Source organism: Macaca mulatta, chromosome 7 (genome assembly GCF_049350105.2).
Source record: "Macaca mulatta isolate MMU2019108-1 chromosome 7, T2T-MMU8v2.0, whole genome shotgun sequence".
Lineage (NCBI taxonomy): Eukaryota > Metazoa > Chordata > Mammalia > Primates > Cercopithecidae > Macaca > Macaca mulatta.
The window spans coordinates 123,470,356-123,758,713 of NC_133412.1; the positions used below are offsets into that span (position 1 = coordinate 123,470,356).

At 39.6% G+C, this 288,358-nt stretch overlaps 4 protein-coding genes and 1 pseudogene across 21 annotated transcripts in view; 1 reads left to right on the plus strand and 4 right to left on the minus strand.

The window, feature by feature from the left end:
* Window positions 1–8,210: 8,210 nt before the first annotated feature.
* On the minus strand, window positions 8,211–79,005 carry L2HGDH (L-2-hydroxyglutarate dehydrogenase). Its single transcript, XM_001099959.5, has 11 exons — window positions 78,791–79,005; window positions 69,996–70,111; window positions 69,101–69,252; window positions 61,199–61,330; window positions 48,413–48,575; window positions 41,568–41,602; window positions 32,517–32,684; window positions 31,110–31,267; window positions 28,733–28,864; window positions 11,011–11,223; window positions 8,211–10,116 (listed from the first exon to the last, which is right to left on the minus strand). Exons 1-10 carry the CDS (start codon window positions 78,928–78,930, stop codon window positions 11,028–11,030), a joined length of 1,392 nt encoding a protein of 463 aa, XP_001099959.1. The 5' UTR covers window positions 78,931–79,005; the 3' UTR covers window positions 8,211–10,116; window positions 11,011–11,027.
* Window positions 42,488–43,848, minus strand: LOC705840 (small ribosomal subunit protein uS5m pseudogene; annotated as a pseudogene). The gene has a single exon (XR_012390.5). The product of XR_012390.5 is annotated as a small ribosomal subunit protein uS5m pseudogene (transcript).
* A 102-nt stretch (window positions 79,006–79,107) lies between the features above and the next one.
* On the plus strand, window positions 79,108–103,677 carry DMAC2L (distal membrane arm assembly component 2 like). 7 transcript variants are annotated; one of them, XM_077940981.1, is made up of 7 exons: window positions 79,108–79,156; window positions 81,337–81,372; window positions 88,167–88,278; window positions 89,523–89,731; window positions 90,977–91,148; window positions 98,884–98,969; window positions 102,975–103,677. In XM_077940981.1, the coding sequence occupies exons 3-7, from the start codon at window positions 88,172–88,174 to the stop codon at window positions 103,025–103,027; spliced, it is 627 nt and encodes a 208-aa protein (XP_077797107.1). In that variant the 5' UTR covers window positions 79,108–79,156; window positions 81,337–81,372; window positions 88,167–88,171; the 3' UTR covers window positions 103,028–103,677. The 7 variants fall into 7 exon arrangements, with proteins under 7 accessions (XP_077797107.1, XP_077797106.1, XP_077797110.1 ...); XM_077940980.1 differs by lacking the exon at window positions 81,337–81,372; XM_077940984.1 differs by lacking the exons at window positions 98,884–98,969; window positions 102,975–103,677 and adding an exon at window positions 92,334–94,717.
* Window positions 96,321–163,144, minus strand: CDKL1 (cyclin dependent kinase like 1). Of its 3 annotated transcripts, none has more exons than XM_015143659.3 (10): window positions 162,845–163,144; window positions 161,351–161,950; window positions 125,697–125,818; window positions 111,723–111,795; window positions 108,855–108,945; window positions 107,754–107,954; window positions 105,644–105,726; window positions 101,276–101,332; window positions 98,995–99,165; window positions 96,321–96,916 (listed from the first exon to the last, which is right to left on the minus strand). In XM_015143659.3, the coding sequence occupies exons 2-10, from the start codon at window positions 161,519–161,521 to the stop codon at window positions 96,809–96,811; spliced, it is 1,077 nt and encodes a 358-aa protein (XP_014999145.2). In that variant the 5' UTR covers window positions 161,522–161,950; window positions 162,845–163,144; the 3' UTR covers window positions 96,321–96,808. The 3 variants fall into 3 exon arrangements, with proteins under 3 accessions (XP_014999145.2, XP_077797104.1, XP_077797105.1); XM_077940978.1 differs by lacking the exon at window positions 162,845–163,144 and adding an exon at window positions 162,437–162,554; XM_077940979.1 differs by lacking the exon at window positions 162,845–163,144 and having other exon boundaries at window positions 161,351–162,410.
* Window positions 163,145–187,953: 24,809 nt separating this feature from the next.
* The window catches only part of MAP4K5 (mitogen-activated protein kinase kinase kinase kinase 5), a 107,839-nt gene continuing 7,434 nt past the window's right edge, over window positions 187,954–288,358 (minus strand). For 3 of the 9 annotated variants that reach the window (XM_077940977.1, XM_077940976.1, XM_077940975.1), the window contains exons 3-33: window positions 268,880–268,937; window positions 257,052–257,196; window positions 254,757–254,847; window positions 254,227–254,291; window positions 251,018–251,073; window positions 244,729–244,776; window positions 244,597–244,639; window positions 243,597–243,669; window positions 237,078–237,209; window positions 235,012–235,074; window positions 232,509–232,590; window positions 231,139–231,255; window positions 224,717–224,795; window positions 216,993–217,051; window positions 215,633–215,700; window positions 214,279–214,321; window positions 213,247–213,400; window positions 212,146–212,243; window positions 211,936–211,977; window positions 210,929–211,013; window positions 208,037–208,116; window positions 207,688–207,748; window positions 205,557–205,671; window positions 205,139–205,197; window positions 202,780–202,883; window positions 202,211–202,388; window positions 198,643–198,711; window positions 198,108–198,200; window positions 195,341–195,411; window positions 192,562–192,617; window positions 187,954–189,543 (exon numbers count right to left, since the gene is read on the minus strand). In XM_077940977.1, the coding sequence (XP_077797103.1) occupies window positions 189,456–189,543; window positions 192,562–192,617; window positions 195,341–195,411; window positions 198,108–198,200; window positions 198,643–198,711; window positions 202,211–202,388; window positions 202,780–202,883; window positions 205,139–205,197; window positions 205,557–205,671; window positions 207,688–207,748; window positions 208,037–208,116; window positions 210,929–211,013; window positions 211,936–211,977; window positions 212,146–212,243; window positions 213,247–213,400; window positions 214,279–214,321; window positions 215,633–215,700; window positions 216,993–217,051; window positions 224,717–224,795; window positions 231,139–231,255; window positions 232,509–232,590; window positions 235,012–235,074; window positions 237,078–237,209; window positions 243,597–243,669; window positions 244,597–244,639; window positions 244,729–244,776; window positions 251,018–251,073; window positions 254,227–254,291; window positions 254,757–254,812 (2,337 nt within the window). In that variant the 5' untranslated portion in view covers window positions 254,813–254,847; window positions 257,052–257,196; window positions 268,880–268,937 and the 3' untranslated portion in view covers window positions 187,954–189,455. The remainder of the gene's footprint in view (window positions 189,544–192,561; window positions 192,618–195,340; window positions 195,412–198,107; window positions 198,201–198,642; window positions 198,712–202,210; window positions 202,389–202,779; window positions 202,884–205,138; window positions 205,198–205,556; window positions 205,672–207,687; window positions 207,749–208,036; window positions 208,117–210,928; window positions 211,014–211,935; window positions 211,978–212,145; window positions 212,244–213,246; window positions 213,401–214,278; window positions 214,322–215,632; window positions 215,701–216,992; window positions 217,052–224,716; window positions 224,796–231,138; window positions 231,256–232,508; window positions 232,591–235,011; window positions 235,075–237,077; window positions 237,210–243,596; window positions 243,670–244,596; window positions 244,640–244,728; window positions 244,777–251,017; window positions 251,074–254,226; window positions 254,292–254,756; window positions 254,848–257,051; window positions 257,197–268,879; window positions 268,938–288,358) is intronic. The other 6 variants (XR_013396270.1, XR_013396271.1, XR_013396269.1 and 3 more) reach the window with 2 other exon arrangements.

Below are 288,358 nucleotides of genomic sequence, written 5' to 3' on the forward strand. Positions count from 1 at the left end.
GTCACTTAGAGACAAGGTTATTCATTGCAGTGTTGTTTATTATACCAGAAGTAAAACAAAACAAAAAATGTCCTAGAAATAAACAGTTTAAATAATCAGTAGGAATAGGGGACTAGTTCAATAAATAATAGTAAATCCGTACAGTGGAACCCATAAAGTTATTTTAAAATAACCAGGCCTCTGTGGAACATTATCCAAGATATGCTGCAAAGTGAAAAGTGCAGGATGTATAGTACTGAAAGTATGGCTCCTCATACACTTTAAGCAAATGTTTATAGTTAGACTGGAAATTTTTCATTAAAAATACCTCTTAATTAGTGTTTTGAATAAGTACCATTTTCATGTGGTTGCAAATTCAAGTCACAATAAGGGGTCTGGACAAAGTTGGCTCACACCTATAATCTTATACTTTGGCAGGCCAAGGAGGGAGGCTCCTTGGCAGTATTTTATTATATAAAATACTATATTTTACATAATTTTATTATATAAGCATTTGACTCAATTTCTCTGCATTTATTGTATTGGTCTGTTCTCACGCTGCTAATGAAGACATACCCAAGACTGGGTAATTTATAAAGGAAAGAGGTTTCAACAACTCACAATTCCACAGGGCTGGGGATGCCTCAGGAAACTTACAATCATGGCAGAAGGGGAAGCAAACAAGTCCTTCTTCACATAGTGGCAGCAAGGAGTAGTGCTGAGCAAAAGCGGGAAATGCCCCCTTATAAAACCTTCATATTTTGTGAGAACTCACTATCATGAGAACTGCAGCATGGGCATAATCGCCCCCATGATTCAATCTCATCCTCCCAGGTCCCTCCCACAAACGTGGGGATTATAGGAACTACAATTCAAGATGAGATTTGGGTGGGGACACAGCCAAACCATATCAGCAAGGCTACAAAGATTTTTGTTGCCACAGGGATGAAAACTGGGTGGCTGGAGATGAAAGGGAGATTTTTCACTGTGTACCTTTTTGTGACTTTTGTTGTTGTTGAGACAGGGGTCTTGCTATGTTGCCCAGGCTGGTCTAAAAACACCTGGGCTCCAGAGAGCCTCCCTCCTTGGCCTACCAAAGTAGTAAGATTATAGGTATGAGCCAACTTTGTCCAGACCCCTTATTATGACTTTTGAATTTGCAACCACATGAAAATGGTACTTATTCAAAACACTAAGAGGTATTTTTAATGAAAAATTTCCAGTCTAACTATTAAACATTTGCTTCAAGTGTTAAAAAATAAAAAATTAGGCTGGGCGTGGTGGCTCACGCCTGTAATCCCAGCACTTGGGAGGCTGAGGCTGGCAGATCACCTGAGGTCAGGAGTTTGAGACCAGCCTGGCCAAAATGGTGAAACCCCATCTCTACTAAAAATACAAAAATTAGCCAGGAATATTGGTGGGTGCCTGTAATCCCAGCTACTAGGGAGGCTGAGGCAGGAGAATCGCTTGAACCTGGGAGGTGGAGGAGGTTGCAGTGAGCCGAGATCACGCCACTGCACTCCAGCTGGGGCAAAAAAGTGAGACTCCATCTCAAAAAAAAAAAAAAAAAAAATGCAAGTATTAAACACACTGATACTATAAGAGGAAGGGCATATGTATACATAACAAAAAGCTTAATCACAAATTTGTACTGAAATATGCTAATTATCATGTTAGTAATTTTTTTTTTTTTTTTTTTTTTTTTTTTTTTTGAGACGGAGTCCTGCTCTGACACTCAGGCTAGAGTGCAGTGGCGCGATCTCGGCTCACTGCAACCTCTGCCTCTGGATTCACGTGATTCTCCTGCCTCAGCCTCCCGAGTAGCTGGGATTACAGGCAATCACCACCAAACCTGGCTAATATTTTGTATTTTTAGTAGAGACGGGGTTTAGCCATGTTGGCCAGGCTGGTCTCGAACTCCTGACCTCAGGTGATCTGCCTGCCTCAGCCTCCCAAAGTGCTGGGATTACAGGCGAGAGCGACCGTGCCCAGCCAATAATTTGATGGATTGTAATTTTGCTTCCCTTTTTAAATTATTTTTTTTAAGAGATAGGGTCTCACTCTGTCACCCAGGCTGGAGTGTGGTGGCGTGATCATACTAGCTCCCTGCAGCCTTGAACTCCTAGGCTCAGGGGGTCCTCCTGCCTCTGCCTCCCAGGTAGCTAGGATTGCATCACCATGCCCAGCTAATTTATTTTGTAATTTGTAATTTTTTTTTTTTAAGAGATGTGGTCTTGCTCTGTTGCCCCGGCTCGTCTTGAACTCCTGGTCTTTTTTTTTTTTTTTTTTTTTTTTTTTTGAGGCGGAGTTTCGCTCTGTCTCCCAGGCTGGAGTGCAGTGGCCGGATCTCAGCTCACTGCAAGCTCCGCCTCCCGAGTTTACGCCATTCTCCTGCCTCAGCCTCCCGAGTAGCTGGGACTACAGGCGCCCGCCACCTCGCCCGGCTAGTTTTTTTTGTATTTTTTAGTAGAGACGGGGTTTCACCATGTTAGCCAGGATGGTCTCGATCTCCTGACCTCGTGATCCGCCCGTCTCGGCCTCCCAAAGTGCTGGGATTACAGGCTTGAGCCACCGCGCCCGGCCTGAACTCCTGGTCTTAAGCAATCCTCCTGCCTCAGTCTTCCAATGTGCTGGGACTACAGGCACGAACCACTGCAACTGGCTTTACCTTTTTTTAAATTTAGATAGGATTTGAGGGAAAATATGAATGATCTAAGCACAATTAAAATGTTAAAAGACAGTAATTTACCACTAATATTCTCCCACTTAAAAACATTTTCAAGAAGGACTTACTCAACATTTCTCCCATTTACTCTCTCATACTTCCTCAATTTATTTAAAGCTACAAGTGCTACCAGTCAATTACGCAAAGCAAAGCAATGCCACAGGAAACAATCAATGTCGTTATCACTCACTTTCATGGGTTGCTGCCATAGCTAGCTCGGTCCTCTCACAGCCACCTGCCTGAAAGAAGTTGAAGCAGGCCCTCAGACAGGCCTTTGTCCTCTGACCCTCATGGGAGGCTCATGCCCAACCCCCTGTAAGAGACAGCATACCTAAAAGGTCTTCCCAAGAGGAACTGTAATTTTGTATGAAATTCCAAAAGATTGATTTAATATGCCTCCCCACGCCCCACAAAAAAGGCATTGTATGTTTATATGTTACATACAACCTGCTATTGAACAAATAAGAGTGTTTTCTGGTTCTCCAGAAAACCAAATGAAGATGCCACTGAGGTCATCCAAATATTGCCACCACCACCAGGTGGAAAGTCATTGTAAGTGGGGGAAGTAGCTGTTCCAAACACCATCTCCTATAATAAAGGTGAAAGGGCAAATTATTGCTGGGCGTGGTGGCTCATGCCTGTAATCCCAGCACTTTGGGAGGCCGAGGCAGGCAGATCACGAAGTCAGGAGATCGAGACCATCCTGGCTACGGTGAAATTGTCTCTACTAAAAACACAAAAAATTAGCCTGGCATGGTGGCGGGCGCATGTAGTCCCAGTTACTTGGGAGGCTGAGGCAAGAGAATGGTGTGAACCCGGGAGGCAGGGCTTGCAGTGAGCCGAGATCGTGCCACTGTACTCCAGCCTGGGAGACAGAGTGAGACTCCGTCTCAAAAAAAAAAAAAAGAGAGAGGGCAAGGCATCATTCAAATTTTTGTTATTTATGTTATCGCAATAGAATCCTTCAAATTCCTGACAGTTATAAAGTTGAGCTGTCAACAACAAATGTATTCATAATCTCTTCAGTACAGCTCCCAGCCTATCAGATACACTGGAGTGAGATATAGAAGGCAGAAGTAAGCCCGGGCGCGGTGGCTCACGCCCGTAATCCCAGTGCCTTGGGAGGCCAAGGTGGATGGATGACCTGAGGTCAGGAGTTCGAGACCAGCCTGGCCAACATGCCGAAACCCCGCCCACTAAAAATACAAAATTAGCCAGGCGTGGTGGTGGTCGCCTGTAATCCCAGAGACTCAGGAGGCTGAGGCAGAAGAATAGCTTGAACCCGGGAAGCAGAGGTTGCAGTGAGCCAAGATCACACCACTGCACCACTCCAGCATGGGTGACAAAAGCAAGACTCCGTCTCAAAAAAATAAAAAATAAATAAGGCAGAAGTGAATTAGCAAGCACCATTCAGTCACTAGTTTTATGTGGCAGCAGCAATGGCCAGACTCATGCATGGTGTGGCAGTTCTCTGTGGATCATAATTGTTTTGAAATTACTCTCTTAGTGTCCTGGTTCTGTGATGTGGCTTTGGAACTTGTTCCTGAAAGCTCAACCAGAATCAACTTCATTAGCCTTCCAATGATTCTGTATTCTCTGAATGAACGTATTATTATTATTGTTATTATTACTTTTAGACAGAGTCTCACTCTGTTACCCAGGCTGGAGTGCAGTGGTACAATCATAGATCCCTGCAGCCTTGAACTCTTGGGCTCAAGGGATCCCCATCTCAACCTTTCAGATAGCTAGGACTGGTTGGGCGAGGTGGCTCACCACGTCTGTAATCCCAGCACTTTGGGAGGCCAAGGCGGGTGGATCACTTGAGGTCAGGAATTCGAGACCAGCCTGGCCAACATGGCAAAACCGTATCTCTACTAAAAATACAGAATAAATTAACTGGGCGTGGTGACACATGCCTGTAATCCCAGCTACTCAGGACGCTGAGGTAGGAGAATAGTTTGAGCCTGGGAAGCGGAGGTTGCAGTGAGCCAAGATTGCGCCACCACACTCCAGCCTGGGCAACAGAGCAAGACTATGTCTCAAAAAAAAAAAAAAAAAAAAAAAGATAGCTAGGACTCTCGCCATGCTGTCCAGGCTGGTCTCGAACTCCTGGCCTTAAGCAGTCCTCCTGCGTCAGCCTCTCAAAGTGCTGGTATTACAGGTATGAGTCACCACACCTGGCCCAAAATAAATTTATTTTTGTTTAGCTAGAATGGATTCTATTCTCTACCAACTGAACCCAAAATAATAAACCAAACAGGGCAAACCCCCTCCCTCTTGGGTAGGTTTATACTACTGTGTTAGTTTATATTACTAACTCATAACAAAGTGTTGTTTTGTTCTGTGATTACTATATTCACTAATAACCAAACTTCAGTTTTTTGACCCAAATATATAATCATTTACTCTCTACTTGGAAAAACAGTGTGATTCTTTGGTGTTATCCATTGATGTGATTTCTGGAAGCTAAGTAGCCTGGAATGACCCTCCAGATTCCCTTCAACTCTGTAGTTCTCACCTACCATATCCACTCTTAGAATAAATGCCATTACTATATGACTTTCATAGGAAGTTTCCTTCCAGAGGAAACTACCATTCTCTCAATTAGAAATGGTGGTAGAACCTTGAAATCCTCAATGTTGCATCAACCCTTTTAAAATAACATTTAATATTAGGCTTTTTCTTTAATTGCAGAAAACTTACCAAGTAATTCTGGAGACAATTCAAAAATAAAAGTATATTCAAAAATTCACTACCAACCACAAAATTCTAACATGCAAAGCAGAAGCAAAAACATCTTTATATCCCTAAATTCCAAAGCACAATGTTGGATGTCAGAAGACAACATTTTCCTATTGGCCTGTAACATAACCAACATGCTTGTTTCTGAGTATTTAGAAGGATCCAGGAGGTCCCAGCTGGAATGATTGATCAAGAATCTAAGAAAGGCTGGGCGCAGTGGCTCATGCCTATAATCCCAGCATGCTGGGAGGCCAAAGCAAGTGGATCCCCTGAGGTCAGGAGTTCGAGACCAGCCTGGCCAAACATGGTGAAGCCCCATCTCTACTAAAAATACTAAAATTAGCCAGGCATGGTGGTGTGTCACTGTAGTTCCAACTACTTGGGAGGCTGAGGCAGGAGAATCGCTTGAACCCGGGAGGCAGAGGCTGTAGTGAACTGAGATCATGCCACTGCACTCCAGCCTGGGCAACAGAGTGAGATTCCGTCTCAAAAAGAAAAAAAAAGGAAAAAAAAAAGCGTCTAAGAAAAACATAGGCAAAGGTTAAGGATCTAGGCATTCTGGGAAAGAGCAATTAGTACGTGGCGCACGTGACTTGGGAAGCTACTCAGAGACCAAAACAACAACAAAAACCCATACAAACAAAAGAATCTGCTATTATTATAAACTGGTATCACAGCCAGGTGTGGCAACCCATGCCTGTAATCTCAGCATGTTGGGAGGTCAAGGCAAGAAGACTGCTTGAGGCCAGGAGTCCCAGACCATCCTGGGCAAAATAGTGAAACCTGTCTCTCAAAAAAAAAAATTACCTGGGCCTGGAGATGCACACCTATAGTCTCAGCTATTCAGGAGACTAAAGCAGGAAGATTACCTGAGCCCACGATGTTAAGGCTACAGTGAGCTATGATCATGCCACTACACTCCAGCCTGGGTCCTGGGTGACAGAGTGAGACTCTGTCTTAAAAAATAAAAAATAAAAAGGCCGGGCGTGGTGGCTCACGTTTGTAATCCCAACTTTGGGAGGCCAAGGCGGGTGGATCACTTGAGGTCAGGAGTTCGAGACCAGCCTGGCCAACATGGTGAAACCCCATCTCTACCAAAAATATAAAAAATTAGCTGGGTGTGGTGGCATGTGCCTGTAATCCTAGCTACTCAGGAGGCTGAGGCAGGAGAATCGCTTGAACCTAGGAGGCGGAGGTTGTAGTGAGCCAAGATAGTGCCATTGCACTCCAGCCTGGGCAACAAAGCAAGACCCTGTCGAGGGAAAGGAGAGGGAAAGGAGGGGGAAAGGAGGGGGAAAGGAGGGGGAAAGGGAGGGGGAAAGGAGGGGGAAAGGAGAGGGAAGGGGAGACAAAAATTAAAAAATAAACTGATACCCCTAAAAGACATCTCTTATATTCCCAGTGGACAAATTTAAGGAAAATTAAATCTGAAAGGTGTTTAAAAAAAAAAAAACCCACTGCTGTAGCCATTTCATTCTGCTTCACAGCAACCAAGTTGAAAGAGGTTTTTCTAAATATACAGTTTTAAGCAGAAGTTGGCTAAAATTCAAGGTTCTCTAGTGAGAGAGGTCCCTCTGTTACCACTGTCCCTCAGGTCTTTCCTAATATTCAAAGTTGGGCTTCCTGAGCAACCCAAGACCTGCCATCTCTTGCCATATCTAAAAGGTAAATTTTCTCATTTTATCCCAGGGACAAAAGAAACTTAAGATAACTTTAATGTGAGACCCTTCCCATAAGCAGAAAATAAAAGCAATTAACAACAACAACAACAAAGACCTACAATATTTTCTAGGATTTGAGGCCAGAAAAGTAGAGTTGGTTGGTATCAACACAGTTCTTCCCTTCAGGGCTTCAGGGTTTATTTCCATTCTTAAACTCTTTAATGAGTACAAACTATTCGAAAACATCTCGAGGCAGATTTTGCTTTCCCAACCATTTCATCCTGTCCTTCTACCTTAAGCCCTGATGAAGAGATTTCAAAAACTCCCTTTGAGTGTATTAGAAAAGCTTAGTAACTGACTTTATGACTACAACTCAAAAATGTTTACAAGATCTTTAGATAACAGTGTATGTGCAGAAAGATGAGGAAACCTCTGACCAAGAAGTCTAGACACAGATCAAGTGCCCAGGAGGGCAGAGCCAGTCCTTAAATATAGACACCATGCCTCCTGTGTTTACAGGGATAGCTCATAGTTACAGCCATCAGGGTTGGATTGCCTCTGAAAGCAGGTCCTACAAACTCCCAAAGGACAGGGCCTAGCAGTATACCCCACTCTCACCACCATCCTATGAAGAAAGTTTAAGAGTTAAGGTTATCCCACAGGTTACCAGGTAGATTTCCAAATGGCCTCAGGGAAAGTGGAATTCTGCCAACAGTAAAGGCAACTCCCCAAACAGTGCCAACGCTAAGAGGATCAAGGGAAGGACTTTGATATGCACATATATGCATGGATAAAAGAGTTAAGCTATGTAACATGAAACACCAAAAATATACTTGCTGGTACATCAAGAGTTTCTCACAAACACTCTGAAGTTAAAATCTAAAATGCTCCATTTTTTACCCAAAATATAAACTACTCAACCTCATTTTGTGTTATATACTAACACAGAAATGAGTTTTTTAAAAAGGTTGGCTGCTATCCTAAAGCAAACAGTTTATGTTTTACACATAAAAAATGTATTTGCATAAAAGTCTTTATGGAACTAAAAAATATGTTCTCTACAACACCAAGGATCATTACAATATTTTAAATATTAATATACATTTCTTCTGTCAGAAATAATAAAACTTTATTATATCAGTATTAAACAACAAAACCCTGTTGACATACATATAAAATGTTTTACAAACAGAATAACCTACATATTCAAAACACTTTCAACAAATTTTTCACTTTTATTTTTTGGGGTATTGTACAGACTCAAATGGATTGAGGATCGCTTCAATTAGGACAATCATTTTTTGTAATTCCAGTCTTTACAACTTAGTATGTATGCAATCGTACTGTTGATGAAATAGAAAATGATAATATTTTCCATCTCTTAGTAATCTTGTAACGGAACAGAAAACTATGGTGTGTTTGCATTTCTTGCAGGAATAGCTGTTATAAAGAAACATTAGGGCTTGCTTCTTCTGTCATTGATATCTGAATGCTTTTAATATGCTCATGTCAAGTGTTGAATAATGGCCTACTCTGTTTACCTGGGATGTGCTACTTCTTGAACACGAGCTGATGATGTGTAGCCTTTCACATTAATGGATGAGGTAGCTCAACCAATGTAATCATCAATGCTTGAAGTGAGGGGGAGAAGGAAGAAAACAGAAGCATTTTCCCTATCAACCAAAATGCACATCCTTCTCACCCATCCATCATACAGCTTTGGAGAGCTAAGAGGAAAGAAGACATACAGACTAGAATATGATTCCTGAGAGAGCAAATGAGAGACAATGGATGAAAACGCCTCACTTAAATGTGGTTCAGTACTCAAAATTCTGCAGTCAGGTCGTCACATTTTCATTTACATTTCTATTTTCTAACTTTCTAAATTACAAGAATCATTTCAACAGATACCACACAACACATATATACAGGATATAGTACAGCACTGGGCATCAACTTAAAATGCTCATGAGGTACACATGAATGTAAGGCACTTTCGCGGTTTACAAAAGTGAATGCCTCAAAGTTAGATATTTATCAAAAATGGAAAAATATCCCTACACAACTTTATAGGAGCCCTGAAAAATCAAGTAGGTATGAATCATTAGCAATCTTGGCCAACATTTTGAGAGTCTTAGTGTGACTAAAGATCAGAGATATAATATATAAATAAACTTAAAATTAGAGTTCTATACATCAGTGTCAGGATTCTAAAACTGCTCTCATAAAAATCTATCTCTTCTAAGTTATTTCAGTTCTCAGCCACAGAGACTGAAGAGCAAGACAACTACTCAGTGTACCACTGTTTACATTTCATGATGATACCATACCACATCAGTTATAAAGAGACTGAAAATAATAAAGGTTTTGAGTTTGTTTTGTTATTTCTGACAAATATTATAACTAAGATAGAAACTTATTCAAACTACTCAAAAATGTAAATTTTATGTATTTTCTTGAAATCATGAATTTTTAATTTCTAAATACAAATATTGTTGCTCTAAATAATGTGAGTTTTGTGACTCTTCGAAATTAAAAGAATGCAACCTACAATATGATGTATTTCCTTGTCTGTGAGAGACCAAACGAGCTTAGGTAGTATAATGCTAAAAAACTGATTTAAGGAAATAACCCATTTTTATGCCATCGTTCTCCAAAATTCTTGAAAAGCTAAATCTTCTCTAGGTCATAGTTGGTAAGGACAGGTCATTAACAAAGTCAGGGATTCAGGGCTGGGTGCAGCGGCTCACACCTGTAATCCCAGCACTTTGAGGCTGAGGCGGGTGGATCACCTGAGGTCGGAATTCAAGTCCACCCTGGCCAACATGGCAAAACCCCATCTTTACTAAAAATACAAAAAAATTAGCCAGGCATGGTGGTGGGCACCTGTAATCCCAGCTACTCGGGAGGCTGAGGTAGGAGAATCGCTTGAACCTGGGAGGCAGTGGTTGCAGTGAGCCAAGATTTCACCATTGCGCTCAAGCCTGGGCAACAAGAGTGAAACTCCATCTAAAAAAAAAAAAAAAAGTCAGGGATTCAGGACAGATAAAACTGTATCTTGCCTCTTTATTCACAAAGTAAATAAGCATGGAATTTATATTTTGTTGTTGTTTTTATTTTTTGAGTCAGGGACTGACTTTGTTGCCCAGGCTGAGGTATAGTGGCATGAACACACCTCACGGTAGACTTGACCTCCCGGGCTCAAGTGATCCTCCTGCCTCAGCCCCTCAAGTAGCTGGGACTACAGGCACATACCATCATGCCCAGCTAATTTTTGTATTTTTTGTAGAGATGGGGTTTCATTCACCATGTTGCTTAGGCTGGATTTATTTATTTATTTATTTTTTGAGACAAGATCTCGCTCTATCATCCAGCCTGGAACGCAGTGTCATGAACATAGCTCACTGGAGCCTGGACCTCCTGGGTTCAAGTGATCCTCTCACCTCAGCCTACTATGTAGCTGGAACTACAGAGGCACCACACCCAGCTATTTTGTAGAAACAGCGTTTTGCCATGTTGCCAAGGCTGGTCTCAAACTCCTAGGCTACAATCTACCTGCCTTGGCCTCTCAAAGTGCTGGCCACGGTCCCCAGCCTAACATTTTGAAAATTATTATTATGTTTTCTCTTGCTCTGTCACCCAGGCTGGAGAGCCAGCTCACTGCAACCTCTGCCTCCTCGGTTCAAGTGATTCTCCTGCCTCAGCCTCTCGAGTAGCTGGGATTACAGGCATGTGCCACCATGCCCAGCTAATTTTTGTAGAAAATTATTATTTCTATGTTATATCATTTTAACAATTCAGTGGTTATCTTTGACCTAAAAATGAAATTTTAAAAACCATTTTTTAAATTAAAGAATGCAATTAGTACACTCTTGTTGCTGACATGGAGATTACAGTGCATACCTAGCTCCTTTCATTATTTACAATTCAAATCTTTGTTGTACTTCATCTGCAATCATTCCAGAAATTGCAAGGGAAGAAGTAGCAGCAGGGGAAGGTGCATTTCTCACATGAAGAACACGATTTCCAATATTCCCAACTCCTGCATCAAATACAAAATCTTCTACCAGATTTCCATCTCTATCCAGGGCTTGGGCTCTTACTCCAGCTGGGCCCCTGCAAAAGTGAAAGATGGGAGTCAGCTGACTCAAAGACATAGGATACTTTACACGTCAGTGTTTCCAAAGAGTCTTAAAGCAATATTCTTCTAAATGCACAATTACATGGAAACCTAATGAGCTTATGTTTAACCAAAGGCTGTCAGTTGTAGCCTGTCAAACCTATATTGTTAACTTAGAACCTAAAACCTATTATATAACAATAGTATAATAAATGCTTATCAAAGAAATACATAAAAACAAGTAAGTTACTTATCAATGTCTCCTCTTTCCAAAGGTAGTAGGTAAATCCACACTTAACTAGAACAGGTATATTTTTATTTAAATTTATAGAATGAATTTATTATAAAAATCAATCAATGGCTACAACGAGCCTCATCTGAGTAATACAAATCAATGAAAGCAGAGTTATGTGTCAGTTGCATTCCTGTATCCTATTCTACTTATTTTTGTATTTTTAAAATTCACACGGTTAAAATTTATGGACAGAAATATTTGCAAATGGCAACAAGTTCTTGTTTTGCAGTTTGTTTTTAACAGTTTACTCTTCAATATCAGGATCATCTTCAATTTAAAAAGATGATAGGAAAAGCATAAAAATGAAGTAATTTAGCAGCATATTAATAAAATGAGAATTTTTTTTTTTTTAATTGAGATAGAGTGTTGATCTGTTGCTCAGGTTGTGTACACAACCTCGCCTGGCTAATTAAAATTTTTTTTTTTTTGTAGAGACGAGGTCTCACTATGTCACCCAGGCTGGTCTCAAACTCCTGGCCTCAAGTGATCCTCCCACCTTAGCCTCCCAAAATGCCAGGATTATAGGTGTGAACAACTGTAAAGACACTGATAGTCTTTATTACTTAAAATTCTATTTTATAACATTTGAGCTCACTGATTTTTGTTGTTTTTTAAAACAGTTAAAATTTACAGATGAAATTTGAATCCAATGTTTTTGAACTACAAAAAAGCACCTCTTATGAGGTCCAAGGAAGCCCAGTGTGAAAAATTCTATCTTATACACACCAGCAAGTACTTGCAGAAGATGCAAAGAACACTATGAGGGCACTGCCCTCTAAGACTTCAGCTGGCTGAAGAGAGATAATAGTAATAGCTATTATTTAGTAAGTGCTTACTCTGTGCTAGGAATTACCTCATTTAATCCTCAAAACAACTGACACAGTTTATATTTAACAGCAAAGAAACAAAGAGAGATTAAGTAACTTGCCTGAAATCACAGACCTATACTACTCATTCTTAGAGAGGTAAATAAGAATTATAACAATAAGAGTGAAAGGTTGTATGATAAATATAAGTGATCTTCCCTATAGAATCCTGCAGGGAATCTGGACAGGAGATTTTTCAGCTGTAAGAATTTCCGAGTAAGAATCAGATATGGGAGCAGGCGGAGCAAGATGGTGGAACAGAAGCCTACAAACATTGGTTCCCCTGTTAGAACACCAAATTTTTAACTATCTGCACACAGAAAAGCACCATCACAAGAACCAAAAACCAGGTAAGCAATCACAGTGGCTAGTTTTGACTTCATATCATTGAAAGAGGCATTGAGGAGGGCACAAAAGATGGTCTTGCATCACCAATGCCACCCCTTCCTCACCCCCTAGCAGCGGCCATGCAGTGTGGAGACAGAACCTATGCACTTGGGAAAGGGAGGGCACAGTGGCTGGGAGCCTTTACATTGAATTTAGTGCTGCCCTGTCACAGTGGAGAATAAAGCCGTGCTGGGCTCAGCCAGCGCCAGCACATGGAGGGAGCATTTGGACCCGCCCTAGCTAGACAGAAAGCATCCATCCCAGTGGCCAGAACTTGAGTTTCCCTGCAAGCCTCACCACCGTGGGCTGAAATACTCTGGGGTCCTAATCTTGAAAGACAGTCTAGGGCACAAGGACTCCAATTCCTAGGCTACTAGCACTAGGCTGGGCTTATAGTAATTAGACTAGGGTAGCATGTGATCTAGGGAGATACCAGCTGACATAGCTAAAGGAGTGCTTGCATCACCCATGCCCCAAACCAAGGCAGCTGCAATAGAAGTGACTCCTTTCTTCTGCTTAAGGAGCAAAGAGCAAAGAGTAAAAAGGACTGTCTTACATCTTGGATTCCAGCTCAGCCACAGTAGGATACGGCACTGGGCAGAGTTGTCAGGCCCGCATTATAGGCCCTAGGTCCTGAACAACATTTCTTTTTTTTTTCGAGACAGCATCTCGCTCTGTCGCCCAGGCTGGAGTGCAGTGGGTTCACCTCCTGGGTTCACGCCATTCTCCTGCCTCAGCCTCCTGAGTAGCTGGGACTACAAGCGCCTGCTATCACGCCCGGCTAATTTTTTTTTTGGTATTTTTAGTAGAGACGGGTTTCGCCGTGTTAGCCAGGATGGTCTCGATCTCCTGACCTCATGATCCACCCGCCTTGGCCTCCCAAAGTGCTGGGATTACAGGCGTGAGCCACTGCGCCCAGCTGCTCCTGAACAGCATTTCTATACCCACCCTGGGCCAAAAGGGAACCTACTGCTTTGGAGGGAAAAACCCAGTCCTCGCAGGATACATCACCTGCTGACTAAAGAGCCCTTGGGCCCTGAATAACCAGCAGTGATAACCAAGGAGTGTGTCATGGGCCTTGGATGAGACTCTGAGATGTGCTGGTTTCAGGTGTGACCCAGCACATTCCCAGCTGTGGTGGCTACAGTGAAAGACTCCTTCTATTTGAGAAAAGCAGAGAGAAAAGTAAAGGGGACTTTGTCTTACACCTTAGGTACCAGCTCAGCCACAGTGAGGTAGAGCAACAAGCAGGTTCTTGGGGTCCCCAAGTCAAGGCTTACACTCTTTTTTTTTTGTTTGTTTTTGTTGTTGTTGTTGTTTTTTGAGATGGAGTCTCACTCGGTCGCCCAGGCTGGAGTGAAGTGGTGTGACCTCAGTTCGCAACCTCTACCTCCTGGGTTCAAGCGATTCTCCTGCTTCAGCCTTCCAAGTAGCTGGGATTACAAGCACACTCCACCACACCCAGCTAATTTTTGTATTTTTAGTAGAGATAGGGTTTCACCATGTTGGCCAGGCTGGTCTCGAACTCTTGACCTCAGGTGATCTGCCCATCTTGGCCTTCCAAAGTGTTGGGATTACAGGCGTGAGCCACTGCGTCCGGCCCAGGCCTACACTCTTGAACAGCATTTCTAGAACTACCCTGGGCCAGAGGGAGCCCACTGCCCTGAAGGGTAAGTCCCAGGCCAGGCAGCTTTCACCACAAGCTGATGGAAGAGCCCTTGGGCTTTAAGTGAATATTGGTGGTGGCCTGGCAGAAACCCTGTGGACCAAAGGTGGTGGCAGCCACAGGGAGTGGCCCCTCTGCCTGTGGAAAGGGGAGGGAAGAGTGAGAACTTTGTATTGTGGTGTGAGTGGTAGTTATCCATAGTAGAACAGAACATCAGGTAAACTACTAAGATATTTGACCCTAATCTCTGGCTTCCCGACAGCATCTCTGGACATGCCTGGGGCCTGAGGAAGCTTACTGCCCTGAAGGGAAGGGCCCTGGGCAAGAGCCAGTGCTGGGCTGGCTTCAGGTCTGACCCAGTGCACTCCCAGTGGTGGTGGCCACAGGAGTGCTTGCATCACCATAACCCCAGTTCCAGGGGGTTTAGCACAGAGAGAAAGAGACTCCATTTATTTGGGAGGAAGTAAGGGAAAAGAACAAGAGTCTCTGCATGGTGATCCAGAGAATTCTTCTGGATCTTATCCAAGACCACTAAGGTGGTACCTCTACATGTCTACAAAAATAACAGTGTTATTGGGCTTGTGACCCAAGTTCCTTTGACTACCTGGAAAGCATTCCCAAGAAGGACAGGCATAAACAAGCTCAGACTGTGAAGACTACAACGAGTACCCAACTCTTCAATGCCCAGACACCAAAGAACATCTACTAGCATCAACACCATCCAGGAATGTATAACCTCCTCAGATAAACTAAATAAAGCACCAGAGACCAATCCTGGAGAAACAGAGATATATGACCTTTCTGACAGAGAATTCAAAATAGCTGTTTTGAAGAAACTCAAAGAAATTCAAGACAATACAAAAGGAATTCATAATTCTTTCAGATGAATTTAACAAAGGGATTGAAAGAATTTAAAAGAAACAAATTCTAGAAATGAAAAATGCAACTGACATGCTGACGAATGTATCAGAGTCTCAATAGCAGAACTGATCAGGCAGAAGAATTTGTGAGCTGAAAGACAGGCTATCTGAAAATACATAGTCAGATGAGACAAAAGAAAAAAGAATAAAAAACAATGAAGCATGCCCACAAGATCTAGAAACCATTCTCAAAAGGGTAAATCTAAGAGTTATTGGCCTAAAAGAGGAAGTACAGAAACATATAGCGGTAAAAAGTTTATTCAAAGGGATTATAACAGAGAACTTCCCAAACCTAGAAAAAGATATCAACATTTGAGTACAAGAAGATTATAGAACCCCAAGTGCATTTAATCCAGAGAAGACTACCTCAAGCCATTTAATAATCACACTCCCAAAGGTCAAGGATAAAGAAAGAATTCTAAAAGCAGCAAGAAAAAAGAAACAAATAATATACAATGGCACTCCAATACGTCTGGCAGCAGACTTTTCAGTGGAAACCTTACAGATCAAGAGAGAGTGGCATGACATGTTTACAGTGCTGAAGGAAAAAATGCTTTTACTCTAAAATAGTATATCCAGTGAAAATATCTTTGAAGCGTGAAGGAGAAATACTTTCCCAAACAATAGCTGAGGGATTTCATCAACACTAGATATGTCCTACAAGAAATACTAAAAAGAGTTCTTCAATCTGAAAGAAAAGGATGTTAATGAGCAAGAAGAAATCATATAAAGGTACAAAACTTCCTGGTAACAGCAAGCACACAAAAAAACAAAGGATAGTATAACACTGTAGTTGTGGTGTGTAAACTTCTCATCTTACATAGAAAGACTAAATGATGAATCAATCAAATAAAATAACTACAACAACTTTTCAAGACACGGACAGTGAAACAACAAAAAATTTAAAAGCTAAGGAACAAAGTTAAAGTGTAGAGTTTTTATTAGTTTTCTTTCTGTGTGTTTGTTTGCATATGCAATCAGTGTTAAGTTGTCATCAGTTTAAAATAGTGGGTTATAAGATAGTATTTGCAAGCCTCATGGTAACCTCAAATAGAAAAACAGACAATGGATACCAAAAAATTAAATAAATAGAAATAAATTAAAACATACCATCAGAGAAAAATCACCTTCATTAAAAGGAAGATAGGAAGAAAGCAAAGAAGGAATTGAAGACTGTAAAGCCACCAGAAAACAAATAACAAAATGGCAGGAGTAAGTCCTTACTTATCAATAATAACACTGAAAGTAAATAGACTAAACTCTGCACTCAAAAGACATAGAGTAGCTGAATGAATGAAAAAACAAGACCCAATGATCTGTTGCCTAAAAGAAACACACCTCACCTATAAAGATATACACAGATTAAAAATAAAGGGATAGAAAAAGATACTTCATAACAATGGAAATGAAAAAAGAGCAGGAATAGCTAGAATAGCTATACTGATATCAGACAAAATAGATTGCAAGACAAAAACTGTAAGAAGAGACAAAGAAGATTATAATATAATGATAAAGGAGTCAATTCAGCAAGAGGACATAACGATTGCAAATATATATGCACCCAACACTGGAGTACCCAGCTATATAAAGCAAATATTATTACAGCTAAAGAGATAGACCCCAATATAGTAATTGCTGGAGATTTCAACACCCCACTTTCAGTGTTGGACAGATCTCCCAGACAGAACTTCGACAAAGAAATGTCAGACTTAATCTACACTACAGAACAAATAGACCTAATAGATATTTACAGAACATTTCATCCAATGGCTGCAGAATACACATTTTTCTCCTCAGCACATGGATCACTCTCAGGGATAGACCATATGTTAGGTCATAAAACAAGTCTTAAAACATTCAAAAAATTTGGAATAATATCAAGCACCTTCTCTGACCACAATGGAATAAAACTACAAATCAATCACAAGAGGAATTTTGGAAACTATATAAACACATAGAAATTAAACAATATGGTCCTGAATGGGATCACATCAAGTTAAAAAGCTTTTGCACAGCAAAGGAAACAATCAACAAAGTGAACCGACAACACATAGAATGGGAGAAAATATTTGCAAACTACTCATCTGACAAGGGATTAATAACTAGAATATATAAGAAGCTCAAACAACTCTATAGGAAAAAAATTTAATAATCCAATTTTAAAATGGGCAAAATATCTGAATAGACATTTCTCAAAAGAAGACATACCAATGGCAAACAGGCATATGAAAAGGTGCTCAACATCACTGATCATCAGAGAAATGCAAATCAAAACTACAATGAGATATCATCTCACCTCAGTTAAAATGGCTTTTATTCAAAAGACAGGCAATAACTAATGCTGGTGAAGATACAGAGAAATGGGAACCCTCATACACTGTTGATGGGGATGTAAATTAGTACAACCACTATGGCGAATAGTTTGGAGGTTCCTCAAAAAGCTGAAAATAGAGTTATATGATCCAGCAATCCTACTGCTGGATATATACCCAAAAGAAAGAAAATGAGTATATCAAAGAGATATCTGAATTTCCATGTTTACTACAGCAGTATTCACAATAGCCAAGGTTTGGAAGCAACCTAGGTGTCCATCAACAGATGAATGAATACATAAAATGTGGTACCTATACACAATGGAGTACTATTCAGCCACAAAAGAGAATGAGATCCTGCCATTTGCATTAACATGGAGGTCATTATGTTAAGTGAAATAAGCCAGGCACAGAAAGACAAATATCATCTGTTCATGCTTATTAGTGGGATCCAAAAATCAAAACAATTGAACACATAGAGTATAAGACAGCAGGATTGTTACCAGAGGCTGCAAAAGGTAATGTGGAGTGGGGTTTTACAGGGGAGGTGGGGATGGTTAATGGATACCTCCCCCCAGAAATAGAAACAATGAAATGAATAAGACCTAGTATTTGATAGCACAACAGGGAGACTATAGTCAACAATTTAGTTGTACATTTAAAAATAACTAAGAGTGTAATTGAATTGTTTGTAAGACAAAGGATAAATGCTTGAAGGAATGAACAACCAATTTTCCATGATGTGATTTACATGCCTGTACCAAAATATCTCATGTACCCCATAAATATATATACCTACTAGGCACCCATTTAAAAAAAAAAAAAAAACAACAACAACAACACTTAAAGAATCAGATATACCACATAGAACACAAAAAGAAGGGACAGGACTGAAAGCTGAAACTTTTTGGGGTAGAGATGCATATGTGTATCAGCTGGTATGTGGCCTATTTTATATACTATTTATACTTTATCTGAAGTCATCAAAGTAGCATTTCTCCCCTCAACATCAGGACCAGCCACTGATGTTGAGTGTCCAATGTAAAACTCTGCTGTATAGTTAGTTAGTCAGTGCATTCCCTTTGCTCCTTCTAAGCACATAGAGGTTAAAGGTGATTAACCACAGTTAAAAATGTCTACACTTATTTTTCTTACAAACAAAAATTATGTTCTCAATGTCCCCTATACTCTTGTCCACATATTCAAAATCTGACAATCCAAATTTTAAAATAGTAATAATAATAATGTTTTTCTGGCTAGGCACGGTGGCTCATGTTTGTAATCCTAGAACTTTGGGAGGCCAAAGCAGGCGGATACTTGAACTCAGGAGTTTGAGACCAGCCTGGGCAACATGGTGAAACCCCGTATTTACGAGTTAAAAAAAAAAAAAAAATCAGTCAGGCGTGGTGGTGAGTGTCTGAGTGTCTGTAGTCCCAGCTACTGGGCAGGCAGAGGTGGGAGGATCCCTTGAGCTCACAGTGGTAGAGGCTACAGTTGAGCGGTGATCACACCACTGCACTCCAGTCTGGGGGACAGAGTGAGACCCTCTCAAATAAATAAATAAATACATGATAATGATGTTTTTCTTAGGATCTCATTTTAGTTCAAACAAGTATTTAACATGAAATGTTTAAACTACCAAATTTTTCACGTTCCCTTTTCAGCACTTAAGGCAACTTCAGGGTTTTTCTTTGTAGAATTACATATGCTTTCCCCGCAGAATACTTCAAATTGAAATAAGTATTATTATTTGAAATCTCGGCCGGGCACAGTGGCTCCCGCCTGTAATCCCAGAACTTTGGAAGGCTAAAGCGCGTGGATCACCTGAGGTCAGGAGTTCCAGACCAGCCTGGCCAATATGGCAAAACCTTGTCTTTATTAAAAATACAAAAATTAGCTGCGCGTGGCGGCAGGCACCTGTAATCCCAGTTACTCAGGAGGCTGAGGCAGGAAAATCGCTTGAACCCAGCAGGTGGAGGTTGCAGTGAGTCGAGATTGCGCCATTGCACTCCAGCCTGGGCGACAAGAGCGAAACTCCATCTCCAAAAAAAAAAAAAAAAAGAAAAAGAAAAAGTAAAGAAAAAAAATCTCAGGTAACATAAACCATAAATGTTTTGAGGGCAAGTATGGCGTCAACATCCCTACATCGCCCACATGTGTAGATTTGTGTCTTGCACATAGTAGGTATTTAATAAGGCTAGAAACTTTTGGCTTTAAGTTAAAATTTAAAATTTCTATTTTTTTTAATTTTTATTTTTAAAGAGATAGAGTCTCACTTTGTCACCCAGACTGGCTGGAGTGCAGTGGCATGAGCACAGCTCATCTCAGCCTTGAAATGCTGGGCTCCAGTGATCCTCCCACTTCAGCCCACGTAGGAGCTGGGACTATGGGCACACACCATTGTGACAAGCTAACTTCTAATTCTTTTAACTTTTAATTGTTTTAACAACTGAAAGAGCCAGTGACTCAATAAGTTAATATCAGCAAATTCTCTTTCTAAAAATTTGTATAAATTTAGGGGATACAAGTGCTTTTTTTTTTGAAACGGAGTCTCGCTCAGTCACCCAGGCTGGAGTGTAGTGCAGTGGTGTGATCTCAGCTCAATGCAACGTCTGCCTCCCGGGTTCACATGATTCTCCTGCCTCAGCTTCCCGGTTTCATGCGATTCTCCTGCCTCAGCCTCCCGAGTAGCTGGGATTACAGGCACGCAGCACCACCCCTGGCTAATTTTTGTATTTTCAGTAAAGATGTGGTTTTGCCATGTTGGCCAGGCTGGTCTTGAACTCCTGACCTCAGGTGATCCACCTGTCTCAGCCTCCCAAAGTGCTGTGATTACAGGTGTGAGCCACCGTGCCCAGTCTGAGTACAGTTTTGATACAGGAATATATTACTTAGAGGTGAAGTCTGGGCTTTTAGTGTAACCATCATCCAAATAGTGTACATTGTACATAATAAGTAATTTCCCATCCCTCACCCTACTCCCACTCAATTCAGCTACATTTAACATATCATTAATTTAGCTACAAATATAGCTAATGTGTTACATATTAGCCATGTATTTTGCTATGTTTGTAGCTAAACTTAATGGGAATGTACATCCTAGATGCTTAAATATATCCTGGGCAGGGTGGCTCAAGTCCAATCCCACACTTTGGGAGGCCTGAGGGGTGGATCGCTTGAGGTCAGGAGTTCGAGACCAGCCTGGCCAACATGGTGAAGCCTCCTCTCTAACTAAAAATATAAAATTAGCCAGCCATCGTGGTGCATGCTTGTAATACCAGCTACTTGGGAGGCTGAGGCAGGAGAATCACTTGAACCTGGGAGGCAGAAGTTACAGTGAGCCAAGATTGCGCCACTGCACTCCAGCCTGGGTGATAGAGTGATACTCTGTCTCAAAAAAAGAAAAAAAAAATATGTCCAGAAACAAGAACAGGTGAATGTGTAATTAAATACACACATTCATGAGAAGTCTTGTATTACATTATTGTCATATGTCAAGCATTACACTACAGGTTGGGAAAACAGCTATGAAAGCTGTAACAGGCATCTTCAGCCAGTTCCAAATATGATGGAACAATCTAGTATTTTATAAAACTCTACTGCTAATCTAAAAATATAAGTCCAGACCAGGCAGAGTGGCTCATGCCTATAATCCCAATGCTTTTGGAGGATGAGGCTGGAGAATCACTTGAGCCCAGGAGTTCCAGACCAGCCTGGACAATATAGGGAGACTCTGTCTCTAGGAAAATAGTAATAACTAGGCAGGTGTGGTGGTGCACACCTGTTGTCCTAGCTATTTGGGAGGCTGAGGCAGGAGGATGGCTTGAACCCAGGAGTTGAAAGTTGCAGTGAGCTATGATCACATTACTGCACTCCACTCCAGCCTGGGTGACAGGGCGAGATCCTATCTTAAAAAAATAATAGTAATAAAAGCATTTTTCTAGCACATAGATTTTTAAAAACCCAACCTGATAATCTGTCTTAACTATTAAATACATTTACATTTACTGTAATTACTGATATGCTTGATTTCTACCATATTATTTTATGCTATCTAACCTGATTTTCTAAGGTTTCTATCTCCTCTTTCTTCACTTATTGAGTTTTCTATGTTCTTTTTTCTCTTCTCTACTGAATTGGAAGTCTATTTCCATCTTGTATTTAGTTTTATTTACTCAGATGGGATGCACTGTACATCTTGAATTTGATGTCTTTTTGTCAATTCTCGAAAATTTTTAAGTACTCTCTCCTCAAAGGATTGCCTCTTCTCAATTTCTTTGTAACAGCTATGAGAGATAGGCTGGAATCTTCTCAGTTTTCTTTTCCATGTCTTATTTTATTTTATTTTTGAGATGGAGTCTCACTCTGTCACCCAGGCTGGGGTACAATTGTGTGATCTCGGCTCACTGCAACCTCTGCCTCCCAGGTTCAAGCGATTCTTCTGCCAGGCTGATCTCACTATGTTGCCCAGGCTGCCCAAGCAACATAGTGACCAACATGTTGCTCACTATGTTGCCCAGGGCCCAGCAATCCACCCACCTTGGCCTCGCAAAGTGCTGAGATTATAGGCATGAGCCACCCTGCCCAGCCTCAATGTGGATTTATTTTTAAAAGATTCCTAAAAATTATCCAGGTGTGGTGGCTCACACCTGTAATCCCAGCACTTTGGGAGGGCAAGGCGGGTAGATCACTTGAGGTCAGCAGTCCAAGACCAGCATCGCCAACATGGTAAAATCCCATCTCTACTAAAAATAGGAAAAAAGAAAATCAGCCAGCCATGGTGGCACATGCCTGTAATCCCAGCTACTTGGGAGGCTGAGGCAGGAGAGTCACCTAAACCCAGGAGGCGGAAGTTGTAGTGAGCTGAGATTGTACCACTGCACTCCAGCCTGGGAGACAGCGAGACTCTTAAAAAAAAATTTTTTTTTAAATAATTATAAACCAATAATTGCTTAGTGTCAGTAGTCACTTTGTGGCCAAATTACCTGATTTTTAGTCTTGCTAATTTATTTGAATTAGAGAGGGTGGGGAGGGAAGGAAGGGAGAGAGAAGGAGAGAGAAGAAGATAGACAGACAGAGAGAGAGAGAGAGGGAGAGAGATTGAAGCAGGATCCAGAAATGTCTGGCTCCACTTTTTCAGTTAATTTGTTAGCTTACAGCTCCTAAACCAAGCTGGTGGTATACATTCAAAATCTAAGCACTTCGAGGGATTCCAGATTTTTGGGAAGATTCCTCCTACTCCCCACCACCAAAATAGACAAAGTTCCTTAATACTTCCCAGTGCCAAGGGGAATTTTTTTTCCAGACTTCCTTTCTTCTGAGGGTATAGCCTTTCAAGAGTCTCTAGGGGGCCTTACTTAAGAGTCTCAGTTCCAACTTTCTACCTTGTATACACCCAAGATTTCTTTTTCAGCACTTGAGTGGCAATTAAAATACAAGTCCCTAATGTCCTATATCTTGTTTTGTGTGGTGGATATGGTTTGTACAATTACCAAAATTTACTAAGCAATTAAGATCTATATATTTTATATGTGAGTCACACATAAATTAAAAATATAACTCAAGCCTCTCAGTTATTAAAATTAGCAAACCATCCCCACCTCTCCAAGTCAGCATCAGCACCAACTCCTTTTAGTATGAATTTTAATTTTGTTTTTGTTTTTTGCTCTGGGATGCCCCTTACTTTCCCTTACTCTCAGCTATATGTACTTCAAGGATGTTTATCATATTTCCTCCAGACTCTTATTAGTATTTTCTAGTGTGAAGGTTACCAAATTTTCTACACTAGTGGTTCTCAACCAAGGGAGATTTCGCCCCCCAAGGACATCTGGCAATGTCGACACATTTTTGGTTGTCACAATTAGGAGAATGAGTTGAGGCTAGGGATACTGTTAAACATTCTACAACAGCCAGGCATGGTGGCTCACGCCTGTAATCCTAGCACTTTGGGAGGCCAAGGCAGGTGGATTACCTGAGGTCAGGGGTTTGAGACCAGCCAGGCCAACATGGTGAAACCCCGTCTCTACTAAAAATACAAAAAATTAGCCAGGCGTGGTGGCAGGTGCCTGTAATCCCAGCTACTCAGGTGGCTAAGTCAGGAGAATCGTTTGAACCCGGGAGGCGGAGGTTGCAGTGAGTCGAGATGGCGCCACTGCACTACAGCCCAGGTAACAATGTGAGACTCCGTCTAAAAAAAAAATACAAAAAATTATACAATGAACTGGACAGTCCTCCACAATAAATATTATTTGGCTCAATATGTCAATAGCATCAAGACTGAGAAACCCTAATCTAGACCACCATAAGCCATTACAACTTTATTGTAGAAATGTTTGAGTTTTGCACCTTTGTGTTTCACACAGTCTAGTTATCACTTGCTATGAAAATATCTTGCCTGAAAGTTTACTCTAGAATTCCCCATAGGAGACATTTTCCAAATTGAAAAAGGGGAAATTGTAACATATATGTCTTCGTCTTTTACATCTATACGGTGCTAACAGATACAAACTGCTGTTAAGATTAACATGTCAAAATTAATTACAGAACAAATTTTTAAAGTTTAGAGCTATATATATACACACACACACATTTTTTTTTTCGAGACAGGGTCTTGTTCTCTCCCCTAGGCTGGAGGACAGTGGTGCAATATGGCTAACTGTAACTTCAGCCTCCTGGGCTCAAGGGATCTTCCCACTTAAGCCTCTCTAGCAGCTACAACTAAAGGCGTGCACCACCCGCCCGGCTAATTAAAAAAAAAAAATGGTAGAGATGGCGTCTCACTATATTGCCCAGGCTAGTCTCAAACTCCTGGGCTCAAGTGATCCTCCCACCTCAGCCTCCCAAAGCACTAGGATTACAGGCACGAGCCACTGTGCCTGGCCTAGAGCTAACATTAAGAGTCTCAGAGACTCTTTTACAAATGAGAAGTTTATCTAATGCAAATATTTAACAGATCATAACTTTATATTCCAATCTAATGTTCACCAGTAAATTATTGCCCAAAATGCTCTGGCTAAGCAATGAGAAGTCAACCTGGGTGCCCTTTAGTAGTTACTGAAATTTAAGGACACCATCCTGGGAAACACACCCCACTGAAAGTGTTGCTTCAACTATCTTTTACTATCTACTACTGCCTGATGTGCTTTCACTGCAATACTAAGGGCATTTATGGTTTAGTATACTGGTTGCAAGACAAATGAGACAAGGCAAGACTTAGGCTTCAAGCTGTGGAAAAGTCTTGATCTTGGCCAGGCGCATTGGCTCACTGCTGTAATCCCAGCACTTTGGGAGGCCGAGGCAGGAGGATGATGAGGTCAGGAGATCGAGACCATCCTGTATCTCGATGAAACCGTCTCTATTAAAAATACAAAAATTATCCCAGCACTTGGGGAGGCCGAGGCGGGCATATCACGAGGTCAGGAGATCAAGACCATCCTGGCTAACACGATGAAACCCCGTCTCTACTAAAAATACAAAAAATTATCTGGGCGTAGTGGTGGGTGCCTGTAGTCCCAGCTACTCGGGAGGCTGAGGCAGGAGAATGGGGTGAACCCGGGAGGCCGAGCTTGCAGTGAGCCGAGATTGCGCCACTGCACTCCAGCCTGGGTGACAGAGCAAGACTCCATCTGAAAAATCAAAAAACAAACAAACAAACAAAACCACAAAAATTAGTTGGGTGTCATGCCGCGTGCCTGTAATCCCAGCTACTCAGGAGGCTGAGGCAGGAGAATAGCTTGAACCAGTGAGTCGGAGGTTGCACTAAGCTGAGATCACACCTCTGCACTCTAGCCCAGCAACAGAGCGAGACTCTGTGTCAAAAAAAAAAAAAAAAAAAAAAAAGTCTATTGATCTTATTTTTATTATTTAATATTTCAGGTTATAATAAGGAACAGAGAATAACACAATGAATATCCAGTTTCTTCTCAAACAGCTTAAGAAATAAAGCATTACCAATATGATAGAAGCCTCTGTAGAACTCTCAAGATCCCATTCTCTTCCCTCCCCAGAGGTAATCACTCTCCTGAATTAGGTGTTTATCACTCCTCTGCTCGTTTTTATTTTCATACTACATGTGTAATCTGTAAGTAATATATGGTTTTGCTATACTTTTTTTTTTTTTTTTTTTTGAGACGGAGTCTCGCTCTGCCGCCCAGGCTGGAGTGCAGTGGCCCGATCTCAGCTCACTGCAAGCTCCGCCTCCCGGGTTCACACCATTCTCCTGCCTCAGCCTCCCGAGTAGTTGGGACTACAGGCGCCCGCCACCGCGCCCGGCTAGTTTTTTGTATTTTTTAGTAGAGACGGGGTTTCACCGTGTTAGCCAGGATGGTCTCGATCTCCTGACCTCGTGATCTGCCCGTCTCGGCCTCCCAAAGTGCTGGGATTACAGGCTTGAGCCACCGCGCCCGGCCTGCTATACTTGTTTTAAAACTTATACAAATGGTATCAAACATATCTTCCCCCGAGAAACCCAAAAACGTATCTTCTACAACTTCCTATTTGTTATTAATAATTTCCTGCACTTAATAACTATAGGAATCAAGAGACGAAGCGAAAGTAATTGCTGAATTAGTCAGTTTTTCTCTCTTTAAAGAGAGAAATCTGTGATTGGGTTGAATTTGTCCCCAAATGCACCTGCCTACAGTGCTGTGCCCGTTTCCACAACATGCCAAAGAAACTGGTAACTGAAATTCACACCCGTACAGCCAAAGACAGGAGAGTTCACTAATATCCACAAGCCCAAAGTCCAGTTCTACCATATGAAATCCAGTGGTCTAAAAAGTTTTCCTCAGGCTTCTATGAAAGGGTGGTAACTGAATACAGGCAGTGAATTCACTGCAACTATTTTTACACAGAATTCACTATGCTCACTTCATTTGCTTTCCAAGGAATATTAATAGCAGTAATAGAAACCAGATTTGACCAGTCTATTTTCAGATATAAAACATCACAAGTTTGCTAAAGCAGATCACCGAAAACATAAAAGCCCTTATTTATAAGTGAGTGAAAGAAAATAATGGCTACATATTTTTATTCCTTCTATTTCAGAAGGTAAGTAGAGGAGTGAAAGAGATAAGAGTAAAAACATTAGCTGAGTTTTAATAGTTCTTCTAAGGATTCAAACATGCTGGTCTCAGAATGGTACATTTAGAGTCAGATTTAAACCAGGACGCTCCCCTAAGGGAGACAGCTGACATGATTATTGCTCTCTTCACAGATACACAGTCAAGTCTGCTGACATTTTTTACCAGGCTAGTTCAGCAGCTGTTACAGAGAAAGCAGATATCTAGTGCTCAGAAGATTCATGGAGGGATGGACTGTAAATGCAGGGTGAGAGTACCTCAAAGTACACTGCTGATTAGGCCTAACAAATGGCTTGCTCAGGAAAAAAGGTGAACACTAAACGCATTACCAAAGAAGGAAAAAAAATAGGTTTGTGTAGTATTAAGAATAATCTACAGATCAAGTCTAGAAAATTTTTTATCTTTGTGTGTGTGTGTGTGTGTGTGTGTGTGTGTGACGGAGTTTTGCTCTTGTTGTCCAGGTTGGAGTGCAATGGCGTGATCTCAGCTCACTGCAACCTCCACCTCCCAGGTTCAAGCGATTCTCCTGCCTCAGCCTCCCAAATAGCTGTGATTACAGGCATGTGCCACCATGCCTGGCTAATTTTGTATTTTTAGTAGAGACGAGGTTTCTCCATTTTGGCCAGGCTGGTCTTAAACTCCTGACCTCAGGTGATCCACCCACCTCACAGGTGTGAGCCGCCATACGAAAAGTCTTTTATCTTTAAGAATAAAAGATGTGGCCGGGTGTGGTGGCCCACGCCTGTAATCCCAGCATTTTGGGAGACTGAAGCATGTGGATCACCTGAGGTCCGGAGTTCAAGACCAGCCTGGCTAACAGGAGAAACCCCGTCTCTACTAAAAATACAAATTAGCCGGGCATGGTGGCGCATGCCTGTAATCCCAGGTACTCAGGGGGCTGAGGCAGGGGAATCGCTTTAACCCAGGAAGCAGAGGTTGCAGTGAGCTGAGATGGTGCCATTGCACTCCAGCCTGGACAACAAGAGCGAAACTCCATTTCAAAAAAAAAAAAAAAAAAAAGATGTAAGTTGTTCTTACTTTGCCCTATACCCTTGTAGCAAGGACTCTGATTGTTACCATGCTGCTTTCCACTTCTATCCTCAAAGTAGAGTCCCTGAGTACAATAAGGCCCAAGAAAGAACAAAAGAAGTAGAGAAGAAGCAAGGTGAGATGCCAGGTCTAGGAGTGTGTTTCTAACAGGTTTTAATGGTGTTGGAGGCTATTATCCTTAGCAAATTAACACAGGAACAGAAAACCAAATACCACGTGTTCTCACTCACAAGTAGGAGCTAAATGATGAGAACACATGAACACAAAGAAGGAAACAACAGACACTGCAGTCTACTTAAGTGGGGAGGGAGGGAGGAGGGAGAGAAGCAGAAAAGATAACTATTGGGTACGGGGCTTAATATTTGGGTGATAAAATAATATGTACAATAAGCCCCATGACATGTGTTTACCTATGTAGAAACCTTCACATGTACCCCCAAACCTAAAAGTTTTTTTTTTTAAGTTTTAAGAATCAATCAAAATACAATGTTTTAACGTGCTTATTACCTAATTGGTTAACACACTGATCAATAATCTTATATAAAATTAAAGCCAAAAGACTTTGGAATCACAAGAGTAACTGGCCAGAGAGATTTTTAAAAATTCAGGCAAGTTGTTTTTGTCATAAGTGATAGCTAGACAAAAAGGCTAAGGTAGCATCACAATAAAGCTGTCATGGAGATTTCAGATTAGAGTTGTAAGGGAGTCTAGATAATTATAAATGGACCGGCACTAAGGGCCATGATGTAGCAATGACCAATAAATGCACTGCAAAGGGAATTCAACAACATGTTGGGAAAGAGAGCAAACGAAAATTCAGTGCAATGCAGACTGGCTCTGAAATGGTGCTTACTAATCACCAAGTCAGACCCACCCCCAAGTTCACACAGGTCAGGACTGTATTTACACTCCTTATCACTTTTCCTTACCTAAGTATATCACTGACAGTAATTTCAGGGATGAATTTTTGAAGATACTTCACTGTTGCACCAAGAAAACACGCTTTATACATTTCAGTAACTCCATAGGAAAAATTCTGGGATGCCAGTTTAATCAAGCCACTGAAAACAAAGCAAAACAAATCTTTATGAGACAAAGGAATTCTTTATTACTCTAAAATACCTTTACAATTATTAGATTCTTTTTTTTATGTCATCACAAAAATCTAGGCAAAGTCAGAAAAACTACAGATTAAAAGAAAATCAAGGCAAGGAGTGGTGGCTCACGCCTGTAATCCCGACACTTTGGGAGGTCAAGGCAGGCAGATCACTTGAGGTCATGAGTTCGAAACCAGCCTGGCCAACATGGCAAAACCCTGTCTCTACCAAAAATACAAAAATTAGCCAGGCATGGTGGTGCACGCCTGTAATCCCAGCTAATCAAGAGGCTGAGGCAGGAGAATTGCTTGAACCTGGGAGGAAGAGGTTGCAGTGAGCTGAGATCGTGCCACTGCACTCCAGCCTGGGCAACACAGAGAGACCCTCTCTCAATCAATCGATCGATCAATGAAAATCAACTTTTGGCCAATATAAGAAGCAAACCTCATCAGCTCAGGAGGTAAACAGAGCTGGGCATGGTGGTGTGTGCTTGTAGTTCCAGCTACTAGGGAGGCTGACATGGGAGGCTCGTTTAAGCCCAGGAGTTTGAGGCTGCAGTAGCCAATGATTGTGCCACTGCACTTCAGCCTGGGCAACAGTGAGACTTTGACTCAAAAAAAAAAAAAAATACAGAGGTAAACACCTTCTAAACTCAAATTCCCAAGGAGGGGTTTCAAACTAGAACTCTATAAAGCCTGCCAATATCAAGGCTCTCTAATGCAAATATTACATGCCTTCAACACACCTAAAAGGCAGTGTATGAAAGAAATGGGACATCTACCCTAGTTTTCCTTAGTCAGCCAGAGGTAAAATACTTTAGTTGTTGAGGCAGGGTGTGGTGGCTCATGTCTATAATCCCAGCACTTTGGGAGGCCAAGGCAGGTGGATTGCTTGAACCCAGGAGTTCAAGATCAGCCTGTGTAACGTGGCAAACCCTGTCTCTACAGAAAACACAAAAATTATCTGGGCATGGTAGCATCTGCCTGTAGTTCCAGCTACTTGGATGGTGAAGTGGGAGAACTGATCGATCCCAGGAGGTTGAGGCTGCAGCGAGTGACAAAGTAAGACCCTGTCTCAAAATTACAAAACAAAAAAACCTTTAGTTATGATTTTCAAGAGACTCTGCAAAGCCTAGATGCATATATGTATATATTTTTACAAGTACACATGCCAGGAAGCTCCATCCTAAACTTTCTGTTTCAGAATCCATGGAGGGTGAAACTCAAGTATAGCTTTAAATCTAGTGATTTAAACATGAAAATCTAGTAATTTTCATGTGAAACCCTTTAGAGAGAAACATTGCTAAAAGGACCAAACAAAATACCTAATTCAAACAAAACACCTAATTCAGTTATTTCTTACAATAGTAAAGAATCTGTATCTTAGGTCAACACAATTGTATTGTTAGTTTCCTACACAAGGAAATTACTTTGGTCATCAGTAATTTCTCCAGTGGCTTACAAAATGATGGAGATTGGCTCAAAATGATTTTATTAAAATAGCCGTCTACTGATTTTGAGAGAATCTATTTTCCACCCCCAAATAAAACTGGAAAGTTAGCAATACAAGATTTAGATTGCCAGATATATGAATGACTCTTGGCCTTATCTTCTTTTCATTTTTTGATTTTTTATTGATTGATTGATTGATTGATTGAGACAGAGTCTTGCTCTGTCGCCCAAGCTGGAGTGCAGAGGCAGTGATTTCAGCTCACTGCAAGCTCCGTCCCCTGGGTTCATGCCATTCTCCTGTCTCAGCATCCCAAGAAGCTAGGACTACAGGCGCCTGCCACCATGCCTGGCTAATTTTTTGTATTTTTAGTAGAGACAGGGTTTCACCGTGTTAGCCAGGATGGTCTTGGTCTCCTAACCTCGTGATCCACCTGCCTTGGCCTCCCAAAGTGCTGGGATTACAGGTGTGAGCCACCATGCCTGGCCGGTCTTATCTTCTTTTTAACCAAGACATTACCCTGGCTCATCAGAATTTTCTTGAAATAGTTAAAATGTTATGCTTATTCCACAAAGCTCTTTTTTTTTTTTTTTTGGTGACTCCATCCACTCTAAAACTTTTAATTTGAATTAATACAAAATTCAATATACCAATCACAAAAATGGGGATTTACCCAATAAGTAGAATATCAAGAAAGACAAAACTTCCCACACTGAAAATATAAGCACATAAAATCATTTTTAAGAATAAATAACATTACCTATTAATAATTATATCCATAACATCTGTGGCACTGAAGTCAAAGGGTCTGTAACCCTCTCGTTTAAAGGCAAGAACTGCATTAGGACCTAGCCAAATACTGCCATCCATCCTTGGTGTGAAGTGAACTCCTAGGAAAGGAAACCGGCTATCTGGGACCTATAAATTTAACATAGTAAATAACAGCCTCATTTCACATTACATGTTATCAGAGATGCAAACATTCAATTGGTAACATAAAACACTTTCTTCCCATGCATTTAATTTGTATTGTGAGCTGTACTCAGATATACTTTTCCATTAACATGCTTCTGCTTAGAAATGCACACAAGAAACCCTGATGCTGGCCAGGCACAGTGGCTCACGCCTGTAATCCCAACACTTTGGGAGGCCAAGGCGGGAGGATCACTTGAGATCTGGAGTTCAAAACCAACCTGGCCAACATTGTAAAACCCTGTCTCTACTAAAAATACAAAAACTAGCCTGGCATGGTGGTGTGCACCTGTGATCCCAGCTACTTGGGAGGCTGAGGCATGAGAATTGCTTAAATCCAGGAGGTGGAGGTTGCAATGAACCAACATCGCGCCACTGCACTCTAGCCTGGGTGACAGAGTAAGACTCTGTCCCAAAAAAAAAAAAAAAAGAAGAAACTCTGATGTTATTAACACTAATACATTGTTCCATCTATGCATCTTTCTGGGTAAAGGGGAAAAAAAAGATGAACTGTCCTACTTCAGGTTATTCTCTGTCTTTCACAAGGGATGTCTATGACTGGAAAGTAAAATCAGAGCCGCCAGAAAAAAAAATACACGTTCATAGCACAGGCTTCTGCAAAGTACAAATACATGAGGTTGAAACAGATGAAATTCATGTTTTGGCAAGGTCAAAAATATCAAATAGCCAAATACTGACTATTTCATCTGGTTCAACCTAATATATTTTAAGAGATTCATCATTTCCAGGGTAGTTCCAGACAGAAAAATGAACTCTTCATTTAAATACCTCTGTCTTCTAGTCCCTGAAACTACAGAGTGGCCACATCCCTTTTCTGTACCTATAGATAGTGAACTGAGGAAAAGGGTTGGGTATCAGGGACTTCCATAAGGGAAAGTTTTCCCTTTCCCTCCACCAGAGAGAAGGAAGAATTCAGTTCCTTCCTGATAGCACTTCCCATAGTGCACTCATGCTTTCTGGAGACATGTACCTGCAGGCAATTAATTACAATTTAATAACCATGATACCAGGATAAAGATTTAGGGATTTAACCGCAAGAGAAACTGATGAAATGCTTACACAAATGGTCCTTCAAAATCGCTCTTATTTCTGACCCAAGTGAAAGTTGTTTTCATCTCCTTTATGACCACCACCTGCTTGAAAAAAATTAGAAGTAGGAAGCATCATTACCTACCGGATAAATATTTCCTTTTACAAGATAACATTTTTCCGGCTTCAAGAGCAGGTAATCTCCCCGGAATGGTACAATTCGAGGATCAGGAGTGCAGCCACTCAACTCTGAAATACGGTCTGAGTAAAGTCCTGCACATGTCACAACATACTGACATCGAATTTCCTCTCCCTAGTGCAAAATAAAATAATAGTTATTTGTATAGAGTGGAGTAGACTAGGTCAAGAGGGGAAAAACAGGTGATAGAAAAGAAAACAAGGTACAGAAATAGAATTTTTTCTAAAAGAGGATATTCAATACAGGTATCAGCAAAATATATTCTTTAGCATTTAGGTGGCAGCTAGAAACTGAGGACAGTGGCATGTAAGAGGATGTCACCTTAAATTTTGTACTTTAAAGATAATAATGGTCAACCCAGCAAGGATACGTAGTAAGGTATACATGCATGCACACAAATACATACAAATCTGTTTATTAGGACCTAGTGGGGAGCTTCTTAACTATTTGTTGCATGAAGAAGCAAATGTCATTTAGATACCCTCCACCAATTTTTTTTTGCTCCCCCACCCACCCCACAGCTTTTAATTTGGATTAATTAAAAATTCAATATACCAATCACAAATACGAGGATTTACCCAATTAGTAGAATATCAAGAAAGACAAAACTTCCTACATTAAAAATGTAAGCATATAAAAGAATTTTTAAAAATAAAGTTGTTACCTATTGATAATTATATCCATAACATCTCTGGCACTGAAGTCACAGGGCCTGTAACCCTCTCATTTAAAGGCAACCTCTGTATAGCAACCAGCTTCTCCTGTATCTGAGCAATTACTGTGTTACTCTTCGGTTGCCTCACACTCAATAATCCTGCCCAGTTGCAACTGTAATCTACCCACCAAGCAATTTCTCCTTCCTAACCAATATCTACTTTGCAAACTGAGGACACTTTAGAAATCTCATTCATTCAATGCACATTTACTGAGAGCACACACTACATTCAAGGTTTGCTTTAGTGCCTAGGAGACTGCTAATGTTAGGCTGTTATGATTTCCTATAAATTTTATTTTGTGATTATCATCTGCTCATTTTTAACTTTACTCACCAAGTTTGGCCAATTTGCCACCCTATTTCCTAAATGACTTCATTTATCATTCACCACCACACTCGAATTCCCATCTCTTTACTTCTAACAGAGTAAACACCTAGCAATTCTGTTCTTACTCTTAGATCTTCTTCCCAGATGACCTATTTTTGAAGCCTCAGAATTCTCACCTGTCTCAACATTTTCTTTCTTTCCAGGCCTTACTGTTTAGCCTTACTCTATTGAGCTAAATTTCCACCTCTGTATGTATCCTATTTTTGCCCTTGCTAGAAAGTTAAGCCTCTTTTCAGGAGTTATACATGTCATCGTTTTTAGAAAAATTAGATGAAACTTCTCCACAAAGAATTCAAATTAGCTAGACTAAGCCATGATTGTTTTAAGACCTTTGAAGTCCAAAGGGCTGTCAAGGTCTTGCTCTGTCACCCAGGCTGGAGTGCGATGGCGCAGTCCTGGCTCACTACAGCCTCAACCTCCTGTGTTCAAGTGATTCTCTTGCCTAAGCAAACAGCTGGGACTACAGGTGTGAGCCACCGCACCCAGCCAAAAATACCTTTTTCTAAATAGGTTAATATCTTTCCTGTTCATCTAGAGTTATATTCTAGAAATACGAGAGGTATTTTTGTGACATAAATCATCAGCTCCTACATAAAAGATTGGCAGTTCTTTTGTTCTTGGAACAAAAAAATGCAGATAAGTCTTATGATAGATGTAAAGATAGTAACAGAATTTATAAAATGGTACCAGCATGCAATAACCTAATAATTCTCTTTAAAAACTCAAGCAACAGTTCCCAAGAAAATTATCAAAAACTATCACAGATTTCTGAAATCATTTTATGCTATATGTTAAACAATAATTAAACTCAGTAACATATTAATTTTACTTCCAAATTAAAATTTAGGTAACCATTAAATGATACATCTGTTCAACATAAATTTCTTTTAGGCTGGGCACAGTGGCTCATGCCTGTAGTCCCAACATTTTGGGAGGCCAAAGTGGGAGGATCATTTGAGCCCAGGAGTTCAAGACCAGCCTGGGCAACACAGGGAGACTTTGTCTCCCTATGTTTTATTAGAGATAAAGTCTCTAATCAAAAAAAAAAAAAAAAAAGAAATTAAAAAGAAGAAGAAGAAATAAACCATGTATGTCTATTGCTCTTTCATAAGTGAAGCAGATTTCTCCACACCCCCACAATATCCAATGTATAAATCTTTAATTAGCAAATCCTACCTGCAAAAATTTATTTTAAAAATCCCTGGCCAGGCGCAGTGGCTCACACCTGTAATTCCAGCACTCTGGGAGGCTGAGGTGGGTGAATCACTTGGGGCCAGGAGTTCAAGACCAGCCTGGTCAACATGGTGAAACCCTGTCTCTACTAAAAATACAAAAATTAACCAGGCATGGTGAGACACACCTGTAATCCCAGCTACTCATGTGGCTGAGGCACAACAATCACTTGAATCTGGGAGGCGGAGGTTACAGTGAGCCAAGAGCATGCCTCTGCACTCCAGCCTGGGCAACAGAGTGAGATTGTCTCAAAAAGACAAAATTTCTTTTAACTTTTCATAAAACTATTTCAACCTGGTAAGTGGACCGCTCAATTTGAATTTGAACCCCAAAATTATACTTACTGAAAATGCCAAAATAAAGAGCGGCAACTCTGGGTAAAGTATATATCCACTGGTATGCCATAGGCCCCTGTGTATATTCTATCATATGATGCTATACTCTAGTGAAAATGTCCCTTAGATGAGGGCAGGCACAGAAACAGATTTTCAATTCTTCTTTGAATGGAAAGCCTGCCACTTGGGTCACATGACCCAGAAACTCTGATGGTAATCGAACTGTCTGCAGCAGATAGTCATACTTTATAGAGCCTTTGGAAGGCATATGTGGGCAAATCACAGCACAGAACTTCACGGTTTTTGGAGGAAAGTTATACCACCCTCTGCACATAACTAACCTCCTTTTGAGAAAGTGCTTCTGGCTTTGACTGAACACTTGACCACAGGTCACTAAGTTACCATATGAACTACCCATTATTAACTGGGTGGTGGTGTCTGACTCATCAAGCCACAACATTGGGTGTATATAGCAGCATTCCATCATCAAGGAAAATTGTAAGATAGGGTTGTACAGGTCCTGCTGGCACACATAAGTTGCAGAGGCAAGTGGTTCAAATTCCCATGGCCCCTATGCCTGCTAAATTGCCTCCTTCCTATCAACCTGCCTCTATAGCCCCACAGGGAGTTCTCTATGACCAGTTGACCTAAGAAGAAAAAATATAGGCCAGGTTTAGAAATGGTTCTGCACAACATGCTGGTACCACACACAACTGAACAGCCACAGCACCAGAGCCCCACTCATGAGTGGCCCTGAATGACTGTGGTGAAGAAAATATTCTCAGTGGGCAGATCTCTGAACACCACATCTAGTTGTTCATCTTATTTTAGAAGGACAGATGGCCAAAGGTATGGATCTACACTGTTTCATGTGCAACAACTAATGGTTTGGCTAGATGGACAGGAAACAACCTGTGGAGAAAGGTGTATGAATGGACCACTTCAAGACAGTTTCAGAGAGTAAAGATATTCAAGTTCCATATGAATGCTCACTGAAGAGAAATCTTGGCCAAGGACAATTTTAATAATCAGTAGAAAAAAATGACCTGCTCTGTGGATGTTAGTTAGCCTCTTTCTCCAGGCACCCATCTCATGAACTACATGATTAGGTGTAAAGATAGTCTCCATAAATGGTGCTGGGAAAACTGGATAGCCCCATGCAAAAGAATGAAATTGGACTCCTATTTTACACCATTCACAAAAATTAACTTGAACTAGATTAAATATTTAGATTAAAAGATTAAAGATTTTAGATTAAAAACTAAGACTCCCGGAAGAAAACATAGGGAAGACATTGGTATTAGGAATGATTTTTTTTTTTTTAATAAGGCACCAAAAGCACAGGCACAAAAGCAAAACTAAACAAATGTGACTATATCAAACTAAAAAGCTTCTGCACAGTAAAAGAAATGAAGAGACAACCTACAGAATTGGAGAAAATATATCTGATAATAGGTTAATATCCAAAAAAATGTAAGAAATTCATATAATTCAAGAGCAAAATAACAAATGAGCTGATTAAAAAATTAGCAAAGAAAGGCCAGGCACGGGGGCTCACGCCTGTAATCCCAGCACTTTGGGATGCCAAGGCGGGTGGATCACCTGAGGTCAGGAGTTCGAGACCAGCCTGACCAACATGGAGAAACCCCATTTCTACTAAAAATACAAAATTAGCCAGGTGTGGTGGCGCATGCCTGTAATCCCAGCTACTCAGGAGGCTGAGACAAGAGAATCACTTGAACACGGGAGGCAGAGGTTGAGGTGAGCCAAGATCGTGCCACTGCACTCCAGCCTGGGCAACAAGAGCGAAACTCCATCTCAAAAAATAATAATAATAATAGATACAATAAAATAAATAAAAATGGGCAAAGAAGCCGGGCATGGCAGCACGTGCCTATAATACCAGCTACTTTGGAGGTTGAGGCAGGACAGCTTGAGCCCAGGAGTTTGAGGCTGCAGTGAGCCATGGTCATGCCACTGGACTTCAGCCTGGGTGACAGAGACCCTGTCTCAAAAAAAAAAAAAAAAAATGGCCAGAGGTGGGGAAGGCAAAGGACCTGAATATGTATTTTTATGTATTTTTTTCAAAGATATACAGATAGCCAACAGATACATGTAAAGGCATCCAAATCACTAATCATCAGGAAAATCAAAACCACAATAAGATATAATCTCACATCTGTTAGGATGGCTATTATCAAAAAGACAAAAGAAAACAAACATTGGTGAGGATGTAGGGTGCCCTATCGATGGGAATGTAAATTGGACAGCCATCACAGGAAACGGTATGCACATTCCTCAAAAAATTAAAAATAGAACTACCATAAGATCCAAATTAAAAATAGAACTACCATATGATTTCCTCTGGGTATATACCCAAATAAAACAAAATCAGTACCTCAAGGAGATATCCGCATTCTCATGTTCATTGCAGCATTATTCACAACAGCCAAGACATGAGAACAACCTTAAGTGTCCATTGACAGATGAATGGATAAAGAAAATGTGATATATATATATATGTGTGTGTGTGTATATATATGTGTGTGTGTATATATATATGTGTGTGTATATACATACAATGCAATACTATTCAGCCATAAAAAAGGAGGAAATTCTGCCATTTGTGACAACATGGGTGGGCCTGGAAGATACTGTGCTAAGTGAAATAAGCCAGACAGTGAAAGACAAATACTGTACAATCTCATTTACATATGGGATCTAAAATAGTTGTATTCATAGAAAAAGAGAGTACAATGATGGTTGCTACAGACTGGGAGGAGGTGGGCAGGAATGGGATGATATTAGTCAAAGGGTACAAACTTTCAATTATAGGATGAATAAATTCTAGAAATCTAATATACAGCATGGTGACTATAGGTAATAATACTGTATGGTACACTTGAAATTTGCTAAGATAGCAAATCTAAGTGTTCTCATCACATACACATAAATGGTAACTATGTGAGGTGGCAGATGTGATATCAAATAACTTGATTGTGATAATCATTTCACAATGTAAACATAAAGCTGGAAAACATAGTTATGGTAGCAAGGTTGGAGGTGATCGGCAACATGGACTTATTCACCACTGCTGATCTGTCTACAGCTAATGCTGAGTGCTCAATCGGCCATAGTAGAGACCAAAAGAGCCACTGATATGGTCCCTGGACCACTTCCATCATAGAAAATGCAGCACTTATTTCTCACTTGCATAGACACTTGCTCGGAATATAAATTTGTCTTCCCTGCCTATAATGCTTCTGCCAAAGCCACCATGTGTGAACTTATGAGATGTCTTATTCACCATCATGGTATTTTACAGAGATTCATTACTTCTGATCAGTGAACTTACTGTGCAGCAAATGAAATGCAGCTATAGGCTCAGGATCATGGAATTCACTGATTTTACCATTTTCCCCATCACCCTGAAGCCACTGGGTGACAGAAACTGGAATGGGCTTTAGACGTAATAGCACTAGCTGGCTGGCAACTCCTTGAAGGGCTGGGGTAATTTCCTCCAGGATGCTCTACGTGCTCTAAATCAGTGACTAATACATGGTATTGTTTGTCCCACAGCCAGAATTCACAGGTCTGGAAATTGAGGTAGAAATGAGGGTGGTTCCTTACTATTACCCCAATCATCCACTACATGAAATGTTTGCATTCTGTCCTCACAACTTTGGTCTTATGATCTAGAGGTCTTAGTTCCCAAGGGAGAAGTACTTCTACTAGAGAATGACAGTGGTTCCATTAAACTGGAGGTTGATACTGCAACACCTGGCCACTTTGGGTTCCCTTGCCAGTAAATCAAAGAGGGGATTGCTGTATTGAATTGGATAACTAATCTTGACTCTCAAGAAAATGAGTTGCTACCACAACTAGTCTTGGGGATGATAAAAAGGAATATGTCTGGAATATATATCTCCTGAAGCTTCTCTTAGTATTCCCATATACTGTTATAAGAGTTATTGGAAACTACCTCAACCCAAAACAGCCAGGGCTGCTAATGGCATAGACTTCAGGAATGAAAGTGTGAGCTACACCACCAAACTAGAAATCATGACCAGCTAAGATGCTTGCCAAAGGCAAAGAGAATATGAAATGCATAGTAGGGGAAGGATATCATAAATATTGGCTATGGCCACATGACTAGTTACAGAAATGAGGGATGTTATAATCTGAGTATATCTTACTTTAAAATAATAAATACATTTCTCCATACATTACCTAATTCTTTATTTATTCCCATTGCTATAGACTGAATTGTGCCCCCCCCCCACACCCCAATTCATACATTGAAGTCCCAACCCTTAATGTGAATTTTATGTGGAGACAGGGCCTTTAGGGAGGTAACTAAGGTTAAATTAGGTCATAAGGGTAGGGGCTAATCCAATAGCACTGGTGTCCTTACAAGAGGAAGAGATACCCAAGATCATGCTCTCTCTTTCTGGGCGCACACAGAGAAGAGGCCATGTGAGGACATAGTAAGAAGGCAGCCATTAACAAGCCAAAAATCAACCCTACCAGCACCTTAATCTTGAACTTTTAGCCTCCAGAACTGTGGGCTTTTTAGGCCACCCAGTTTGTGCTATTTTGTTATGGAAGTCTGAGAAGACTAATATACTCATCTCTACCATTTCCACATTATCTAACACAGGGTTTCTCAACCTCAGTACTACTGACTTTGGGGGATAGACATTTCTTTGTTTTGGGGGCCTATTCCCCATACTGAAGGATGTTTAGCAACATTCCTGGTATCTACCTACCAAATCCCAGTTGCTGTGCCCCTCCCCTCTCCCAGTTGTGACAATCAAAAATGTCTCCAAACATTGCCAAATGTTCCCTGAGAAGTAAACTGCCTCTAGTTGAGAACTACTTATCTAATACAAAATGCTTAAATAGTGGTTAACCTTATATCTTGGTATTTAAGTTACAGGATCTCAAAGCGGGAGTGTAACTCAGCTAGTAAAAATTAAACATAACCCAGGAGGGATAAAGTAGACTTTGTTTTTTTTGTTTTTGTTTGTTTGTTTTTTTGAGAGTTAGTTAGCATGTCTTCAGTCCTATGAAAGATAGTTACACCTTGTTAGGTGGAAGCATACTTTTACTTCTGTCTTTATTTGGAAGCTAAATATCATTATAAGGTTATAAGGGGCGTGGACAGATGTCAGGTTGACAAAGGGTAGACTGTAGGGGTTTGTACTGTGTCCATTTGGTTAAGCTAGGAACTATGCTTGACAGAATCCCCTTCTCTTCATGGTTCCAACTTAAAGTTGGTCAAAACAGGAGCTGCATATAATCTGGTGGCAGAGGGTCGGGCGCGGTGGCTCACACCCGTAATCCCAGCACTTTGGGAGGCCGAGGTGGGCGGATCACAAGGTCAGGAAATCGAGACCATCCTGGTTAACATGGTGAACGCCTGTCTCTACTAAAAATACAAAAAATTAGCTGGGCGTGGAGGCGGGTGCCTGTAGTCCCAGCTACTTGGGAGGCTGAGGCAGGAGAATGGTGTGAACCCGGGAGGCGGAGCTAGCAGTGAGCCGAGATTGCGCCACTGGACTCCAGTTGGGGTGACAGAGTGAGACTCCATCTCAAAAAAAATAATAATAATAATAATAATAATCTGGCAGCAGAAATAAATCAGCAGGTATTATTCTCTGAAGGTCATCCTAGTCCAAAGAGGTGACAGACAGATACCCACTGTCCAGTGAATTCCAGCTCCATATTCAGCTCTGTTTCCCAATTACTGATCCATCAACTCTCTTCTGAATCTACACTTTCCCAGAAACTTCCACAATTGTGTAAGGTCTTATTCTATAATAAATCCTAGAGCACTCATTAATGACTCTGCTCCCTTGACTACAACCTGATGCAGTGAACCTACAGGGAATCCACTGCTTCTATGCCATTCAGTGGTTCTTGCTTTAGGTCTATGTGAAGATGAAAAAAAGCAGTCCATCTCCCTCTGGAAAACCTGTGTACTCCCTCTACCGAAGTCTTCTAATTTATAGAGAGTTAATAAGTTAGTGGAGATCAGTAGGCAGAGTGATAAAATATCTATCAGTTTTGCCTTAAAATTAAACACTCCATATGCTTATAATCCTGTTCTTTGCCAGCACAGTCACTTAATTAGGACATTCCCAAGTTGAAACTCTCCTTAGAATAAAAACTGTTAAACCTCCCTAAAAGAAATTCTCTCAGAATTACTTTTACATTAGATAAATGCCATTCAATAACTTAAAATACAGCCCTGTGGGTTAATTTAATTTTTAATAAAGGGGAGGGAAATAAAGTAGCCAGCAGTTTTGCTTAAGAATCTTTACCTTTGTATTCTTTATAACAATCGGATATTGCATTCCTGAAAAAAAAAAGTAAAAAATTTATTTTTAGCAAAAGGCCAATATTATTTGAAATATTACACTAGCAACAAACTTAAATAACTTTTTTTCTGTCATTACTATGATTGTACCCTACAGTTCATTCTGAAACTTTTTACCAAATCACAATGAAACTAGTTCATACTTAATAACATATAAAACTCCAGCATGTTTTTAGCTTGGTTTTAACTCATCTAATCTATGCTTATAAACCATACCCCACCTGACCTCCAACATAGACATAGCTATTATAATCCTGGAAACCACACTGTATAATGGATCATCATAAACCAGTATGTATTTTCCCACAGAACTAAAGCTATGATATGAGAAACCTTGCCATCCACGTGTTGGTTACTGGATTCTTTGCAGGTTCTACATTGTTTAGAGAAGCAAGAGTTCTCCCAACACAAAAACTTCCAATAAAAAACTGACCATTTTTAAAATTAGTTCCCACTCAGATACACGGGATCTCAAAGTTTTATAAAGCATACATAGAGCAGATAAATATAATCTACTTGTACCATGAATTTGGTTTATTATGCTACCTACCTAAAAAAACTTTAATTATTTAACAATTTTGCTCATCATTTTAGAATTCAGAAAGACAGAATGATTCAGATGGCTTAGGTCTCCTTAAAAACCTGTCAAGGAAGAAAGAACAGAACACTACTTTTTTTCTCCTTCAAATTTCTCAACAGCAAATAGAAGCCTCAAAAATCTATCATTTGGACAAAAAAAATATTAATGCCCTCAAAGCAAAACAAGACAAACTCTTAATTGCACTCTTTTTTTTTTTTTTTTTTTTTAAAGCTGTTAATTATTTCTGAAGAGTTTACAGATTAAACTTTCCTCAAAACAAACGAAAACCAAGGCCACGCCCCAAGCTGTGAGGGGCTGAGTCTCTCCTGGTCTCTCCGAGGTACAGGAACTGGCTGCACAAGGCCAGAGAGCTTACGTGGCGGCTCTCTTCAAATTAGCCCACACAGAGCGCTTCATCCCCTGCGCGGCCTTCACGTCTTGCCAGTCCAGTTTGATGTCTGGAACATCCTCTTCTGGCTCCGGATCCTTCCTCAGGGCCCCCCGGGGGGAGGCCACCACAATGGGCAGAGGGCCACACTCCTCCCGGATTTCCACAACATGGAGACCCTTCTTATCAGCCAGCTGCTGATGGGTTTCCTGTCTGGAGAGCCCATGGAAGAGGCCCCGGGTGAGGCTGATCATATTAACAGACCCAGAGACCTTGGCGTACATGTCTTTGATGCCAATGAGCCGGCAGATGGTGATGATGGCTCTGTGGCAGTGGAGGCCGTAACCTTTGGGTTGTTTCTTCATCCTGATACGCGTCCTTTTAAATCTTAATGAAATATCATGGAATATTGTATGGTCTTCATATCGTTCTATATAATGCAAACAGTGAACTGCTCTGTTCTTTGCTCTCCTGAAAGCGTCCATCCGATCAGTGGCTTTCCCAATAGCAAAACCTGCAGCTCCTTTTCCGTTCCCCACAGCCACCAGGACACGGACCCATTTCTTTCTTCCCTCTTTCGCTGTCATATTGAAAACATTTCTTACCTCCATTGGGGCCAGGGTCAGGGGGGCCAAGACTGACGCCTCCCCAGGAGTTTCCACTCCATCCTCGCTCGCGTTTAACCTTTATCTTCCTCTTTCGGTCCCACTCTTCTCTCTGCTGGATCATGTCGGCCTCCATCTTCTTCTGCTCTTCCTTGCTTCTTTGGGCGATGGTCTGCACTGCTCCATTTTTCATAAGAGGGACATTCAGACCAGGCCACAGAAAACCGTAATGCCCTTCACCAATGATCTGACCCCTGTTCAGATCCTTTCTTTTCCTCTTTTTAGTTCTTTTGCCTCTTCCTTTTCTTGATCCGGCACCACTCTCCGCTAAAGCGCCTTTCCACAGCTCATCTGCAGTCAATTTAGTGAAGAAACTATATGGTCTATACTGCTGGCCCATCAGGTGACTGGGAGAAGAAACACAGCATTGTGTCTGCAGCGCGTGGCTCAAGCTGGCGTAGGGATGGGTGTCTCTGGTTCCCAGTGATGACAAACAGCCATTGCTCAGAGCACTCTTCCACACCAAAATGGAAGCTGCTGGTAAGGTGCTTAGGGAACGCTGCCTCCCCAATAAATGACCTGCCGTCCCGCTACACAGCGCGGGCAGCCGGCCCACAACACGCGCCGCGGTCGCCATGCTGGAGCCCGAGCCTAATTGCACTCTTAAACTGTGTGGGGGCTGGGCATGAGGTGGGGGGAGTTCCAAATGACCAGGTCATTTTATGACCTTAGGCTGTCATTCTGACATTCTGAAACTTGGGTGTGTCTAAAAATCACTAAAAGCTTATTACTAGGTGCTATTTCCACACAGTCTGATTCAGTAAGTCTGGGTGATGCTAACATTTACATTTTGGGCCAGGCACGGTGGCTCATGCCTGGAATCCCAGTATTTTGGGAGGCCAAGGTGGGCAGGTCGTTTGAGCTTAGGGGTTCAAGACAAGCATGGACAACATAGTGAGACCTTGTCTCTTTTTATAATTAAAAGAAGAAGAAGAAGAAGAAGAAGAAGAAGGAAGGAAGGAAGAAGAGAAGAAAAAGGATATTTAAAAAGATAGCTTGGATCCCTTTCATGGTTCTCGAAATACACAAGCAGGCTGAGCACAGTGGCTCACTCCTGTAACCCTGGAACTTTGGGAGGCTGAGGTGGGTGGATCACCTGAGGTCAGGAGTTTGAGACCAGCCTGATCAACATGATGAAACCCCATCTCTACTAAAAACACAAAATTAGCTGGGCATGGTGATGCATGCCTGTATTTCCAGCTACTCAGGAGGCTGAGGCAGGAGAATCACTTGAACCTGAGAGGCGAAGGTTGGAGTGAGCCAAGATCGCGCCATTGCACTCCAGCCTAGGCAATAGCGTGAGACGCCGTCTTGAAAGAAGAAAAAAAGCAAAAGAAATATACAAGCAAAAGAGTTCTTTTGAAATTACTCCTTGGTGGTACTGACACCTCTCTAAGACTGAGCCACATCGGTCACTGCTTTTTTTTTTTTTTTTTTTGAGACAGAGTCTCACTCTGTTGCACAGGCTGGAGTGCAGTGCACTGGTGCAATCTCAGCTCACTGCAGCCTCTACCTACCAGATTCCAGCAATTCTCCTGCCTCAGCCTCCGGAGTAGCTGGGTTACAGGCACGCATCACTACACCCAGTTAATTTTTGTATTTTTAGTAGAGACGGGCTTTTACCATGTTGACCAAGCTGGTCTGGAACTCCTGACCTCAGGTGATCCACCCACCTCGGCCTCCCAAACTGTGGGATTACAGGCATGAGCCACCATGCCTCCCAGGTCACTGCTTTATACAGACATATTTACAGCTGTCAACAAAAGGATCAATTCAGTCCTGTACTCTTCACAGAGACACAAGGTTTGCCAATTTTCCTACTGACTACATTTGCCATTTAGAGATACAGAACCTGAATAGTTATACCGGTAAACTGGACATCTGAGTCCCATAGGATTTTGCGAATTAAAAAAAAATTATTTTATTTAATTAAAACAAATTTTTTTATGTTTAGTAAAGATGGGGTCTCACCACGTTGCCCAGGTTGGTCTTGAACTCCTGAGCTCAAACGATCCACCCACTTTGGCCTCCCAAAGTGCTCGGATTACAGGCGTGAGCCACTGCCCTCAGTCCTAAAAAAAAAAATTTTTTTTTTTGAGACAAGGTCTCACTGTGTTGCCCTGGCTGCAGTGCAGTGATGCGATTATAGCTCACTGCAGCCTCAAACTCCTGTGCTCAAGCAATCCTCCTGCCTCAGCCTCCTAAGTAGCTGGAAGTACAGGTGTGTGCTACCATGCCCAGGGAATTTTTTAAAATTTTTTGTAGAGACAGGTCTCGGTATGTTGCCCAGGCTGGTCTTAAACTCCTGGCCTCAAGTGATCCTCCTTCCTTGGCCTCTCAAAGTACTTCTGAAAATTTTAACTTCACAATTAGATTTGCTGTCCAGACTTCTAAGGGAGAAAAAAAGGAAAAAAAAAAATTCTCCAGAATGGTATATGTTCCTTAGGAGTGGTAAAGTCTAGCACACTGGAAGACTAATTTACATGTTGATATATATAGACAAGCCAAAAAGGAAATGTCACGTCATATGAAAATTTTTTCTCTCCTTTCCAGGAGTATAACAAATTATCATTCAAGCTGGGTGTGGTGGCTCACACCTGTAATCCCAGCACTTTGGGAGGCTGAGGCAGGAAGATCACCTGAGGTCAAGAGTTTAAGACCAGCCTGGCCAACATGGTGAAACCATGTCTTTACTAAAAATACAAAATTAGCCGGATGGGGTGGCACATATTTGTAATCCCAGTTACTTAGGAGGCTGAGGCAGGAGAATCGCCTGAACCCAGGAGGCAGAGTTTGCAGTGAGCCAAGATTATCCCATTGCACTCCAGCCTGGGTGACAAGAGTGAAATTCTGCCTCAAAAAAAAAATCAATAAAATCAATAAAATAAAATAAAAATAAATTATCATTCATAGTTATAAAATTCTGGTTTTATAGGAACTTTCAAAATTCTTCAGTTTATGGTTCTTTGTCCTTTTTTTAGTCTACTGGTTTATTTCTATTCCTGGTTGTTCAAACTAGTCTAACTGTAAGTCTAGAGCAATGGTTCTCAACCAGGAGTGACTCCTTCACCCCTAACTCTGAGGGAACATTTGCCAACGTTTAGAGACACCCTTTTTTTTTTTTTTTTTTTTTTTTGTCACAGAGTCTTCCTCTGTCGCCCAGGCTGGAGTGCAGTGGCGTGATCTTGGCTCACCGTAACCTCCGCCTCCCGGGTTAAAGTGATTCTCCTGCCTCAGCCTCCTGAGTAGCTGGGACTACAGGCGTAAGCCACCACACCCAGCTAATTTTTTGTATTTTTAGTAGAGATGGGGTTTCACCATGTTGGCTAGGATGGCCTTGATCTCTTGACCTCATGATCCGCCCACCTCGGCCTCCCAAAGTGCTGGGATTACAGGCGTGAGCCACTGTGCCTGGCCTAGAGACATTTTTAATTGTAATCACTTGGGGGCATGATGGTACTGGCATCCAGTGGACAGAAGCCAGGGATACTGCAAAACATCCTACAGTGCACCGATAGCCCCCTACAACAAAGAATGATCTGGCCCCAATATCAATGGCCCCAATATCAATAGCGTCAGAATTAAGAAACCCTTTCCTAGACCTCCCCTCTGCAATTACCTTGGTATCCTACTTTCCTAGTCCAGCCTCTTAGCTTCCACCTTCCTGTTGTGCTTCACAGCCAGTCTTTTTCCTTCATTCTAACCACCAATTTCTCAAACTCTTCTGTCTTCATTTAAACCAGTGAAGCTTTCCACCTGACATCTTTGTTAATCTGAAATTCTTGCTCATTATTCAGCTTGTGGGGAACATGGTGTGGGTCCAATATAGTTCAGTAATTAACTATGTGGGCTTTAGGTACAGACTGTCTGAGTTGAAATCCAGACTCCACCACTTACAACCATGGCCAAGTTTCTTACTCTCTCTGTGCCTCAGTTTTCTCACCCTAAAAAAATGTGAGTAATAATGGTAGCCTGCCACAGAAAATTTTAAGAGTCAAATGAGTTAATACTTGGAAAGCACTAAGTGCTTAATAAATGTTAGCTATTGGCCAGGCACAGTGGCTCACACCTGTAATCCTAGCACTTTGGGAGGTCAAGTGGATGGATCACTTGAGTCCAGGAGTTTAAGAGCAGCATAGGGAACGTGGTAGAACCCTGTCTCTACAAAAAATACAAAATTGGGACAGGCACGATGGCTCACACTTGTAATCCTAGCACTTTGGGAGGCCGAGGAGGGAAAATCACTTGAGCTCGGGAGTTCGATACCAGCCTGGGCAACACAGTGAGACCTCATCTCTATAAAAATTAAAATTAAAAAAAAAAGGAAAAATACAAAAATTAGCCAGGTGTGGTGGTGGCAAGCACCTGTAGTTTCAGCTATTCGGACAGCTCAGGTGGGAGGATCACTTGAGCCTGGGAGGCAAAGGTTATAGTGCGCGGGGATCACGCCACCGCACTCCAGCCTAGGCGACAGAGCAAGACTCTGCCCCAAGGAGAAAAAAATGCATTTTTAACAAGCATTGTCAAGAGATGCTGACTCTAACCTACAGGGTAGGGAAGTGTTTGGAGACGAATTTTCCATAAACAGCCTTGGCAGTTCAGATTTTAGCACCAGTCAGAAGTGTCGGACCAGGGTCTGGTTCTACCAGCACAAGACCCTCCAGGAGTCCCAGTTCTCTCACATTCAGTCTCATCCTTGTCCCTTCTGCCCCTACCTCTGGTTCTGCACCGTACTCTAGCCTAGCTCCTTGTGGCTCTCCCACCAGTACTAACCCCAAAAATATCCCAATTAAAAAAAAAAAATCACTGTAAGTACAGCTATTCCTTAGTATCCAAGGAGGATTGGTGGCAGGAACCCCACAAATACCACAATTCAAGGATACTTAAGTCCCTTATATAAAATGCATATAACATTTGCATATAACCTGTGCACAGACTCTGGATATTTTAGATAATTTCTAGATTACTTACAATACCTAACGCAATGTAAAGGCTATTTTTTGTTATACTACATTTTTTATTTGTATTATGTATTGTTCTACTGTTATTTTTTTTTTCCCAAATATTTTTCATCCTCGGTTGGTTAAAACCACAGACGCAGAACCCATGGATATGGAGGGCTGATCTTTTCAATAGAAAAGACAAGGATAGCTTACCATCTATACTTCTTGAAGGACTTTCTTTAGCCATTTCAATATCTTTTACTTCAAAATTAGTCAAGACAGAGCCACCTGCTTCTTGGAAATCCTGGGCAAATGACAAAGCCACCTGCCGATAGTCCACAATGCCAGTATGTGGACAATCAATCGCCATTAGACCCTGAAACAGAATTATGAAAAGATAACAGATAAGAGAAATAATACTTGCTAAATAACAAAATCTCTATAATCAAGAAACAATTTTGTCCTTTAGAGGAGTTGATTTTGCCAAGCTTTTCTTGCTGCTACAATGAGTTTTTCCATTTATTTATCCCTCACCATACCTGACTCTGATTTGATTCATATCTGATTCTGAGTTGAATTCCGTATTATCAAACAATTATGTTTTAAATAAGCTCTAGTGAGATTTTTCCCAGTAGCACATACTACGTTGTGCATACTTGGTAAGAACTCAAGAGTTGTTCTAGCTACTCACAATGTTTCCAGAGCATTGCTTTGACTTACTGCCCAGACCCTATCTTTGAGACTACAAATATGGAATGGAGATTTTATGTGGTTAACTCAAACTTTTTCTTCAGGTAATACAAGAAATTAATAGACTGGTTTTTGTTTGTTTTTTTCTGTTTTTGTCCCTAAAGACATGTCCAAATCAATGTTCATCAATCTGTAGGTGAATGACCTATATAACACATGCTTATTTTATTTTTTTAGAATAAATGTTGAACATGTCATTGACCTTTTCTAATTCTAAAGAAAAGGATAAGAGGAGAATTTCACACACTAAGTACTGACTACATTTTGGTGATCATTGTTAACAGCACCATTTTCTGTTGCCCTTTTTTGCATAACAGTATATCAGTTCTCCCAATCAATTTTCCCAAGAGGGTAGCCTGCTATCCAGGATAACATCCAGAAGGTGAGTGCTATTGATAAATTCTGCCATCCTCTCATTTGGCCAGCACAGCACTATCGTTGTTGTGGTTTTAAAATAATATCAGATATAATACTATTGTAAAGATCTCACTCTTGTATTCACCACCTGACCATTACCCCAACACATTCACCTGCTTGGCCCTTAGAAGATTTTCACTTTGCGGCTAGGTGCGGTGGCTCACGCCTATAATCCTAGCACTTTGGGAGGCCACGGCAGGTGGATCACAAGGTCAGGAGTTCGAGACCAGACTGGCCAATTATGGTGAAACCCCATCCCTACTAAAAATACAAAAATTAGCCAGACGTGGTGGCAGGCGCCTATAGACCTAGCTACTCAGGAGGCTGAGGCAGGAGAATCGCTTGAACCCCGGAGGCGGAGGTTGCAGTGAGCCAAGATCACGCCACTGCACTCCAGCCTGGACAACAGAGACTCCGTCTTTAAAAAAAGATTTTCTCTTTGCTATCCAACTGTGACCAATGTTTCCTAATGACCAGGTCACACTGAGAGTAAAGACTCCCAAAACATCAACAGTCTCTTTTTTAACAAACTAAAAGCAATGTTTGGCAAACTTCATCATTTTCCTGACAGTCTCAATTCTAGAATACGAGAGTATTGGCCAAGCATACGAAATCATTCCTTCTGTTTTGATACAGTCAATAAACATAAGACTTAGTCATTGACTAAATTCACATGTCAGTAACTATAACTCAACTTCAACCTATAAACAATATTTTGGGTACAATAACCTTAGAAGCTCATTTAGGATAATACCAAGAGATTAGTCCATGAAAACTTCCTTACCTAGCATAAAATTATGTGACAAGTATAACAGAGGGATAAAAACATTCTGAAAAAGTGCTTCATTCTCGATCAATTGTTTTTTACAATTTCAAATAGCTTCCTTATTCATCTTATGCTCCCATTACCCAGCACAATGTCTGACACACTGAAGACACTCAAACATTTACTGAAGGATTGAATTTGAGGGCTGTGTTTAAACACATAAGATCCCCCTTACTCCATTCCAGACCTTCCCTAGAAGGCGTCCCTTCTTTTCTTTCTCTTTCTAGTCTTGGCTTTCCCCCTCCTCATGAGATGCTGGTGTTCCCCACCTATACATGTGTGTTGTAGAAAGGTGAAAAAAGTCATCATCACCAAGCGATCCAATGCTCTGGCCTGGGACTAGCTGCAAGGTAGAGGCTGCCAAGTTGGGGTAGTATTGGTGGACAGGCTGGCTGTGTCTGTCACCCAGGAGGTTGGGCATGAACTGTCCAGGTCAGCAGGTCAGAGATTGAAATCTGAGGCCTTGGCAGATCAGAACCAGGCAAGAACCAGGCAAGCAGGACAGGGAAAGTTGAGAGCAGATCTCAGTCAGGATACAGAGGAACAGATGAACATATGATTGACCAATAGTATTAATAAAATGGCAAAAGCAGACCAGAGGTCAGAGTAGCAGTGAGGATTCGCCCAGAGAGGGAGCAGTCAAGAGTTATCTTCAGCTACTCTGGACATACTGCTTATGGGGTAGCCATGCTCTGCAAGAAGTACTTAAAAAAAAATAAAAAGAGCTATCCTCCCAAGTCAAAGTTTACAGTGGCAGTTTAAAATTTTCCAAGGGCCTCTCCCTGATGATACTTGGTTTTCTTAAAGGGACCTGGTCTAAAAAACCCTTTAGAGCTGCCCTGGTAAACTTCTTTCTAGGGGGCCTGGAAAACAAAGAAGTGACCCTGTACCATGGACATTTTATCCACTATTTTATCATATAGCAGTGGTGACATTTTATCATATAGCAGTGGTGAGGTTGGTGAGGAAGGAAGGACTTTATTCAAAACATCTTTAGAAAATAATCAAACTACATGTTCTACTACATATTGCCATCCCTAAACACATGTAAACACTAATGATTACAACTTAGAATCATATAAAGTATATCGTGGAGGCCTCAAAGAGAAGCAGAATATGCCTCTTTTATAAGTTATTTTACTCATTCATCTTTCAAGTGGGGGTTTGTCTCTGAGGGTTTCTTAAACAATTGTACTACGCTAAAAGCATTCCCTTAACATTGGTACAGGAGAGTACCAGCTCTATCAGAATACTTATCACTATATTAAGTTATATCTTCTTTTACACTATAACCTCCTTCAGGTTGACAGCCATGCCTTATTCATCTTCTTATCTATCTACAGTGCCTAACACAGTATTTGGCACATAGTACTCAAAGAACCTTTGGTTGAACCAAACAGAAAAAAATACCAGTTCTGAGTCAGATCTTGGGGTGGGAACTCTTTGGGAGCTGTTTGACCCTGGGAAAATAACAAACAGTTTCTTCATTTATAAGACACAAAAGTATGTGTAATACATATAATTTCATTACCTATGCACACATATCTCACTGACCTCATTCCAAGGACCTGTGATGGTCACATCATCAGGTACAGAAAACAATATCCAGACTCATCCATAACCTTTACAACATCTGAAAAGTTTTTTTTTTTCAGTAACGCATAATATAAAAAATCATGGGTTCCTGTTCCATTTTTTTCTATCTCTAAAGCCTTAACAAGTATACACAACGGACAACAATCAGATAGACCAATTCTCCACATTTCAGTATCACTAGGATACCAGTAATCCTGTTTTTCAAACTCTACAATTAAATTATTTTCATGACCAAATCTATCATGGGGCCAGCAGCTCAGATGTACGTTTTTTCTTTTTGATACCAATCTTAACATTTGAAAGACTTTTCAAAGGAAATAAAAATTAAAAGGTGTTAAAAATTGGCACGTCCTTTTGAAGGAGGTTATCAATTCTTTCATCCTTCAAGGCAATACTTGATAGGAGCACATCAATGAAAGTGTTTTTAAAATTTTTTTGAAACTTATTTTTAGTTGACACATAATAATTGTTTGTTTATTTATTTATTTTTGAGACAGAGTCTGGCTCGCTCTGTTGCCCAGGCTGGAGTGCAGTGGTGCAATCTCGCCTCACTGCAACCTCTGCCTCCCAGGTTCAAGCGATTCTCCTGCCTCAGCCTCCCAAGTAGCTGGGACTACAGGCACCCACCACCACGCCTGGCTATTTTTTTTATTTTTAGTAGAGACAGGGTTTAATCATGTTTGCCATCGAACTCCTGACCTCAAATGATCCAATCACCGCAGCCTCCCAAGGTACTGGGATTACAGGCATGAGCCACCACGCCCAGCCAATAGTTGTATATATTTATGGAACACAATGATATTTCAGCATGTGTATACAATGTGTAACGATCAAATCAGGGTAATTAGTATATCAATCACCTCAAACATTTATCATTTCTTTGTGATGTAAAAATTCAAAATCCTTTTTTCTAGCTTTTTGAAAATATGTGAAATTCTTATATTAGTTCACAATCAAATTCCATCAAAATCATATAAAGCTATGAAATAGCAATAGATTTAGTCTATTTTCAGGAAGGACATGTTTAATAACATATATAGGAAGCCGTTGTTTTGCATTGAGCTTCTGTATTAGGCCTCTACAGACCAAACCAAAATGGAGTCACTCACACTAAAATTCCTCCTGACCAGATGGAAACCAAGTTGTTTATATGACCTAAGAAATCAGAAGAGATAACTAACAGCCAAGTTCCCAAACAGGCTGGTTTTAGCCAGCTTGATAAGGAAGTCTTCTCTGTTTTTTCTGGAGTCCAACGGCGCGATCTCAGCTCACCGCAACCTCCGCCTCCCTGGTTCAAGCGATTCTCCTGCCTCAGCCCCCGAGTAGCTGGGATTACAGACATGCGCCACCACACCCGGGTAATTCTTGTATTTTTAGTAGACATGGGGTTTCACCACATTGGTCAGGCTGATCTCAAACTCCCGACCTCAGATGATCTGCCCGCCTTGGCCCCCCAGAGTGCTGGGATTACAGGTGTGAGCCACTGCGCCTGGCCTCTGTTTTAACCTTATAAGGAAAGTAACTTTGAAACAACCAATCTGCTTTTCTTTAGGTAATACATAATATAAAAAATCATGGGTTCCTGTTCCGATTTTTTCTGTCTCTAAAGCCTTAACAACAACAACACAACAGACAACAATCAAATAGACCAATTCTCCAAATTTCAGTACCACTAGGATACCAGTAATCCTGTTTTTCAAACTCGACAATTAAATTATTTGGAGTGCAGTGGTTCTCTGTTTCTGCTTTCTTCAGCTCTTTTCTGCCTATAAAGGCCAACCTCCTCTGGTCAGCTCATCAGAGTGCCTTTTCTAAATCTTTGAATGAGATGCTCCTTGATTCATGAATCACTAAAAAAAGCTAATTTGGTCTTTAAATCTGTTGTAATTTTGTCTTTTAACACACTCAACAGTTTTGTAATGCACTGACTGCATAGCTAAGAAACAGGAAGTGGGTTTAATCTAAATTTTTTAAGTAGACTCTTTTTTAAGAGCAGTTTTAAGTTCATAAAAAAATTGAGCAAAAGTACAGAGATTTCCCATATACTCTCTGCTCCCACATACGTAACAGCCTCCTAATTTCTTAATTTTAATACTAGCATTTTTTTTCCTTGAAGCATAACATCAGTCTAAACAACCAGCCCTTATATCAATTATTCACAACCCTAGTTTTATAATATGCCAGGATCTCTCTCCATTGTTTTAAAATAGGCTATCTCACTCTAAAAAAGACTGATATGCCTTAAAGAAAATAAAAAGAATAAAATAATAAATGTAACACATCAGGAAAAGGGGAAATACAAACTGGGGGAAGAATACACATAATTAAATATTCTTAATTATCTTAACAGGAAAATCTATTATCCTGTTTCTTATCTACACAGTGCATTACAAAACCATTGAGTGTGTTAAAAGACAAAATTACAACAAATTTAGTTTAAAGATCTAATTAGCTTTACTAACAATTCATGATTCAGGGAGCATCTCATTCAAAGGTTTAGAAAGAGCACTCTAATAAGCTGACCAGAGGAGGCTGGCTTTATGGCTTTAGAGGAGGCTGGCAGAAAAAAAGCTGAAGAAAGCAGAAGTGAAAACATCCCCAAATATTTCAAACAAAACCAATTTGAATTTACTAGGATTGTTTAAATAAGCATATAATAATATCTACCATTTCTTAAGGGATTAACATAAGCCGAATGCCTTATACATAGTATTTCATTTAATTCTCAAAACAATCTCCATTTTACAAAGGAGGAGTCTGAGGATTAGAAAGATTATAACCCACTCAATGTTAACAGCCATTAAAGAGGCAGATGTGAAAGTGGAGCTTATGTCTGTTTGACTTTTCAACAGCTACATTATAGTGCTCACCTTATGCTAGATCCAAGTTAATTTTAAAAAATGGAAGGATGCAACAAGATAAACTAAAGGATAACATGTCAAAACTCCCTTAAGTCTGAGAATTACTGGAATCAGATAATTCAAAAATAACAATAAGTGGCTTTGGTTCTCCTCTTCCCATGTCCAGTTCCATCTTACATATTCAAATTTGATAAACTTTGCTAAATTAGTACATTTTGACTGTCAGTGTTCTGTTCAAGTCCTTCAGTAGCTACCTGCTATTTAGATCAAGGGTAGGCAACCTTTTTTATAAGAGACAGATAGTAAATATTTTTGACTATCTAGGCTTATGATCTCTGTTGCAACTACTCAATGAGGCTGTTCAGCACAAAAACAGCTACAGACAATACATAAATGAATATTTGTGGTTGTATTTCAATAAAACTTTATGGACACTGAAATTTGAATTTCATATAATTTTTTTTTTTTTTTTTAAGATGGAATCTCGCTCTGTTGCCCAGGCTTGAGTGCAGTGGCCCAATCTCCACTCACTGCAACTTCCGCCTCCTGGGTTCAAGCGATTCTCCTGCCTCGGCCTCCCAAGTGGCTGGGATTACAGGCACACGCCACCATGCCTGGACGAATTTCATACAATTTTAATTCATCACAAAATAATGTTCTTCTTTTAATTTTTTTTAACACACTTAAAATGTAAAAAACACTTTTAGCATGGCCAGGCACAGTGGCTCACGCCTATAATCCCAGTACTTTGGGAGGCTGAGGCAGGCGATCACAAGGTCAGGAGTTCAAGAATAGCCTGGCCAATATGGTGAAACCCTGTTTCTACTAAAAATACAAAAATTAGCCAGGCATAGTGACATGTGTCTGTAATCCCAGCCACACGGGAGGCTGAGGCAGGAGAACTGCTGAACTCAGGGAGGCAGAGGTTGCAGTGAGCAGAAATCATGCCACGGCACTCCAGCCTGGGTGACAGAGTGAGACTCCGTCTCAAAAAAAAAAAAAAAAAAAAGCCGGGCGCGGTGGCTCACGCCTGTAATCCCAGCACTTTGGGAGGCCGAGGCGGGCGGATCACAAGATCAGGAGATCGAGACCACGGTGAAACCCCGTCTCTACTAAAAAAATACAAAAAATTAGCCGGGCGCGGTTGTGGGCGCCTGTAGTCCCAGCTACTCGGGAGGCTGAGGCAGGAGAATGGCGTGAACCCGGGAGGCGGAGCTTGCAGTGAGCCGAGATCGCGCCACTGCACTCCAGCCTGGGCGACAGAGCGAGACTCCGTCTCAAAAAAAAAAAAAAAAAAAAAAAAAAATTTTTAGCTTTCAGGCCATACAAAAACAGGTGGCAAGATGAATTTGGCCCACAGGACAGAATTTGCCAACCTTGACTTTGACCATTTAGAATTTGCTCAGAGTGTGAAATAAGCAGGTGGCCAAAATAAGATGGTCAATGAAAATATTCTACTTAAAAAAATCAGTCACTAATTCACTATCTCAGAGAAATAAGGAATATTTGAGGAGAGAAAAGGGAAGTAACAAGACCTAGTGTATCCCACAAGCAAAAGAGTTTGATTATCCTGACTGGGTGCCAGGAAAGGAATAGTGGCTTGCTGGAGACCAAGATGCTATAACTTTCTCTGCAGGAAGAACTCATTCAACATTATTTAGACTCCTGGGTACTATCAGCGTCTTAGGAGTTTTACATGAATTCAGAAAATCTTGCATATTTTGACCCAACTTTAACTTTACAACCAGAGATAAAGAGAAAAAATACATTTTTTTTCCTTTAAGCTTTTATTTGTCCTGAACTTGAAAAATACATTTCTATCTTATCTTTTTGCAGAAAGGATGAAGCAGTTTATAAAAATAAAAAAAAACACATATAAAACTATACAAACTAGGATTAACCATTGGATCAACCAAGTATATGAATTAGAAAAGAAGAAATAAAATAGTTATTATTTGAGATAAAATGTTTGGGTATAAAAAATCCAAAAGAATTTCTAGACAAATTATTTAGAACCAATAAGTAAATTTAACTAGAAAGTTGAATACAAGGTCAGAAATCAATTATATTTCCACATATACCTGCAACAAACAAATAAAAAATGAACTTTAAATAACAATACTATTAACGAGTATCAGAAAACATCAAATACAAATTATTTGTAGGCATAAATGTAAGAGACATGCCATGCAAGACTTATATCCTGAAAATCATAATACATTATATAATAAATCAAAACAGATCCAGACAAAAGGAGGGATATATGAAGTTCAAGGATTGGAAGACTCCATACTACAAAGATGTAAATTGTCTCCACATAGACATACAGATTCAGTGCAACCTTAATCAAAATCATAACAGGTTATATTGTGGAGTTTAGCAAATTAACTCCAAAATTCATGTAGAAATGTAAAGATCCAAGAAAAGCCAAGACAACGTTGAAGAAAAAAACTGAAGGCCTTACTCTACCAGATATTCAGGCCCATTAAAAAGCTACTATAGGGCCAGACGCTCATACCTGTAATCCCAGAACTTTGGGAGGCCAAGGCTGGAGGATCATCTGAGGTCGGGAGTTTTCGAGACCAGCCTGACCAACACGGAGAAACTCCATCTATACTAAAAATACAAAATTAGCTGGGCCTGGTGGTGCATGTCTGTATTCCCAGCTACTCGGGAGGCTGAAGCAGGAGAATCACTTGAACCCAGGAGGCAGAGGTTGCGGTGAGCTGAGATTGCGCCATTGCACTCCATCCTGGGCAACAAGAGTGAAACTCCGTCTCAAAATAAATAAATAAATAAATAAATAAATAAATAAATAAAAATACAAAAGTTAGCCAGGCATGTTGGCGGGTGCTTGTAATCCCAGCTACTGGAGAGGCTGAGACAGGAGAATTGCTTGAACCCAGGAGATGGAGGTTGCAGTAAGCTGAGATGGTGGCACTGCACTCCAGCCTGGGTGACAAAGAGAGACTCCGTCTCAAAAAAAAAAAGCTACTATAGGCCAAGCTACTATAGCTCATGCTTGTATTCCTAGCAGTTTGGGAGGCCGAGGCAGGTGGATCACTTGAGCCCAGGAGTTCGAGACCAGCCTAGGAAATATGGTGAGACTCTGTCTCTACAAAACATTTTAAAATTAGCTGGCCATGGTGAGCTGTGATCACATCACTGCACTCCAGCCTGGGTGACAGAGTGAAACCCCATTAAAAAAAAATGGCTATTATAATTAAACATTATGGTAGTAGCACAGAAGAGGCAATGGAACAGAATGGAGTCCAGACATAGACCCGCCACATATCTGATATCATAAAGGCAATACTGCAGCACAGTGGGAAAATAATGGTTTTTTGATAAGTGATGCTGACTCAACTGGGTATCCGTTTGGGGAAAAAATATACCTTGACCCCTAACTTATACCATATATAAAAATCAATTCCAAATGGACTGCAGATCTAAATGTGAAACGTAAAACAATAAAACTTTTAGAGAAACACATAGAATATCTTCTAGACCTTGGGCTAGGCTAATATTTCTCTTTTTTTCTATTTTATTTTATTTCTCTTACAAAGTCTTTGAATGCATCCAGAAAATTTAACTAAAACGCAAAAAACACTAACCATAAAAAACAAACATAGGCATAAATTGGTAACATTAAGATTAAGAATTTCTATTAATCTGAAGACAATATTAGGAAAGTGAAACGCTGCAATCCCAGCACTGTGGGAGGTCAAGGCAGGAGGATCACCTGAGCCCTAGAGTTTGAGACCAGCCTAGGCAACATAGCAAGACCCCATCTCTGCAAAAATACAAAAATACAAAATTAGCTGGGTGTGGTGGCACACACCTGTAGTCCTAACTGCTCAGGAGGCTGAGGCAGGAAGATTGCTTGAGCCCAGGAGTTCAAGATTGCAGTGAGCTGTGATCACACCACTGCACTCCAGCCTGGATGACAGAGTGACCCCCTGTTTCTCCAAAAAAATAAAATAAAATAAAATGACATGCTACAGAGTAGTAGGAGATATTTGTGATATGCAGTTTGTGTGTGTGTGTGTGTATATGCATATATATATCCAACAAAAGACTCATATCCAGACTACATATGTCCTAAAATGAATAATTAATAATTATAAGAAAGACGGTCAACCCAATAGAAAAGTGGGTAAAAGACTCAAACAGGTACTTCACAAAATAAAATATCCAAATGGTCAATAAATACATATAAAGGTGCATAAATGTGTGAATCCACAGGGAAATATAAATTAAAATCATAATATGATACTACTACATACCCACCAGAATGGCTAAAATAAAATCAATAAGCAATACCAAGTGTTGGTTGAGGACATGGAGCACTGGAATGGTCATGAGAGTATAAATTGGGACAAACACTTTGGAAAACTCTGGAATACCTGCCAAAGCTAAACATATCCATAAACTGCAAACTAGCAAGTTCCTTCATAGGTATATACCCAATAAAAACGTGTACGTGTGCTCACTAAAACATATGTACTAGAATTTTCATAGCAGCAATTTTTGGAAGAGTCCCAAATTGGAAACTGTCCAAATGCCCATCAACAGTAGAATGAACCATGCTACATTCATAGCGGTATACAGCAAGGACAACAAACAAACTACAAATATATGTAACAATATGGATGAATTTAATAAACAATATTGAACTTAAGAAGCCCAGACACAGCTGGGCATGATGGCTGACAACTGTAATCCTAGCACTTTGGGAGGCCAAGATGGGTAGATCTCTTGAGCCCAGGAATTCAAGACCAGCCTGGGTTAACAAAAAATTTAATTAAAAAGTTTTTTTAAAAAACAATTAGCTGGATGTGGTAGCACACACCTGTTGTCCCAGTTACTCGGGAGGCTGAAGTGGGAGGATTATTTGAGCTCAGGAGTTCAAAGTTACCGTGAGCTATAATAATGCTGTGCCACTGCATTCCAGCCCGGGCAACACAGCAAAACCCTGTCTTAAAAAAAAAAAAAAAGTTCAGATACAAAAGAACACATATTATATCATTCTACTTACCTAAAATTCAACCACCTATGATGTAAGAAGTCAGGACAGTGTTTACTCTTAGGGGAAACGTCCTAGTGGAAGGACATGAGGGGAGTACTGGGAGGTTGGTAACATTTGTTTGTTGTCCTGGGTGCTGGTCACACTTTGTGAAAATTCACTAAGCTATCCATTTATAATTACCATTGTATGTTATGGTTCCAAGAAATTAGGGTAGACAGAAAAGGAGGGTGGAAAGGTAAGATGAAATGAAGAGGGAAGTTAGTATACAAAAATAAAAATGTATGTTTAAGGCCCTAGATATCTGGCAGGAGTAGGGCACAAATGTGTCTCTGAGCTTCCTTGCAGCCAAAGTACACAGGGCAATGCAATCAGTTAAATCACTCAATGTCCATAAGATAAAAACAAGCCAACTGTGGTCAGAAAGAATAAAATTATTCTCAGAACTAAGATCTGAGAGAAATGTCTCCTGCAGGTTCTCAGAGCAAGATGTTGTGTAACAGAGTGAATAACTTATGTCCTCAATCACATCCTCACAATGGAGGTCACAGTGATTGACACAATGACCTTCTCCATAGGCTGATGCCATAAAACCAAAGCACAATTCAAAGACAGTAATTGGGGTCAAGGGGTAGAATGGGGAAGACAAAACACTGCAGTGTAGACATGCCACTCTGAGAGATGTAGATGAACAAATAAATGGTCTAATAGTCTACACATTTTCCAGCCTATTTCCCATAGTGTTTCTCTAAACCAAGTTAAAAAGCATTGCCTGATAGCGAGTTCAAGGTCACATTCTCTGAGACACGTTCCGGAAGTCCAGCTATTGGAACAGTTAAATTTCTACCCACAGGAGAAAATTAGCCATTCATTGGAACAGTCAGTGAAACTGCGAAGTTGGACTAATAGTCTCTGAAAGGTTATCAGTGAAAGTTAACATGCAGAATAACTGTTATATTACTATTCCTGTCTCTTTCATGAATAAAGATCTGTTTTTTTCCCTATGGCAAGTTTAAGGAAGATAGTCTACAAGCTACTCTTCAAACTCATGCCAGCCTTATCCACCTGTGATATAGATCAGACACTACAGCTGCCCTCCTCCAAAAATGTTCAATGGCTCCCCATGCCTACTGGATAAACTTCAATGTTATTAGCATGAATGCCAAGCCCTTTATGTGGGCCTAACCCTGCCTTTTCAGTCTCATCTCTTATCTTTCCCTATATACCCAATGCTCCCAATCACACCTCACTGCTCAGTGTTTTCCAAACATGCCATGTGGTCTCAGCCCTCCTCCTGTCTTTGTTCCTGTTGCTCACACCTGGTATTTTCTCACAGAGAAAGAAATCAGGTGTCCAGAGTTTGTGGCAATGCCCTCTTGTGTCTGTCACTTCACTACTTCTGTGACAGGATTATCTGACTGATTTTACATTATTCCTGCCTCCTATAAACTCACCCTCAGCCTCCATGTCACAGGACTAAGCCCTAAATAAAAACATCCCTTTGAAGCTAGTTAATCACTTACCCTACAATATGGCTCCTTCTTTTTTATATCCTCCTGCTGGATCAGCCTCAGGCCCTGGATACCATTCTGGAGGCCTCTCTCATACAGGGCCTGAAGTCTGGGAATTTCTTCTTGTTCAACAGCTACTATAAGCTTCAAAAAAAAAAAAAGGTAAGGAGCATTGATAGAGGTCAATGGTCAATGTATCATCAGTGATGAAAGATAAAGTCAGTGGAAAATCATCAACTATCGTATGACCCAAACGAGGTTAACTTTTTTAAATTATTTTTTCTTCACATATCTAATTCTTCCTTTCTTCATGACTATTTTTTTCCTCCACCACGAAAAGTTGTCTTAAGAAAATGGCATAAAAACACATTTTCCCTAAAAGTGCAATGTAGCCTCAATTTCCACTTCTGTTACCACAGTCTCTATGTGCATCTTGGTCATAAGCAACTCATCACTACCACACTCTCAATCCCAGAAGGGAGAGAAGCATAAGTTGCTTGGACTTCACTTCCCCACCACCGCCCCCCCAAAACAGAATGGCCTCCTTATTTCTTCAGGAAAATGTAAAATATCAGCACATCAGAAAGACAACTGGTATTGAATGTAATGGAATATAACTGACAAGACAATCCCTTTTATTTTTGGAATACATTATAAAGTATTTACTAATACATTCTGTTGCAAGGGGAAAAACAGTAAATTCATCAACTTATTTTCTATTTATTTATGGGAAAAATATCTGTTTGAGGTACAGTTTCTTCTTTACTTAAGGAAAGGGGCAAAGGAAAACACAGGTGCATATTTGAAGGTATTTTAGAATTCACAAGTCATTATTTCATACCAAAGAGGCAACCGAATTTCATGAGGTGACACTTTTAATCAAGGTATAAAGGCTTAAATCAATAAATAATTAACCTTAAAAACAGAAGTGGAATCAAAGGACTCTATCAAGTAATTGAAAAGATAACCCACACAATGAGAAAAAATATTTGCAAATCACGTAGCTGATAAAGATCTTGTATTTAGAATATGTAAAGAATTCTTACAACTCAATAAGAAAAACTGAAACTAGACTTTTATACCTTGCCTTTTTCACTTATGTCAGGCCCATTTTACTGAATTATTTTTTAAAATGTGGCCATGCACAGGGGCTCACGTCTATAATCCAAGCTACTTCAAAGGCTGAGGCAAGAAGACCACTTGAGCCCAGGAGTTCAAGGCTGCAGTGAGCTGTGATTGTGCCACTGCACTCCAGCCTGGGCAACAGGGCAAGACTCTGTCTCTTCAAAAAATTTGTTTCTATTTTTTAAATTTCTATTTATTTATTTATTTTTTTGAGACAGGGTCTCACTCCCATTGCCCAGGCTGTAGTGAAGTGGCCCATTCATGACTCCCTGCAGCCTCGACTTCCCAAGCTCAAGTGATTCTCCCACCTCAGCCTCCCTAGAAGCTGGGACTACAGGCATGTGCCACCACACTCAGCTAATTTTTGGTATTTTTAGTAGAGACAGCGTTTTACCACATTGCCCAGACTGGTCTCAAACTCCTGGGCTCAAGTAATCTGCCAACCTCAGCCTCTCAAAGTGCTAGGATTACAGGCATAAGCCACTGAGTCCAGCCCTACAATTTTTTTTTTTTCTCAAAGCATCTTTTTTTTAGTATCACTCTTGTCACCCAGGCTGGAGTGCAATGGCAGGATCTCAGCTCACTGCAACTTCTGTGTCCCAGGTTCAAACGATTCTCCTGCCTCAGCCTCCCAAGTAGCTGAGATTACAGGTGCCCACCACCATGCCCAGCTAATTTTTATATTTTCCGTAGAAACGGGGTTTTACCATGTTGGCCAGGCTGGTCTGGAACTCCTGACCTCAGGTAGTCCACTCACTTCAGCCTCCCAAAGTGCTGGGATTACAGGCGTGAACCACCACACCCAGCATCTTTAATGGTGACAATAAGTTTTTATTCTTAAAAATTATAAGGGCCAGGCATGGTGACTCATTCCATCTAGATTTAGATGGAATCTAGACACACACAAAAAAAAATATACAAAAAAATTAGCTGAGTGTGGTGGTGTGCACTTGTAGTCCCAGCTACTAGCAGGCTGAGGTGGGAGGATCACTTGAGCTCAGAAGGTCAAGGCTACAAAGAGCCAAGATTGTGCCACTGCACTCCATCCTGGGTGACAAAGTGGGATCCTGTCTCCAAAAAAAAAAAACTTACATGAAGAAGGGACATGACTACCAACATTGCAGAAATAAAAGGACTTATAAAAGAACACTATGAACAATTGTATGGCAACAAATTAGAAAATCTAGATGGAATGAACAAATTATTAGAAAAACACAAAGTTCTGAAACTGATTCGACAAGAAAAACTTAATAAACCTATAACACATGAAGTGACTGAAAACTTCCCACATTAAAAAAAAAAAAAAAAGCCCAGGCTGAGAGGCTTTATTCACAAATGCTACCAGATGTTAAAAAAAAAAAAAACTAATTCTTCATAAACTCTTCCAAAAAACAGAAGACTAAGAATCACTTCCCAACTAATTCTGTGAGGCCAATATTAGTTTGATACTACAACCAGTGCTCTGGTTTCTCTTCAGAAAGAAAAAGTATTTTGCCTTTTACCAAAACCAAATATCGTAAGAAATTGCAAACCAATATCCCTTAAAAATATTAATGCAAAACCCTGAACAAAATACTAATAAACTGAATGCAGCAACATATAGAGAGGATTTTACACCATGACCAAGAGGGATTTATCACAGGAATGTAAAATCAATTTAACATCCAAAAATGTATTAATACACTACATTAACAGAATAAAGGATAAAAACCACATGATCACCTCAATAGAAGCAGAAAAGGCATTTGAGAAAATTCAACACCTTTTCATGATAGAAAACACTCAACAAACTAGGAACAGAAAGGAACTTTCTTAATCTGATAAAGGGAATCCACAACTAACATCAAACTTAAGGGTAAAAGATTGAATGCTTCTCCATTAGATCAAGAACAATTCAAGAAGGTCCACTTTTACTACTTCTGTTCAACACAGTATTGGAGCTTCCACTCGTGGAAATCAGGTAAGCAGAATAAGTAGGTAAAAGACATCTAAATTGGAAAAGAAACTTATTTGCAGATGACATGATCCTGCATATAGTAAAGCCTAAGGAATTCATAGACAGACAGACACACACACACACAATTAGAACAAAATGAGTTCAGAAAGGTCACTGGATTAAAAACAAAAATCAACATACAGAAATCAATCATATTCCATGCATTAGCAATGAATTACAAAAAATGAAATTAGGAGAACAATTCTCACAAAAGCATCACAAAGAATAAACTACTGTGCACTACAGACCAAATGGACCTAATAGATATTTACAGACAGTTTCATCCAAAAGCCACAGAATATATATTCTTCTCTCCAGCACGTGGATCATTCTCAAGGATAGACCAATATGTTGGGCCACAAAACAGGTCTTTAAAAATTTTTTTAATGAAATTATATCAAGTATATTCTCTGACCACAATGGAATAAAACTAGAAATCAATAACAAGAGAAATTTTGGAAACTATACAAACACATGTAAATTAAACAATATGCTGCTGGCCAGGCACGGTGGTTCACACCTGTAATCTCAACACTTTAGGTGGCCAAGGTGAGAAATCACTTGAGCACCTGAGCCCAGGAGTTTGAGACCAATTTGAGCAATGGAGGGAGATCCTAACTTAAAAAAAAAAAAAAAAAAGAACAACAACAACAACAAAATGATTGGGCATGGTGGCTCACACCTGTAATCCCAGCACTTTGGGAGGCTGAGGCGGGTAGATCACTTGAGGTCAGGAGTTTGAGACCAGCCTAGTTAACAAGGTGAAACCACATCTCTACTAAAAATACAAAAATTAGCCAGGCGTGGTGGTGTGCACCTGTAGTCGCAGCTACTTGGGAGGCTGAGGCTGGAGAATTGCTTGAACCCAGGAGGTGGAGGATGCAGTGAGCTGAGATGGCATCATTGCACTCCAGGCTGGGTGGCAGCAAGACTCCATCTCAAAAAAAAAAAAAAAAAAAAAAAATTAGCCAGGCATGGTGGTGCACCTGTGATCCCCATTACTCCAGAGGTTGAGGTAGAAGGACTTTTTTTTTTCTTTTTTTTTTTTTTTTTGAGACAGAGTTTCACTCTTGTTGCCCAGGTTGGAGTGCAATGGCACGATCTCAGCTCACTGTAACCTCTGCCTCCCAGGTTCTAGCAATTAATTATCCTGCCTCAGCCTCCCAAGTAGCTGGGATTACAGGCATGCACCAAAACACCCAGCTAATTTTGTATTTTTAGTAGAGACGGGGTTTCTCCATCTTGGTCAGGCTGGTCTCGAACTCCCAACCTCAGGTGATCCCCCCTGCCTCGGCCTCCCAAAGTGCTGGGATTATGGGCATGAGCCACCACGCCCGGCTGGTGGGATGACTGTTTGAGCCTGGGAGGTCAAGGCTCCAGTGATCTGTGATAGTGCCACTATATTCCAGCCTGGGTGACAGAGTGAGACTCTATCTAAAAAAAATAAACAAGCAAACAAAACCAATATGCTCCTAAATGAAACAAATGAAAACAGAAACACAACATACCAAAACCTATGGGAAACAGCAAAAGCCGTACTAACAGGAAAGTTTATAGCTATAAGCACCTATATCAAAAAAGTAGAACTTCATATAATCTAACAATGCATCTTAAAAAACTAGAAAAGCAAGAGCATACCAAATGCAAAATTAGTAGAAGGAAAGAAATAATGAAGATCAGAGCAGAAATAAATGAAATCGAAACAAAGAAAACAATACAAAAGATTAATGAAAGGTTGGTTTTTTTGAAAAGATAAATAGAATTGACAAATTTTTAGTCAGACTAAGAAAAAGAGAAGACCCAGATACATAAAGTCAGAGATGAAAAAGGAGATATTACAATCAATACCACAGTAATTCAAAAAATTGTTAAAGGCTACTATGACCAAATATATATGCCAATAAATTAGAAAACTTAGAAGAAATGAATAAATTCCTGGACACATACAACCTACCAAGATTGAACCATGAAGAAATCCAAAACCTGAACAAACCAATAACAAGCAATAAGAGCGAAGCCATAATAAAAAGTCTCCCAGTAAAGAAAAGCCCAGAACCTGATGGCTTCACTGCTAAATTTTACCAAACATTTAAAGAAGAACTAATACCAAACCCTACTCAAACTATTCCATAAAATAGAGGAGGAAATATTTCCAAACACATTCCATGAGGCTGGTAGTACCAATACCAAAACCAGACAAAGACACATCAAAAAAATGAAAACTATAGGCCAATATCCCTGATGAACACTATACAAAAATCCTTAACAAAATATTAGCAAGCCAAATTCAACAACACATTAAAAAGATCATTCATCATGACCAAGTGGGATTTAACCCAGGGATGCAAAGGATGGTTCAACATATGTAAATGAATCAATGTGACACATCGTATCAACAAGATGAAGGACAAACACCATATGATCAGGCCAGGCGTGGTGGCTCACGCCTGTAATCCCAACACTGTGGGAGGCCGGGTTGGGCGGATACACAACAAAATACCAGTCATCCTTAAAAAAGGAGAAAATCTTTAAGATAATGAGAAATACTTAAGATAATATCCTCCATGTTCATCTCTATTGTCACAAATGGTCCATGCCACAAATGACAACAGAGATGAACCTGGAGGACATTATCTTAGGTGAAATAAACCAAGCACAGAAAGATAAATGCTGCATGATCTCATTTATATGTAGAATCTCAAAAAGTTGAACTCACAGAGGTAGAGAGTGGAATGGTGGTTACCAGGGGCTGGGGGTGGCAGGGAGGCAGGGGTGGTATGGAAAGATACTTGTTAAAGGACACAACATTTCAGTTAAGTAAGAGAAGTAAGTTCAGGATATCTTTTACGCAAAATGTTGACTGTAGTTAATAACGTATTATATTCTTGAAGACTGCTCAGAGAGTAGATTTAAGTCTTTGCATCATAAAAAAAAATAAGTATGAAAGGTAATGCATATGTTGGTGAGCTTGATTTAGCCATTCCACAATGTACACATACTTATTGAGACAGAGTCTCACTCTGTTGCCCAGGCTGGAATTCAGTGGTGAGGTCTCGGCTCACTGCAACCTCTGCCTCCCAGGGTCAAGCAATTCTCGTGCTTCGGCCTCCCAAGTAGCTGGCATCGCAGGTGTGTGCTACCACAGCTGGCTAATTTTTATATTTTTAGTAGAGATGGGGTTTCACCATGTTGGCCAGGCTGTTCGCAAACTCCTGACCTCACGTGATCCACCTGCCTCAGCCTCCCAAAGTGCTGGGATTGCAGGCAGGCGTGAGCTATCGTGCCCGGCCCACAACGTATACATACTTCAAAACAACATGTTGTACATGATAAATATATACAGTTTTTGTCAATTAAAAAATAATTTTAGGCCAGGCACAGTGGCTCACACCTGTAATCCCAGCACTTTAGGAGGCCAAGGCAGGAGGAGTGCTTGAAGCCAGGAGTTTGAGACCAGCCTGGGGAACAAAGAAAGATCCCGTCTCAACTTTTAAATAAGAAATAAAGTTAAAAAGTAATAATTTTAATTTTTTTTTTTTTTTGAGACAAGGCCTCGCTCTGTCCCCCAGGCTGAAATACAGTGGCATGATCATGGATCATTGCAGCCTCGATCTCCCAGGCTCAAGCAGTCCTCCCACCTCAGCCTCCCAAGTAGCTGGGACTATAGGTGTGCACCATCGCACCTGGCTAACTTTTTAAATTTTTTGTAGAGATGGGGTCTCACTATGTTGCCTGAGCTGGTCTCGAACCCTTGGGCTCAAGTGATCCTCCAGCCTTGGCCTTCCAAAGTGCCGGGATTACAGGCATTAGCCACAGTATCTGGCTAATATTTAGAAAATAGAACTATTTTCTAAAAAGGAAGAAATAAAAGACACTCAACATCATTATCCCTAGGGAACTGCAAATCAAAACTTCCACTAGGATGGCTAAAATAAAAAAGACAAATCAAAATAGATGTTGGCAAGGACATGGAAAATTGGAATCCTAATTAATTACTGGTGGGAATGTAAAATAGTACAGCGCTTTGGAAAACCATTTGGCAGTTCCTCAAAATGTTAAACATGGAGTTACCCTGACAACCAGCAATTCCACTCCCAGGTATATACCCAACATAAATGAAAACATATGTTCACACAAAAACTTGTACATGAATGTTCATAGCAGCAGTATCCATAGCAGCCAAAAGGTGGAAACAATCCACATGTCTATCAACTGATGAACAAATAAACAAAATGTGGTATATTCATACAATGGAATATTGTTCAGCCACAAAAGCCATGAAGTACTGATTCATGCTATAACATGGATGGACTTTGACAACATTATGCTAAATGAAAGAAGTCAGCACAAAAGACCACATAGCATATGAAGGTATTTATATGAAAAGTGCAGAAAAGGCAAATCCACAAAGACAGAAAGTGGTTGCTAGAGCATCAGGGAAGGTGGAAATGGGGAGTGACTGTTAATGGATATGGGGTTTCTTTTTGGGGTGATGAAAAAGCCTAAAATTAGATAGTGGTGATGATTGCTCAGCTCTGTGAGTATACTAAAAACTGATCTGTGCACTTTAAAAGGGCGAAATGTATGGTGCATAAATTATATGTCAATAAAACTTTTATTTAGAAAATTACATAAAGTCACACCATCTTTTTTTAGTTCTTCCCTAAGATTAGATTTCAAAAATTACATAGATACAAAGAAACAAAATACCATATTTTTTAAAAATGTAATACTAAACATCACTAAGAAAACGCTAGTTGGAAATCAGTCAAGGCTCTGGTAAAATGCCATACCTTGCCACACTGCTTGTAGGAAATTCCCTTTTGCTGACAGTATTCATAGAGAAGGGCTGCACCTTGTACACATAATTTGGCTTTCAGAGACTCAGGTTTATAATAAATTCCACTATGTATGACACCACTGTTATGTCCAGTCTGGTGAACAGCTACAGAATAAGACAAACAGGGTATAAGAGTAAGTACGTGATTCATACAAAACATAAGAGGTAAGAGAACAAACTAATAGTTGAAGCTATTAGAGACCACATCATGTAAAATTCTGCCTGAATTCGTTCAGATAACTGGTAGCTTCTTCTCACAGCCATCCCTGGTATCCATGTTGCATCCCTCCAGTCCGTCTCTTGATTTAAACTACAACTTTGGTGCACAAACTTACCTCTCATTACCAGCACACCACTTCAGGGGCCCACTATGTCTCTTTGCACTCTGCCTTGGGGCCTCTGCTAACTTTTTTAGAGAAAGGCACAGGGTGCTCAACATCACCAGCAGCAATCCTCAACCAGTAGGGACAGGAGCTGACGGATACGTGAGCACAATCCTGGGAGACATTATACTGCTCCTCAGAGGTTCCGGTGGAATCGAGCTCACCACAGCAATCTTGATGTGTTCTCATGTCTTTTCCTCCCTCCCTGTCTTACTTTCCTCACCCCCTCACTCCTGTTTCCTCAGATAACATCTCAAATAAATAACCTATAAACATGTCCTCTGTGTCCCACACTGCGCTTTAACCTCTCAAATAAATAACCTATAGCCATGTCCTTGTCCCACACTCTGCTTTTAGAACACAAACTAAGATACTAACATTGACATTCAGCATGAAAGATTCAGAACAGACAAAATAAGCAGATGCCCAAGTAAGCCCAAAGAACAACTTTGATTATATACATACCTAAATCTTTCTCCTTTTCCAGAACACCAATAGAAAGTGATGGATGTCGCAGGATGAGTGCTCTGGCAGAGGCAAGCCCCACAATTCCGCCACCAATGATGACTATATCAAACGAGCTTCAAAAGAAAGTCATCTTTAAAGTAATGCATATTTACAGTAGACCTCACCAAACTTCACATGCATAATATTCATCATCAATGGACAATTAAACTATTAATTTGTAATCATTAAAATGTACTGGGCAGCCAGGCGTGGTGGCTCATGCCTGTAATCCCAGCATTTTGGGAGGCCAAGGCGGGCGGATCACGAGGTCAAGAGCTCGAGACCATCCTGGCCAACATAGTGAAACCCCAACTTTACTAAACATACAAAAATTAGCTGGGCGTGGTGGCGCACACCTGTAGTCCCAGTTACTCAGGAGGCTGAGGCAGGAGAATCACTTGAACCTGGGAAGCGGAGGGTGTAGTGAGCCAAGATTGCACCACTGCACTCCAGCCTGGTGACAGAGCAAGTCACCATCTCAAAAAAAAAAAAAAAGAAAAAAAAAAAGTATTGGGCCCTGTGCTATTTGGTTTCACATGTATTTAAAAAAAAAAAAAAAACCCTTAAAAGTTATACAAATCAAAGCTGGGTGTGATGGCTCATGCCGGTAATCCCAGCACTTTGGGAGGCCAAGGCAGGTGGATCACTTGAGGTTAGGAGTTCAAGACCAGCTTGGCCAACATGGTAGAACCCCATCTTTACTAAAAATACAAAAATTAGCTGGGTGTGGTGGCAGGCACCTGTAATCCCAACTACTCGGGAGGCTAAGGCTGGAGAATCGCTTGAACCTGGGAGGCGGAGGTTGCAATGAGTCGAGGTCATGCCACTGCACTCCAGCCTGAAAGACAGACCAGACCCTGTTTCAAAAAAAAAAAAAAGTTATACGCATTAAAAAAAAAAACCCTCAAAAGTTATACACATCGCTGGTCAGCAGGGTAATCAACTACAGCTTACTGGCAGGCAGGATAGCTGGTTGCCCAATCTGCTCTATATTTCCATAGCACAGCAGCCGGGCTGGTTACATAAGTGACTGCAGTCATGCATTGCTTAACCATAGAGATAGGTTCTAAGAAATGCATTGCTAGGTGATTTCATTGTGCAACATCACAGAATGTACTTACACAAACCTAGATGATATAGCTTACTGTACACCTAGGCTATATGGTATAGCCTATTGCTCCTAGACTACAAGCCTGTACAGCAGGTTACTATATTGAATACTGCAGGCAACTGTAACACAATGGTAAGTATCTGTGCATCTAAAAATGTGTAAATATAAAAAAAGGTACAGAAAAAAACAGGTATTATAATCTTTGGTATCACCATTGTACATGCAGTCTGTGGTTGACCAAAACGTTGTTATGCAGTGCATGAGTATACTTTGTGTTAAGCATAGTCATGCTTCTACTACTTATCCTTTTAAAATTCCAATGTAGTATTCTTGACAATGCGTTAGCACATTAAAGCTTTAACACTTTAGTGTGCAAGAATTTTTACATGTTTTTGAGAAGGAAACAACTCTGAGAAAATAAACCTTGGGGCAATAATTGGTCCAGAAATGGGCTTAGGAACCACAATCTTTGCCATGGCAAACCCTGATTATACAACCATTTACAAAATTTAGAACAGGCATGTATAATTTATATAACTCTGCAATTAGAAGCTTAAAAGATTACCTTTAACACTAACCTGATGGTCAACAAATATGGATCTTCTAGGAACAGTAGACAGAGGGAAATTTCAAGAGATTAGGGCCTTTCTTTGAAAAGTGACCTAAGTTTCAATTTCAAAATCCTTAGCAAAGCACATAAATTTTATTAGAATTGTTACCACATCTATGGCTATATCTGGAACCAGAAACAGATACCTGGACAACTAGGAACTAACATGTAAGCTTGATAAATCAAATCCTACATCTTAAATTAATTTGGGGGTCATAAGTGGATAAAGTTCCCTCGGTCAGAGCATAAGCCTCATAACTTAAACAGGGAGAACCTCCAGGTGATGCTCGGCAGGTGGTTCTCCTGCAGCAGCTTTAGATTGGATAAAATGGTTGTCAAGGATAGTGAATGACACCTCATTTAAAAAGAGAGGGTATAAAAAGAGCAGCACAAGCAAAATGGGATTCTGGGTCCACTACATTAATACTAGTTATTGGCAAATGCTTACAGTGGTCAACTAAAAAATTACTAATATGATCAGAGTGTATTTGGAAGTCCAAGCCTTTAAACAGGTTTTTAAAAACATAAGTTCAGTAGATAAAAGGTATCTTTTATCTAGCCATTGACCCTTTACACAACTGTCACAATAAACAGATGTTTTATGGATTCTAAAATATCCTGGCTTTGAAGAATTCCAGAAGAATAACTATTGTTAAGATAGGCTTTTTATTTTTCAAAACCTCTATAATCTTCCACTAACGTAGGTGTTCAAAACATTTACAAATACTTAAGATATTTGTATGTGTATTACTTAATCGTATTTTATACATAGTCACCCCTCAATACCCACAAGGGATTGGTTTCAGGACTCCCATGGATACCATGGGAAATCCGCATATGTTCAAGTCTTTTCTATGAAATGGCACAGTATTTGCATATAATCTACACACATTCTCCAATATACTTTAAGTCATCTCTGGATTACTTACAGTACATAGTACCATGTAAATGCTATGTGAATAGTTGTTATACTGTATTTTAAATTGTGTTATTTTTTATAGTTTTTTCCAAATATTTTGATCCATAGTTGATTGAATCTGCAGATGCAGAACCCACAAAAATGAGGACCGACTGTTTTGACCGACTGTTTTTTTTTGTTTTGTTTTGTTTTTTGATGAGACGGAGTCTGGCTCTGTCACCAGGTTGGAGTGCAGTGGCATAATCTCGGCTCATTGCAACCTCCAGCTCCTGGGTTCAAGTGATTCTCCTGCCTCAGCCTCCTGAGTAGCTGGGACTACAGGTGTGCGCCACCAGGCCCAGCTAATTTTTGTATGTTTAGTAGAGACGGGTTTCACCATGTTGGCCAGGATGGTCTTGATCTCTTGACCTCGTGATCCGCCCGCCTTGGCCTCCCAAAATGCTGGGATTACAGGCATAAGCCACCGTATCTGGCTGTATTTTTTTAATTTATCAAGTTGATATCCACATCAATTACATGGCTGTGTGTGTATAAGAGAGACAACTTTCACACTGTTTTTGTTTCTTACTTTCAAGTTCAACTATGATACTTTGCTTTGCCTTCAAGCCTCACTTTTCTGTAAAAGGTAGCATAACCTTGGCACTTACACAGGTGGTTTTGACTTCCATAATAATGTTCTCATCCTTGCTGCCTTTTGTTTTTTGGGTTTTTTGTTTTTGTTTTTTTGTTTTTTTTTTTTGTTTTTTTTTTTTAGACGGAGGCTAGTGATTGAATGTTGATGTTCTAAAAGTTGACTCTGGCTGCTGTGTGTTGGTGGATGGGGGTAGTAGAGTGGGAGACCAGTAATAGTGATTACTTGTGAGTCATGTAGACAGTTCTTTTGGGAAGCTTTTCTTAAGGTAAGAAAAAGCAGGGCTAGTGTAAGTTTTGTTTATACTGAAAATGTTTAAAAAAATTTTGGAGTCAGGGTCTCACTCTGTTGCCCACACTGGAGTGGAGCGGCATGATCTCGGCTCACTGCAACTTCCCACTCCCAGGTTCAAGCGGTTCTCCTGCCTCAGCCTCCCTAGTAGCTGAGATTATAGGTGAACACCACCATGCTGGGGTAGTTTTTGTATTTTTAGTAGAGACAAGGTTTCACCATGTTGGTCAGGCTGGTCTCAAACTCCTGACCTCAGGTGATCCAATTGCCTCAGCCTCCCCAAATGCTGGGAATACAGGCATGAGCCACTGCACATGGCCCCTTGCTGCCTTTTGATAATTATAACACAAAAGCTTTTGGGGAGGTAGACCTTCCACTTAGAATTATTACCTTGGTACAGATTCCCAGCCAATATATTGTTTTTGCAGATTATATTACAACCATGAATAAACTCTTCTTATTTTCAAACATAAAACTATCATACTGAATATGCTTTTTCCAACTACATGTGCCACCCTTCACTCCCCCTCCTCAAATCTGAAGAATCACTGTTTTATCCAGTGACACAAAATCATTGAAATATGTTTCACAAACTAAAGCACAAATCTCCAAGCATCCACTACGGAGAACGATGAACAGAACAACAGTCACAGATGAACACTGGAGGACAGGTGCAGGCTAAGCTAACCATGGAGGCTGAAAGGGACATCTTTCTCTACAACTCACTTCATCTCAAGTTAACCCCAATGAATGGTTTAACAGATAATTGTCTTAATCTTTTTATGGAAAAGTTCATACCTACACAAAGTTAGACAAAATAGTTCAATGAAGCCCCATATATACATCACCCAGCTTCACTAATTATCAACTCACAGCAAATCTGGCTTCTTCTAAACTCTATTTCATCCTCTCCTGTAGTATACTATTTTGGTGCAAATATTAAACATCACATTATTTCATCTGTAAATATTTCAGTGTTATTTCTAAAAGGCATCTCTAAAAACACACACTACCATTATAGTTAAAAACATTAACACGAATTTTTTTATATCACCAAATATTCACTTTAAAATTTTCAGGAAAAAATAGGACAAAATCTTGGAACTTAGAGTTGACATCAAAAACATGATCCATAAAAGAAAAAAATAGATAAAATGGACTTTATTAAAACGTAAAACTTTTGCTCTGCAAAGGACTCTGTTAAGAGGATAAAAAACTAAGAGATTGGGAAAAAAAATACTAGGAACTGCATACCTCCCAAAGGACTCATACATAAAAGAACTCTCGAAACAAGCCATTTAGAAAATAGGCAGGCCAGGCACGATGGCTCACGCCTTTAATCCCAGTACTTTGGGAGACCACAGCGGGCAGATCACCTGAGGTCGGGAGTTTGAGACCAGCCATGACAACATGGAGAAACCCCATTTCTGCCAAAAATACAAAATTAGCCAGGAATGGTGGCGCATGCCTGTAATCCCAGCTGCTCGGGAGGCTGAGGCAGGAAGATTGCTTGAATCCAGCAGGCAGAGGTTGTGGTGAGCCGAGATCACGCCACTGCACTCCAGCCTGGGCAACAAGAGCAGAACTCCTTCTCCAAAAAAAAAAAACAAAAAGTGGGCAAAAGATATTAACAAACATTTCATCAAACAAGACAGATACACAGATGGCAAAGAAGCACATGAAAAGATGTTCAATACCATTAGTCACTGCATTGTTCAAACACCATTGCATCAGAGAAATGTAAATAAAAACCACAATATCACTACATCTCTATCAGAATGGCTAAAATTTAAAAAGTGATAACCCCAAATGCTGGTGAGAATGAAGGGAAACTGGATTACTCACACATAGCTGGTGGGAATGTAAAATAATACAGCCACTCTGAAAGAGTATGGCAGTTTCTTAAAAAAAAAAAAAACTAAACATGGACTTACTACATGACTCAGCAACTGCATTCTTGGGCATTTATTCTAGAGAAATGAAAACTTTTGTTCATACAAACGCCTGAACATGAATGTTCATAGTAGCTTTATTCATAATAGCCAAAAACTGGAAGCAGCTCAGATGTTTTTCAACTAATGTTAAATGGTTAAACTGTGATGTATCCATACCATGGAATTCTATTCAACAATTTTGAAAAACCCGCTATCAATACAGGCGACACCTTGGATGGATCTTAAGGACATTATGCTGTGCGAAAAAAGCCGGTCTCCAAAGGCTTGTTTTGAGAGTTCTTTATGTATTTTATGTAATAGTCCTTTGGGAGATATGCAGTTGCTGGTATTTTTTCCCAATCTCTTGGTAGTTTTTTCATCCTCTTAACAGTCTTTTGCAGAGCAAAAGTTTTTCATTTTGATGAAGTCCATTTTGTCCATTTTTTTCTTTTAGAGATCACGCTTTTGATGTCATCTCAAGGTCCAAAGATTTTGTCCTTTTTCTAAAAGTTTTATAGTAAATATTTGGTGATATAAAAAATTTCAGGCAGGGTGCAGTGGCTCATGCCTATAACCCTAACACTTTGGGAGGCTGAGGCGGATGGATCACCTGAGGTGAGTTTTGAGACCAGCCTGGCCAACATGGTGAAACCCCATCTCTACTCAAAATACAAAATTAGCTGGGCGTGGTGGCACATGCCTGTAATCCCAGCTACTCGGGAGGCTGAGGCAGGAGAATCACTTCAACCCAGGAGACAGAGGTTGCAAAGAGGCGTGATCATGCCATTGCACTCTAGCCTGGGTGACAGAGCGAGACTCTGTGTAAAAAAAAAAAAAAAAAAAAAAAAATTTAGATTCACAGTTGCCAAGAGTTAGGAATAATGGAGAGGAAGGTGTGAATATAAAGAGATAGGTAACACAACAGATAACCTTGTGGCAACAGAATTTTTTTATATCACCTTTTTTTTTTTTTTTTTTTTTTTTTTAAGAGAGTCTTGCTCTGTTGTCCACGCTTCAGTGCAGTGGTGTAACCATAGGTCACCACACCTTCAACCTCCTGGGCTCAGGTGATCCTCCTGCCTCAGCTCCACAAGGACTACAGGAGCAAGCCACCACACCTGGCTAATTATTTTTTAATTTTTGTGTAGAGCAGGGGTTTTGCTGTCTCCCTTTGTTGCCCAGGCTAGTCTCCAACTCAGGCTCAACCGATCCTCCCAACTCGGCCTCCTAAAGTGCTGGGATTATAGGCCTGAGCCACCATGCCTGGCCACATTTTCATATCTTAATTGAGGTGGTAGTTACACAAATTAATACATATGATTAAACTGCATAGAACTACACACACACACACACACACGAATACATGTAAAACTGATGAAAGCTGAACAATGTCCATGGATTTTGCCAATATCAATTTCCTGGTTTTGATATTGTACTACAGTTATATAAGACGTTTTCATTAGGGTAAATGGGGTGAAGGGTACATGGGATCTCTTTGTACTGTTTATTTAATTTTATTTTTTATTTTGTAGAGATGGGATCTCATATTTTGCCCAGGCTGGTCTCAAACTCCTGGGCTCAAGTGATCCTCCTGCCTCAGCCTCCCAAAGCACTGGGATTACAGGCCTGAGTCACCATGCTTGGCCTGTACTATTTTTGCAACTTCCAATGGATCTATAATTATTTCAAAATAAAAGTATAGGTCAGGCACAGTGGCTTACACCTGTACTGTCAGCCCTTTGGGGGGCTGAAGAGGGAGGTTCACTTGAGGTCAGGGGTTCGAGACCAGCCTGGGCGACGTCTCTACAAAAAATAGGAAAATAATTAGCTGCCTGTGGTCCCAGCTTCTGGAGGGCAGGAAGAGTTGGGGAGGGGGGCTGAGGCGGGAGGATCACTTGAGCCCAAGAGGGTGGAGGCTGCGTTATGATTGTGCCACTGCAAACCAGCCTTGGCAACAGAGTGAGACCCTGACTCCAAAAATTGTTTTAAAAAACATTTTAAGTATAAACAAAACTTTCACTAGCCCTACTTTTCTTTCCTTAAGAAAAGCTTCCCAAAAGAACTGTCTACATGCCCCACAAAAAATCACAATCACTATTACTGGTCTCCCACTCTACTCCCCTCATCCACCAACACGCAGCAGCCAGTCAACTTTTACAACATCAACATTTAATCGCTAGTCTCTTCTTTCTTTCTTTTTTTGCGGGACAGAGTCTCGCTCTGTTGCCCAGGCTAGAGTGCAATGGCGCGATCTCGACTCACTGCAACCTCCGCCTCCCACGTTCGAGCGATTCTCCTGCCTAAGGCTCCCGAGTAACTGGGATTACAGGGGCTCACCAACACGCCAGGCTAATTTTTAAAATATTTTTAGTAGAGACGGGGTTTTGCCATGTTGGTTAGGCTGGTCTCCAACTTCTGACCTCAGGCGATCCGCCCGCCTCGGCCTCCCAAAGTGTAGCCTCTTCTTAAAACCCTTTTAAATAGTTTCCCGTGGCTCTTAGAATAAAAGTTAACGTGTGGTTAAAATAAAATAAAAACCTTGCTGTGATGTAGTCCTTCTCCCGGGTCATTCCACACCATCTGTCTTCCACTAAGCTTCAGTCACACTCATATGGCCCACCTTCTAGTCCTCAAAATAGCCAAAACCTCTCCAAGCCTTACAGCCTTCACACAAACTGTTTCTTCTACAGAGGGCAGAGAAAGACAGTGGTTTCGAAAGTCACGTCCAAACTATAAATCACAGGACACTGAATTCTGCGGGCTTTGATTAGCATAAGAGCTGCTTCCGATGGGGGAAACTCTATGCGGGGTGTGCCAGGAACTGATTTAAGACTGTATTCAGATCTTCCAAGCAACGCCAAAGACGCCAGCTAATAAACAGCATATTTGATTGCTTACACTGTGTGCTAGGTCCTTTTATCCTTCAAACGACCACCTACAGGAGACGCTAAGGTCCCATTCACGACTGAGCTCTTAAGGAGGTTAAGTAGCCCAGAGTTCAACAGCAAGTGAACGGGTTGCTCAAAGCCAGAGCTACTCTTGACCTCTACTCTATACACTGCCTTTCCTCCAGCCCGTAAATACAACGAATGAACCTGCAGGTTGGTAGCTCCTGGGATCCGAGGTTGGAGCGCCACAAGACCCCAACCTGCTCTCACCCCGGGACAGGGAAATAGGAACAGAGGCACAGGTCCACCACCAGGTGCCTCTGCGAGAGGCAGCAGTGCAGGCGGCGGGGAGGACCAGCTGTCACTCACCTGGTGCTGGCGCTGCGGCCACCTCCACACAGCGGTCGGGGCCTCCCAGACGCCGACCCGCACGCCCCAAGGAAGCCCCCGGCGAAACCCCCGCGGGCCCGTCCGCAGGCACCAACCAAATAACGCAGCGCCGGCACCATCCCCTACGCTCCCCTGCCTCAGCGTTCAGAAGCCGCCACTTGACCCTCCACGGCCGGAGACCGGCGTCCTCTAGCCCCGCCCCTCATGCGGGGGCCAATGAAGTGCGCGCCTTCGCCCCATGTGGGAGAGGCTGCGGTGGCCAATGGGCGCGCGCGGCGGAGGGCGAAGGGCAGGCCAGTGCGCCGCAGACGCGTGGACGCGGGCTGGCTCCCTCCTTCCAACGCTGTGAGTAGAGGAGCTAGGCCCCTAACCGGGCGGTACTAGGCTGGTCGTTGTGTTCCGCCCTCGCTCTTCGCCAACGCTGGGCTGACCGAAAACCTGGCCCTTTAGGTCGCGCATCTTCGACCTTCACCGCCATGCGGATATGGGCCGCGGGAGAAACTTTGAGGGCGGGATTACGGTGAAAATGCTTGTTTGGGTGGGCCCAGCGGCTTCTTTCTCCCGGCTCGGCTTCGGCCCCGCCCCCGCCCCCGCTCGGCCCTGCACGCGGCCAGCGGGAGGGAGAGGGCCCGGGCACCCACCGTCTCCGTCCCGGCCCTAGCCGAGTCGAGCGTCCACTGGAAGGGCGCTCCCTGTCCGTCCCTAGTCCTCGGTCCTCACGGAGGCTCTTTGTCACAGCGAAGACTGACAGCCCGTAGTCTTCTGGACTTCTTTTATGGGGCTCCTGGCGGTGCTATTCATTCAGTCATTGATTCGTCTTGTAAATATCGAGCGCCTGCTCTGTACTGGACCCGGCGTTGGGTACCGGATGAACCAGACAGCTCGGTCTTTGCCACCATTTATCAGTCTGTGCCCTTTTCTCGAGTACTGAACCGAAATCAGTTTTAAATGTGCTGTGCGGGCTCTGAGCAGCGACTCACCTGTACAGGTCACTTCACCTGATTCCCATTCTGTAAAAATGAGGGCAGTGGGCTGCGTAATGTCTAAAGGACCTTCTAACTCCTTAAAATTATGTGATTCACCATCACCGTGCTAACACGGGTGTTACTAACGCCCATTCTATATGCTTGATGGCAGTTTTTAATTTTTAGGGTTAGCACAGCTGAACATAACAAATAGAATGACACAAATTTATTACCAGAAGGACTTCGTGTGCCTCTTAGAATCTTGGTTCCAGTCTTTGGTCAGGTGGCTCCAGGAAATCACTTCACCTCTTTGCGTCCGACCCTCCTCTGTGAACTAGGAATGATAGCAGTGTCTCCCTAATCTTAGGGCCGTTGAGCAGATTACACGAGATAAGGTGTTTAGCACAGCGAAGCATTTGCTACGTGATGGCATTTATTATGGTTAAAGGGTTTTACTACCAGAACAGTGGTACATAGTTTGCTTTATTTGTTAAAACAATGTAGAATATTGCCTGCTTGTTCCATCACAGATGAAAAAAAGAGATGGTTATTCAACTTTGTGAGGTAATTGTGGATTCCCATGCAACTGTAAGAATAGAGATTCTGTGTACCCTGTACCCAGTCTTCCTAGTGGTAGCATCTTGCAAAACTAGTACGATATCACAGCCAGGTAATTGACATTCACACAATCCATTGATCTCATTCAGATTCCTCATTTTGTATTAGTGTTCTCTGTGTATATTTAGTTATATATTGTTATCAGGTGTGTGGATTCTTGTATCCACCGCTACAGTCAAGGTACAGCCCAGGTCTATCATCACAAGGGTCTCTCCAGTTGCCCTTTTATAACCAAAACTTCCCTTTGTAGCCCCACCCAATCTACTCTCTGTTTCCAAAATTTTGTTATATCAAGAACGTTACATAAATGTAATTATTGTAATTATACAGTATGTAACTTTTGGAGATTGACTCTTTCATTCAGCATAATCCCTTGAGATACATCCAAACTGTTACTTGTATCAGTAGTTCCTTTTTATTACTGAGTGGCATTCCATAATGTAGATGTACTACAGTATTAATATGGTTTGGCTGTGTCCCCACCCAAATCTCATCTTGTCATCTTGAATTGTAACTCACAATTCCCATGTGTTGTGGGAGGAACCGGGTGGGAGGTGATTGAATTATGGAGGTGGGTTCTTCCTGTGCTGTTCTCCAGATAGTGAATGAGCCTCACAAGATCTGATAATTTTTTAAAAAGTTTCCCTGCACAAGTTCTTTCTTTGCCTGCTGCCATCCATGTAAAATGTGACTTGCTCCTCCTTGCCTTCCACCATGATTGTGAGGCCTCCCCAGCCATGTGGAACTGTAAGTCCATTAAACCTTTTTTTCTTCTCAGTCTCGGGTATGTCTTTATCAGCAGTGTGAAAATGGACTAATACAGGTATATTCAACTGTTCACTCATTGAAGGACATTTGAGTTGTTTCTAGTTTTTAGCTGTGAATCAAGCAGCTATGAACACAAGTGTACAGACTTGTGTGAACCTGTTTTTTTCTCTCTAGGATAAGTGCGCAAGAGTACAATTGCTGGGTCATATGGTAAGTGCATGTTTATTTTTATTTTTTGAGACAGGGTCATGCTCTGTTGCCCAGGCTGGAGTGCAGTGGCACAATCTCAATTCACTGTGGCCTCTGCCTCCTGGTCTCAAGCAATTCTGCCTCAGCCTCCTGAGTAGCTGGGACTATAGGCACATGCCACCACGCCCCGCAAACTTTTATATTTTTAGTAGAGATGCGGTTTCACCATGTTGGCCAGGCTGGTCTCGAACTCCTGACCTCTAGTGATCCACCCTCCTCAGCCTCCCAAAGTGTTGGGATTACAGGTGTGAGCCAACACATCCAGCTTATTGTGTCATTCTTTTTTATTTGCTTATTTTTTTTTTTGAGACAGAGTCTTGCTGTGTCACTCAGGCTGGAGTGCAGTGGCTCGATCTCTGCTCACTTTAAGCTCTGCCTCCCGGGTTCACGCCATTCTCCTGCCTCAGCCTCCCGAGTAGCTGGGACTACAGGCACCCGCCATCACGCCCAGCTAATTTTTTGTATTTTTAGTAGAGACAGAGTTTCACTGTATTAGCCACGGCACCCGGCCTATTATGTCATTCTTATTCCTTTGCGTCCTCACAGCTTAGCTCCCACTTTTGAGTGAGAACATACGATGTTTGGTTTTCCATTCCTGGGTTACTTCACTTAGAATAGTAAACTCCAGGCCAGGTGCGGTGGCTCACGCCTATAATCCCAGCACTTTGGGCAGCCAAGGCAGGCGGATCACAAGGTCAGGAGATTGAGACCATCTTGGTCAACATGGTGAAACCCCATCTCTACTAAAATACAAAAAATTAACCAGGCGTGGTGGCATGTGCCTGTAATCCCAGCTACTTGGGAGGCTGAGGCAGGGGAATCACTTCAACCTGGGAGGCGGAGGTTGCAGTGAGCTGAGATGGCGCCACTGCACTTCAGCCTCGTGATAGAGCGCAAGACTATGTCTCACCAAAAAAAAAAAAAAAAAAAAGAATAATCCTATTCAGGTTGCTGTGAATGCCATTAATTCATTCCTTTTTATGGCTAAGTAGTATTCCATCATATATATATATACCACAGCTTCTTTATCCGCTCATTGATTGATGGGCGTTTGGGTTGGTTCCACATTTTTGCAGTTGCAGATTGTGCTGCTATAAACGTGTGTGCAAGTATCTTTTTTTATATAATGACTTCCTTTCCTCTGGATAGCCACCTAGTAGTGGAATTGCTGGATCAAATGGTAGTTCTAATTTTAGTTATTTAAGGAATCTCCGCAATGTTTTCCATAGTGGTTGTACTAGTTTACGTTCCCATCAGCAGTGTAGAAGTGTTCCCTTTTCACCATATCTACGCTAACATCTATTTTTTTAAATTTTTTGATTATGGCCATTCTTGTAGGAGTAAGGTGATATCACATTGTGGTTTTGATTTGCATTTTCCTGATCATTAGTGATGTTGAGCATTTTTTCATATGTTTGTTGGCCATTCATATATCTTCTTTTGAGACCTGTCTTCATGTCCTTAGCCCACTTTTTGATGGGATTGTTTGGTTTTTTCTTGCTAATTTGTTTGAGTTCATTGTAGATTCTAGATGTTAGTCTTCTGTCAGATGTATAGATTGTGAAGATTTTCTCCCACTCTGTGAGTTGTCTGTTTACTCTGCTGACTGTTCCTTTTGCCATGCAAAAGCTCTTTAGTTTAATTAAGTCCCAACTACTTATCTTTGTTTTTATTGCATTTGCTTTTGGGTTCTTGGTCATGAAACCCTTGCCTAAGCCAATGTCAAGAAGGGTTTTTCTGATGTTATCTTCTAGAACTTTTATAGTTTCATGTCTTAGATTTAAGTCCTTGATTCATCTTGAGTTGATTTTTGTATAAGGTGAGAGATAAGGATCCAGTTTCATTCTCCTACATGTGGCTTGCCAATTATCCCAGTACCATGTGTTGAATAGGGTGTCCTTTCCCCACTTTATGTTTTTGTTTGTTTGGTTAAAGGTAAGTTGGCTATAAGTATTTGGTTTTCTTTCTGGGTTCTCTGTTCCATTGGTGTATGTGCCTGTTTTTATACCAGTACCATGCTGTTTTGGTGACTACGGCCTTATGGTATAGTTTGAAATCAGGTAATGTCATGCCTCCAGATTTATCTTTTTGCTTAGTCTTGCTTTGGCTATGTGGGCTGTTTTTTGGTTCCATATGAATTTTAGGATTATTTTTTCTAGTTCTCTGAAGAATGATGGTATTTTTATGGGGATTGTATTGATGGGAAGACCAATATCCAGAATCTGCAGTGAACTCGAAGCAATTTGTAGATTGCTTTTGGCAGTATGATCATTTTCACAATATTAACTCTACCCATCCATGAGCATGGGATGTGTTTCCATTTGTTTGTGTCGTGATTTCTTTCAGCAGTGTTTTGTAGTTTTCCTTTTAGAGGTCTTTCACCTCCTTGGTTAGGCATATTCCTAAGCATTTATTTATTTATTTTTGCAGCTATTATAAAAGGGGTTGAGTTTCTTGATTTGATTCTCAGCTTGGTCACTGTTGGTATATAGGAAAGGTACTAGTTTTGTACATTAATTTTGTATCCTGAAACTGCTGAATTCATTTATTGGTTCTAGGAGCTTTCTGGAGGAGTCTTTAGGGTTGTCTAGGTATACAATCATATCATTAGCAGACAGCAACAATTTGACTTCCTCTTTACCGATTTAGATGCCTTTTCTTTCTTCTCTTGTCTGATTGCTCTGTCTAGGACTTCCAGTATTATGTTGAATAGAAGTGATGAGAATGAGGCTGGGTGTGGTGGCTCACACCTGTGATCCCAGCACTTTGGGAGGCCAAGGGGAGTGGATCACCTCAGGTCAGGAGTTCAAGACCAGCCTGGCCAATATGGTGAAACCCCATCTCTACTAAAAATACAAAAAATTAGCCGGATGTGGTGGTGGGTGTCTGTAATCCCAGCTACTTGGAAGGCTGAGGCACAACAATCACTTGAAGCCAGGAGGCAGAGGTTGCAGTCAGCTGAGGTCGTGCCATTGCACTCCAGTCTGGGCAACAAGAGTGAAACACCATCTCAAAAAAACAAAAAGAAAGGAGGCTGGTGAGAGTCGGCATCTTTATCTTGTTCCAGTTCTTGAAGGGAGTGCTTTAAACTTTCCCTGTTCATATTATGTTGGCTGTGGGTTTGTCATATATGGCTTTTATTACTTTGGCATACCCTTGTATGCCAGTTTTGCTGAGGATTTTAATCACAAAGGGATGCTGGATTTTGTGAAATGCTTTTTCTGCATCTATTGAGATGATCATGTGATTTTTGATTTTAATTGCGTTTATGTGGCGTATAACGTTTATTGACTTGTGTATGTTAAGCCATTTGCGCATCCCTGGTACGAAACCCACTTAATCATGGTGGATTATCTATGGCAGCAGTAATTTAGTAGTGGTTATTTTCTAATTTGCATTTAACTGGGTACTTTTAATTTATTAGAGCTAGATTCACTAACTTACCACTAGAGGTCTCCTCTTTCCCTTTAGAAAGTGTTCCCAAAGGCAACTGCTTGGACTCAAGTAGGAATAATTTGCAAAATCATTAGCAAAGTTGCAGTTGAGAATGTAAAAACCTACCAATTTGTGTTAACTCTATTGCCAAATATAAATTTAATTTTTATGTTTAAAACATTTTAAATCTAGTATCTTGTGTTTTTAGAGATTACAGCTGAAGTAAATTTGGCCTTTCGTTAAAGCTAAATTATAAGATGGGTCAAAATGAATCAAGCAAAAGTAGTCAGTTTTCAAAGATCACTCTAATTCACCTGCTTAATAACAGTTTAACTGGTTTTACCTTTCTCCATGGAAACATGTCAACCATTTAAGACTATTAATAAACAAATATTTATTAAACTTTTGCATTATGCTGAGAAAAATTGAAATGAATGAGATGCCATCCTTGCTCTTTCTTTTACTTTGCATACTCTGTTTTCGTTCTAACTGGATTTTTTTTTTTTTTTTTGCATATTCTGCTTCTGCTTTTAGACTAACTGAAAACTCTTAATCATCAAGACCCATTTCAAAAGACACCTCTGGTGTGAAGCCTTCTTCTCACTCCCTTCTCTAGGTTCTCATGGCATTTGTTCACACCTCTACTAGCCAACCACGTTGGATGTTATTTATCTCTTTATGTCATCTGTCTGTATTAAATTATACATTCTATGAGGTCAGGAACCTTGTCTTTCTGTGTGTCTCTTTCTCCTTTGTTCTTATTTTTGTTTGTTTTGTCTTACCATTGTTGCCTTTGCACTAAGTATAGCAGACATTCAGTAAACATTTTTTGAGTGAGTGAGTGAATGAATGAATGAATGAATGGACATGGCATTTGAGTAAGGTCTTGAAATTGGGTGAGATTTCCACAGATTGATGGTGATGGGGGAGGGAGGCTTAAGAGAAAACAGCCTGAGTAGAAACTGGGAAAGCCCTTATTTGTAAATAAGATTGACAACTAATAGAGTTATTCGAGGTGGGCACAGACAGAGAGAGCTTTAACAAAAAGCTGGAAAGGGTTGAGAACATGATAAGAGGTAGTGGAGCAGAGGTTTGCAGTAATGAAGACGGCTATGGTGGAAAAGAGATGAAAAGGGTAGTTGGTTCTGTCTTCAGTTCACATCTCTCACTGTTCCACAGCCTCAGCATCCTCAATCACTTCCTCAGCTCTAAGGTGTTTCCCACTCAGGCATCTTTCTAGCCCTCTTCTTTCTCTTGAATTCTAGCACCTTGTAATGATTGAGGAAAGGACCCTGGGCTGGGAGAGAACTGGGTTCAAGTTTCAACACTACCACCAATTAGTCATGAAACATTGAGCAAGTCCCTTTAAACACAGCATTTATTAATACCCCACCTTGTTCAAGAAAGGATTTAGGGTGTCAGGAAGTTACTTAACATCAGGGCTTCAGTTTCCTCACCTCTAAATGAGAGATTTCATCCAGGTGATCTAAATTCCTTATAGCGCTAACATTTTGTGACCTCTGATTCCAATGATTTTTCGTCATCTGCACTTAGAAATCCTGCTAACACTTAATATGTAGATTATGAAAAACTAGAAGAAAAAAATCTGAACCTATAACCCTGTCCTCCTGATGTGATTTCTTTTAATGGCATCACCATCCTACTACTAGTGACTCAGGGCCAAAACCTGGTGTCATTTTCAACTCCTGCAGCCCATGCCCCTACATCTCTCTTAACTAAGTCATACGGAACCAACTCTGTAATGTCATTCCCATCCTTCCCCAACTAGGCCCTTTCCTATGGCCTCATGTGATTGAAGCCCTTGCTGGCTGGCTGTCCCATTCTGTTGACCGTTCATCTTGATGCTGCTGTCTGAGTAAATTTCTTGAAGCACAACTGTAACAATGCCAATGCTTTGTTCTATTTATTTATTTATTTATTTATTTATTTATTTTTGAGACGGAGTCTCGCTCTGTTGCCCAAACTGGAGTGCGGTGTGGTGCAGTCTCAGCTCACTGCAACCTCCACCTCCTGGGTTCAAGCGATTCTCCTGCCTCAACCTCCGAGTAGCTGGGACTACAGGTGCATGCCACCGTGCCCGGCTAATTTTTTTTTTTTTTGGATTTTAGTAGACACAGGGTTTCACCGTGTTAGCCAGGATGGTCTCGATATCCTGGCCTCGTGATCAGCCTGCCTCAGCCTCCCAAAGGCCAGTGCTTTGTTCAAAAACCTTGGTGACTCTCCGCTGCCTACAGAATACAGTCCAAATTCCCTGGCTGAGCATGCAAAACCCTTCATGACCTGACTGCAAGTTGCCTGCCTCTTCTCATGACTCACATGTGCTAGTGAAACTGAAAATAACATGCCTTAAATGTTCCTGCTTCAGCTAATCTTGCATAATTTTTCCTGGCACCTTTGTTTGTTGAAATCCTTTCTTTCCTTATTTTAACTATTTTCAGGCATTTATCAAGTTCTGTCACTCTTAACTACTTGGTAACATGTCTTAGCCCACTCCATCCTGCATTACACTGTCAGATGCTCAAAGCAAACACCATGTTTCATTTATCTTTGTCTCCCCATCCCCCCACTCCCCGCCGCACCCAGTCCCCTGCACACACCTAGCACACTACTAAGGAAACTTGAATTAAGGTAAATCAAATCGAAACCTACTCCAGGAATCACGTTCTCAAATTATGGTTATAGATTTTCACAGCTGGAAATTATCTAAGCAAATCATCTCATTTTACAAATGAGAAAACCAGAGGTCAGAGAGGTGAAGTTATTTGCCCAGTCTTTCCCAGCTGCTCTTAGTTTTTTTGTTTACACTGCTCTGGTGACAGCACTTGCAGCCTTGTCATAGGTAGATCTATTTTCATGTCTCCTCTTCTTTCCTGGATGCAAGCATCTCAACCTCGACACGTTGCTCTTTCGGTGATTTTAGTGTGTCATTTTGATACTGGAAATATAGATGGGGAGTAGAGCCAGCTTCAGCAAATTCATAGCTACAGCGCCTGAATGGACACTAGATGGCAGTACGACAGACAGACTCCAATTGAGGTTTCAACAGTGGAACTTAATGTTCAAGCCGGAAGGAACCTTAGACACCATCCAGTCCAACCCCTCATTTTTTTTTTTGCAGCAAACAAATAAAAAAACCCTAAGAACAAGAAACAGGAGTGACTTGCACAATAATTGTTGAGTGGCAAGTGAGTCATCAGCTTTATCAGTACAAGAGCATTGACTCTGAGGTTGTGAAGTAAGTTGCTATATGTATGGGACTCTGATGATGATCTAATGTAAGTACTATTTTGTGTGTCTAGATCAAATGATGCTGTTTGGAAAAGTTTCCCAGCAGTTGTGTGGCATAAAGAAACTCCCATGGTCATGTGATTCCAGATACTTCTGGGGCTGGTTGAATGCAGTGTTTAATAAGTAAGTGACTCTAAATAAAGTGAAGAAATGTGGAAATGGTTATGGCAAAATAAGTTCCCAGTAGCTCGTTTGGCTATTTCTCGTATTTCAAATATTATTTTAACAATTTGTGCAGTGTGATCCTAATTTTGTTTACAAACAAAACCCACACAAACATGGAAAAAACACCAGAAAAATGGATTACGAAATATTAACTGTGGCTGTTTGGGTTGCAGGATTTCAGTGATTTTTCTTACTTATCTGTCCTTTTGATACATTTCAAGTTTTCTAAAATAAACATTTATTTTATAATCAGAAAAACATAATTTTAAAATACTTTACTTTTATGGCTTTTTAAAGGAATGTAGTTAACCTTTTGAATTCTATCAAAGTAACTCAGGTTTTCACAAAATTAGTGGGTGGCACACTTAGAAATAACATTTTGAGCAAGGCACGGTGGCTCACGCCTGTAATCCCAGCACTTTGGGAGGCCAAGGCAGGCGGATCACGAGGTCAGGAGATCGAGACCATCCTGGCTAACACTGTGAAACCCTGTATCCACTAAAAATACAAAAAATTAGCCGGGTGTGGTGGTGGGCACCTGTAGTCCCAGCTACTTGGGAGCCTGAGGCAGGAGAGTGACGTGAACCCGGGAGGTGGAGCTTGCAGTGAGCCGAGAGTGCGCCACTGCACTCCAACCTGGGTGAGAGTATGAGAGTCCATCTAAAAAAAAAAGAGAAAAAAATAGCATTTTGAAGCTGATGAAACTAACCTCCTTCTGATTACTTAATACAGCATTATGATCCCTAGCTTGTGAAAAAAGCATATGTAGAAGTTAATAAATATCACGTAATGAGATTAATTTGAATACAGATTCAGAATTATTTTCTCTTTAATCTTTTGTTATTAATACAAATTTTAACCAAGTATAGTCATTCGTAGAATAGTTACTAAATATCTCTGGTATCAAGCACTCTACTATATGTGAATCAATGAAAAGTTGTGTCTGATAAATTCATATAAAAATAATACGCATTGACAGTGTTCACTTGGAAACAAAAACTAAACTAAAAAAGCAGATAGACTACAGGGTTTTTTTTGTTTTTGTTTTTGGTTTTTGCATGGATCTCAGTAATACATTTATCTTCCTCCTCAGTCACTTGAAATGAAAATTTGTTGCGTTCTGTATTATTTATGTCAGTTAATATAGTTAACAAGCTAGTTATTATTGTAAAAGCAAACTGTTTTTTTTCACTTGCCAACAGGGTGGATTATGATCGCATCAGGGATGTTGGCCCTGACAGGGCAGCATCCGAGTGGTTGCTGCGCTGTGGGGCCATGGTGCGCTACCATGGCCAGGAGAGGTGGCAGACGGATTACAACCACCTTCCAACAGGCCCTCTGGACAAATACAAGATTCAGGCGATTGACGCCACCAACTCTTGTATCATGAGCATTGGATTTGATCACATGGGTAACTACCCTGTCATTTTGCTAATAGGAAATGCAGATGATTTTGCAGTGACCATTTTGTTGCAGTTGACTCACAATTATAGTCATAGGTATGTCCTTTTTGCCCATTTCAGTATAGTCAAGTTTATTTCTTCCTGGGTTTGATATTTATTTTCAAATTAAATTGAGGTTACAGACACCTTCCTCTCCTTCCTCCTCTCACTAAGCTTGTTTCTATATGTCTCTAGTCTTTGGTTTATTGACTTAAAATTCAGGGCCTTGTTTATCAAACTATCTTTGTCAAACTTCTGTCATTGAGAAGCCCTCAGTAATGCAGGAATAATTATATCCACACAGCTTCTGCCTACGTGGGCATTTTTTTTCTTTCTTTCTTTTTTTTTTTTTTTTTTTTGAGATAGAGTCTTGCTCTGTCAGCCAGGCTGGAGTGCAGTGGCACAATCTCGGCTCACTGCAAGCTCCGCCTCCCAGGTTCATGCCATTCTCCCACCTCAGCCTCCTGAGTAGCTGGGACTACAGGCGCCCGCCACCATGCCCGGCTAATTTTGTTTTTGTATTTTTAGAAGAGAATGGGGTTTCACCATGTTAGCCAGGATGGTTTCCATCTCTTGACCTCGTGATCCGCCCGCCTTGGCCTCCCAAAGTACTGGGACTACAGGTGTGAGCCACTGCACCTGGCCTCCTTTTTTTTTTTTTTTTTTTTGAGACAGAGTCTCACTCTGTCACCAAGGCTAGTCGCCAAGGCTAGAGTGCAGTGGCGCGATCTTGGCTCACTGCAACCTCTACCTCCTGGGTTCAGGTGATTTTCCTGCCTCAGCCTCCCAAGTAGCTGGGACTACAGGTGTGCACTACCACGCCAGGCCGATTTTTCTATTTTTAGTAGAGACGGGGTTTTGCCATGTTGGCCAGGCTGGTCTTGAATTCGTGACCTCAGGTGATTCACCCGCCTCAGACTCCCAAAGTGCTGGGATTACAGGTATGAGCCACCGGGCCTGGCCCTATGTGGGCATTTCTTTCCTCCATTGTGTGGGCATCTGACTGTAGAATGGCCCCGTCCATCAGCACAAGCTCTGTAGTGAATTCCTTATATGGCTAATAGGGTGAGCAATCATTCCAGTTTTCATGGGATTCAGAGGTTTCCCAGGACACAGGACTTTCAATCCTAAAACCAAGTCAGTCCTGGGCAAACCAGGACAGTTTGTTATCTTAGTGGTAAAGCAGATTCTTAATCTGTACTTTTTCTCCCCAGTGGGCCTACAGCATGTTGAAAAAATAAGGCTGTGCAAGTGTCATTATATCGAGGATGACTGTTTGCTGAGACTTGGTCAACTTGAAAATTTACAAAAAAGCATATTGGAAATGGAAATAATATCCTGTGGGAATATCACAGACAAAGGCATCATTGCTTTGCGTCATTTAAGGTAGATGATCAAAGCCAAAGTGGAAACTTGATAATGCTGTTAAGGTGAATAGGTAGAATTTAACTGACTGTGAGGGCTGGTGTCTATTTTTAGTTCTGAAAAAGATAATTTTAAAAAATGACTTCACTTCCATCTGTAATACTTTAAAAGAGCTAAAATGATCAATCTTAATACATTAATATTTTATTGAATTTTTTATAGGATATGTTTTTAAAAATTAAATCTACATTAAGCACCTAGCATGGTGCCTGTCACAGTAAGCCCTCAGTAAGCTTCAACGATTATGCTTTCTCTCCTTTTTTTTTTTTAAAGCAATTTCCCCTATGTTTTTGATATTTTCAGGACATTTGGTATATACCTATTAGCATTTTACCCTGTAATTATGTTGGTTGAGGGGAAAAAACCTTGAAGTATTCACCTTTCTGTGTTTAGAGCCTAGAACACTGCCTGACACTATAATAATCATCAAAAGCACGCATTCACTGGTTAGGAAAGCTTTTCTACATCCTCTTGTGCCACCAACCAGACCCATGCCATGGCCTGGAGCAACTCACCTAATTCCAAATGCAAAAACAGATAATACTAGCAAGGAATGTTTAACTCTAAAATTGTAAGGTTCTGAGTCTTATCAGCGTGATGAAAAAAGAATAGAAGTTTGTTTAATCAAATCTCTGTGTTAGAGATCCCAACATTCAAATTATAAATCTAATTAGTGTAGTTCTGCTTTAATATAAAATGGATCTACCAGTAACCTCAGTATCACAGGAAGTTTGAGAAATTTTAAACATTAGGACCACAAGTAGTAGATTGTCCATCTCTTACATTACTTGAGGCTTCAGAGCTTCATCTTTTAGTAGAAACTCGAGTATCTTTAAGAATTTTCCCAGTTTTTGCCCTTTTGGGGTTGAGATTCACATTTCATGTTTCACATGCAAAGGATATCTACATCATTATAAATATATATTTTATTTAGAATGATTCAGCTAGAAATATTGACATAACCTAAGGTCTGTGTTACTTCCTGGCATGAATTTCATCTCTAAGGCTACTGCTCTAAAAGTCATTTTGAAAGCATAGGGTGATATAGATTAATTTTCTATGTAATTTTCTTTCTTTAAGCCAGTAAATTGAGTTTATTTTTAATGCTCTTGGCTAAATTGAAGTGACTTTTTTCTTTATTTGCAGAAACCTCAAATATTTGTTGTTAAGTGATCTTCCCGGAGTAAGAGAAAAAGAAAATCTTATCCAAGTCTTTGAGACAGCACTGCCCTCTCTGGAACTAAAATTACAATTGAAGTAAAATAATGTGTCTTATTTCAGTATAAAGGATCATTTGAAACTGTTGATTCTAAACATCAACTAATATTATATAGTCATCAGTAGAATTATAAGGATGCCATATCATGACATTTACAAGTGGAGAGTGCATCATATTTAGAAAATGAATATTCAGATGTGACTCACTAATGTTACTAAGTTGGAAGTGAGAATTTATGTACATTAATTCATTTTAAGAAAAGTGCAGCCGGGCGCGGTGGCTCATGCCCATAATCCCAGCACTTTGAGAGGCCAAAGTGGGCAGATCACCTGAGGTCAGGAGTTCGAGACCAACCATGGCCAACATGGTGAAACCCCGTCTTTACTAAAAATACAAAATTAGCTGGGTGTGGTGGTCCACGCCTGTAATCCCAGCTACTCTGGAGGCTGAGGCAGGATAATTACTTGACTTGGCAGGTGGAGGTTGCAGTGACCCGCAATTGCGCCACTGCACTCCATCCTGGGCGACAGAGCGAGACTCTGTCTCAAAAAAAAAAAAAAAGAAGAAAAAGAAAAATGCAAACTAGGTAACATTTTAATACATTCATTTAATATGTAAATCTATAGATATCTCTTGATGTAGATATTTATTTAGAATCCTTTAAAGTTATTTGTACAACAGATGTTTTTATTAGTAATTTACATTAAATTTAACTTTAAAGTTAGTGAAGCATACTACCATAAATGCACAATTATGAAAAATTAGAAGCTAAATTACAGATTCATTGATGGCGTCAATTATGCATAGTGGTCAATGGTGGTTGAAGCATGCATTTCATATTGCTTCCCAGGATTTGCATGCATTTCCCATGATCCTGCATTCTTGTGTTCTTGATAGCATACAGACTTTCTCAGAATCAACAGTTGCTGCTTAATTTGTCTATTTTGTAAGCTTAGGCTACTATTTTATTAAAACTGGACAGATACTTGGCTGAATACAAATAGTTTTGCAGATTGCAATATAATAAAAGGAAACAATAATAAAAACCAGTAGGCTATGCTTAGGTTTCTCTTAAAACTTAAAACTGCTTTAGGCTGGGCCCCGTGGCTCATGCCTGTAATCCCAGTGCTTTGGGAGGCTGAGGTGGGAGGATCACTTGAGACCAGGAGTTTGAGACCAATTTGGGCAACACAGAGAGACCCCATCTCTATAAAAAATTTTAAAAATTAGCCAGGCGTGGTGGTGTACACCTGTACTCTCAGATACTTGGGAGGTTGAGGTGGTAGGATCGCTTGAGCTCAGGAGTTTGAGGCTGCAGTAAGCTATGATCACGGCCACTGAACACCAGCGTGGTAGCCTGGGTGAAAGACAGAGACCCTGTCTCTTAAAAAAAAAAAAAAAAAAAAGGGCTGGTCTGTAATCCCAGCACTTTTGAAGGCCAAGACAGGCAGATCATTTGAGTCCAGGAGTTCAGGACGAGCCTGGGCAACGTGGCAAAACCCTGTCTCTACCAAAAAATTAAAAAATAAATAGCCGGGTATAGTGGCACATTCCTGTAGTCTCAACTACTCAGGAGTCTGAGGTAGGAGGACCATTTGAGCCTGGGAAGTGAAGGCTGCAGTGAGCCATGTTGGCACCACTGCACTCCAGCACTCCAGCCTGGGCAACAGATTAAAACCCTATCTCAAAAAAAAAAAAAGTCAAAAATAGATAAAACAGGTCTTTATTGTTACCTGTGTGAAATGGCCCTGATTCTATTACTGTTATATGCCAGTTTGTTTATAGATTTCTGTGTGTTTGATTTGAACTTTTTTTTTTTTTGAGACAGACTCTCACTCTATTGCCCAGGCTGGAGTGCAGTGGTGTGATCTCGGCTCACTGCAACCTCTGCCTCCCAGGTTCAAGCAATTATCTTCCTTAGCCTCCCAGGTAGCTGGGATTACAGGCACCCGCCACCACACCAGCTAATTTTTGTATTTTTAGTAGAGACAGGGTTTCACCATCTTGGCCAGACTGGTCTTGAACTCCTAACCTCAGGATCCACCCGCCTCAGCCTCTCAAAGTGCTGGGATTATAAGCGTGAGCCACCGTGCCCAGCCTGGTTTGAACATTATTGAGCTGTTGAATATAAACTTGAAAATAATTTTCAAATAAACACTTTCTATGATACAGTTTTCAGGTAGAAAAATGAATTTTCGTTGTGTTTAAAAACCAGCTTATACAAATAGCACATAGTATAAATGGTAATTGCCGCTGTCATTTTAAAAATCAGAAAATAGTAAATAAAAGGATGTGGAAGAGTGTCATGTGATACAGTGGAGATTTCATGCTGAATAAAAGGATTATAAATATGGTTAAATTGAACATAAGCATAAATGTAATGGAACTCATTAGAGAAAAATAAGCCTTTTTTCTCAGGTTTGTTTCATTACTGTATGGTGAGACAACTGATTCACCATGATTTAGTCGAGAACTACTTTTCTATTCTGAATGGTTTTTGGTAAAACTATTTGCTGAATTATTAGGCAGTTATAGTAATCTGCCTCCGTCAAGTGCATTTTCTTGGGTTAAGGAAAAAAGAAATTTTAACTATTCATGGAAGCTGGATGTTCTTCCTTGTCATTTGAATCAAGGCTGTCTAACAGGAATTGAATAATTCAGGGACTAGCATTTAACCCATATCAGGTCTAGGCAAGAAATGACATACATTAGGAAGCCTTAGGATATCATTAAACTGCCTAGAGTCAAAATTATTGAACACACACCAGACCTCAGTGGATTACTTAAGTAAATGGGGTCAGATGTCATCGTGAAGAAAATTAACGGGAAGAAAATGAGAGTACAGAATTGTTTTGAAAATAGAGTGAAATTCAACTTCGAAGACCATGGCTGAGAAGTGCTAGGAATAGTGGCAGCACATCAACCAGAAATGGTGTTGAGCTGTAAGAAACAGACGTCAGGCTTCATATTGCCCTTGTGTCGGGGGAACAAGGATGAAAAAGCTTTTTGATTAAGAGCAGTAGACCAAATCAAAGCTAATTATGTCATTTTGGCCAGGCGCAGTGGCTCATGCCTGTAATGCCAGCACTTTGGAAGGCCGAGGCGCTCAGATCATGTGAGCCCAGGAGTTCAAGACCAGCCTGGGGAACATGGCAAAACCCTGCGTCTACCAAAAAATACAAAAAAAATTAGCCAGGTATAGTGGCACATGCCTGTAGTCCCAGCTACTTGGGAGGCTGAGGTGGGAGGATCGACATATATATATGTCATCATTTTAAGTCTCACTGTGCAAGGCTATGAGTCCTCAATAATACTTTGGACTACTTAGTGTAATACATTAGTTGTTAGAATAGCATATACACACACACACACACACACACACATATACATATACATACATAAACATACAAAACATACAAACAGTGCAAAAAGATGTTTCAGGGAAAACATCAGTTTACAACATAATGTCTTTCATGGCTCAAGGAAAAGCTCACAAGCAATTTCTTCTGAAACCCAGATCACTTACAGGTTTGCCTATAGATGTACCAGGTCAAAGGCTGTGCCAGAGAGAATGATGTACTAATTATTTTCAGGCTGACAGGTTCAGTTCCTGCAAAGCCTGTAGATCTTGCTCTACCCTTTGACTGCCTTAATCAGCTGCCAGGCTTCATGCCATGGTTTGCAAGGGGAATTGGGTGAATAAATGTAGACAGATTACAGTAAATTCATCTTGCCTGCAAAAGTGACTAAGGTGCATCCTTTACTGATAAAGTAAGGATGAAATGTATAAACATATAATTAAATATATAAATTACCAAGTCTTTGAGATAATTCGTATGCTTTTAAATATTTCGAACCTGTTACCCTCAAAATGTTTTAAAATATAAAAATCAAGAAATAGAGCAAGCAGGAAATGGGATTTTAAACATTTTGATTTCAAGAAGTAGAACTTTCCTTAAATATGATGCTGAAACAATCTGAGAGGCAGGAGATAGGACTCAAGGCAACAGATCCAAGGAAATATATATGGGCATTTTGTAGTCCATTTTTCTTGTGTGGCATGTGGTACAACTGAAGCATAAATCTTTTTGGTATCATCTAATTTTGCCAGAGGTATGGGACAGTTCATATTCAGTCCATAAGCTCGGCTGCTTACATGAACTGAAATACAAGTGCAACTCCAAACAGGTTTTTTCTTTCTTTTCTGGACACCATCATCAAGCATGGAAGACTGGATCTGGAATTTCCCTTCATATCTTGCCAATTGGCCTCCCAGTTTCTTGCTTATGTTTTCTCCTGGTGTGTTTTCAACATTGTAATTGTTTTTGATCAACTGTATAAGTTTTATTTTCTTCAAAGTATCTATTGATTCCTTTTTAAAAAATCATGTCTCCTAGCTCCTTTAAATGTCTGGAAAACGGTAGTTAAGTTTCTTGGTATTACAGTAGTACTTCTTATTGTCCAAAGCTGGAAGGATGCTGCTGCCAGTTAGCTGGGGTAGGTATTGCAACTGAAAATGCAAAACACAGAATTAGGTTCAAAACTGTGCCATGCATTTTTTGTTTTCATTATTTAGAATATATCACAAAAGAGGTAATTAAGCTTTTTAGTATAGAAACACTTTTTTGGCACAGAATCCAGGACTTGAGAGAGGATTAAATGTTTCAATTTGGTCTTTGCTTTTCCTTTTAAATGTTTATTTTATATTAAAAAGGAAAACGTGCACATTAAAGAAGATTTAAAGAATATGAAAAGGGGAGAATCTACATGTTAACATTATTGGGGAAAAAACAGATTTACAGGAGTTGAGAGCTTGCTGAGATCTCAGGGATCATTTAAGCCAATGCCTTGTCTTATGGCAGAGAAAACTGATAACCAGAGCACCTAGGCAATTTGCCTACTTACTCTCTTTCCTTAGTTAAAAAGGCAAATCAAGCATGGCACAGTGCACACTTGTAGTTCCAGCTACGAGGGAGGCTGAGGTGGGAGGATCCCTTGAGCCCGGGAGACCAGCCTGAGCAACATAACAAGACCCCCATCTCTAAAGAAAAAAGACAAAACTGCTTCCTGAAAATGTTTGAATTTATTGTCAATGTCAAATGAAAGTCAGAACACACCTGTATTTTTTGTATTGCACTATATGTCCTTAGGTATCCCTAAAAAGGAACTTTTTAGTACTTTTACTTTTTAGAAAAAATTTTTTCAGGCATTCTCCTCAGAAAAGGACTTTTTAGTACTTTTAAATCAGTTGATTCTTTCAGGATTTAAAAGCAGTACACCAGGCCAGGTGTGGTGGCTCATGCCTGTAATCCCAGCACTTTGGAAGGCCAAGGCGGATGGATCACCTGAGGTCAGGAGTCGAGACCAGCCTGCCAACATGGCAAAACCCCGTCTCTACTAAAAATATAGAAATTAGTTGGGCATACTAGCGCGTGCCTGTAATCCCAGATACTGGGGAGGCTGAGGCAGGAGAAACGCTTGAACCCGGGAGGCAGAGGTTGCGGTGAGCCAAGATCACACCACTGCGCTCTAGCCTGGGCGACAGAGTGAGACTCGGTCTCAAAAAAAAAAGCAATACACTAAATAGTGGAGTTTCCCTATTTTTTCAAGTAGAAATATTTCCATCAAAACCTTTTGCTCTTGAATACAAAGTAATGCTGAGATAAGGAATAATTCGGGGGTGGGGGTGGAGGAGTCTGTTTCTGGCCTGTTTTGCCACCTGGATCATACATGATGGAGAATAAAATTAAAACATTATTAATTTTGTAACTGTGATCTACATTAGGGCCCTGGAGTTCATGTTGTACTTGTTCCTCATGGACTCTTCACCCTTTTCCCTCCTCCCAGCCTCACACACAACACCCTGGTACCATTCAGCATGCTGGGCAGTGGAAGCTGCAAAGGGAAAGACAAAGGCAAGATAATGTATAGCTTAAGGAGTACCTAGGTAGATCCAGAGGTTACCCAGGATCAGTTGTGGTTCCAACAACAGTTCATTCTAAATTATTACAGCTTTTGGCTTATCACAAGATGCTTAATATGAGGCTATTTTATACCAATCAGGATTCTTCACAGACTCCCAGTGTGCAGTTTGGATGCTGGTCTCTGGTTAAATGTTTTCAGCTGATATCACCAAAAGCATTCATCACTGTATTTGCCCTAGCCAACTATGACAAAGGATCAGGGAGGAAAACGCTCCTTTTTTGGATAAACCTGGAGTGTTAGTTAATACTGAAGGTGTACATGATGACACAGAACTGCCTGGGAAAATCTGATTTCATTTTCCAAAGCACAAGAAGTGTGTTCAGCTGGACTCATACTCATGTATCTTGTTGAGACCTGTGCTCATGCAGGCCGGAAACCCTGGTCCCTATGTGACAGCAGGACAAGAGCACCTTTAGGATTCAGGGAGAGGGGACTTCAGGAGACAGATATCCCTGGGGCCCTGGCTGATAGACCCTGTGACCTGTCTCCTAGTGCTGGAATGAGGATGCTGGAGCTGAAAGCCACAACTGCCATCCTCAAGTCTAGCTGGAGTCATACCACTGTGTACCGGGTGGCAGGTAGGAGATCATTTGAAATTACAACCTTGGATGTTTCTGCAAAGCAGTGGTGCTTTCGGCTCTTTCTTAGGGTCTTTCTTGTTGGTTTGTCATGTTCTTTTGCCACATCCTCTATTTCTCTGATGTTTTCAAAATATGGGTGATGCAACAGCTGTTCACATGTCAGTCTCTCAGTAGGGTCCATGTGGAGACAGCCCTAAAAGAACAGAAAATTCCTTCTTCTTTAAAATTGTATTAACTTATTAATGTCATTTTTTTTTCTTCTTTGAAAGATGAAACTCTTCAGTTGCAATAATAAGGGGGGAAAGCCAGAAAAACACACCAGTCATGATTTTAGTTCCTTCCAGTCATTCCTAAATGGGCACTCACATATTAAATAAACAATTTCTAGAAGTAGTAATGAAAAATCATTTTCTCCACCTTATTCTGTTCTTGAGGCAATTGATACTCTTCCCTGGGAGAGTAAGATTTAGAGTTTACCTCAGTGGCCAAATGGGGTAATCCATTTAGCTAGTTTGGTCCCCTGCATGTACTTCGTAAAAACTAGTGTTTTTATGTTAAAAATGATATTTACACATGATAACAAATACAATTCATACAGCAAAGTCTCCACCACTCTAGGTGTTCCATTCACCCTTCTAAAATCAGCTACTCTTTATTTTATTTTATTTTATTTTTGGTGTATCCCTCCAGAAATAGTTTATCCATTATAAGTGTATATGAGCATGTATATAAGGAGAAGCATAATGTACATGCCTTTATATTACATCATTGTTAACTATTTTTGTTGCCACTGAGTAGGCCATGGAGCTCATTCTTAGATAGATTAAATTTCACAACTACATACTCCAAAGAATTGACTCAATTTGTATTGGTTATGTCAGAGGTGTTGAAACCAGAGCAACTCCATCTTGAATAGGGGCTGGATAAAATAAGGCTGAGACCTACTGGGCTGCATTCCCAGGAGGTTTGGCATTCTTACAGGATGAGATAGCAGGTCGGCACAAAATACAGGTCACAATGACCCTGATGATAAAACAGGATGCAGTAAAGAAGCTGGCCAAAACCAAGATGGCGATGAAAGTGATGTCTGGTTGTCCTCACTGCTCATTATACACTAATTATAATGTGTTAGCATGCTAAAAGACACTCACCAGCACCATTGACAGTCACCAGACAATACCATAGCAATGCCCAGAAGTTACCCTAAATAGTCTAAAAAGGGGAGGAACCCTCAGTTCCAGAAAATCCCTGCCCCTCTCCTGGAAAACCATGAATAATCCACCTCTTGTTTAGCATATAATCAAGAAATAACTAAGTATACTCAGTTGAGCAGGACATAGCACTGCTCTGCCTATAGAGTAGCCATTCTTTTATTCCTTTACTTTGTTAATAAATTTGCTTCCACTTTGCTGTGTGGACACGCCCTGAATTCTTTCTTGTGCGAGGTCCAAGAACCCTCTCTTGGGGTCTGGATTGGGACCCTTTCAGGTAACAGTTATCATTTATATTAACTCATTATTTAATACATTAGTAAATAAATAATTTTTAAACCATGTGGGACATTGACTGTAACTTGCAAACAGTTGATACCATAACTCATTTTACATAAAAGCTATATTTCTAAATATATATATATAAATCAAGTTTTTAAATGTACTTCAAATGTACCAGGGAGTTAGCTATTTAAAAGGATCCTACAGCTAAGCATTTTCTGAAGAAAAGGTTCCCTTTGTAAAACTATCACCACCCCTCTGAAATTTCTGTTTTGTGTAAATTTAGACTTCAAATATAATGTTAGGTTTAAAGTGAAAAATACTTGCAAATGTTTTCACTTAATAGAATGTGATCCATTTTAAAACTTGAAAATATACTTTTCCAAGGATAATTTTTTTGTTTTTTTTTTTTTGAGACAGAGTCTTGCTCTGTTGCCCAGGCTGGAGTGCAGTTGTGCAGTCTCGACTCACTGCAACCTCTGCTTCCCCGGGCTCAAGCGATTCTCCTGCCTCAGCCTCCCGAGTAGCTGACATTACAGGCGAGTGCCACCATGCCCAACTAATTTTTTTTATTTTTGGTAGAGACGGGGTTTCACCATGATGACCAGGCTGGTTTTGAACTCCTGACCTCAAGTGATCCGCCTGCCTCAGCCTCCCAAAGTGCTAGGATTACAGATGTGAGCCACCGGACAGCCAGGAGAATTCTAAAAGGAACACTTTTCATTGCATGGATTGACATAAATAATTCAGATTCCCCAATTGATGACAACTGCTGTGTGCTTCCTGGTCTGTTGGAAGCCACGATTTTACCTTTAGGAGCCCCAGAGCAGGATAAGAGATGTTTGGGAATTTCAATTCAAGTGGTTCCTGTTGAAAAGAAAAGAGATTTTTAATTTACAGCATGTATTCAAATTAAGGTTACCTCAAATTAAATCTTTCGATAGAAACATTTTCCCGGCACCTTCCTCACCTCCTCCACCCTTTGCCCACTCCACCTGCTGCCTAAAACAATCTCCCTTTGCCTTTTTCACAAGCTTTCTCTCCCCATCTCCAAAATGCTTTTTCAAATTTGCTTCCTAACCACTCCCTTCACTTAGCAAATTATAAATAAAAATACTAATGAAAAACAAAAAACTTTCTGAGCAGCTTTTTCCTTTTTTTTTTTTTTTGGCCTCAATTTATATAACTTGCCTTTCCTGAGAATAATTTTTGGCATTTATAGTGGCGTTTATAAAAAGGCAGCCGGCTGGGTACAGTGGCTCATGCCTATAATCCACTCAGGGAGGCCAAGTCTGACGGCTTGAGCCCAGGAATTTGAGACCAGCCTGGGCAACATGAAACCCTGTCTCTATATAAAAAAAATGTACCAACAAACTAGCCAGGGATGGTGGTGTGCTCCTGTAGTCCCAGCTACTTGAGAGGCTGAGGTGGGAGGATGGCGTGAGTTTGGGAGATTGAGGCTGCAGTAAGCCATAAATGTGCCACAGCACTCCAGCATGGGCGACAGAGCAAGACCCTGCCTTAAAAAAAAAAAAAAAAAAAAAAAAAAAAGGCAGCTCTAATTATATAAAGGGAGCTGTAAAATAGATGTTTTTCCCCTACCCAGGTGAACAGATGCTTCTTGATTTTCTGGTATGAACACCGTCGTCTCCCACTAGAGCCTGCTGCTTCCCTTATCAGCCTACTGTTTAAAGAGTCTCCTGTGGGGCATTCATCAATCTCCTTTTGGCCATGTAAGGCTATTTTGCTCCAGTCATGTGCTGGAGACAATCAGGAATAACACTATAAATGGGAGGAATGCCGAATGTCAGGCAGACAAACAGGCCAGTTAAAGAGAGGTACCGCTGACAAAGGCTAATTGAGCAGAAAGGCTGAGAAAATAAGAGCCAGCCAAGCTGAGCAAAATAAATGACTGCAGTGCATTGTGTGTATAAAAGTGGCAGTGTGTGAGCTGCCGGCTGGAGTGACTGGCCAGGCTCGGCTCATCTAATCAAACACAGTCCTGGTGCCGTGGCCAGCCTTCACAGTACAGTATTATTTTGGACAAGGAACCAGCTCCCAATAACCAATTCTGGATTGTACACATTGATAAGAGTAGGAGAGAAGAGCCTCTGTTTTAGAGTTCCCTATGTTCAACAGGAGAAAAAAAAATTCTAAAGTAGATTTGTATTAGCCCTTGACAGTATTCCCTGTTGCACCTCCATACTCCCACTCATGCTCCATAGCTTAAATTCTCTTGTTCTTTCTGTCGGTTGAATCTGAGCATCACTGGGGATTGACGTGCCATTGCTGTATCATCGAGCTCTGCTGTCCCAGCAACAATGTCTGAATGAGGCTGACTGGTTGCCTGTGATACGCTGGAGCCCATCCTGCCGGCTGAGCTAGTTTCCCAGCCCCAGAAGCAGGCAGGCCTCCCTCTGTCAGGGTTACTGACAGGCAGAGGGACTGGGGCACAGATGTTCAACCAGTGCAGCCCCCGCACTGCTTCTTCCTGTGTTTCTGTCAACAGGAAATCTGCAGGACAATCTCTGGGAAACCATGGGAAGCTTTCTACATTTATGAAACCTGGGTTACTTCTGAGGCTTCACCAACAGACAAGAGAACAGGAAATCACTAAGGATATTTAGTACAGAACTGGGAATGTCCAGACCACAAGGAAGCCAGATGGGTCACCTCCCATATGTCAGGTGTCATTCCTGCCCCTCCGTCCCAGCAAGACCCACTTTGAATGCTAGTGCTGCAGGAGGAAGAGGCAATGGAGATGCAGAAACCTTCACTGTAGGACAAGCCAAGAGGTTAGGGAACAAATAAAACACAAGTGGTAGAGACAGAATTTACATCTGGAAACGAAGGGTTTAGTGAGCAACTGGAGAGTTAGTTTCATTTTTAAGATACCTTCCTCAGACAGTGGAAACTCAAGATTTCACAAACCTTAATTATGCTCTGAAATGTTTTTGATTGCAATACAGACTCGTTAGAAGACATTCAAAAATATAAAAAATCATAAAGTTACCCCAAAATCCCACCCAAAAGAGATACCTGCTGTTAGTATTTTGATATATATCCTTGCAGCCATTTATTTCACAAATGTCAAAAAAGAGCTTGTGATTTCCCAGATGATGTCATATTATTGTGTATTTATATATGTAAATAAATATATATATATGCATTGTGTACATATTACATATTTATTAAAACTTGGTCAAATTACACATACTGTTTTTTTTGTTTGTTTTGTTTTTGTTTTTGTTTTGAGACAGAATCTGGCCCTGTTGCCCAGGCTGGAGTATAGTGACATGATCTCGGCTCACTGCAACCTCCACCTCCCAAGGTCAAGCCATCTTCCCACCTCAGCCTCCCAAGTAGCTGGGACTACAGATGTGTGCCACCGTGCCTGGCTAATTTTTGTATTTTTAGTAGAGACGGGGTTTCATCATGTTGCCCAGGCTGGTCTCGAACTCCTGGGCTCAAGCGATCCACCTGTCTCGGCCTCCCAAAGTGCTGGGATTACAGGCATGAGCCACCATGCCCAGCCTACACTGTTTTCTAACCGTCTTTTTTTTTTTTTTTTTTTTTTTTCACTGCATGATATTACTTACTTTTACAGACAGAATTTTGCTCTGTCACCCAGGTTGGAGTGCAGTGGCATGATCATAGTTTACGGTAACCTCAAACTTCTGGGCTCAAGTGATTCTCCTGCCTCAGCCTCCCAAGTAGCTGGAGCTATAGGCATGTGCCACCAACCCCAGTTAGTTTTTAAAATATTTTGTAGAGACAGGGTCTTGCTATGTTGTCCAGGCTGGTCTTGACCTCCTGCACTCAAGCATCTTTCACTCAGTTGTCTCCTGGGTTGCTAGAACTATAGGTGTGGGACACTGCACCTGACTCTATATGGTATTTTTTTTTTCTTTTTTCTTTTTTCTTTTTTTCTTTTTTTTTTTTTCTGGAGACAGGGTCTTACTCCTGTCACCCAGGCTAGAGTGGAGCAATCTCAGGTCACCGCAGCCTCAACTTCCTGAGCTCAGGTGATCCTCTCACCTCAGCCTCCTGAGTAACTGAGACTACAGGTGCATGCCACCATGCTGGGCCAACTTTTTGTATTTTTAGTAGAGACAGTTTTGCTGTGTTGCCCATGCTGGTCTTGAGCCCCTGATCCACCTCCCTCAGGCTCCCAAAATTCTGGGATTACAGGCATGAGCACACCTGGCCTGATGAGGTATTTCTATTGTAAGGATGTACCATACTTAATCCCCTACTGATAGCATACCGAAGGAAATAATTTCCATTAAATAATGCCACATCTTTATGCTCTTGGATAATGGTTTCACAGGAATAAATTTTTGGAAGTGGATTAGGGATATACACATTTCAAATTTTTCTGTTCTTAAAAAATGGACTTCCCCCATTTGGGTTGGCCATAGAGGGCAAGCACCAGAGTAAGACTGGCTAAGGAAGTTGTTGGTTTTTTTTTTTTTTTTTTTTTTTTTTGGACAGAGTCTTGCTGTGTCACCCAGGATGGAGTACAGTGGTGTGGTATCGGCTCACTGCAACCTCCATCTCCTGGGCTCAAGCAGTTCTGCCTCAGCCTCCTGAGTAGCTGGGATTACAGGCATGTACCACCATGCCCGGCTAATTTTTGTAATTTTAGTAGAGACAGGGTTTCACCATGTTGGCCAGGCTGGTCTGGAACTCCTGACCTCAGGTGATCTGCCCATCTCGGCCTCCACAAAGTGCCGGGATTACAGGCCTGAACCATTTTGCCCAACCCAAGTAAGTTCATTATGATTTTTCCCATGGTCTGGAGACCATAGGCATAGTAGAGTAGGGAATTTGGACAATGCTGGGGAAAAACTAGTTAATTTTATCTGGATAGGTCTAGGTCTAAAAGTTGGTTGGCTCTGAGCTACCTAGGTTCAACTGCTAAAAAATGATAAAGGACAGGTGTGGCTCTGGCAGGCAGCTCTGCATTCCTGTGCAACAGGCTGGCTGGACTCTGTTATCAACAGCCTCTAAATTAGCATTGAGGCTAAAGTCTCACTAGCCAATTTGCTCCAATTTTCTTTTTCTCTCTTAGACTGACCTCCAATGCAGGGTGAGCCATGGGGCTCAGGGAGGTGAATAACGACCAAAGCCTAGCTAGCCTGGCCTACAGAGCTCTCTCCAAAATGGGTCACTCACCATATCTTCAGGGTCTGGAATTTTCACTCCACTGAAGTACTGATTCGTGCTAAACACTTGCTGGTGCCTAGGAATGAGATCCCCTTTGGACAAGAAAAAAAAAAAGGTAAGTGAAATTGGTTAGCAAACACTGATCTATGGTTTTCTTCCATCAATGCTGTATTGGTCTTGCCCATGTCTATGGACACTGCAGTGTTCTCGGGCAATCAGAAGGAGAGCCATTCAGGCAACCCACAGCAACCTGTATCAATCCCTACAGTGGACAGCACACTGTGTTAGGCACAGAGGAGGCAAGCAACAGAAACTGAGGGCTACAGCTTCTTGCTCTCAGGTTCTTGTTCTCAGAGCCTACAGTGTACTGAAGGAACCCAAACCAAACAACTCAGAAGCACATACACACAAATAAAATAATGCCTTTTAAAAAACAGCAAAAGGGCAACAACCACAAATCAAAATCCTATTAACTGAATCCTGATAGGTCAAGATAAAATGTTATTGCCCTAGCACTTATAACAGTGTCTAACATACAGCAAGCACTCAATAAATATTTGAAGAAGGAAGAGAGGGAAGAAAGGAAGGTAGGAAGGAAGGGAGGGAGGGAGGCAGGGAAGGGGAAGGAAAGGAGGGAAGAAATCATGGATTTTCTAGCTAGAAGAAATACATTTCCACATTTGGGACCATCTTTTCTTATTTCACCAATTAGCGATCACTTGGAAGTGCCATTTCATCTACTGTTTAGAAGCACTTACAATGTGACACCATGAAACAAAAAGAGTATTTCTATATTTCAGGGGACTCTAGGAAGCTCCTCCTGCCCACATTTCCGTCACATCAGCTAAAATCGCCTTTATGTAAAATTCTATATTATACTTGAAGAGGGATTTTGTTCAGAGAATATAGAGAGATACTCAAAGTGTTCTCCTGGGGCACAACCAGGCCCATTTCCCAGGGCACTGTGGGAGTTCCTACTCCGGGGTATCAAATTATCTAATTACTGATGCATCCTAGAAATTTACCTCGCACTCAAATGCAAAAACTGCTGCCTCACCTCATTTTGGGTGAGCAACCAAAAAGCACACCCTCTAATGCCTTGCCTCAGATCTCAGTGAGCTGCATCATGAGCACAATTCCTTGTACCTTAATAACCTTCTTCCTCCAGTGCCAGAGGGGTGACATGGGAAGGCTGTCCTACAATCACTAGAGGAAACACAGCCAAGAAAGGCTGAGTGCCCCGGAAGGTCTACAAAGCACCTTCCATGTCACTCGACAAAGTCAAGCTATCAACAAACATTTATTGCCTACAATGTGCAGACACTGGTGGAGGGTAAGTAGAAATATAAGACATGATCTCACCATCAGGAAGTTTACAGTATCTTTGCGAAGATAAGATTACAAGGGAAGGCATGGCGATGGCAGTTGCTACAAGAGTTTAGAGGAGGAAAAGTTTAAACTGGGATACTCAGGGGAGTCAGGGGAGTTTATGTCTAAACTCCCTGACTTTGGAAGAGGGCAATCAATACTGATGGTTTTTTTTTTTTTCTCTCACCTTCCCTCCCTTCTCCTCCCCTGCCCTTCCCCTCCACCTCCGAGGTTAGAGAGAAAGGAAAGGGCACTGGGGCGGGAAAGCAAGACAGGCTGCGTGACATTAGCACTAGCCTTCCTCCTGACACTTAGAAGGCTGGGAATCATCCTCCGTAGAGTCTGAATAATCCAAACTAGTCAGGCAGGCTGGGGTTAAGGACATTCAAATGAATGACACAAATCGTCATAAATGAGGTAAACCATGAAAGCATTCTGTAAACTGCTAAGCCCTTACAGAAATGTGAGTTTTTATTGTTGTTATTGTCATTAACATTTTAACTTGATCCAAACTGCTCAAGAATCTTGGGTTTTTTTGGACAATGAGTAAGTACTCAATAATTGTTAACTATTTTTAATTAAAACAAATATGGCCACCTTTAATGAAGTCATTTAAATGAGGCTTTGAGTTTTCCTCTTTCCTAACTAATGCCTTAAAGGGCATTAGGTGAGACAGGGAACTTGGCTCTGCCCTGCCCCAACCTGGGGAAATACCCAGTTTTCCAAAAGGCAGGACGAAAACACCACTTACCCAAGGTCTTCCTAATCAGATAGAGTTGATCCACATCCGATTTTCCCGGCCACAGAGGCACTCCTGACAGCAGCTCAGCAAAGACACAGCCAATTGCCCAAACATCCACTGGGGGGCCGTACTGCGTGTCCCCCACCAGCAGCTCAGGGGAGCGGTACCACCTGGTAGCCACGTAGTCTGTATAGTAGTCACTCGGTCCAGCTGGCCAGTGATGGAACATGGAAAACAAAGAGCAGCGGAAGGCTGGAATCAAAACTGGGAGAGGGCGATCTCAGAAGTCAAGCCTGCGCCCAATCTTGTGGCCTTATTCTATATCGCTGGTTCTCAAATCTAGCTGCACATTCAAATCACTTATATATATTTTTAAATTACTGATGCTCAAGCCACACTTCAGTCCAGTTAAAACAGAATCCATGGGGGAGGGTCTGGGGGTGTTATTGGGCGTAGAATTTAAAGTTCCCTGGGCACGGCAGCTCACGCTTGTAATCCTAGCACTTTGGGAGGCCGAGGTAGGTGGATTGCTTGGGCCCAGGAGTTTGAGACCAGCCTGGGCAACATGGTGAAACCCTGTCTCTACAAAAAAAATTCAAAACTTAGCCAGGTGTGGTGGCTCATGCCTGTAGTCCCAGCTACTCAGGAGGCTGAGGTGGGAGGATCACCTGAACTGGGGAGGTCGAGGCTGTGGTGGGCTGTGAACTGTGCCACTGTACTCCAGCCTGGGCAACAGAGTGAGACCCTGTCTCAAAAAAAAAAAAAAAAAAAGTTCCCCCAGGTGATTCTAATCTGCCTCCAAGGTTGAAAGCCACTATTCTAAAGTAGCACTTCTGAAAAGTATTATTTTAGCAAGAAATGGTAAAAATCAGGGAGGTAAGATACTTTTTAATAACCGCTTTACTGTGGTATAATTTATGGATAGCATACATATGTAAACCACTGTATGTATCTACACGTTTTCAGGAATTACAAAATTATAATTTATGGCATGCTTATGCCCTAAATATACAAGTACTGGCTTGTATACTTCTAGAGCATTTAAATCCTTTATTGTATCAATAACTTTTCCATCTTTTTTACTTAACAAAAGAAAATGTCAATACTCACTCAAAAGCCGAGCAAATCCAAAGTCACAAAGCTTAATCACGGAATGTTTTGTGATGAGGATATTTTCTGGCTTCACATCTCTATGTATGCACTAGTGTAACAAATCAAAACAAAAACAATATTAAGGCTGAACTATATATGAGATAAATGAAACACTTGACTATTTAGCAAATATTGGATAAATCATCTAAATCTCTCCTTGGCCTATTGGACAACAGCAAAAGAGCAGCCTAAAATAAATCTAGTACCAAGCCTGTCAGAGCCTGAATCATCCCAAATTCCTAAAAGGCCCAAAAGAACCAAGAAGGGTGAAAGGAAAATGAAAGTAGGGTAGCCAGTCTTAGCAAAGAAAAATACAGGACACCCAGTTACATTTGAATTTCAGATAAACAAATAATTTTTAGTATAATACATACCATCAAGCACTTGGGATGTACTTATGCTAAAAAGTTATGCTTGTTTATCTGAAATTCAAATGTAACTGGGTGTCCTGTGTTTCAACTAACAGTACTAGGTGAAAGGGAAAATGTTGAAAGGTCGGGTGAGGCTGCATCACGGTTGCAGGAGCTGCACATTGGTGCATAAGCAGAATTCACAATTCAGTTGTTTAACTGTGAACAGAATACAGTTGGCCTCATAAACAGGACAAGCCCTGAGCCTGCTGAGATAAGCTGGAAGCGAAGGGCGGCAACCACAGCTTGCCAAGAGATCTCCCTTCCAGCTCTGACATTCATCCCAACAAGATAAACAAGAGTAGGCAGCAGCCCTCACCCTCTGGGGAGAGTCGCTAGATGTCAGCTCTGTCCCACACACAAGTGCTCTGAGAGCTGCAGCCACCCCTCAGGATATGGCCCCCCCTCCAGAATTTAGACTCAAGTCACCTGTGGTTTCCAGCCCACAGCCAACATTCTTTAACTGGGTGATATTAGAGAGAAGAACGTTTGAGAATCTTCACATGATTTTCTCATTACACGACAATTTCTTTGGTAAAGAACAAATCAACAACCTAATTAACAATTACATTTTCTTTTTTTTTAAAGTTGGGTCAAAATACTGCTCAGGGTCCCTAATAATCTTCCTCTTTCCCAAGTGTTTTCCTCTCAGGAGGAGAATGCTAGATCGTTCTGCAACCTGAGAGACCCTCTTTGGCCTGCAGCCTGAAACCCTGGGGTTATCCTTAAGAACCTGGAGAGGACTCGGGTTCTTCTTGGACATGACCAGTTCTCACTCCAAACGACCTTCAGGATGAGAGATCAGTGTCAATGTTTGCCCATAGGTATTTATTATTCTGGAAAATTTGGGTTGAAATAAAACAACTTTGGGATTTTATTACAATCTATCTGGTTCTTAGCAATTAACATCCCTGAGATCTCTATTCTTTTACCAGTGGCTTCACATATTGCTATAAATGGGTACACCATGAATATCATGATGACATATGGTCAGAAGTACTTGTAAGCAAGTATGTGCTCCTATTCTGTTCTGGGAATTCTTTACAAGTTTCTGCACCCACCCCCATCAGCACATGGAGCCAAACAGGGCGTCTGGGGCTCTCCAGGGAACTGTGGTATGTATTATATTTGTTTTTAGCATCCCAGATCTGCCCTACCAGGGTCTTAGTGCAGTCTCTCTTGCTCCCCAATCCTAAAACCTGCTCTCGAGAGAGTGCTAAGTCACAGTAACTAACAATATGGGTGTCCACTCTCCCCTGTGTATGACAAGGATTATAGCTTTAGCTAGTTGGAGGCCCCTCAGGGAGAAGTGCTGTCTACTCTCATACTTCCTCCTTCCAAGAATGCAGCATCAGGAAAAATCATTTGGAACAATATAAAGAAGGAGATTTAGCCCTACCACCTAAATTGACCCTGGCAGTTGAGTAGGATAAAATATTGTAGTGAAATTGCACTCATGGTCAAAATGAAGCTCTAACTTTGAAATCTGGTTTCTATGCACAGGCAGTGAGCAGTGTTGTATTGGATGGAGCAGCAGGCTTCCCAGCCTCTGTGAAGTCACGTCACCTGGGCAATAGTCTACTATGCCTCTACCAGCCACCTGTGGCCAGAAGTGTCACAGGCTTTCAATGGGTTGCTTGGTTCCAGACTCGACACTCTTATCTCACCAAAGCAGGCACTAGCACTTTGCACTGGGTTTGGGGTTCCACCTACTGCAACTGGCATACTGTAACCAAGCAGGCATGAATCACCTGGGGTTTCCCCCAATTTCACAGCCTTTTGGGAGTACAAGATCACATAGACTCCAAGTGAATGGGGTTCTACCTTAAATCTGAGTAGTTTTTAAGCAGTATAAATATATGAATAATTTTTTGGGGTGTGTGTGTGTGTGTGTGTGTGTGTGTGTGTGTGTGTGTTTTGAGACAGGGTCTCATTCTGTCATCCAGGCTGGAGTGCAGTTGTGTGATCTTGACTCACTGCAGCCTCCACCTCCCCAGCTCAAGCAATCCTCCCACCTCAGCCTCCTGAGTAACTGGGACCACAGGCACACACCACCGCACCCAGTTAATTTTTTTAATTTTTTGTAGAGACAGGGTTTTGCCATGTTGTCCAGGTTGGTCTCGAACTCCTGGGCTCAAGTGATCTGCCTACCTTGGCCTCCCAAAGTGCTGGGATTACATGCAGGAGCCACCATGCCTGGCACTAGTTTCTTAAAATCATAAAAATGCATATTTTGTATAACCTGAGCAAGAAGGAATAGCTAGGTTGGCATTTTTAGCCTCTACTTACCCAATCAGGCTTATGAAGATTTGGGTAAAAAATTTTACCCACAAAAGTGTGATATAAACTTTGTACAAGGCTCCACCTCAGCTTAAGGGGAGCCTTCTCACTTTTCAAAAGAGATCATGAGACTTACATTGTGTTTATGGCAAAAATTTACAGCTTGCAGTGTCTGCCAAGTTATGCTCTTCACGAGATGTTCTGGTACCCTAATAAAAATAAAGCAGCACAAACACATTCTTTAGTGTAGCCATGGAATTCAGCTCAAGAAAAGAAAAAATAAACCAAGATAGGCTTTAGTAGTGAAAAACCCTAGGTGACACATAGTCATCTTACTCATCAAACAGTCATTCCGTGAATCCAAAATGTAAAAATATGTGACCAGCACACCGCTGAATTCTAGGGACAACAGGTTAACAAAAATGCAAACATCTACTTCTATAGGTAAGGATATGAAAACCTACAGGGATTTCAACAAGTATTTATAACCACCTATCTCAAACATCTGTGACACTACTGGGAGGCTGCCTAGTAACTTGAGCTCCATTTTTACAAGGAATTTTTTGTTGATGTAAAGTTAGTTACTATTCAGCACAAAAGATGCTGTTTATTTTCTCAAGTTGCCCCAAACCGATGGCCTTGAAGCAGGACTCATCTTCCATGTGTGGGCACATGGTCTCTCAGAGCAGCACTGCTGTTGTTTGTTTGTTTGTTTAGATAATGAAGACTTTACTGATTATAGCGAAGAGCTTTACATTGCAAACCATGTAACAAATGTTAATAATAATCTAATAACCCGAGGCACCCTGGTTCTTTCCACATGCTGCCATGGCAGCCAGCTGCACCCCACTTACATCTTTCTACTGTCTTCTCCATCACAGCAGCTAAACTCCAAGCCACTGCTCCCAGTACTTCTTCCCTGACTCACATCTTATATTACCAGGGCAACCAGTAGTCCCAGCAGGTACTTCTTGTGAATTAGAAAGAGGCACATCGCCTGGAAGCATTTAAAACAACAACAACAAACCAAGGCAGGGAGTGTAAGAAATGAACCACAGAGAGAGTGCATTTATACCCACTGGCTGGACTTACTGTTTTGATAAATCAAACATTCCACAGTGTTGCTGTGGTCCTCAGCCAAAACGAATAAGTAAATCATGGAGGAAATTCTTGAGTAACTGTGTTAAGGGGACCACAAAAAGTCACTTCCAGCCTCTGAGAGAAGCTACAAGGCCACTGTTGTCACAGGCCAGAAGTTCAGGAAATCCTTTCAGGCAGATCGGGGGGTATTTGAGCAGAGAGTGGGATCACATGAAGGAAAGGAAGAGGCCATTTCCAGGAAGGCTAGTTGGGACATTACTGGACCAGGGCTGTGTCCCTGGGCTTGAAGTTGCTTCTCTCTAAATTCTCTTTTCCTTGTTTGAGCGGCATATAGGCATAGACACTAGAAAAAGTCCCTGTCAAGAAAAAAGGCTTAGAAAAATGCAACTAAGATGAGACATTAGCCTCCACTTTTTACTTCTTTTTAAGAGACAGCTCTGCTGCCCAGGCTGGAGGCAGTGGTGCTGTCATAGCTCACTGAACTTTGGACTTCTGGACTTAAGGGATCCTCTCGCCTCAGCCTTCCAAGTAGCCTCTACATTTTGTCCAGAAAAATGGAATATATCTTGATTATTCAATAAATTAGGTTTTTGGGTGTTTGTTTTGTTTTGTTCTGTTTTTTTGAGACAGAGTCTTGCTCTGTCACCCAGGCTAAAGTGCAGTGGTACAATCTCAGCTCACTGCAAACTCTACCTTCCAGGTTCAAGCAATTCTCCTGTCTCAGCCTCCAAGTAGCTGGGATTACAGGCGTGTGCTACCACGCCTGGCTAATTTTTGTATTTTTAATAAAGACAGAGTTTCACCATGTTGGCCAGGCTGGTTTCAAACCCCTGACCTCAAGTGATCCACCCGCCTCAGCCTCCCAAAGTGCTGGAATTACAAGCGTAAGCCACCATGCCCCTCCTGCAAATTAAGTATTAATATAGAGTTACCAGTACCAGGCAACTTTAGTTCCTACAAATATTTCCCCAGATAAATTACATAAAGGAGCATATAAAAGTAAGTTATAGTTGCATATCATTATTGCTCCTCTAATCCCCAGCACATTTAATCCCCAGAATTACAAAATTCTCAAATGTAAAAGCTCTGTACAAATTACTTAGCATCGTCTTGAATTGGCTACTCACTTGACTCTTTATTCAGTTTCTTTTCTGGAATGCAGAGGCCTCAGCCTCTGAGATCCCTTTTAGCTGAAACACTCAGATAATAAGAGGGGCCAGGTCTTCACTGTTGGAGAAGAGAGTTACAACTATAAAAAGGCAAAAAAATAGATAGAATATGTTCTGTGGTGTTGGATTGAGAGACAGAAAGAGAGAGAGAGACAGCGTGAGAGTGCTGTGCTAGAAGGGGTGGACCACCTTATATAGGGTGGCCCAGAAAGCTTCTCTGGTTAAGGGAACATCTAAAATAGTGGTTAAGGTGGTGAGAAGTGGCCAGATTGGGGCTATATTTTTAAAATAGAGCTTCCAGGATTTTCTGAGGGATTGGATGTGGGAGAAAGAGAAGAATCAAGGAATGACATCAGGTTTTTAGCTTGAGTAACCGGTACACGGTGGTGCCTTCTACTCAGGAGAACACTGGAGGATAAACTGGTTTGGGGGAGGGGAATGCTTACTGGACACCCAAGGGAAGACTCTGAGTCAGCGATTCTACATTCAGAAGGAAGGTCAGGCTGGAAATATGAGTTTGAGAAGCATAGCATGTGGGTGGTATTTGGGGCCTAGGACTGAATGAAGCCAATTAAGGGTGAATTCAGCTAAAGAAGAGGAGCTCGGAAGGAAGCTGTGACCCTTCACCACAGAGAGGGCAGAAAGAGAAAGGGGACCCCACAAGGGCACCTGAGTTGAGAGCATCAAGTGAGTAAGACAACACTCAGGAGAATACAGTGTCACAGAACCAACTGAAGAAAGTGTGTCAAAGGACTTCTGAATTAAGGTGATGGACTGAGCAAGCCCAGTTAATTTCGTTCCGTCGCGAAACCAGACTAGAACTACGCTGCAGACTTTTAAAGACAAAACCTCACAAGGTCAGAGATGACAGGGGAAGAGATAACAGCAACACAATGTGGAATCCAGAAAGCAACTGAATGAAAGATAATTAACTTAACAATCCTAGAAAGCGAAAATCTAAGCCAGGAGAGGGAAGGTGGAGAACCAACCAATTTATCCGGAAAGAATCCTCAAAAGGCTCAGGAAGCAGCAGCCAAGGTCTCTATGGAACGAGGAGCTAAGGAGTATGGAAAAAACTGTTTAGGAAATAATTAAATCCCTAGATCCCCTCTCCCATTATTTGCCCACAGGGAAACACTCTCCACTACCAGGCAGAAGGCTGGAGCTTTGTTTCCGGAGAGGATAAAGCAGAGGACATTTGGCATAGGTGAGATTGTGGATACTGTTCTGAAAATGTGGATACTGTTCTGAAAATGGGATTAAAGGACTGTACACATACGAAATGCTGAATGCTGAGATTCCCCATCCCTCTTCCCTTGCTGGACTCTGAGAAATCCAGCAGGCAGACTTCACTCTCTCCAGACACAATATTCAAAGACTTCTTTGGGAGAAGCTCGGAGGGAAAGATCTGAAGATTCCAACACTGGAGTTCCGCCAGCAAATGGCCTAGCTAGAAAACCATAGTGAAGCTCAAAGCTTCCAATAGTTCCTTATTCTAAACTATGAGCATACAACCAGAGATTATATGATGCCCAAGAAAAGCCTCTAGTAAGAAAGTGGAAGACTAGAACAAACAAAAAAAGCAACTTAAAAGAAACAGAAATTATGGAGGGTGAAGAGAACTTTTTAAAATACCATTAATATCCTCAGACAGAAAATGAAAGCTGTTGTATCCATGAAATAAGAACATGATACTACGAGAAAATGAGAGGACCAGCTCAAGAGTCCACACCCAAATAATAGAGGGTTGAGAAAAAGAAAATAGGTAAAACAATGAACAGGAAGTCAATAACAAAACAATTCAAAAAACTTTTTCTGAGGCAGAAAAGGCCCAGCAAGTGCCAGGATAATGGATGAAAATGAAGACCCACTCATGAGTTTCATAATCAAGAACACTGAGCACAAAGAGCTCCTACAAGTTTCTGGAAAAAGAAACAGGACTTCAAAAGAGAGCAGAAAATAGAATGGCATCAGGCTTCTTGGCACTAGAAGATAGAAGACACTAAAATAATGACTTCAAAATTTTGAAGGAACATTATCTTCAACCAAAAACCAACAAACAAGCCTATACCCAAACAAAATACCAATCCAGTGTGAGGATGGAATAAAGCATGCAAGGGCAAGGTCTCAACTTCTTATTTCTTCCTGTACCTCTCATCTACTGTTTCTCAAGAAGCCCCTCATGGATGCAGTCCACCAAAAAGGAGCAGTCCATTACAAAGAAGATTATATGGGATGGAGACCCAACGCAGGAAGGAAGCAGCAGGAGTCTCTGGGAGGATGGCAGAGGGAGATGACAGGATAACTGCACTCCACGTGGCAAAAGCAACCCATTTGGACAGGACAGTGTGACACAAGAGTCAGGCACAGTGAGGGATGTCATTGCCATGCCCTCTGCCTCATGCCACCTCAAATAAATATGAATATATTCAACAAACTTAACAGTTCTGGAAGAGTCTGGGTGACTAGCTGGACCCTTCAGGCTTAGGCAGATGTTTTGATGTCCTTTGTTCTTCTCTCTTGTCTTTTTGTTGTTGTTGTTTTGTTTTGTTTTGTTGTTTTTTTTTTTGAGACACTGTCTCCATCTGTCACCCTGGCTGGAGTGCAGTGATGCTGTCTTGGCTCACTGCAACTCTTGCCTCCTGAGTTCAAGCAATTCTCCTGTCTCAGCCACCCGAGTAGCTCAGATTACAGGCATATGTCCACATACCCAGCTAATTTTTGTATTTTTAGTAGAGATGGGGTTTCACCATGTTGGCCACGGTTGGCCAGGTTGGTCTCAAACCTCAGGTGATCTGCCCATCTCAGCCTCCCAAAGTGCTGGGATTTCAGGCGTGAGCCACTGCACTTGGCCAATACTTTTTAAATTTTTGTAGAGATGGGGGTCTTACTGTATTGCCCAGGCTGGTCTTGAACTCCTGGGCTCAAGTGATTCTCCTGCCTTGGCCTCCCAAAACACTGGGATTATAGACATGAGCCACTACGCCTGGCCTAAGGAAGATGTTCTTAAAATTGTAGCTTGTGCTAGCCAGGCTAGGGAACTCATTCCACCTTAAGGTATTTGTTTCCACATTGGTGGTAAATAGTGGTTGTGGCTGAGCTCTAGGGCAGAGTGGGGAAGGGCTAGAACAGGCATGAAGAGAAGGGGCTCAATCCCCTCTCATTCTTTACTCCCTTTAATAGCTCTTCTAGCTCAAAAGCAAGCTCTCCTTTCAGAGCAATCATATATAAGCTCAACCTTAACTTATGAGAGAAGAAGGGGCATGAGCTATTCTCCTGGACCTGGTTCTTCTCTGCCATGGGATTAGGTGATTGAACTTTAGATGAGCCATATATATCCCCAGCTTTCCTTCCTAGTAAATAGTGCTCCAAGGCAGCGGGACAGGATCCAGCTCGGGCCTTTTGGACTCCCAGCCAGCTGGGCCTGGTCTGGTGGGCTTTAAACTCCTGAAGATGTCAGCTCCCTAGACCTAGATATGAGAGTCTGGGCAAGGTATGAGAAAATCAAGCAAGGATCCCCCTTTTCCTTTCTGTCCCACACCAAGACAGAAGGGGCTCAAGAAGGCACTTCTATAGGTAGTCAGGTGGTCTTCCTTGAGGTCTTCAGTTCAGTTGCGTTGTTGAGAGCTCCAGTTGCCCCTCCAGAGGCCACTGGGCTGTTGCCCAGCTACCCAGAGGCACTCCTTCTGGGGAGGGGGGAATGGAATCCATCTTTCGCTAGTGGGAAGATGTGGAGAACAGACACACTGCTGAGATCTCCACTGGTGTGACCTCGTGGCATTCTTCCTGCCTGCTTTGGGCATTTTATTTCACCCCTCAGGAACATAAAGGGCTCCCAACTGCTTGATTCTAAGGAAGGGTGTGGGCCAGGGGGAGGGGGGTGGTGTCATTTGAAATCCCTGGAGTCTAGATTTCTGTGTGATTATATCATTTTTTAACCAGTTAGAGATGGATGTACTTGGTCAAAATAAGCAAGTAAACCCAGAAACAGGAAGACAAGAAATCCAGGAAGTAATGAATCTGACCACAGAGAAATGCAGCAGGAATTACAAGGACGATGGCAAAGGGAAATCCAAGGGACACAGCTGGACAGCAGGTCTTGAGTACAACAAGCCAGACAGAAGGAGAAGGAGGCTTAAAGGTCAGACATTACCAAGAAAAAAATGGAACTGACAGATTACCTGATGCAACTATCCTGTGAAAATGTACATTGAGAGGCTATTAAAATGAGTGGGGGTGGGGCACAGTGAGTGGCTCATGCCTGTAATCCCAGCACTTTGGGAGGCTGAGGTGGGCAGATTGCTTGAGCCCAGGAGTTTGAGACCAGCCTGGGCAACATGGTGATACCCCATCTCTACAAAAAATTAGCCAAACATGGTGGCAGGCACCTATAGTCCCAGCTACTTAGAAGGCTGAGGTGGGAGGATTTCTTGAGTCTGGGAGGTGGAGGTTGCAGTGAGCTATGATTGGGCCACTGCACTCCAGCCTGGGTGACAGAGTGAGGCCTTGTCTCAAAAAAAAAAAAAAAAAAAAAAAAAAAAAAAAAAAAAGAGAGAGAGAAAAAAAAAAAACCCAAAAATGGTGAGGGGAGGGAATTAGCAACAGGATTAAAGAATGTTAAGCACATTTTAAAATAAGACAAGTGTTAATTTGAGGAAAAAGTAGAAAAGGAAGCCATAGTATGGTACAATGCTCAGCTATAAGTAATATTTACATAGGTACAATAATGGGAACAGTGAACATTAATGTAACTATTTTGGAGGATTAGAATAGGAAGTAGAGGGGATAGTGATTTCAGGGAGCTAAATTTTCATCTGTCATAATAGAAAGCCTTTGATGTCTAAACACTGATATTTTGAGATATATTAATCACTCTTTTATATTACATTATACTGCTGGATTTGATTTGCTAATAATTTTGCTAAGGGTTTTTTACCTAAATTCTTGAGTAATATTCATCTGTCATTTTCTTTTCTAGAAATGTCTGTCTGGTTTTGGCATCAGCATATAGTGGCCTCATAAAATGATTTGGGAAATGTTCCTTCTCATATTTTCTGAAAGAGTTTGGGTAGGGTTACTGTTATTTCTTCCTTACATATTGATAAAATTCATCCATCAAATATTTTAATAATAGAACCTAAGGTAGCACGACTATAAGGAAAAAATTTATATATAAATCCATATCTTTGGTGAGAAAGTAAATTGGTTCCATTTGGCAAAATTTACAACTCAAGAGTACCACTTTGAGAACTTTTAAAGGAAAATTACAAAAGAAGAAAAATCTATTTGTAGGAAAATTTTATACCAGAATCATTATCAAACCAAACACTGAAAATGACCTCAGTATCCAACCAGAGAGGAATGGTGAGACATAACAAACTTAATGTAATATTTTATAGTCATTGACAATAGAGCTAAAGATTATAATGCAACATATATAGAAAATACATAGAAAAGAATATTAAGCGAAGAATAGAATTGAGGGGAAAAACAGCCATCTCATCACAGAACACAGAGAATGTGGTGCTTCGTTTGGAAAAGCTTGGCTGCCTTCACCGTCTTCAGGCTTGCAGACACAGACACTCAATTTTGTCAGCACACCAAGACAGTATCCATTTCAAAGGGGCAAGTGAACATTAAACAAATTAACTAGCCTGACATATAAAACTTGAGTGCCATCATATTCACCCGTACCCAAATTCTGAGTACTAGCTTATGCTTTCTTTGTAGACAATTTCATAAAGTCAAGTTATAATCAGAATGATGAGCAAAGAATTTGGATGAGGGAAAGTTGGCAATTTGACAGGTTATTGCTGTTAAACTGAGAGCACTTAACTGCATCCATCTGCACATCAGGAAGAATTTATCATTAGATAAAACATAGAGTCAGTCAAATCTAACAAGCCTAGCAGTCATTCTGTCTCTTTAAGGTTGCTTTACATATCTCTGCCCTGATGCATTATGTGTTCGTTTCACAAAATAACTTTCAGAGAGCAATCTCTGTCTCTCCAAGTTTTTAGGGGAGGCTGTATTGTGACCCTAATGTCCTAATAACAAAATTGGACAGAGAGAAATGTCTATATGAAAGTGAAGACATCAAACTGATTTTTAAAAATTCTTCAGAAATGTGAAATTCTTCTGAGAGGATGAAGAAATAACATATATCTCTGTCTAGCATTCTCAATTACAGTAGTCATTCTTTCCACTGCTGCTTGTCTAATATTTGTGACACAGATCATCAAACAGTTGGCATTCATCAAGACTTCATTTCTACACAAGGCTATCACAAAAATGGGAAGGGCTGGGGGTCTGGCCAAACTCTTGTAAAAAAAGAATATATTACTAGGAATTTATCCTAAAAAAATATTTACGAAAATGGTTGTTCACTGTAGCATGGTTAGTAATAGAAAATAACTGGAAACAATCTAAGTATTTATCAACAGGAGATTGAACTAAGAAATCATGGTATATTCATACAATGGAATTCTATACAGCCATTTTTAAAATATAAAGGTAGATATGTACAGATAGGGAGAAAGCTTCAGAGTACATTTTTTAAAAATGCAGCCTGATGTGGTGGCAGACACCTGTAGTCCCAGCTACTCAGGAGGCTGGAACAGGAGGATCTCTTGAGCCGGGAGTTAAGGTTTAGCCTGAGCAGCATAGCAACAAGACCCCGTTTCTAAAATTAACTAATTTATTTAACTAAATAAAAAACAAAATAAATGCAGAACAGTATGTAAAGCTATTGATTTTATTCATTTCAATTTTTTGTTTGTTCGTTTGAGATGGAGTTTTGCTCTTGTCACCCAGGCTGGAATGCAGTGGCGCTATCTCAGTTTACTGCCACCTCCGCCTCCCAGATGCAAGCAGTTCTCCTGCCTCAGCCTCCCGAGTAGCTAGGATTGCAGGTGCCCACCACAACGCCGAGCTAATTTTTGTATTTTTAGTAGAGACGGGGTTTCACCATGTTGACCAGGCTGGTCTTGAACTCCTGACCTTAAGTAATCCGCCTACCTTGGCCTCCCAAAGTGCTGGGATTACAGGTGTGAGCCACTGCCCCCAGCCCTTCATTTCAATGTCTGTGTTGCTTTAAAAATTTGCAACAAACAACGTATCATTTTTAATCTATAAAAGATAACATTTCTGGAATTTCACTGTCAGAAACTGAAAACTTGCGGTAATGTACATTACCCAGGAGATGTTCCTTGAACAAACTATGTTATTCAGAGGAGGAACTGGTGGTAATTAAATCTGTGCAGGAAAGAATCAATGAAGTCTTATGTCTGGCTGAACATACAGGTAGGCAGAAAAATAAGGAGAAAACATCCAAACCAGTTATTTGTAAAACTTTGACACAGGGAGATCAATCATTTATAGAATAATAGATTCAAAGCTTTTTAAGTTCTATATAAGACAAGAAATGGTTGTGATTGGGGACAATTATAAAAACATAAACCTAAGCACTGGGAATTATAATTGACATGTATTCATGTTACTGTAACAGGATACATATCTTGTGGTGTAAACTTGCTTGTGTTAGTAGCAACATGAAGTTGGATCTTCTCCAAAAGCTTTCCAAGGGAGTACCAGAAGTTACAAGCATGTTAATAAGAAGATGAATTAGTGTCCATTTCAGGTTCAAATGAGAAGTCTTTGAGTCTGATTTGGCAAGAATTATTTTTAATAACTAAACATTAAAACATTACTATAGTAATAAATTAAACATGAAAAATATAAAAGCACAAATAAAATGAAAAATATCAATAACAATCATAACTAATCACTAGTAATGTTCAGATTTATTACTTTTTTCCCATCTACATATAAATTCTATGAAAATGAAATGATATGTATTTTTATTACAGTATAATTTTTTTCATTTGACAAGCACTCATGAACTTTTTCCTATGTCAATATATGTTTTATCTATTAATATAAGCATTATTCTTAATGGGTCCACTGTATTCTATCATAAAACTTTATCATAATTTACTTAACTAATTCTCTATTGTTAAATATTTCAGTTGATGGCAATTTTTTCTTTATAAACAATACTTAAAAATATCCCATAACAATAAATACTTTTGTAACTAAGTTTTTGCACATATATTCAAATATTTTCTTATGGTAAATCATTCAAAGTAGACTTGCTGGGTTTAAGATAATGCCTCTAAGACTTTTAATACCATACATTGATTGCCAAATTGCCTTCTGGACAGGTTGCTCCAGCAGTATACTTTATAATCTTTTTTGACAATATTAGGCTTTAGAAATTTTAAATCAAAGTAATTTTTAAAACGAAAATCCAAACCTTGTTATGATTATTCTTCTTCAAAATCATTTTGTAACTATCAATTTATTGGTTTGCTAATTCAGTCATTCTACAAGTACTGAGTGTACCAAGTGCCAAATATGCAGCTAGAAGACACTGAGAATACACAGGTGAGGAAGGCCCAGCTCTTGCCCTTGAGGATTGTATAGTTTACTGGGCAAATGGGATATGTAAATAAATAATCCCAGAAGATGTTATAGAGGCCAGTGTGCTGGCAGGCATCATAAGAGAGTCATATGTGAGCTGTAAGGACAGCAGGAGTTTTCCAGGCAGAGTAGAGGAAGTAGGGAAACCCATGCTTGCTAAGCAAACAGCATGTCCTGAACCCTAGAATGCAAGCAATTTGGTAGGACGGGCCATGTATTATGGGCAAACTGGTGGGGAGTGGGGTGGTAGAGTAAGATCTTGTATCTCATGCTGGGGGCATTTCCCCATACCAGTAAGCTTTGGGGAGCTATTAAAGGATTCTATGTAGAGGGTGGCATGCTCAACTTTGTATTTTAGAAATATGTACTTAGAAATATAAGAAGTGATCACAGGGCATTCTGAGGGTGAGTATACTAACCTAAGGGGACCCCACCTGGCACCAAGCAGGCTGGTAACCCAACCTGGCAACACCAGCATCAGTAGCTTATCCTTTGTTGATATTGTCTAATAGATCAAATATGAAACTGAAAGATAACCGAAGTCTTCTGACCCCTAGGGTACTTGATCACCAATTCATAGCATTATACATCTAGAAGTCCCCTTAAACTTTCCCTAGTCCTAAACTCTCATTTTTACAGGTGAAGACACCTGTAAGCAATTTGCCCAAGGTCACACAGATAATGCTAACTCACCTTTACTGTGAATGTGCTTACAAAATTTTATTTTATAGTATGATGTCTCTAAATTAAAAAGTTTTCATATGATGGTAGACTGGATAAAGAAAATGTGGTAGATACATACCATGGAATACTGTGCAGCCAGAAAAAGGAATGAGATCATGTCCTTTGCAGGGACATGGATGGAGCTGGAAGCTGTTATCCTCAGCAAACTAATACAGGAACAGAAAACCAAACACCACATGTTCTCACTTATAAGTGGGAGCTGAACAATGAGAACATATGGACACTTGGAGGGGAACAATGCACACTGAGGCCTGTCGGGGGCTGATTTCCTTAAGGAAATCTTATATTTGATTTCCTTAAGATTTCCTTAAGGAAATCTTATATTTGGCAAACCATAGCATTTTACCATTTGGAAATGAGGTTGCTTCTAATTAACCACACATTTACCTATAGGTCTTTCTGTTTTCTCCCACTCCCATATTAAAGCATTTTCTGTTTCCTGGAACATATATAACATCTTTTAGCCAGTGGAAGTTTTTAAAAATCTGCTTTCAAACTGTAATCATCCTTTTTATTCTGCTCAAACTATATGCCAAAAAAAAGAGCTGACTTCCATTGCTTTTGACTCCCACAAATCAGTGTTCCCAAGTCATTCGACATGATTAATCAAATTCCCTGGAACATCCCTCTGCTACCACATAGCCATGAGTAACTTATATTAATAAGTTTAATTGAAGTGTCACTTGCAAGCCGTCAAAAGATCAAATATCAACATACGAAATGTTTTCTCCTTTGAAAACATAATTTCTCTGTATCGACAACTTTCTGAAGGGAGGTGTCTGTCCTCTTGGCTCTCTCTGGCTATGTAAATTAACATTCTGAAACATGAAAAGTCTGTGCTATGGTCACTATCAAACCACAAGCCACTTCCATTCTGTTTGCCTGAAGGTCATGGCAGATCATATATAACCATCACCACGTGGCAGAGCAAGCCCCTGGCAAAGACTTGAAAGAGTTGTTGGAGAAGCCTCAGCCTCCAGCCACTGAAGTGTGAATGGGAGCCATTCACATTCCATGGGATGGGACACCATTCTGTGGTTCTAATCTATAATCCACTCTTCATATTGTCCCCAGCCAAAGTTGGGCTCCCAGGAACACAGCCAAAAAAGGAAAGGATGGGATATTTTTCATCCCTGGTTACCTTATCTAAAGTCTCCTCCCCTTTCAACTCCAAGGCCACCTTCACCATGAAACCCTCTTTGAATAGTATCTCCCAGGACCTGCTAATCATTCCGTCCTCTTCCTCTAGCCACAGTAACTGGCCCCACGGACAGTTGCGTCACCTGAGCTTAGCCAATCGGAGTTCCACTGGACTTAATGTGCAGATGCTACCTTCTTCTAGAACTTCCTTTCTTCTAGAACAGCTATATTGATTGATGTAAGCCTGTGGCCATTTTGTACTTTTCCCTTCCAAACTCCTTCCATCCCATGCCACCCACATGCCCTCCCAAATCCATCACATAAGGGAAGCTTATTTGCAAGGCACAATGAAAAAGAATTAGGGCTGGGAGAGAGTGAGAGAAAGAACAGGCACTACCTATGCTGCCCTGCCTGAAAACACCCAGCTGAGGAGTGGGTGGGAGCTGGAATCCAGTCTTCTCACCCTGCAAGAGGCTGCCCTCAACTGCAGGAAGGGACCCCCTCCTCCTTTTTTCTTTTTCTCGGACAAAGCCTCTGTCTGTTGGCCAAGTATTCTTCCAATGCATGCAAAGATGTTGCATATGCTAGAGAGAGATGTGTGGTAAGATCAGCTGAGCCCCCAGAGTCACTCCCACCCTTCCCAGTTACAGTCACAACACAATTGCTTTTCACCTATGCTTGCTTCAGTTGGGTTTTTGTCACTTGAAACCAAAGAAATCCTGAGTAATACAGCAGACTAGACACCCAGATTGTTTCTGATGAAATACTATGTTTGTTTTAGTCTCAAACTTCCTAGTAGCCATTGCTTTTGGAATCTTCCTTTCAATCTCCAAGCCCTTCTACCTCCCTGGTCAGGCACAGACTAACTAATATCCTTCCTTTTCTTAGAGACTGAGATCACTTCTATGCAGAGATAAAGTACCGAAGAAATCAAGTTCAATCTAATGATGCTTCTGCTGGTTTCTTCATTAAAATGACTATTTATTATCTCTTTTGTTAACATTTTTGGTAATTTTTCTGCTGTCCACTTCAGCAGCAGAGTATATTGTCCAAACACTGGCTGTTTTTACCTAGTCTTTTTTTTTTTTTTTTTTTTTTTTTTTTTTTGATGGAGTCTCGCTCTGTCACCCAGGCTAGAGTGCAATGGCGCAATCTTGGCTCACTGAAACCTCTGCCTCCCGGGTTCAAGCGATTCTCATGCCTCAGCCTCCCGACTAGCTGAGATTACAGGCACCCACCACCACACCCAGCTAATTTTTGTGTTTTTAGTAGAGATGGGGTTTCACTATGTTGGCCAGGCTGGTCTTGAGCTTCTGACCTCAGATGATCCACCGATCTCAGCCTCCCAAAGTGCTGGGATTACAGGCATGAGCCACCGCCCCTGGCCTTACCTAGTCTTAAAAAGAATCATTGCCACTTTTCACTGACAAATCCCAGTGTGTCTCTGTTTTGTTTGTAAGGGATGGATCACTCACCCTCTTTGGTATCTGTCCAACTCATGGAGAACTGTGTGGTCACAATATTCAAACACCAGGTGAAGCCTCCGTTTCCTCCTGAAGACTTCCAGGAGGTTGACAAGGTTGGGATGCTTGAGTTGCTGAAAACACAAAAAAACAAGGTACTAAATTTGACTTGTGAAAGACAGCTTTCTCTAATCTTGATCCAATAAAAAGTAAGTTGTTTGTCCTTTAAGAGTTTCATTCTTGGATTGAAGGAGGCTGTCAACAGTATCATCTTACCACTCTTCACAAGCTATATCTCAGTAGCTTGTAAGTGAAAGATGATTATAACCCAGGTGGTTGGTGAGGGCAAAGAGAGGTATAAGAAGGCTAGAAAATAAAAAAGAATGAAGACAGATGGGAGATGGTAATACAAACTCAGCTTTCAAGGTTCAGATCAAATGTCCCTTCCTAGGGTCTCCATTAATCTCCTCAAACTAGTTCAGTGCCTTGTATGTCTAAAAGCCCCCCTGAAGTATGACTCTTTCAGAATTACTAAGTAATTAATAAATAATATGTAATCCTTAGTAATTATTGTTCGGTTAATTGTTTAATGTCCTCTGGTATCAATAGCTACGATAGATAAATTCAATAGAATATACGAACGACGGCATCAGGGTCTACGTTCTTCTGTTTATCAAAATTGTGGTGGTGTACTTCCAGCGCCAGGCCCTGTACATAACAGGCATTCCATCATTATTTACTCTCCAATTAGATGTGCCTGAAAATGTGTGTCTAGGGGGGGAAAAAAAAAACCCAGGAGTGAATGTGAGCTTTGGCAGAGATAAATCTTGTACCTAGCTTCCTGGCCCTTTCTGGACATAATCCTATCAGAAACACTACAACTAGGCACTGGTCTCTTTTTTTCTGCAGATGAAAATGAGAGACTTACACTAAGAAAGACCAAAAAAATCACAGGAAAACGTATCAATCATGGAGTCCCTTCTGCAGTGCCCATTCACTATCAGATCACAATTACAGTCCATTTTACCTACTGTTGTACATTTAACAGTTGGTGGATTGCTCCTCTTTTTCCAAATATTCTTTGATAGTGCCACCAGATAATTTTCCATAAGAATTTTACAGTCAAGTGCTGCTTTATCACATTAAGTTTCCCCCATTAACTCCCCATTCCTTCCTCCCCCTAGTGCCTGCCAAACACCATTCCACTTCCTTTTTATTTATTTATTTATTTATTTAATTTTATTTATTATATATATTTTTTGAGACGGAGTCTCACTCTATTGCCCAGGCTGGAGTGCAGTGGCAAGATCTCAGCTCACTGCAAACTCCGCCTCCCGGGTTCAAGAGATTCTCTTGCCTCAGCTTCCTGAATAGCTGCGACTACAGGTGCACACCACCACGTCCAGCTAATTTTGTACTTTGAGTAGAGACAGGATTTCGCCATGTTGGCCAGGCTGGTCTCGAACTCCTGACCTCAGGTGACCCACCTGCCTCAGCTTCCCAAAGTGCTGGAATTACAGACTTGAGCCATCGCACCCGGCCATGAGACACCACGCCCAGCCTCCACTTTCTGATTTTTGACAAGGTACCTCCTACAGGTGGAATGATAGAGTAGTGTGTGTATGTGTGTGTGTGTGTGTGTGTGTGTGTGTGTGATTGGCTTATTTCACTTAACGTTATGTCCTCAAGGCTCACCCAGGTGGTAGCAAGGTTGAGCATGAATAATATCCCATTGTATGAATATACCACATTTTGCTTATCCATCCATCTTTTGATCTATGGCCATGGCTTGCTTCCACCTTTGAGCTATTGTGAATAATGCTGCTGTGAGCATGAATGTACAAATATGTTTTTGAGACTCTACTTTCAATTCTTTGGTTGCAGGAATGAGCCAGGCATATGTTTTGTTTTGTTTTGTTTCACCTACATTCCCCAGGTGATTCAATGTGTATTCAGAGGTATTAATCACAGACAAGCAGGCACTCCATAAGTAATAAAAGGTATAAGGAGGAAAATGGAAGTTCTTGAACTGCATGCTGTAGCACATTTGTGTGGGCAGTGACAGTAAAAGCAGCCCGCAAGGAGATACTAAAGAAGACAGTTCTTTTTTTTCTCATTTTCTCTGTAAAATCCCTCTGTATTTTCAAGATGTGAAATTCCTGCTTCAGATATTACACGTGATGAACAAGTATAAAACATTCAAGACATTTCTAAAGCCCATGTCTTAGTCCATTTGTGCTGCTATAACAAAATACCTGAGACCGGGTAATTTATAAAGAACAGAATGTTTTTTCTTATAGTTCCACATGCTGGGAAATCCAAGTTTCAGGTGCTGGCATCGGTGTCTGCTGAGGGCTGCTCTCTGCTTCCAAAATGGCACCTTGTTGCTGTGTCCTCACATGGCAGAAGGCAGAAGGGCAAGAGAGCACCCCCCTCAACCTTGAGTTCTTTATAGGGGTGCTAATCCCATTCATAAGGGCTCTGCCTCCCAACGGCCACACCTCTTAATACAGTTGCACTGGGGGTGAAGTTTCAACATGAAGTTTGGAGGGGGTACCACCACCATTGAAACAGAGCAGCCCATTAATCACCTTTGGATCTTAGAACTGAGGGCGCTCCAAGTTATAAAATGCCACATTTGTTATCATACCTGAAAAACCCTTAGCCTGAACTAACATTCTGCAAACACAGTAGAATATAACTGATTACTGTCTTAAACCTCTGAACTGGATTGATTAAGACGTCTCAAACAGAGAGCAAACAACCAGGTTAAAAGGGGCTAAATGCTAACTTTATGACAGAATTCGCAGAAAGCAGAGGTTTTCTTTCAGACTGAAAAATAATCATCCTTAGGCTTTACTTTCATTTTCACACTATTTGCTCCCTTGACAGGATGTGATATTGAGGCCAAGACTTTGAATCTTAGAATTCTCTTTCCATTTTCCACATTCCATATTTAGTCCTCATGTCTCCAGCCGGCTCTTCTAACAGAAGTAGAAATGCATCAGTTCTACCCAAACAAATCCCTCGATCTTCTCTGGATGAAAAGGCTGGTGCCTCCCACTTGCCACGTCCAATCCTGCAGTGATCACAGCAGGACACTGCTGCCCCAGGACAAGGCCCAAAGGTCCTCTCCATTTGGCCTCTGCTTACCTCTCCAGCCTCATCGCTTATAACTTCCTTCTGGACCCACTGAATTTCTCTCACTTCCTAGAAGGCTCACACTCCCTCTCATTTCAGGACGTGTTCAGTTTCCTGTCTCTAAAGCACTCCCTACCTCCAGATGTTACTTTCTCTGTTCAGCTTCCTCTGCCCCACCCTGACACAGCTGGTATGCACTGCAAGAGCTATGACCTTGGCACCCAAGCAAGGAGTAGCACTGTGCCAGTAAAGGACACTGTCACAGCCATATCCATTTGTCTGAATGGGACCAGTAACTATTATATTGCACCCATCTTGCTATGCTACTATACATCTTTTGAAAACCAAAGTTCTTAGCCAGGCGTGGTGACTCACACCTGTAATCCCAGCACTTCGGGGGCCAAGGCAGGTGGATGCCTGAGCTTAGAAGTTCAAGACCAGCCTGGGCAACGTGGTGAAACTCTGTCTCTACTAAAACTACAAAAAATAGCTGGTTGTGGCGGCACACACCTGTAATCCCAGCTACTCAGGAGACTGAGGCATGAGAATCACTTGAACCCAGGAGGCAGAGGTTGCAGTGAGCCCAGATTGCGCCACTGTACTCCAGCCTGGGCAACAGAGCAAAACTCTGTCTCGAAAAAATAAAATAAAATAAAATAAAAAATAAAAAAGAAATAAATCTGTCTATTTAAAAAAGGAAGGAAAACTGAGTTTCTGATAACTGCATGTATTAAATATTCAAATAACACGTAGGTTCTTTCCAATTTTTTGCTATCATAAATAAGGTTTTGATAAACAATTTATTAGCTGGTTGCCTCACTTGGACCAAGTTAGTTAAGCTCCCTAGGCCTCAGTTTTCCATCTGTAAGAGAAAGTGCAAGGGCTGTAGTGCCCATTTCACACAGGCACATACAACAGGGTCAGGTAAATATTAACCTCTCTATAAACATTAATTATTGATATTGTTACCTTTGGGTTAAATTTATTTTTATTTAGAATTATTTTTCTCTATTCATTTTATTCAACAATTATTTATAGATCTTAAGGTGCATATGGCACTGTGTTAGCCCTAAGGACATAAAGACAAATAAAGCATGTACTGCCCCTACCCGCCTGGGGCTTAGAACCTAGGAAAGGAGACAGATGTTGGAGAAGTCATTACAGATATGATAAATGTTATAAAAATGAGGTAAAGAGTACCTGGTTTGAGGGTGAGGTGTGGTTCAGGGAAAATCTCTTTGAGGAAGTGGCCATTAAGTTAATGACTCATTAACTGAAAATGACCTGAAGTTAACTGGACACCATCTAGAGCCCCAGAAATATAGCTTTATGGCTCTAACTAGATACAGTCAAATTGCTTTCCAAAAGGATTGTGCATATTTACCCCTTGGCCAGGAGAAAGTAGTTTTACCATATTATAGGCAGCTTTAAGGAGCATATAGACAATTTAAGGCTTGTGATACATATTGCCAAATTGCTTCCTTTGAGGGATTACAGTGCCTCTGGCAACACAGGAAGGTGTAACTTGTCTCTCTCATCTTCCTCCATGAGATTATCTTCAAATAATTGCAAACAGCTGATAACTTATCTCTCAACCTGTTTTTAGAATAATTTTAATATAGAAAAATGATCATTAATACTAAATCCTAACTAGGGGTTATACATATTAAATTATAAATATTTTTAAATAAATTATTAACTTCCACTGGGTTGCCAGGATTCCAGGCGACCTGAAAATACTCCAGAGCAGCAGATATGAGGTCTGGCATAGCACCCTTATGAAGCCAGTACCCGTCCGTCTGGCTGTGTTCATACATTCAACAAATATCCCTAGAGCACTGTGATGGTTAACATTGAGTGCCAACTTGATTGGATTGAAGGATGCAAAGTACTGTTTCTGGGTGTGTCTGTGAGGGTGTTGCCAAAGGAGATTAACATTTGAGTCAGAGGACTAGGAGAGACAGACCCACCCTCAATCTGGGTGGGCACCATCTAATCAGCTGCCAGCACAGCTAGAATAATGCAGGCAGAAGCTGGAAGGACTTGACTTGCTGAGTCTCTGGCCTTTATCCTTCTACCGTGCTGGATGCTTCCTGCCCTCGAACACTAGACTCCAAGTTCTTCAGCTTTTGGACTCTTGGACTTATACAGTGGTTTGCCATGGGCTCTCCGGTCTTTGGCCATAGACAGAAGACTACACTGATGGCTTCCCTACTTTTGAGGTTTTGGGACTCGGACTGGCTTCCCCGCTCCTCAGCTTGCAGACAGCCCGTTGTGGGACTTCATCTTGTGATCGTGTGAGCCAATTCTTCTAATAAGCTCCCCTTCATATATACATTTATCCTATTAGTTCTGTCCCTCTAGAGAACCCTGACTAATATAAGCACCTATTCTGCATCAGGCATTGGTGAATGAGACAGAGGACTCAGGCATTAAGCAAAGACATGCCATAAATAATCTATGAAATTAGGCTGTCTCAGAGAAACTGGCCCTGAGGAAGTGACCTTGAGCTGAGTCTAGAGGGTAAAGGTCTGACCAGACCAAGGGCAGGGGTGGTGGTAAAGGCACGGATGGCAGCTTTCCAGGCAGTGACTGGCCCTGAGCCAGGAGAGAACTTGGGTCACTTCAGCAACTGAAAGACAGTGTGGCTGGTGGGTGAAGCTCGTGGAATCAAGGCCAGCCAGAGTGTCAGAAGGCAGATCCTACAGGGCCTTGCAGGCCCTGCCAAGCAATTCACACTCTATCCTAGTGTGACGTGAAGCCACTAGAAGGAATTTCAGCAAGACATGATATGATACCATGGGGCTCTTAAAAGCTCCCTACGGCAGCAGGATATAGAATGGCTTGGAGGAGGCGAAATGGATGCAGTGGCTGTTGATAGCTGAGATTGTGGTGACTTGGAGCAGAGCAGAGGCAGGGGAGTTGGTGAGAACCTTTGTCTTGAGATGTATTTTGTTATCAGAATAATCAGGATGTGGTGATCGGCTGGAGGTGAGGGACAGGGGAGAAGGAAGTGTCAAAAATGACACAAAGGTTTACACACTGGGGTAGATAGTGATGCCATCCCAGAGAGGGGGAGTGAGACTGGGGGAAAGAAGTCACTAGCTTTGTCTCATTGAATTGGTGGGGATCTGAGACACCAAAGTGGAGTTGTTATGTCAGCCAGAGTCTGAGCGAAGATAAAAGCCAGGGAGTCCGCATGTGTGTAAGCGAAGCCATAGGCAGAGGGAGGAGATTGCCCTGGAGGAGCGAGAGTGAGATGAGAAAGCCGTCTAAAGAACCCTCCCACCTAGATGTGTGGTTGATGAGGAGGAAACACAAAAGGGTAAAGGGAAGAAGGCCCCTTAAGATAAGAGAGAAGACAGCAGAGCAGGCTCTATGGGGGCATCATGGGAGGAGGAAGTGGTCAGTGTTGACAGAAGCTGCTGAAAGTTCAGATGGATACAGAGGGCTGAGAGGTACCTGGTGGGCTTCCCTGGGTTGGGGTCGAGTGACCTTATTGGAAACAGTATCAGTGCAGTGGTGAGACCAGAAGCCAGATTATGTGGACTTAACATCTCAAACTTCCTTACTTCTCTCTCTCTATTGACCCCACTGACCTCAGGGGTAGAACTCAAAGGGACACCTCCGATCCTCAAACCAGTCTGCAGCGAATAGCTGGAGGTGTCCATCATAGCCCCAGCATTGTGAATGTTTGCATTCACAAGGGTTTGGATATTTCTGCTTCAATGCTGAATGGAGTTCTTTAGGGACATACAAAGGAATTAGATGAGAAGAACCAAGCAACACAATGGACAAACTGTTTACAGGCTTACCCAACATGTTCACAGTACATACAAGTAAACTTAATGGAACAGATTACATTACCATATATACCACAAAGATGTTTGGGGCTCATTTAATGGCAATTCCTTCCTATGTTCAAGTCTGTGAAGCCAAAGCCTCAGGTCCGGGGTGTCTGTGCTGGGCTAATCTTGAAGCTCTTGGTGCTCCTTACCAGGCCAGTATCACTTCAGCTATGCTCTATCTAGAAGCACGGGCTTTCTCGGACTCAGATTTACTTTCTCATGGACAAAAGTTTCCACTTTTGCTGCTGCTATTTTATTTTAGTCTTCCTTTTATTTTCTTTGTGTTTTTAAAAAATTTTTAAATTATTATTACTTTTTTGAAACAGGGTCTCACTCTGTCACCCAGGTGGGAATGCAATCACAGCTCATGGCAGCCTCCAACTCCCAGGCTCAAGGGATCCTCCTGCCTCAGCCTCCCAAGTAGCTGGGACTACAGATGAGTACAACCATGCCCAGCTAGTTTTTAAAATTTTGTGTAGTGACAGGGTTTTGCTATGTTGCCCTGGCTGATCTCAAAATCCTGGGCTCAAGCCAACTGCCCATCTCGTCCTCCCAAAATGCTGGGATTACAGGTGTCAGCCACTGCGCCCAGTCTATTTATTATTTTCTGAGACAGGGTCTTTCTCCATTACCCAGGCTGGAGTGCAGTGGCGTGATCGTGGCTCCCTGAAGCCTCAAACTCCAGTATCAAGTGATCCTCTTCCCTCAGCCTCCTGAGGAGCTGGGACTACAGGTGCACATCATCATAACAAGCTAGTTTTTTTGTTTTTTGTTTTTAATTTTTTTTGAGACAGTGTCTCACTATGTTGCCCAGGCTGACCTCAAACTCCTGGGCTCAAGCGATCCTCTCACCCTAGCCTCCCAAAGTGCTGGGATTGTGGGTGTAAGCCACTGTACCCAGCCTTCTCTCTTGTGTTTCAAATACTGATGTTCCACATTATGTTGCCAAGTCAAGTATTTTCTGTGACACTAAAAAAAAAGACTTCATTTTTCTGAGGTTGAATTTAGCCAGAGCCCTACCTGGTTTCCCTGCAGAGCTGAGAATGCTACATACATATCCTACTTGGGCAGCTGTCTCTATCATCAGCCCTGTGTCTTCACTGGACACCCATCTGTTCTGATAAGTTCAGACCCTCCATCTTCTAAGGTTAATTGCTTGGCCTGTTTAGCCCACAAGATTTTGAAGACTTTTGTGCTAGTTGCCAACATTTTTTTTATTTTTTTATTTTTTGGATGGAGTCTCACTCTGTCACCCAGGCTGGAGTGCAGTGGCACAATCTCGGCTCACTACAACCTCCACCTCCCGGGCTCAAGCAATGCTCATGCCTCAGCCTCCCAAGCAGCTGGGATTACAGATGTGCACCACCATGCCCGGGTAATTTTTGTAGTAGAGACAGGGTTTCACCATGTTGGCCAGGCTGGTCCCAAACTCTTGACCTCAAGTTATCTGCCCACCTTGGCCTCCCAAAGTGCTGAGATTATAGGTGTGAGCCACTGCACTCAGCCACTATTCTTAACCAGGAAATGTTACTTTAAAATCCTAGTTACCAGGAGTCTGTTGCAAATGCTGGAGATAAGCAGGTCTAGGCCTGTAGACTCTGTGGCACTAATGAGTTAGGGCTGAGAGCGGCTGTTCACTTTAGACAAGGCTTGTATGCTTTAGTTCACCGCAGTCCCCACCACTCCCTATTGCTCCCTGATCATGAAGCCAAGTGAGAGTTGCTCTTTATCATCACTTTTGCCTTATTGACTTTCTTATACTAGAGTTAAAAGTGAAATATTTGTGATATTTATTGTGATGAATATTAAAAGTGAAATAAAACGAGTTAAAAGTGAAATATTTAATATGTCCAATTTCTATCAAAAGTGGAAAAATGTACAAGCAATAGAGGCATATTTAATTTTTTGTTGTTCTTTTAAAACTTTATTGTAAATCGTAAACTTATTGTAAATATACAATTTATAATTATATATAATACACACACACACACACACACACACACACACACACACACAGTTGCTCTGTTGCCCAGGCTGGCGTGCAGTGGCATGATCTCGGCTCACTGCAACCTCAGCCTCCTGGGTTCAAGGAATTCTCCTGCCTCAGCCTCCTGAGTAGCTGGGATTACAGGCACCAGCCACCACCCCCAACTAATTTCTGTATTTTTTGTAGAGACAGGGTCTCACCATGTTGGCCAGGCTAGTCTCAAACTCCTGACCTCAAGTGATCCGCCCACCCCAGCCTCCCAAAGTGCTGGGATTACAGGCGTGAGCCACCATGCCTGGCTAATTATATATGTTTATGGGGTTCAAATTAATGTTAGGATTTATGACTATAATGTGGAATAATTAAACCTAGCTAATTAACATATATCCATCACTTCAAATACTTACCATTTTTTTTTGTGGTGAGAACATTTGAAATCTAGTCTTTTAGCAATTTTTTTTTTCTTTGAGACAGAGTCTTGCTCTGTCACCCAGGCTGGAGTGCAGTGGCATGACCTTGGCTCACTCCAACCTCTGCCTCCTGGGTTCAAATGATTTTCCTGCCTCAGCCTCCCAAGAAGTTGGGATTACAGGTGCCTGTCACCACGCCTGACTAGTTTTTGCATTTTTAGTAGAGATGGACTTTCACTATGTTGGCCAGGTTGACCTCAAGCTCCTGACCTCAGGTGAGCCACCTGCCTCAGCTTCCCACAGTGCTAGGATTATAGGCGTGAGCCCCTGCACTCGGCCTCTCTCAGCAATTTTGAAGTGTACAATACATAATTAACAACTATGTTCACCATGTTGTGCAACAGATCTTGGAAATGAAGCTTACTCCTCTTGTCTAAGATTTTGTACCCTTCGACCATCATCTCTCCATTCTCCTCCTCCCCAGCCTCTGTAACCACCATTCTACTCTCTGCTTCTAAGAATGTATTAGGCTGTTCTCACATTGCTATAAATACCTGAGACTGGGTAATTTATAGGGAAAGAGGTTTAATTAGCTTATGGTTCTGCAGGCTTTACAGGAAGCATGGGGCTGGCATCTGCTTAGCTTCTAGGGAGTCCTCAGGAAGCTTACAATCATGGCAGAAGGTGAAACGGGGGCAGGCATGTCACATGGCAAAACCAAGAACAAGGGAGAGAGAGGGAATTGGTGGTGAGGCACACCTATTTAAATGACCAGATCTCACAAGAACTCACTGTCACAAAGACAACACCAAGTAATGAGGGATCTGCTCCCATGACCTAAACACCTTCCACTGGACCCCATCCCCAGCACTGGGGATTATAATTCAACATGAGATTTAGGTGGAGACAAATATCCAAACTATATCAATGAGTTCACTTGTTTCAGATTTCCACATATAAGTGAGAACATGCGCATTTATCTTTCTGTGCCTGGCTTGCTTCACTTAACAGCATAATGTTCCCCAATTTCATCCATATTGTCACAAATGTCAGAATTTTCTCCTTTTTAAAGGCTGAATAGTACTCTATTGTGTATATATACTACATTTTATATATGCATCCACTGATGGCCACTTAGGTTAATTTTATGACTTGACTATTGTTAACAGTGTGGCAATAAACATGGGAGTGCAGACATTTCAAATTTCAATCTTTTGGGTAAATACTCAGAAGTAGGATTGCTGGACCATATGGTAATTCTATTTTTAGTTTTGTGAGGAATCTCCATACAGTTTTCCATAATTTACATTCCCATCAACAACTTTAAAGGTTTCCTTTTATCCACATCCTCACCAACACTTACCTTACATCTTTTTTATCACAGCCATTCTGACAGGTGTGTGATGATATATCATTGTGATTTACAGTTGCATTTCCCTAATGATTAGAAATGTTGAGCATTTTTCCATATATCTCTTTCCATATATCTCTGTTGGCCATTTGTATGTCCTCTTTTGAGAAATGTCCACTCAGATCCCAGGCTCATTTTCCCCCCCTCTTTTAGAGACAGTGATGGCACCAGTGGCCCATCTGGAGCAGCTGCTGCCATGATGTCGGCTGCAGTGGGGAAGACGCAGCCATGGCTGTGTGCTCCCTGGAGCTGGCAGGAGCTGGGAACAGATGGGAGCCTCAGGTTGGAGGAGCAGGAGCCCCACCCTCCCAGGCGCAGCTGCAGCCACCCAGCCATGGCAGCAGACCTGGGCATCTCTGCACACTTGGGGTCTGGGAGGCACCCCTGCCCCTGCAGGCTCAGAAGTGCCATGACTGATCCGACTCCCTGACCTCTCTCCACTCCTGGTGCCCGCTCCAATTTCAGAGCAAAGTTATGGCCAAGCCCAGGGACTGTCATGACCCGGTCAGGTGTGAGCATGCTGAGGGACATGCTGACACGCCAGCCCCCTGTAGCCTCAGACCCCTCTGGACTTTGGGCACCACTGAGCACATGAGGGAGACCAAGGGAGGGGAACATCTAGTTTTTGAGCTGTTTGAGTATATTATATGTTTTGGGTATTTTGGTTTTGTTTTGGTTTTTTTTGAGATGGAATCTCACTCTGTTGCTCAGGCTGGAGTGCAGTGGAGAGATCTCGGCTCACTGCAACCCTTGCCTCCTGGCTGGGTTCAAACAGTTCTTGTGCCTCAGCCTCCTGAATATTTGGGATTACAGGTGTGTGCCACCACACCTGGCTAATTTATCTATTTTTAGTAGAGACAGAGTTTTGCCATGTTGGCCAGGCTAGTCTCAAACTCCTGACCTCAGGTGATCTGCCTGCCTCAGCCTCCCAAAGCGCCAGGATTACGGGCGTGAGCCACCACACCCAGCCCGAGTTCATTATATATTTTGGATACATATAACCCCTTATCAGGAGTAGGGCTTGCAAATAGTTTCTCCTAATCCATAGGTTGTCTCTTCACAGTGTTGTTTTCTTTACTGTGCAGAAACTTTTTAGTTTCATGTAATCCCAATTGTCCGTTTTTGCTTTTGTTGCCTATGCTTTTGGGGTCAAATTTAAAAAAATCACTGCCCAGACCAATGTTGTGTAATTTTCCCCCTATGTTTTCTTCTAGAAGTTTTACAGTTTAAGTCTTTAATCAATTGGGTTGATTTTTGTATATGGTGTGAGACAATGGTCCATTTTCATTGTTCTGCATGTGGACATCCAGTTTTCCCAACATCATTTATTGAAGAAACTATGCTTTTCCCATTGTGTATTCTTGATGCTTCTGTCAAAGATCAATTGAGCATTCAGGTGTGGGTTCATTTCTGGGCTCTCCATTCTGTTCCACTGGTCAATGTGTCTTTTTTTTTTTTTTTTGGCCAGTACCATACTGTTCTAATTACTATATTTTTATAAAATAGTTTGAAATCAGGTAGTGTGATGGCTCCAGCTTTGTTCATTTTTCTCATGATAGCTTTAGCTATATGGGACATTTTGTGGTTACATATGAATATTAGCATTGTTTTTTCTATTTCAATGGAAAATAACATTGGAATTTTGATCAAGATTGTATTGAAACTGTAGATTGCTTTGGGTAGTATGGACATTTTAATAATATTAATTCACTATGTTTAAAAAAAACACTATAAACAATGCCAAAAGACAAATAATTGTCTGGGAAATATTCGTTAAAGTTACAACAAAGGGTTATATTCCTAATATTACAAAGAAGTCTTATTTATGTATTGTTAAGAAAAAGACAGCCAGGCATGGTGGCTCATGCCTGTAATCCTAGCACTTCGGGAGGCCGAGGTGGGCAGATCATGAGGTCAGGAGATCGAGACCATCCTGGCTAACGAGACAGTGAAACCCCATCTCTACTAAAAAATACAAAAAATTAGCTGGGCGTGGTGGTGGGCACCTGTAGTCCCAGCTATTCGGGAGGCTGAGGCAGGAGAATGGCGTGAACCCAGGAGGCAGAGCTTGCAGTGAGCCAAGATCGCACCACTGCACTCCAGCCTGGGCGACAGAGCAAGACCCCATCTAAAAAAAAAAGAAAAGAAAAGAAAAGAAAAGAAAAGAAAAGAAAAGAAAAGAAAGAAAGAAAGAAAGAAAGAAAGAAAGAAAGAAAGAAAGAAAGAAAGAAAGAAAGAAAGAAAGGAAGGAAGGAAGGAAGGAAGGAAGGAAGGAAGGAAGGAAGGAAAAGACAACTCAGTGGGAAAATGGGCAAAATAGTAATAGGTAATACAAAGAAGAGGAAATATAAATGATAAAGGGACATATGAAAAGATGCTCAGTCTCACTGGTTGTAAGAGAAAGTCAAATTAGAGAAACAGCGGATGCCACTTATTTCCCAACCAGCAGGCAAACACGTAAGATTGGCAGCATCCAGTGCTGACAAGGGCATAGGGAAAGGGGTGTCCTCACACATGGCCAATTAGAGTGCAAACTGCTATAACTTTTTGGGAAAGGTACCAGCAATATTTATTATATGAAAACCAAATGCACCAAAAAAATGAGCAAAAGATCTGAGCAGATACCTCATTGAAGAAGATATAATACAAGTGGGAAATTTTAATCATATGAAAAGATGATCAACATCTTTTGTCATTAGGAAATTCCAAATTACAACCACAATGAGATACCATTACACACCTATTAGAATGGCTAAAATCCCCCAAAAAGCTGATAATACCAAATGCTGGTGAGGATACTGAGCAACAGGGACTCTCATTCACTGCTGGTGGTTGTGCTAAATCAGACAGCCACTTTCGAAACAGTTTGGCAGTTTCTTACAAAGCTAAACATAGCCATACCATACGAGCCAGTAATCACACTCCTAGGTATTTACCCAAATGGTTGAAAACTATGTCCATATGAAAACCTACATGCAAATGTTTTTAACAGCTTTATTCATAATCACCAAAACCTAGAAACAACCAAGTTGTCTTCCTAAAAGGATGAAAAAATTGTGCTACATTCATATAATGAAATATCATTCAGCGATAAAATAAGCTAGCAAGCCGTAAAAGACATATATAAAGTTTAAATGCATATTGTTAAGTGAGAGAAGCCAGTCTGAAAAGGCTACATATTGTACTATTCCAATTCTATGACATTCTGGAAAGGTAAAACTACACAGACAGTAAAGAGAATAAGAGGTGCCAGGAGTTCAGAGGATGTGGGGAGGGTTGAATAGGTGAAACACACAGGATTTATTAGGGCAGTGAAACTATTCTGTATGATGCTGTAATGGTGAATATGTGACATTATGCATTGGGCAAAATCCATAGAACTTTACAACACAATGTGTGAACCTTAAGGTATGCAAAGTGTTAAAAAATCATTTAGAAGGTTGGGGAATCCTAGGATAGAATGAAGACTGTGACAAAAAGAATCTAACTATATTACAAATGTATGAAACAAAGAGGGTAGAGGAAAAGCTGATACGAGTTTCCAGATAAGCAAGGAGATGAGGCTAGAATAACCCATGAGATTCATGAGCTAAACCCATCTCATCTGTCCACAGATTATAGTTGAAGACATCAGTATGAACTCTTGTTTAGCTTAATAAAGATACAGATGATTACATATAGAAATAACTCTAGATATGTGTATGTACACAGGTTGGTATACACACATATCTTACCTTGCTCTGTCAGCTGAAAGGGCCTAGAACAAACCACACCCCAGTAGCAATATGTATATCAAGTGATTAGATCTTGTTTTTTGATACTATTCTCTAATAAAAGGAACCAGGGATCCATGGAGAAATACTCAACTTGAACAATGAGAACACATGGACACAGGGAGGGGAACATCACACACTGGGGCCTGTTGGGGGTTGGGGGACAAGGGAGGGAGAGCATTAGGACAAATACCTAATGCATGCAGGGCTTAAAACCTAGATGATGGGTTGACAGGTGCAGCAAACCACTGTGGCACATGTGCACCTATGGAACAAACCCACACATTCTGCACATGTATCCTGGAACTTAAAGTAAAATTTTTAAAAAATTTTAAAAAAGAAATACCCAATTCTAGAACTTGGGCAGGAAATATACAAGATGAACATGGAGCATCTTGTAGTGCCAGAAAATAATAAAGTGCTAAAACCCAAACCAAAGCAAACGCTACACTGATGGAGATATATCAAAGGGATGCAATATCCACAAATCCATACTACTATAAACAAATGATTGATTGGATGAATGAATAAACAAATAAACAAAAAGATAAGTAAATGGAAGAGAATAGATACATCTCCTATGTTGGAGAATTCCGAATAATTTATGTTGACACTCCACCTTCAAGGATGGGAGCCTAACTTCTCCCTCTGTTAGGAGTGGGCTGCACATAGTGACTTCCTTCCAAACAGTGTAGAATAGAATGGTAGAAGAAAAGTCACTTTACAGTGGAGAAACCTGACAGTACTACCTCAGCCAGGTGATCAAGGTCAACATCAATAGCAGTAAGTCACTGAGGCGGGCAGATCACGAGGTCAGGTGTTTGAGACCAGCCTGGCCAACATGGTGAAACCACATCTCTACTAAAAATACAAACATTAGCCGGGCATGGTGGCAGGCGCCTGTAATCCCAGCTACTTGGGAGGCTGAGGCAGGAGAATCGCTTGAACACGGGAGGCGGAGGTTGTAGTGAGCCGAGATCATGCCATGCCACTGCACTCCAGTCTGGGCGACAGAGCAAGACTCCGTCTCAAAAAAACAAAGAAAAAAAAAATAGCGGTAAATCATGTTGATAGTATGTACACTTGATGGGATGGGACATGGTCTTCTAGCCCATAACCCTGGTCTAATCATGAAAAAAACAACAGATAAATTCCAATAGAGGCACATTCTACAAAATATGTGAGCAGTACTCCTGAAAACTGCCAGAGTTATCAGAACATGTAAAGTCCAAGAAACTGTCACAGCCAAGAGGAGCCTGCAGACACACGATTACTAAATGTACTGTCGTTTCCTAGAAGGGATTCTGGAACAGAAACAGGAAATTCCACAAAAAATTAAAGAAACGTGAATAAAGTATGGATGGACTTCAGTCAATGATAATGCATCAGCATTGGTTCATTAATTATAGTAAGTACACTGTGCTAATGTAAGATGTTACTAATAGGTAAAACTGAGAGCAGGGTATATGGGAACTCTGTACTATCTTCTAGTTTTTCTGTAATTCTAAAACCATTCTAAAAATAAAATTTATTGAAAACACACACAGACATGTCCTCTTACTAACACTCCACTTCTGAGAATATACTGTCTATAAATAAAAGCATCACTGTATAAAAATATCCATACCAGGATTCCAGCACTGCTTGTGGAGGCAAAAACTATGAAACAACATGAACATCCTGTAACAGAGGAGGACGGCTAAATACACTGTGCTATATTCAGACCAGGAAATAATAAATATTATGCAGGTATTAAAAGAGTGCAATTAAGAGAGGCCTATCTATTGACTGATGACCATGATGTATTGGTGTTGAGTGAAGAAGGCAAGCTACTGAGTAATTTTATTAAAAACATATGAAAATAAATTTTATTTAAAATACATGAAAATCGGAAGTATATGAAAAAATATTTTAAAATCTTTCCATTTTTGTATCTTCACTTGTCATATATTATTGTTAAGAACGGTATACTGAGCCCTCTGCTCTGCTGGACATTACTGTAAGATCTGGGATTATCTACTTAACAAGACTGACAAAAATCCCTGCTCTCGTGAGCTTATATTCAAGCACCTAGGTGTTGATCAGTCTTATGGAAAGAAACAAGGTGGGTAGGGGCATAGCGTGGTGGAGCGGTGAAATTTAAATGAGGGAAGCCCTCACTGACAAGGTGATAAATTAAAAAAGATCTGAAGAAGGTAAAGGTCGTAAGGATGTTTGGGAAAACGTTCCAAGCAGTAGGAACAATCATTCCAAAGGGTTTTATGTGGGATTCCGCCTGGAGTGTTTCTAGAACAGCAAGGAGGTCAGTGTTTTAGTCGCCTCTTGTTTCTTGTTTCCCATTCTCAGTCCATCTTTTAATTGAAGATTTGCTGAAACTGCTGCAGCAGCCAGCTTTGTGTGCCTGTAGCCTGACAGAGCCTCATCCCAGCTGCCCTCGGTTTTTGCTTTCTGCCCAGGCCTTGTGTGATGCTGAGGTGTGGGATGCTGCTGGGATTCTGTACTTGCGGGAGTTAACACTCCACTACGGAGCCTTGGACCAATGGGGAACAGGGTGCTTCAATGTCCTCTCTTCCGTTCCTTGGGCTCCTTAATGCGGCCTGGCAGGATGAGTCCCCGTTCCTGGTTACACTGGCTTTCCTCCTTCCTTGTTTTCTCTCCTGTCTCCTACTCCTGCTCTCTGGTATCACTTCCCAAAATAAACTCCGAATACACAGTTCCTGTCTCAGATTTTACTTTCTCGGAGGTGCACGGGTTAAGACGGTTGGTATCAGAAGTGGCCTTAGTTAGCAGACCTTCAGAATGGAATTCTGGAACTGAATCAATCATGGGATAGATGACAACAAGGACCCCACTGCTGGTGGTAAGTGGGGTGGGAAGAAGCCTGGGGAGCTGTAGCAACACAGTCACTAAGTCTTTTGTCAGGGCTGGTTTTGAATGGGGTGTAGGTTTGCTTAGGCACTGCAGTGGCACATGAGTGGTATGTGGCAATGGTCATTATGGGGAGTATTGAATAAGCTGGCTCTTGTTAACACCTTTAAATCATTGAAAAAAGAGAAAATGACAGGGTCAGGTTAGCCACCAACAGTCAACTGTGGGAGTCAGAAGGCCTTGCCGGCAGTATTCAGACATTTATCTCCTACAGACAGGACAGACTGTGCCAAAAAACCAATCTCAGGACTTAAAGAGCAGCAGAGCTACAAAGGGGATAATACCCAACCTCAACAGGTCTCTCATGTCTAAGTCAGGGCTATGGTGAGAAAAGAGAAGAATCCTGAGATCTAGGATAGGGACATCTACAAGAAAGAGCCTGAGAATCTGAAATTCTCAAATTTCCCTGAACCTTCAGGGCTAGGAAAAGCGACTCAGTTGCATTGCTGTAGGTGAGCTGCTTCCTTTACCTGCAGACACTAAAAATCCCTCAGATGATGCAGGTGCCTCCTTGGGCTGGTGGGGGGATGCCTGTCCTCCTTAGATTCTACCCCACCTCCTTCTAGGGCCCACGGACCTGTAATAGGATGAGGTTGTAGCAGTGTCTGTGTAGGGGAATAAGGTTCTTGCTCTGCGAGGAAATAACTGCACTCAAGAATGACAAGACCTACCTCATGGGTACCAGCAGCAGTCACGAAGGGGCTGGGCCATGACAGTAGTAAAATGTAAGGCTGGAGAAGGGGAAATTCATTGATACGGGAGCACTACACCGTCCCATAACTTGGGACTTAATTCTTGACAAGGATACCTGCAGACAGTTCTTTTTAAAATTTTACTTTTATTTTTTAGAGAGACAGGGTCATACTCTGTCATCCAGGCTGGAGCGCAGTGGCATGATCATAGCTCCCTGCAGCCTTGAACTCCTAGGCTCAAGTGATCCTCCTGCCTCAGCCTCCCCAGTGGCTGGGACCACAGGCATACATCACCGTGACTGGATAATTAAAAAAAATTTTTTTTTGTAGAGACAGGGTCTCATCATCTTGCCCAGTTGGTCTCAAACTCCTGGCCTCATGCAATTCTGCCACCTCGGCATCCCAAATTGTTGGGTTTACAGATGTGAGATACTGTGAGACACTGTGCCTGTCAAGAAAATCTTTTTTTTTTTTTTTTTTTTTTTTTTGAGACAAGGTCTTACTCTGTCACCCAGGCTGGAGTGCAGTGGTGTGATCTCGGCTCACTGCAACCTCTGCCTCCTGGGTTCAAGAGATTCTGTCATCTCAGCCTCCCCAGTAGCTGGGACTACAGGTGCACGCCATCACATCCAGCTAAGTTTTGTATTTTTGGTAGAGACAGGGTTTCGCCATATTGGCCAGGCTGGTAACAAACTCCTGACCTCAAGTGATCTGCCTGCCTCAGTCTCTAAAAGTGCTGGGATTACAGGTGTGAGTCACAGCGCACAGAAGACAGTCTTAAATGTGCTGCTGGCATAGCTCTTTGAAGTTGGGCTTTTAGTAGATAAGGGAGACATGCTGGAACTGCCTTGGCAGAGTATTGAGGAAGGGGCCTGGGGACTCAAGGAGGTGGAAATGTTAGAAACGATGTGTGATGTGGGACTGCAGGACCCACTGCCTGATTATGTTTCCTTGGAAGGCCCAGAGGATACTCTCTCCACTAAAGCAGAAAGGAGCCCGGTGGCATCTTCAAGAGCTCATCGTCGGCTGTCCTCTGTGGGTGGGGTAGACGGGCTTGTCCTCAGTAGGCTGGAGATGCTACCACAGAACTAGGCTTTCTGGTTCTGATGAAACTGGTAAGATTCCAGAGTGGCAGAGACCAGGTGCTAACAGTGGCAAGGTACATAAAATTACCATAATGGGAAGCACAGCCAGAACACCTTATTTCACAGAAGTCTGTGCTAATAATGCACAGATGGGATCTCATCATGGAGTTCCTATAGGTGAGACAGAAGGGCAGCTGGCTCATGTGTCACCTGACTTGCATTGCCAGAAGAAACCGAGCAAGCAGAAAGTTGGTGTCAACTGCTAGAGTGGAAAACTGCAGCTCCTTGCCCAGTTTCTAGATCTAAGTCAGTTCCAGTCCAAAGTGTTGCTGACTGAGTCACCTTGAAGGAGGATCCTGCAATGCCACTGTGAGTATTCTTCACTTTTCAAAGGGATCTGTGGCCATTTACCAGAGTAACTGGGAAAGGAAAATACTCAGACCTTTCAAGGGTTATGGCTACAACGTCTGAGCTGGCACTGATATGTGGGGACCCCAAATGCTACCATGGCCTCAGGTTAGAGCACCGTTTCACAGTGGGCTTAACAGGTCCATGAATCCATTCTTGAGATCGTTTCCTCCACCTGAGAAGTGCAAAATTGGGATAGGTATGCTTAGCAGTCGGCAAACCCTCACATTGGTTCTATGACCTGTGCAGTAAGAGCCAATATGGCAGAAAGGGCCAAATACCAGCCCCTGAAACTGCTCTTCCTCCCTGCAACACAACCCTGGTCAAAATAGTAAATCCGAGGCAAAACTGCATCCCAGGAGAAAATGGCAGCGATAAGTACCACCATCAAAGACTTAGGAATGCCGAGGTAGTGATCCCCATGCTAACTCCCTCAACTCACCTGGTAGACTCCTATAAACTCAACCCAACTGTAGTTCCAATTGCAGCAGCTGGGCCAGATATGGTATCTTTCCTGGAACTGATATACACAGGCTCTGGCACTTGACATGCAACTACTGACTTGAATGTATTCCTTCCAATTCCAATCGGTAAGTTAGATCAAAAGCCGTTCGTCTTGTGTGGGATGGACAGCAGTTCACACTGTCTTGCCTGAAGCCTAAGTTAACTCTCCTGCGCTCTGTCATCATATAATCCACAAGGACCTTAATTGTCTTGACGTTCCACTGAATATCATGCTGCTCCACTGTATTGATGACATCATGTGAACTGGATCTCCTGGTGAACAGAAATGGCAAGTACTCTGGATGTCCAGTTAAGCTATGTATATACCGGAGCGTGGAAGAAAACCGTCTGGGGAATGGCATAGAAGTGATATTCTAGGAGTCCAATGGCCTGGGGCATGCTGTGACTTCCTTTTTTTTTTCTTTTTTTTTTTTTTTTTTTTTGAGACAGGGCCTTGTTCTGTCTTAAAGCTAGAGTGTAGTGGCATGATCATAGCTCCCTGTAGCCTTCAACTCCTGAGTTCAAGTGATCCTCCCACCTCAGCCTCCCAAATAACTGTGACTACAGGTGGGCACCACCATGCCCAGCTGCATCCTCTTTAAAGGACAAATTGTTGCACCTTGTATCCCCTACCATTTAAAAAGGGGCATTGCTCCTGGTGGGTCTCTGGATTTTGGAGGCAGCTATACAGCCCTTGGGCACTGCTCTACCTAATTTACCAAGTGATATGGAAGGCTGCTAACACTGAGTAGGACAAGAGGGAACTTGCCACAGCAGGTCAAAACTGCCCTACTGTTCAGGCCATATGACTCGGCATTCCCAGTTGTGTAGAGGTGTCCAGCTCCTGGCATGTCGTTGGGACTTGGTAGAGCGAGCACCCAAATGTAGGACACCAAGTGACTGAGTAACCCAAAGCCACCCACTGTGGGCTGGATAATAGAGATCTACTGTCCACCGTCCTAAGAAAACATCTGGAATCAGCCTCGAGCAATTCTGGAGGGAACAAGCAAGTGAAAAAAAGAGGTAGCCCCTTTTCCCAAGTCATCTGTGTTGCTGCCCTGTCACCTCTCCTTCAGTTTACATGTATGAAGAACAAAGCCTCATGCCTGGCTCTAGGTCTCTCCTGGATTCCTCTCCAGACTCAGCACAGGCCAGTGATGTGCACCATGGATGCTTGACCTGTTTTACTGACTAACACAGTATGTGGAAAGGACTATGAGAGAAGGAATAGTGCAATTGTGATGAAAATGAAAAATGGCACTGACACAGCCAAGAATTAATGCAGAAACCTTGTGATAGTTATAAAGTCAATTGTTTCATTAGTTTTTATGTGTGGCTGATAACATCTGTTGATTTAGAAATTCTGTGTGGTTTTGTTGTTGTTGTTGTTGGTTTGTTTGTTTAGAGAAAGGGTCTCAGTCTGTCACCCTGGCTGAAGTGTAGTGGTGCGATCATAGCTCACTGCAGCCTGGAACTCCTGGGCTCAAGCTATCCTTCTGCTTCAGCCTCCCAACGCGCTGGAATCACAGGAGTGAGTCACTGTGCCTGGCCAGCTTAGAAATGCTTAACCTTTCATTATTCCCACAACAACAAAAAAATAGATGGAGTTCAAAGATTTTCAACCAGGCAATTTTACCCAAGAGTATTTTTACTAGAGGGACTTTAAGGTTAATAAGCAATAAAGAAAGTTAATAATTAGCAAGAAAATATGCTTGTTGAAAGGAAATTTGTGGCCTAAATCATCAATTCTGCCAAGTAAAAAGGTGGATTAAAACATTTTTCAAAAATTTAAAGTGAAAGACACAAGCCTTGCCCCTTTAAGAATGTTTCCATTCATTCCATACAAAAATTACTCTTTCCTTCCCTCCCTCCCTCCCTCCCTCCCTTTCTTCCTTCTTTCCTTCTTTCCTTCTTTCCTCTCTTCCTTTCTTCCTCTGTTTCTCTCTCTCCCTCTCTCTCTTTCTTTCTTTTTTTTTTGGCCAGGGTCTCACTCTGTCACCCAGGTGCGAGTGCAGTGACTCAATCACACTCACTGCAGCCTTGACCTCCCAGGCTTAAGTGATCCTCTCATCTCAGCCTCCTGAGTAGCTGGGACCACTGGTGCACACCACCACAACTGGGAAATTTTTATACTTTTTATAGAGACAAAGTTTCACCTTGTTGCCCAGGCTGGTCTTGAACTCCTGAGCTCAAGTGATTTGCCTGCTTTGGCCTCCCAAAGTGTTAGGATTACAGGCGTAAGCCACCATGCCCGGCCAATAATTACTACCTTTTAGTGTGGTTTACAGTCATTATTATTATTATTATTATTATTATTATTATTATTATTATTTTGAGACAGAGTCTTGCTCTGTCACCCAGGCTGGAGTGCAGTGGCGCGATCTCCACTCACTGTAAGTTCCGCCTCCTGGGTTCACACCATTCTCCTGCCTCAGCCTCTGGAGTAGCTGGAACTACAGGTGCGTGCCACCATGCCCGGCTAATGTTTTGTATTTTTTAGTAGAGATGGGGTTTCACCATGTTAGCCAGGATGGTCTCGATCTCCTGACCTTGTGATCCACCCACCTTGGCCTCCCAGAGTGCTGGAATTACAGGTGTGAGTCACCACGTCTGGCCAGTTTGGAGTCTTATAATAGCAATATGTAATACACACTGTCGGCTGGGCACGGTGGCTCACGCCTATAATCTCAGCACTTTGGGAGGCCAAGGCGGGAGGATCACTTGAGATCAGGAGTTCGAGACCAGCCTGGCCAATATGGTGAAACCCTACCTCCACTAAAAATACAAAAATTAGCTGGACATGGTGATGTGGGCCTGTAATCCCAGCTACTCAGGAGGCTGAGGCAGGAGAATCGCTTGGACCTGGGGGGAGGAGGAGGTTGCAGTGAGCTGAGATTGTGCCACTGCACTCCAGCCTGAGCAACACAGTGAGGCTGTCTCAAAAAAAAAAAAAAACAAACGACGACAACAACAACAACAACAAAAATGCTGGCCGGGCGTGGTGGCTCACGCTTGTAATCCCAGCACTTTGGGAGGCCGAGGCGGGCGGATCACAAGGTCAGGAGATTGAGACCATCCTGGCTAACATGGTGAAACCCTGTCTCTACTAAAAATACAAAAAAATTAGCCGGGCGCGGTGGCGGGCGCCTGTAGTCCCAGCTACTCGGGAGGCTGAGGCAGGAGAATGGCATGATCCCGGGAGGCAGAGCTTGCAGTGAGCCGAGATAGTGCCACTGCACTCCAGCCAGGGGGACAGAGCAAGACTCCGTCTCAAAAAAAAAAAAAAAAAAAAAAAAAAAAAAAAATGCTGTCCACCTAGAAATTTTACAGGTTAGAAATAAAAATAATTTAAGTCGCAAAAAAGCAATAGCATAAATTATGTCTTTTATCAATGTAAATTATAAAGATCACTTATCCTGCCTCCTCCTGCTCTGTGATATTTTGTTTTCTAGTCTATGGTGTGTGGCAGGGTGTGTGTAGTGGCAGCAGGACACTGACAGATGGTGGTATGTGCTTAATCTCCTTGCAAACCAGGAGTCTTTAAGAAGGTAATGAGCCAGCTTGTTGATTTCTGCTTCTGTTGTTGTGAAAGTATTTGTGTGGCAGCTTTATCACTTAGGAGTTCACTACACAGCAGGAATATAATCTTTCTAGATAAACACGTCAAGAGCTAAGCCAAAAAATCTTCTAATAAGCAAACAAAGCAGCTTGTTACTATTTGCAGTTAGTATATTATCTTGTAAAAATAAAATTAAACAGGTCTCCACTTGTTGAACAAATAGGGAGAGATAATGATAAGAGGATTGTTTGGTTTCTATCATTGTGGGCAAGGGAATGCTCTGTTTTGTCTCCTAGGCTATTGACAACCAGTTTACATAAACTCCCAGCATCTATCTATACATTAGTAATGAACATCAATGGACCAGATCTCTGCGAGTCTCTAATGAGAACACCTGCAGAGAATGAAAACTGTCCAATCCCTAAGGCCCCAGACTGGCAGCTTATATGGCAAACATTATCTGCAGATGCGTTTTACTTGGCCTAAATGATGTTTAAATTTTTTAAAAATTATTTGTCAACATTTTAAGGTCAAGAGAGTTCATTCCGACTAAAAGGAACCAGGGGACTCTGGAGAAATGGCGGATACAGGTCTGGGGCAGGAGTTAGATGGAAGGAGCCGCAAATGCTAAATGTGTGACAATTCAGAGTCAAAAAGAATACTGACAGTGATGGTGTGTCACATATTGAATTTTTAAAAATCCATGAATCCACAGTGATACGAAAAGGAGGGGTTGGGGGAGAGGGGAAGAATATCTTTCTTTTTTTAACAGAAAAATGATAACTAATGAGTATAGAAAGAAGTATAGAAAAATAACTATTTTACAATCACTTTTTTACATCACCATTGGTTGATGCCGGGCATGGTGGCTCACATCTATAATCCCAGCACTTTAGGAGGCCGAGGTAGGTGGATCACTTGAGGCCATGAGTTTGAAACCAGTTTGGCCACCATGATGAAACCCCATCTCTACTAAAAATGCAAACATTAGCCAGGCATGGTGGCGGGCACCTGTAAATCCAGCCACTCAGGAGACTGACGCAGGAGAATTGCTTCAACCCCAGAGGTGGAGGTTGCAGTGAGCCAAGATCACATGACTGCACTTGAGCCTGGGCTAACAGAGCGAGACTCTGTCTCAAAAAAAAAAAAAAAAAAAAAAGAACCATTGGGTGAAAGTTGTTGGGGAACAAGGTCGTCACAGTTTCAAATATCACCCCACAGATTATTAAGTATAAAGGAGAAAATCATTTTTACAATTGAGAAATATGGTAGACCCATCTTAACTAAGGAATTAAAACTGATAGAACCAATTAGGGGACAAAAATGACATCATATCCTTCCTGATGGGAGCTAGTGTGAAGAACATAGCTTCACCCATGCAGTGTTCTTACTGAAAACATTTAACCTGTATCAAATAATTTGGAAACAGCCAGTTAGTCTAAGTCAAAGCACATTCCGCAAAACAGATGGCCTGGACTTTTCAAAAATGTCAGCATCATGAAAGATGAAATAAGAGAATAAAGAAGGTGGAAAACTTTCAGATGAAAGGAGACTAAAGAGGTATGGCAATGGGCCGGGCGTGGTGGCTTACACCTGTAATCCCAGCAGTTGGGGAGGCTAAGGCAGGTGGATCACAAGGTCAGGAGTTCGAGACTAGCCCGTCCAAGATAGTGAAACCCCATCTCTACTGAAAATACAAAAATTAACCGGGCGCGGTGGCAGGTGTCTGTAATCCCAGCTACTCGGAAGGCTGAAGCAGGAGAATCACTTGAGCCCAAGGGGCGGAGGCTGCAGTGAGTCGAGATTGCACCAGTGCATTCCAGCCTGGGCAACAGAGCAAGACTCCGTCTCAAAAAAAAAAAAAAAAAAAAAAAGAGTCATGGCAATGTACAGTCACTGAATAGATCCTGGATTAAAAAATAACTATACACACACACATATATATAGTTATTTCATTATATATATAGTTATATAACCATTATTAGGATAATATGAGAAATTTGAACATAGAGTATATGTTAGATAATAGTATTGAGTCAGTGATCAATTTATTGAGTATGGAAATCATAATGTGATTATATAGAAGAACATCTTTGCTTCAGGAGATCATGCTAAATATTTAGGTAGATGGCTCAGCCAAAAAAGTGTGTGTGAGAGCGGAAGAAAAAGAGATAGAGGCAGAAATAGAAATAAAGGAAGTGTAGGCACAATGGCTCATACATGTAATCCCAGGGCTTTGGCAGGCTGAGGTGGGAGGATTGCTTGAGGCTGGGAGTTGGAGACCAGCCTGGGCAACATAGTAAAATCTTATCTCTACAAAAAACAAATAAATTAGCCAGGCACTAGGGCTCACATGTCTGTAATATCAGCAACTTAGGAGGCTGAGGCAGAAGGATCACTTGAGCCCAGGATTTCAAGAATACAGTGAGTCATGATTGTGCCACTGCACTCCAGCTTGGGCAACAGAGTGAGACTGTCTCTAAAAAGAAAGAATGAAAAAAAGACAGAAAGGAAATGCAGCAAAATTCTAACAAGTTGATGAACTAATCTAGCTAAGGGTATGCAGGTATTTATTGCACTATTCTCTGTACTTCTGTACATCTTGTGTTTTTTCTCAGAATAAAAGTTTGTAGGAAAACCCCCAGGACACTTTACATAAAATTCTGATTTCTGGATTTTTTAAAAAAGACTCTGGCTGGACATGGGGGGGGTCATGCCTGTAAACCCAGCACATTGGGAGACCAAGGCAGGAGGATTGCTTGAGGACAGGAGTTTGAGACCAGCCTGGGCAACAAGGAGAAACCCCATCTCTACAAAGAATACAAAGAATTGGCTGGGTGCGGTGGCTCACACCTGTAATCCCAGCACTTTGGGAGGCTGAGGTGGGTGGATGACCTGAGGTCAGGAGTTTGAGACCAGCCTGGCCAACATGGTGAAACCCCATGTCTACTAAAACCACAAAAATCAGCCAGGTGTGGTGGGCACCTGTAATCCCAGCTACTCAGGAGGCTGAGGCAGGAGAATCACTTGAATCTGGGAGGTGGAGGTTGCAGCGAGCCAAGATCGCATCACTGTACTCCAGCCTAGAAGACAGAGCAAGACTCCATCTCAAAAAAAAAAAAAAAAAAAAAAGAATACAAAGAATTAGCCTGGTGTGGTGATGCATGCCTGTAGTCCCAACTATTCAGGAGGCTGAAGTGGGAGGATCACCTGAGCCCTGGAAATTGAGGCTGCAGTGAGGCCATCATTGTGCCACTGCACTCCAGCCTGGGCAACAGAGTGAGATCCTGTCTTACAAAAACAAAATGGAGGGGGGTGGTGGGCCTGGTGCGGTGGCTCATGCCTGTAATCCCAGCACTTTGGGAGGCCGAGGCAAGTGGATCACCTGAAGTCAGGAGTTCACAACTAGCCTGTCCAACATGGTGAAATCCCACCTCTACTAAAAATACAAGAAATTAGTTGGGCGTGGTAGTGGGTGCCTGTAATCCCAGTTACTCAGGAGGCTGAGGCAGGAGAATCACTTGAGCCTGGGAGGCAGAGGTTGCAGTGAGCCCAGATCACATCATTACACTCCAGCCTGGGTGACAAGACCAAGACTCTGTCTCAAAAAAAAAAAAAGACTGAAAACCCAGCACCCTAGGCTTGCAGTCTGTGGTGCTGAGCAGTGGCTGTCCACTTTAGATGAGACATGAGGACTCCAGTTTGCCCCAGTCTCCACCTCTCCATCTTGCCCTATATTCAGGCTGCTTCCCTCATTTATGTTAACAGTGTGATTCCACAGACATTTGGGTTTGTTAATCTATAATCCATAATAGAAAATGCTGACCTCAGCTAAAACAATAGACATATGTTATTAATCCACCTCAACAAGCCAATTAAACAATTTAAAGAGAGGGAGCCTAGAAATGACTCCTATTAGCAACAGCAGGACTAAATTCTTAAAGATGTTACAGGATTTTCCACAAGATTTTTTTGGTTGTTTTTGTTTTTTGTTTTTTTGAGACTGAGTCTCGCCCTGTTGCCCAGGCTGGAGTGCAATGGCTCTATCTTGGCTCACTGCAACCTCCACCTCCCGGGTTCAAGCGATTCTCCTGCCTCAGCCTCCCGAGTAGCTGGGGTTACAGGCACATGCCACCAAACTTGGCTAATTTTTTGTATCTTTAGTAGAGATGGGGTTTCACCATGATGGCCAGGCTGGTCTCAAACTCCTGACCTCATGATCCACCTGCCTCAGCCTCCCAAAGTGCTGGGATCACAGGCATGAGCCACTGTGGCTGGCCAAGGTTTTTACTGAGTTAGGAAACACTCCTTCAGCTAATATTTGAGGAGCAGAAGCCCTTCCAACTGTGAAAGTTCTAATTAGATTCTAAAGCTAGCGAGCATTTACATGGTACTCTGTTAGCATTTAGTGGATGTGGCCCTAGCACAGAGCATATTCAATTAAGCACTTAATAAATGCTTTGGATAACAGGCAACTTTGACAGTCCTGCTTCTTAGAGCATGTGCCTGTCACCATGATGGTAATGTGCCCAGCAGGATTTCTGGTCTGCTCTTTGAAGACAGTGAGCCTCTTGGGGGTACTGTGTGAAGAGCTTTGTCTCTAGCGCCTCCATTGGCCACAGCACCACGTTAAAATCTCACCTTCTGCCTTTCCGTCTGTGCTTTCCTCTTCTATACTATTACTCCCTTTGACTCTCTACTTTCCTGCCCTTGCATCCTTGAGGCTGCTTGACTGCTGTTAGATGTTTGACCCAAGAGCCCTCTGCTCTCCTCAGCAAAAATTCAGCAAAGCAATGCCAAACAGGGACATAAATCATAGCAATAAGGTGGGCCAGGCTCCAGGAAGCACTAGAGCTTGCCCAAGGTCGCTCCACAGCTTCAAGCATGATCAGAAACTGAAGTCCCATGGCCGGATGTGATGGCTCATCCCTGTAATCCCAGCACTTTGGGAGGCCAAGGGAGGTGGATGACGAGATCAGGAGTTTGAGACCAGCCAGGACAACACAGTGAAACCCTGTCTCTACTAAAAATACAAAAATTAGCTGGGTGTGGTGGCGTGCCCCTGTAATCCTATCTACTGGGGAGGCTGAGGCAGGAGAATCACTTGAACCCAGGAGGCGGAGGTTGCAGTGAGCCAAGATTGCAGCACTGCACTCCAGCCTGGGCAGCAGAGTGAGACTGTCTCCAAAAAAAAAAAAAAGAGAGAGAAGGGAGGGGGAGGGGAGGAGAGGGGACCAGACTGCTGAAGTCCCTAACTGCAGCTCCTGTCCCCATTCAGTCACACAGCCCCTGTCCCTTCTAGAAGGCTACTGATGAAAGTGGACAGCAGGGAAAAAAGGGATGTTCTGGACATTCAGAAGGTTACTACTATTCATGATGAATTAAAATCAAATGAGAGCATACTTCTGGCATCTAGGATACACTCAACAGTCCCACTCACCCACACCCCATGCACCTTTTTTCATTTCTTTCCCCCAAAGAGTCATTTTACACATTTTTTCTAATCACTTACCAATGAAATTTTAATATCACAAATATACTATATATCTGTATATGAACCATATGTATATCTGTGCTTTAAACAATAAAAAAGTTAGACTTTTTTGTCACCTGCCAAGAACCAATTTTCCCCCTTTAGGAGTGACCTTGTTCTCATTATTAATCTCTGCATTACGTTGTGATATTTATAATTAATTTTCAAATGGACATTTCCCCTCATGCTTATTCTCATCTTTGTAGGTGGCAAACCATAACTTTTAGCCTTCTAAAATAGTCCATAGGGTTATGGAATGAGAGATGGAAAGAACTGCTGCTCCAGCTAGAATCTGTACTCAGGCCTCCACAGAAGCCACGAATCTCACAGCTAAGGCCTTGCTGGAGAATGGGCAGTATAAATTCTGAGGACCAGTCATGGGGAGACTTCAGAGTATGGTGTTTGGTATAAAGTGATGGATGGTTCTGGTACGGGCAAACCACATGGCATGAACCTGGGGACAGAGAGAACTGTTTCTGCATTCCAGCCTACTGACCGGGACGCCTTGGCAAATCATTAACCACACTGAATCCATTGGTAAAACGGGATAACAATATCTACCTTCTAAGGTTGTTAGCAGTGTAATTTGTGCATCCCAGGTAACAACGACACTTGGCAGTTTGTCCAGATTTACTAGGTCCCTTGCCCCTACCTGCCACAGAGCAGTAGATGATTCCTTCTCTTTGTCTCTCTTGTTTTTCTTGTTTTCTGGAGGGAGACCTGTCACAGACAATGTCCCAGCTGCTGCTCTCAGCCCTTGACCAATGCTGGTCTAATATATTTTAACGCCCCCATACCACCTGCCATAGGTAGAACATCTGCCCAGAGATCCCACAGTGACACTGTCCTGTCCTTAACCTCCAACTCCGCTAGGAGCATCTACTTTTTCTGCCACTGCTGGCTGAAATTCTTTCTTTCCTCTTCCTACCATTTTCATTCCACAGAGAGAAGATTCAGCAGCATAGGGGCTTGGGGCCTTAGTAACTCAATTATTCTGTTGTATTACACTGTATTTGTATGGTTTGTATTTGTTTTGTATTGGTTTGTATTACTTTGTATTTGTATGGTTTGTATTTGTTTTGAAACACATAGCCCTTTCCTTGCTCCTTTCCGGACACACAGATATTCCCCTAAGGGGCTGTGTGGAGTTCAAGTGCATCCGCCTGCTTTATGCAGAACCACTGCCCACTTTCCACCACAGGGCCTGTGATGCTCCAGCCCATCATGCCTGCCTTCTTGATTTTTTTTTTTTTTTTTTTGGATACAGTGTCTTAATCTGTTGCCCAGGCTGGAGTGTAGCCACACAAATCACGGCTCACTGCAGCCTTGACTCCCAGAACTCAGGTGATCCTCCCACCTCAGCTTCCTGAGTAGCTGGGACTACAGGTGCATGCCACCACACCCAGCTAATTTTTCTATTTTTTGTAGAGATGGGGTTTCACCACATTGCCCCCTCTGGTCTTGAACTCCTGGGCTGAAGAGATCCGCACATCGGCCTCCCAAAATACTGGAATTACTGGCGTGAGCCACCACACCCAGCTCCTGACTTCTTGATTTAAGGTGATTTTCTTTCAGTTACATTGTCTCTCTCTGCAATCTGACTTCTGTTATGACCACCCTACCTCTCATCCAATAAATCCTTAATATATTTAAACCTGAGTTATGGAAAGGAGTTGAATTCACGTAGAGTCCATGTATCATACGCAAATCAGAAGACGGTGAATACCCTGGTGGAAGAAGTTCCACCCCATAGCTTGGAGCCCGCTGTGGATCCTGTTACAGAAAGACTAAGGAGAGTGTATGTAAAGAATCTAGCAGTCTCACTCGCTCACCCAGGCTGGAGCACAAGGGCACGATCTCGGTTCACTGGAGCCTCTGCCTCCCAGGTTCAAGCGATTCTCCTGTCTCAGACAGGAGTAGCTGGGATTACAGGCGCCTGGCACCACGCCTGGCTAGTTTTTGTGTTTTTGTGTTTTTAATACAGATGGGGTCTCACCATGTTGGCCTCAAGCTCCTGACCTCAGGTGATCCGCCCGTCTTGGCCTCCCAAAGTGCTAGGATTACAAGCGTGAACCACCGTGCCCGGCCTAAATTGTCTTTTTTTATGCAATGATATTGAAGTTTGGTATGGTTCAGGTTAGTAACTCAAGGTCATGGGTCCAGTAATTCTCTCCCTCCTCCAACATCAAGTTTTTTCTCTACTGGATTTATTTACAACTTTAGCATACAAATGTACTTCTCACTTGTAGTTAAAAACAGCAACCACAAAAAAACCTCTCTTCAGCCCACATCTTTACAAACACCTCTGCCCCATTTTTGTCTTCCTTTTATAATAAAACTCTTCAAAACAGTTGCCCATATCACTATCTCCACTTCGTTCTTCTCGTCTCTCTTAAACCTCTGCTGATGAAGGTTTCATTCCTCTCCACTCACACAGCTCTTGTCAAGGTCACCAAAGACCCTCACATGATCAAAGCCAATGGCTAATCCTAAATCTACTAATGGAGACCTCTGACACCACAGAGCATCCCCTCACTCTTGAGCTATCTTCTTCACTAAGCTTTTAAGAACACTGTGGTCAGGCGCAGTGGTTCACACCCATAATCCTAGCACTTTGGGAGGCCAAGGCAGGCGGATCGTTTGAGGTCAGGAGTTCGAGACCAGCCTGACCAACATGGTGAAACCCCATCTCTACTAAAAATACAAAAAGTGGCCAGGTGTAGTGGCAGGCACCTCTTATCCCAGCTACTTGGGAGGCTGAGGCAGAAGAATCTCTTGAACCTGGGAGGCGGAGTTTGCAGTGAGCTGAGATTGTGCCACTGGTGGCAGAGCGAGACTGTCTCCAAAAAATAAATAATAATGATAATAAAGAAAGAACATTGTTCTATGGGGTTTCCTACCATACAGATCGCCTCTTCTTGCCTCCCTTGCTGGTTCCTTGTCATCTTCCTGACCCCCAAGGGCTGGGTACACTAAGCTTCCACCTTCAGTACCTGTCCCTCCATCCCACATGGTGACCACCTCCGGTCCCACAGCTTTAAATACCATCGATAAGCTTATGTACCCCAACTTTATCTGTCTCCAACCTGGACTTCTTCTGAATGCCAGACTTGTGTAGTCAACTGCCTACTTTACAAGTCTCTTTGGGTTCACAATTCAAACTTAACCTGTCCAAAACAGAGCTCTTTATTTCCTTTCCACCAACTTTGCACCTGGGTCTCTTATCACAGTGAACGATCTCTTCATTCTTCCAGTCACTCAGTCAACAACCTTGAAATTGTTCTTGATTTCTCATCCAATCATTAGATTCCTATGTGCTCTTCTTTCAGAAGAAATCTAGAATATGACCTGATCCTGCTGGACCCTGGCTTCCCCCTTCCTTCTCTCCCTGGCCTGTTAGCACCCACTGGGCATCTTGGCCAAGACACTGGGGTTATTACCTGTGTTCCCTCAATATACTGTGCTTTCCACTTATGCACCTTTTCCTAGGATAGAGTGTCTGCCTGGCATGCCTTATCTCTCATTCCACGTTTCCCTAAACATTTCAAAGTTCAGCTCAAACATGCCCCCAGTCACTTTATTTTCACCATTCAACAAGCACCTAAAGAGTTCTTACCAGACAAGGGTACACATGCCCTGCTCACTGGAACCAGTCTATAAGGAGTGAGAGCCAAAGGGCAACTCATCTTACCTCCCTTCCAAGAGCCGAGCTGCTGAAAGACAGGGTGTACAACTTTGCATAAACATCATTGTAGGCACAACTGGGACTCTATGAGTATTTACTGAATCCATAAATGGAGAAAATAAAATGTTCATTCACCATACCCTCAATTTACCTACTCAGCAAATATTTATTAAGTATCTTTATTTTATAACAGAGAGGGTCTCACTCTGTCACCCAGGCTAGAGTACAGTGGCCTAATCATAGCTCACCACAGCCTTGAACTGCTGGGCTTAAGCAATCCTCTTGCCTTGGCCTCCTTCCTAAGTAGCTAGGACCACAGGCATGCACCACCATGCCCAGTCTAGTACATATTATGTGTTAGGAATATCACACAACTCTGAAAAGTTACAGCTTTAAAGAACAGACTCTACCTCTAATCTAGTCCCACCACTTCATAGAGATCGGGGGTGTCTACGTCTGTGCACTTAATCTGGAGAGTGGGGTGCTGCATGCTTTGAAATCAGGATCATGTGCACACAACCCCATCCTTTGGAGGATATCAATATTCAGTTCAGAGAACACATTTGACTTCCCAATTTATTGGCAACATCCACCTTTTTTTTTTTTTTTTTTTTTTGAGAGGGAGTCTCGCGCTGTCGCCCAGGCTGGAGTGCAGTGGCCGGATCTCAGCTCACTGCAAGCTCTGCCTCCCGGGTTTGCGCCATTCTCCTGCCTCAGCCTCCCGAGTAGCTGGGACTACAGGCGCCCGCCACCTCGCCCGGCTAGTTTTTTGTATTTTTTAGTAGAGACGGGGTTTCACTGTGTTAGCCAGGATGGTCTCGATCTCCTGACCTCATGATCCGCCCGTCTCGGCCTCCCAAAGTGCTGGGATTACAGGCTTGAGCCACCGCTCCCGGCCAACATCCACCTTTTTTAAGAGCTTATTTTGTTAACTTTTTTTTTCCAATCCAACAATAACATTTTTGGGAGGCCTAGATGTGCCAACTAGTGTGCTTTGGGGATACAGAGCTACAGAGGCAAGGTCTCCATCCTGGAAGAACTCAATTAATTTGGGGAGCTATCACTGTTAATGTAGTATTGATAAAGTGTGGTGAGAGATTTGAAAGGAGCATTCACAAAAGTAATCTTCAGAATCAGAAAAAGTATCTTTCTGCAAGAAACAGATTTTCTTTCAGGTCAATGAACCCTTTGAAATGTAATGATCACCTCCTCCCCTAGGAAACCTGAGGAAGAGAAAATGCCTACCGGCCTCTCCCTGTGTACAGAGAGGGTAAGGGTAGAGTGACCCGGGCAGGGGGATGGTCAGACACTGCAGGTCTCACCCCTGCCTATGGGAGCACTCCCCTGGGGGACTTGGGAAGCATCTCCTCTCAATACATAATATCCTGTTGGCTAAGAACATTCCAAACCTAAATAGAGAAGTTGCCCTGTTATCCACCCATTTCAATTTGTCCAAAGCTTGCTGCTTTCCATTTAGGTTCCTTGTCTAGAAGTGACCCCACACACTTATCCATGGGTAAAAGATTTGTAGAGTGATCTGGAGAAACTGCAGAAGCAAGAATAATAGTAAATCCCCTGGAAGTTTCATTCATCTGTCTCTCACCATGTTGCTCTTCCCTTGTCATGTAGTTAGTTATACAGGTCAGAACACAGAGGCCATAACTGAAACAAAGTTGACCTCCATGGTATTCATTACATGTCACCTTTCACATTGGGATTTGGATTTCACCTTCACAGAAGTTCTGTAAAGAAGTCTCTCCATTAGAGGCAAACACACGTTTAGCTTGTAATAAATACCTTTCCCCCCTCCGATATCATGGTATTTTTAGGGTTAACTAATAAACATTTGAAAAGTGATCAGACCAGGCTCGTTGGATCATGCCTGTAATCCCAGCACTTTAGGAGGCCAAGGTGGGAGGATCGCTTGAGGCCAGGAGGTCCAGACCAGCCTGGCCAACATAGCGAGATCCCATTTCTACAAAACATTAACAAAAAATAGAAAGTGATCATTTCACTTCTTTAAGAAGAACACTTCTTTTTAGAAATGAGACATGATGATGCTCAGCAGTAAATATATATGAGGTGTAATGAGACCTGTGAGCTTCCTGGCAGTGTGAAAACAGGTAAATGGTTAATTCTCTTAAAAGACTGAGTATACCAATAGAAAATACCTTAGAAGTTTAAAAATCAACAATGCTAGGCAAAATTGAATTGTCTTACATTCCTATACTATCAAATTGTGATGGTCCTTGAAAACCCAGGTCTACAGGTGGGAAACTATTGAGAAGAAAAATAAAATATACCATAGCATCTCTAAAAGTGAATGCCACCTTACCTGGCACTTTTGTTTCTGCTTTCTAGTTCATTATATAATTAGTGACTTGTGCACAGATATCCCATTTGTGTCACTGAAGTCAAAAGGCTATGAAGTAAGATGTAACCATGTCCCATGACATTCTTTTAACATAACATGACTCACTTTATTTCTTTCATCCCTAAAAATTCACTTTAAAGAAAAAGTGGAGCCTGGAGCAGTGGCTAGAACCTGTAATCCCAGCTACTCAGGAGGCTGAGGCAGAAGGATGGCTTGAGCCCAGGAGTTCCAGGCTGCAGTGAGGTATGACCACATCGCTGCACTCCAGCCTGGGTGACAGAGTGAGATCCTGTCTGGAAAAAGAAAAAAGGAAAAGTGAATCAATTACCTTGAGCATTCGGATTTCCCGAAGGGCGATTTTCTTTATGACAGGGTCGTCTTCTGATTCCAGAAACTTCTTGATGGCCACAATCTGGCCCGTGTCCCTATTTCTACATTTGAAAACAACTCCATAGGATCCTTCTCCAATTTTCCCAATTTTTTCATACTTCTCCATCATAGAGGAATAAATCTTCTTAAAATGGATCTTCAGCTGGGAGTGGTGGCTCACGCCTGTAATCCCAGCACTTTGGGAGGCTAAGGCAGGCAGATCACCTGAGGTCAGGAGTTCGAGACGAGTCTGGCCAACATAGTGAAACCCCGTCTCTACTAAAGATACAAAAAATTAGCCGGGTGTAGCGATGGGCGCCTGTAATCCCAGCTACTCAGGAGGCTGAGGCAGGAGAATCGCGAGAACCCAGGAGGCGGAGGTTGCAGTGAGCCGAGACAGCACCACTGCACTCCAGCCCGGGCGACAGGGCTAGACTCCGTCAAAAAAACAAACAAACAAAAAACAGATCTTCACATAGTTTGAAAACGTCGCTTATAAAATATTGGCACGAACGGACTGCACTAGAGCCCCACCCAACGATGAGTGCTCGTCACGGGCCTAGAACAGAACAGGACATGTTAAGGAACGAAGCGTGGACCCGTGTCGGCAATGGCAACGCGATCAGGAGTAACAGCCTAGAGTTAGCTGCCTCCAATAACCCAATTTTAATCGCCCGTTAAATACCCTGTAAGTTAAAATGTAACTTGCCATCCTAAAACGAGCCGAGCTGTAAGATAATCTATCTTTTTAACGTTATCGTTCATCCGATCTAAGACACCTGAGCTGGCTGGAGCACGGGGAGAGCTAAGGGCTTCCCCGGTTCTAATTTCGGGTCTCATTTCCCTGCGGCAAGAAGACACCTCCCGGCTCTCCCCGGGGCGGCGGCGAGGCTGGGCCGCAGGGGACCACCACGCGCCCCTAGTCCGCGGGACCGGGAAAACCCTCCCGCGCCCGGACGTGCCCCCCCAGCCGCGCCGCGCAGCGTGCAGCGGTGCCACGTGTTGGCCCGGCACGGCCCGCGCTCCTAGCCCGCCCGGGACTCACCGCGCCGCGGCAGTCTGGGCCGGGCCTGGCTCCCGCCTCGCCTTCTTTCGCCCGGCTCGGCTCGGTTCGGCGTGCCTCGGCCGGAGATCCCTATGGGAACCGGCCCCCGCCCCGGGTCGGCCTGGGCGGGGCCGCAGCGCCCCCGCTTCCCACCCCCTGCCCGGCCCAGCCCGGCCGCCGTCCCGGCTGCAGGAAAGGGCCCCGGGGGGCCGCCCTTAGTCCACAGGAGCTGTCCTGACCGCGGGCCGAGTCCCTGCACGTCCTGCTGCCGGGAGAGCAGACCTGCTAGATTTGCAAACTTCCGCAGGCCGTGCAAAGCGCAACTGTAACCGCGTCTGCGGGGAAGACGCCTGCGCTAGGAGCCCCTCCTGAGCGGTCCACATTTCCCTGGAACAGCCGTCCCCACACCTCAGAACCGCGGTTATTCCCTTTGGTCCCTTGGAGGCAGCTTCTGTGTCTGTGCTGATCAGTGCTGCGGCGTCAGTGAATGAATGAGAGGGAGAAAGGAAAGAAGAGGAAGGCGTGACCGCAGAAATTGGTTAAAGTCAGCACTTTCCTCCTACAGCAGGGAAGGTTCCACTGTAGTCTTCTGCTGTGGGACCCTTCTGGTGTGGGAGGTGGAAGCTTACAGAGCCTGCCTTAATTGTTTTCGGTTCCTTTCCCCCATCCTTCTTCCGACGGACTCCTGCTGCTCTGATCTGACACACTGGCAGGAAGCGGATGGACCTGTGGAAATCATGAAATCATGTCAGTTGCCACTGGGCAGACTGCCTCACACTTTGTCATCCGCCCCGTTCCCGGTGCCAGCATCAATGCGGGTATTTGCCCTGGAAGCAGTACCCGAGGAGAGAAAATTAACACAGTGTCTATGAAACGGGAGTCAATCCCGTGTCAAGCAGCATGCTACTAAATGTAAACCCAGGTAGGGTTCAGAAAGGAGCCTGGAGCTGAGGAGGGAGGGCTGGTGGTTGCCCTGGAAACCCAGTACAGGGATGGCCTAGAGGTGGTCTGTGAACAGAAATTGTTTGCAAATGGCAACCACTGATCTGTTTTCTGTCTCTATAGTTTTGCCTTTTCCAGAATGTCATGAAAATGGAATCAGACCGTATGTAGCCTTTTGAGGATAGTGGATCTCCCCCGCCACCCCAACTCTAGTGAGCTTTCAGATGAGATTGTAGCCGCAGATGACAATGTAAGTTCAATCTTGTGAGAGACCTTGAGCCAGGAGCACCCAGCTAAGCCATACCTGGGTTCCTGACCTCTAGAAACTGAAATATGTTTGCTGTTATGTTTTGGGGTAATTTGTTATGCAGCCATATATATCTAACACAGAAGCCCTTTTATTAATAGGAGGCTGAGAAAGTTCACTTTCATTCCTAGTTTGCTTAGTTGTGTTTTTGTTTGCTTTTTAAAATTATGAATGGACATTGAATTTTATCAAATGCATTTCTTCATCTATTGAGATGATCATTTGCTTTTTCTTTCTTTTCTTTTCTTTTCTTTTCAACTGAGAGGGGGTCTCGCTCTGTCACCCAGGCTGGAGTGCGGTAGTGTTATCACTGCTCACTGTACCCTTGAACTCCTGGGCCTAAGCAATCCTCCTACTTCTGCCAGGCCTGAGTAGCTGGAATTATAGGTGTTCACCACCTAATTGTTTTTATGTAGTCTGTTGATACAGTGAATTACATTGATTTTTAGATGTTAAACCAACCTTTTGTTCCTGGGATAAACCCAACTTATTTATGATTTTATCATTTTAATATATTGCCGGGCACGGTGGCTCACGCCTGTAATCCCAACACTTTGGGAGACCGAGGCGGCGGATGACGAGGTCAGGAGATGAGACCATCCTGGCTAACACGGTGAAACCCCATCTCTACTAAAAAAATACAAAAAATTAGCCGGGCTTGGTGGTGGGCGCCCGTAGTCCCAGCTACTCAGGAGGCTGAGGCGGGAGAATGGCGTGAACCCGGGAGGCGGAGCTTGCAGTGAGCCGAGATTGTGCCACTGCACTCCAGCCTAGGCAACGGAGCGAGAGTCCGTCTCAAAAAAGAAAAAGAAAAAAAAAAAATCATATATATTTTTTTTTTCTTTGCTGGATTTGATCATTAATATTTTATTGGAAATTTTTATATTCATGTTTTGAGAGATATTGATGTATAGTTTTCTTGTAATGTCTGCTAATTTTGGCATCAGGATAATACTGATTTCAAAAAATGAGTTGGGAAGTGTTTCTCTTCCCTTTTATTTTCTAGAGATGTTTATATTAAATTGGTATTATTAATTCCTTAAATGTTTGGAAGAATTTTTTTTTTTTTTTTTTTGAGACAGAGTCTTGCTCTTTCATCCAGGCTGGAGTGCAGTGGTGCGATCTTGGCTCACTGCAACCTCCGCCTCCTGGGTTCAATCAATTCTCCTGCCTTGGCCACCCAGGTAGCTGGGATTACAGGCATGTGCCATCACTCTCGTTTTTTTTTTTTTTTTTTTTTTTTTTTTTTGTATTTTTTGTAGAGATGAGGTTTCACCACGTTGGCCAGGCTGGTCTTGAACTCCTGACCTCAGATTATCTGCCCGCCTTGGCCTCCCAAAGTGCTGGGATTATAGGTGTGAGCCACTGTGCCTGGCATTTGGAAGAATTTGCCAGTAAAGTCACTTAGGTCTAGAGTTTTCTTTGTTGAAATTGTTTTAATTACAAATTCTATTTTTAAAATAAAATATTCAGGATGTCTAATTCTTCTTCAGAAAGCTTTGGTAGTTTGTGTCTTTCAAGGTGTCTGTTTCACCTAAAGAATTAAATTTCTAGGCATTAAGTTGTTCAATATAATAATATTACATTATTACTATTTTAATGTCTGTAAGATCTATAGTAGTGTTCTAGATTTTATTCTCAATATTGGTAAATTTTGTCTCCTTTAAGGCCTATCAATTTTATTGATCTTTTAAGAAAACACCAGCTTTTGATTTAATTGATTTCCTCTATTGTTTATCTGTTTTTCAATTTTATTAATTTCATCTCTTTATTATTTTCTTCCTTTGCTTGCTTGGTTTTAGCTTTTCTTTTCTTTTTTTTTTTTGTTTTTTTGAGATGGAGTCTCGTTCTATTGCCCAGGCTAGAGTGCAGTGCTGAGATCTTGGCTCACTGCAGCCTCCGCCTCCAGGGTTCTAGCAATTCTCCCGCCGTAGCCTCTCGGGTAGGTGGGATTACAGGCGTGCGCCACCACACCCGGCTAATTTTTGTATTTTTTAGTAGAGAAGGGGTTTCGCCATGTTGGCCAGGCTGGTCTCAAACTCCTGACCTCAAGTGATCCACCCACCTCGGCCTCCCAAAGTGCCAGGATTACAGGTGTGAGCCACTGCACCTGGCCTAGATACTTTTTCTAGGTTGTTTTGTTTATTTGTTTGTTTTTAAGATGTAAGCTTAAAACATTAATTTTAGATCTTTGTGTGTGTGTGTGTGTGTGTGTGTGTGTGTGTGTGTGTGTGTAGAGGTCTCACTCTGTTGCCCAGGCTGGAGTGCAGTGGCCTAATCACAGCAACCTTAAACTCTTGGGTTCAGGCTCTCCTGTAGCTAGAACTACAGGCTCACACCACCCCACTTAGCTAATTTTTTTACTTTTTTGTAGAGATTGGGGTATCTCTATGTTGCCCAGGCTGGTCTCAAATTCCTGCCTCAAGCAATCTTTCCATCTCGGCCTCCCAGAGTGCTGAGATTATAGGCATGAACCACCATGACTGACCTGTTTCCTTTTCTAATGTAAGCTTTTTTTTCTTTCTAAGACAGTCTTGCTCTGCCACCCAGGCTGGAGTTCAGTGGTGCAATCTCGGCTCACTGCAATCTCTGCCTCCCAGGCTCAGGCGATCCTCTTGCCTCACCCTCCCAAGTAGGTGTGCCACCACGCCTGGTTAATTTTTGCATTTTTTGTAGAGACAGGGTTTCACCATATTGCCTAGGCTGGTCTCCAACTACTGAGCTCAGGTAATCTGCCTGCCTCAGCCTCCCAAATTGCTGGGATTACAGGCATGAGCCACTGCACCCCGCCTTCTAATATAAGCCTTTAATGCCATATTTTTTCCTGTAAGCACCACTTTAAATACATCACAGAAATCTTGATATGTTGTATTATCATTTTCATTCAGTTCAAAATATTTTCTTTCTTTTTTTTTTTTTTTTTTTTTTTGAGATGGAGTCTCACTCTGTCACCCAGGCTAGAGTGCAATAGCATGATCTCAGCTCACTGCAACCTCCGCCTCCCGGGTTCAAGCTATTCTCCCACCTCATCCTCCCAAGTAGCTGGAACTACAGGCACGCACCACCACACCCAGCTAATTTTTGTATTTTTAGTACAGACAGGGTTTCATCATGTTGGCCAGGCTGGTCTCAAACTCCTGACCTTGAATGATCCTCCTGCCTTGGCCTCCCAAAGTGCTGGGATTACGGACCTGAGCCACCATGCCTGGCCCAAAAATATTTTCCTTGTGTCTTCCTTTTTGACTCATGGGTTATTTTTGTAGTGTGTTAATTTCTAACTATTTGGAGATTTTTAAAGATATCTTTCTGTTATTGATTTCAGTTTAATTCCATTATTTTCAGAGAACTCACTTTATATGACTTAAATTCTTTGAAATGTTTTATTTTGTTTTATGACCCAGAAAGAATATGGTCTATGTTCATGAATGTTTCTTTTTGACAATTTAAAAAAATATTTTGAAATGAAGTGAGAATGTCAGTGTGAATTTCCCCAGAGCTGCATCGTCTGAAGTTCATACCAGGTTAAATCAAGTTTGTGTGGAAAATTAACTTTATGGACTCCACAAGGTTCAGTACCCAAAGAGCCTGGAACTGTGCCAGGCCTAGTGGTAGTTAAAGTGGGAGCCAGTGTACTGGTTATTTATGCCCAAGTAGGCAGTGAACCAGAAAGCTAGCATGAGTTGCAGCTGCAAATTGTTTTGTTTGGAGGAATTTGAAACAAAATATTAGAGAACAACTTTAAAAAGGAGATAAACAGTCGCTGTCACCACTTAGCACGAAAGAGAGAAGGTAACATGGCCTCTAGACTAGTCAAACTGACAGTCCTTTCTGTTGGCAGGTGCGACACTGGTTTTGATATCAAAGAAGTATATCCTGGAAAGTATAGCTCTTGGGAATCTCAGAAATGGTCTGTTCTGTGGGGGCTTTTTCTCAAGCCAGTGCAAAGTGAAACAGCATTATATTCTGCTAACAGTGATCTTTTCTTTGCAGTTCTGTATAATTAGCAAGAACACTTCAGTGTTCTTAGAACAGTACAAACCGTACTATGGTATTTTAATCGTTTAAAGAAAAATAAACATTCAGTAGAGTAACACATAGTCATAGAAAAAGCCTGGAATTTGGAGTCAGAAGACCAGGATTTCTAGCTTCTTCCTGGTGTTTGATCTTATGCAAGATAATTACTATTGCCTATACAATAACAATATTATTTAATGAGTGCTTACTTTGTGGCAGGCATTATGCTAAGAATATTTGACCCATGAGCCTCACAGTAACCCCAGGAGATAGGCAGTAATATTATCCTGAGCTTTCAGATGACTCTCATTGAGTCAGAGAGGAAAAGTAACTAGCCTAAGGACACCCAGCTAGTGAACTGTGAAGTCAGTATTGGAATGCAGGCAGTTTGACTCCAGAATCTTTTCTCCCAACCATTTTGCTAATACTACCTAATGCATTGGGGTGGTTGGCAGGATTATTGAGTTAATGTGTAGGACATTGAGAGCTGGTGCAAAGCACTTAAAATGATGCACAGTGTGGCACCTTCCTTTTTTGTTTTTAGGCTACTGGGAAGATGAGTCTTGTCTATATGCTTCCTTCTCATGGTAGCTCAGCAACTTCATGTGTGTGCAGCTCCAGCACCAGGAGAATGAACTTCCATGAGATTGGGCAGAATACTGAAGCCTCATCTGAGTGCAGAACCCAGGGCCAATGCTTGAAGCTTGTTTTTTTTTTTTTTTTGAGATGGAGTCTCGCTTTGCTGTCCAGGCTGGAGTGCAGTGGTGCGATCTTGGCTCAGTGCAACCTCTTTATCCTGGGTTCAAGCCATTCTCCTGCCTCAGCCTCCTGAGTAACTGGGATTACAGGCATCTGCCACCACGCCTAGCTGATTTTTTGTATTTTTAGTAGAGACGGGGTTTTACTATGTTGGCCAGGCTGGTCTCGAACTCCTGACCCCATGATCTGACTGTCTTGGCTTCCCAAAGTGCTGGGATTACAGGCATGAGCCACCATGCCTGGCCAGCCTTTTTTTTCCCCCAGTTATGTTGTAAGGAAAGGGGAGTTGAGTCAATGTCATCTTAAAATGACACTCTACAGCAGCTTGAGGAAATACTTGAATTTACTGTCTCTGTTTTAAGTGGAATTGGGAAAGAAATTGATTCTAGAGTCCATACAGACAAAAGCTAATAAGTACCATTTAGGGACACATTTCAGTCTCAGTATCCACATTATCTCTGATCTTTATGACAATTTTACATAGATTTGTTAACTGACTGGGATTATTAACTGGCCTATTTTATGAAAGAAGAAGCTGAGGCTCTGAGAGATTGATCAATAGAGACAAAGTCACCCTGTTATCAAGGGCTGAACACAGGTTTCAAGCCCAACTCTGCCTATTTCCAAAGCCCGTGTTCTTGCGGTGGTGAATAGAGTTAGAACAACTAAGAATGCCTTGAGAAGGATCCTCTGTCCTTGGATGCCCTAGAGAGCTAACAGCGGGGCAGACCTGCCGGTCCAATCCAAATTTACAACATCCTGAAGAGAAGCCAGGTGTCAGCTGCATTCTTCTTGACCAGTCACTGCTAGAATGTTACAAAGCCAGGCAAGCAAATAACTTTCCCCTTACCTGGAGATAGAAAAGAATGCTGAATTGGCCAGGCACGGTGGCTCATGCCTGGCTTACCATATATAAAGTATAAAGCTCACCATATATAAAGTACAATAAAGGCCAGGCGCAGTGGCTCACGCCTGTAATCCCAACACTGTGGAAAGCTGAGGCGGTGTGGTCAGGAGTTTGAGACCATCCTGGCCAACATGGTAAAACCCCATCTCTATTAAAAATACAAAAATTAGCCAGGCATGGTGGTGCATGCCTGTAATCCCAGCTACTCTGGGAGGTGGAGCTTGCAGTAAGCTGAGATTGTGCCACTGTACTCCAGCCTGGGTGACAGAGCAAGACTCCATCTCAAAATAAATAAATAAATACAATAAATATTTAAAAGGAAAAAATACATACAGAATAACTAAGGTTAATCAGAGAATGGAGACATTTTACTTTACTATTGGCTGAGCCTGTTTATAAAATCAGAGATGATAGGCTTCTTTTATAATTGATTTTCCCAGATTTACATTGATTCAGCAGTCTTTTTTTTTTTTTTTTTTTTTGAGATGGAGTCTCGCTCTGTCACCCAGGCTGGAGTACAGTGGTGCAATCTCGGCTCACTGCAACCTCTGCCCCCTGGGTTCCAGTGATTCTCCTGCCTCAGCCTCCCAGGTAGCTAGGACTACAGGCATGTACCATCATGACTAGCTAATTTTGTATTTTTAATACAGACGGGGTTTCACCGTGTTGGCCAGGCTGGTCTCGAACTCCTGACCTCAAGTGATCTGCCTGCCTCGACCTCCCAACAGTGCTGGGATTACAGATGTGAGCCACCACACCTGGCCTCTTTTCTGAGTCTTATTAACACTGTTTTTGCATTTCCAGGTTTTCAAAGAACCACCCAGTACTTTCATCAACAAACCCACATGCCAGGAGAGCTCAGCAATATTAACACTAAAGCCCTGGAAGGCTTATGTGGCTAGCCCTGGGCTCCCAGTGAGTGAGTCAATGAATATGATCCTCTCCAGGAAATAAGTCTCAAAACCTCAAGTTGCACATCTATTTGCCACTTTGGACAGTTGGTTGCTAACCATACTTAATCATAAGGCTATCTATGAACATTTCTGCACTATCATGACCTTGGCATCATTATATTCTAGGGAAAAGCCCTGCAAAAGGTAACTTTTCGAGATTGAATAAATAGGAAAGAACATTAATTACTCTCTGAGTTTAGCTTAAAACTGTAACACAGAATCAGCAGTTTGGAAAGCCAACTTTTCCTGCTGACATGTGTCAGACACCATGCTGGGCACTGGAGACTCAGAAGCCACTTTGTCGAGATGAAACACTGTGTTTCCTTGCAGAGCAAACCCTCCTGCCTCCCCCTCAGAGGGGTTCCTCCATGGAGGAAACTAGATAGGAGGACTTAGAGGGCTGGTGTTTACATTGTACTTTTTGTTTTGAAAAACACTTCACAAGAGTCTGTGAAGGAGAGAGGGCACATCTGGCATTTGAGGAAGCAGATACAGAAAATTTAAATGACTCATTCAGAGTCCAAAAGCAAATTTATGACAACAAACAGGCCTAGAACCTGGGTCTTAATTTCAAGTTGCATTCTTCTCACACTACTGTGCAGTTGACTTCAAATTAGGTAGCTCTAATTTTGGTTAAAGAAATATAAATCTACCTTAAAGGAACCCAATATTAAAATAGAAACATCCTTAATATTGTATGACAAAATGGGGAGGAGGGGAGGAAAGGGCAGGAAGTATGAATTATTTGCATTTAAAAATATTTCTCACTTTACATAAAATACACTTAGATTTCTTTTCATACAGATTATCTTAGAAATTTATCCATTCCTTTTTTTTTCTTTGAAATGCTTTCATTATATTTTCTTGTGGTGAAAAACACGTAACATTAAATTTACTACCTTTTTTTTTTAGACATGAAGTCTTGCTATGTTGCCCAGGCTGAGGTGCAGTGGCTATTCACAGGCAAGATGATAGTTCACTACAGTCTTTTTTTGGCGGGGGGAGGGGGACAGGGACGGGGACGGAGTCTCACTCTGTCGCCCAGGTTGGAGTGCAGTAGCGTGATCTCGGCTCATTGCAACCTTTACCCCCAGGGTTCAAGCGATTCTCCTGCCTCAGCCTCATCAGTAGCTGGGATTACAGGTGCCCTCAACCACTGCCCGGCTAATTTTTTGTATTTTTAGTAGACACAGGGTTTCACCATGTTGGCCAGGATGGTCTCAAACTCCTGACCTCTGGTGATCCACCTGCCTCAGACTCCCAAAGTGCTGGGATTACAGGTGTGAGCCACTGCGCCCAGCCTACAGTCTTGAACTCCTAGAATCAAGTGATCCTCCCATCTCAGTCCCCTGAATAGTTGGGACTATAGGTACATGCCACTGCACCAGGCTCAAAATTTACCATCTTAACCATTTGAAGTGTATAGTTTCATAGTTTAAGTACACTCACATTGTCGTACACAGATCCATAGAACTTTTTCATCTTGCAAGAGTGGAACTCTATACCGACTAAACAGGAATTCCCTCTCCCCTTAGCTCTTGGTTACTCTAACCCAAATCTTCATACTTTCTGTTTCTATGATTTTCATCACTTTAGGTACTTCGTGTGAATGGAATTATATGGTACTTGTCCTTTAGTGACTGGCTTAATTCTCTTAACATAATGTCCTTAAGGTTCATTCATGTTGCAGCATATGACAAGATTTCCTTCTTTTTAAGACTGCTTAATATTCCATTGTGTGTATACACCACATTTTCTTTTCTTTTTTCTTTCTTTCTTTCTTTTTTTTTTTTTTTGAGACAGAGTCTCCCTCTGTCGCCCAGGCTGAAGTGCAGTTGTGCGATCTCAGCTCACTGCAAGCTCCGCCTCCCAGGTTCACACCGTTCTCCTGCCTCAGCCTCCTGAGTAGCTGGGACTACAGGTGCCCGCTACCACGCCCAGCTATTTTTTTTTTTTTTTTTTGTATTTTTTAGTTGAGACAGGGTTTCACCATGTTAGTCAGGATGGTCTCGATCTCCTGACCTCATGATCTGCCCGCCTCGGCCTCCCAAAGTGCTGGGATTACAGGCATGAGCCGCCGCGCCCGGCCACATTTTCTTTATTCATTCATTTGTGGATGGATATTTGGGTTGCTTCCAACTCTGCAAGGTTTGGCTTTGAATTCTTCTGGGTGTATGCCCAGAAGTGGACTTGTTGGATGATATGGTGCATTTTAAATTTTCTTTTTTCTTTTTTTTTTTGAGACGGAGTCTCGCTCTGTCGCCCAGGCTGGAGTGCAGTGGTGCAATCTCGGCTCACTGCAAGCTCCGCCTCCCGGGTTCACGCCATTCTCCTGCCTCAGCCTCCCGAGTAGCTGGGACTACAGGCGCCTGCCACCTCGCCCAGCTTGTTTTTTTGTATATTTTTAGTAGAGACGGGGTTTCACTGTGTTAGCCAGGATGGTCTCAATCTCCTGACCTCGTGATCCGCCTGTCTCGGCCTCCCAAAGTGCTGGGATTACAGGCTTGAGCCACCGCGCCCGGCCTCATATTTTACATTTTCTAAAGAACTGCCTTACTGTTTTCCACTGTGGCTGCACCATTTCACGTTCCCACCAATGGTATACAAGCGTTCTAACTTTGCATCCTTGCCATCACTTGTTATTTTTGGTTCTCTTGATAGTGGTCATCCTGATGGATGTGAGGTGATATTCTATTGAGGTTTTGATTTGCATTTTCCCAAAGATTGGTAATGTTGAGCATTTTTTCATGTGCTTACTGGCCATTCGTTTATCTTTGGAGAAATGTATATTCAAGTTTGTTGCCCATTTCTTAACTGGGTTATTTGGTTTTGTTTTTGTTGTTGTTATTGAGTTGTGGAAATTCCTAATATACCCTGCACATTAATCTCTTATCAGATATATAGCTTACAATTACTTGCCCCTGTAGGCTGCCTTTTCATTCTGCTGACTGATTCCTTGGACTCAGTTTGTTTAAGTTCGATGTCCCATTTGTCTAGTTTTTCTTTCATTGCCTATGCCTTTGGTACCATATCCAAGAAATCATGGCCAAATCCAATGTCCTGAAGCTTTTCTCCTATGTTTTCTTCTGGAATTTTAATAATTGAAGATCTTACATTAGGTCTTTGTTTGATAATTGAAGATCTGCATTTAGGTCTTTAGATCTTACATGAAGGGCTTACATGTTGGCCATCTTGGCTTACTTTTTGTATATTGTGTACGATAATGTTCCAACCTTATTCTTTTGCTTGTGGATATCCAGTTTTCTTAACACCAGTTGTTGAAGAGAATGTTCTTTCCCCATTTTGTAGTCTTGGCATTATTGTCAAAAATTATTTGTCCAGATATGCAAGGGTTTGTTTCTGGCTCTCTCTTCTGCTCGCTTGGTCTATGGATGTCTATTGATACGGTTTGGCTCTGTGTCTCCACCCAAATCTCATCTTGAATTGTAATCCCCACATGCCGAGGGAGGAACCCGTAAACTCCACGTGTCAAGGGAGGGAGGTGATTGGATCATGGAGGTGGTTCCCCCATGCTGTTCCACTGATAGTGAGTGAGTTCTCACAAAATCTGATGGTTTTATAAGGGACTCTTTCCCCTTCACTTTCTTCTCTCTCCTGCCACCTTGTGAAGAAGGTCCCTGCTTCCCCTTTGCCTTCCACCATGATTGTGAGTTTCCTGAGGCCTCGCCAGCCATGTGGACGTTTAAGTCAATTAAACGTCCTTTGTTTATAAAGAAAGCCTATACTCAGTCTCTGGTAGTTTTGTTTTTGTTTGTTTTTGTTTTTTTTTTAGACGGAGTCTTACTCAGTCGACAGGCTGGAGTGCAGTGGCGCGATCTCGGCTCACTGTAACCTCCGCCTCCTGGGTTCAAGCGATTCTCCTGCCTCAGCCTCTTGAGTAGCTGGGATTACAGGTGCCCACCACCATGGCCAGCTAATTTTTGTGTTTTTAATAGAGAAGGGGTTTCACCATGTTGGCCAGGCTGGTCTCGAACTCCTGACCTCAGGTGATCCGCCCACCTCAGCCTCCCAAAGTTCTGGGATTACAGGTATGAGCCACTGCGCCCAGCCTCGGGTAGTTTATACTCAGTCTCAGGTAGTATTTTTATAGCAGTGTCAGAACGAACTAATCCATCCATCTTTATGTCAGTACCACACCTTTTATTGTTTTTAATTACTGTTGCTTTGTAGTTATAAAATTAGGAAGTGTGGGGCTTCCAACTTTGTTCTTCTTTTTCAAGATTGTTTTGGCTATTTAGGGCCCCTTGAGACTCCCTGGGAATTTTAGGATGATTTCTTTTTCTAAGAAATGCATCTATTTTCCAAATGGAGTTAATACTGTAAGTCCTATCACCTTTCTCCTCCCTTTCAGAAACTCTGTGATACTTATTCATTAGTGTCTATATAACTAGTTGTACAAACAAAAACCTCTGGTGCCCAAGATACATTTTCCATGACAGCCATTGAATTTTTAGGCATGTATTGATCAAAAAAGTCTACGTAGTTCCATAAGATTATCTCTAAACTGCATGCATGCCAAGGATTCTGTGAAGATCATAGTTAAAACCACATGTGAAAGTTCTATTACTGTAAATAGCTTTCATAAGAATGGCTCATTGTCAAATATTAGTAGTGAGATATTTATTGTGAGGCATCTAAAGTGAATCCACATGTAGGTCCTTGTAAAAAATATACATTTAAACAGTATTCCTCCAAAATAATAACATAAATCCTTCACCTTAAACAACAGCCTATTAATTTTTCTACAATATTGTCTGACCTGATTTCCCCCAATGAGAATGTGAACTCTGGAGCCAGACTGTCTGGGTTCAAATCCAGCTCTGCTAGTAACTGTGAGGACTTGGGCAAGTTCCTTAACTCCTGATGTTTCATATGTGTCGTCTGCAACATTGAAATGAGCTACCTCTTCACGTTCTTGTGAGGATTCAGTGCTAGATCCAGGTTAGCTTTTTTTTTTGAGATGGAGTCTTGCTCTGTTGCCCAGGCTGGAATGCAGTGGTGCCATCTTGGCTCACTGCAACCTCCGCCTCCTGGGTTCAAGCGATTCTCCTGCCTCACCCTCCCGAGTAGCTGGGATTACAGGCACGTGCCACCACACCCAACTAATTTTTATATTTTTGGTAGAGACGGGGTTTCACCATGTTGGCCAGGATGGTCTCGATCTTCTGACCTTGTGATCCGCCCACCCTGGCCTCCCAAAATGCTGGGATTACAGGAATGAGCCACCGCGCCCAGCTCCATATTAGCTTTTATCATCATGACGATGGTAATCCCTGTGTATTATTTTCTGTTCAGATGAGAAATTTATTTACTACTAAAATGTATTTCCTGCTCCACTGAAAACAATTTAAATTTTAAGTTTAGGGATTCATTTCAGGCTTAGCAATCAAGGGAAAACATTTATTTAGTCATTCAGAGTCCTAATCCACACTCCCAGGGTTTCTGCTGGAGAAACCCAATGTTTCCCACTGCCAGAGCAGTACTCTTGCCACCACATCGTGCATCTGCTCAAGGGGGAATCTCTAGAAAGGAGACAGCACATGGTGGAGGAGCAAGGGCCGGAGAGCCCACCAGACCCGGGCTCATATCTGGGTTCTACCCTTCCTTGGCTGAGTGAAATCAGGAAAGTTACTTTGTGTGTTGGTCAAGAATATGTCTAAAATTTTGTTGTTTTTTTAGAGATAGGATCTTGCTTTGGTTGCCCAGGCTGGAGTACAATGACGCGATCACAGCTCACTGCAGCCTTGAATTCTCTGGGCTCAAATAATCCTCCTGCCTCAGCCTCCCAAGTAGCTAGTACTATAGGTGTGTGCTGCCACACCTGGCTTTTAAGGTGGTTTTTTTTTTTTTTTAAATTAAACTTTTATTTTGAGATAATTGTAAACATCCAGTTGTAAGAAATCCCACATAGAGGGCCAGGCATGGTGGCTCACACCTATAATCCCAGCACTTTGGGAGACTGAGGCAGGCAGATCATCTGAGGTCAGGAATTTGAGACCAGCTTGGCCAACATGGTGAATGGTGAAACCTTGTCTCTACTAAAGATACAAAAATTAGTTAGGTATGGTGGCGGGCACCTGTATCCCAGCTACTCGGGAGGCTGAGGCAGGAGAATCGCTTGAACCTGGGAGGCAGGGGTTGCTGTGCGCTGAGATTGCGCCACTGCACTCCAGCCTAGTGGGGAGTGAGAGACTCTGTTTCACAAAACAAAAAACAACAACAACAAAAAATAAATCACACATAGAGATCTTGTATACTATTTACCCAGTTTCCCCTAGTAATAACATCTTACAAGACTGGAGTACGGCATTATAACTGGATATTCGCATTGATAAAGTCAAGATGTGGAACCATTCCCTCACAAGCATACCACATATTGTCCTGTCCCCCATCCCTGACCCCTGGCTATTGAAGAAGTCTTTCAGTAGGCCTATGTGTTTTTTCTCTTGGGTAAATACCAAGAATTGAAATGGCTGGATTGAATGGTGAATAGATATTTAACTTTCTAAGGTATTGCTATATGCTTTTTCAAAATTGCTGTGTCACTTTGCATTCCCATCAACAACATATGAAACACCGTCTCTACTAAAAATACAAAAAATTAGCCAGTTGTGGTAGCGGGCGCCTGTAGTCCCAGTTACTCGGGAGGCTAAGGCAGGAGAATGGCGAGAACCTGGGAGGCGGAGCTCGCGGTGAGCTGAGATCACGCCACTGCACTCCAGCCTGGGAGACAGTGAGGCCGCATCTCAAAAAAAAAAAAAAAAAAAAAAAAACATGGTAAATACACATAATACGAAATTTGCCATTTTTACCATTTTTAAGTGTACGGTTCAGTGGTATTAAATGCTTTCACATTGTTGTGCAACCAATGCCGTCATTCATCTCCAGATCTCTTATCATCTTGCAAAACTAAGTCTCTGTACCCATTAAAGTCTCCATCCTCCTGACCCCTGAGAACCAGCATTCTATTTTCTGTCTCTATGAATTTGACTACTATAGGTACCTCTTGTAAGTGGCATCATACAGTACTTGTCCTCTTGTCACTGGCTTATTTCATTTTGCCTAATGTCCTTAAGATCAACTGTGTTTGTCCAAGGTATACGCAGGTAGCATATGATTTCCTTATTTTCTAAGAGTGCATAACATTCCATTGCATGTACATACAACATTTTCTTTATCCATTCAGTTTCCAGTGGACACGTGGGTTGCTTCCGCCCAAGCTTCCACCCATGTTGATGAATGCTGCTATAAACACGTGTACGAATGTCTTTGCGACCCTGCTTTCAATGCTTTTGGGTATATATCTGAAGTCGAATTGCTGCATTTTATGGTAATTCCGTTTTTAATTTTTAAAGGAACTCCTGCTATCTTATGCAGCAGCTGCACCATTTTGCGTTCCCACCAAAAGTGTATACAAGGATTCTAATTCCTGCACATCTTCACCAACATTTGTTTTGATAGTAGCCATCCTAGTGGGTGTGAATTGGTATCTCAATGTGGCTTTCATTTGTATTCTGGGATCTTAGTTGACAACTGCAGAAGTCTCTTCAACTTGTTTAAGCAGAAAGGGATTTATTCAAGGATATTAAATAGCTTGAGGAATCTCCAGAAGGGTCAGAAAGCCAGATGTGGAGCCTACACAGTTAGAAACAATAACAAAACTGTTCTGCAGGACTGCCTCAGCCAGACTTTAGAGCTGCCACTGCTGCTGCTGGCACTACACTTGGCTCTGCTAATGATGGATGCCATACACATGACTCTGCATCATTCCTACCCACAAAGGCCAGACTCCTCTCCACCATCCATGCTAGAAAAATAGTTCAGGACAGCACCTGCTTCCTTGTGCTGCTCTGTTTCAGACTGAGACTTGTGTGAGTAAGTCTGGTTGGAGGAGCCTGCACCCTAGCTGCTAGGTGCTGGGAAAGGGAGTTGAGCTTCTTTGGAGACACGAGAGTCACAAGGTGGGAAATTACTCTAGTATTGGAAGGGTTTTCAAAGACAAACACAAAGCATGAGAAGTATCTGCTGTATTTTTCTATTCTACTTATAAATAGGGATAATTATAGTTGCCTCCCTGACTCAGTTTGAAGATGAGATGAGATTTCTCATGCAAAATGTTTAAGACAGTGCCTGGCCCAGAGCAGGTGCCAAAAATGTTGTTTTTCTCTTTTCTCTCAATAAAATGTAAGCATCACTTCCTGATGTGACATAAGGCTATTAGTGTAGGCAGCTGTATAATACAATTTTAGGAACCTCAAGGAAGCTCTATCACCCGCCTAATACTCTAACATAAAATTCCATGTCATTATTGTAGCTTAAGTTCTGGTCTTTAGAAGTTGCAAAGCCACAATTCACAATTCAAGATGAAATTTGGTTGGGGATACAGCCAAACCATATCAAGGTTGTGAAATACTGGAGGAGATTTGCGAACTGGACTTTAAGGAATTTAAATGGACATTGTTATTCACTGTGGGTTTTCAGAAACCATGAACTGAGAAGTAATTATGGACTTGAAAGCTTGACACAGAGTCAGTGCTTTATGTAGATCACTTACATGTCAAATGGCCAGGATGCCCTGGCACCCTGACAGGTGCTCCATGATCAACAGACATCTCTGGATTCTCTTGTGCCTTTTAGTTATTGTAAGATAATCATGGTGAGGTAACTAGTCCAGGCAGACTTAGCTTTAAGAAACATGACCAGGATAAAGTCATATACCCAAAATCAAATGTCACATTTACAGTGTGCTAAATCTTACACTTAGCAAAATTACTGAGGAAAGAATATGTGGTTGAATATCATGATGATTTAATGAACCATTTCACTCAAATGCGGTGAGTGGTTTTGCTTTTTTGTTGTTTATAGTACACAGGACATCTGGTGCTTATAGCAGTCCAGCATCCATTTGAAGGGAGCATTTGTCTGATAACCAATTAAGTTGAATACATTTTCACATATTTATTGATACTTGGATGCTGTCTTTTGTGGAATGCCTGCTCGAAATCTTTTGCTCCTTTTTCTACTGGGTTGTCTGCCTTTTTCTTATTGATTGTAGTTCTTTATGTCTTCTGGGAGATCTTTTGTGGCTATATGTAATACAAGTCTCTTTTTCCATTCTGTGGCTTGTCTTCATTTTTATAAAATGAAGATTTTCTCTACTCATCTTGAGTAGAGAATTTTAATTTTAATGATGTCTGTTCTACCAACTTTTTTTTTTTCAAGATACAGTCTCACTCTTGTTGCCCAGGCTGGAATGCAGTGGCGTGATCTTGGCTCACTGCAACCTCCGCCTCCCAGGTTCAAGCAATTCTCCTGCCTCAGCCTTCTGCGTAACTGGGATTATGGGTGCCCACCGCCACGCCTGCCTAATTTTTGTAGTTTTAGTAGAGATGGGGTTTCACAATGTTGGCCAGGCTGGTCTCGAACTCCTGACCTCAAGTGATCCGCCCACCTCAGCCTCCTACAAGTGTTGGGATTACAGGTGTGAGCCGCCATACCAACATTTTTATAGTCAAAACTTAATGTTTTGTTCAAAAAAATCTTTGCAGATATCAAGTTCATGAAGATACTTTCTTTTAAAAATGCTATAGTTGGTATCTCAATGTGGTTTTCATTTGCATTTCTCTAATGACCAGTGATGAGCTTTTTTTTTTTATGTCTGTTGGCTGCATAAATGTCTTCTTTTGAGAACTGTCTCTTCGTATCCTTTGCCCACTTTTTGATGGGGTTGTTTTTTTCTTGTAAATTTAAGTTATTTGCAGATTCTGGATATTAGCGCTTTGTCAAATGGATAGACTGCAAAAATTTTCTCCCATTCTGTAGGTTACCTGTTCACTCTGATGATAGTTTCTTTTGATGTGCAGAAGCTCTTTAATTAGATCCCATTTGTCAGTTTTGGCTTTTGTTGCCATTACCCTTGGTGTTCCAGTCATGAAGTCCTTGCCTATGCCTATGTCCTGAATGGTATTGCCTAGGTTTTCTTCTAGGGTTTTTATGGTTTTAGGTCTTACGTTTAAGTCTTTAATCCATCTTCAGTTAATTTTTGTATAAGGTGTAAGGAAGGGATCCACTTTCAGCTTTCTGCATATGGCTAGCCAGTTTTCCCAATACCATTTATTAAATAGGGAATTCTTTCCCCATCTCACACCAGTTAGAATGGCGATTATTAAAAAGTCAGGAAACAACAGATGCTGGAGAGGATATGGAAAAATAGGAACACTTTTACACTGTTGGTGGGAGTGTAAATTAGTTCAATCATTGTGGAAGTCAGTGTGGCAATTCCTCAAGGATCTAGAACCAGAAATACCATTTGACCCAGCAATCCCATTACTGAATATATACCCAAAGGATTATAAATCATTCTACTATAAAGACTTATGAATGTGACACTATTCACAATAGCAGTGACTTGGAACCAACCCAAATGCCCATCAATGATAGACCGGATAAAGAAAATGTGGCAGATATACACCGTGGAATACTATGCAGCCATAAAAAAGGATAAGTTCATGTCCTTTGCAGGACATGGATGAAGCTGGAGACCATCATTCTCAGCAAACTAACACAAAAACAGAAAACCAAACACCACATGTTCTCACTCATAAGAGGGAGTTGAACAATGAGAACACATGGACACAGGGAGGGGAACATCACACACGAGGGCCTGTCAGGGGGATGGTGGGGTAGGGGAGGGATAGCATTAGGAAAATACCTAATGTAGATGATGGTTTGATGGGTGCAGCAAACCACCATGGCACATGTATACCTATGTAACAATCCTGCACTTGTTCTGCACAAGTACCCTAGAACTTAAAGTATAATAAAAAAGAAGTGCTTTAGTTTTATATTTGAGATTATTTCCGATCCATCTGGTATTTACTTTTGTGTGAGGGAGCAGTCAAAATTCATTTGATTTTTCCATTATTGTTTTCAATAAATTTTCAGTATAATTTACTGAAAAGGCTATCTTTTCTTTCACTCCACTGCAGTGTACCTTAGTCATCCATGAAGTAATGAAATGTGGGTCTGTTTCTGGACTCTTGACTGTATTGCATTTGTCTTGTGCCAATGTCATACTCTCTTAACTGTTATAGTAGCTTTATAATAACTCCTGAAATCTGGTAGCCTAAGACTTCTAAGTTTGTTTTTCTTCTTCAAGATTGTCTTGACTACTCCTGGTCCTTTGCATTTTATATAATTTTAGAATCAACTTGTCAACTTCCACAAAATATCTGTTGGGACTGCACAGACATCGTTACAATACCAAAGTTTCTAATTCATTAATATGGCATAATCTGCCATTTATTTTGGTCTACTTTCTTTCAGTATGTTTTGCAGTTTTCAGTGTAGAGATCTTGCATCTTTCATTTTATTGTTATTTGATAGGTTTCTATACTGTAAATGGTATTCTTTTAAAGTTGCATTTTGTTTATTACTGGTATATATGGTTTTAAATTTTGATGGTGCATCCAGCTGCTTTTCCAAATTTACTTAATTGCTAACAGTTTATTTGCAAATAATGGCATTTTTATTCCTTTCCAAACCTTTGATCTTTTATCTTTTTCTTAAGTTTTTGTTTCTTTGTTTGTTTATTGAACTGACTAGGACTTTTAGCATGATGACTAATCAGTGGTCAGAATGAGAATATTTGACTTGTTCTCAATGTCAACATAATAAATCCTTAACAAATATTTCTTGCTTTTCTCCTAAATGAGATCCATTTGGAACAGTCTGAAATTCTCAGTAAAACCTAGAATGATCCCTTCTGCTAGTGGTGGTATAGGAGTGTTTCTTGAACATTTGACACAGATATTGGTTATTTCCACAACAAAAAGGCATATAAGGAATTAGAAAAAAAATTTAAAAGCTCCATGCTAAGTCCACCAATATGTGACATACTGAAAGGAACAATTAAAGAATGAAAATATACCCTATGCCCTTAGTGAACTTCTTGGTGAAAAATAAATAAGCCAACTTTTTTTTTTTCCTTGAGTTACTGCTATGAGCAGGAAACTAATCTACATTATGTCCTTTAATCCTCCTAACAACCAATGAAGTGGCCATTATTTCCAACAACAGAAAAAAAGATGGAGGCCTAGACAGGTCTGAATAAGTTGTCTAAGGTAAGTGCTAAGTGCTGAGTGGTTTGGCTAGTAATTAACAATTGAATGTTACACTGAAATGTACAATCCATATGTGCTGTAGAAATTCTGAGAGAAAACGGTTTGGATTAAGTGGTCAGAGCTGTCATAGAAAAGTTATGGCTTGAACTGAGTATCATTAAGGTAAAGGATTTAAGTTTTGATAAAATAAATCAGAACTGCAGAATGGAAGAGCCATTATGAGCCCAGCAATGAAGCTGGAGTGATCATGGCCTCTATGTGCCAGTATCCTAGGGTGCTTGGCAGAATAGTGGGAGAGAAGGCTGGAGAGGAGGCTTAGCCAAAGAAAAGAAGTTTGATGAAAATACTTTTTCTCACAAGACCTTATGGGATTTACTTCACCTAGCTTTTTGTCCCCAGCTACTTTTGCCTCCTTCCACATGATGCATACATTAGCTACACTCAATTGATATTTATTGAATACCTACTGTGTGTAAAGTACAGTGTAAGAAGCTGGCTTTGTCACACTGTTTTGGTCATGCAGGGGTTCATGCTTTTATTTAAAGTTACATTTTTCTTTAACATGAAAAAAATCAAATGTATGCATGCACATAGAGAATCAAATAGACCCGTAAAAGTTTGTTACTACAAAGCATGCCCTTCCATCTCTCTCTTCAAAAACAACTTTTCATTATTTTTGCAGATTATATTATCCCCCTGCCACTAAATAATCTTCTTGATTAAAAAAACCCTCCTGGCCAGGCGCGGTGGCTCAAGCCTGTAATTCCAGCACTTTGGGAGGCCAAGACAGGCGGATCACGAGGTCAGTAGATTGAGACCATCCTGGCTAACGTGCTGAAACCCCGTCTCTACTAAAAATACAAAAAAATTAGCCGGGTGTGGTGGCGGGTGGCTGTAGTCCCAGCTACTGGGGAGGCTGAGGCAGGAGAATGGCGTGAACCAGGAGGTGGAGCTTGCAGTGAGCTGAGATCAAGCCACTGCACTCCAGCCTGGGCAACAGAGTGAGACTCCGTCTCAAAAAAGAAAAGAAAAACAAACAAACAACAAAAAACCCTCCTGAGTGAAAATTTGTATCCTTTAACCAACATCTCCCCATCCCCAAACTAAGATCCCCCAGCACAGCTCCGGGCCCTGGTAACACACTTCTATTCTCCACTTCCACGAGTTCTGCTTTTTCGGATTCCACATGTAAGTGAAACCACGTGGTATTTGTTGGTCAGTGCCTTATTTCACTTAACATAATGTCCTCTAGGTTTATCCATGTAGTCACAAATCACAGGCTGAATGGTATTCCACTGTGTATATATACCACATTTTTTTTTATACATTCATCCACTCATGGACACTTAGGTTGATTCCACATTTGGTTACTGTGAATAATGCTGTGATGAACTTGGGATCACAGGTAATTCTTCAACATACTCATTTCCTTTGGACACATATCCAGTAGTGGGATTGCTAGATGATACAATAATTCTATTTTTAATGTTTTTGAGGAAGCTCCATACTGTTTTCCTTAATTGCTGCACTAATTTATATTCCTGCCAACAGTGTGCAAGGGTTTCCTGATCTCTCAGCACTTATTTTTTTAGACAGTCTTCGTCTGGTATCTAGGCAGGAGTGCAGTGGTGCAGTCATAGCTCACTGCAGCCTCAAACTCCCAGGCTCAAAGGATCCTCCCACTTCAGCCCCCCAAGTAGCTGGGAGTGCAGGCATGCCCACCACACCCAGCTAATTTTTATTTTTTTTAAAATAGAGACAGGGTCTTGCTGTTTGCTCAGGCTGGTCTCGAATTCCTAGCCTCAAGCAATCCTCCCACCTCAGCCCCACAAAGTGCTGGGATTACAGGCATGTGCCACCACAGACAGCCTCTTTCATCTTTTTGATAATAACAGTGTGAGGTGATATCTCATTGTAGTTTTAATTTGCATTTCCCTGATTAGTGACATTGAGTATTTTTTCATGTATCTGTTGGCAATTTTTTTTTTTTTTTAAGACGGAGTCTTGCTCTGTTGCCAGGCTGGAGTGCAGTGGCACAATCTTGGCTTACTGTAACCTCTGCCTCCCAGGTTCAGGTGATCCTCCTGCCTCAGCCTCCCGAGTAGCTGGGACTACAGGCGTGTGCCCAGCATGCCCAGCTAATTTTTTTGTAGTTTTAGTAGATACGGGGTTTCACCATGTTGGCCAGGATGGTCTCAATCTCTTGACCTTGAGATCCACTCGCCTTGGCCTCCCAAAGTGCTGGGATTACAGGCGTGAGCCACAGCACCTGGCCCTGTTGGCCATCTGTATGTCTTCTTTTGAGAAATGTCTATTCAGGTCCTTTGCTTTTTCTTTTGGAGACGGGGTCTTCATGCTCTGTTGCCCAGGCTTCAGTTGCAGTGTCACAATCACAGCTCACTGAACCTCAAACTCCTGGGCTCAAGTGATTCTCCTGCCTCAGACCCCTGGGTAGCTAGGACTGCATGCACCACCACACCCAACTCATTAAAAATTTTTTTGTAGAGATGGGGTCTCGCTATGTTGCCCAGGCTGGTCTCAACAGATCCTTCTGCCTTGGCCTCCCAAAGTGTTGTGATTACATGTGTGGGCCACCCAAACTGGCTTTGCCATTTTAAAATTGGGATGTTTCCTTGCCATGAGTATACTTCACTATGTATTTTGGATGTTAACCCCTTTTGAGATGTATGATTTGCAAATATTTTCTCCCACTCTGTTGACTGTTTCCTTTGCTGTGCAGATTTTTAGATTGATATAATCCTTTGATTTTCAATTTTTACGTATTATCCACTGATTTCCTACTGTGGAAAATGAGAATTTGATAACTTTTCTTACCTTCACAATACCATGTCCTCTCCCAATACAGTTGTCATTTTGATTAGATGAATATTTTGTTAACATCATTATGCCATTCAACCACTGGTCATAATTTTTCTTTTCTGCCCATTTTGCTTTCCTGGAGTTAACTGCCAGTTTTTTGTTTGGTTTGGTTAGTTTTTCTTCAGAATCACTGTCATCTCTGATTGAACCCTGGAGCCTTGAAAATCATCTCCTCCACCCACCTTCTGATTCCAGCCAGTATCAGTGGACAGTTCCGTGGGAACTGAAGACCCCTTTCTTCTCTTTCAGCTTTCTGTCTCACGGTCTTCTTTGACACGGAGCCTACTATGCCCATGTGCAAACTGCCCCATGTGCAAGGAGATAATGCCCCTGGCAGCAACTTGATGAGTGAAAAATGACAGTGTATAGATAAATGCTCCAGCCACTTGTCTTTCAGGAGGCAATTCGGGGAGCTATCACATAGCTTGAGGACCTGGTGGAATCAAGTTCCCACTGTTTACACAGAAATGACCTCAAAAATACACCATGTTTTATATTGACTTTTCCCCTTTCTCCTTCGCAGTACCACAAGTCCCTCACTCCTAGTTTCTGGGATCTCTAAAATAAACTAACCCATGTTCTTGACTCAGGCTTTGTTTCAGGAGGAACCTCTTACTTTGCTGGTTGCCTCACTCTTAAGATCTAAGATATGGCCGGACGCGGTGGCTCAAGCCTGTAATCCCAGCACTTTGGGAGGCCGAGACGGGCGGATCACGAGGTCAGGAGATCGAGACCATCCTGGCTAACACGGTGAAACCCCGTCTCTACTAAAAAATACAAAAAAAAAAAAAAAACAAACAAACTAGCCGGGCGAGGTTGCGGGCGCCTGTAGTCCCAGCTACTCGGGAGGCTGAGGCAGGAGAATGGCGTAAACCCGGGAGGCGGAAATTGCAGTGAGCTGAGATCCGGCCACTGCAGTCCAGCCTGGGCGACAGAGCGAGACTCTGTCTCAAAAAAAAAAAAAAAAAAAAGATCTAAGATACATCGGATATTTTATTAATCTTTCTAAAAACGTGTCACCAGGATCTTCTGATGTGCTTCAATGTACTCTCTGAGCCTGGTGTAGTGGTCATCTTTGGATATTCCATCCTCGGATATTCCATCCTCATCATCTGGGGATTTATTTCATTTCTCTCCTGTTCTAAATCCCATTTCCTGCATCCTGTGTCATTTTGTTTGGTTTATGCCTTTTTATGAAGCACATCCTTTCGTAGCTTCCTGAGAAAAGATATATAGGAGGAACTTTTTTTATACTCTTCATTTGACCTTTATGTTACATTTAGTCAGATACAGAATGTTAGGTTGGACATTTCTTTCAGAAGTTTGAAGGCATTGCTTCTGTTGAAATTTAAAGCTATTCGGGGCTGGATGCAGTGGCTCACACGTGCAATCCCAGCACTTTGGGAGACTGAGGTGGGCGGACTGCTTCAGCTCAGGAGTTTGAGACCAGCCTGGGCAACATGGTGAAACTCTGTCTCCATAACAACTACAAAAAAATTTAGCTGGGCATGGTGGTGGGCGTGTGTAGTCCCAGCTACTCGGGAGGTTGAGGCAGGAGGATGGCTTGAGCCTGGGAGGTGGAGGTTGCAGTGAGTCGAGACTGTGCCACTGCACTCCAGCTTCGGTGACAGAGCAAGACCCTGCCTCAAAAAATAAAAATAAAGGTCTCCTGAGTCTTATTCCTTGGTATCTGACCTGACCTTTTCCTCTGGAAATGCAGATCTTCTTTTTGACTCCAGTGTCCTTGAAAGTTCATAATGATGTGCTTTGGTAAAGGTCTTTTTCATCCACTGTGTTCTTTCAATCTAGAATCTGATATTCTTTAATACTGAAAAAATTATCGAAACACTCCAATGATTTCTTTTTGGAACTCTGGAAGATTACATATTAGGCCTCCTGGGCTGTCAATTTTCTTAACTTTTTTCTTTGACATTTCCAAATTTTTTTTTGAGAAATTTTAACTTTATATTCTAAGTCTTCTAATTGAATTATTCAGCTATGCTATCATAGGATTTTCTAAGAGTTCTTTTTGTTTTTTTGAAACCCAACTTTTTAAAAGTCCCCTGCCTTTGACTCATGGTTGCAACATCCTTCTGAAAATACTTTTTCTTTTGATGTTCTCCTTACCCTTCATAGTCTGTTTCCTCTAAGTGTCTTCCCTAGACTGTTTTTTCTCTTTCATTTATTTGTAATCCTTGGTTGTTTGCTCATTTTTAAGAGCACAGGACTCAAAGACTAACTGCAAGGTCTAGACACAATGCGTGGGCTAGTGGGCATGCCAACTATGATTTTCACTGCAGTGTTATGTAGCTGGGCAGTTTAGCTGGGACATGGCTGACATCAAGATCTTAATTAGGCCTTTTCACTTGCATTGGTCAGATTTCACAGAGAAGACTCTTCAGTATTCCGTCATGGAATGGTAAAGATCTGGCTGCCAGGATTCAGTAAGAAAAGGAGGATGCTGGCCTTCTTATCCATCATGTAAATGTCCTCTGTTTTGAGGATGGTCCCTCTGTCATCTACCGTATCCAGTATTCTTAACATATCCAAAATAAACAGCCACACACTTAGTGAAATCATATGTGCATTTTTAAAGAATAAATACCTTTATATTTCATTTGTATAACATTTTATTGTTTGCATATTGCATAGTGAAAAGAACAGAGTCAGAAGACTCATGGTCAGGCTCAACTGCTAACTTGCTGTGTAAATTGGGTAGATCTCTTAACCCTGCTAAACTCTTATTTCCTCATCTGAAAAATGGAGATAATACTTATTTTACAGAATTGCTAAATACTGAATGAGATACTTATACTGTTTTCCTCTTAGGTAATTAGTCAAAATAACTCTATAGTTTGCTACTGCTAACCCCTTGTTCATCATCTCAATGCTGTTCTCAATAAATGCATTAAGACAACAGGTACCAATGTAACACTTTAATTTTGAATATTAACAATAGCAAAGAAAAACAAACTCAAAAATGACCCTACCCTTTATTATTTTTAGAATACTGGCTTTTAAATACTTAATGATACTATCCCATCAGAAATTCAATTCATTTAAAGATCTTTTTTCTTCTTAAACCTACTCAAAATGAATACCTACGTATGTGAAAAACCCAAGATTACATGTGTAATTACTTTACAGTTTCCTCTCTGGCATAGTATAAGTAAAATACATATCATGGGCAGTTAAATACTTCCCCCCTCTACATTAGGGATGATAATATATATGAAGATTAATTCCTTATGCATTATCCCTAATGTAAAGAAAAATCACAGGTATTTTATACTGCTTGTCAAGAATACATACACATGGTAGACACGCCTAGACATACACACCCCTTCTAAGAATATTTCAACTATCATCAATATCTTCTGTATGATCCCTTACAACTATCTGTAGTTGAAAACATAAAACTCCCTTTTAAGGTAATTCTGTATGAAACTGTATTATAAAATACTTATGTTAAGCAAAATTGCATGTGTGTGTTGAACCCCAAACACTCAAAGTACTTTACTACTCTTAAAAGATAAACAAAATTCTTATACATTATAAAAAAATTTAAGCTGCTCTGCAACCCTCCTTTGCCAAAAGTTAGATACATTACACCACTCCAGCAAGAGATTAATAAATAAGGATTAAATATTCTATTTTACAAAAACATACAGAATGGCCAATATAAAAGTGAAAACCTTGCTTGAGAATTTATCAAATTATGTTCATTAAGAAGGAATAAGACATGGTATAAAATGATCACTAAATTTATCTCTCTTAAGATAATCATGAGTTATCTAAAAATGCCATGACACCCTTGTTACAAACATTATTATTATTTTTTTTTAAAAAAAGACTGTGTTTCCTGGAACTAGAGGACTATTTGTCTCTTAGCTTTTATTAAGCAAACTTGATATAACCACCACACAGTGGCAAGAGATAGACTAGCTGTTTCCAGCTGCAGAAAATACTGAATTCTACCCTAAAGTACAGATCATTTGCAATATAACCCATAACAGTTAAAGCAAATCATAGTGCAGTTTGTATTGAGTTTCCTTATTTTTCCTTTCAGTGGAGTATATTCATTTTCCTGTCATTTGAGATCAGTTTCTGTTGCTTAGTAACTATTTTCATGTCCAGCCAAGATGTAGAGATTGCTGTGTGCAGTAGGATTTTCTGTTGGCCTACTTTCCAAAACGACAACCCTGTAATTAAACCAAAACAAAGGGCTTGTTTAAGAGTAACTACAGATTTCATACATCAAATACTAACATCAAACTAGGAAAGAATATCATTGTTCACATTTCAGTAAGATTACATAAGGATCACAGATGCACAATCAAATTCGGCTTTACATTTTACAGCTTTAAAACACAATAAGAATTGATTAATATAAAATATTGAAGACATTTTGGGGTAGTCTCATTATCTTATTCCAACTAAAATATCTGGGCTGGGTGTGGTGGCTCACACTTGTAATCCCAGGACTTTGGGAGGCTGAGGCAGGGGGATCGCTTGAGCCCAGGAGTTTGAGACCAGCCTGAGCAAGATGGCAAGACCCCATCTCTACAAAAAAATAAAACAATTAGCTGAGTGTGGAAGCCTGCGCCTGTAGTCCCAGCTACTCAGGACACTGAGGCAGGAGGATCCCTGGAGCTGAGGAGTTTGAGGATGCAGTAAACTGTGATTGTGCCACTGCGCCTCAGCCTGGGTGGAGAGAGTGAGACCCCTTCTCAAACAAAAAACAACAAACAAAATCTGCTTACTCATTTATGCCAACAAAAGGTATAATATAATAATTTAGGAATTTACACTAACAGGAAGAGGATGGAAGAAGAGCCAAGAGAATAAAATAGGACTCTTAAGAGACACTCGTGCAAACTGTTCTTCAAGGTATTTGAAATAGCTTTTTAAAAAAAGTATGAAATGGGGCCCCTCTCCCTAGTTGCAGAACAAAAGTGGAGAAAGAGTCCAATCAAAGGACTGATAGGAAAAAAAAAAATCAAGTGCTATTCCAAACATTTTAATTGTGGGGAAGAGAGTTTGAGAACAAAATAAAAAATAATATACCCACACAGAAAAAAAAGTTTCTAGAGGAGGAATGGGAGAAAAAATTTGCACATAACACTTATTTTTCTAGTGTATGAATTTTCTATAATTAGCATGTTATTACTTTAATAATGAAAACATTTTTAAAAAGTCATAGATACTTTATATTAGGCATTACAGAAAAGTAGAAAGGGAAAATATAATTACCTATAATCCAACTGCCCAGAGTTAACCGCTATTAAAATTTTGACATGCTTAGTTTTTTTTCCTAGACACAAATATCTATACTTAAGCAACAAAATAATTTTTATTTTTATTATTTTTATTTTTAGATGGAGTTTCACTCTTGTTGCCCAGGCTGAAGTGCAACGGCGTGATCTCAGCTCACTGCAACCTCTACATCCTGGGTTCAAGCGATCCTCCTGCCTCAGCCTCCTGAGTAGCTGGAATTACAGGCATGCACCACCAACCCCGGCTAATTTTTTTGTATTTTTAGCAGCGATGGGTTTCTCCATGTTGGTCAGGCTGGTCTCGAACTCCTGACCTCAGGTGATCTACCTGCCTCAGCCTCCCAAAGTGCTGGGATTACAGGCATGAGCCACTGTGCCCAGCAACAAAATAAATTTTTAACCACTTTTAAAGATAAAACAAAACAAAAACTCTGTTTAGATATGTATCTTAAAATCAAGGAGATGCCCATGTAAGAAGACAAGCAGAGCAAGGCAACAGTCTGAAGGAAAGTTTTTTGGAGCAAATAGTGATAGAGTGGACAGAGAATATGAACGGGGAAGGGAAAAGTGATAGAGAAAGCTCTGGGTGGAGAAGGTAGAAGGAAACAAGGAACCGAGAGAAACGGCCTCTGATGCCAACCCTCTACCAAGCTGAATTCTCTCATGCTTGGTCTCATTAAAGGATTATCTACACCAGGATCAATGGATGATCCACAATTTTTTTTTTTTTTTTTTTTGAGACAGTCTTGCTCTGCCGCCCAGGCTGAAGTGCAGTGGTGTGATCTTGGCTCACTGCAACTTCCGCCTCCTGGGTTCAAGCAATTCTGCTTCAACCTTCCGAGTAGCTGGGATTACAGGTACACGCCACCACATCTGGCTACTTTTTGTATTTTTAGTAGAGACAGGTGATCCACCTGCTTTGGCCTCCCAAAGTGGTGGAATTACAGGCGTGAGCCACTGCGCTCAGCCCACAATTCTTTTCTCAGCCCTTCCTGGAAAAGCAAAGAGCCTCTCATTCTAGTTCTAGAGTCATTTACCAGATGATTCTCAAATTCTCTTTTTGTTGGCTGGACTACTCACTAAGTTGCCATGCTTTGTGGGCTTACCTTTTCTATTCACTGAGGGTAGTCATCATTTTTTGAAAAATTTCTGTTCTCCTATAAAACTCTCTTCACAATTTTTTTGGAGTTATGACTCCATTTCCCTCTCCTTCCTCAAGTATCTAAAACTGAAGCAATGTGAACCTGAAGACCAGAGGTTCCCAATCCTTGTCTCAGGACTAATGCATACCACTATAGCCAATTTTGCTTTAGTAACAACTTTTGGTGGGAAAAGAGGAAGGAATGGGTATTTTATTAGTTATAGAAGTAGGCAGCTGGGTGACGGAGTGAAACCGTCTTAAAAAAAAAAGAAAAAAAAGAAGTAGGCAGTAGATTTTGGATATCAAAAGCTACAGCTCCTACCTTTTTTTCATAAGATGACAGTTTTGCAACTTGTCTTTTATTTGGGCTATAAAGAGACCACATAATTCTTTTTAACTTAGATTAACTTTAGAAACTGAATCAGGCATTTTCCAATATAAAAGCAAGTATCATCAGGAGGTACATATTCCTAATAGTTGACGGAAGGTAGCACACCAGGAAGAAATGAAAACATACGGGCCCAGAATAGCTCTCATGGTACTAGGGACATCAACATTTATACCAACACATTTTGTCTCAGCTGAATATAACTGTCTCTAGAATGACAATCCTCATGCTGACAAAAGATTGCTGGTCAACTTATTAAAATATTACTAATTCTCTCAGTAAAGACACAGAGAAATTTATCTAAGTCAATGAGCTTCTAAGAGTTTTGTTTGAAACAATTACAGACTGACAGTATAATTAAGAGTATGATCTTTGAACCTCTTTGGTAATTAAATTAATACAACCAAACTATTACCTGTCTGATCCTAATAAGCGGAAAACTCTTGTTTCATCTGAAATCTCCTGGGTAACCTAGGAAAGAAAAATACCTATCAGTAACATCTTACTCTTCAAATTGCCTTAATAATAATTTAAAATTAATTTAGACAGAGCAATTATTAACACAATAAATACTTTTTGGTAGACTTAAATCCTCAAATAAAAGAAATTTCAGTAAGTTTTTTTGACTGCATATTATCAGAAATGAACCCACATTTATGTAACATCTAGTATGGGTCAGGCACTCTACTTAGAAGAACTCTGTGATATGCATTATAATTCTCATATCATTGAAGAAGAAACTAAGACTCCAAGAGGTTAAATAAGTTGTTCAAGGTCATATAATGGGTAGACTCAAGACTTGAATACAGGTATTGTTGGACTGCAGAGCTCCTTTGGGGGCCAAGGCTTGAGGTCAGGATTTGAGAACAGTCTGGGCAACACAGTGAGACCCCGTCTCTACAAAAATATTTAAAAATTTTAGCTGGGCATAGTGGTGCATGCCTGTAGTCCTAGCTGCTCAGGAGGCTGAAGTAGGAGGATCGCTTGAGCTCAGGAGTTCAAGGATACAGTGAACTATGATTGCATCATGGCATTCCAGCTTGGGCAACAGAGCAAGACCCTCTATAGTCTGTTTTCTGCAAAGCTGCAGAGCGTGCTCAGCCACGTGCAGGTGCTATCCCAAAGTGCCCGCAGTTTGCATACCAGGGGGCAGGCCTTAACCAACATGGAGTAGCAGTTGCTGCATAAATGCTCCAGCCTCCTCACCTACAAATGAGTCAATTCTGAGGTGTATTTTGCCCCATTCTTCAGTGGTCCCTACTGGATTAAGCCCCAGTTGCTCTTTGTGGGAACTAGCTTATTAATGTGTTCTTTACTGGCTTTTTGCCCCTTTTTATTCTCCATTCCTCATTCCATCACTTGTTTTCTGGAATCTATTCCCAAATAAACTATCTGCATTTGAGTCCTTGTCTTAGGGTCTACTTTTAGAGAAACCCACACTAAGACAGTGTAGATATAAAATAAGTAAAAAAAAAAAAAAAAAAGTCTGATATCAAGGAATCTGCAGTCTACCTGGGAAAATAGAATTAATAAGCTTGAATCAGAAAGTAAATTAGGTGTTATAATAGTTGGAGCTGATTTTTCAGAGTATTAAGTTCAGAGATGTTCTAATCATTGTGGACTGGAACAACTGAGTATGACTTTATGAAAGAGGTCAAGACTTCAGCTAGACCCAAGTTGAAGGATGAGAACATAAGCTGAAAAAAGGGTAAACAAGATGAGTTAAAAATAGGCCAGGTGTGGGGCTTGTGCCTGTAATCCCGGCACGTTGGGAGGCCAAGTCAGGTGGATCACCTGAGGTCAGGAGTTTGTGACCAGCCTGGCCAACATGGTGAAACCCCGTCTCTACTAAAAATACAAAAATTAGCTAGGTGTGGTGGTGCATGCCTGTAATCCCAGTTACTCAAGAGGCTGAGGCAGGAGAATTGCTTGAACCCAGGAGGCGGAGGTTGCAGTGAGCTAAGATCGTGCCACTACACTCCAGCCTGGGCGACAGAGTTAGACTCCATCTCCAAAAAAAAAAAAAAAAGATAAGTTAAAAATAGATATTTAGGAAATGGAATCAATATTTGATATAGTAAGAAACAAGGACCTTCTGTAGATTTCTACCACAGGAGTGACAAAATGAAAATAGCATTTAAGAATAATTAACTGTATGATAATAAGTAGGACTGTAGGTTTCATCAAGTGCAGAGACTTGGTGACATTTAGTGACATGCATCAGTAACAAGATAAACCTATATATTCAAAGACAGCTGATTTATATCATTTCTTCCTGGAAGCATTCTAATTTTGCATTCATATAAGAGGTAGGAATATTCATTTATATATAAGTAAGAGTGTGGATAAAACTAAAGGTAAAAGCAAACAGAAGAAGTTTTTGAGCTTTAAGTAAGTTCACAAATTTGTTAGGCCATGGTTAGAAGAACACACAAGTACTCACATAAATGGGAAATGTCTCTGTTAGTATTATCTTAGCTAGTAGGACTCATCCCTCAAGTTGGAGGCCCAAATCCCATCTCCCGCATGAAATGTATCCTAATTATCTCAGGTAGAAGTGATTAAAAGAGACCAGTCAAATCCAGACTCTTCCACTTCACTAGTTATGTAACTCTGGGCAAGTTACTTAACCACTCTGTACCTGTAAAAATGGCAATATGAATAGTATCTACCTCTACTGGGTTATTTTGAGCCTGAAATAAGCAAATATTTGTAAAGTACCTGGAACACAGTTGGTTTTATTTGATATTTACAATAAGTGTCTTGAACATAGCTGGTACTCAATAGTTACTAAATGAGTCAATTTTCTTAGATTTCCCTTAGTCCTATGCTTCAGTAAGTAGATTTTAAAATATATTTAAAAAGAAGCTACATATTTATACATTATGGAAAACACATATTAAATTTACAAAAGTTTTACAAACTTAGCAATCACATTTACAAATTACAAATTAGATAAATGAAATTGTGCGAACTTATATTTTGCAATTCCTGGTGGCCACTGAGAATTCTGAATTATGATACAAAAATGAACACATTTGAAGGGAAAATACTGGCTCTTTTGTTCTACCAGTTCATAGCATTAAAAGCACTAAACACAGTAATGTAGGTTGAGAGAGGAAATGCATAAAATGAGTGCTTCAACATTTAAAATTGTTAGTGGGAGTCAGTGGAGGTAATCTGAGAAGGCTTACCTCATCTGACTTGAAGCTTTTACCCTGCATCCCATGTTTCCAGAAAGCCAACACACTGTCTTGAAGGCATACTAAAAATGATAAGGGAGAAATGAAACTAATATAAAGCACAGAGCATTTCACTATAAATTTTCTCTATTTTTAATAAATGATAATATAAACCTATTTGAGTGTCTAGTGCAAAATTCCACTGTCTGGACCATTATTTCTCAACATTTTTGTGGCTAAGACATGCCTAAGCTCAAGTAATTTACTGAGGTAGGGTTATGCAAGTCTTCGAAGATACATACAAAAGCCATTCATGTAAACATGAACTAACTTCAGATAAGGTAGATGTTGGCATATTCGTTTCTTTCATACATCTTTCATACATCTTTCATGCATCTTTTGTCTTAAATGAATGAAATCATAAAAACATATATAACTGGGTTTTTGCATTAAAAACATTGTTGTTTAAATACTATTACATATTCAGAAGTAGCTTTAAACAAGCATTTTTAATTTATGTTCACATTTTCCCTGTAACAAAATAAATTTTAAAAAATAAACCTGGTTGGGCATGGTGGCTGATCCCTGTAATCTCAGCACTTTGGGAGGCTGAGATGGGTGGATCACCTGAGGTCAGGATATTGTGACCAGCCTGACCAATATGGTGAAACCCTGTCTCTACTAAAAATACAAAAATTAGCCGGGCATGGTGGCCTGCGTCTGTAGTCCCAGCTACTCAGGAGGCTGAAACAGGAGAACTGCTTGAACACCAGAGGTGGAGGCTGCAGTAAGCCTAGATCATGCCACTTCACTCCAGCCTGGGTGAAAGAGCGAGACTCCGTCTCAAACAAAATAAATAAATAAAAAATAAACCTGCCCCACAATCCAACATTTTACCACACATTGAATATTTAGGATCTGTGAGTCAATTCTTACATAATATTCTTAGTATTTAACCATTATAAGTATTACAGATTTAGAAAAGCACGATTAAAGGTGATTGAAGAAAGTAATTGAAAATTAATTATTTTTTAGACTATTGACTTTTTGTAAAAAGTTAATGTATGAATGTTCTGGGAACATAATTAATCTCAATAAAAATGAAAGTATTTGACAATGACAAATCACATGTGTTTCACTAACTGCGACAAATAAAAAACCCAGTTACTGATTTTATTTTTAAGAGGTGTTGTAAAGGCATTTTTTTTTCCCCAGGAAGATGCTTGTAATTATTCCAAGGTTTACTGGCAAGAAAAGATGGTAGCCTAGGAGGAACAAACTTTTGTGTAACAATTAAAATTACGAAGATAATTTGGCACATCTGAAAAAGTTGAGGTATCAGTGTGTTTCAAAGTGAAGAGGAATTAAGGATTCCTATGTCAGAATGTCTCTCAAAAATCTCTCTCAAAAAAATTTATACTACAAAAATGTAATACAAGGAGTAAAAGAACAAACTAGTTTCCAAAATTCCTTTTGTCTGGACATTTACAGAAAGCTTAGGTTTTTTGCTTTAATGAATTAAATTTCCCAATCATAAGTAAACTATTTTTCATGTAAAATCTCACACAGAGGCACAAACTGACTTTGCGATAAGGTAAAACTCCAATTGAGAAATACATATTAAAATGCTTTTTAAAAATAAAAAACTTTCTAAGTAATGAAAATCGTGTTTTTAAAAGTACGTAATTATAAAGTACATGTTATTGTTTATGGCCCAAATAAAAATTGCCAACTTCATTTTAGTGCCTTTGATATATGGCAGACTCATGTCATAAAATGTTTAAAAATGTTTCCACTCATGATTTTTTTCACAAGTTCTGTCACTCCTGGGGAAAATACTGACATATGATCAATGAGCATGCAAACAATAATAAACAGTAATAACTTTCATCATAAAACCAATGAGTATTAGAGAGTAAAACATTCATTGACAAGGAAGCAAATTAAATGGCATAAAAGTTTACAAGTCCTGTGAGAACTAGCTATTTACATAAAAATAGATCCAAAAGCAGTAATATCAACACCCACCACCCAGAATCTTACATGGCAAAGAATTATGGCACTGTTATCACATCACACAAATACCTTCCTGATTGGGAAAGAATCGGGGGAAGTATAATTCACTTAATGCAGCAAAGGGAATAATGAACAGAAATTTTAAAAGTGATTACAAGTTTTAAATATTCAGGAAACAATAAAAGATTTATGATGGTCTGAACCTGCACTGTGCAATATGAGAGCAACCAGCCATATGTTGTTATTTACATTAAAATTTGAATCAAAATCTAAAAAATGAAAATGTAGCACTAATCATGTTTCAGGTGCTTAACAGCCATATATGTTTAATCACTACTGTATTTAAGAGCACAGATACAGAACATTTCTATCTTTTTTTTAGATGGAGTCTTGCTCTTGTCGCCCAGACTGGAGAGCAATGGCATGATCTCGGCTCACTGCAATGTCCGCCTCCTGGGTTCAAGTGATTCTCCTGCCTTGGCCTCCCAAGTAGTTGGGATTACAGGCGCCCGCCACCACACCCAGCTAATTTTAGTATTTTTAGTAGAGACGGGGTTTCTCCATATTGGCCAGGCTGGTCTTGAGCTCCTGACCTTGTGATCCGACCACCTTGGCCTCCCAAAGTGCTGGGATTACAGGCGTAGAACATTTTTATCTTTACAGAAATTTCTGAGACAGTGCTGGTCTAGACAACACTAAGTACAGAATGAATTTTAATAATTATAAGTATCGCAAACTGCTTTATGAAAAAAAGGAGACTTACCTACAGATTCAATGCGAAAATCAAAACTCAACTCAGAGGCCAGTTTCTTACTTGATTTTAATTTTCCTTGTAGATTTACAATTTTTACAAATTCTTAAAAAAAAATAAACAAGTCAAGACTGGACATGCAAATCTGCTAAAATAAATGCACCTTGATATATGTGGATTTTACATGGATATCAAATAATATTCTTAAATAACGTTCAACTATTTATCTTGAGTCAAGTATGCCAAATGGCAAAAAATACTGTAAGAGTGCCTTCATTGGTAAATGGCAATTCTGCTATTATTTTCTTTTTTTTACAGTATATATTGAATATTAACACTCTCATTTTTAAAAATGTACACTTCTTTAAAAATGGCTACCTTGGTGCTCAAATATTTAGCCATAAGAGGTGATTTTTTTCCTTTACAAATTACACATAAGTAACACTTTTAGTAAAACAAAGTGAAAATCTTGAATTATGGTTTAACAGAATAAAAAAATTGCTTTATCAAGTACTATACTCAAAATAAAATTAAAAATAGTACTTACTGTCTAAACACACTAAAACGGTATCTCTTTCCAACTGTGTTACATGAATGGAATCTAACTGCTGGCTGCCTTAGGGAGTAAAAAACAAGGTTACAATTATACTTTTAAAACCTAGAGCCTAGAAAAAACAAATTCTGACTTTTGCTGTGACTTAAAATTGATCTTTGAAATTTAACACAATTTATATTTTGTGATGTTATCTTTCAAAAAATGCACGTAAATCAATTTAAGACAAATATGTCCTAAGCATGGCTAACTCAGCTGAAAAAAACATCAGTATTACCTTTAATTAATACCTCAGCTAGGTCTAGAAAGGTGAGTTACAAAAATAAAACGAAGCAAAGGTAAAATATGAGGAGGAAAAGTAAGATGCATGCTATATAATGGCTAGGTTTTGCTCTGCACTTTATATAGCCAATGGGAGATACAAACAAGATCAGCTGGGTGAATCACAGCAAACCTAAATTAAAAATAAGCCAGTGATTCAAAAGGGCACAGGATTAATGAATCTATAATAACAGAGAAATTTTCCCGGTATAGGTATGTGTTTATAGGTGGCTGGGAGGTCTTTTACATAGAGGACACTGAGTAACATGATGAACAATATTGTCAAGAACATCTTTGCAGGATACAACTCTCATTATTTTGCTGATATTTAATGGGCTGCTTCTAACATCTGCTGATAGATGTAATAACATTAAAAAAAATTTCTGATAAAACAATGCATTTTAAGCACTCAGATTGTTTGAATGGTCTACATGAATCTAAGAAAAGATTTTAGATTATTTAGAGCAGTCCTTCTTAACTATACCTCTTTGGGAAGCCTATGCATTGTCTCCCTTGGAAACTGCACATTCAAACATAAACACAGAATTTCATATAATATTTTCAGGTGTTTGTGGCCCTTCTAAAGCTTATACATGGTGAAGAATTCAGATCTACAGAATCGATAAACTGTCCCTCATGTAACACTTCAAAAATAGTTTTTCTTAGCTACTCTATGTTCAGGCATTCATTCAACAAATATTTACTGAGTGCTGACCATAAGCTAAGCACCATCCTTAGAGATGAGGATACAGCAATGATAAATTAGACTGAGCCTGAACGAGTCTTGAATAGGAGTTTATTTTAATGTTAAAACTTGCCAGTTCAAGGCATAGCCTCTTTGTTCAACAATGAACACAGCTGGGAGTTGGATTAACAAATCACTTAGAAAAATGGGGAAACCTAAGGAGGACAAAGTGCTGGACTAGAAAGGTTGCCTCACCTCTGCCTGAAGGTGACCTCAATGATTACCCTCAGGCAGAGTCCTGTCCCTCCCTCAGGAAGTAATTTGGGTCTTTAAAGAGCCTTGATCCCAGGTAGACAGTAGTTGGGGGTCTGCTTTAATTTTAGCCAAGACAATGTTAAAAGTAGGTAGAATAGTACGCCTCAGGCATTAAAAAACAAAGCAAACAACAAAACTCTCAAAACCCCCCCCCCCAAACTCAAACCTACCCCAAAACTCAAAAAGAGGACTCACTGAACTCTTGCCTTGAACAATGTAACCTTCTAATATATCATCCAGAAGAAAGTGGTCGCAAATATACATTACATAGTTGTATTAAATGACCTGCTCTATACCATGCTAATGAGCAAAAAAAAGAAGTTGGGCTGTCAGCCAAAACTTGTCTTTAAATAAATTGACCCATAACCTTTCCTTTGAGCAATAAGAACAGGGAAATATTTTTTTCTTTTTTTTGAGATGGAGTTTCGCTCTTGTTGCCCAGGCTGGAGTGCAATGGTGCGATCTCGGCTCACTGCAACCTCTGCCTTCCAGGTTCATGCGATTCTCCTGCCTCAGCCTCCCAAGTAGCTGGGATTACAGATACGCACCACCACGCCCGGCTAACTTCGTATTTTTAGTAGAGATGGGGTTTTACCATGTTGGTCAGGCTGGTCTCGAACTCCTGACCTCAGGTGATCCACCCACTTTGGCCTCCCAAAGTGCTGGCATTATAGGTGTGAGCCACTGTGCCCAGCCTGGGGAAATATTTCTATTTGGGCAGTTTATAGCTCATGATAATAAAGCAATACATTTGTACCTTTCTGTTAGCTATAACAGCAGGGCATACATCCAACTCAACCTAAAGCATTGATCAACATACTTAAAAGGCAGAGTGCAGGTAGAGGTAGAAGGGTGCAGAATGTTACCTGGTCCATAAAGAATATGTTTATAGACCAGTGCATGCTGGAGCTGGCTTGTACTGAGTTAAATTTTCAGGAATTTGGTGAGCCAAATGACATCAGGTTGGCTGTTTGAAATTGGCCATGGGTGGAGTATTTGTACCACAAAAATAGGCAACTCTAATAAATGGTTGTACCTCAAGAGCCTGTTGTTAGATATTTGCCAGGATATCACTGGTTCTCACTGATTCTTTTTTTTTTTTTTTTTTTGAGACGGAGTATCGCTCTGTCGCCCAGACTGGAGTGCAGTGGCCGGATCTCAGCTCACTGCAAGCTCCGTCTCCCGGGTTCACGCCATTCTCCTGCCTCAGCCTCCCGAGTAGCTGGGACTACAGGCACCCGCCACCTCGCCCGGCTAGTTTTTTGTATTTTTTTTTAGTAGAGACGGGGTTTCACCGTGTTAGCCAGGATGGTCTCGATCTCCTGACCTCGTGATCCACCCGTCTCGGCCTCCCAAAGTGCTGGGATTACAGGCTTGAGCCACCGCGCCCGGCTGGTTCTCACTGATTCTTATTTTGAAAGTGAATTGAGTGTAGGTTCTATATTATAATGGGGTCTTGTAACTTAGCTTATAAATTATCAAAAGCCAAAGGTTATTTAATAAGAAGCATTAAGCATCAAACTTATAATACATGTAAGAGACTTCTTCAAAAGGCGGTAAAGAATACAACAGTGGTGAGTAATGAAACAGCCATAACTAAAGCTTGCTTGGCACGTGTAAAAATAGCCTAATAAACCTGGATTATAAATGACCAAATATACCAGCACAACAAACAGGAAACCAGCAAAATGGAGACCCCTCCCCACCCACTTCACATATTATGCAGATTTAAAAAATGATTTATTAAATGATTTGTTCTAATTTTAAAGTCTAGGAATAAACTTCCCTTTTTTTTTTCAGATCTTTCACTGAGATATGTCTGATTTAAATGGAAAGGCTCAGAAGCAACACCTAAGAAGCTTCTATTCAAGTCTGAAAGCCACACTCACTGATTCTAAGAAGTGAGGGGGGAAGACAGGATAAAACAGGATAAGTGAAGCTCTTTGCTTGAGAAGTTGATAAAATTTTAAGAACTGCTTAGAAAATGTATTTACTTAGCAAGTCCAAAGATTCACTGGTAACAACTAAGACTTTCCACTGTCAGAAATCATTAAAAATTTCCTTTGTCTAAATAATTTGTATCAAACTACCTCTGGCAAATAGAGATCATAAATATATGTACACGATTCTATGGGCTTACTTGGGAAACTGTTTTGAATATTTAAAAGAGCCTACACTGGTGTTTTGCTTCTTTTATACACAAAAGTATCAATATTCTAACATAAGGTAAAAAATACTTACCTGCACCAATTTCTGTAAACCATGAGGATGCAGAGTTCAAATTGATTGTCTCAAACTGAACTACCTGATTCGATTCAGTGCCTTTGCTAATCGCTACACAGACCATAGGGTATTCTTGTTCTGGTATCACCAGCATTTCAAAAACATTCAAAGGACTTGGCAAAGGAAAATCAAAGTGCTGCAAAAAAATAAACAAGAGAGCCATAATTCAGAAACAATCTCCCCATTCATACCATTGTTGAATAAACTCAACAGAAAGACTCCCATCTTCTTCATTTATCTAGTTCTAAAAAGGATTACCTCTAAGATGATAAGAAGGATAAATGGTCTATAAAAATGTGTCTTCGAGAATTGGCCATATTTATCTTTATGACTGATGGTTCTGGAAGTTATTAATATCAGTTAAAGATTAAATCCTAAGAACACAAAAAGCCCTAAATCAAATAAACAACTACAAATAACTATAAATGTTCTGACCCTAGATAGTAGTATTGGGATCTTTTAATTTTAGCTTCAGTTATACGCTAGTGTTTTCTAAAGGAGAAAAATGTGAACAAAATAATATATACCTTTATCAACATGAATTTCTGCATTGGCTCATACCACTGAAGTAAAACAATTCCAGACTGTAAAGCTCCACAGAGGTATTTATGTCCCGTGTAAGGGTTTCTGACTGGAAAGAAATAAACAAAAAACCCAGACACACTCAAAATACTGAATACTTTTACTGTATCTGTTAACTAGGATGACAAGAGTGGGTGGAAAATAAAAAAAGATTGTGTCTTTTCTTTTGGCTTCGTCGCCTTTTCCGTTTTACTTTCTTATCTAGATTTTAAATTATATATGTTTACTTCTAAACAACTTTCATATACTAGGTTCTTAAACATAAGAACTTTTTACAAGCACAATAACAACCTAATATGCAACCTAAAAAGCTGTTTTTTTCCCTTCCTCACTCCTTCCCGTCCTCCTTCTTTCTTTTTCTTTTTAAAGAGACAGGGTCTTGCTCTGTCACCCAGGCTAGAATGCAGTGGCACAATAACGGCTAACTGCAACCTCATCCTCCCAGGCTCAACCAATCCTCCTACATCAGCTTCCTGAGTAGCAGAGACTATAGGTGTATGCGACCATGCCCAGCTAATTTTTCAATTTTTTTTTTTAAGAGATGGGGTCTCACTATGTTGCCCAGGCTGGTCTTGAACTCCTGGGCTCAACCAATCCTCCCATCTTGGCCTCCCCAAAAAGCTGTTTCTTAGTAAATTCAAATTGAATTTACTAAGAAAATTTACAAGAATGAGTTCTGACAAGGTCTAGGAGGCAACTGAAAAGCACCTCGTTTTGGTATAGTAGGGTACAGATGTCTACTTAAGATGAAAATAATTCATCTTGTATATATTAATTCATCTTGATATAACATCCTGGACTCAAATCTATAAAAATTCATATTGCTCATTCCTTCTCCCAAATTTGATTTCCATTAATAATTATAATCATTTATTATAAGAATAGTTATTTGCATTAAACTCTAAAGTATTATTTATGAGTTTATATCTTAGATTGTAAGCTTCTAGGCCTTTTGTGCATCACAGATCTTGGGAATCTGATAATAGATATTGACATGATTCTCCCCAGAAAAATAATCATACAATGTGCTTATATTTATAGCACATTTGTGGTTAAACATTTTTGTTTTACAGTATGGACTATGCTGTGAAACTATTATGTGGCACAAAGATCAATGTGCAAGTTCATTGATCAAACAAAAGAATAAATAGGAAGTTAGGAACTCAAGATCTGAAGTCACTGAACCTGAATCTGATTCCTACGTTCTGTTACTTACTAGTGACATAATTAGTATTATGGAGTTGTTTAATGGTTAAGTGAGGTAATTATGTAGTAAAGAATTTAACCTCACACAAAAAGAGGTCTGGTCTCTGTCCTGCTTCTGGGAGGTAATTGCTAAGCCTTTGGAATGTCAGGCTTGACAGGACTGTCTTTGTCTGGGGGACTCTGGTCACTGGATAATATAACAATAATGATTTCGGGTGGGGACTGGCCACACTGGATAGTCTTAATGTGAGGGCTGGTCATGCCAGAAATACCAAAAATGTGATTTTGGGTGAGGGCTTTGGGTCATGCAACATCAGATGACCTCTAGTGGGGCTGCATACTGAGATCAGCAAGGTGGTCAATCAATCACGCCTTTGTAATGAAGCCCCAGTAAAAACTCTGGACACTGAGGTTCGAATAAGCTTGTGGTTGGCAATGGTTGTGTGTACTGTCACATACCAATGCTGGAAAAGTAGTGCTATCCATTAACCACAGGGAGAGGACAACAGAAGCTCCATGTTTGGTACTTCTACTGGACTCTGCCTTATGTACTTCTTCCCTTGGCTGATTTTAATCTGTATTCTTTCCCTGTTCTAAATTGTAATCGTAACTATGAGTATAACTGCTTCCAGTTCTGTGATACCTTCTAGTGAATTTTTTTATTCTGGGGGTAGTTTTGGGAATCCCCCAATTTGCAATTGGTATCATAAGTGAGGCTGTTTTTGTGTGAACTGTTCCTTCTAACTGCATAGTTGGCTCAACTCCTGTAAACATGTTCATAAAACATGGGTAGTAACTGGTAGATGGCAAATATTAAATAAATGAAAGTTAGAATATTAGCAAAGAAACAGTCTCAGGAACTATGGTTACAAAACTCTAGGAACACTATGCTCTGAGAAAACACTAAGGTTTTTATCTCTAAGCATTTCTATGCCATGTCTGTCTATATTCTTGTACTTCAATGGCAGCTTAACTTCTTATTAAAAACAAATTTTAAAAACCTACCCTCCTTCCTATTTGTTTCCATAAGACTCTTCAGATAATTTTAAAGATCTTAAAAGTTCTAACCATTCAGTTTGAGAAATACCATTTACTCACCAATGCAACATTTGTGGCAGCCTTTTGTATCAGGAATCTTTGTTGTTAAAGCGAATTTTCTGAAAACATAAGACAATATAAATGTACTCTACAGTAGTGGTTACAATAAAGTGATTTGTAAATCAGTTGCATCAGAATCAGACAGAAAGGAGCTTAAAAAACTGTCTTGGATCCTAACTCCACACTATCTGACCTTACAGGACTGAGGAAGGGCCTGATAGTCTGTATTATAAAACTTCCACAGTTGATTCTCATGGTCAAGTTCAGAAAACATTCAGCTTTTCCAGATATAATACACTTTAGTGTAAACTACTTTTGAAAATTAAGACGAAGTTTTTTACTGGGCAAGAAATACTGGCTATTTTTAAAATAAACACTAATTCCCCTCATTCAGTAGAATCAAAATGATATTTTATACCTTGGTAGTATGCGGTCTGGAAACCTGTGAGTTTGAATATGGGCAGCTAATCCTGGTTTTTTGGCATGTTCAAACAAAGCTATAAGATTGTGAGAGTAGAGCTGAAAGGTTTTTCCTATAAAAGAAAAACATGTTACCTTTTTAAGGATCATTTACAACAAAGAAATACAATTTTCGAGAAAAAGAAAACATAATTACCTTCTAAAATGAGGAGTCCAGTAATGTTCAAAAAGCCAAGCAAAATAGAAAAACACATACAAAAAAACCCTCAGTTAATACTATTTTGAAAGACGATAAAATGTTTTTTAAATTAATAATCTTAATTCATAATATATAAATGAGATACTAATAGGTGATCTGGGCAGACTAAATCTTAATGATGCCAGCACATAAAAAGAAACTGTTGTACAAAATCTTATGTTATGGATTGAGTTATAATGATGTACATGTGATTATTTTAATACAATATGGAAAATTCTATAAAGCTATATTATCATTATTTCTCTGGGACAGACCTATTTGTCAAGAACTTAGCAAATTACCCTGGATTAAAAATCATTGTGAATGAAGTCTTAAATATAACAGATTGAAATACTTAAGTAAAACCAATCAATATTATAAGCCATGATACAAGGATAACAGGGCTACAATTCCATATAATAAAAAATATGGCTGTATTAAGAGGGATGGATATGGTAAACATCTTCTGATTTTTCGTTATATATGGTATAACAATACAAAACAATATTTATCTTTTTATTATTAGAATACATATATACACACACATATACAGTTTTATCCTCAACAAAATTATCTGTATTTTCTCAGAACAGAAATATTCTGCCTCAACATTAAACACCCTTCCTTTCTCCATTTCCCCAATCTACATAGTTTGCTACCCAGCTAGCCAGGCAGCTAAACACACATGTACATGCCTCCTATTGAGCATTGCTACCTAAGATGTACCCTGTGTAATTTTTAAGCTTATTTCCAAAGACAAGTATGAGTAGGGATAAAAGCAGTAAGAGAGTTAGAGAAAAGTAAGTTTATATGTATAAAATTCATAACTGTTAACTCAAACAGAATTGGCTTTAGTTTCATAATAGTAATATAAAATATTAACATATTAATATTTTACCAAACAAAAGTAAAAAAGGTTCGGGGGAAGCATAATTAAAAGATATTAAATATTCTTTTGAGGACCCCAGCTTTTTAGAAGCCATTTAACACACAACTAAATAATATGCTCTCCATAAACAGTGTCATTATCTCAAATACACAGACACTTAAAAAATCTCTACTAGAGAGAAATAATAATTAACTATTTTGTACTCTACTACCAAAATGAAAGCAATCAGCAAACTTCTTGGTAGTCATTTAAATCTAAAATATAAGAAAATATTCTTTTCATAGGTAAGAATTAAAAAAAAAAAAAAGCCTAAAACACCACCTACCTACCCATTCACCCCTAATAATAACCAAGAAAGAACAAAATTAGGTTACTCTGGAACCTTGTTCAGAAGACCTTAAAGAATCAGTCCAAGACAGTTAACAGGTGTACAGAACAACATGAATTTCACCAGCAAACACCTGTATAAGACTATACAGTTTACTAAGCACTCTGGATATTATCTCATTTAACTCTCACAACCTCATGAGGCTGTACTGTTACCCCATCATCCTCATTTCATAATTAAGATAAATGAGGCTGAGAGAGAGTGACTTGCTCAAGATCACAGAGAAAGAAAATAGTGTGATCCTCTGCTTCTTTCCTGTTAATTCCCAAAGGAGGCCAGGAGTGGTGATAGTGATTGTGGAGGAGGCTGAGTGGAAGGGAACAGCCTCTAGTGATAAGCACTGTGATATCCTTCAGGTATTTAGATGCTGGGTGGGTTTGGAAAGTGCAGCCCTAACTGAAGACAGGACCCCTTCCCAAAGTTTCTTCCCATTCTAGGTGGGTAACAAATATCCACAAGTCCCAGAGTTACTATATTAGATTATAGTCATCCAGAATTACAAATAACATTTAAAAATGGTATATACTAAAATTACATTTCTCTGCTTATCTATGGTTTATTTTTAACCATGTGTATGTGTATGTGCATGTGTATGTGTATCATCACATACATACCTGATAATGACATTAAAGTATTATTGATAACGTACAGCCAAGTACACTTCCGTGGAAATAACTAAGAAAAAGAAGATAATTAAGATTCTCTCATTGTCATTATTTTAATCTCTTAAAGCTCCAAATTCCAACATTCTGAAATGGTATAAAAATAACTATTTTCTAACTTTTAGGTAATTACTAAACCCTTAGGGAAAAAAATCTTTCAACATGAACATGTAAAGAGTACAATTTTATCCCTTTAAATATTTAAATCATAAAAATTAAAATTAGGGCCTACACAGATTGATTTAAAATTAATACACTTTATTCAATTTGCTTAATTTCTTGAGTTAAAAAGTCTAATTACCTGTTCCATTGTTGCTTCATGTAGCTCATTGAGATTCAGTGTGTAAATGCCATCTTCAGTTCCAAAAATAATGTACTGATCTAAAAGAGTTGAGATGAATTACCAGAATTTACTATCATCTTCTGAAATCATTCACTAAAATAATGACTTTGCATTTTAATGGCATTAAGAATTAGTCACCTATCCATCCAAAATAAAATTACTTTCTTAAATTTGTATCACCTTCTTTACCTCTTTCCCCAACTCTTTTCTTATTTTTTAAAAGCAGATACATTCTATGTTAGACTAACTCACTCTGATTTTATCTTACTATATAACCCTGCCTTTCAACATAATTTTTGTATTTTAAGATTTTTAAATTATAGTAACACATTTTTGCAAGACACCTCAAATATTTTGACCAAGGAAACAAAAAATTAAATTATAAATCACGACACACCAGAAACAATGAGCACCTCTAGTATCCAGATCTTGGTTTCTAAATATTACTTTCCATTAAAAGGAACCAGGGCTTCTTAGAGAAAGACTGCTTCCAATTCTGGGGCAATAAAATTAGATGCTGAGCCTAGAAATCTTGCTGTGGCAGAAAGTAAAGAAGTGCTAAAAAATGATGAGGACATTTCAAACAAAAGAACACAGGCATTCCCACTGCTCAAAAATTCTGGGACAATTTAAGTGTGAAAATAAATAATAGAGATAGATCATATCTCACAGAATAAAATAAGAATTCGTAAGTTTAAACTGAAACAAACAAATGAATAAGTGGGAAAGAAGAGGAACTGTCAATGGATATCAACGGATTGTCAATGGATACTAAACTGAGTGAGTGAAAGTCTGATGAGCAAGAGGTATTTATAAACAAAATCTCAGTGCATCTCCATATTAATTACCTATAAATCAGAAAGGAAAAAAATAGTAACCTGAGAACGGAGAAGGCTAGTGAACATGAACACTGCCTTAACCAACAGATCAATATTAATATCACTAGTATTTGCACAAGCTGGTATCATGTAACTCCTGATATGATGTACTGAGAAGATGCACAGTAACATTTCTGTGTCATTCCCATAACAAATGCATAACCTGATTCAAGCATGAGGACTCATTATACAAACCCCAATTAAGGGACATTCTACAAAATAAGTGGCCTCAAAAATGTTGAGATCAGAAGTTGAGGAACTGTTTTACACTAAAAGAGACTAAAGAGCTATGGAAGCTAAACGCAACATACGATCTTGAATTGGATGTTAGACTGGAAAAATACAAACAGGATGGAGACTATAAAAAATATTATTGGGACAATTAATAAAATCCAACTATGGACTTTGGATTAGAAAGCAGTAGTGTATCAATGATAAATTTCCTGATATTTATAATTGTACTGCAGTTATATGATTCTTGATCCTAGGAAGTACACATTGAAGTATAAAGAAGAGAGGAACATATTTCCAACTTATTCTCAAGTATTAAAAAAAAAGTATATATAGACAGAAAGTGGCAAAACAAATGGGGCAAAATTTGATGATTTTTGCCTGATGACTGAATATACAGGAGTTTCTTATGCTATTTTTATAATTTTTCTGTATGTTTGAAATCATATCAATTAAAAGGTTATGAACAACAACAAATTCCTTAATGAAAATATTTTTTTCAGGCTAGGCACAGGCTCATGCCTGTAATCCCAGCACTTTGGGGGGCCAAGGCAGGAGGATTGCTTGAGCCCAGCACAGCCTGGGCAACATAATGAGACGTTGTCTCTACAAAAATAAATAAATAAATAAATAAAATAAAAAATCAGTTGGGAGAGGTGGTATACACCTGTGGTCGCAGCTATTTGGGAGGCTGAGGCAGGAGCATTGCCCAAGCCCAGGAGTTTGAGCTGCAGTGAACTATGACCGCACTGCCGCTCTCCAGCCTGGGCAACAGAACAAGACTCTGTCTCTAATAAAAATTATTTTTTATATATATATATTCCCCCTGTCATACTTTTTAATAGTGGCATGTAAAGCCAATCATTATAACCTGTTTTTACTATTGTGTTTAAGTAGAAACACACATTTCCTGAAATCCTCTACTGCCTAATAGCTAATTGCCAGACACTGGGGTAGGCTTGTTCCTTCCTTCCAACAAAGTAAATACGGGGAGTGATTCGTGTTTCAAACCATCACACCGAAAAGCAGAGGTGTTATGTTTGTTTTCAAAGTCACATGGTAATGACAGAGTGGGAATCCAAACCCAGATCTATTTGATTCCAAATTTTTGCCTCTAAAAATGTTTCCTTACTTCAGAAACATAGTCTAAATTTTCAGTTATTTTAATATCATTTCAGACTTACAGAAAAGTTGTAATAGTACAAATAATTCCTAAATACCTGTAACACAAATTCCACAAATGTTGAACATTTACTACTTCTGCTTGATCCTTCTTTCTCCTTACGTAAATGTTTGTTTTCTGAGCTGTTTAAGATAACTTATGAGCATGATGCCTCTTTACTTTGAAATATTTGTGTACATTAAGGGAAAAAAGTCATATAACCACAAGACATTAATACTTAAACAATAAACAATGTTATCTAATCTATAATCCTTACTAATTGAGATTATAAATTGTCCCAATAATGTCCTTTTATAGTAAAAGAAAATTCTAAATTAAGGATGCAATCAGTTGTGATTTCTCTTTAGTCCTTTGACTAAGGATAGTTCCTATACACTCCTAAATTTTAATGCCTTTAAACCAAAACCCTATCAACCTATTTAGGTTGCTGCAGGTTCCTATACCATTAGGTCTCTAAAGTCGTATTTTTAAAATAAACAACTTCGAGTCACTGATCATAAAGATCTTTCCCATAATAAATATTTTATTGGAGATGTATATAAAATTCAAACATTTTACCTTTTGTATCAGGATGTATCCAGGATGTTGCACAATTAATTTTCAAAGGACAGCCATCAAAAACTTTTGAAAAGCATGCTCCCATCTGATTTATAAAGAAAGAAATGTTGACTTACTTGATTAGAAAATTTCATATATTCTTGGAAAACAGCTAACATCACTGAAATACCAAATTTACTCTTATTTGCCTATGCTTGTTGTTTCATTCCAAAACAAAATTAATATTTTGACATCATTAAACCCCTACTACCAAGAGAGTCTCATATTCTTTCCTTTTGTAATCCACTATTTTATGGCAAAAATATCAAACTTACCAAAAGATCTATATACATGAATGATATAGTCTAGGAATTTTAAGTTAATACTGTTTTTTAGGACTGACAATTATTAATGTGACACAATGGATAATTTTATTCAGTAACATTATAGTGATTACAATTGCAGCATAACTCTTTAATAGTCATAAGGGACAAAAAGGTCGATATTTATATTATACATTAGACCTTCACTGAATAAAAAAGGACAACGTATAAAGCATCCCATTCACATGATTGGTTCCCATCCTATTCATGGGATCATGGGGTTCCCATTCACAGATAACTTCCCCTGACTGGCCAGGAAGAAAGCATTAATGTAAGCTTCCCTGCTTCCTTTTCATTGTATATAGTCCAATGTGAAAATCACTTTAGAGGTAAAAAGATATTTAATCCACATCAAGAAGAGGACACAGTACTATTAATATCATCACATTAAAATTAAATAGGCCTGTGTAGGCTAATCTGATGACTCAACTGCCAGTATTCACAAAAAGTGAAACACTGCCAATTCAAATTCATGCACTCAAATTAGAATGCATGATATGATTTATAAGATATCCAAATGCATCCAATATCTTTGTATTTTATGATATCTTAACTTTCAAAGGCTCAAGTATATTGATAGCCAATATACTGCTGCTTCTAAAGAGAGAAAAAATGGCAAATAGTTCACATAAAAATACTCCTTACCAGAACTTTTGGGGTGGGTGGAAGGCCATTGATGGCTGGTTTCTATGGGAAAAATAAAATTTAATAGTGTAAGACCTCCTAAGTCTTAAAGAAAAACTTGAGACATTTAGAACTTTGGTTACTTGAATTACTGAATTAAACAGACCATGATCCTTGCATGATAAATATAGTATTATTTACAACTAATTGCTAAATGCCTGTTATACCTACAGGGAAGTCTCGTTTGTCCTTTTTTCGTGGTAACTGTGGTGCTTGTGCTGATCCTTCTGTATTTTCACTCATCAGTTTTGAAATACCATCACCATTTCCTAAAGAGAATCATGTTAAAAGTTGAATGACCACACAAATAAGTACTTTCTTTGAAAAATTACTTCCCCTTTCTCCCACTATTTGTCTCCCACTTGGATGATGCTTTATTGGAGAATATTCTCTACTCTCAGGTAAGTTAATTTATCTTTGATGCCTTTCTTTAGATTCTATAGAGGCAGCATTGCATCTTTAGCAGTGGTCTTCATCCATGTTTTTCCGTATCATGAAGAAAAAAAATCTGACCTACTGGCACTGATATGCAAGGCTTTTCATAATTGAACTTCAATCCACCTTTTGAGTTGTATCTTCCAGTATACACCCTTTAAAACTATTATAATAGACTGCATAATTCAGATTTCCCAGCTTCAGTGCATTTGATCTACCTACTGAAGGCTCATCAAGCCCTTTAACATCCTGCAGGAAGGACCAGGTGCGGTCACTCATGCCTGTAATCCCAGCACTTTGGGAGGCCGGGGCAGGCGGATCACTTGAGCTCAGGGGTTCGAGATCAGCCTGGGCAACATGGCGAAACCCCGTCTCTATAGAAAAAAAAAAAAATTCCTGCAAGAACTTACTTTCTTTATTCCCCATCTTTATCTCCCTCAGAAATCTCTAGTCTTCTGTTACATCCAGGTAATTATTTCAGAAGACACTTAAATAAGCTGTCTTTCCTAATGTTATGTTTCTGTGGGTATACCTTCTGCTATAGACCCTGAAGTTCTGGAGGGCAGAAACATGCATTCACCCTGCTACATCCTATAATAAACATTTAGTAAGGATTCCAATTAGGATTGAAGTGAACTGAATCTATTTATAGCCCATCCATGCGGAATTAAAGAGCCTTTACAAAGCTTTAAGCTGTAATAGGATTGACTAAACAAAAAAGTTATTTTTTGAAATAGGAACAAATGACTCTCATTTCAGTTTTCACTTTGATTTATTCACCCAGATAACAATATCTAGCCATATGTACTCCATGGCTGCTGATACTGCTAGCCATACCAATAGAGGAAGTCTCTGCCACAGGCCCACAACTTGGGCTACTCTGTCTTCTCAGAATTTGGGGAGCTCTGTTCTCTGAATCAGGACAATGTTTTATGGTTGATGTTTTTTCTTCATCCGGGAAGTTGTCTTCAGGGTAACTGCTTATCCTTGGCTAGTGGTACAAAGACAAAAAAGTACTTTAATAGTTATCACTACACATCAGAGTTTTTAGGGAAAGGGAAATGCACCGTTTTTCTTTCTTCTATACAGTTCAATTCACTGGGCTAAGTGAGCAAAGTAAGAGGTGAGTTACTGCCCCAACACAATTATCGACTTGCCATGTGATTTTTAATCAGCCCTAACTCAAAACTCATAAAATTTTTATAACTTATTATATAAAAATCCACAAAACAACTAGAAACAATCAAGAAAAATGACTCCACTAACACGTCAAATTGTAGTCATAAGAATGATAAATGAACTCTTGTTTCCCCTCCATGTAGTCAAGTATTTTCTTCAATAAGCAATAACCTATTTTTGTCTTTTTCTTTCTTTCTTTTTTTACTGAGATGGAGTCTCGTTCTGTCGCCCAGGCTGGAGTGCACTGGCGCAATCTCAGCTCACTGTAACCTCCGCCTCCTGGGTTCAAGGGATTCTCATGCCTCAGCTTCCTGAGTAGCTGGGATTACAGGCACGCGCCACCATGCCCAGCTAATTTCTGTATTTTTAGTAGAGACAGGGTTTCACCATGTTGGCCAGGCTGGTCTCGAACTCCTGATCTGAAGTGATCCACTTGTCTCAGCCTCCCAAAATGCTGGGATTATATGGGTAAGCCACCACGCCTGACTGCCTTTTTAAAATAGCTATTACAAATACTGTATTCCTCATGAAATCTTCTTTACTATATATTTTACACCATCATACACTCCTTTTGAAGAAAACTGTATTCATCTAAAATACATTTAAGAAAATTCTAAAAAAACTCAAAATTATTTTAAAAATTTATTATTTAAATAAGGATTTAGTGTTCAAAATCATTAAGTAGCTCACCTTAGGAGGTAGGGGAGGTGGTACTGCACGTTTTGAGGTTGATCTAATACAAAGAAGAAATGCAATTTAGATGATAAATGACCATAACCGAAAACATAGATACTATTAAATATGTATTAAAATCAGTTCCTATACAGAGGATATAAAAGACAGATCACAATGCAGAGTATAAAATCTTTAGGAAGGCCTAAGACCTCACTCGTATTGTCAAATTGTATTAGTATGTCTATAAAGATTTAAAAAAGTGGACACAAAGTCTTATTTTACTTTATGGTTATGCTTTGCTATATTTCATAGGTAATAAAAACTAAATTAACTTCTTGGTTAAAAAATTGATTCAGAATTTTAGAGTTGGGACCCATAGATTCAAGTGGGTATACCATCAAACCTTTTGCTACTCAAAGTAGGTCGTCAAACCAGCAGAACTGGCATTATATGGGAACTTTTCTAAATGTACCCTTCAGACCTACTAAGGCAGAATCTTCCTTTTAATAAGTTCTCCAGGTCAAGAAGTTTGAGAAGCACTTATCTAGTCCACTGGTCCCACACAGTTATCCACAGTCATTGAAATCAATCATGTGGCTTTCAGGATTCTTAGATCCAGTCCCAAAGACTGTATCTATTCCAGAGGTTGGCAAACTTTTTCTATGAAGGGTCAGAGAGTAAATATTGCAGGTTTTGCGAGGCATAGAGTGGTTTTAACTATGGAATTCTGCTGTTACAGTGTGAAAGCAGCCATGTACGATACATAAACTAATGAGCATAGTTATATTCTAACAAACTTATTTATGGACACTGAAGTTTGAATTTCATGTAATTTCCATGTGTAATAAAATATTATTATTCTTTTGATTTCTCTTCAACCATTAAAAATGTAATTACTATTCTTAGTTTGTGGGCTGCCATAGTTTGTTAACCCCAAACGTATAGGCCTAATATGGGAACCTAGGAATCTGCATTTCGAAAGAGCTCTGTAGGTAACTGCAGTGCACAGAGAGGTTAGGAACAACTCATGAAGGCCAGCCCCCTCACTTAATTGTTGAGGTAACTATACTGGAGAGATGAAACTGGGGCTTTTTAACTCTGTTACAGTATTTTTTCCCATGACATTATGTGACTCACCTTTCAGTATATCATCATTACATAATATATTCTGACTAAAAACAAAAACAAATAAAAAACCTTAATGATCAATATATGAGATGCTTTTTGGTAAAAGTCAAAAGCTTTACCTTCATTAAAGGCAAAACTTTTTCAAGAATGTAAATTAAAACTTATTAGAATAAATCACACGCCCCATACTGTTCTTATGTAATCAAATAAAATATAGTTATTAAATTAGAAAACAACTTACTTGCCAGTATTTGCACCATCAACAAAAGGATTCCACTGTAACATGAAATTTGGGTCTGATGACAATCCCTGTAAAGATAAAAATATAGTTTAAAATGTTACTTTGTAACAGGTATTTGATTTTATTTGATTCAAGAAAACATTCCAGTATCATGATTATTAACCATCTTGGCATTCAATCAATTTTTTAATCTCTAGCTGGATTTGCTTTGTCATTTGACATATTTAGGTCAATGACTCATTATCAGTTGACCTGAACTTAAGAAATTCCATAAACATACTAAATATAGCTTCAAATGTGACAAACCTTCTCTATCAATATGTGAGTATATTCCAAAGCAAACAATAAACAACTGAATTATCTACATCATCACTCTATTAGCATGGAAAACTAAATATCGTATTACTAAACTGTCATCAATTTATTGGTGCTACTACTTTTTCCTACTAGCATGGAAATTGGGGTTTTATCATACAGCAACATTTATAGTAAGAAGAGCACTACTTCCAAACGTTAAGGATGAACTCAATAGGCTATAGGTTAGGCTAACTCTAATAATATCTTGCTTCATTACTTTTTCCCTTATTTATTTATTTATTTATTTATTTATTTATTTATTTTTGAGACAGAGTTTTGCTCTGTCGCCCAGGCTGGAGCGCAGTGCCCTGATCTTGGCTAACTGCAACCTCCGCCTCCTGGGTTCAAGCAGTTCTCCCTGTCTCAGCCTCCTAAGTAGCTGGGATTACAGGCACATGCCACCATGTCTGGCTAATTTTTGAATTTTTAGTAGAGATGGGGTTTTGCCATGTTGGCCAGGCTGGTCTGGAACTCCTGACCTCGGGCGATCCACCTGCCTCAGCCTCCCATAGTGTTGAGATTACAGGCGTTAGCCACTGCGCCCGACCACTTTTTTCATTTTAGATAAGGAAAGAGGTAACTAAACAGTAAATTCAAAATAGGAGCAATGGTTAAAAAAGAAACTATATTAACAAATAAAATACATTTAAAAAACAGTAAGGCAATACAGAATGTAGAATTTACTATAAACTAAACAGAATCATTAAAAAAAAAAAAAAAAAAAGGTCCTGAGAGCTTAAAGCTGAGAATCAAATTCTGTGTATTTAATGACATCAAGTAAAACCTTCAAAAAACTAACGAGGTTAAAATGAATGATTGAAAGAGTGTATTACATTGTACTCTAGTAAAAATACAACTATAAACTTTTAAAAACTTTAATATGGGAAAAATCAAAATTAATGCTTAAAAGAGTATATTACTTTGTTTTCTAAAGTACTACTAACTCAAAAAAATTTTTCTCAAATCTTAATGTGAAAATAATGCTTTAAAAATTAATTCTTACCATTTCATCTCGTGCTTCTGTTTCTTTTCTCAGAGGAGGTTCAAATTGTAATTTGTCAACTGCAAAATATATAACAGGTATGTCCAAACTCAGCATCTCAGGGTTGATCTCAGAAATGTAATGGCAACTTTGTATATGGTGTGGGGGAGGGAGAAAGAAGAGGGGAAAGAAGAGAAGACAAAAAAATCTTGTTTCTTGACTACAAGAGTATCCCTTTGTTATGCTTACCAAAAGTAAGTAACAAACTGGGATCTTCCTAACATCTCTACTTAATTCTTGGTTGGAATAAGGAAATTAAACAAACAGTTCTTTTTGTATAAAAGAGATTTTCAAAGATTCATCAAAAGTAAATGACTAAGTAAAAACTTTAAAGATTTTCTCTACGCTGTAGACTCTGTTTTGAGACAGTTTAAGCTATAGCTTCATGATAGAGATGAACTAAGAAAAACTACCTATAAATTACCTAAAAAGAACAAATGACTTCTATGAAATTAAATGTCACAAGGAATCTGATATATTTTGCTAAATATGTATTTTATTTGACCTAGTCATACTGACTTCAGAATTATTCAAAATATTCAAAGAGTAACTTTTGTATAAAATATTCTAAAACAGAGAAAAGGAGGGTTTATCACTTCCTCATAAAGTATTTAAAATTAAAAAATTCTAAAATCTAATGTGACTAAAAGCCCTCCAAATTTTTTTAAACACTCATACTTGATTCATAGAGATGCAAAATTCCTAAATACAATCTTAGCAAACAAAATACTTTTAAAAAGCACTTTCAAATAGGATCCAGTTGTCCTTATTTCTAAAAACAAGATTTATAAAAAGCAAATACAAAGTACTGACATAACTCATCACATTAAACAAAAACAGTATGTCATAAATTTTTCAATAAAAGTTTGGAAGACATTCCATAAAATATAGTATCTACTTTAAAAAATAAAAAGTCCTTGGTCATTAATGACTTATTTAACATAATTAAAAACATCTGAATTCAAGAACTACTATTATAATTCATAAAGAACCTCTTTAGTCTTTTGAAACAGAGATGAACTAAGGTTTATTTTTGTGACAACCAGAAACACTGGCAAGCAGGTCTAGAGCTGCATTATAAAAAGCACAAATGTGAAAATAATATATTACTTTTTTTTTTTTTTTTTTTAAGATGGAGTCTCACACTCTTATCGCCCAGGCTGGAGTGCAGTGGTGCAATCTCAGCTCACTACAACCTCCGCCTCCCAAGTTCAAGCTATTCTCTTGCCTCAGCCTCCCGAGTAGCTGGGACTACAGGTGTGTGCCACCATGCTTGCTAGTTTTTGTATTTTCAGTAGAGATGGGGTTTTACCATCTCATGAGGTTTCCTGACCTCAGGAGTTCCTGACCCCAGTTGATCTGCCGGCCTAAATCTCCCAAGGTGCCGGGATTACAGGTGTGAGCCACTACGCCTGGCCATTTTTAAATAACAGAAATTGGACTTACCCTTCTGTATAAACAACTATCTACATGTAATACATATATATGTCTAAATGTTTGTGTGTGTACAAACTAAAGCAACTGTTTGAAGGAAATGCACCACAGACACCATAAGGCTGTGATTCTTAAAAGAAGGAAAATACATGGTGATAAGAGCCATATTTACCCTGACTTTCTGCCTGGGGGCACTTTCCAAACGAGGATACAAGAAAATGGAGCCCAAAGAGAAAGTAACAGTCTCAACAGGTGAAGGGACAAGGATTTTAATTTGGCGTTGCTAAGGTAGAGGGCACAGTCCCAAAAATAAGAAAGCTCTATAAAGGAGGAACTCCAAAAATATGCAAAGAGGTTTTCTTAAGTCTTTGGCTGAATACCAAGAGCAAAGCCAGAGTATGCAAGGTATCTCAGAAAACGGCTAACAGAGAGCTGTGAGTTTCTGGAGATCCCACTGTACCAGGAAAAATTTGGCTTTCTACCAGAGGAAAGACCTTGCTGAATACTCTAAAACCTGACACAAGCCTTGAAAGGATTAAGTAGACATACCAGGTAATTAACTCTTTAAAGAAAGAGGATAAAATCCAGACTCTCAACATTGTATTACATTGTCCAATATACAATAACAAAAACAACTGAAGAAGCCAGGAAATAGGAACCCATAACCAGTTAAAAACAAATTACTAAAAACAGACCCAGAGGTGACACAGATGTTAAAATCAGCAGACAAGAATTTCAAAACAGCAATTATAAATACGTTCCAGGATTTAAGAGAAAAGATAAACACAGTAAGTGAGCAGATGGAACAGCTCAGTAGAAAAACAGAAATTATATATATATGGATGTATGTGTATATACAGGTATATTACATATATTACTGAAAGTCTAGATCCAAAAAACGCTTGCCTGAAATAAAATTCACTGAATGGGCTTACCAGTAGACTCAATAACTATAAAAAAGATCAATGAGTTTCAAGTCAGGGCAAGAAAAACAAAACTGAAGTACAGTGAAGGAAAAAAAAAAACCTTATATGTGGATACAGGGAGAAGAGTGGAGTGGGAGTACAAAGCCTCCATGACCTGTGGACAACATTCAGTGTTCTTACATACATAACTGGAGTCCCAGAAGCAGAGGAGACAGACTGGGGCAGAAATTTTGAATAAATAGTGGCCAAGCATTTTCCAAATTTGATAAAAAATATTAACCTACAAATCTAAGAGGCTCAATGAGCCCAAGACAGAACATAAAGAAAAAAATGTAGTTAGACACAACACAAATTGCTTAAAAAAACCAAAACCCACAAAAATTTCATATTGCAGTACCTCATATCTTTTTTTTAAAAAAACTGAGTTGATGTCATGAATTGGGTTGTAGTTCGCAGCTTTAAAAAATACTCATGTAGAAGAACATACAGATATGCTACAGTTCAGGTTTTTTTTTTTTTTTTTTCCCAAAAATAGTTATTCTGTCAATACAGGTTTTTATTTGGTAGTTATATGTCTATTTTTAGGATGAATATAGCTTGTCAAAAAGCCTCAACTATACCAATGGTTAAAAATAAAAGTGTCTTGAGTTTGTGCTTCCTACTTGGGAAATCTGTGATTACTTCTCTGGAGACAGAAACACTTACCTCCCTAGAACTGTTACTAAACAGATTTGTAAGACAATATAGATGCTTCCTAACTGACAAAGGCTTGACTTACAATTTTTCTGACTTTCTGGTGGTACAAAAGTGATATGCATTCAGTAGAAACTGTACTTTGAATTTTGATCTTTTCCCAGACTAGCGATATATGGTATGATACTCTCTTGAGAGATGCTGGACAGCGACAGCAAGCCGCAGCTCCCAGTCAGCTACCCTAACATTAAATATTCTGAGCATGTTTAAGCTGGCTGGGCTAAGTTATGGTGTTTGGTAGGTTAGGTGTGTTAAATGTTTTTTTTTTTGCCTTATGATATTTTCAACTTAAATGGGTTTATTAGGATGTAACCCCACCGTAAATCAGGGAGCATCTGTACATCTTACTCAAAATCTCTATTGCCTTTATCACTCTTAGCCTTCAGGTAAGATAAACAGGACAAACAGAAATCTCAAACTGAAGTTGGTTAAACTTTCAGAAATCCTGAGACTTCCTTAGCCTAAAGGGTTTTTTGTTGTTGTTGTTTTTCTCCTTTGCCTGAATGTCAAGTGACAGCAGTTCCCCTTGGAGTTCATTAACTCTATGAACCAAAAAATCTGGGCATCCTATACATCTGGGAATACTGCCATTAACTCAAGTTACTACGTTTATTACATTTCCAGTTATTAACTGGAACTCAGAGTACACACAGTTTTCCATTCAAACAGGTCCAGGAAGCATTTCCTCTGAAACAACATTTACATTAAAATTCAGAGACTGTCTTCTGGAAAACTGCCCTCTAAACTCAATACATAGAATTTTGCCAAGTATTGTTAATAACTAATGCAATGGTAAAATAGGGTGTTGATCCCTGTATTCATGTCTCTCTAATATAGAGACATATGCCAATCTTAAATTGCTGGAAGACTGTCCCAGCAGGGCACCTCAAAAAGAGGTGACATGGAATCCTTCTGAAGCAGATGACTACAAAAAGAAGAGAGCCGCCACCCAAGTCAGTTGTACCAAAACTGATAACTACATGAAGTGGAAAGTCTGCCCAAGACCCATGGAAAGATAACTGGAGCTGCTGGTTACTTTAACCTGCAACAACAGTACTTTATTTTCTTAGTCACATTTCCCCTGGCTTTTTGCTAGCTGGAGGTTTTGGACTGTTGACAGATACTTGTTACTTCTTTATTATGATACCTGTAGAGTCCCTATTCTTACTATTGCCCTTTGCAGCCTTAGTCAGCCTGGAGTATGAGTCTAACACCTGGCTGAAATTTGCTCGTGAGTCAGCTAAAATTATACAACTAAACTAACTGTTAGGCTTATACCCTTTGTGAATAACTCCTATCTTCCCTTGGTGCCAATTCCTTGTAATCAGTTGGTTTCCTAGGTAACTGGGCTCAACCACTAATACACTCTTCAGATGACAAACCAAAAAAAAAAAAAAAATTAGGTAATTTAGCTAATACACTCATATCTGAATCAGACTGAGAAAGTAAGAAATCTTTCTTGCCATTAATGAGGCTGAAAGGACAGACATAAATCCAAATGCAAAGTCAACAAGAAACAATGTTTCTCCCAAGGATATTTTGTACATGTAAAGTTTCATATAATGACCCCCTCTGAGTTATTCTGCTTTCTGAGAAATCTCTCTCTCTAAAATCACTGACTGCCAGAAACATTGCTATATGAAATCACATTAAGAATGAATCATCCTATTCTTGCCTGGACTAAATCACTGACACAGAGAAACAGACTCAATTTCCAATCCAGATGCAGAGCTTCAAATAAAGGCATATTTGAACACAACACTTCAAAAAGTTTCCAAGGAAACATACTCCTGGGTTTACTTTAACAGCAGAGACCCTTTCATACACATCCCTACTTTGCATTAAGTCATCACTTAAAATTCACCTGAACTCCACTCTTCCCCAAATCATGTATTTCTTTTCCCTTGTTTGATGAAATGTTGAATGGTTTGGTTCCTCTGGTGTGTGTTCTCTCTCATTGCAAGGAGTCAGTAAACCTGACTGTGTTGGACTACACGTTTGTCCCTGGTGGTCTTAGACCGATTGGGTATGATTCCTAATAATAATTTATGTCCACTAAAAATACATGGTAAGAATGCTTACAGTAGTCATAATAGCCCAAAACCAGAAATAAATCAAATGCTCATCAACAGAAGAATGGATAAATTATGGTATGGTCATACAATGGAGTATTACCGTATAGTGAAAACTGAACTATTTCTACACATGACTCTAACAGACATAATGTTGAGTAAAAGAAGCCAGGAACAAAAGGGTGCTTTTTGTATGATTCTATTTACCTGAAGGTCAAGATCAGGTAAAAGCCAGTTTATGTGACAGAGATCAGAATAGTAATTCGCCTGGGGAGAGGGGAGGGCAGGCGAGTATAGAATTTAAGAATACTGATTGTGAAGGCTCTCATGAGGGAAACTTCTGAGATTCTGATAATGTTCTATATTCGTATTTTTAGCTGGGTGGTAGCTATATGAGTGTATATATTTAAAAATTTATCCTGGAGTATTCTTAAGATTTGAGCATTTTACTATATATAAGTTATCACTTCAATTTAAAACACTGAAACAAAAACAAAGTAGAAATAAATAGCATAAAATCTATTGAACAAACAAAAGCAAAGTGGTAAAACACTCCTGATAAATACAAAGAAGTTTTAAAGACAAGTCATTAATAAAGTGACCTTCTACTCTACCACTTTCTGTCTGGTGCTTTAAGCACATGGAGCTCACTCTATGAGGATATTAGTATTTTGGGCTAATATCATGGAATATAAAAGAACTAAATCTTGATCTTATCTCTGAAAAAGCCTATTTTGGTTAAGAAGACTGAATATCATAAATATGTCAACTCTCCCAAAGTATTAAGATCTCTGTAAAAACAGTTTTTTTTTTTTAAACCACAAAAGCTGATTCTTAAGTTTATGTGGGGAAGGCACAATAGCCAAATGTCATAATGAAAAATAAGTGTGACAAGGTACATATGTGTGTGTGGTGGGGAGGGGCAGAGAGTAGGAGTAGGATTAGTTCTAACAGATATTATCAAGACATAATAATCAAAAGTATGCTACTGGCACAAAAACAGACATTTATGCAACAGAATAGAATTTCCAGAAACAACCCTAAAATATGTATGGCAATTCAGTATATAATAAAGATGGCATGTCAAATCCATGAGTAGAAAGACTGCATTTTCAATAAATAATGAAACTGAGTTGTCATCTAGAAAGAAACTCAAGTTGCAATCCATACTCATACCTTCTACCAAGTAATTTACATCAGATTTTTAAATACTAAAAAAGAAACTAAAAACACAAGAAACAATACGAAAATTATTTTATAACTTTGGAATCGAGAAAGCCTTCTAAATATGACACAAAACCCCAAAACTATACGAGAAAAGACAGATAAAATAGACTACATTAATGGAATACTACAGAACTACATAAAATAAAGAATATGTTACAATGGAATATCAACTTTGCTACTTTTCTCTTTAGTATTTGAGGCCCACAGACTTCATCTCAGACTATAAAAGGAGAGAACAGCATAAGAAGATATCATCGATCTAGGCACTAACAAAGATACTAAATCTTGAATTACTGGCTTAATTATGAAAAGGCCTGATTGAAACAACTGAGAAGGGAAGGATACTCTCCAGTGACTAAGAGTTTTAAAGCTGCACCCATAAAGCTAGAGATGTTTGGGTTTATGAAAACTCAGACTTAAACAAAATGCACACTGCCAATAATTCTAATTAGTTCAAATATTTAATGAATTATCTTCCTCTAGTATGGTTTACAATTTTATTGATTTTGTTAGTCATAAACCTTATTTTACTGTAAACTACTTTAAATTTCTCAGAACAAGTATTCATTTAAGGCAATAAACCAGAGAAGAACTAAAATTTCTTTAAGAATCTGTTGTTCTAAATTAATTTGGCTAAGGTGACAAATACTGATAGGAAATTTTCACCGGTCAATGATTAATTTATTAAATTAAAAACCAATCTCTCTTTTGAAATATTTCCTTTAGAAAAGATTCATCTTAGTGCTAATCTGATTTTTAAAACCTGAAACCAACCCAAACATGCAGTGAGAGTAAACTGGCTAACTACAATAAATCAATTAATGAAACAGAATGCAATCGCTAAACAGAATGGTTATAAAGTCTACGCTAATATATGGAAATTAGTTTTATTATTAAGTGAAATTTTATGCATAGCATAAATTCATCCATGTAAAAATACACATGAAAATGAAAGAAGTGTGGCAAAATATTAACTATGGGTTGGCTCTGGGTGATGTGATTGTATGCAATGTTAATTTTCTATTTTTTTTCTTTTAGATTTTCAGCAATGGGCATGATTATGTCCATAATTGGAAAATAAAAATTATTCAAAAATTATAAACCAAGGGAATTCCACTGAAACCAGAAAAGCAACCCCTATTTTAGAAGTATTCTGATATGTTGAAGTATGTAGTCTTAATTAGTCTGAAATTTTATTATTCTACAAAACATACAAGAACACCCAGCACAACCCTCCAAAACCACCAATGGAAAATGTAAACCAAACACATACAATTTATTTCTGAAGCTGTCCGTTCAGCTCTGGCATTCCTGTTTGTAGATCTAATGGTATGACGAATGATTGCATGGGGCTGTGAATATAAGCATAATATATATACTTTAACAAATTTCAATGATAAAGTTAAAAGGTCAAACTCTCATCATTTATTGATAAATATGAATATCTACTAGTAAATTATAGGATAAACATAAAACAAATACAATGTATGCTAAAATACTTTGGAAGGTTTTTCACTTGTTCCATGTTTATACTGTATAAAATACTGAAGAGATTCAAAGACACACACAAATCTTGTCCTCAAAGAGCTTATAGTCTAGGGAGGTAAGACACACAAATACTCACAGATAAGAAAATGGCAAGCACTTTTCATTAAGAGGATAAATGGACTACTAGTAAAGCCCAGTGGAGGGAGAAATGACTTTGACCTGAAGGGGTATAGTTCTTCATGAAAGCTGTAATCTCATCTGGGTCCCTGAAGTACCAGTACGCACTGAATATGCGGCAATGTGGGAAAAGCATTCTAGATAGCAGAAAGAATATGAACAAAGTGAGATAAGAAGTAACAGGAAATTGCGGAGTGTTTGTAGGGAGTGGGGGTTGGTTATTATTTGGTTGCAGTGAAGATTAGGTGATGAGATGACAAAGATGGAAAGACAGACTGTGAGGGTGAGCCCGATCATCAAAGGCTCTGAATGTCAGTCTGGGTATTTTCACCTCAGTTTCTTGGCAAAAGGAATTTTTTGGAGACTTTACAGCAAGGAAATGGCATTGCCAGTGTCAGCTTTAAGAGTTATCTATTAAGTATGTATGAGACTACGGAGGAGAGAAATACTGGATACAGGGAGATTGAGTAAGAATATTGTAGTAAGCCAAGTGAGAAGCATGCTACTTCTACCCACTGTGCAGAACCTCCTGCTCTTTTGAAGTTAGGCCTTCAGCTCAACCCCTATTTACCAAATTTCTGATGACTCACTCTCATTCACTGATGGCTCTGAAAGTGGCTCATCTGTTCACCTCTTACTTCAATACCCACCAACACACCAAATAAATTCAAAGCCCCAAGAGGATCCATTGTTCTAGACTTATTTTCTGACCCCATCTTCAAAGACACTCTCATATATTTCAATGTACTCTCAACTCCTAAAAATCACAGCTTGGACCCTGTCATCAACTCTGATGCATGAATTTCCTCTATATTACAAATCTCCGATGTTTTGAGTTTACTCTCTCACTTACTCCCATTACACTTGTTCAACGTTCCCAATGGAATATCAAGTACACTGATCCATTACTTTCTCACTCTCCATCAACATCTCTCCTTATCTGGTCTATGTCTGGTAGCACATAATTTCAAGTGATTTCTTGCAAAAATCCTAAATTCCCTTTGCCCCACTATCTTTTAGTAGACTGGGACAGCAAAATGCCAATCCTGGATAAACTCAACTGGTCACCTTTGCGTTTACACATCTGGGGTATCAATCATGCTGGAGGAAAATTATACAGTAGAACACACTGAAAATTCATCTAATCTGAGCTCTGACTCTAGTCATTTAACCCTCCATTCCCCTCAATTACTATTCCGTACCTTCTTCACATTCTTCAAATCTACCCATTTTCCTTCACCCATACAGATCACCTCACCACTTACTTCACAGAGAAAATAGAAATCACCAGCTACACTGCATTACCAACCATCCCTTTCTCTAATGGAAGAGCAGTGTTGCGTCTCCCTGCTTTCTTCTCATGGACTCTGCCTTTCCATCTTGCTTCCCTTGACTCTTCTGTCTATTGGACAGTATTATGAGCATTTAACGAAAGAAAAAGCATGAAAAAAAAATCCTTCTCCAGCTTATTGTCTTCCAGCTACCGCTCTACCCTATCCCTCCCTTCACAGCTCAATTTCATAAATGAATTGCAATACATATCTTTCAAACCAGTCAATCTAGCTCCCCTTCCTCTATTAGAAAATTATCCCTGTTAAACTCATCAAACACTAACCACCTAAAGCCAAAACCTAGTTTAACTTAATTTCTATGTTCTCATTGAAACTCTCCTTTCTTCTTTCAATGTTCCTTATCAATCTCCTCTGCTATTGCCCTTTGCCTACTTGATCCTTAAATTTTGGGAGAAATCTCAGGTTCTGTGCTAGGCTCTCTTCTCATTCTATATGCTTCCCTTGGGTGATCACATTTACTCTTTTTTTTTTTTTTTTTTTTTGAGACGGAGTCTCGCTCTGTCGCCCAGGCTGGAGTGCAGTGGCCAGATCTCAGCTCACTACAAGCTCCGCCTCCCGGGTTTACGCCATTCTCCTGCCTCAGCCTCCCAAGTAGCTGGGACTACAGGCGCCCGCCACCTCGCCCGGCTGGTTTTTTGTACTTTCTAGTAGAGACGGGGTTTCACCGGGTTAGCCAGGATGGTCTCGATCTCCTGACCTTGTGATTCGCCCGTCTCGGCCTCCCAAAGTGCTGGGATTACAGCCTTGAGCCACTGCGCCCGGCCCACATTTACTCTTAAGGCATCAACTACATGTGTATCTAATGACTCTCAAATTTATATTTTTATTATTTTATTTACTTTTATTTTTTTGAGACAGGGTCTTGCTCTGTCACCCAGGCTGGAGTACAGTGGCACAATCATGGCTCACTGCAGCCTCGACCTCCTGCACTAAAGTGATCTTCCTACGTTGGTCTCCCAGGTAGTTGGGACTACAGGTACCCGCCACCAAGCCTTGCTAATTTTTAAAATTTTTTTGTAGAGACAGGGTCTCACTGTGTTGCCCAGGTGGGTCTCCAACTCCTTGGCTCAAGTGATCCTCCCACCTTAGGCCCTCCTAAACTGCTGGGATTACAGGCATTAGCCATCATACCCAGCTTCAAACCTGTACTTTTAATCCAAACTTTTCTCTCCAAGCTACAATGACGTATTTAGCGCCTTACTAGACATTTCCATTTGGAAGTTCTATGCAACATCTTCTTCAGTATAAAACGTAACTCATCTTTCTTCCCAAGCCTGATTTTACCATAGTGTTCCTATCTTAGTAAATGGTTATATCTATCCAACTGCTCAAGTCAAAATCTGGTAGTAATTCTTTTCTTATTCCTTACCTTCATGTCTTCATCCAATCATTAACTCTCTCATATAATTCTTAAATTAATCCACTTTTCTCCATCCTTGCTCTACCATCCTAGTTTACCATTATTTTTATCTCGTATAATTTCAACAGTCTTTTAACAGGTTTTCAGTAATGAACTCACCATTCTGAAGTCACTGAGATCTTTAAAAAATACACATTTTGATTACGTCACTCCCTTACCCTTTAATGGCTTTCTACTACCCTTAGACTAAAGCCCAACATTTTAAACACAGTTTGATAGACGGTATTTACCTCTGTATCGTTATCTTCTATCACTTCCTTCTTCCCTATTTTCTGCTCTAGTCAGACTGACTTTTCTTTCTCTCTCATTCTCTCTCTTTTATTCTTCCCCTGAGACAGGGTCTCATCCTGTCACCCAGGTTGGAGTGCAGAGATGTGATCTCGGCTCACTGCAACCTTTGCTTCCCAGACTCAAGCGATTTTCCAGACTCAGCCTCCTGAGTAGCTGGGACTACAGGCGTGTGCCACCATGCCCTGCTAATTTTTTTGGTATTTTCTGTAGAAATGGGATTTCGCTATGTTGCCCAGGGTGGTCTTGAACTCCTGAGTTCAAAGTGATCTAGCTGCCTCAGCCTCCCACAGTGCTGAGATTACAGATGTGAGCCACCGCGTCCAACCCAGACTGTCTTTTCTTTAGTTCCTTATGTACAGTGCCTTCTCCCTTATCACCAGGCTTTCAAACATGTTATTAACACCTCTGCTCAGGCCACTTACATTTATTCTCTTCCTCGAATTCTGACTTATCTTTCAGGTTTTCAGCTTAAATGTCACTTCTACAATAGTGAGTTTTTTCCTGCCCCTATAATATCCCTCCATAGCACCTTTTACCTGCCATTCCATCACATGTGTAAATTAGTCATCGGTATTTCTGAATTTCCTTTGAGACTATACTATGAGCACTATAAAAGCAGGGATAATGTTAGTCTCATACACCATTGTGCCCCCAACTGCCTGGCACATGGTTTTGCATTTCAAGAATTGAAAAGTATGGTGACATCATTAAACAGAAATAGAGAATTCAGAAAGTAGAGTAGATTTGGGAAGCCCAGCAAAATGTGGTAAAAAATAGGTGTTTGGTTATTTGCATAACCAGTGAAAGGCAAACTGGAGAATTGAGTAATATCTAACTCTACATTTATGCAAGAATAACTTTACTTTCTTTAAACAATGGATCTTTAAACAATTAAAATACTTATTAATCCCAAGTTGCAAACAGTGGTTCAAGTAGAAAACAATTTTATGTATGGCTGGTTTATTTAATATTTCCACTTCAAGTTCATTTAACATTCCACTAAATATTCACTGGGTACTCACGACATGACAGGATTATGCTATACACCAGGCAATGGGGAAATAAAGATTGGAGTTTAAAGACTGTTTAATGACTATTTCTATTAAATACATACATAGATATGATGGTGTATTAACTAAGAGAGGAGGCTCTGGAGTTTGCCTGGATCTAAATCCTGGTTCCATTTCCTATTTGCCATATGATGCTGGGCAAATTACTTCCATTTTTTGTCCCTCGTTTCCTCATTTATAAAACAGGGATATTAATGGTACCTACTACAAAGGACTGTTTTGATATTAGATGAGTTAACACAGAAATTATTTGGCATAACATGTGGCACACACTGAGTACCCAATGAGTGCTAGTAGTTACTATAATATTTATTTATTTAAAGACAAAAGTCTCACTCTGTTGCCCGGGCTGGCGTGCAATGGAACAATTTCAGCTCACTGCAATCTCTGCCTCCTGGGTTGAAGAGCTCCTCCTGCCTCAGACTCCCAAGTAGCTGGGACTACAGGTGCCTGCCACCACACCCAGCTAATTTTTGTATTTTTTTCAAGTAGAGATAGGGTTTTACCACGTTGGCCAGCTGGTCTTGAACTCCTAACCTCAAGTGACCTGTCCATCTTGGCCTCCCAAAGTGCTGGGATTACAGGAGTGTCTGGCCCATAGTATGATATTTATAGGAAATAATTTAAAACTGAAGAACAGGAAATAGAAAATTCCCTTTAGTGAAGGTAGAGATATAAGGGAAATAAAGGCTAAAAAGGACATGAAGAGACAGATTCAGAAAAACTTAGGAAAAAAATAGAATCATAAAAGGAGAAGAAGGAACACAAGGAGAGAAAGAGACTGGTGAAAAAATATAGTTGTGCTATATACAGTCATAAGTAGATACCTGTTAATGAAGAGGAAGTCTCTCATTCCTGATTTCCTGACAAGTTGTGTTGTTATAGAAAATACATTACGTGCCAGGCACGGTGGCTCACGCCTGTAATCCCAACACTTTGGGAGGCTGAGGTGGGTGGATCATGATGTCAAGAGATCAAGAACATCCTGGCCAACATGGTGAAACCCTGTCTCTAGTAAAAATACAAAACTTAGCCGAGTGTGATGGCAGGAGCCTGTAGTCCCAGCCACTCAGGAGGCTGAGGCAGAAGAATCAATTGAACCCAGGAGGCGGAGGCTGCAGTGAGCCGAAATTGTGCTACTGCACTCCAACCTGGTAACAGAGTGAGACTCCCTCTCAAAAAAAAGAAAAAAGAAAATACATTAAAAATAATTCTATAATGTTTTCAGAGAAGGCAAGCATAGTTATGAATAGCCCTACAACTAATTATATAAGAAATAATAGTTTTGAAATACTGAAAAGGATAACATTTTCCAACAGGAACTTCAGCTTCATTCTTGAAAATTATTTGTATTCTGTTAATACAAATTCAACTACAAAAATGAGCAGCTGGATTTCTAAGAAGTCTTTTTCAGAAAAAATAATACGCATATGTGTTGTGGCTATGCTTTTTTTTCCCTTAGTTGAAAGCAAGGCTCTTAAAACCTTTATTTCCTTGGAAACAGATGTTCTTTATATATATCCCATAGAAAGATCAAACTCACTACAGAAGCTGAGGTCCAGAGAAAAGGGCAATCACCAAAAGGGAAAGCACCTCTGCATTGCTGCAGAGGGACACCTAATTTCAATCTCAGCTACCAAAACTTCAGGCTAACCAAACTAAGAACATAAAAAGAGACTGTGTTAAGAACTAATCCTAGTTCTGAGGAGAACTAGGATAAAAAAAGTATCAACTGATAATTATGTGCAGGAAAGGTGTAGTTTACACTATTAATCTCTGTAGCTAAGCCTGTTTTAACTAAGCGAAAAGATGGACTCAGAAAACAAAGAAAAAAAAGCAAACTTTAGGCCTTATAAAACATTTGTTTTCAACTATGAGACTGCAAACACTTCCTTACCTCAAAGTCATCATCATCTGCTTCAGTGTAATGTGCATGATTATCTGGATTGTTCACTCTGTCTAACAGTTCAACCGCTAGGGCTCTAGAGAGACCTGGTTGCGCAACAAAAGTGTGCTAAAAGAAAACAAAATGAAATTTCATGAGCATGCCTTTATGTCTATGGTTTAAAGAAAATGCTATCTTCATTTTTTCATTCGGTAACTAGCAGAGACAAGTATATGGGAGTCTACTAATATAAATAAACTGTCTTAGTAAAAATATTCATCAGAGAATCCATAATTACATATTATATAAAACTGAAGAGCCTTTGTAAATTTAGAAAGTAATTTCTTTTTGTAAAGTTATCTAATCTATATTAAGTTCTAAAATTATATAGATTAGATATGGCTATATCAATGACATTCATTACTCATATCACTATACTGATGCAAATGAATACTGTGGTATGGTCCATAACCACAATAAGAAAAAAGCATGTATATCCTATATTTGCATACATTTAATTCTGTAAAATTATGTTAATGTACAAAGACGTATATAACTGAATACTGGCATTTCAGTAAAGCTTTCTTAGGTTGTTGTAATCATTGACTATTTCTAATATAAAAGTGTTTTATACACACACATATGCAGAGTATTCTATACATTCATATTAGAAGCCAAGAAATGTAATTCATTTTAGCTAAGGGCAACATTTTAAAGTTTTCTCTAAGGCAGGGGTGAGCAAACTACAGCCCATGGGGAAAATCTAGTGCACTGACCGCCTCTTTTTGTAAATAGTTTTATTGAGTATTAAAATTATACCCACATGTGTACAACTGTTTATGGCTGCTTCTGGGCTATAATGGCAGAACTCAGTAGTTGTGGCAGACGCTGTATGGCCCACAAAGTTTAAAATATTTACTATGTGAACTGCCTATAGAAAATTTGCTGGCTGGGCATGGTGGCTCATGCCTGTAATCCCAGCACTTTGGAAGGCTGAGGCGGGTGGATCACGTCAGGTCAGGAGTTCAAGACCAGTTTGGCTAACATGGTGAAACCCTGTCTCTACTAAAAATACAAAAATAAGCCAGGTGGTAGTGGCATGCGCCTGTAATCTCAGCTACTCGGGAGGCTGAGGCAGGAGAATGGTTTGATCCTGGGGAGCTGGGGTGGAGGTTGCAGTGAGCTGAGATCGTGTCACTGCACTCCAGCCTGGGCAACAGAGTGAGACCCTGTTTCCAAAAAAAAAAAAAAAACAGAAAGTTTGCTGACCCCTGCTGTAAGAGATCGCTAACATTTTTATATTAAAAACCTAAATACTTTTGTTCTACTGATATGTCTAATTTACAACTACAGGAAATCCCCTTGTAATTTCAATGACTTACAGTCAGAAGTCTTTCAGCAGTTGGTCTTTTTTTTGGGTTTTTGGTTAGTGCTATTTTGACAAAATTATGGAATGTTGATGACCTTCAAATAAAAAGAGATGTACAAAAATATTTCACTACTATATTTTGGTGTTAGTAAATAACATTAACTTAGGAACAGTTAGTAAGTCTAAAACACCATGATTTTTTTATTGGGCCACTTAGTTAAAGTACAATATATTCCTTGGAAACAACTGTGTCAGTTTTGTCTTTTAAATAAAATACAATTAAGTAACAGAACAGTAATATACAACCATAAAAATTACACTAACAATCAGAAATGGATAGGCTGTATCATTTATATATGACCTACTTTTCTAGGTACTACTTAGGAGTCTAAATGTCCTTTTCTCATTGCATAATTTACCTAGTATGTAAATGTTGTGCTATACCAAAAGAGTTGGATGGCACAAAAGGCAGGCACGGGATAATATAAGAGACTATTTAAATCCCAAAGAGACTAATTAATTTCTTAGAAAAAAAGGCAAAGAGGAGGGAGCAATTTTAGCAACCAGAAGGGTTTTCTGCCACCTTCACTGATGAAGTGGGGAAAGGGAGAAGACATAAATTAAAGGTATCACATTTTGATTATTGATAAATGACACAAAAAGGTATTTCTACCATTGCCAAGATTCCACTGGAGAGAATGGACAAGAACTAAAGGGATGAAATAACCATATTTATCAGCAATGACAACAACCACACACCAGTTCTGTGCAGAGAAATCAAATCACTATATCGCATTTGATGGCTCGTGACAGAGATAACATGGAGTCAGACAGTATCGGGACTGGCAAAGATTCTCCAATGGTAACAACTGCTCTGAAATCTGACTGTGAATTTAGCATTTATAGCGAACATTCATTCATTCCTGAATGAATATCAGTCATTTCTGCCATAAAACCATTCAGTTCCAGATGTCTAGGAACTTAGGGCAACAGGAAATAGGAAGGACCCAGTGTCAATACTGTTAGCAGCAGAATATAAACTCCCTTCTCTACACAGTGTGATTTGCTGTTCTTTCCTGTCATCATCCCCAGAATGGCTGGAGTCCTAAATAAAATAAGACAGACTACTGAAACATAAAGCAGTGGTTGAGAACCTGTTTGTGGGGAGGGGCCTCTTAGAATCTGAAATAAGCTATAGACTGTCTTCTCAGAAAAATGGATATACATACAGAATTTTGGGGGCTCACAAATCCTCAAAGATCCATGTAATCTAGATAAAGAATTCCAGAATTTAAGAATTCGGAAACTTACTCACACGGCTTCTTTTATTAAATGCATGGGGAAGATATTACCAGAAAAATAATCTTTAATTTGTATTAACCAATTGATGACATCTTTTTGGACTATAAAGATAGGTAAACTGCTTTACTTTGTAAGAGAAGAGATCAAGATGAAAATAAGTAATAAACATTTTGAGTATTACAGAAGGAAGAGAGGGAAAAACCAACAGAGACTGATTTTAAGTGTCATGGTATCTGGGAACCCTTTTCATATCACCTTCCATGAAAGTCAATGTGAAATTAATGGAAGTAAAGGAATACAGGGCAAAAATAGATGATTCTTCAAAATCTTCATGTATTCACTTCTAATTCTTTCCTCACCACATTTCTTACCCAATCTGCCAAAGAGCTAAGAAAGTATTGAATTTTATGAGAATATTGGATTATAAAGAACACTGGGCCGGGTGAGGTGGCCCACGCCTGTAATCCCAGCACTTTGGGAGGCCGAGGTGGGTGGATTACAGGGTCAAGAGACTGAGACCATTCTGGCCAACATGGTGAAAACCCATCTCTACTAAAAATACAAAAATTAGCTGGGTGTGGTGGCACGTGCCTATAGTCCCAGCTACTTGGGAGGCCGAGACAGGAGAATCGCTTGAACCCGGGAGGCAGAGGTTGCATTGAGCCAAGATTGTGCCACTGTACTACAGCCTGGCGATAGAGAGAGACACTGTCTCCAAAAAAAAGAAAGAAACACTGGGCTGGGCACAGTAGCTCACATCTGTAATCCTAGTACTTTTGGAGACTGAAGTGGGAGGATCTCTTGAGGCCAGGAGTTTGAGACCAGCCTGGGCAACATAGTGAGACCCTGTTTCTACAACAAACAAAACTTAGCCAGGTGTGGTGGCACATCCTATAGTCCCAGCTACTCAGGAGGCAAAGGAGGGAGGATCTCTTGAGCCCAGGATTTTGAGGTTGCAGTGAGCTATGATCATGACACTGCACTACAGCCTGGATAACACAGCAAAATCCTGTCTCAAAGAAAAAAAAAAAAAAAGAAATATCAGAAAATAAATCTAGATCCTTGCCATAGGTCTGCAAGCAAATCAGCTGTGTAGCTTTGACAAAACTGCTTAATGTCTATGAACTTCTGTTTAATTATCTATAAAATATGGGAACTGAATCTACACCCCTTTCGATTATAAAATTCTATAAAACATATATTCTTTAACTCACCATTTTGTTTTGTCCTTTAGTTTGGGAGGTTGAAAATTACTTTTTGACATTAAGAAGAGAGCCCTGAAATAAAAATTATAGTTAAAGAACAATATCAAAATTACTACATCTAACAATTAGAATGAATACTCTGTAATGAATTTATACAAGACTACCACATAAGTGGGCAATGATAAAAACTACTATGGGATATAGAAATTAAATTTTTAATACTTTATAAGCCTACAAAAAATTTCTCGACTACAGAGGAGATTTTTAAATTTCCAACAAGCCCTTATTCACAAAGCAAACCTACCAAACACTGGAAAAGAGTTTTCCTACTATACTGTTACATATGTAACCCATATTATATCTTAAGCACATGTCTATATAATTGTATATAACTCTCTAATACATAGAGATGACATGTTCCCCTAACATTAGGTTGCATATTTAACCAAAGACTGGCTCCATATTTCTTTTGGGTGTACAGGCAAATTATATCCATTTCCTGATTGTTTTCCTTTTTTGGACAATGGTTTCCCATATTCTCTTGGTATATTAAATACACAAACCAATCTACAAGAGAACTTTGTCTATAAACTCACGTGTGACCCATTTTCTTTTGGGCTATGGGGGGAGTATGATAGAGGATTTAAGAAGTTCTAAAATGCTCTATTTCAGCATTTCCTACAGAAATCCCAGGTTTCTAAGCAAATTCCTTATTCTTTTTTAGCATAACAAATACATTTTTCCTTTTTAAAAATTAAATGATTCAAAGGAAAAATTTTAAAAAATCTATATTCCCACCATTCTATTATTTAACATTTTCTAAACTTTAAAAAGTTTCTAATGTTTTTAGTCTTTATCTAAATGCTTACCAATTACATTATATTTACATTAGTATTTATAATTTTTTTCATTAATAATCAATTTTCCATTTTGCTTTGGTTCATATATATGTAACCGCTCCCCTTAACTGCTAAATAATTAGATTAGCAATTGATCAACTACTACATATTTAGATTTTTTCCCTTGTTATCCTGAAATGCATAATTCTTAGCATTTTCTTAGATTATTTCTGAAGTATAATCCCCTAAACAGTGGAATCACTGAAACATTTGTATTGTCCTTAATAAATAACATCAAAGTGTTTTCCAAAAGGTCTGTACTTATCAGCATTCTAGCTAAAAGTAGGTATCTTTTAATATATATTATCTTTAGCTGCTTATGAGGTCAAATAGATTCCCATATCTGGTACTTGCTCATAAACCTTAATCTATCTTTTTCTTGTAGTCTTTGAATGATTTCCTTATATAGTATATATTAATCAGTTGCCGATTATGTTAGTAAAACACTTTTACCATTCTGTTAATTTTTTTTAGCTTCATATCATTTATTTTTAAAGTGTCAATTTTAGCCTAATCTATCTTTTCCTTCAAAGTATCAAAAAACTTTTCAGAAGCCCTCAAATATTTTTTTCTGAGACAATACATCCTAGAATGTAAATGATAATTATATTCAGCACAGACACCTCTTCATTATTCCTCGACAAAATAAAAAGAAACAAAATCAAATATAACTAGAAAAGTTTCATCTGCATTCTATCATTTACTTATAATTCCACATAGGACAAAAAAAAAAAAAGATGAATTGATAAAAGAATGAACAGGAAGACTCAAAGAGTCTTAAAAGAATGTTAACTGTCATATCCTAGTGCGATTATTAAGGGAAATTTGTTTTATGGAAAAGCTTCAAACAGTGTGGACAATTTACTCTTATGCTGTTTTAGGAGCAGCCATACAAGACAGGTTTTTTTTTTTTTTATTTTAAAGACTAATCAAGTACAGTAGTGAGAAGGAGAAGAAGAGCAGAACAAGGAGCTTGATCTGTAATTGTGAAAAATGAATTGAGATAACTATCTTCGGACTAGCCCACAATAGGTTTTGGATGAGATTATCCCTAAATCCCTTACAACACCTTTACTATTTTTCATTCTTAAAAATGAGCTTGATGCTGAGTTATCAGCATTTCACTTTCCCCATAGACTTGATCAATAACTGGATAATTATAAATAATGAGAACACCTCATTGGGTGGAGATCAAACATAGGTGGTTGAAGTTCTCCAAGTTCAATTGCTGTTATTCCTACTGCCCAGATATCACAGAGTTGGTTGTAGCCACCATTCTTCTCTACTGCTGCAACTTCTGGGGCCATCCTAGAAGGAATCAATGAATACAACATTTTTGTTGTTAAATATTGATCTGAATCTGTTACTTCCTGTTATAATCACTGGCTTGTTGAAGGGAAGGAGGCTGAGACATGTTTACCAGAAAAGAAGAAACATTACTAAGTAAAGGCTTAAATCTCTATTTCACACACATACACACTTTTAAAACTAATTAAGAATCTTGAATGCCCTCCTCTGAATGTTTATGTTCTAAGGAAAAATCTTGTTTTAGTTTAGTTTCTGTTTTTGTGAATCTTGTTATATAATATGCAAAAAGAAAAAGAATACTTAAATCCCTGTGAAGGTCAAAGAAAAGTTCCCAAAGGAGGTGAGACTTCTAAGTAAGGTGGGGAGCCTGGACATTTCAGTGAGAGGAAACGAGTACAGATTTAGGGAGAGCAGGAAACCTGACACGACAGTGCTCAATGTATCACCTGCAAACTGATAAGGGGCCATACATTGCTGGCTACCAGTCTGTAGTAAATACAGAAATGGAGAGTAAGCATTTATGCTTGTCCAAATGCATACATTCATTTTTATCTTATTTTACAAATAAGTCTGTAATGGACAGGAAGTAACACATGGTTTGAGAAAGTCTAGAAAGTATTTGGACAAGAAATCTCAGAAGTAGAGGCTAGATTATAAATCATCTACTGATTAAACAAAAAAGGTTAGACTTTATCATGAAAATGATGGGGACCCAATGAAAGATTTAATTACGAGGGCAAACAATCTAAAACTTCATGGCAAGATGAAGGATAGTGTGAAATCAGGTGAAGCCAGTCAGGCAGACATGTTAGAGGTCTGTTTCAAAAATACAAGGGGAAAAAAACCCCCAAGAACTTTTCAAAGACAGTAGCAGAGGGAACAGAATGAAAGGGGTTAACTTAAGATATAGATCTGAGGAGGAAATGCTTGTGGATATTGAAATAGAGCTATTATTGAACAACTGTTGAATATGCAGAAGACTGAAGGGGGAGTTATATGTTTGGGAATCAGTATTGTAGAAGGCATCTGAAGTTATAAAGTGTAGATGATACTGTTCAGGGGAAATATTCTTTTATCTTTTCAAACATTTACTAACTTAACTTCAATTAATTTGAATTGAATATCCACAAGGGACAAGTTGCTTTTATATGTACTTAGGCTATAAAAAGTTATATTAACACACTGTCTCTCAAATTAAGTGTGGTTAGGATATAAAGTATGTATACTAAAAATGTGAACAGGTAGATGTGTACTATATGCAAGTGCTACAAACATAATAATGGATATAGGAGTAAGGAGAAGTAAACAATCACCATGGAGCAAGATAACTGAAGGCAAGTTTCACAGAGGAAAGAGGCTGAGGTGCAGCCCAGAGAAAGCAAACAGGATTCATCTCCTCTACCCACTGGAATCAGTTAGTGGTGGTGGCTAACCAGAATGTCAAGTTGACTATGACTGTTGCACTTCCTGGCTCAGGGGGAAACTGTATTCATTCAGTTGGCCATAGCTATAGAATGGTAGAGAGCGTGGCCCTCTTAAGAATGGGGATAGCTTAAGATAACACAGAAAAATGGTAACTTAGGGAAGCAGTAAAGAAAGCTAAAGTAGTAGTATTTCACCTGATACAGTCAGGGTACAAAAAATAGACAATTTAGACTAGAAGAGTATTCACAAAAAGGACAGTCATAGAGAGTGAGGGACTCTGATGTGACTAAGGAAATCCTATAGGTTATCTAACTCACCTATATCTTCATTTAACTTTTATTTAACTGATACTTATTGAGGCTTTTTTCCCGTTAAAGTGATATGTGTTGACTGAAAAGAATTTGGAATATGTGAAAAAATATGGAAGAAAACAAGTTAAGCATGATCCCACTCAAAGAGAGCTCCTGTTTCACATATTTTCATCCATGATTTTTACACACACACACCTTTTATAAAATGTTATCATATTGCATATACTACTTGGAGTCTTGCTTTTTAAAATTAACAGCATATCATGAACAGTAGCATATTATTCCACTGAACTGAATAAATGTAATTCCCTTAACTAATTCCTGTTATATATTATTTTCCCTCAATTTTTATCATTAAAACAGTGTGATAAAGCTTATCATATATAAATCTGTATGCCTCCCTAATAAATTAATAGATGTGGAATTACTGAGAATAAAGAAGATAAACATTGCTTAAAGTTACTGATAAACATTACCATCAAATTATGCTTCAAAATTGTTCTACCAATTTCTTTTTTTTTTTCCTTCAACTTTTAAGTTCCAGGGTACATGTGCAAGACGTGCAGGTTTTTTACACAGGTAAATGTGTGCCATGGTGGTTTGCTGCACAGATTAACCCATCATGTTGGTATCACTATTAAGCCAGCATCCATTAGCTATTCTTCCTGATGCTCTTCCTCCCTAACCTCTATTCTACCAATTTCTACTCTCACTGCCAAATATTTAGTAATAGCAAGTATGCCCATAATTCCAAACATTTTCCAATTTGATAGAAAAAAGTCATTTAATTTGTTCATCAAGGGAAACATTATTCAGAATATATATATTTTTAGGTTAGTCAAGTGAAGCACTGAGAGCAAAGAAGGAACAAAGAAGTCTGTAGGGGCTGCATGCCCCTAGCCATGACCTGCAGGCCATTACTTAATGTAAGAAACATGAGAAAACATTTACATTTGCCTATTTACTTCAAAGACATGAAGTAATTCACATTGGAGAAAAACCCCATGAATGGAAGAAATTTGGTAAAGCCTTGAGATTCTGCAGTTCTTTTCAAAAACATAAAAGAGGCCGGGCGCGGTGGCTCACGCCTGTAATCCCAGCACTTTGGGAGGCCGAGGCGGGCGGATCACAAGGTCAGGAGATCGAGACCACGGTGAAACCCCGTCTCTACTAAAAATACAAAAAATTAGCCAGGCGCGGTTGTGGGCGCCTGTAGTCCCAGCTACTCGGGAGGCTGAGGCAGGAGAATGGCGTGAACCCGGGAGGCGGAGCTTGCAGTGAGCCGAGATCGCGCCACTGCACTCCAGCCTGGGCTGGGCGACAGAGCGAGACTCCGTCTCAAAAAAAAAAAAAAAAAAAAAAACAAAAAAAAACCATAAAAGAACTCATAGTAGAGAAAAATCTCATAAATGTGATAAAGCCTTTGGATATTCCAGTTACCTTCATAACCACAAAAGTGCTCATACTGGAGAGAGACCCTATGAATGTATGGAATATGTGAAATAATTAAGTTGTCTTAGTTGCTTTCAAAGGGCTCATACTGGTGAAAAATCTTTTACATGTAAGAAATATGGTAAGGGAGTTTTTCTTTCTAGTTCCCTCCAGAAACATGAAAGAAATACTACTAGACAGAAACCCTATACATGTAAGAAATGTGGTAAAGTCTTAGTCATTTCTGCCCCATGTGAAGACATGAAAGAACACATACTAGAGAAAAATCCTGTGACTATAAAAAATGTGGTAAAGCCTTCAATCAATACAGTTCCCTTAGAAGACATGAAAGAGCTCATACTGGAGAGAAACCCTATGAATGTCAAAAATGTGGTAAATCCTCCAGTTGTTTCAGTTGCCTTCAGACATATGAGAGAACTCATACTAGTGATAAACTTTATGAATATGAAAAATGTGGTAAAACCTTCAGACATTTCAGTTCCCTTCGAACACATGAAAAAACTCATACTGGAGAGAAACTCTATGAAGGTGAAAAAAAAAAAATGTGGTAAAGCCTTTAGTCGTTTCAACTACCTTGAAACCATGACAGAATTCATACTGGAGAGAAACCCTATGATTGTAAGACATGCAATAAAGCCTTCAGATATTCCAGTTCTGTATGTAAAACATGAAATAAATTATACTTCACAGAAATCCTGGGAATGTAAGGAATGTGAGAAAACATTCAATTATCTGAGTTATGTTTGAAAACATGAAAAAAATTATACTGGAGAAAAACCATATGTATATGAGAAATGTTGTAAAGCCTTTGCATGTTCCAGTTCCCTTTGAACACATTAAAAAACTCATACTGAAGAAAAACCTATGAATGTAAGGAATATGGGAAGGCATGTATTTTTGCCACTTCCCTTTGAAAATACAAAAAACTCATATTGGGGGGAAAATATGCATGTAAACAATGTGGTAATGTCCTCAGTGTTTCCAGTTCTAGACGAAGACATGAAAGAGGTCATTTCTGAAAAACCCTGTAAACATACGGAATGTGGGGATGCCTTTGTTTCTCCCAGGTACATTCAAAGACACATGATATGTGCACACTGGAGATGAATCTTATAAGAATGTATTCTTCATCTAAATCCTAGTACTTGGCAAAACAGGTAAGTTTCCATTTTAATAATTATTTCAAAAGTCATCTGAGAATGCCTATTGAAAAGAAATCTTATAAATTTAATTTGGAAAGCCTGATGCAAATTAAACATTGACTAATGCTCAAAACATGCACATGAATGAAATGTTATACAAATTAAAAACATATTGTGTTTATCAGTGGCTCATTCTTAATGAGGATCTCTGGACTATTGATTTCCACTTATTTTCCATGAAAATATTGAGGTGAGAATTCTGTAGACACCCTTTCAGTGACAGTTAAGTGAATTCAATATGTAGTGTTTTTTTGTCAGTTAATAAAAATTTTTCTTTATATTTCTAAAAGGTTGTTGGATCTATGTATGGATGAATTAAAAATGTATTTCTAATATGTAGGTAAGATTTTTATGTAGCTTTTTAATTGGTCTGTGATTAATGTGTCATTGAAAACTGAGTCTTTGTTAATTTTGGGGATTTTCTTACTGGCCTCATGTGAAAAGTGTTGGTTACGCCTCACCAATTAGATATATTCTACCTTTCTTTTTTATGGAAAAAATACTCTCTTTTGACACAAATAAGTCTATGCCACTTTTTTGGCTAATGGAGTTGGTATTAGAAAAAAAAAGAAATCTGTAACTTCTTGTGATCCATTATCATACTTTATGATACCTAATATGTATTATTTTACTAATTGCTTCTAATGAGACATTCTTTTTATCGACTTAAAAGAACTTACATATTAAAAATATTAAACCTAGTTTGGCATATTTTAGACAATATTTCCTGTTTTTTTACTTGCCTTTTAATTTTGCTTAAGCTGGTGGACATACATAAGTTTTAAATTTTCATGCAGTTAAATCTATCAGCATTTCCTTTTAAGGTTTTATGCTTTATGGCCAGAAAGGCTTCCTCAGCTCTTAAAGCAGATAGTTACTGATGGCTCTTTTGGTTTCATTTTTATACTTAACTATTTCCACATACCATTTTTTGACATCAGGTATGAGGTACAGAGCTACTTAAATTTATTTTCAAATAATAAATTATCCAAACACTGCCCATTAAAGAATCCAAATTGGCCAAGCACGGTGGCTCAAGCCTGTAATCTCAGCACTTTGGGAGGTGGATCACTTAAGTTTTAGACCAGGAGTTTTAGACCAGCCGAGGAGTTTTAGATGAAACCCTGTCTCTACAAAAAAAATTACAAAAAATTAGCTGGCTGTGATGTTGCATGCCTGTAGTCTCAGCTATTTCGGGGGCTGAAATGGGAGGATCATCTGGCTCCGGGAGATCAATGATGCAGTGAGCTGTGATTGTGCCACCACACTCTAGCCAGGGCGACAGAATGAAACCCCGTCTCAGAAAAAAAAGAAGATAAAAAAAAGAAAAGAATCCAACCTTTCACACAAACTGTAAATGTCACCTTTATAACATTCACTATTTTAAATATTAAGGCTTTGTTATGAGGCTTTTTATTTCTATCATCTGTCAATAATGAAAGCAGTGTTTTAGAAAGATTATTTTGTCAGTAATCAGTGGAATGCACTAAGAGTGGGGTGGCTGGTAAGACTAATAGTAGGTAGGATGTAGGAGTTTTAACAACCAGCAAGAAGAATCCTAGATTAAACTTAGGTGATGGGTCAATAGGTGCAGCAAACCCATCATGGCACTATGTAACAAACCTGGACATTCTACACATGTACCCCGGAACTTAAAATAAAATAAAGTAGAAAAGTCCTAGATTAAAATAGAATAAATGCCAGAAGAAAGGGTAAGAAAATTACAGGAGGCAAATCTTTTGAAAATTTCATACCTAAGAGTCCTCTCAATATAAAATCATATAGATAGTGAAAACTATTAACACTTCAACAGAGGGAAGGCTGCACCATGAATATAAGCATCAAAGTTCCCTAACCCAACCAGAACTTATGATAATATCAATGAGCACGCAAATCTCCCTATTTTTAATAATCACTTCTATTATCAAGTATCGAGGATGATCATTAAACCATGAAGAAATGAAAATGGATCAAATTCAATCACAGTAATGTCTTACCAATAAGGGGTGCCAATGAAAGATTTTCGTTTTGCAATGGTAGCTGTTATTTTTGCAGCCACACCAAAGTCAGCTGGTGAGGAAAAAACCAGAAAATTTTAGTTCTTTACAGTACATCAAACAACATTTTTACTTTCACCCTTAGGCATGGCAGTATTAATAATTCAAATATTAATGTTAGAAAAATGTACATAAATTGAATACCGAAATCTCTTCTTGCTTAGTTCACAACACACTTATTAAAAAAAATTTATTGGCACTTTACTAGAATGAAAATGTACTTTATTAAGAATGAAGTTAACAAAAAATATTTTTATTATATACACAATGAAGTTAATTTGGGAAAAAGAGAAAAAAAGCATAAAAAATAAAACACATGGGAAAAACACACACCTATATTCCTTTTATCCTAATATAATAAGGATAGCATTCTGGTACTATTTTTTTTACAGTCATTTTTTCTATGTATAAACTTTTTAAGTGTTGTAGTTAAACATCATTGTATTGTAATCCCTGCTACTTGGGAGGATTAGGTGGGAGGATCGCCTGAGGCCAGGAGTCCAAGTATACAGTGAGCTATGACTGAGTCACTGTACTCCAGCCTGGACGAGAGTGAGACCATCTCTTTCAAAACAAACAAAATAACACATAGAAATACGTGGTTGTAAAATACTAAATAAATATACAGTCCATTTTTGTCATTTAACACACCAGATTTTACTCCTACAAATTCATAGATATCAATGATTGAACAGATTTATCACAGTTTAACAGTTTTTCTATTGCTAGACTTATGTTTGCATTTTTTCTACCATAAGTAATATTATCGTTCATGCTTCAATGAATATGGATTTTCCAACTTTAGGTTTAATTTCCTTAAAATGAGTTTTGGGAGTAAAATTACTGGATCAAAAGTTAAACATTATTGCGACTCTTGATATGAAAATGAAACGTGTATAATGTTAATTCTCATTTAAAATTTTATAAAAATTTAACATACCTAATTTTACATCGCCATGGTCTGTCAATAAAATATTAGCACCCTAGAACAAAAAATACAAATACTATTAAATTAGCATCATAAAATTTCTTCCAATAGAATTGGCAATTTAAATGTATTAAATGAACTTACTTTGATATCTCTATGCATTTTGCCTTTAGTATGCAAATAGGCAAGACCCTAAAAGTTAAAAAAAAAAAAAAAGTATCAGCAAAACTGTAAATGTGACTCCTAAATTTTCTACTTTAATTCTTATCGAATAACTAGACTGTCTATTTTGGGGAGAAAAAACCCAGGTAAGTAAATCAATGTTTACTATATTTTAAAGATTTGTTTTCGTTTTTGAGACAGAGTCTCACACTCTTGCCCAGGCTGGAGTGCAGTGGCAGCGATTTTGGCTCACTGCAGCCTCCATCTCCTGGGTTCAAGCAATTCTCTTGCCTCAGCCTCCCAAGAGACTGAGATTACAGGCATGCACCACTATGCCTGGCTAATTTTTGTATTTTTTAGTAGAGGTGGGGTTTCACAACTCCTGACCTCAAGTGATCCACCCTCCTCGGCCTCCCAAAGTGCTGGGATTACAGGCGTGAGCCACCACACCCGGCCTGAAGATTTCTAATTTATTTTCTGATAAACATCAGAAATATTTCACTAAACACAATCAAGATGCCGAACATATTCATTACCCCTAAAAGTTTCCTTATGTGATGCTCCTTTATAATTTTCCCATTCTTCCCCACAACCCTCACAAACACTGATCTGCTTTCTGGCACTATAGATCAGGGTTTCAAAGTTGTTTGACTATTCTAGGTGTTTTGCATTTCCACAGCAATTTCAGAATCAGCATGCCAACTTCTTTAATAAAAAGCCTTCTCAAATTGTGATTGGAGTTGCACTGAATCTATAGATCAATTTGTAAAGAATTATCATCTTAACAGTATTGAGTCTTCTGGTCTGTGAACATGGTATAGTTCTCCATTTATTTGGGTTTTTAATTTCTCTTGGCAGTTTTGTAGTTTTCTGTATGCAGGAGTTTATGCATCTTTTATCATATTTACCCCTAAGAATGTATAACATATTCTTTATGTTATTATATGTTGTATTATTTCAATTTCTGATTGTCCGTTGCTAGTATATAGAAATCTGATTGATTTTTGTTTATTGGTAGTGAATATTACAATCTTTCTAGCCTCACTTATTAGTTCTAGTAGCTACTTTGTAGATTTTATTCCATTTTCTATTTAGATGATGATGTGGTCTGTGAATAAAGACAGTTATACGTCCTACTTTCTAATCCAGATACCTTTTATTTCATTATTTTCTCTTTTTGCACTGGCTGAAACCTCTAGGACAATGTTGAAAAGTAAGTAGTAAAGGCAGACTTCATCACTCTGTTTGAGTGAGCTTGGAGGAAAAAACATCCCATCTTTTACCATTAAGTATGATTTTATCATAGATTTTTCACACGTACCCTTTATCAGGTTGACCAAGTTCCTTTCTATTCCTAGCGTGTTCAGAATTTTTTATCAGGAATGACTGCTGGATTTTGCTAAATGCCCTTTCTGTGTGTATTTAGATGATAATGTGGTTTTTCTTTTTTAGCTGTTAAGATGAAATGATTTTTGGATATTAAACCAACACTGCATTCTGGAATAAATTCCACTTGTTTATGATGTATTAACTTTTCAAATATATTACTGGATTACCTTTGCTAAACCTTTTATATTTAATGTTTACACCCAGGTTTATGAAGAACATTAGTCTGTAGTTTTGTTCTCTTGTAAGATTGTTGTCTAATTTTGGTGTCAGAATAATGCTGACTCAAAATGATTCGGGAGTTATTCCTCACTCTTCAATTTTCTAGAAAGGTATATATAGGATTGGCATTATTTCTTTCTTGTATGTTTGGTAGAATTGACTGTATGGCGCCATCTGGCTTGGAGTTTTCTTTGTGAGAATACATATAGGATTATTCAGGTTACTTATAATTGAGTGAGTTTGGTAGTTTTTATCTCTTGTTGAAACTGCCCATTTTATCTAAGTTGTAGGCTTTATTGGCATAATACTGTTCATAATACTGTCTTGTTATTTAATATCTGTAAATTCTGTCTTGACATCCATCATTCATTTCTGATGCTGACCACTTGTTTCTTCTCTTTTTACTTTTTTCCCTGATCAATCTGTCTAGATGTTTATCATTTTTATTGCTTGTCTCAAAGAATCAGATTTTTATTTCATCAATATTCTCTATTACTATTTTTCTCCTTTCCATTTCTTTTATTTCTAATCTAATCTTTTTTTTTTCCTTTCTCTGCTTACTTTGCATTATATTTGCTCATCTTTTTCTAGCTTCTTAGGTGGAAGCTGAGGGTATTAATTTGAGAGTTTCTATTTATTGCTATAAACTTCCCTGTAAGTACAGACTGAATATCCCTTATCCAAAATGCTTGGGACCAGAAATATTCCAGATTTCACGTTTTTTAGTACTTGCAGAATATATACTGGTTAAGCATCCCTAATCAGAAAATAGAAAATACAAAATGCTCCAATGAGCATTTTCTTTGAGCATAATGTTGGACTTTCTTAAACATTTCTTGTAGGATGGGTCTGCTGGTGATTTGTTCTTTCAGTGTTTGTAAGTCTGAAAAACTCTACTTTGTCTTTGTTTTTGAAAGAGATTTTCTCTAGGAATAGAATTTTAGGTTGACAATTTCTTTCCAGTACTTTAAAGATTTTCCACTGTCTTCTCACTCATTTCTAACAATAAATCTTCCTTGTCTTTGTTCTTCTGTATATCACGAGTCCTGTTCTTAACTCTTCTAATATGTTCTAACCAAATAAGCAATTTGATTCATGTGTCTTAGTGTAGTTTTTTTTTTCATGTTTTTTTTTTTTCTTTTTTTTGTGCTCAGGGTTTGTTGAGCACTTTGGATCTGTGGGTTCATATTAATAGTTATCATCAGCCGGGCGCGGTGGCTCAAGCCTGTAATCCCAGCACTTTGGGAGGCTGAGACGGGCGGATCACAAGGTCAGGAGATCGAGACCATCCTGGCTAACACGGTGAAACCCCGTCTCTACTAAAAAATACAAAAAGCTAGCCGGGCGAGGTGGCGGGCGCCTGTAGTCCCAGCTACTCGGGAGGCTGAGAAAGGAGAATGGCGTAAACCCGGGAGGCGGAGCTTGCAGTGAGCTGAGATCCGGCCACTGCACTCCCGCCTGGGCGACAGAGCGAGACTCCGTCTCAAAAAAAAAAAAAAAAAAAAAAAAAAATAGTTATCATCAAATATGGACAATTTTCAGCCATCTCCCCTTTTCAGTTTGTCTCCCTTTTCTCTTTCGTTTTCCTTTTTTCTCTTTGTCCCTCTGTTCTTTTTTTTTTTTCCCCTCATTTTTGTCCCTTTTTTTCTGTTGTCCCTTCAAGGACATCAATTATATCCATATTAGGCCATTTGAAATCGTCCTACAGTTTAATGATACTCTACATTTAGAAAAAATTATTTTTTCTTTCCATGTTTCATTCTGAATATTTTCCATCTCTATGCCCTCAAATTCAAACTAATATACATTTTTTGCAATATTTAATCATCTATTAATTTCGTCCTTTGCTAACTCCATCAGACACTGTGGTTTTCATCTCTAGAAGTTTGACTTGGGCCTTTTTTATACCTTCCATATCTCAACTTGTTAAGCATCTTAAACAGTTATTATACTGTTTTAAAGTTTTTGTCTGCTAATTCTAGCATCTCTGTCAGTGCGGGTTGGTTTTACTGATTTTCATTTTATTATGCTTCTTTGCTTGTCTGGTAATCTTTGAGAAGACACCCAACATTGTACATTTTACTTTGTTAGGGCTGTATATTTTTGAATTTTCAAAAATACTCCAATACTCTGAAGTACTCTCCAATACTCTACCTTAAATACTCTAACTGGCTTGGGACCCCACCTGGGTTCCTTCTCCCTATACCATGGCCTGAAAACTTTCCAAAGGCCATAAGCTGGGGCAATTATATGGCTTCCTTGATTTGTTTCCTATTTTTCAGGCCTCACTGTCCTTCATTACCCGACGTTCAGTTTCTTGAAAATCACTGTTTCATATATTTTGCCTACTTTATTTGATTGTTTTGGGTGGCATGGTAAATCTACTTCTTGTTACTCAATTTTGACCAGATATGGAAGTTTATCTGCATAATAGAATTTTAAAACTGGAAATAATCTTGGAGGTATTCCCTTCCTAAGCTTCATATTAGGTTTTTTTTTAAAAAAAATTTCTGATTTTTTGTGGGTAAATAGTAGGTATATATTTATGGGGTATTTATTTGGTACAGGCAGGCAATGTGAAATAAGCACATCATGGAGAAAGGGGTATCCATCCCCTCAAACATTTATCCTTTGAGTTACAAGCAACTCAATGACACTCTTCGTTATATTAAAATATAAAATTCAGTTATTATTGACTATAGTCACCCTGTTGTGTTATCAAACACTAGGACTTATTCATTCATTCTTTTTTTTGGTACCCATTAATCATCCCCACTTCCCCCGCCACCATATCAAATCCCTTCTCAGCCTCTGGTAACCATCCTTCTACTTTCTATGTCTATGAGTTAATTGTTTTGATTTTTAGATCCCACAAATAAGAAAGAACACGTGATATTTGTCTTTCTGTCCCTGGCTTATTTCACTTAACATAAGGATCTCTAGTTCCATCCATGTTCTTGCAAATAAGCCTCATTTTATATACTCACGCATTACATAATGGGGATGCATACATTCTGAGAAATGCATTGTTAGGCAATTTTGTTGTGCAAGTATCATAGAGGGCACTTGCATAAACATGGATGGTATATACATATAGCCTACTAAACACCTAGGGTATATGTATAGCCCTACTGCTCCTAAGCTACAAATCTGTGCAGCACGTTACTGTACTGATATTGTAGGAACTGTAACACAATGGCAATTACTGTGTATCTAAACATATCCAAACATAGAAAAGGTACACTAAAAATATAGTGTTAAAACCTTATGGGACCACTGTTGTATATGTAGCCCACTGTTGACCGAAATGTTATGCAGTGCAGCATTGTATTTTGGGAATTAGAACTATATAAATGGTTAAGGTCATAAACCAGCGCCAGAGTACAAATCGAACTTTGTTTTTTTTTTTTTTTTTAATTTTTCACCTCCACTCAGTACTTTGTTTAATACTTAGGGAAACAATGAACTCTGGAAATTAAAATACAAAGAAAATGAATTTGTCAATAATTCCCTGCTACGAGTGTATGATTAAGTTTGTATTTTATGTAGATACAATAAAGTAGGTTTCTATGTTATGCAAATGTTACAGGAATATACACACACATATATACATATATATTATACATCTCTCTACATATAAATATATATATGTCAGATAAATTAATCTGATTTATCTCTAAGATTTGGCAGTGGTTATGTCTTTTAAGGCATGTGGGAACCAACTCTTCAAAACTGACTAGAACTTTTTCCTAGATCAGCCCACTCTCCCACTTTGAAAAAGATGAAAGAACAACGCATAGACTATCAATTTCATTTCTAAACAAACTACACAATCTAGGAAATGTAGGGATAGAAGAATTAATTAACAATTATCAGTTGTAAATTACAAAAATACAAACCACAATCACTACTACTTATTCCCTCCTCCTAATTTAAATGCCTTAAAGTATATAAACAAAATTGTTAATTACTAATTTTCTCAGTGAGTAGTCTTTCAGGGCACTGAAAAAAATAAACAAATTGGGAGAAATACCACATACTCTATATCTTTATTGAATATTCATAACCTATTTTAGCATACTTAAAGTTCTCACAGGCCCTGAAGTAAAGAAATCTGTTTAATGCAATGTTAACCAAACTTACAAAAAAAGATTCTGCTATCATTAACACCTGTTAATATCACATAGAACTAGGGTTTTCAGATAATGCCTTGGGTTAATGCTGTGCTAATTTATTTTATTTCAAGAGAAATAGTAAAAGCCCCTATGTCTCATGGAAGAGATTCCTTTTACTGCCATAAACTTGAAGAGAACACTTAGACAACTTGTTACAATTGAGAGGTTTGGTGATTCATTCTTGAAAACCAATTTACACAACTGAGGGCCAAGTGCTATAAAGCAGAATACCTCACATGACCATGGTGTGCATCAGCATCAAAGTGGAAGTCCACATATGATCACTGTATATGTCGGCATCAGCTTAAATGAATTCATGTGATTCATTCATGAAAGAAAAATAACTAGTTTTACAGAATTATAAGAGATTAACAGAAAAATCATTTTGTTTTACCCTTTCCCTTTCTCTTTAAGACAGACTATCATTTTATAGTTATCAATTGTCAACTTAGAATTGCCTTTCTAACTACATTAAGAAAATACAGTACCTGTAAAGTTTCTCTGCATACATAGGCTATTTGCAATTCTGATAATGGTCCAGTAACTAGAAAGAAAAAGAGAACACAATGTTATACAATTAAACCTAACAGATTAAAAACAGTCTACTTAAAAAATGACAAACTAGGCCAGGCGCAGTGGCTCACACCTGTAATCCCAGCACTTTGGGAGGCCAAGGCGGGTGGATCACGAGGTCAAGAGATGGAGACCATCCTGGCCAACACAGTGAAACCCCGTCTCTACTAAAAATACAAACATTGGCTGGGCATGGTGGTGCGCACCTGTAGTCCCAGCTACTTGGGAGGCTGAGGCAGAAGAATTGCTTGAACCAGGGAGGCGGGAGTTGCAGTGAGCTGAGATCGCACCACTGCACTCCAGCCTGGCAACAGAACGAGACACAGTCTCGGGAAAAAAAAAAAAAAAAAAAAAAACAGACAAACTATTATAAAACAACTTCTATTTATATAGTTGGATGATTTCTCTTCTGATTGTGACGATGTATTATTTTTGTCATCAAGAGACAAAAACGAAAGGTAACACTGAGAATTTTTTCAAATGTACTTTAAAAATAAAAGATTTAACTCCATATAACTTTGGTCCGTGAAAATATTAAGCACGCATGTGCAAAGCATAGTGGTATGCATCATAGGAAGGTCTATAGAAAGCAAACCTGAATAATTTTTCAAAAATGAAGAAATACATATAACTAATTAGTGTTACAGAGAAATAGAGAACCATAAAGAGATTGACTGTTCCAATATATAAAAAGGCATCATATACTTTTTTAAAGATCAAGATGCTATTTCTTCAGCATAATTCTTTACCACACCTATCAAAACAGAGAGGCTTGATCTAGTACCTTATCTAAGAATTTAAAAAATAACCATGTCACTTTTGGCAACCAGATCTCTCCCTAATATGAAATATAAAATTCTTCTTATTTCAAGAACTCAACCAGAGGTTTTGTGACTATGCCTTTCAATACCATGAGAGTAATTCTGGGGTGGTATCTGCTGACAGTGAAACCAAATCAGGTAATCATGGGTATTCTTCACCTAGAGAAGTATTCTACTGCATATTTTAACCACTGGCTCTCTTTACCTATTCAGGAAAATAAACTTCTGATTCTTAGTAACATGATAAATAGTAGTAAAAGAAGAAAAGTCACTTTATTAGCAACATCTAATTATAAGTGTAGATTTTCTTGATTATTATGCTATCTAGTATACTAACTACCAGGATGGGTACTACTTAGGTTCAATTTAATTCAACAAATATCAGGTTTAGTAAGAGAAAGTCAAAATTTTGTGAAAAAATAAAATTAATGTTTCAAAGCTATTCTTTAAACTTAGAAGTTGCAAAAAAAAAAAAAGAGCCAGCTATATAGCTTGATTTTATCCATATAGTCATAAGAGTGCTCTCATTTTATAAAAATGTAAATGGATAAAAATTACAATTACTGAATAAAAACTTTTCATAGAAAAGACAGCTATTTATTTATTTATGTGAGTCTTGCTCTCTCGCCCAGGCTGGAGTGCAGTGTCATGATCTTGGCTCACTGCAACCACTGCCTCCGGGTGCAAGTGATTTCTCCTGCCTCAGCCTCCCAAGTAGCTGGGATTACAGGTGCCTGCCACCACGCCCAGCTAATTTTTGTATTTTTAGTAGAGATGGGGTTTTACCATGTTGGCAAGGCTGGTCTGAAACTCCTGACCTCGGCCTCCCAAAGTGCTGGGATTACAGGCATGCATGAGAAGATAGCAATTCTTTATAAAAATCATAGAAAAAAATTAAATCCAGTGGCACAGAGAATTTTAAATCCATATGCATAAGAGATAGCCTGAATCATCATAATTTGTGTATTTGTAACAGTTATGTGATGTTAAACATTTTTGTTAATAAAGACGTAGTGATCAGTGTTTAGACATCAGAATTTTTGTTGTTATGGATTATTTGTTGTGACAAAATTAGATAATTATGACATTTTAAAATTGATAATTAAGTACTACATTGATAAGCTTTTATTATAATTTAAAAATTTACTTCTGAGCTCTGCTTTCCCTCTCCTGTGGTAATGACTTAATCAACTGGTAGGTATTCTTTCATTTTGCTATACATTTACATTGTATATTTATACTTATAAGAACATAATTTTTAAAAGCCTAAGTATGACCAAGTATGTTATACATACTCTTTCATGATTCAATTTTTCCATTTAAAAACAAGCCTTAGGGATATATACCCAGATCAATAATTACGAAGTAACTTCATCTTTTTAAGTGCCACACAGTATTCCATATTACAAGTTGAAGAGTAGTTTATTTAACCACTGCTCTATTGATTGACATTTTAAAACTAAGCTCTGTAGTTACAACCTATTATTTGAAGTGAAATAGCACTTCTGTTTTTATATCTACTGTGGCTGCATTTGTAAACTGCATAACTAAAATTTGATAAGGTTTCCAATATAAAGATTTCAGCATAGAAACTTTAAAAATATTTCACATAATTCTTCAAAATGAATTATAAAATGAGTAGCTGCAATGGGAGTTTTACTATCCCATATCCATGTTAAACAAGGAGAAGAAAAATTATAAGGATCTACATTTAGTCTCATAAATTCTAGAAATTCAAGAAATTGCCAGCAGTAACAAAACAAATTAAAAGCTAAACAGTAGAGCCAAAACTAAAACTTTCTAAATAGTATTAGAATGTAATGTCAAATTCAGCTCAGAAAACTGCCTAAATTAAAGGAATACTACATAAAATACTCGAAACTTTAAAACATACATATTAATACAAAAATATTACAAATTGTAATTGTTTTTCTGGTTAGCAGATTAAGTTATTAAGACAGACATGTAACTTCCTTTCTGTGAGTTACCCCTTGCATTTCAATTTTTTTTTACAAGGAAATTTAGGAAGTTTCATTTGTAGATAAAACACTTCCCTAGAGATTATATTTAAAGAGTAAAATTTGGATTATATAAATACTTTTGCATTTCTCAGTTCAGGCTCAGGCAAGTTTAATTGACTAACCAATAAAAAATAAGTATCAATTTCTGTTATGCAGTGCTCCGGGAACAGAAGAATGCAAAATAGTAAGTCTACCTGTTAATATCCGTGGTTAACTGGAAATACCAAACAACAATCATTAAAACCAAAGTCTGTTTAAAATGTAAAGTCAAATTAACAGTACCATGGTAAATATCTTGAAGTGATCCGCCACCACAGTATTCCATACAAATCCATAGTTTTTCCCGACTAATATGAAAAAGAAAGAAAATTGTATTAGCTAGTAATCCTCAATCACTGAAATACTCTGAGGCTCTCACTCTTTAGCACACCAAGGTTCAGGATGGACTGCAAAGTGCAACAGGAAACTGCCACGCAATCTTGCTATAATATACAGAAAAGCACATTAATTTCAGCTTTGTTCCCAACTTAAGTGGTTTAGAATATGATCAGTTTTATAAGTTAAAACACTTACTTGTAATCACTTATAATGTTTCATTAAAATTGCCGGATAAGGTACAACTGTAAAAATGGGAGTACCATTATTAATATAAAATAGGGGAAAACCCTAGAAATAGGAAGACTCTAAAAAATTTAGAACTTTGCAGTGTTTAAAAACATACATATACAGTAGCACTTGCATGGAAGGGAGAGAGTGTAGTAGCAAAGAGTATATACAATACAGAGAGAGATGATGCTTTTTTTCCCTCTTACCTAAGGTAACTCCCAAAGTAGGCAACGATGTTACAATGTTTACATTCTTTAACCATAAATATTTCTTGTTGAATCAAAGAAAAATCATCTCCTGGAAAACAAAATAAATTGTTTATCATGTTACTCAAAATCTCTACATATGAAAAGAAGGAAGGAAAACTTTACAATAAATATTAGAGATGAGGAATTAGGCATTCTTAACACTTCAGTGAAAATGCAAACTGGTAGAATCTTTCCATTAAGTCAGAAGTCTTTAAAATATACAGAATCTTTGAACCCACAATTTCACTTACAAATTTTTTTTTCTTAAGGAGACATGTACAAAGACAGATGTTTACTACAGTATGGTTTAATAATGCAAGAATGGTTACATAAATTACATTACAGTGTGTTGTGACATGAAAATAGGTTTATATTATGTGAAAAAGGAGATTATGTATTATTTTAGTATATAGAAAAAGTATTTCAAAAGTAACTTTGCTTTCTTCCTTTTTGGTCTGTATTTTACAATTAGTCTATCACAGACCCATATAAGTTAATTAGAAAAAGCTACATTAGGCCTGGCACAGTGGCTCACGCCTGTAATTCTAGCACTTTGGGAGGCCAAGGTGGGCGGATCACTTGAGGTCAGGAGTTCGAGACCAGCCTGGCCAACATGGTGAAACCGTGTCTCTACTAAAAACACAAAAATTAGATGGGTGTGGTGGTGGGCACCTGTAATCTTCAAACTTGAAAAGCAACTTCCAGTTTAAAATCAGTGGGCAACACAGTAAGCCTCTCTTCCCCCCACTAAAAAAAGTTCAGTGGTGTCCAGACAGACTCTGGCTCTAACTCAAAGTCATCTTAGAAAAACATACAAGGCCAAGAATGAAAAACTCAGCAATTAGGTCTTAGATAAATAAACAAAATCTTCACACAAGTCAGAGATATTTTCTCCCTTTATACTTTCAACTTTTCCAGTTCAAAACCAAAATAGAGCTTTAAATATTCTTGCCATGCCATTAAAAGCTTTTAAAGAACCTATCACTACTGATGTGGTTTAAACATATATTTAGCTTCATACAAAAATTAGCTGGGTGTAGTGGCAGGTGCCTGTGGTCCCAGCTACTCGGGAGGCTAAGGCAGGAGAATTGCTTGAACCTGGGAAGTAGAGGTCGCAGCGAGCAGAGAGCTACCACTGCACTCCAGTCTGGCCACAGAGCGAGGCTCTGCCTCAAAAACAAAACAAAACAAAAATTCACACATATATTTAGTTTAACTATTAATATGCCACATTTATTTGTAATCATTAGAGCATTTTTTTAAACAGTCAATTCATGTAAACATTAACTGAGAGTTCAGTTACAGAATTTCATGTTAACAATTTTAAAGGGTTAGGGAAGCCAAACAAGGGTACAATCTTCTAACTGAATGAATGTCTGACAGAAAACCTTTAAAGATAATCTAGCTTTTATTTGTAAACTGGGAAACTGTGTATTACATAAATGGTCACATATACCCTAAACATAAGTGCACAAATGGCAACTTGTTACAACTGAAAATGTACTTCTTAATGGTTTGACAATAAAAGAGGATCGAAGGAGATAATCCAAAATAGAAGATGATCTCCTGTTACTCATTATCAGTTTAGGCAGAAGCTGTGAGTAAGCCCTGGAGGTAACAGTAGAAAGTCTGCCTACCCAGGTGCAGACGAAAGGCCCTGCTTTCTGTGTTCACTCACGGGAACCAGAACGCTTTGTTCTTTTATATCACTCCTCCATCTGAGCCTTTTCCATCATAGCATTAAAACAACTTCTTTATGCATGCTGATTTCCCTCAAACGGGCTAAATTCTAGCCCATCTTTCATGTCTGAAAAAATATGAATTATAAAGGAAAGAAGAGTAAAGCAGCACATAATTTTGTTAATATATGTGTATTAGTCCTTTCTCACACTGCTATACAGAACTACCCAAGACTGGGTAATTTATAAAGAAAAGAGGTTTAATTGACTTACACTTCCGCATGGCTCAGGAGGCCTTACAATCATGGCAGAAGGGGAAGCAGGCAAGTCTTACATTGTGGCAGGCGAGAGAGTGTGTGTGTTACAGGAACTGTCAGACACTTACAAAACCATCAGATCTCATGAGAACTCACTATCATGAGAACAGCATGGGGGAAACCACTCCCATGATCCAATCACCTCCCACCAGGTCTCTCCTTCGCCACCTGAGAATTACAATTCAAGATGAGATTTGGGTGGGGACACAAAGCCTAACCATATCAATATGTTATTCTTTGGATTCCCACCTACTCACTTTTAAATGTGCACAGAAGCTTTATATCTGAGCTGTGCTGAAAAATTCTTCAGTTAAGTCTGGGATTTAGAACAGATTTTTCTCACACAAGTAGCTTCACATATGGTGCCTAACTTCTCAATCGTGTGTATATTCTTAAACTGACCTGTAAAAGTCAACAATATGGCTGAATTAATACTACTAGTAACAAACTACTACCTCTTGGTAGTAGTTTTGAGTTCTGAGTTCCACCCGCAACTGTGTTCCCAGCAGCAGGTATGTGAGGTTTCTACCACGGAAGGTGAGATCTTGGTGAGAGTGAATGACAACTTTTCACAGCTGTAGCTGGAAGCAAGAATTCCCAAGCACAGGTTATTAATAACTCAGATGTTTGAACTCCAGCTTCAGATATATTCTTCATATATCTGCTTCACTATTATATTATTTGAAACTTTAATGCAAAGAGAGTAAAATCTTCTGTGAACTGAAATTATACCACGGAAGAGACTTACATAAAGGTAATATTTTTGTAGCTTATCCTGAGAGGTAGGTAAGCTAAATATGGTTATCATAGATGTAGCTATTCTTTGATGGCCTACATCAGCCTCATAAAAATAATCTGAAATTTGGATAGTTGGTTTTATTCTTTTAATTGGGTGATATGCCAAAATAATATTACTTTGCACTGAGATGTGGCATAAAATCCACTAGGTTCAGAGAACTTAGGCTTGTAGGTTCCAGCCCTGTTGCTCACCAGCCTGGACAACATAGAGAGACTTCGTCTTCACAAAGTAATAAGCTAGGCATGGTGGCACGCACCTGTAGTCCCAGCTACTCAGGAGGCTGAGGTGGCAGGACTGCTTGAGCCCAAGAGTTTGAGGTTGCAGTGAGCTATAATCACACCACTGCACTTCAGACTGGGGAACAGAGTGAGGGCCTGTCTCCAAAAAAAAGGTACTTGCTTAAAGAAGAGAAATTTTATTCTTCACACCCTGGCAATGTAAGGATGAGACTAGTTGAGAACCACAGAGCCCCTTATCTTATCTTCAGTTTTGACTATATACCTATTATTTCCATCTGAATGTCTTGCTAGTACCTTACATTTAATATGTCCTAAAGTACCAATATCTTTTCTTAAAAACCAATATTATTATTATTATTATATTATTATTATTATTTGAGATACAGTCTCACTTTGTCACCCAGGCTGGAGTGCAGTGGCGTGATCTTGGCTCACTGCAACCTCCGTCTCCAGGGGTTCAAGTGATTCTTCTGCCTCAGCCTCCCGAGTAGGACTACGGGCACGCACCACCACACTGGGCTAATTTTTGTATTTTTAGTAGAGACGGGTTTCGCCATATTGGCCAGGCTGGTCTCAAACTCCTGACCTCGTGATCTGCCTGCCTCAGCCTCCCAAAGTGCTGGGATTACAAGCGTAAGCCACTGCACCCAACCCAATTTAATATTACTAAGACGTCAATACTACCCAAAGTGATATAAATAGCTACACAATCCCTGTGAAAAATTCTGGTAACTTTTTTTTTTTTTGCAGAAATAGAAAATAATTATTCTAAAATTTGTATGAAATTTAAAAGACTCTCCATAGCCAAAACAATTTTGAAAAAGAAGAACAAAGTTGGAAGACTCATGCTTCCTGATTTCAAAACTTACTAAAAGCTATCCTAATAGAAACAGTAGGGTACTGGCATAAAGACAGACATATTTAAAACCAATGGAATAGAACAGAGAGCCCAGAAACAAACCCTCACGTAGTACATGGTCAAATGATCTTCAACAAGGGTATCAGGACTACTTGATGGGGAGAGGGCAGTCTCTTCAACAAATGGTGTTGGGGAAACTGGGTATCCACATGCAAAAGAATGAAGTTGGAACCCTGCCTTAAACCATACACAAAACTTAAAATGATTTAAAGATATAATTGTAAGACCCCGAACTATCAAACTCCTAGAAGAAATCACAGAAGAAAAGCTTCATGACATTGGATTTGGCAGTTATTTCTTGTATATGACACCAAAAGCACAGGTAACAAAAAACAGATGAGACTACACATGAAATTAAAAAATTTTTGTTCACCAAAGGACAAAATCAACAGAGTTGAAACGGCAACCTATGGAATAGGAGAAAATATTTTCAAATCCTGTATCTAAGAAGGGTTTAACACCCAGAATATATAAAGAACTCCTACGACTCACAACAAAAAATCAAATAATCTGATTTTAAAAATGGGAAAGGACTTGAATATACATTTATCCAAAGATGACCTGCAAACAGCCAATAAGCACATGAAAACATGCTCAACATCATTAATCAGAGAAAAATAAAACCACAATGAGATATCACTCCACAGCCATTAGGATGGCTACAATTAAAAAAAAAAAAGCAGAAAATAAAACTGGTTAGAGGTGATGTGGAGAAGCTAGAACCCTTGTACATTGGTGTTGATACTGCAAACCAGTGAGACTGCTACAGAAAACAGTGTAACAGTTTCTCAACAAGTTAAAGGTGGAACTATCACATGACCCCAATAATCATGGTTTTAGGTTTATATCCAAAAGAACTGAAAATAGGTTCTCAAAGAGAGATTTGTACACCCATGTTCATAGCAGCACTATTTCCAATAGCCAAGAGGTAGAGGCAACCCAGTTTGACAGAATGTCTATTGACAGAAGAATGAATAAAACTGTAGTATATGAAAAATATCCAGACTTAAAAAGGAAATCCTGCCATATGCTGTGACATAGATGAACCTTGAGAACATTACACTAAGTGAAATAGGCTACTCAGAAAAGGACAAATACTGTATGATTCCACTTATATGAAGTATCTAAAGGAGCCAAATTCATAGATACCAACAGAATGTTGGTTACCAGTGGCTGTGGGGGGGCAGCAAAGAGGAGTTGTTGTTTAGTGAATATAGAGTTTTAGTTTTGCAAGATGAAAAATTCTAGAGAACTGTTTCACAACAATGTAAATATACTTAAAACTCCTAAATGATGCACTTAAAAATGATAAAGACAGCTGCGCATGGTGGCTCACATCTGTAATCCCAGCACTTTTGGAGGCCGAGGCAGGTGGATCACCTGAGGTCAGGAGTTCAAGACCAGCTTGGCCAACATGGTGAAACCCTATCTCTACTAAAAATATAAAAACTTAGTCGGGTGTGGTGGTGGGAGCCTGTAATCCCAGGTACTCGGGAGGCTGAGGCAGGGGAATGGCTTGATCCCGGGAGGTGGAGGTTGCAGCGAGCCGAGATTATACCACTGCATTCCAGCTTGGGTGCCAAGAACAAGACTCTTGTCTCAAAAAAATACAAAACAAAAACCAAAAAACCAAAAATGGTTAAGATGGTAAAGTTTATGTGTTTTTTACTGAAATTTAAAAAATATTAAAATGTGAGCATAGCCTAATTTAATCATTTCACTACAGCTGGATGTTTAAATGAATATATATATATATATATATATATATATTTTTTTTTTTTAATTTCTTTCTTTTTTGAGACAGGATTTCATTCTATTGCCCACGGTGCAATGCAGTGATGTGAACATGGTTCACTGAAGCCTCGACATCCTGGGCTCAAGTAATCCTCCTGCCTCAGTGTCCTGAGTAGCTGGGACTACAGAAGGAGGCTGCCATGGTCTGCTAATTTTTAAAAATTTTTGTAGAGACGGGGTCTTACCATGTTGCCCAGGCTGGTCTTAAATTCTTGGGCTCAAAAGATCCTCCCACCTTAGCCTCCCAAAGTGCTGAGACAACAACAGATGTGAACCACCACTCCCAGACCAAAAATAAATAAATAAATAAATAAATAAATAAATAAATAAATAAATAACTTTTAAAACAAGTATTTAAAATAAATATGCAGTAACCTAAAAATTTGTGTATCATTTACAGCAAAATTACAATGTAAAAATTAGATCTCTTAATATGTGCAATGGAAGTTTTCTGTACTAGTAAGTACTAGATACATTTCTGAAGTTTATGAAATAATGTAAAAGTATCAAAACGAAAACTAATTTTAGTGGTAGTTCATTGTACAGTGAATAAATTAGTAGTACTTTTTCAGAAAATCAATTAATCCAATGCTAAATATTCAATCAGCTAATTTTTAAACAACTATGAAAAATATAGTGACACAATGGTGGCAATCTTGTGAATATGGTTGTTTTGGTTCATCATAATACTTTTTTTTTTTTCCATTGAGTGTAATGAATGTAGAATGTTAAACAGAAGACACTAGTAAACAACACTAACGTTTATTCATTTTCTGTATCTATTATTTAAAACAAATAAAATGACATTTGGGGCATGTATTTGTGCCTTCAAATTAACATTTCCCATTAATTCAGACTTGAACTGTCCAAACAGTGAAGATAGGGTACAAATATTTTACTTTACAGAATATTTTTAAAAATCAAGGTTGTTAGATTTTTGAACAGAAATTCTGAAAAGAACACACCACCTAACCAGAATAGATGACACTTGACCTATTTGGCCAAACAACCTACCTTGGGATTTCTTTCAAGAACTTTCACAAGGCAAACAAATGGCTCGTTTAAACCTCCGTATACTTCTTGACTTTTTAAGATTTACACTACTTTCTCTGCTTATACTTTCAGGAAACAGGATAAAGTATCCCCTGAAAGTCCAAGGAAAGCTTTAAACATCTATTGAAAGATATTTAAAGATTCCTATTTATTTCGAAAACTGTCTACAGAAATACATTTAACTTATTAAAAAATACTAAACTATTTTATAAATATTTCTAATTTGCCATTTTAAAAGACAAGCAAGGGAACAAACCAAAAGGGTATTGCATTAATCATCCTGGGTAGTGATGCATTAAATTCTATCCCTGTAAGCAAGGCTGACAATATTTAACAAACTGTAATTTTCATAAGCTTAAAATATTATTTTGTAGTTTCACCATACAAGAGGGGTAATGGAAGAAGGAGAGAGGGAAGGGAAAGTAGGATTCTGATGGTAAAAGTTTTCCCACAAACTTTGTTCCTGTTCTGGCTGTTGGCCACCACTAGCTACAGACTTGTTGAGCAAACTGAGCATCTGTAAAATGAGTTAGATGGTAGGCTGAAATTCAGACAAAAGACAGGAAAACATAGTGGCATGAACCATCATATTATCTGCCTGGTCTTATAGGGCATTCCGGATGTCTAAGCAAAGAGATGAAAAACGCAACTAAAACTCACAATGGTATCACTGGTGGTATTATTTTCAATGCTAATCACTGGTAAGTCAAACTCTATTTAATGTTACCATTTGTAAGGTGGTGACTTTATTTAGTAAGTTATCTACTATAAAAAAAAATGTAAAAGAAATGGTTAAATCATTCCTGAAAATAATCATTTTGCCTGTATCTACAAAGAGCAACAAGAACATACAGACATAGGAAGGAATGCTGACTTCATTTTCTTTTACAAATATTTTTGTGGCTAATTAATAAAAGCAATTTTCTCTGCTAACCTATTTTCAACTCTAAGGCTTACTGTAGCATTTTTTGACTGTTAGGAAGACCTTCAAAAGCAATCCGTTTCAGTAAAATTTTGAATATAGCATTATGAAATTAAATTGCCAGGGGCAAGTCAGTAAATACAATCTAGGACTCTAAAATTACCATAAACTTTAATATCCTATTTTTCACCACAGGGAAAAGCACGTTAAGTTTACAGCTGGAATTTCATTTACTTAAAAAAATTTTTGTTTATGTTTTACTAGATATGTTTTTTCTAAGTCATACTGGCAAATAATTATCTTTTCATGTCTAAATACAATTTTAAACCAGTTCATCTGTTAAATCAATACAAGAAAGCACTTTTGTATTATGCTGGCTTTAGTGCAAGTTTTTGAAAGCTGCTGAATACAGTTGAGAATTCATTTTTGAAATACAGCAGTCTCCAAAATTATTTGAAGTATCTGAACTGAATGTTGGGAAAATTCATTAGCATACCATCATATTTTTAACCTAAAGATTCCCTTAAGTCTGTTCCAAAAATGTGAAAAATACCATCTACTTTGGCTTTACCAACAATGCTAAAAGTCCACTGATTTTCCACAAAAATTCCACAGCAAAAAAAAGACAAATACAGGATGCCGAAGATATGAAGAATTTGTTTTGAAAGAAAATTTAAGACAGTAAGTCCTTCAAACTCTCAGGGATATGAAAGGGGAAAAAAGATTACAGGTAAATTAAGGCAACAAAATGAAACAGAATGCTGGTAGAGTTAAGGGGGGAAAAGCTGTGTAGACATAATACTTGCATAGAACTAATAAAAGCACTGGAACCAACAAGGAATAGAAGCAGTATTGGGGGCCAGGCGTGGTGGTTCATGCCTGTAATCCCAGCACTTTGGGAGGCCTGGACGGGCAGATCACTTGAGGCCAGGAGTCCGAGACCAGCCTGGACAACATGGTGAAACTCTGTCTCTACTAAAAATATAAAAATCAGCTGGGTGTGGTGGCATGCGCCTGTAATTCCAGCTACTCAGGAGGCTGAGGCACGAGAATCACCTGAACCCAGTTGGCAGAGGTTGCAGTGAGCTCAGATCATGCCACTGTAGTCCTGCCCGGGGCAACAGAGAGAGACCCTGTTTCCAAAAAAAAAAAAAAAAAAGGTAACTGATATGGCAGACTTTAAAAATTCATTACTTTCCAAAGTAATTAAATAAAAAAATTCAAGAATCTTAAAGTTTGTTGAAATAGAGAAAAAATCAAAACTGCAGATGAAAAAAAGCAGCTCATTGTGTCTCAGGGAGAAAAATCTGTAGAAAATTTTGAGACCAAGTTATATTCTGTTGAGATTACTAATTTTGAAGACAAAGAAAGAAATGCCAGCTTTTGCTACAATCAAGTAGTAACAGCAAGTTACCTACTAGGGGAAAAATATCAGGTAGGCCTTACAGTTCTTTCCAACAATATTCAAGGGAAAAAAATGTCTATAGAGTTTTTTTGAGGGTAGAGGGAGAAGCACATGTGATGCAATCATTTTATACCTAGTCAAATTGTCATTCTCATTCAAAGGCAACAGAAAGACTTCTGCAATATTCTTTTGTAGGAAGAATATTTATTGCAGTGTCCGTTATGTGCTTACACTGTCCCAAGTGGTGAAATATAGCAGTGAGGATAATCACTATTCTCATGGCTCTTACATTCTAGGAGAGAGGAGAGAGACAAACACAATATATACATATAAACAAACAAGAAAAGTATCAGGCACTCATGTGTCCCATGCGACGAACTAAAATAACAAGTTCGCTGCATAGGACACAAGAGGACTGGCCTCTCTGGGGATATGATATTTATTTAAGCTGAGGTCTGAATGACCAGGAGCCTTCAGAGCAAAGGTCTTGAAAAAGTTACCTCAGGCAAAAGAGAAGAATTGTTTTAATCTTGGACTGTTTAAATAAAAAGAAAACAGAGGCATAGTAGAGTAGGGAGAAACATGCACGATGAGCTCAGAGAAGTGGGGAGAGCAGATCATGTAGGGTTTTATAAAAAAGGCTAAAAATCTGAGTATTTTTCTAAGTTGATATGAAGGCTTCAGAGAAGTGTTAAGCAGAAAAGTGCGATGATATATGATTTATGTTTTAAAAAGTTCACTACAGAGGCTTTCTTGAAAATAGATGGTGGGGAATGGGAAGTGTAGGTGAGGAAACAGGCACTAGAAGGGTGGAGATGGGTAATAAAGACAAGTAGATGGATTCAGGATGTGTTTTGGAGGTAGAGCTGAGGGAACTTGCTGACAGACTGATTCTTGAGCACAAATAAAAGACAGAAATTGAGGTTAATGCCTACATTTTTGGATGGGTTAACTGCTTAGGAAAATGGGGAAGAAAAGCAGGTTTGAGAAGAATAATCAATTTATGGATTTAAATTACAATATTCCTAATACTGGAAAATCTTTTTGACAATATGATTTAGCCTATTGATAGCTGATACTAAGTAGGTGAGAATGCAAAGGAAATGGCATAAAAAGACCAACGGTGGGTAGTAAATCTATTAAATAAAAACCTAAATCTAAATAATTGGTCGTGGCATTTATAAATTATAAATATTACATTTCTTAAAAGAAGGTACACATACTAATACATACTCATACCCTAGTACAATCAGAAAGTTTCTGGGCTAAAATCCCCAAATAAACCAACAAACAGTTGAAAATTGGGGGGATGATGAGGCAGGAAGAGTATAAATATGCAAATTTCAAAATCTGTAAACCCAAGAATTCAATAGATGACTGTTTTATTTCTTAAACTGATAAACTAAAACAGCCACAAATGTAAGTATATTATTCAAGGTCTTACAAGTCATTCTCTGACAAAACTACAGAATTGTATCTTACAAATTATCAGCGGTAAAAATAAAAGAAACCCCTAGCCATAATTTTTTTAAAAAATTTAAGAAAATATTAAAAACAAAAACAACAGAAGTAAAATTAAACATCTCTCTAAACAATATAATAGTGGACAGATTCACATATTAAAAAAAAAAGAAAGATTCAGATTGGGTTGTAAAACAAAAGTCAAATACAATTTTTTACAAGAGAAACATCAATGACCCAGCAAGGATTAAAGTATAATGATAGGCCCAGGTACACCAGGTCTATCCATTTGTTGTATGCCACATAAATATAAACAAAAAGAAAGGAGGGTTGGCAATATCAATGCTGGATAAAGTTATATTCAAGGTAAAAAGGGTATCGAAGATCATTAAGGGAGTGAATGATTAAAGATGAAACATACAAGTCACAATAGTAAGGGAAAGACTGAAGCCATTGACCAATATGAGTGACTAATGCATTATACATTTATTCCATTATTCTATCTCCTCAACTGAAATTCAAGTTCCATGAGAACAAGGTCTTTGCCTTTTTGTTCTCTTCTACATTCCTACCCTCTAGAACAGAGCTTGGCATATATTAGGTATTCAATAAATATTTATTAAGAAATGAAAATATAAGGTAAACATGAATTTTATGGGTCAACTGATACACATATAATACATTAAGCAGATGTGCCACAAATGGAAGGAGAAATGGACAAAATCACTCTAGTGGAAGATGATCAACACTTCTGTCAGAACCCATTTATGCCCAGTGTTCCATTATTGGAACGCTAAGCATGTGAGAGTTATTTACATCCTATGGCTCAAGTTCATCGCCAAGGTCTGATTTTTCACACGTCTGCAATTCAAAAAACTGCAAACTCCAGCATAAATGGGTTAACGTTTAATGAGTAAACAACATTGGAAGCACTATCCTACAATGTGAAAGTCCAGGCCAAAATAACATTCTATATGATATATATGTACAGTTGCAAAAAGAATGAAAAACATTTGAAAACTGCCAGAAAAATATGAATTCTGTAAGACTGCCAGAGACAAAATATAACCAATAAAATCAATATCTGAAGTAAATATCTATAATAACCAGTTAGACAGTGTAAGAGGGAAAAAGGAAGCCTCTCCCAATAGCGATAAATACCATAAATATGAAGATGTGGCAAAAACTTTCCTAAAGACCTGAATAAGAAAAAACCTTTACTATTGTCAAAATGCCAAATATCCTACATCAATCTATGTGCCTTTTTTCTCCTCGATAAAAATGATTTTGAAGTTCTCCTGAAGAAAAAAATTTTACAAACAGAAAGGAAATATCTGAAAAATAAAAGGAATGAAGACTATAATATGCAACAAAAGTTATAGTAATCAAGACCAGGATAGTATTAAAGTAGGAAGAGAAAAAAGAAAATCACTGGAACAGAACACAAAATCTATGCTTACATGGAAATTTAGTTTATGACAACCAAGGCACTTCAAATCTGTGGATAAGAGACTGAATCTATAGTAATGGCATTGGGAAACTTAGCCATTTGAAAAAATATATAGAGAGAGTTCTCCTTCATCCCTTAGAACAAACTCGTTCCTGGTTGAGCAAATATTTAAATTTTGGAAGAAAAAAAGGAAAAACTGGAAGAAATTACAGTTTAAAATTGTTACAGTTATCTAGGAGAAAAGGCCTACGTACAGGGAAATGGGGAATAGAGAAAGGAGGACTGACAAATTTGTCTGAGAGAAAAAAGAAGACTTCCACATGGGAAAAAAAAGTATAAGCAGAGTGAAAGACAGAAGACAAATTGTGGGAAGTGTAAAATACATGATAAAGAGTCACTATCCTCAAAGTGCAAACAGCATCTAAAATTCAAAAATAAAATACAAATAACCTGATAGGACTGGGGCAAGGCATAAGAATAGGCAACCAACAAAATTTTTAAATAGCCAAATACTAAGATCACTTCATCAATATTTACTGAACTTCCATGTTATTCTTTTTTGGGGGACAAGTTGAAATATTACTCAACCTTAATACATGGGTTACGTCTAACATAAAATAATCAGTAGCTTTTACAAAACAAGGCAGTGAGAAATTCCAGCCTTTCAAAGCAGTCTTAACTTACGATCCTTGCATTTAATCCTCACATTTTAAGTAATCATACACATATTTTTCTTTTTTTACTGAATTGCCTTCTTATGTTAGTTCTAATATATGGTTTATTGAGAATTCAGAATTGCAGGATGTAAAAAATATACTCATTAATTCATTATAATGAACTATATTAGGTTGGCAAAAACTGCAATTACTTATGCATCAACCTAATAAAAAATAAGCCATTCCCTCAAGTCAAATAAGTGAAACTGTGCTGTAACAAGCCCACTGCACTCGCTTAAGACGGAAAAGGGATAAATATCTTCGTTTTCTCCGAGAGCACAGGCCAGTACTTGGACATAACTTGAATAACCATCCTTGAACATAATTTGAATATTTGCTGTAGTGACTTTTCCAGGAGTGGCAAATGCTTGTATAGTTCTGTTATATTCCCTATTTGTGTTAGTGACATTTTGGAGATCATTTTAAACTTACTAGGTGGCATTTAATAAAAGGATCCTAAAAGAGTATTATTATAACAATTTCTATTTGCCAGGAAAAAAATGATATTGGGACATATCTGAAAGCTTATTTTTAGTGTTCCAGCATATGCTGCCTCAGTACTATTATCTCTTTAATGAGTCACATGTATAATGATTCAAATACTGTGTTTCAAAAGCAAAGTCATTTTAACTGCTCAAACTAAGAAACTGGCATAATTATGGTCGTAAACTTACCCTACATGCCTAAGTTTATGAACCAGCAAACGAACATATCACCAAAGATTCACTTACCTGGTCAAAAAGTACTACTGCACTCATTAGAAACTTTTAGGATACCAAAATCATAAAACCGTTTCAAGATTACAGTTTTATTTTCAAAGCCAATTATTCAGTGTGTTTTGAAACAAGCAGTCTTCTGACACACAGAAGTGTTAATAAAATAAGCACTAAGCTAAAACCAGAATTAACAAACCTAAATCAATCAAAGGGAATAGCTGACAAACAAATGTCATTATACCAAATATTCACCCCAAAAAAAATCACTGAATACTTTCCTAACCAAATTCTCATAAAAGCTAAACCTGAAGTTCAAATATTTCACTATCATCTTAAAAGCAAATTAACAATGTCAATGTGTCTTCCAATTTTGAATGTGGACATGTCAAATTTTATTTGGCAACAAAACTGTCATGTCAAACTCACCTTTAACTAACCACCTCCAGGGGAATTTAATTGAAGATATTCTACTGACATGATAGAACATACAAAGACTTCTTTTGGGAAGAAGGGAAACAAGGAAAGAAATACGGAAAATAGTTTTAAGACCTATATTTATGAACTGCACAAGAAAATTGTTCAAAAATTGTCTTGAGGGTTTTAATACATACCAGGCTCCAATTTAATGATTTTTACTGCAGCCAACTCTCCTGTGTGTACATTTCTGGCCTAAAAATAACATGAAAACAAAAATCTTGTTAATTAAAAAGCTTGTTAATTACATTAAAATTACTTGGTACTATGTTAATTGCTTATCAACCATACTTTTATCAAAACTAAAAAACAAAATATTTCCAATAAAATGAGCGTACTCATTTTCCCATTAAAGAAAAATATAGATATGACACAAAAGTGTTTTAAAAATTACCATTAGGCCGGGCGCGGTGGCTCAAGCCTGTAATCCCAGCACTTTGGGAGGCCGAGACGGGTGGATCACGAGGTCAGGAGATCGAGACCATCCTGGCTAACACAGTGAAACCCCGTCTCTACTAAAAAATACAAAAAACTAGCCGGGTGAGTTGGCGGGCGCCTGTAGTCCCAGCTACTCGGGAGGCTGAAGCAGGAGAATGGCGTAAACCCGGGAGGCGGAGCTTGTAGTGAGCTGAGATCCGGCCACTGCACTCCAGCCCGGGTGACAGAGCGAGACTCCATCTCAAAAAATAAATAAATAAATAAATAAATAAATAAATAAATAAATATTACCATTAGTCCCACCACTCAAAAACAGCTACTGTTTAAAATTTGGTCTACTTCCTCCAAGGCTTTTCTTCAGCCTTGGGTTAATATTTTTAATTTTAAAAATCTCATGGCTTTTATTTATATCAGAAAACATAATCATAGGTCACTAAACTTTTTTTAAAATCATCTGTATCTAACTACCTAGAGAAAAACAGTGAACATTTCAGTGTATATGCATCTCTTTCCTGGTACACATATGTATACGCATGTGCATTATGGAAGATGACCCCATCAGTCTTCGATGACATGATTGCGAATGCTGCCTGATTTTCCACTGATAGGATATATAATTTAACCAACCCTCTATTGTTGGACATTTACAATTTTAATATAATTTGCAAGTTATAAAAATAGGGATAAATATATCTTAGCTTTGTTATCTATCCACAGCCTTATTTCCTTCAGTTAAATGCCTAGAAGAGAAACTATTTACTATTTAACAAAAAGTCAACAAACTTACTATAATTAGCACTACAATGAATATCACTACAAATATTTTACCATAGATCAGCTTATAGGCAACCTAGACATACAATTGTGAGATCTAAAGGTATGTGGACTTATAATGGGTATGTTGCCATATTGCTCTAAACACTGTGTAAATTTATATTGTCATCGACTTCGGATGTCAAATCCACGTCTGCCAAGACTTACTGTAGGTAAAAATTAAATGATTATAACATAGTCCATATAATAATCGTCCTTTATTGCTGGACATGAAGGATGTTATATATAGTCTTTTCATTATTTAAGACATATTTGTTTTAAATGGATTCTAAGATACGATATTACTAGGTCAAAGGTTGTGAATATGAACACATACCATCAAATAGTCTAAAAGCATTTTATCACTATATTCTCTTTGTTAATATGAGTGCTCATTTTCATCGTACTCAGTGGTATATCATATGTGGAAATGGAATTTACTAATTTATGACCTTTTTCATTTATTAGATTTGAATATCAACTTTCAAATGGCAGAAAAAACAAGAAAAAGATAAAATAGAAAAGTATAGTTATACTAATTTGCCAAATTAAATAAGTCAAATTACCAGAGGAAAGAAGAGAAAAAGGGAAAGGAATAGAAGAAAGATAAAGTAGGGAAGAGTGCCTTCAAAGAGATCCTTTTAAAAATGACACACAGAGGGTGAGATAAAGAATAGAATGGGGGAGAGATATACAGAGGAAAGGACACAAACAGAAAGAAAAATAAAAGAATCTATTTTTTGTTTATTTGTTTTTTGTTGTTTTGAGACAGGGCCTCACTTCTATCACCAAGGATGGAGTGCAGCAGCAGGATCTCGGCTCACTGCAACCTCTGCCTCCTGGGCTCAAGTGATCCTCCCACCTCAGCCTCCCAAGTGGCTGAGACTACAGACACCTGCCACTACACTCAGCTAATTGTTGTATTTTTTGTAGAGATGGGTTTTGCCATGTTGCCCAAGCCGGTCTCAAACTCCTGGGTTCAAGTAATTCGCCCACCTTTGCCTCCTGCAGTGCTGGGATTACAGTGAACCACCAGGCCTGGCAAGAAAAGAATTCTCAACAGCAGAAGTTGCAACTACTTTGTGATAAGTTCACATTTTCCTCATTAAATCTAGTGAACAGGGTAAGAAGGGGTTTCATGAAAGAAGAGCAGGCATTTTAACTCTTCTCTTTCATAGTTATAGTTACTTCTCTCCTAACCATGAACACATTTACAAAAAGGGGAGCAATCGTCAGCCAGAAGCCTCACACCCTTCCTACCCTCTCCCCTTTCTGCCATTGGACATAAGAATTGTCTGTTAGCCTCAGGTCTTCTTCTAGTTGCTAAAATCTCCCTTGGGTCATAAAAGGATATGTGCACATAGATTTAGCCTGTCCACCTCTCGGCCAATTCACATGCCAGTGAGACTCAGGTATAAAAAAAATATGGCCAGAACAAGCAATGATAATTGACTTCCTGGGAATCTTGTTCAGTAAATCATAAAATGTATGTTAGAAGACAAATTCCATAATAATGATGACAATTATGTTTGTAATGCTTTACAGTTTGCAGGAACTTTCATATACTTTACTTAATTCTATTTATTTAAATACAAAAAGACTTAGTTTAGTAAAGTTGACTTGCTCAAGGCCATCCTGCTGGCAGGGGTGAGTCAAGAGTTGGAATCCAATTTTGTTGATATTTTCAAAAAACCAGCTCCTAGATTCACTGATTTTTTGAAGGGTTTTTTGTGTCTCTACCTGCTTTAGTTCTGCTCTGATCTTAGTTATTTCTTGCCTTCTGCTAGCTTTTGAATGTGTTTGCTCTTGCTTCTCTAGTTCTTTTAATTGTGATGTTAGGATGCCAATTTTAGACCTTTCCTGCCTTCTCTTGTGGGCATTTAGTGCTGTAAATTTCCCTCTACACAATGCTTTAAATGTGTCCCAGAGATTCTGGTATGTTGTGTCTTTGTTCTCATTGGTTTCCAAGAACATCTTTATTTCTGTCTTCTGTTCGTCATGTACCCAGTAGTCATTCCAGAGGAGGTTGTTCAGTTTCCATGTAGTTGAGCGGTTTTGAGTGTTTCTTAATCCTGAGTTCTAGTTAGATTGCACTGTGGTCTGACAGACAGTTTGTTATAATTTCTGTTCTTTTACATTTGCTAAGGAGTGCTTTACTTGCAACTATGTGGTCAATTTTGGAGTAAGTGCCATGTGGTGCTGAGAAGAATGTATACTCTGTTGATTTGCGGTGGAGAGTTCTGTAGATGTCTATTAGGTCCGCTTGGATGCAGAGCTGAGTTCAGTTCCTGGATATCCTTGTTAACTTTCTGTCTCGATCTGTCTAATGTTGATGGTGGGCTGTTAAAGTCTCCCATTATTATTGTGTGGGAGTATAAGTCTCTCTGTAGGTCTCTAAGGACTTGCTTTATGAATCTGGGTGCTCCTGTATTGGGTGCATATATATTTAGGATAGTTAGCTCTTCTTGTTGAATTGATCCCTTTACCATTATGTAATGGCCTTCTTTGTCTCTTTTGATCTTTGTCGGTTTAAAGTCTGTTTTATCAGAGACTAGGATTGCAACCCTGGCTTTTTTTTTGTTTTCCATTTCCTTGGTAGATCTTCCTCCATACCTCCATCTCAAAGGATTATAAATCATGCTGCTATAAAGACACATGCACATGTATGTTTATTGTGGCACTATTCACAACAGCAAAGACTTGGAACCAACCCAAATGTCCATCAATGATAGACTGGATCAAGAAAATGTGGCACATATACACCATGGAATACTATGCAGCCATAAAAAAGGATGAGTTCACGTCCTTTGTAGGGACATGGATGAAGCTGAAAACCATCATTCGGAGCAAACTATCGTAAGGACAGAAAACCAAACACTGCACGTTCTCACTCATAGGTGGGAACTGAACAACAACAACACTTGGACACAGGATGGGGAACATCACACACAGGGGCCTATCGTGGGGTGGGGGGAGGGGAGAGGGATAGCATTAGGAGATATACCTAATGTAAATGAGTTAATGGGTGTAGCACACCAACATGGCACATGTATACATATGTAACAAATCTGTACATTGTGCACATGTACCCTAGAACTTAAAGTATATATATATATAAAAAAAAGCCAGGCAAGAACAGATGCTGGAGAGGATGTGGAGAAATAGAAACACTTTTACACTGTTGGTGGGAGCGTAAACTAGTTCAACCATTGTGGAAGACAGTGTGGCGATTCCTCAAGGATCCAGCACTAGAAATACCATTTGACCCAGTGATCCCATTACTGGGTATATACCCAAAGGATTATAAGTCATGCTACTATAAAGACACATGCACACGTATGTTTATTGCGGCACTATTCACAATAGCAAAGACTTGGAACCAACCCAAATGTCCATCAATGATAGACTGGATTAAGAAAATGTGATGTATATACACCATGGAATACTATGCAGCCATAAAAAAGGATGAGTTCATGTCCTTTGCAGGGACATGGATGAAGCTGAAAACCATCATTCTGAGCAAATTATCACAAGAACAGAAAACCAAACCCCGCATGTTCTCACTCACAAGTGGGAATTGAACAATGAGAACACTCGGACACAGGGCAGGGAACATCATACACGGGGGCCTGTCGTGGGGTGGGGGACAGGGGGAGGGATAGCATTAGGAGAAATACCTAATGTAAATGATGAGTTAACGGGTGCAGCAAACCAACATGGCACATGTATACCTATGTATCAAACCTCCACGCTGTGCACATGTACCCTAGAACTTAAAGTATAAAAAAAAAGAGTTAGAATCCAAGTGTATTCTGATGACAATATTTCACCGCTCCTTTTCAGAATTCGAGAATTCTCTATTTCATTTTTAAATGCAACAGATACTAGAGAAAAGTATTAATTGTGTAATATTTAACAGATCAGCAACAGTGGTAACTTTTGTTGAAATAGACTAAGAAAATATTGAAAACAGATTAACAAAGCAATATGCTAGTCCTCTTTCACATTAAATTTCTCTGTGATAATTTTCAATGTAACAGAAGGTGAACTATTACACATTTAATTCTTAAAGAAATAATCTGAGAGTTAGAATTTGATCCAAGGAAAACAGTATTCTAAACATTCTGAAAAAAATCACCAAATAAAAGAGCAGCCTTCTAATATGCTTAAAATTCATCGTAAAGAATTGGAATTTAAAAAAAAAAAAAGAACAAATTCAATGAACTCTTCTTTTAACTCACTGATGTCATAATCTAGCAAACATGATAGCCACTCCTATGCCTAAATGTCAGCACCCTGGTTTTCCCTCTTTCCCTATCCACCTAAGTGATCATTTATATTGTTTTTTTCATTTAAAATTTTCACTGGAATCCTATTGAAAACAGAAAAACATCTTTGGACATACAGTATAAGTTTACAAATTGAGGAGAAAGATTTAAGTATAAGTACCATAAAGGAACAAGAAAGTTATGAAAGTACACTCGCAAATTGTGACGGTTGAAAAACTCAAGATTATACATTTCAGGTAAGGAATACAATGTTCAACTCATATGACATGACTGATGCTAACATTTCCAACAACAAAATATCTTCAGGCAATTCATTATTCCAAGCAAAAAACGGGCATTTGGGCAATGCATTCTGCCATTCACTGCCACTTACTTTCAGAAACCATAAGAAAATGACTCCATTCTTCTCAGTTGCCAATTATTAAACAAGAGTCAACAACATGAAAAGATCTAATATGCTTCTCTGAGAGTTTGGAACAATTAATTCTGATTTTAGTCAGATTAATCAGAAGTGAATAGCTCAGTCTCAGGTCTGAAAACAGTCCTCATTCTGCTACGTTCTCCTTTCCCCGCCTCCCTCCCCGTTTAGCCTGGTTAACTCTGACTTGTCCTTCAGGATTCAGTTTAGTTATCACCTCCTCTAGGAAGTCTCCCTGGTATCCTAAGGCTGGATTAAGTGTGTTGTCATCTTAGCTCTAGGTATGATCCTTTGAAAGCTGTGCCACATGATAGATGCTCTACAAATTTATTGAATAGACAATCATGGTTGTAGGAAGGGTACTGCTCTCTTAAAAAAATCAAAATCTTCAACTAGAAAATGCTAAGAAACTGACAATATACTGTTTGACTCTTACTTTTTTCACTTATGTTGAGTCATATTATGAATTATTCTGAAGAAAATTATTTGTAAAAAATTACTACAAAAGTAAGATTTTGTGGTAGAAAAATTAATATATAACAAATCAGTGAAAGATGACAGTACCCCTCCATCCCAATCTCATCTCCCAAAATAACTATTGTTAATGGTTTAGAGCATATCCTTCCAAACTATTAATTAGGTTGAGTCTTAAGAACACATATGGACAGAACACAAACCTTGATAGTTTGGCAGTTTCTCACAAAGCTAAACATAGTCTTACCTTATGAGCCAGCCAGAAACCCCACTCCTTGGCATGTACTCAACTGAGCTGAAAAGTTATGTCCACACAAAAACCTATACATAAGTGTTTAAAGCAGTCTTTATTCACAGTCATTCAAAACTGGAAGCAATCAAGATGTCCTTCAATAGGTGAATGCATAAATGAACTGTGGTAAATCCATACAGTGGAATGTTTATTGGAGCACTATTCATGACAGCCAAGACACAGAATGAACCTGGGTGTCCAACAACAATGAATAAAGAAAATGTGATTATATATATATATATCCACAAAATGGAATACTATTTAGCCATAAAAAAGAATGAAATGCTGTCATTTGAGAAAACACGGATGGAACTGGGGGATATTATGTTAAGTGAAATTAGCCAGGAACAGAAAGTTAACCATCACATGTTCTCACTCACATGTGAAAGCTAAAAAATGTTAATCTCATAAAAGTAAAAAGTAGAACAGAGAATACTAGAGGCTGAGAAGGGTAGGGGAAAGGGAGAGAAAGGGAGAAATTTGTTAAAGGATACAAAACGATAGCTAGATAGGAAGAATACATTTTAGTCCTCTATACCACTACTACAGGATAGCTATAGTTAACAATAATATATTACACATAGTTTCAAATAGCTAGAAAAATACCAAATGTTCTCAACACAAAGAAAGGAGAAATGTTTGAGATTATAGATTTGCTAATTTCTCTGATCATTACAAATTTTATGTATCAAAACGTCACTATGAGTCACTATGAATCACCCATAAATATGTACATTTGTCAATTTTTAAAAATTAAATTTAATAATAAAAAATGGAAACCACAAAAATATATGGAAGAATCCTAACTGCATACTGTTAAGTGAAAGAAGCCAGTCTAAGGAGGCTTACAAAGTGTATTATTCCAACCATATGACATTCCGAAAAAGGCAAAACTACAGAGACAGTAAAAAGCAATGGTTGTCAGGGGTTTAGTGGAGGCAGGAAAGAAACAAATAGGTGACACGCAGGGGATTTTTAGGAGAGTGAAAATATTCTGTATGAAATGGTAATGATAGACACATGTCATTATGTATTTGTCAAAACCCATAAAACTATACAACACAAAATGTGAATCTTTATGTAAACTATGAACTATAGTTAATAAAATATCAATATTGGTTCAATAATTATAACAAATGTACCACACTAATGCCAGATATTAACAAAAGACAAAACTGTATGCAGGAATTCAGGGGTTGGCTAAATGTAATTCTATGTACTATGTGTTCTATTACTCTGTAAATCTGAAACTGCAGTAAAAAATGAAGCCTATTAATTTAAAGATAAATTATTTTTTAAAAGAATACATTTTCAGACACAATTATAAGCCAATTTTTATTATTAGAATCAACCCATTTATATCACGTTTCAATTTAACAGAGCCAAAAAGAAGAGGCAAGGATACCTGGATTTTTTTAGAGACTCTGAGGGGCTCAGAAAGAAACAGATCATTGGAGGATTTGAACAACAATCACAAAATGACATAAGATAAAGATGGTGTTTTACAGTTACACTACGCAGAAGCCAAGTTATATTATATGTAGTTACAGAAGTAAAAAGCAAAAAATACAAACTACAGCTCCCACTGATAGGAATAAATACTTAAATGTCAGCCTCCATTTTGAAGACACATTTCTGTTTTCTCCAAGTGAAGAACTGATGGGCAAATGTTTGTACTCTGTAATTTTCCAGCTGGATTTTTAAAACAGAAAGCAGTACCAGGCTCTTTTATAATGAAAGGCAAAGAGGCTTTCAGAAAAAGAGATCTTCTAAACAGAGACCTTACAGATTCAATTTACTAAAGAGAGCTTTCAGAAATTTAACTATACAAATTCACGCTATAATCCAAAAGAGTTTTGGAGTACCAGTTTTTGAAATCCAACATTTCTTTCCAACAAGTTAAACATGATACTCTCAATTATTTTTGTTTTTAACTTTAACACACAAGAATTGAAAGATCTTGCATTATATTTACAAAAGGAACTAACTGGAGTCCCACGGCAACTACACAAAAAAGATCTGACTGTATTTTTGATTCCTATTCATGTTAGTAGGGTTTTGGTATACACTAATACTCAGACTTGAGATATACTAAACACCTAGAAATCTAGTAAAACATAGTACAGTTACAGGTCTTATTTAACTCTTATTAATCAGGAACTGAAATTATTAGGTAGAAAAGATAAACTCACAATAAATAGGATCAGTATCACTATAAAATCCACAATAGAATCATTCCAATTAAATTAATTTTCTATTCACATTGCTAATGCATTTCATTTTCATCTCAATTCGTATTTCCAAGTCAATTTACTACTAAAGAAGTATTTCAACTCAAGCCCTCCAGTCTTCAGTCTTACTAGTAGTTAAAAGTTACCTACGGATTTCCACTTTGTTTAAACAAAACAAAAAAAAAAATTGAAAGATGTTAATTAAGCCATTTCTACTTCATTAATATTATGCAATTGCCAGTTTTGTAAACTATGAACTTTTCTACATGCTGTAAAATTTTTAATGAAAACTAAAAATTAATGAGGAAAAGTCTAAACATTTTACCTACAAGGTTTCAACATAGAATTGGAAGATATGACTCAATACATAGTAATACATCCTAGTATTCATGAAGTTGAAAGGTAATTTTTTATAAACTGGGGCTTAAAAAAAAAACAAAACAAAAAACCTGGCAAGTAAAGACAGCCATCTAAAAGCTATGGCAATCAAGACCAACATTATGAAGAAAAATGAAAAAGCTCCTGCATTCTACTTCACTGTTCTTCTCATCCTACCCCATATAACTTTCTTCCATCATATTCTTAGGGTCACAAAACTTTTCCATTAAGCCAACTGTGGGCTTCAGTTTTAAATATGCCCCTTTTTTCTATAACATAACATCAGAAAATCCAGACATCTCAATATTTTTAACAAGCTATCTCCAGTGGCCAGTGACTGCTTCTCAGAGTCATAATTATGTATTCCAGATTCAAGAACATGATCTACAATACAAAAGAAGGAACACACAAGGTTTGAAAAATACAAAGCTGATTCATTCACAATAAAAGTGAAAAGTCAATTATGTCATAGGGTGTAAAACCTCCATACCCAACACTTTATGGAACATTGCTTTTTCTGTTATTGTTTTGTTTCGTTTTTCTTTTTTTTGAGGCTGAGTCTTGCTCTGTCATCCAGGCTGGAGCGCACTGGTGTGATCTCAGCTCACTGCAGCCTCCACCTCCCAGGCTCAAGCAATTCTTGTGCCTCAGCCTCCTGAGTAGCCAGGACTAAGGCACCAGGTCTGGCTAATTATTTTTGTGTTTTTAGTAGAGACAGGGTATCATCACATTGGCCAAGATGGTCTCGAATTCCTGACCTCAAGTGATCTACCCACCTCATCCTCCCAAAGTGCCGGGATTACAGGCGTGAGCCACTAGTCTCGGCCGAAACACTGTTTTTAACTGGTTCATTTATTCAACAAACATTACTTAATACTTAACTATGTGCCAGGTACTATGTTAATACTAGGAATGTAATGAAACAAAAACAGTTCCTGTCTTCCGAAAGCTTTTATCAGTTAGAAAGACAGAGAAGGGAAGAGTAAATACCATATAGTGTGAAAAATGCTCTCAAAGATGATACAAGTCAAACTTGGAGGATTCTGAGCCCAGTCAAACTAGACTGAAGAAAAAGTTTCCAGGAGAAAGCAAATTTAAACTGAGACCTAATGGAAGACTTTCCTGGGAGGAATGGTAGGTAAGAGATTATGGATGGCAAAATTCCAGGCAAAGGTGTAAAGACAAGAGAAAACATGGGCAGTTTAAAGGAGCAAAACTATCCTGTATTAAGGGAATATAAAGGTATAAAGAGGGAATGGTGAAAGTTAAGATTCCTTTGATGCTCAGGACAGAACATATCACCCCCTACCTTCCTGTAGCTATCATATACTTTTTTTTTTTTTTTTTTTGAGATGGAGTCTCACTCTGTTGCCCAGGCTGGAGTACAGTGGTGCAATCTTGGCTCACTGCAGCCTCTGCCTCCCAGGTTCAAGCAATTCTCTTGCTTCAGCCTCCCGAGTAGCTGGGACTACAGGCACATGCTACCATCTGTGCCAGGCTAATTTTTGTATTTTTAGTAGAGACGAGGTTTCGCCATGTTGGCCAGGATAGTCTCAATCTCCTGACCTCGTGATCTGCCCACCTTGGCCTCCCAAAGTGCTGGGATTACAGGCGCGGGCCATTGTGCCTAGCCAGTCATCCTTATTCCTTTAAGATTTTATGACCCCTGGTTCACAGTTTCCTCTCTATCCCTTCTCTTGCCTCTACCACTCTTAGTGACTTCAGTATCTGGAACTACTCTGACTTTTCATTCTCTGACCTAACAAACATTATACTTCCTTCCTAATCACTACCTCCTATCCTTTCAGCTCACTTATTCTAGTCCTCCCATTCCAGCCATTCTCCCACCTCATCAATTTGCCAATGCATTTCTCCAGGACCATCAATTATTTCTCTCAACTCCATACATCCTCCCTTACCTATAAGGAGTAAACTTCCTCTTCCCTCTATCGTACTAGCCTGGCAAAATCCTAATCCCGATTAATCCCAATTATCCACTAATTCCACACTGGCATCAAATAGCTATGAGTTACCAGAAAAAAAATCACAAAATCATGCTAACTGGTCTTATTTTCAAATCAACACAAATCTCAAACTACAACTTCTCTGACAGGTTTTATTTTCCACTCTTCATAAGAACTATTCCTTTCCTCTGGCTGTGAACTTTCAATAGTCCCTCAGCCTCTTTGTTACCCCCTCTTCTCTCACCTACCAGAACTGATCATGGAACTGCAGCTTTTCTTTATCTAACATTCACCTATGTAGCTGACCATCTATCTCCTGGGCACATCTCTCCTCACTTTGCTCCAGATTCCTACATCCATGGAAACCTGACAGGCATCTTAACATTAATGTGTCTAACACAGAACGCTCGATTATCCCTCTCCACAAACTTTTTCATTCCCACATATTCCCAATCTAAATCAAATTTACTGCCTCCACCCACACTCACTTAAGCCCAAAACCCAGGTCATTTTTTCTTTCCTTCACACTCGTCATGTCTGATACATCAGCAAATCCTGACAGCTTAAACATATAAGCCAAATCCATGCACTTCCTTCTATTTCCAGTGCCATACTGTAGTCCAAGCTTGTCTCCACTAGGAACTGGTAAACTATCTGTGAAACATAAAGAAATAGCAAGTCAAGAATAATTCCTGTTCTGGATTGCACAATTGGGTAAAAAGTGGTCCCATTTACTGAGATGACAAACATAGGAGGAAGCACACATTCTGTGGAGGGGAGAGGGATATAGATGGGGGCTCAGTTTTGGACATATTTAAATTTTAACTTGCTATGGAAAACCAATCTAGTGATATCCTAGAAGCCGCTTAACAAGAGCTAAACTGGACTGAAAACAGGGTTGGGCATCATCAACATTACTGAATGCAGGCAGGTGGATGAGATTACTTACAATAAGTAGTCAGAAGAGAAGAGGATCAAGAACAGAATCCTAAAAAATTAGCCACACTTAAGGAATAGTGAAAATAGACAAAGTTAAAATGAAACTATTACGGAATACTATTCTCTGGAATCTCAGTTTGCAGGAATTTTTTAAAGTCATCCAATCCAATCTCTTTTAAAGAGCAAATCTCTTCTACTTAATCTATGGTGGTCATTTGGTCAACCTAACACATTCATTTTTAGGATAACTGTAGTTGTAAAGTCTTTTCCATGATAAGCAAATACATTCTCGAATAATTTCTCTTCAGTGGTCTCAGTTTTGGTTTGTAAGGTAACACTGACTTAACCTGCTCCTTCTACTATATGACAAATTCAGATCTCTAAATTCATTACTTTATTCAATAAGTATTGAGTCCCTATGAAAGTCAGGAGGCCTAAGCTCTAACTCTGCTCAGATAAAATATAAAAGTTTGCTTCTACCTACAGACAAAACACGAATTTTTCAATATGCCATGCCATATAAATTCTAGACCCTTCCCACCAGTCTAGTTACTATTTACTTTGACTATGTGCTCAAAGTTTGATATCCAACAAAAATGATAGTAGTTAACAACATTAGATTCATGACAACAAAGGCAACATTTCTTTTTTTCAGGTTTCTACAAAATTACAATACTTTTTCTTTTTTCTTTTAAAGACAAAGTCTCACTCTGTCACCCAGGTTGCAGTGCAGTGGCACGATCTCGGCCCACTGCAACTTCTGCCTCCTGGGTTGAAGCAATTCTCCTGCCTCAGCCCCCCGAAAAGCTGGGATTACAGACACGTGCCACCATGCCTAAGTTTTGTATTTTTAGTGGAGACGGGGTTTCACCACGTTGGCCAGGCTGGTCTCGAACTCCTGACCTCAGGTGATTTGCCCACCTTGGCCTCCCAAAGTGCTGGGATTACAGGCATGAGCCACCACACCCAGCCTACAATACTTTTTTTAAGTTTTAAAAATAAATGTTGAGGCCGGGCGTGGTGGCTCACACTTGTAATCTTAGCACTTTGGGAGGCCGAGGTGGGTGGATCACTTGAGGTCGAGAGTTCAAGACCATCCTGGCCGACATGGTGAAATCCCATCTCTACTGAAAATACAAAAAGTAGCAGGGCATGGTGGCAGGCACCTATAGTTCCAGCTATACAGGAGGCTGTGGCAGGAGAATTGCTTCGACCCGGGAGGCAGAGGTTGCAGTGGCTGCAGTGAGCCGAGGTAGTACCACTGCACTCCAGGCTGGGCGACAGTGAAACTCTGTCTCAAAAAAATAAAACAAAAAATAAATGTTGAAAGTGTTCTATCCAAAACAGAATGCTATATTTTATCTTCTAGCAAGAGTAAAGAAAGTGCTTCATTTTACTTTTTTTATAAATCATTTTGGGAAAAAGAAACGCTTTAGTCACTACATATATTAGTCATCCATCAATTTAACATTGATTCACTGAGCACCTCTGAAGCATCAGGTACCTCAGGTACAAGGATAATATTAGCAGAGTGACAGCAAGGAATTACTAAGATGAATAAAAATATCTGTACCTGCCCTGAGATTCAATAGGGCAGATTTTAGATCCATATAAGGAAGTTTTCTTTAGCAATCGAAACTGTCCAAAAAAAGACCACTACTTCCCAACACAGTATATCCTTATTATTTAAATAAGAAGTTATAAATGACCATTTGTAAAGGACAAGATAGGGGTTATATGCACTATGTGCCAGCCACAGGTTCCCTGCTAGCTCCCAAACTCCTTTTTATTTTATTTTATTGAAGTTCCAGGATACATGTGCAGAACGTGCAGGTTTGTTACATAGGTACATGTGTGCCATGGTGGTTTGCTGCACCTATTGACCTGTCCACTAAGTTCCTTCTCCTTGCCCCCCACCACCAACAGGCCCTGGTGTGTACTGCTCCCTTCCCTGCGTCCCTGTGTTCTCACTGTTTAACTCCCACTTACGAGTGAGAACATGCGGTTTAAAACTCCTTAATTTTTGTGGAGCAAGTTACTTCCAAGCTGGCTTCCACACAGTTATACAGGTCTGGACAGATGCTTCCTATCCCATGGAAGGAGGCTATAACTGCACAATTTCCCCACTCCCAGGCAGACAGTAAGCCTTCCTTTAGAATGACTCAAAATCTGTTCACATGACTTCGATCTCAGGTCTTCCGCCCAATCTATTAGGATACTCATCTGTCTCTGAAAAGGCTTCTCCCAACTCTTTTCTAACACAGATTGATTTTATTAAAAAGAGAATTACTTACAGAGGATTACTTAAATTGAACTAATTATCTGGAGGTCTTAGTGGCAAAGGAAAGAGAGGAAAGGGCTTGAGTTTCAAGGTAGGGAAGACGTGAACTCCCAATCACTGTAGATGGGTGCAAATTTTTTTGGAGAATAATTGGTCAAAATTCACCAAAACCTTTAAGACAATTTAGGAAATTTGGCTCCAGAAATTTATTTAAAGAAATAATTAAGATTGTGTGAAAAAAATTTGTTCAAGGATACCGATCCTAGCATTATTTACAAAAAAGAAATATTGGAGACAATTGCTTGTATGTTTGTATACAATGAATTAAAAATTATATAACTATACAAGAAAATAATACACAAGTATTAAATACATATATTTACTGACAAAAAGTTGCTATATATTGTTAAATTTGAAAGCACATTATCAAATATACATCTATATAATATATACTGCATATTATTATACATATCTATTCTATGATTTACACATATGTCCTTAATATGAATTTTTAAAAGTTGGGAATGTTTATCTCTTGGTAAAGGAGACACAAGTAATTTTTCATTCCTATATAGTTTTAAAAATGAACATGTATCACCAGGTACGACTCACGACTATAATCCCAGCACTCTGTGAGGCCGAGAGGGGCAGATCACCTGAGGTCAGGGGTTCGAGACCAGCCTGGCCAACATGGTGAAACCCTGTCTCTACAAAAATACAAAAATTAGTCGGGCGTGGTGGCACGCACCTGTAGTACCAGCTACTCGGGAGACTGAAGCAGGAGAATGGCTTGAACCTGGGGGGTGGAGGTTGTAACGAGTCGAGATTGTGCCACTGCACTCCAGCCTGGGCGACAGAGCAAGACTCCATCTCAAAAAATAAATAACTAAAAATGAAACAAAAATAAAAAATGAACATGTATCACTTAAAATGTATTTTGAAAATAAAAAGGTAGGTAAAAGGAGGCTATCTGTGCTGAGGCAAGAAAGGGAGAGACAAACATATAGGAAGGTGAGTCCTATCTGTAGATCTTTACTACTACAGAAAGAGTAACAGAAAACAATTCCTGGAAAAAACTGGTAAAGGACCCAAACATCTCCAGCATGTATTACAATGACGAGCCAAAAGCTGAAAAGGCAAAAGTTGTTCATCAAAAGATGTCTTTAAAAATATATTGAGTTACATATGATTCTTTCCGATTTGGATACATGAAGGGTTAATAAGAGGGTCAAGAAGGCACAGGGCACCTACAAAGGGGATGCATGTAGGTGAGAAATAACACATTGATTCATAAGACAAAGCTGGGGCTGGGCATGGTGGCTCACACCTGTAATCCTAGGACTTTGGGAGGCCAAGGAGGGTGGATCACGAGCTCAGGAGTTCAAGACCAGCTTGACCAACATAGTGAAATCCCGTCTCTATCAAAAACACAAAAATTCGGCCAGGTGCGGTGGCTCACGCTATAATCCTAGCACTTTGGGAGGCCAAGGCAGGCAGATCACCTGAGGTCGGTAGTTCAAAACCAGCCTGGGCAATACGGTGAAACTCCATTTCTACTAAAATAAAAAAGAAATCAGTCAGGCATGGGGGCATGCGCCTGTAGTCCCAGCTACTCAGGAGGCTGTGGCAGGAGAATTGCTTGAACCCAGGAGGCGAAGGCTGCAGTGAGGTGAGATCGTGCCACTGTACTCCAGCCTGGGCGACAGAGCAAGACTCCGTCTCAAAAAAAAAAAAAAAAAAAAAAGACAAAGCTGGAAGTCACAATCCTTTTCAGGTAGTCCTAATTATCCTAAATCAGAGAGAAGCAAACAAAACTAGCTAGTGCTACTTAACGCAGGTTATTCCATCTGCGGGAAATAATTCACATTTTGTAATTTATAGCAGCATTACAGAGCCTAGTTTATAGGACTCAGTTAATTAACAATAAACATGACTCTAAAGTTCCAATAAAATGAGGACAAGAGAAGGCACAGCAGGAAGAGTATGCAGCAACCAAAAACGGGACCATTTCTATTTTTAGCTATTTGTATTGTAAGGTGGCTATCGGCAAAGTCATCTTTCTTTTTTTTTTTTTTTTGAGATGGAGTTTCACACTTGTTGCCCAGGCTGGAGTGCAGTGGCTCACTCTTTGCCCACCACAACCTCCACCTCTTGGTTCAAGTGATTCTCCCGATTCCAGCCTCCCGAGTAGCTGGGATTATAGGCGTCCACCACCACGCCCAGCTAATTTTTGTATTTTTAGTAGACGGGGTTTCAACATGTTGGTCAGGCTGGTCTCAAACTCCTGACCTCAGGTGATCCACCCACCTTGGCCTTCCAAAGTGCTGGGACTACAGGTGTGAGCCACCACACCCGGCCAAAGTCATCTTGATAGCAAAGGTAAATCAAACCTAGGCTCTGAATGGAAACAAGAGCGTCAGAGTAATGACCAAGTGATAACCAGGACGAAGTGCATCTGAAAACTGGTGCTGAGACCTTAAGTTTTATGTATTCAAATCAGTCCATAAATCCCTCATTTCTCAGCACAGGGGTGAGGCTGCTAAGCCTCATCTGACCATAATATGTATAGTGCCTATAGCGTGGTAGACAATGTGTTAAGGACTATGTGTAGAGTAGTGAATTTAAAGATGCAGTCCTAAGGTGGCTTGGAATAATGGAAAGAGCAGAGACTGTGGAATCAGAAGATCTGGATTCAAGTCCTTACAGTGCCATCTACTAACAGTAAGATTGAGGGTAACAGTAAGTTTCTTCGTGAGTAAAATAGGGATGATAGCACATCTGTTCCACCTACCTCACTAGATTATCGTGTGAAACAAATCACACACTGATCATGAGAGGGTTATACAAACATTAGTCATTCTTAGTCATGTTAATCCTATTTCATTTTCATAAAAATGTTGGAAGGTGGGGGCCAATATGACTCACTAGCCCAAACACCTCTAAGGTCCCACATCATCGTCTCAAAATCTCCATGAGAGATTACATTTAACAGAAATAAAATTATATTAGGCCTAAATTCATCTTGTACTTCTCAGAGAGTCATCTACCCTCTCGAACTTGACCAATACTTCACGTCACTGGAAAGTAATAGCCTTCTAGTAACACTCTCCATATGCAAATACTCAAAATAGTCCAATATCACCAAGTGATTTATCTTAGTCAAAGTTCTCAAATTGACAACAAAGCCCTGAAAACACAAGTATCACTTGTTAACAGAGTTTGTGTTTCTCTTTCTGTGTTCTTGGTCTGAAACCACAATGTTAGTTCACAAGTGAAACCCTTTTAAATGTTGAAAGCAAAACTAAAAAAAGAAATCTAAGTCAATCTGTATTCTATCCCATTTGTCTTCATAAAATACACTGGAAATGATGATCAAAGTGAAAATGCTAAAGCTATGTAAACAACTAGAATACTAGATGAATAAGCCCAAGGTTGCAGCTGTATCCACAAGTCAATTTGGGGACTACGCTAGTAATGCATCACTATACTTGCACTAGAGACGGCACTGTTTTATGTCTATCTTCACCAAGTTGAAAGTACTTTAAAGACTTCTGTTACAGTTTTCAGAACATGTATTTTGCTCCCAGGTATGGTTCAGAGCTTCACATTCACCATCAGAACCATATTCTCTCTTTAGGCAGTCACAAAATAAGCCTACCTCTGAACAGTAAGAAAAATAAATAATAAGATTTTACCCAGATGACTTATAAAATAGTAAATATCCACAACAGTAACACATCATCCCAATAAAACATGTTTTATTTTTGCAGTGACCTTATACAACATTTAACATAACATTTATTTAATAAGAAATATAATTTAAAATAAAGCTTTTGAAGGACAATCTTTCATCTCTTATTTTCTACTGTTAAGCTATTTTTCCAAGTTATTCACTCTCTCACTCAAATATGAAAACCAGGAGTCTCTCATAATGTCAGACACAGGACACAAAAAGGACAGTATATTCACATAGTTCAACTGTGTTACTATTAAAAAATAAGAAAGTGGGTGATGTTTTAATATCAAATGTCAGAGAAATAACAATACATACATCCATTTTCTATTACCTTCAGATTTTTAGGCATCGCACTAGACTCTTAATATTTAAAGATCAGAGTATACTGGTGGAGAGAAGACATAGGAAACAGCTATATTTTCTTTGCTTACAAATTCATGCTTAAAAACATAAGACTTGGTAACCTATAACCAACTGCTGAACTTCATTAAAAATCACAATGGGCCGGGTGCGGTGGCTCACACCTGTAATCCCAGCACTTTGGGAGGCTGAGGCGGGCGGATCACCTGAGGTCGGGAATTTGAGACCAGCCTGACCAACATGGAGAAACCCTGTCTCTGCTAAAAATACAAAATTAGCCAGGCATGGTGGCACATGCCTGTAATCCCAACTCATTACTTACATGACCACTATGTTGCTTACTCCTTCAAGGCATATTTATTGAGCACATACTATATCCTAGGCAATATCCTACTATAGGTGTGTCAACAGTAGACATTAGATCTCTGTTCTCATGCAGTTTGAGTCTACCAGGAAGACAAGCAAAAATGATGAGTAATAAATGATGAGTATCATGATAAAAATGTACATAGAGCTTTGAAAACATACAGCTGCTAGATGTGACATACTCTAAGGGACAGAAAAGCCCCCTCCTCCCCTCCGCCAAGAAATGTAATGTTTAAACAGAAACCCAAAGAGCAGGCAATAAGATGGAAGAGAAAGAGTGTTCTAAAGGAATACCTGCAAAAATCTGAAAGACAGAGAGTAGAGTGCATATAAACAACTGAAAGTTCAGTATGAATACGGTATTGGGATAAGCAGGGCCTTAATAGGCATATTATTCTAAGACTTTATTCTACAGACAAGGGAAATAAAGGAGATATGACACAAAACTTCAGATTTATATTTTTTGGAGAATGAATTCATTTTCCTCATTGTAGTTAGAGCAGACAGGAACAAGAATGGAGGCAGGAGATAATAGAGATGATCTCTTGAAACTTTTGGTTCTTATGAAAAGAACTTCCTCATACCGCTCTGTTTCTTCTCAGACACCTTCAATGTATTATTTTCTCTGCCACCCCTC

Excerpts from the sequence above, each read along its gene's own strand:
- DMAC2L (XM_077940981.1), top strand. The coding sequence starts at position 88,172 with ATGATGCTGTTTGGAAAAGTTTCCCAGCAGTTGTGTGGCATAAAGAAA. Across the intron at positions 88,279-89,522 it reads TTGAATGCAGTGTTTAATAA|GGTGGATTATGATCGCATCA; the intron begins GTAAGTGACTCT and ends ACTTGCCAACAG. Across the intron at positions 98,970-102,974 it reads CACTGTGTACCGGGTGGCAG|GAAATCTGCAGGACAATCTC; the intron begins GTAGGAGATCAT and ends TTCTGTCAACAG.
- CDKL1 (XM_015143659.3), bottom strand. The coding sequence starts at position 161,521 with ATGATGGAGAAGTATGAAAAAATTGGGAAAATTGGAGAAGGATCCTAT. Across the intron at positions 108,946-111,722 it reads ATTTTTGCCATAAACACAAT|TGCATACATAGAGATGTGAA; the intron begins GTAAGTCTCATG and ends TTGTTACACTAG. Across the intron at positions 96,917-98,994 it reads GCTTTGCAGAAACATCCAAG|TTGCAATACCTACCCCAGCT; the intron begins GTTGTAATTTCA and ends TTGCATTTTCAG.
- L2HGDH (XM_001099959.5), bottom strand. The coding sequence starts at position 78,930 with ATGGTGCCGGCGCTGCGTTATTTGGTTGGTGCCTGCGGACGGGCCCGC. Across the intron at positions 32,685-41,567 it reads TTGTTATAAAGAATACAAAG|GGAGAGGAAATTCGATGTCA; the intron begins GTAAAGATTCTT and ends ATTTTGCACTAG. Across the intron at positions 31,268-32,516 it reads TAAAAGGAAATATTTATCCG|GTCCCAGATAGCCGGTTTCC; the intron begins GTAGGTAATGAT and ends TTAAATTTATAG.